General features: G+C 44.6%; 19 protein-coding genes, 2 long non-coding RNA genes and 1 other non-coding gene across 70 annotated transcripts; 10 read left to right on the forward strand and 12 right to left on the reverse strand.

The window, feature by feature from the left end:
* Positions 1 to 654: 654 nt before the first annotated feature.
* On the reverse strand, positions 655 to 3,746 carry LOC133477008 (uncharacterized). The gene is made up of 3 exons (XR_009788201.1): positions 3,606 to 3,746; positions 1,776 to 1,875; positions 655 to 1,056 (listed from the first exon to the last, which is right to left on the reverse strand). It is a non-coding gene; the product is annotated as an uncharacterized LOC133477008 (long non-coding RNA).
* Positions 3,582 to 11,279, forward strand: smim14 (small integral membrane protein 14). Of its 3 annotated transcripts, none has more exons than XM_061771206.1 (5): positions 3,582 to 3,721; positions 5,614 to 5,715; positions 9,797 to 9,845; positions 9,929 to 10,086; positions 10,713 to 11,279. In XM_061771206.1, exons 2-5 carry the CDS (start codon positions 5,641 to 5,643, stop codon positions 10,749 to 10,751), a joined length of 321 nt encoding a protein of 106 aa, XP_061627190.1. In that variant the 5' UTR covers positions 3,582 to 3,721; positions 5,614 to 5,640; the 3' UTR covers positions 10,752 to 11,279. The 3 variants fall into 3 exon arrangements, with proteins under 3 accessions (XP_061627190.1, XP_061627191.1, XP_061627189.1); XM_061771207.1 differs by lacking the exon at positions 3,582 to 3,721 and adding an exon at positions 5,492 to 5,543; XM_061771205.1 differs by lacking the exon at positions 3,582 to 3,721 and having other exon boundaries at positions 5,550 to 5,715.
* Positions 11,280 to 12,474: 1,195 nt separating this feature from the next.
* On the forward strand, positions 12,475 to 17,898 carry map9 (microtubule-associated protein 9). 3 transcript variants are annotated; one of them, XM_061771202.1, is made up of 13 exons: positions 12,478 to 12,761; positions 12,822 to 12,894; positions 13,519 to 13,971; positions 14,050 to 14,222; positions 14,501 to 14,537; positions 14,620 to 14,711; positions 14,781 to 14,842; positions 14,973 to 15,123; positions 15,245 to 15,322; positions 15,455 to 15,616; positions 16,640 to 16,785; positions 17,148 to 17,283; positions 17,370 to 17,898. In XM_061771202.1, exons 1-13 carry the CDS (start codon positions 12,690 to 12,692, stop codon positions 17,487 to 17,489), a joined length of 1,755 nt encoding a protein of 584 aa, XP_061627186.1. In that variant the 5' UTR covers positions 12,478 to 12,689; the 3' UTR covers positions 17,490 to 17,898. The 3 variants fall into 3 exon arrangements, with proteins under 3 accessions (XP_061627188.1, XP_061627186.1, XP_061627187.1); XM_061771203.1 differs by having other exon boundaries at positions 14,620 to 14,687; XM_061771204.1 differs by lacking the exon at positions 17,370 to 17,898 and having other exon boundaries at positions 12,475 to 12,761; positions 16,681 to 16,785; positions 17,148 to 17,287.
* A 1,346-nt stretch (positions 17,899 to 19,244) lies between these two features.
* ugdh (UDP-glucose 6-dehydrogenase) lies at positions 19,245 to 26,555 on the forward strand. Of its 3 annotated transcripts, none has more exons than XM_061771213.1 (12): positions 19,245 to 19,399; positions 20,852 to 21,013; positions 22,341 to 22,442; positions 22,516 to 22,716; positions 22,787 to 22,984; positions 23,497 to 23,644; positions 24,576 to 24,670; positions 24,754 to 24,884; positions 25,011 to 25,150; positions 25,292 to 25,383; positions 25,480 to 25,590; positions 26,069 to 26,555. In XM_061771213.1, exons 2-12 carry the CDS (start codon positions 20,852 to 20,854, stop codon positions 26,177 to 26,179), a joined length of 1,491 nt encoding a protein of 496 aa, XP_061627197.1. In that variant the 5' UTR covers positions 19,245 to 19,399; the 3' UTR covers positions 26,180 to 26,555. The 3 variants fall into 3 exon arrangements, with proteins under 3 accessions (XP_061627197.1, XP_061627198.1, XP_061627199.1); XM_061771214.1 differs by lacking the exon at positions 19,245 to 19,399 and adding an exon at positions 19,453 to 19,564; XM_061771215.1 differs by lacking the exon at positions 19,245 to 19,399 and having other exon boundaries at positions 20,879 to 21,013; positions 22,033 to 22,442.
* A 44-nt stretch (positions 26,556 to 26,599) lies between these two features.
* lias (lipoic acid synthetase) lies at positions 26,600 to 33,889 on the reverse strand. The gene is made up of 11 exons (XM_061771216.1): positions 33,729 to 33,889; positions 33,403 to 33,557; positions 32,812 to 32,905; positions 32,623 to 32,703; positions 30,952 to 31,108; positions 30,132 to 30,189; positions 29,455 to 29,583; positions 27,902 to 28,047; positions 27,759 to 27,829; positions 27,574 to 27,685; positions 26,600 to 27,464 (listed from the first exon to the last, which is right to left on the reverse strand). Exons 1-11 carry the CDS (start codon positions 33,873 to 33,875, stop codon positions 27,403 to 27,405), a joined length of 1,212 nt encoding a protein of 403 aa, XP_061627200.1. The 5' UTR covers positions 33,876 to 33,889; the 3' UTR covers positions 26,600 to 27,402.
* Positions 33,890 to 34,308: 419 nt separating this feature from the next.
* Positions 34,309 to 41,319, forward strand: rpl9 (ribosomal protein L9). Its single transcript, XM_061771218.1, has 7 exons — positions 34,309 to 34,399; positions 34,925 to 34,971; positions 35,035 to 35,150; positions 36,980 to 37,075; positions 37,249 to 37,381; positions 40,152 to 40,232; positions 41,033 to 41,319. The coding sequence occupies exons 2-7, from the start codon at positions 34,926 to 34,928 to the stop codon at positions 41,137 to 41,139; spliced, it is 579 nt and encodes a 192-aa protein (XP_061627202.1). The 5' UTR covers positions 34,309 to 34,399; position 34,925; the 3' UTR covers positions 41,140 to 41,319.
* A 1,355-nt stretch (positions 41,320 to 42,674) lies between these two features.
* LOC133477009 (type-2 ice-structuring protein-like) lies at positions 42,675 to 49,379 on the reverse strand. Of its 7 annotated transcripts, none has more exons than XM_061771210.1 (6): positions 49,237 to 49,379; positions 44,954 to 44,997; positions 44,775 to 44,842; positions 43,815 to 43,931; positions 43,638 to 43,746; positions 42,675 to 43,481 (listed from the first exon to the last, which is right to left on the reverse strand). In XM_061771210.1, exons 1-6 carry the CDS (start codon positions 49,341 to 49,343, stop codon positions 43,414 to 43,416), a joined length of 513 nt encoding a protein of 170 aa, XP_061627194.1. In that variant the 5' UTR covers positions 49,344 to 49,379; the 3' UTR covers positions 42,675 to 43,413. The 7 variants fall into 7 exon arrangements, 4 of the variants coding, with proteins under 4 accessions (XP_061627194.1, XP_061627195.1, XP_061627193.1 ...); XM_061771211.1 differs by having other exon boundaries at positions 49,227 to 49,332; XM_061771209.1 differs by lacking the exon at positions 49,237 to 49,379 and having other exon boundaries at positions 42,675 to 43,074; positions 44,954 to 45,199.
* Positions 49,380 to 51,664: 2,285 nt separating this feature from the next.
* On the reverse strand, positions 51,665 to 53,060 carry LOC133477013 (type-2 ice-structuring protein-like). Its single transcript, XM_061771219.1, has 7 exons — positions 52,944 to 53,060; positions 52,770 to 52,869; positions 52,577 to 52,689; positions 52,378 to 52,494; positions 52,185 to 52,293; positions 51,893 to 51,970; positions 51,665 to 51,811 (listed from the first exon to the last, which is right to left on the reverse strand). The coding sequence occupies exons 2-6, from the start codon at positions 52,822 to 52,824 to the stop codon at positions 51,894 to 51,896; spliced, it is 471 nt and encodes a 156-aa protein (XP_061627203.1). The 5' UTR covers positions 52,825 to 52,869; positions 52,944 to 53,060; the 3' UTR covers positions 51,665 to 51,811; position 51,893.
* A 3,087-nt stretch (positions 53,061 to 56,147) lies between these two features.
* Positions 56,148 to 57,584, forward strand: LOC133477014 (type-2 ice-structuring protein-like). Its single transcript, XM_061771220.1, has 7 exons — positions 56,148 to 56,289; positions 56,364 to 56,463; positions 56,544 to 56,656; positions 56,739 to 56,855; positions 56,940 to 57,048; positions 57,263 to 57,340; positions 57,424 to 57,584. The coding sequence occupies exons 2-7, from the start codon at positions 56,409 to 56,411 to the stop codon at positions 57,519 to 57,521; spliced, it is 570 nt and encodes a 189-aa protein (XP_061627204.1). The 5' UTR covers positions 56,148 to 56,289; positions 56,364 to 56,408; the 3' UTR covers positions 57,522 to 57,584.
* A 103-nt stretch (positions 57,585 to 57,687) lies between these two features.
* Positions 57,688 to 60,925, forward strand: LOC133477015 (uncharacterized). Its single transcript, XR_009788205.1, has 2 exons — positions 57,688 to 59,838; positions 60,639 to 60,925. It is a non-coding gene; the product is annotated as an uncharacterized LOC133477015 (long non-coding RNA).
* Positions 60,926 to 62,289: 1,364 nt separating this feature from the next.
* On the reverse strand, positions 62,290 to 64,508 carry LOC133477016 (type-2 ice-structuring protein-like). 12 transcript variants are annotated; one of them, XM_061771224.1, is made up of 5 exons: positions 63,781 to 64,508; positions 63,620 to 63,702; positions 63,430 to 63,546; positions 63,253 to 63,361; positions 62,290 to 62,689 (listed from the first exon to the last, which is right to left on the reverse strand). In XM_061771224.1, the coding sequence occupies exons 1-5, from the start codon at positions 63,833 to 63,835 to the stop codon at positions 62,670 to 62,672; spliced, it is 384 nt and encodes a 127-aa protein (XP_061627208.1). In that variant the 5' UTR covers positions 63,836 to 64,508; the 3' UTR covers positions 62,290 to 62,669. The 12 variants fall into 12 exon arrangements, 3 of the variants coding, with proteins under 3 accessions (XP_061627208.1, XP_061627207.1, XP_061627206.1); XM_061771223.1 differs by having other exon boundaries at positions 62,290 to 63,096; positions 63,620 to 63,699; positions 63,781 to 64,497; XM_061771222.1 differs by having other exon boundaries at positions 62,290 to 63,096; positions 63,781 to 64,497.
* A 5,390-nt stretch (positions 64,509 to 69,898) lies between these two features.
* Positions 69,899 to 71,322, reverse strand: LOC133477018 (type-2 ice-structuring protein-like). Its single transcript, XM_061771225.1, has 7 exons — positions 71,178 to 71,322; positions 71,004 to 71,103; positions 70,811 to 70,923; positions 70,612 to 70,728; positions 70,419 to 70,527; positions 70,127 to 70,204; positions 69,899 to 70,045 (listed from the first exon to the last, which is right to left on the reverse strand). The coding sequence occupies exons 2-6, from the start codon at positions 71,056 to 71,058 to the stop codon at positions 70,128 to 70,130; spliced, it is 471 nt and encodes a 156-aa protein (XP_061627209.1). The 5' UTR covers positions 71,059 to 71,103; positions 71,178 to 71,322; the 3' UTR covers positions 69,899 to 70,045; position 70,127.
* Positions 71,323 to 77,545: 6,223 nt separating this feature from the next.
* LOC133477346 (type-2 ice-structuring protein-like) lies at positions 77,546 to 78,979 on the forward strand. The gene is made up of 7 exons (XM_061771966.1): positions 77,546 to 77,684; positions 77,759 to 77,858; positions 77,939 to 78,051; positions 78,134 to 78,250; positions 78,335 to 78,443; positions 78,658 to 78,735; positions 78,819 to 78,979. The coding sequence occupies exons 2-7, from the start codon at positions 77,804 to 77,806 to the stop codon at positions 78,914 to 78,916; spliced, it is 570 nt and encodes a 189-aa protein (XP_061627950.1). The 5' UTR covers positions 77,546 to 77,684; positions 77,759 to 77,803; the 3' UTR covers positions 78,917 to 78,979.
* Positions 78,980 to 81,177: 2,198 nt separating this feature from the next.
* Positions 81,178 to 99,110, forward strand: rfc1 (replication factor C (activator 1) 1). Its single transcript, XM_061771227.1, has 23 exons — positions 81,178 to 81,310; positions 81,686 to 81,805; positions 81,890 to 81,965; positions 84,171 to 84,287; positions 86,607 to 86,899; positions 87,005 to 87,076; positions 88,568 to 88,645; positions 88,727 to 89,056; positions 91,392 to 91,499; positions 91,579 to 91,758; positions 92,024 to 92,128; positions 93,150 to 93,567; positions 93,679 to 93,794; positions 93,895 to 94,009; positions 94,345 to 94,433; positions 94,513 to 94,650; positions 95,351 to 95,446; positions 95,529 to 95,782; positions 95,884 to 96,001; positions 96,840 to 96,985; positions 97,063 to 97,276; positions 98,536 to 98,712; positions 98,798 to 99,110. Exons 1-23 carry the CDS (start codon positions 81,308 to 81,310, stop codon positions 98,870 to 98,872), a joined length of 3,438 nt encoding a protein of 1,145 aa, XP_061627211.1. The 5' UTR covers positions 81,178 to 81,307; the 3' UTR covers positions 98,873 to 99,110.
* Positions 99,111 to 99,572: 462 nt separating this feature from the next.
* Positions 99,573 to 128,210, reverse strand: klhl5 (kelch-like family member 5). 6 transcript variants are annotated; one of them, XM_061771231.1, is made up of 13 exons: positions 128,118 to 128,210; positions 112,682 to 112,870; positions 110,548 to 110,684; positions 109,343 to 109,539; positions 108,198 to 108,410; positions 105,908 to 106,094; positions 104,974 to 105,198; positions 103,729 to 103,804; positions 102,934 to 103,020; positions 102,682 to 102,756; positions 102,450 to 102,587; positions 101,321 to 101,492; positions 99,573 to 100,890 (listed from the first exon to the last, which is right to left on the reverse strand). In XM_061771231.1, coding segments are annotated over exons 1-13 (1,755 nt in total). In that variant the 5' UTR covers positions 128,120 to 128,210; the 3' UTR covers positions 99,573 to 100,833. The 6 variants fall into 6 exon arrangements, with proteins under 6 accessions (XP_061627215.1, XP_061627212.1, XP_061627216.1 ...); XM_061771228.1 differs by lacking the exon at positions 128,118 to 128,210 and adding an exon at positions 116,369 to 117,087; XM_061771232.1 differs by lacking the exon at positions 128,118 to 128,210 and adding an exon at positions 116,241 to 116,367.
* On the forward strand, positions 128,174 to 132,435 carry LOC133477024 (uncharacterized). 5 transcript variants are annotated; one of them, XM_061771242.1, is made up of 9 exons: positions 128,174 to 128,422; positions 129,092 to 129,355; positions 130,185 to 130,439; positions 130,720 to 130,830; positions 130,936 to 130,983; positions 131,317 to 131,352; positions 131,432 to 131,473; positions 131,564 to 131,596; positions 132,290 to 132,435. In XM_061771242.1, the coding sequence occupies exons 1-9, from the start codon at positions 128,335 to 128,337 to the stop codon at positions 132,364 to 132,366; spliced, it is 954 nt and encodes a 317-aa protein (XP_061627226.1). In that variant the 5' UTR covers positions 128,174 to 128,334; the 3' UTR covers positions 132,367 to 132,435. The 5 variants fall into 5 exon arrangements, with proteins under 5 accessions (XP_061627226.1, XP_061627227.1, XP_061627228.1 ...); XM_061771246.1 differs by having other exon boundaries at positions 128,177 to 128,422; positions 129,136 to 129,355; XM_061771245.1 differs by having other exon boundaries at positions 128,178 to 128,422; positions 129,106 to 129,355.
* Positions 132,436 to 132,699: 264 nt separating this feature from the next.
* On the reverse strand, positions 132,700 to 140,535 carry fam114a1 (family with sequence similarity 114 member A1). 4 transcript variants are annotated; one of them, XM_061771235.1, is made up of 13 exons: positions 140,254 to 140,534; positions 138,817 to 139,086; positions 138,560 to 138,644; positions 138,255 to 138,478; positions 137,711 to 137,845; positions 137,457 to 137,609; positions 137,246 to 137,381; positions 135,814 to 135,896; positions 135,427 to 135,615; positions 135,220 to 135,359; positions 134,679 to 134,751; positions 134,522 to 134,575; positions 133,306 to 133,594 (listed from the first exon to the last, which is right to left on the reverse strand). In XM_061771235.1, exons 2-13 carry the CDS (start codon positions 139,078 to 139,080, stop codon positions 133,475 to 133,477), a joined length of 1,656 nt encoding a protein of 551 aa, XP_061627219.1. In that variant the 5' UTR covers positions 139,081 to 139,086; positions 140,254 to 140,534; the 3' UTR covers positions 133,306 to 133,474. The 4 variants fall into 4 exon arrangements, with proteins under 4 accessions (XP_061627218.1, XP_061627220.1, XP_061627219.1 ...); XM_061771237.1 differs by lacking the exon at positions 134,679 to 134,751 and having other exon boundaries at positions 133,456 to 133,594; positions 140,254 to 140,535; XM_061771234.1 differs by lacking the exons at positions 134,522 to 134,575; positions 134,679 to 134,751 and having other exon boundaries at positions 132,700 to 133,594; positions 140,254 to 140,535.
* A 455-nt stretch (positions 140,536 to 140,990) lies between these two features.
* Positions 140,991 to 141,062, forward strand: trnap-agg (transfer RNA proline (anticodon AGG)). The gene has a single exon. It is a non-coding gene; the product is annotated as a tRNA-Pro (tRNA).
* A 216-nt stretch (positions 141,063 to 141,278) lies between these two features.
* On the reverse strand, positions 141,279 to 158,724 carry klf3 (Kruppel like factor 3 (basic)). 3 transcript variants are annotated; one of them, XM_061771241.1, is made up of 6 exons: positions 158,704 to 158,724; positions 149,340 to 149,400; positions 148,408 to 148,972; positions 147,071 to 147,218; positions 145,371 to 145,537; positions 141,279 to 143,866 (listed from the first exon to the last, which is right to left on the reverse strand). In XM_061771241.1, exons 2-6 carry the CDS (start codon positions 149,379 to 149,381, stop codon positions 143,685 to 143,687), a joined length of 1,104 nt encoding a protein of 367 aa, XP_061627225.1. In that variant the 5' UTR covers positions 149,382 to 149,400; positions 158,704 to 158,724; the 3' UTR covers positions 141,279 to 143,684. The 3 variants fall into 3 exon arrangements, with proteins under 3 accessions (XP_061627225.1, XP_061627223.1, XP_061627222.1); XM_061771239.1 differs by lacking the exon at positions 158,704 to 158,724 and adding an exon at positions 157,274 to 157,460; XM_061771238.1 differs by lacking the exon at positions 158,704 to 158,724 and adding an exon at positions 155,226 to 155,442.
* Positions 158,725 to 166,781: 8,057 nt separating this feature from the next.
* Positions 166,782 to 209,287, reverse strand: tbc1d1 (TBC1 (tre-2/USP6, BUB2, cdc16) domain family, member 1). Of its 6 annotated transcripts, XM_061771247.1 has the most exons (23): positions 209,172 to 209,287; positions 207,923 to 208,401; positions 196,716 to 197,318; positions 195,497 to 195,586; positions 195,312 to 195,416; positions 194,319 to 194,451; positions 194,099 to 194,190; positions 193,243 to 193,359; positions 192,963 to 193,085; positions 192,712 to 192,857; positions 191,264 to 191,530; positions 190,454 to 190,564; positions 187,512 to 187,625; positions 187,243 to 187,376; positions 182,967 to 183,164; positions 177,465 to 177,626; positions 176,698 to 176,856; positions 174,865 to 174,965; positions 174,615 to 174,758; positions 172,972 to 173,131; positions 171,801 to 171,970; positions 168,924 to 169,100; positions 166,782 to 167,778 (listed from the first exon to the last, which is right to left on the reverse strand). In XM_061771247.1, exons 2-23 carry the CDS (start codon positions 208,391 to 208,393, stop codon positions 167,443 to 167,445), a joined length of 4,113 nt encoding a protein of 1,370 aa, XP_061627231.1. In that variant the 5' UTR covers positions 208,394 to 208,401; positions 209,172 to 209,287; the 3' UTR covers positions 166,782 to 167,442. The 6 variants fall into 6 exon arrangements, with proteins under 6 accessions (XP_061627231.1, XP_061627236.1, XP_061627234.1 ...); XM_061771252.1 differs by lacking the exons at positions 207,923 to 208,401; positions 209,172 to 209,287 and adding an exon at positions 204,216 to 204,254; XM_061771250.1 differs by lacking the exons at positions 207,923 to 208,401; positions 209,172 to 209,287 and adding an exon at positions 203,926 to 204,162.
* Positions 209,288 to 210,616: 1,329 nt separating this feature from the next.
* Positions 210,617 to 219,367, reverse strand: pgm2 (phosphoglucomutase 2). 7 transcript variants are annotated; one of them, XM_061771259.1, is made up of 13 exons: positions 219,153 to 219,366; positions 217,117 to 217,284; positions 215,961 to 216,152; positions 215,513 to 215,596; positions 215,241 to 215,434; positions 214,711 to 214,900; positions 214,529 to 214,626; positions 213,518 to 213,698; positions 213,333 to 213,426; positions 212,370 to 212,499; positions 211,277 to 211,472; positions 211,024 to 211,150; positions 210,617 to 210,935 (listed from the first exon to the last, which is right to left on the reverse strand). In XM_061771259.1, exons 1-13 carry the CDS (start codon positions 219,225 to 219,227, stop codon positions 210,919 to 210,921), a joined length of 1,746 nt encoding a protein of 581 aa, XP_061627243.1. In that variant the 5' UTR covers positions 219,228 to 219,366; the 3' UTR covers positions 210,617 to 210,918. The 7 variants fall into 7 exon arrangements, with proteins under 7 accessions (XP_061627243.1, XP_061627242.1, XP_061627241.1 ...); XM_061771258.1 differs by having other exon boundaries at positions 211,017 to 211,150; XM_061771257.1 differs by having other exon boundaries at positions 211,024 to 211,472; positions 219,153 to 219,367.
* Positions 219,368 to 220,155: 788 nt separating this feature from the next.
* zcchc7 (zinc finger, CCHC domain containing 7) lies at positions 220,156 to 265,689 on the reverse strand. The gene is made up of 10 exons (XM_061771261.1): positions 265,539 to 265,689; positions 263,870 to 264,451; positions 262,535 to 262,730; positions 235,766 to 235,818; positions 235,546 to 235,683; positions 235,272 to 235,442; positions 232,620 to 232,655; positions 222,488 to 222,583; positions 221,535 to 221,652; positions 220,156 to 221,315 (listed from the first exon to the last, which is right to left on the reverse strand). The coding sequence occupies exons 2-10, from the start codon at positions 264,374 to 264,376 to the stop codon at positions 220,741 to 220,743; spliced, it is 1,890 nt and encodes a 629-aa protein (XP_061627245.1). The 5' UTR covers positions 264,377 to 264,451; positions 265,539 to 265,689; the 3' UTR covers positions 220,156 to 220,740.
* Between the last annotated feature and the right edge of the window lie 2,122 nt (positions 265,690 to 267,811).

Below are 267,811 nucleotides of genomic sequence, written 5' to 3' on the forward strand. Positions count from 1 at the left end.
ATGTGAGTGCGAATGGTTGTTTGTTTGTATGTGCCCTGCGATTGGCTGGCGACCAGTTCAGGGTGTGTCAGTTTAGATGCGTCAGCGCCAGTCTGTGGCATCAAAAATAATTGTCTGACAGCAACTATCTGGTTTATGCGTTAACTTCCGTATTGGGTAAAAGCACCTCCTCGCTCCAGAGAATGGTGAAGGGGAGACATCAGCACCTATAGGAACTTAAAACAGCCATCAAATATGACAATATACAATTTTTTTTGGCTTGGTTAGTGTGTAAATATAACATTTGTATAAATAAATGATATACATTTAACTTTTGTCCAAAGACACCAGCCATAAAGAAAAATTGTTAGCAAGTTCAGCTTCATTCAATCATGTCATCTAACCAAGCTATGCTCGTTAGCATAGCAGCCACGTGAAGTCAGCTATTCCGCGTTGGTCACGTGACTTTCCGCATGCACGGGTTTTGCTTTCAACACCTTTGTAGCAGCAGTTGCCCTCTTGACCTGGCCTCTTTAGTAAAGTAATTTTCAAAAGTCCACTTTAAATTGTGCTTAAATGAGTAAATAATGTAAAATAGGAAATCCGTACATTTGTCTGTCTGCATTTTGCCTTTGAATTGACCTTTTAAGACAAAAAAATGGCACAGTCCACAAATAATGCTCGTCATGTGCATCCTTATTTCCCAAGAAACAAAAGAGAAAACAAGCCTGAGAGCAAATGGAAAATGTCTTTTTTTTTGCATAACCGTGCAGACTGGTGGAGCCTCGTCATTTTAGCAACATTTTTAATGGCCATCTTTGCTGCACTGTGCAGGAGACTCTTCGTCAAGTATGTGATGTGCGATCGACACGCCATCTGCTTGAGACTTTTTGGCTGCAGTTATCCATCAGTCACAAATGCTTTGATAAATCTTTTGTTAGGCAAGAAAAAAAATTGCACTTCAACAGCAGAGTACCTCCAATGGCATATCTACAAGCCTGCCTGTTTATTCGAAATTCCATTTCCATTGTGTGTGTGTGCACATGATGGGATGCCCGTGCGATTCAAGTAGCTCCTCTGCAACAAACAAAATGAAAGCATCTTTGAGGTATTCATGCAACTCTTTTCCAACAAATGCGCAATCAACGTCTGCTTACAGTAGTTGTAGGACATGTGAACGGTAGCACAAGGCTTCCTCTACTGTAGCAAATGCTGTTTAAACAAAAAAAAAAAAAGAAAAGCAGCAGAGAAGCGGTACAGTGATGACGAGAGTCTGAGGTCGTGGCGCGTGCTCGGCTTACAGTAGCAAAGGAGCATTTCTATTGCTGTTTCCCTAACCCAGGATTTGGAAGATAAGGCCGCTATTGCTGCATTCGGTGTGGAAATTAAAACAATGGGGGGGGGAAACGTTATTGAACATGTCCGAGTTGTGCTTGTATTGCGTAGGGACAAAGAAAAGGTCGTGAGCGCTCATGGACAACCCACGTAACTGCTTTTAACCACGCCAACACACAATGGCTTAGGGACTTCGGGTGCGGTCGGAAATTCAATCTGCCGCCCCAACTCTCCTCCGAGAGTTCAGAGAGGCAGGATGAACGAGGTCGTTGACGTCCCCCGTCAGCAGACCATCCTCGCATCTTGCCCGCCGGTCCTGACAGCCAGAGCAAAGCGCTCGGAATAACCCGACAGCACATCGCGACGACCTTGAGCCGCCCGACGGCCGGGAGTGAAGCCGTGCGCCCGTTTCCCAACACACCCAAAGTACGCTGGAGACAATCGCACGTGTTCATCTTCACCTGGTTCGCTACGACGACATCCTCTGGGTCGTCGGGTTCTGAGGAAGCGAGGAGAGCTTGTTCGGACGACAACACGGTCCGCAGGGTCATCGCGGCCTCCCTGAGTGATATGCGGCAAAGGTCAAGGCGTTTCATTGTATTATTATTCTTAAAGAGTACTGACCGCCGGTCTTTTAAAATATCCAGACATATCGCTCCTGTCACAGAGCTGATATTTGGATGCCAGATCTTGGTGACGAATCGCCCCTAAAGCAGAGGCGCGACATACGTCTTTTTTATGTGCAGTCGTTACCCGCCCGTACACACTCTGTTGAACCTAACTAACAAATAGTCACGGTCTGACGAAGCTTTGCACGCGATTGGCTCACAAAAAGGTTCATTTGTCGAGGCTCGATGCCCACACCGGTTGGGGCAAAGTGGGCGAGCGGGTCCCCGTCCCATCATCGCCGTTCACGCTCCTGAGATTGGCTGCGTTCCTTCGGTGTTCAAATGTGCTTAAGATTTTCAGTAGAAACATTTCCCAAGAGGCAAAGAATTGGGGCTTTCCTATCTTGTGGCATCTCACAGCTTTTAAGGCACTACAAAAATGTGAAATTGGTGAGTTTTGCTGGGGATAGGTTCCACACAAATGCAAACATTTGAATTTGTGAACAGTGACGTGGGCAATTGCGCTACCGTATATGCATGTGAATACCTTACGCGGCTTAAACTGATAAGACTATAGCGGCCTCCTGAAAGAGAGAAAAAAGCAAAATGGAAGTGCAAAAGTGAAATCGTCAGGAAGATACTGTCCTTGTTTGTTATTCCAATACCTTCATATGGCGTATCTGGAGGACGTGCGATCTCGCCCCTGAGCTCGACTACGTTGTGATCGGCAATAGCATTCATAATCACAGCTTCTTATCCTCGCCATTGCGCTACTCGAGCTAATGGAGTCAAGGGTTTGCTACCTCTTCACTTTGGCCAACTTGTGGGAACTTCCGCTTGATTCTTTGATCCGCGATGGCGGGTCAAAGTGCAAAGCCGACCCCTGCGTCTTTCCGCCTCTTTAGTGGCTCTTTGGTGGCTTTCAATGACGACGACGCAGACGGAAGCATGCAGGCTTCGTTGGCGAGGGGGCAGGGTGGCCAAAAGCACTCCCACTCCTACTTAAGTACCGGTACAGAGCAGTACCACAGGTGGGACCCAAATGCAAGACTCGAGGCGGTAAAGACTTCCAAAAACATGTCATCCCCGTCGCAGCTCGTAGACTTGAGTGGTCCTCATTTTCCTGGCACCATTTTCCTTCTCCTGCCCTTTGGACATCCACAAAACCTGATCCAGGCCTTGGGAAATCATCATGCATCACAAGTATTGCCTTAGAATACGGCGGTCACAATTTATGAAGGTTGATCGATGCCATCGTGTACAAAAACCGCAAGAGCGAAAATATATACAAATTGGAGTACAGCCATTTGTTTTCCCTCTCCCAGTGAGGTGGTGGTGTTGTAGCCTACCTACTTCATCGGAACACAAGAAACGGCTCGCTTTGAATAAAGTTTGGGGGGGGGGGGAAATTTGTGTGTGTGTGTATATATATATATATATATATATATTTCACTTCATATTTCTTTTGATTCATTATATATTACAGATCATTTGAATATGAAAAAGCACTTTTCATGGATGTTGTTTACTCTTCACTGTCCACTCGTGCTCTCTTATGATTGGACGAGCGTGCCTACGTCAAGGTCAATTGACCAATCGGATGCTTTTTGCTCTCAACCTTCTCCCCCTTTGCTGTGCCCGTGTTCCCGGATGTAGGTGGCAAAGAATGACAAGTTTTCTCACGTGCGGTAAAGGCAAACCCTTCTTCTTCTTTTCTTCTTCTTCTTCTGCTGCCGCCGTGTGACGCATCAACGTCGTCGGTTTGGTTGCTCGACGTTCCAGTGCGCATCCTTCTCCAAGTAAGTTGCCGATGGCGTTTTTCTTTCACGCTAAAGCTCATTTCGCGTCGTCCGGCTAGGCTAGCAAGAAGCAAAACGAACGTGCAGTGAATGATTTTGGCGGAGCGAGCGCGACTCCCTCGTCCTGTGTCGCGTCGCACACGGACGCCTGCTTTTGATCGTCGCCGGCCTCACTTGGATGTGTTAACGTGTCACTTTCAAAACAAAACGAAACGTTCGCCCTCATCGGAGCTGATGGGCGGTGGCTGTGTGATGTGATAGAGTACAACGGCTACGCCCCCGTTTGAAACGTTCAAATTCGAGGTTTGTGTGATATTACACAAATAACACAGGTAAAAAATAAAATAAAAAATCGAAACTGTCTCCACTATTAATGTGACTTATATCCTGGATGTTTTTCTCTCTCCCTCAAATCTTGTGGAGATGGGATGTAAAACTAAACAAAACCCCCTCTTTTTAAAGTGTGGCTGTGTGTTCAGAATGAATCATTCACAGTCAAACTGGTCTTAAAATGCAGTCAGCACACACCCGCCATTATCGAAAGTGCCTCTGATTCACCCCGAATGGACTTCACATGTTCTAGTGGGCTTTCCGGGACCTGATGGTTTTGTGCTCACGACTGACTTCAACTATCAACTGCTTGGAACTGTTGACAATTCCTTCCAGCAAGGCAGCGTTTCCCAACCTTTATTGAGCCAAGGCGCAAGCACATCATAAACATGTTCTTGATGAATGATTACCAACCTACTGCATGTGACAGTCAGACGAAGGCTGCACTAATTATTACACTACACAATTTTACACTCTTTGAACAAAAAAAACAGACCAAAAAAAAAAAGGCTGGCGACCAGTTCAGGGTGTACGCCGCCTCCCCCCCGAAGATAACTAGGATAGGCTCCGGTACGCCCGGGACCACAGTGAGCATAAGCGGCACACAAAATGGATGGGTGGATGTGGGGAAAAAGGAATCTCGTGCACTTTCTTTGAGCCTGTGTTGCGCATGTACAGTCATCCCCCCTCCATCGCGGAGGTTACATTTATGCAGTCCAGCCCCACGATCAGTGAAATCCATGTTGTAGAAATACCGTACCCTATTTAAACACAACGTAAAGTCGTACAGTTTTGTGTCGAGGAAGCATGTTGGAGTTCTACACCTCAACTCCGAGACAACCTTTGTTTGCCAGGGAGGAGCTACGTTTAGCTGGGATCGTTCGCGCCTCCTTGCGTCGACGCTATCGACAAACGTTTCTGACGTCACAGTGGACGCCGACGTCGTCTTGCATGTAATTATTATCGGCTTGCTTTTCACACAGAGTTCAGGCTCTGTGTGAAAGGCAAAGGCAGAGAAATCCTGCTGCTTTGTTACACCCGTTTTGCTGTGCTCTGTGTAAAATGGGCTATTATCTTGGGAAAAAGTTCAGAACAAATTTAGTGTCATGCATTGTGCAGTCATCTGGCCAAAGATAAAGCTTCCATCTTCTTACACGTCAAAGCGTTAGCGTGTAATAGTGCCATTTAACGAGCGACAGTACATCTGCTGTCTTCTTCTTCGTTTTCTGTTTTTGCTTGGGGCCTTAATACAAAGACCTTGAAAAAGATAAGTAACGGAATTAGTTTCCTGCTGGTTACTCCAAGATCACACTGAATAAAAAGTGAAGAATGGCATGGTTCAACTATGTGATTAAGAATCTGAAAATTGTTACACAAGATTGATTATACAGCGTGCTGACGCTTCCTCGCTGAGCAGCCTCCTCCCCCGATCTTTGTGTGTGTGTGTGTGTGTGTGTGTGTGTCTGTGAGACAGTTGGAGTGCACCGCACCGGTGAGCAGGAGTTTTGTTTTTCCCCTCGCTTATGTTTGTCCTGTTTGGAATCCTTCTGCTTTGTTCTCAGGTCACAAGTCGCATCGCCTTAAAAGACATGGCCGAAGGGGGTTTTGACCCTTGTGAATGCATCTGCAGCCACGAGTACGCGATGAGGCGCCTCATCAACCTGGTGAGTGTTGGAACTTGATGTGGCAGATTGGATTAGCCCAGAGCAAAAGTAAAGAAGAAAGGTTAGTTTCTGCTATGAGCTAAATGGGATCAGGAGAAACTAATGGGACGGTGCCAGGTCACACTGAGCCAACATCCTGCTTCCTGCCCAGTGATTATGTCGAGCGCTGTGGAGTTTACATTGCGTTTGCAAACATTAGTTTTCAAGGAAAGTATATGGGATAGGATGTTGTTGGAGCACGTCAACTAATTGCATTGACAAATATTTAGTAATTAACAGTGTGACCTCATCGGGCTGTACAGGTGTAACTTGTATGGCAAGATGCAGCTGGCTGGGAGAAGCCACACCCCGAAGGCTGTTTGTGTTGCCCAAATAGTATCGGCAGTGGAAACTTTTGAGAGGAAACAGTTCATTCAAGAATGAAAACTGTCCCCCACATGAAACATTTTAACATTCTTCACCGGCATACAAGTGTAAAAAAGTCTTGAGCACTCTAATATTTATGCGATAGAATCTGTAAAGTCGAAAAATGTTTCGGGAAAATACTGCACGATATGTCTCAAAAGTCAAAGCAGACTTCCACGTTGAGTTCAAACCGTCATCACGTGAGAAATCAATAAGCTTTACACGATCAGGATTTGTGTCTATTTAAATGACCTGTTCATTTACTGTATATACTTGTGTACTTAATTGCTCCAAAAATTATATTTACAATAAATAATCTATCTTTGATCATCTGTTTATACCAGTGAGGCATAGTGACAGACTATCGTATTCGATGGCAGGAAGTACATACAGTAATTGATGCATCCACTTTGTGACATTTTTGTTTGTTGGTGTGCTGTGAGATTTTGCAATTGTAAAATATTTGTCTTGGCTCCATAAAGGTTGGAAATCACTGCTCTAGTCACATCATGTATTCTATTCAGTCAGGTCAAACCAACATTACAACGTGACAAAAATAATGGGTGCTAACTTACTGTAATTAAATTACTTTATTTTGAATTAAATGACTTCACCCACACCGAAACTTTAGAGCATGATTCGACAGAACGGCGGTACAACCGTCAGTGCTAGCACTAGCTTGCTAGGCTACATAACGTTTTGTTGCCTGCTTGCGAGCCGTATCGTATTCAAAGTACGTGAACGTACCTCAAGCGAGCCTTAAACGAACATCCTCTCCTGTCCTGAGCGCCGGTGACCACCAAACACACGTTTCCCCCCATTTTGTTCTTATAATAATAATACAGTCAGCGTAATCCACTCTGGTTCTCGTCGCCATGGTAACGAGTGTATCTGGTTGCATTTGAGTTGACAAGATCAAGCCCAATGATCGTAAAAAAACGGGATGCGGTGGTATCGGAATACAAGATTTTATTGGAGTAGTCTGACATAGTGCAATCGTGAAAGAGCAAATTTGTCTTGTCTGATTCGGCCATTACGTGTTGTCTTTCCCACACTGCCAACATTTATTCATTTTTTTTAATAACTTTATTGATTGTCAGATCTTTACATTACTACGTCAAAAGACACGCGACAAGGCTAAAAATAAACTAGCTTTTGGATTCAAATATACTGTGCATGATGGCGACACGGAGTAAATGTCTTTTGCGGAGTCATTGATCGGATCGGCGAATTACGACAAAGCCGATCAGCATAAAATGATAATGATCAGGCCGATCAGATCGGTGTAAATCAACATTTGAGACATCGGCTCGGTTAGCATCTCAACATTTGTGTGTTGCCAAGGCGTAGAAAAATAATAAACTGCTCAGTATAACATGAGCAATATAGCTTATTAAATTATTTACTTACACAAAGTAAATGTACCACGCAGATGTTAATGTAATGGTGTGACATAAAGACCACGGCTAATGGCAAGCACAGAAATCCAAAGTTTTCTGTTGTCATCCTTGCGTCTGGCACGCAACTTCAATGGTGAGACGTTTTTCTTTGTTTTAGCGTTATACAAAAGAGTGGCTGACTTTTCTGTATACATGTATGGCAGTTAATAATGTTCAAATTAAGTTAAAAAAATAAATAATGGGCTGGCGACGAGTCAAGCGTGTACCCCATTTCTCACCTGAAGTCCGCTTTCCGGCCCATTCGTGACCCTAACGACGACAAGTGATGGAGAAAATTGATGACTCTGCGTTGGCTGTGCAGTTGATAAGGCTTTTGTGATGTTAACCGTTAATTTACTTTATGGGAAGAACACATAGAACCAGTGTGTCAACCAGCATCATAGAATGGTTCGCGGTTTGTCTGTAGGTGACCACACTAAAGGCACTCTTAACTTTGACATTTTTTTTTCCATTTTCCTTCCATTATCCGAAGTCAGTCGCGGGGGCAGCAGCCTCAGCTGACTTCCATCTCCGCAAGCCAGCTCTTCTTGGGGGATCCTGAGGCGTTCCCGGGCCACTCAAGAGGCGTAGTCCTGGGTCGTCCGCGGGGTCTCCTCCCGATGGGACGTGCTCGGAACACCTCACCGGGGAAGCAGCCGAATCAGGTGCCCCAGCCACCCCATCTGGCTCCTCCCGGATGACCGAGCTTCTCAGCCTATATTGAAGGGAGAGCCCGGACACCCTGCGGAGGAAACTCATTTCGGCCGCTCGTATCCGGGATCTTGTTCTTTCGGTCACGACCCACAGCTCGTGAGGGTAGGAACGTAGATCGTCCGGTAAATCGAGAGCTTCGCCTTTCGGCTTAGCTCCTTCGTTACCACAACGGACCGATACAAAGTCCGCATCACTGCAGACGCTGCACCGATCCGCCTCTCGATCTCCCGTTCCATTCTTCCCTCACTCTTGAAAACAAGACCCCAACATACTTGAATTCCTCCACTTGGGGCAGGATCTCATCCCCGACCCGGAGAGGGCACACCACCCTTTTCTGACTGAGGACCACGGTCTCAGATTTGGAGGTGCCGATTCTCATCCCAGCCACTTCACACTCAGCTGCGAACCGCTCCAGTGAGAGTTGGAGGTCACGGCTTGATGAAGCCAACAGAACCACATCATCTGCAAAAAGCAGAGATGCAATACTGAGGCCACCAAACTGGAACCCCTCTATGCCTCGGCTGCACCTTGAAATTCTGTCGGTGGAGTTGAGGAGGTCTTCAAAATATTCTCCCCACTGACTCAAAACGTCCCGAGTCGAAGTCAGCAGCGCCCCATCCCCACTATACCCCTCCTGAGACGCCGGATGGTGGACCAGAATTTCCTCGAAGCCGCCCGGAAGTCTTTCTCCATGGCCTCACCGAACTCCTCCCATGCCCGAGTTTTTGCTTCGGCGACCACCAAAGCTGCATTCCGCTTGGCCAGCCGGTACCCATCAGCTGCCTCGGGAGTCCCACAGGCCAAAAAGCCCGATAGGGCTCCTTCAGCTTGACGGCATCCCTCACCGCTGGTGTCCACCAACGGGTTCGGGATTGCCTCCGCGACAGGCACCGACCACCTTACGGCCACAGCCTCGGCCTCAGCAATGGAGGTGCGGAACATGGTCCCCGACCCCTATGGCCCCTCCCACAGGTGGTGAGCCCACGGGAAGGGGGAACCACGTTACCGTTTCGGGCTGTGCCCGGCCGGGCCCCGTGGGTGCAGGCCCGGCCACCGGGCGCTCACCTTAGATCCCCACCTCCGGGTCTGGCTCCAGAGGGGCGCCCCGGTGACCCACGTCCCGGCAAGGGAAAACGGAACTTTTTCTCGTCATGGGCGTCTTTGGAGCCGTGCTTTGTCTAGTCACTCACCTAGGACCTGTTTGCCATGGGTGACCCTGCCAGGGGCATAAAGGCCCAGACAACTTAGCTCTTAGGATCATCGGGACACGCAAACCTCTCCACCACGATAAGGTGACGGCTCAAGGAGGGGAACTTTGAAATGTATATACAATAACATGCTACCTTTTGATTTGATAAGTGGTAACATGTATAGCTGCTCGCTAGATAGCGGCCGGCGGGCATTTTGAAACCAGCCGCGGGCCATTTATTTGCAGAGTTACAAAACGTCTCTGCAGGGGTCATCCAAGTGAATAGTCTTGCTGTTCCACTGAATAAAACAGAAAACTTTCTTTTGTCTTCCAGCTCAGACAGTCTCAGTCCTACTGCACGGACACAGAGTGCCCTTTGGAACGTGCGTATGACATGTTAATGCGGGCGTGTTTCTATGTTGGTGTGCAGAATAGCAGCAGAGCAGCGTTGTTTGTCTGTGTGCAGCGCCCGGACCGAGCGGAGGGTCCCTCGGTGGTGGCGGAGAGCTGACCCTCCCCATTCTGATGATGGGATGGATGCTACTCGCTGTGATCCTGTTCCTGCTGCGCCCTTCCACTCTCCGAGGTTCCTCCTCCACTGGAAAACCCACCGAAGCCCACAATGTAAGTTTCACTCGTTGTCTTCTCATTGAGTTGATCTCGTAATTTCAGTGTGCAAATCTGGTTCGTGTCATTGAAAGTCTGTTTTACCAAGTAACATTGGATGAAAGTTGATTTAAGGGGGAAGCAACATTTCCCAACCTTTATTGAGCCAAGTTAAAAAAGAAAGAAAGAAATACAAACAAAAATATCACAAAAAGTATAAACAATATACTGAAATAATGTCGATATGGTCTCAAATTGCTCACAGATTTACTTGGTCAGTGTAGAACCGTGGCCTGTTTAGTTGAACACAAAGCACGTTTTCACGTACAAAAATGCTTGGGTATCACTGGATTACACCATGCTGTCCGTGTGTACCATGCCAAAAAGGATGAAGAATGTTTCCAATCAAAAAATAACTCAGTGAGAGAGAGAAATGTAAAGGCTTGGAACAGCTCAGCCAGAGCCCAGACCTAAATCCAATGAATTGAGCAATTACTCGTGTTCACACGTGTTGATACTGTGAAACTGACACAAGCTCTGAATCCAGAGTGCATACGTGAGCACGATGCCGTGCTACTTGAAAAAAAGCACCACATTCCCAGCCACCCTGACTGATATTGGCCATTTGTGTTGTCCTGCTGCAGAGAGGTGGAAGAGAGCCACCAGCGCCACCTGTTGACTAGGAGAGGAAGTTGTTGCACGCTGTCTGAAAGTGTGTTGCTACTACAGCACAGATAATACCTGCCCCGTGTCAGCCTTCATTCAAAGATATTTTCCTACTTTGAACTCTGTTCTAATGCCAATCTATCTTGGAGTAATATCTTTTTTGAGCTCCCCAACTGAAGCATATATTTTGAGGTCAGTGATGTACTGTATATACTGTATGAACTATATACACATAATTACTTTTGTGATGATCAGTTTTTAAAGGTGTACATTTTTTTTTTGAAGATAAATTTACTTCCTCAAATGAAGTACATACTGTATTTATGCTGCTCACTGAAAGCAAGGCATAAAGAAGGAACGTATCAGGCAAGATATTTGTCTTGGACAAAGAGGATTCTTGCATATTTACACCTAATACAGCTTTAAGAGGTGCTGTTTGCACAATGTATTTTAGTTGTATAATTAAATCAAGATACAGCAGATAATCTTCATGCATGATTTTCATTGTAAATGTTTCATTGACAATTAAATGCATCAGCCTCATATGTAAGTAGTAGCTTGACTTATTGCTTTGCAAGCCTGACTGACTAGAAAATGAGTTTTTACTCAAGAAAAAAGACAAAATTAACTCAAACTTCGAGTTAATTTTGTCTTTTCCTTGTAATTGTATTTAGTTGTTCCAACTACAGGGGGATCACACTCCTCAGCCTCCCTGGTAAGGTCTATTGAGGGGTGCGGGAGAGGAAGTGGAATCTCGGATTCAGGAGGAGCAGTGTGGTTTTCGTCCCGGCCGTGGAACAGTGGACCAGCTCTTCACCCTCGGCAGGGTCCTCGAGGGTGCAACCAGTCTACATGTGTTTTGTGGACTTGGAGAAGGACAGAATTTCAAGGCGTAGAGGGGGTCCGGTTTGGTGGCCTCAGTATTGCATCTCTGCTTTTTGCAGATGACGTGGTTCTGCTGGCTTCATCAAGCCGTGACCTCCAACTCTCACTGGAGCGGCTCGCGGCCGGAATGAAAATCGGCACCACCAAATCAGTATTGAACATTTTACATGAACTAATGTCTTTCCGTGTTGTCTTTTTAAACCAAATCGACACATGTACTAAATGAAAGAAATATAAGAGAGTCGCCTTTGACGGCAGGTTCAATGTCTCTTGGACTTTTCAAATGGGAATCGGAATCTTTTGTTGCAGCCAGTGGATGGGGGACAGCGGTCGATGCCCCCCAGGCGGATGCCCGGGGCCACGGCACAGAAGAAACAGAAGCTTCTCATTTTGTGCTGAAGAGCAGGGGCATCAAATGATTGCTAGTGGCTCCTATCGGCCTCGCAGTTGAAAGGCTCTGGGTTGAAATCTCGGCTCGGGCACTCCAGCGTGGAGTTTGCATGCTCTTCCTTTGCTTTCCCGAGTCTTCTCAATGATCTGAATTGGCCGGGGACCAGGCGACGGTCCAGAGCGTCGGCCGACTGTCGCCCAAAGTCAGCCGGGAGTGGCTCCAGCGCCGTGGAAAACGGATGGATGTGTGCACGGAGCTGGTTTTATTTCAAACACCGCACCCAAGTATCGGGCTCGAGACGGCACAAAAGCTACATCGCCAGCTCGCCATTCAATAGGGGTTGTCACACTTGGCTGGGCGTTAAAAGGGAGCTTTTAGGTCATTCCGCCGTCATTAAGGCGATTCCCCGAATTTGGGTAATACGCGTGACGTCACTCCCGCGTTTCCAAACAAGCGGCCATGGAAAATGCAACGCGCGTGCGCATTAGGAAACCGGAAGCTGCGTGTCCCTAGGTTACCGTCAACAAAATGGCATTTCCACCGTCGTTTTGGGGCAACACTGCGTTTCATGAAGTCACACAACTATCTGATATTCGCAGATATTCGCGCTCATGTAAATGAGCACTTCTAGCGCTCCGTGGTTGTCTGTTGCTGCTAGCATGCTAAATCGTAGCCAGGAATGACGAAACAAGCATTCGCCATGCTTGCTTACTCGCAAAGTCCCAAAACAACAAAAAGAACAACGTTCCAGGTAAATTGTTGATTTCCGATGACCTCGCAGGGCGACTTCACCTAGTTGGTATCTTTGCAGGAGGAACTTGAAGCTGCTCTCGCTGTCAGAGCTGGAAAAACCACTTCCGAACATTTGGATGACGATGGCTTCGGTAAGACGGATTGACGACAATGACAGCTCAGAACTTTGCTTTTTATGAACTACGCAGGACCGTGTCTCCGAGTTATGTCGTGAAATGAGCGGAAAGTGTTGCGATTTGAGCTGCCCGCTAGCAACGTGACACGGTTTCCCCAAAATATCATCCTGTGGTTGGAAGGGCCACTTCAACCACAACTCGGATGATGGCTTCCGGGGAAATTGAGGGTTTCTTTTTTTTTTTTGGTATTGGGGGGAAAAAAAACAAATCCTTTTGGGGGAAATGTTTCTGTGTGATATTGCCTGTAGAAAACCTGGTTCAAAATGTTTTCAAAGGAGAGTCCAACAGAATATCTTGATTATTTTATTTTATTACAGTTCTCCTCGACCCTTTGCTTTGGTCTGCTACTCGGGGAACGCCTTCTCCGATTGGCTGATGAGTTCATTTCGAATGACGTCACGCTCCCTAAAAACTCGATTTAAATAGCTCCTTCCGTGTTTGTAGAAAATCCACACAGATGGTGGCCACTTGTCACGTTGCTATTCTCGGTATGCCGTCTTTATGCCTAAAGTATGTGCGTTACTTATATAGATGAAATAATTGGAAAGAAAAACATTTGTAATTTTCTATATGCCACAGATTTTTTGGACAACCTCCTTAAATCAAGGAAAAACAGGTCTGATGCTTTCAAAGCCAGCAGGACTAAAACCAAAATCAATGACTTTGACTTCTCTGACGATGATGATGACAAACAAGGAACAAAAAAGAGGACTTCCTTCTTGAAATCGCCTAAAAGAATTTCCGTGGAAGGAGATGCGATTGCGCCGCAGCGTGAACACGAGGCTGCGAACAGTTTTCAGTTATCCAGTGAAGACGATAAAAACGATGGCGTCAAATTGACAAGCCGTCGGCCCGCCGACGACAACTCCGCGACATCGCCGCTGTACCGGTCAGATGAGGCTCCTCCGGACTTGCCGTTACCTCCAGCGCCGGTCGAGCCCGAAAGGAGAGTAGACGCGAGTGGACAGACGGTTTGTGAGGAAAGCTTCCAGACTTCATCGGATGCTGATCTTAAATGCGTGACGACCTCTGGTCAGCTTACACCTTTGTAGAAGAACTATGTTACCTTTAAGTACACACACGCTCACCTCTCCCATGATGCATATGTAGGTATCGAGAAGGAGACGCCCAAACCCAAACCCAGACAAAGGACTGCGGGACTGAAGCTCCGTGTGACAGAGAAAAGCCAAGCTTCTCCATCAGCTCCCCTCGCCACCGATACTCGCAACATCACTGATGGGTCACCTCTCGAAAGGATCGCGACAAGGCGCTGCAGTCCCCACGTGTGTCATTTTACATTTTTAATTGACATATTATACAATTGTATCTATCATCAAGGAGTACGCTCGGAAATTATGTGATAATTGATGAATAATAATCAATGAATGGTCCTTTGTTTCTATCAAAATGCTGATCACTAACATATTGTTAAATAAACCCCTTACAGAGAAACCCAGACATAGACTAATGTTATGCCAGGCAAAAGTATGATCACAGTATTTCATATCATTAAATGTGCATGTCAAGAATCTGTAACCGTCACGTGTGCTGTATTTTTTAGTTGACAGATGGACGCTGTGGTGATTCTTGCGCTTCAAGTGAGTAGTTGCACATCTTCACCATGTTTACAGTTGACTGTGCATCAAGCGGCATTTTGTTATTTGTATCTGTTGTTTGTAGATGGCTTGACTTTAGGTGACACCAAAGAACAACAGAGAGCATACTCCACATCATTGGAAGATTCGAATGTAATATGTGATTTTGTGCCTTTGGTGAGGATCACTCTCGATGTACTTTTATTTGTTTCTGTTGAATTTAATGTATTTTCTCTTCTTTTTCAGCGAGAGTCAGAACAACACTCTGTTGCTCAAGTCTCACATGTCCAAAACAAATGTGATGTCAGGTCAGTAGTCAGTAATGTTATCCAATCGACTGCATGCCTACAGTATTGATTTGTGATAAGGCTTTTGGACTTCAGTGACTTTCTTTAGTTTTTTATTTTATTTATTTGTTTTTTTTTAAATCTCATTCAGGGCATCCAGTTCTCAGTCTAAGAGACCCAACACTGTGTGCACCAAGAAGGTGGAATCAAAGTATCTGGGAACTCTCAAAATTCTGGATTGTAAAGTTTCCCAAGATTGTCAACCGGCATCTGCCGATTCCCTCAGGGCCACTGTTTACCAGGTCAGTGGGACAGTGACCATTCAAGAAAAGCGCACGAGTGTACGGTGTGTGTTAGTTTCAGAAGAAGGCACCAGAGTATTTGATGACAATCAGTTCAAATCTTACTTGTTACTCCTCCAAGGAATGGCTCAAAAAGAAAATGGAAAAGTCCTCAGAGAACGTGAACAAACAGAAGATTGCGGAAGACCAAAAGAAAAAGGTGAGCAGCTGAGAAGATAAGAACCTCTCAGCACAGTGGACCATCTCCACCAGACTACGGTAAAACAAAATGGTGGGAAATGTTTTCATTTTGTCCGAGCAGCTCACTTTGTTCTCCCCCAAACCAAAACAGATAGAAGAAGAGAAAAAGAAAGTTGCTGCTGCTTCATATGAAGCTTGGAAAGAAAAGAAAGATGAGATGGTCAAAGCAAAAACAAAGGAAGAGAAACATAGGATGAGGGAAGAGCAAACGGCGGTGGAAAAGGGCGAGGAAAAAAGGAAAGCAGCTGAACAGGTACTGTTACCATTTATTCATCCGAAAAATGCCTGTCTACCATATGAGCGAATACAGTTTGGCCACAATTGATAGGAAAATGAAACAACAAAACATGAAATCTTCAATCTGCCCAAAATGTAAAATTTCAGGTTTGATTGCATCCATCATTTAGGAATGACCATTTTAGTATCTCCATTTTCAGGGGATCCCAAGTCTTTTCCATTTGCAAACAAATGTTATTATTTGCAAGACAATCATTTGCAGTCACTGCAAAGCATTTGTGATTATTGACTTGAGCCATCAGAGTATTTCAAATACCTTTGAGCCCACTTCAATCATGCGTTGAGTGTTTAAAAAAAAAAAAAAAACACTGAAGAAAATGTTTTGTTAAAATAGCCTCTGAAAACACATTTACAGTATATTATTGTCAAACACCATTTGAAATCAGCTTGACGTACCGCCCAAAGTATATTGCTAGCCGTGACGTCCACCAGCGAGGGGCTGAGCTGCACTGTTTACGTTTACAGAGTAAACTAGTAGCTAGAGTGCGAGGCAGTTACAGTTCCTGTCGCTAACTCTGTGTGGGAACTCAGTACACATCTGTACTGCACGGGGAAAATCAAAATATGAATACATGTCATTTTTTTACGAGCTGTCCGCAACCCTCTCAAAATGTGTCCGCGACCCACCAGTTGAGAATCACCGGTCTCGGTCTATTATATGTCGTTTGTATTTGTCTGGAAAAAAATCCTCTTATTATTCCGGCATTCGTCAGATGGAAATAATTTGGGTGATCCTAATTGACCTAAAACAGGAAAAGTTTAGTCTGAGTTCATGTCAGACAACCAGGAAAAAGGACAACACTTCCGATACTGTCATGGCGACAAATATTGTATTTTTATTGTACTGTGTTACATCTATTGTATTGTTTTTTTTTTTTTTTTTAGCATGGCTGTATTTTATATCAATTTGTGGTGCTGTGAAAAGGCCCAAAAAATATCCAAATGATTCTGAATCTAACTGTAAGAGTTGTCATGGCAGATGTTTTATCAATGGAAGCGTGAACATGATCACTTACTCAGAGAAAAGTCTCGACAGCAGAGAGAGACGGAGAGGAAACTTGCGCTGAAGAAACGAGAGGAGGAGGAAGAAAGAAGGCGAGACAGCAAATCAGCGTTTTCGAATTGGTGAGTTTCAAAGCATTGCCCTTGTCAAGTATCTCTGTGGAAGGAAGCGAAGGAAACTTCCCGGAGAGCCGTCGTTGCTTGAGGGCAGAGCAGGGTCGACAAATAATGTTTGGAAAGAAAAAAAGGCGGTTCAAGCTGGCGATTTGAAATTGTTGACATTGTTATACGGAGGGTTGGGGTTGGATGGACTTTTTCTGCCGCCGAACCTATTGTTTGAAGGCGAGCGGATAACTTTGCCGCCGTCTAATATAAGCGACGGTGACTTCGGAAGGGTGGCCACGCCCCCTGCGCGTCGGGCCTTCCCCTGACAGAACGTGCCAACTCGACATCATTAACTGTCAACTGTGCGATTCTTTTCCCAGGTGTGAAAAGAAATCAGATGCCCTGTACAAAAAAGTCTCGACAGAACGGCAGGAGAGCGAGAATAAAGCAGAGGAGTATCGATATATTCAAGAGGAGAAAGATAAACTGGCGTTCGAGATGTTTGAACAGTGGCTGGTAAGAACAGTTACTTACCTGCACAAAATCAACGTTTGGCAAGACGTGTCACATTATTCAAGGATTGATTTTCTATTTCAAAACAGGAAAAGAAGGATCTACAACAAAAGCGACAGAGAGAAGATAGGCGGATACAAGTGATACTGCGAGACAGTCCGCCCCCACCGTGGAGCCCTCCGAATAAAACCGTTCCATTTCGAAAATAACATTTGAAATGTGGGATGTCTGCGAAAGCTGACTTTTGTGCAACGGGCTTAGGATCAATGCGTTGCGACCGGTTGGTGAGCAGTCAAGCGTGTTGCATTTGTATTCATGTGTCGGGCTGTTTTGAACGTTTACATTTATCAGGAAGGAAATTGTTGCTTGATTTTAGAGTTAGCAGTTTTGTAATTGCATTGTTGTTTATTGTCCTTACCAAAGTCCAAGAAGTATATCCCAAAATGAAAATGTCTCAGCTTAGGACAGTCGGGTATTGAGATGACAAACATTGTTTTTGTTTTTCTACTCCCTCAGAATGAACTTTGCGCCGTGAATGCTAAATGCTGAGCTGCCCACTCTCGTCCGTGTGATGCCGCATGTTTACGCTGAGATGCTATTAAACTGTTTTACACGTCAGACCCAAAGTTTCTCTGCGAACATCTACATCCCAAACATATCGACGGTCGCGGGAGGGGGGGTGGGGGGGGGGCTGGAGCGTATCCGGGCAGAGTACGCCCTGGACTGGTCGCCGGCTACGGACGGACGATTTAAGGCTTCAATGAAACCTAACGCGCGGAAGAAGCCGGACTACCTGAAGCAAATCTCCGCGAGGACGGATTCGAACCCCCAACCGCAGAACTGTGAGGCGGATTTGCTAACAGTCAAGTTTGACAGTGAATTCCTTTGCAAAGGAGCAAAGGGAAGCCATCACAGCAACCTGGTAAGTGTCAGGATTTTCCAGACACGCCAATAGGAAGGCTGTGTCACATATGAGTCGACCTCAGGCCGATAATGTTGGTTGAGTCAAAACGTCTGGTGATCGATGCACTGAAGAACAAACCGAGAGAACATTTGGACATTGGGAAGGGCGAGGCAAAATCAGAGGGGGAAACGTCATACTGGTAAGGTGACGGGGGAAAGGAAGTGGGAAGTTTCACACAATTCAAAGCAGATGTGAGACATTGTGGACATATTCCGCAGTAAAATGGCATGTATCGCTCATATGACAAAAGTAGTCAGCCCCACCAAGTTGACTCATCTACATTTCAAATCCCATAACTGTCGTTAGCCATGTTGTCATTTCTTCTATCAGAAGAATCATTTTGTAACCTAAAACGGTCTGTGTTTGCATCTTGTATAGGTTAAATGGTACATCATTGATTGATTTTAATATATATATATATATATAGGCGGCACGGTGGCCGACTGGTTAGAGCGTCAGCCTCACAGTTCTGAGGACCGGGTTCAATCCCCGGCCCCGCCTGTGTGGAGTTTGCATGTTCTCCCCGTGCCTGCGTGGGTTTTCTCCGGGCACTCTGGTTTCCTCCCACATCCCAAAAACATGCATTAATTGGAGACTCTAAATTGCCCGTAGGCATGACTGTGAGTGCGAATGGTTGTTTGTTTCTATGTGCCCTGCGATTGGCTGGCAACCAGTTCTGGGTGTACCCCGCCTCCTGCCCGATGACAGCTGGGATAGGCTCCAGCACGCCCGCGACCCTAGTGAGGAGAAGCGGCTCAGAAAATGGATGGATGGATATATATATATATTATTATTTTTTTTTATTTCCAAAATGTTAGCATGAAAGGCTTGTTCGTGCCAATGGCTGCGCGAGCTCAAATGTTAGCAAGTGTCGGCGGCGCCGTTTGTTCCTTGCGGGAACACACTCAAGCAAGTCCACCAAATATGCTTTCTTTCAGTGTCGGTAGTTATCTGACACGTCAATGATTTAATCAGACACATTTGTTTGTACACTTTGTTTTCGCGAGGCTCAAGGAAACGATCGCGCTCTTAAATTGAAAATCCACAAACCGGAAGCTGGCGCGCGTCACACGTGCGTCAAGTCGAACGCCTTGTCGGTGCATTGACTTAAGTGGAACCATTCAAGCCGTCAGCTTGTGAAAGAACTCATTTAAGGTAAGCTTATTCGTCGAATTGTCAAGACTTAGTTATTTGTATTTTATTATTTATTTTTTTTAAAACGAGTGAGTGTTGAGGTGAGCAGCTCTCGTGGCTCCTCCTCCTGGCCTTGAAGAAACATTCCAGGAGATTTTCTTGAAGTTGGCTGTCGCGTTGGCACAGGTAAAATAAGGTGGCCTCGGGCAAGCGAGACTGCGAGCCACCATTCAGTGTCAATGTGACGAATACTCCCAAATTGTCAGGTGTCGCTACGGTGTGCTGCTGCTTGGAGGCAAAGGTTGCGACGCGCCCGTGCGGGACGTGGCTCGAGTGGAATGAAAGGCTCTTTCATCACCGTCGGCCCCCGGCTATCGCGGCTCGACTGGCACGGTTGCGCGCAAGTGGGACTCGATCACGTCTATCTCGAGCGTTAATAGCGAAGTCTCAAAATTGGAGTCCCAAGTTAGTGCGGCTGAAATCAAGCCAAGTCCTCACTTGGCTCGAGCGGGTTGAAAGTCGAGACTTGCAAGTTTGTTTGCTCACTCGCAACATATCGGAGCGATATTAAAATGTCTTTTCGCTGATTATAAAAGCGCGTGTACACTTACAAAAAAAGTCATCAAGTGGAGAAACATAATGACGCAAGAGTGCCATGAGCAAGAACGTGACGTCCCTCCAAAAGTGAAGAAAGACGGGAAAAGTGGTCAGGGAGGCTGCCGAGAGGCCCACCGACCGCCACGCTGAAGTAGCTGCAGGAATTTCTGGCAAGTACTAGCGGTTAGCACGTGTGCCTTCAATCGCCTGCCTTCGTCATATATTTGGGCGTATTACCGTCTCATCTGCGCTCAAATAACAAATACACGGTATGGACAAAAGTCTTGGGACAACCCTCCTCTCCGAAGTCACCCACCCTTCCATCCAGCCATTTTCTGTAGCGCTTCTCCTCACACGGGTCGCGGGCGTGCTGGCGCCTATTCCGGCTATCTTCGGGCGAGGGGCGGGGTACGCCCTGAACTGGTCGCCAGCCAATCGCGGGGCACAGTCTAACCAACCGTTCGCACTCACGTTCACAGCTGCGGGCAATTTAGAGTCTTCAATCAACCAAACACGCATGTTTTTGGGATGCGGGAGGAAAGCGGAGTACCCGGCGAAAAGCCACGCAGGCGCGAGGAGAACAGGCAAACTCTACACAGGCCGGGCCGGGATTTGAACTCGCAACCTCACAGCTGTGTGGCAGATGTGCTCACCGGTCGGCCACCGTGCCACCCACTTTCTCATATTGTTCTCACAAAGTTGTACAAAAGATGTTTAAAATTAGAATGACCGTTTTGGAGAAAAGAACCCAATTCCGTCTTGGTTATGACGGAGGGCGCGTCCTGATATTTTCCCCATATTTTAACCTCATCGGATGGCTAGAAAACGAAATGCTGAGCCTTTCGGCCTTTTGTGTTGTGTTGTGCGTGTTCACAGATGTTCCAAATAAAGAGGATCTGTTGCATTGGCGCCGGCTATGTGGGAGGCCCAACGTGCAGCGTGATTGCCCAAATGTGTCCAGAGATCACGGTGACCGTTGTCGACGTGAACGAGTCCCGAATCAAAGCCTGGAACTCCGACACGCTTCCCATATATGAGGTATTGTGTCAACTTGATTTCATAGTACTGTGCAACCTCCAAAGTTGTTTATCAGTCTATTTGTCATTTTATCTGTCTCAATGGTACAATGCACATTTATGAAAGCCAGCGTAATACTTGGTTGCTCATTTACATTCGTAGTCCTTCGGCGGGCGATCATTCAAGAAATCACACATTTCACATTAAAACCGGGTCAAAAATGCCCAACCTAGTAAAGTGTAAGTGTAAAGAATTTCCATTTCCAGTTCTAAGATCATGACATTGTTGGTATCTTTCTTTGGCTGGATAAGAAAAAAAGACACACAAAGCCATTAGAAAGTAATCCTTTCGACCGGTCATTCTCAAACTTTTTACGCAAAGTACTAGCTCAAAAATACTTGGCTCTCCAAGTACCAGCAGAATGACAAACATTAAAATACAGCGGCGCAGTACGCCCAAGGTTTTATTCCTAAAAATTATATTTTTTAACATTACGTCATTTCAACGCTAACACTGCGCGAGAGTATAAGAAAATCAAAACGCTGCAGTATTCAATTCAAATCATATCAATTGTGCCAAAGTAGATGTTTGAAAACAAATCATTCTAATTGACTAAATGCTGATGTATTTGAAAGTTAAATATGATTGAACTGTATTTAACAAATGTACTGTTCTGGGAAAAGAAGTTAAAGCCACTGTAACGTTACGCAGTTTGAACATTTAATTAAGCGATTCTTTGGCATACCACAAGAGGGAGCCTGCATAACCACTAGTGGTACTCGTAACAAACTTTGAGAATCACTGCTTTTGATGCTCACTGAGCTGAAGTTGTCCACGATGAGGTTTGGACTGCACCTTTAACTTTTTTTTAATAAAAGCTTTTGTTGACGGTTTTGGTCAAACTCCAAATTGCACCACTTGTGGAGTGTGATAGGTGAAGGGTGTGGTTTTACTGTAAGAGCAAAAAAAAAAAATAATAATCGTACGTTTGCATTACAATAACCTGCTTGGCGAGATTAGTTTTATTATTAACCATCCAGATACGTGGAACGGACGTCACCTGGAGATAAGGAGCAGCAGCACGCCAAGCTTCCTCATTGCCTTGCCCAATTTGAAAGGTTTCAGCTCATTGTGGTTGCCGGGTGTGGTCAGAAATGTTGAGCTGTACAGAATTTGAGAGGGGCTTCAGTTGAGTAATTGTACACACGCAACCATTTGTATTTCAACACCGGGGGCGGGGTTTAGGGGAAGACTTCCAGATGGCTCATTGTTGCAATTACATCATCACGATGAGCGTGGGGTTGCGAAGCCCCATTCGCCGAAATGATGGCCGTTCCTCTGCCCGCAGCCCGGCCTGAAAGATGTGGTTGAATCATGCAGAGGGAGGAACTTATTTTTCTCCACAGACATTGACTCAGCCATCAGGGACGCCGACCTTGTTTTTATCTCCGTGAGTTTTCCAGTCACACCCACAATTCTCAGCCTCTTTACTTCACTTCAAACTAAAAAGGAGGCCAATGTAGGTAAACACGCCCACCAAGACCTACGGCATGGGGAAGGGCCGTGCCGCAGACCTCAAGTTCATCGAAGCGTGTGCGCGGAGGATCGTGGAGGTGTCCGATGGCTACAAGATTGTCACGGAGAAGAGCACCGTCCCGGTGCGAGCCGCCGAGAGTATTCGGCGCATCTTCGACGCCAACAACAAACCCAGCCTCAACCTACATGTGTGTGTTAATTAGTATTCAGCGTGGCTCTTCCCCTCCTCTACGTTCTCACAATGCTCCTCTGCTTCAGGTGCTGTCCAACCCGGAGTTCCTTGCAGAAGGAACGGCGGTGAAGGATCTGAAGGAGCCTGACCGCGTCCTGATTGGTGGCGATGAGACGGCAGAGGGTCAAAGGGCAATCAGAGCGTTATGTGCCGTGTATGAACACTGGGTGCCCAAGGCCAGAATCATCACCACCAACACGTGGTCGTCTGAGCTGTCCAAACTGGTGCGTGTCGGGCAAATAATCATCCATCCAGCTTCCATACCGCTTATCCTCACGTGGGTCGCGGGTGGGCTGGCGCCTATCCCAGCTGACTCCGGGCGACCCTGAACTTTTCGCCAGCCAATCGCAGGGCACATAGAAACAAACAACCATTCGCATTCACATTCACACCTACGGGCAATTTAGAGTCTTCAGGTCAACCTGCCACGCATGTTTTTGGGATGTGGGAGGAAACCGGAGTGCCTGGAGAAAAGCCACACAGGCTTTTTTTTTAATATATATATATATATATATATATATATATCAAATCTGACCACTGTAAAAGGAAGACCAAGGGCAAAATTTGAATGTTAATTCAAAATGGTGGCTTCTTGTTATGGCTCCAAGAGACCTTTTTGGAGATCTTGGGCTGTTACAAATGCCGGTTGTGATTTGTGCTGGTTAACGTTCTCCTCCTCACTTAAAATCTCGATAAGAAGCGCTACTTCCACCTTCAAATAACTTTGTGTATGCAGGCGGCCAATGCATTCCTGGCGCAGCGAATCAGCAGCATCAACAGCATCAGCGCGCTATGCGAGGCCACCGGGGCCGACGTGGAGGAGGTCGCCAAGGCCATTGGCATGGACCAGCGAATTGGAAGCAAGTTTCTCAAAGCCAGCGTGGGTAAGAGACGTGAATTATAAAAACGCTGGGGCCCTATGTGGAACTTCAAAATTCCAACACGAGTTTCGTTAAATGTTGGAGGTCGAACCATCGGCATGCGTAACTTTACGTGTTAGACTTTTTCGTTGGCATTTTTGCAACTCTGAACAGGGCCAAACGAGCGCAACATACACGTGAAGTGAAGTCAGCACGTCCAGCATTTATTTCGGTGTCACGCTAGCCGAACACATTGAACAAACAGATTTTCTGTGGCTTCTGGTTTCAAAACTACTGTAGTTATCCATCAATTTGTTGTTTATTTGTAACCGTGTAATAAAGCAAATCTACATTTGTATGGTTTCACAGTCATAATGACCCTCTAAGGCAGGGGTGTCAGACTCATTTTTGTCACGGGCCACACCGCAGTTATGACTTCCCTCCGAGGGCCGCTACAACTGTGAAGCCATGTAGGTAAATGAAAGATTACCTCCTATACTGTAATTACACACAGTATACACAACACATTGATGAATAGCCAGTTTTGAAATCAAAAGCATATAAAAAGATGTTTTTCAACTATTACCTATCTTTTCAAAGGGGGAGTGGAAACAAAAAAAATGCTTGCAAATATCTCAATGGTATTAACACCAGAACACAATGAGCAATTTTGATTTGCTTTTGCGGGCCACATAAAATGATGTGGCGGGCCGGATCTGGCCCCCGGGCCACCAGTTTGACACCAGTGCTCGAAGGGAAAGCATATTTACAATGTAGCCCGTGACAACAATGAGTTTGACGAGGCCTGCTCTAAGGTCTACCGCAATCTGTTCCGGGTTGTGTGATGCTGGCTGAAGTTCTTCTCATTTGGAAAGAAGAAGAAATACTGTGCCCAATGACATTGTCCCGGGCTCTAACTGTTGCAATCATAATAGCACTGTTGACTGTCTTCCAGGTTTTGGTGGAAGCTGTTTCCAGAAGGATGTGCTCAATCTCGTCTATCTGTGCGAGGCCCTCAACCTGCCTGAAGTGGCCTCCTACTGGCAACAGGCGAGGACAGCGTCGCTTTGAATTGTGTACCCTATACTCATCTTGGAGGTACTTTGATTCTTGTATTTTCCCCCCCCCGTCAGGTGATCGATATGAACGAGTACCAAAGGCGGCGGTTTGCCTGCAGGATCATCGACTGCCTCTTCAACACGGTGACGGGCAAAAAAATTGCTCTGCTGGGCTTCTCTTTCAAAAAAGACACAGGTGACACAAGGTCGGTTCCCTTGTAAACATTCGTATGTTAATCATAAACCTGGCATTGTGTGTGGAGAAGTCAGCGGTTCTTTCAACGTCATTACGAGGCCTTCCCTGATCACTTCCTGCTGTGTTTGTAACCCAGAGAGTCGTCCAGTATTTACATCTCCAAATATCTGATGGATGAAGGGGCCAAACTGTTCATCTATGACCCTAAAGTTCTTAAAGAGCAAATCATTCAGGACCTTTCTCAGCCCAGCATCTCCGAGGACAAGCCAGAAAGAGGTAGCGTCTGTGCCCGTTGTGTCGCGTACTGGATTAATCAAGTCCTTCAATCGGAATTGTGGGATCAAATGATATCAAATCATGGCTCCTCCTCCTGCTTGCACTAAAGCGTTGGTATACACTAATAAAATGCTGACTCAGTTTCAGAGCTGGTGACAGTGACCAGTGACCCTTACGAGGCTTGCAAGAGCGCACACGCGTTAGTCATCTGTACCGAGTGGGACATGTTTAAGGTCACTATTCACATTTTATTTTTTTTTACTTCCTCCCTCTAATTTGAGGGGGGGAAAAAAAACAAAAGTTTAATCACCCCTCCCATGTCACCGCAGGAGCTGGACTATGAGAAGATTTACAAAAAGATGCTGAAGCCGGCCTTCATATTTGATGGTCGCAGAGTGCTGGACCACCTCCACGCTCACCTCCAGGACATCGGCTTCCAGGTGACAAACCAGGTTGACCTCTGAGGTTCAACACAATTCATTATGGGACGCTTGTCAGGAACTAATGGGAACCATTCGATTCAAAATGTTGGCGATATTCGGCTTTCTGCTGTGAAGTTTTGCGACGCACAGGCTAAGCATACGCCCTGCAACCGGAGGGTTGCCGGTTCGTATCCCCACCCGAGCGCATGTCGGCGTCGCGTCCCTGGATAAGACGATCGAAAATTGCCGATGAGGGGCTGTAGGTGCAGAACGGCAGCTATGGCGAGGCGACACAAGTCGCTTACCACCACCAAGTGTGACTGTGGAGTGAATGAACAATGTGTGCTATCAGAAACCATCTTTGAGTATCACGAAAAGTGCTAAATAAGTGTCATTATTATTTCCAAATGTCCGGGTGTCAAGAATGGGAAGCACCACTGTCACTACAACTGAATCTCAATGTCATTATTTTTTTTTTTTCCTCTCCTCTGGGCAGATTGAGACCATCGGGAAGAAAGTGGCAGCAACACGAATCCCTTACACCCCCGCTGCTGTGTGTCCTCGCATCAGTGCCAGCGAGCCTCCTGGCAAAAAAGCTAAAATCTGAAACTGTTGGCACGCAACACATTCCTCCCTCAACCTTTTAATTGGACGTTGCTGTCAAATCCTGCTTTATAATCCAAAGAGAGCCGGACCAGCCATGTGATTTATGATTCCGTCGTACTGGGTGGACGAGTCCAAGCTTCGGTTCCAAATTTTGGCTGATCTCGCACGTTTGTTGTGGTTGAAACTTTCCACTCACAAAAATGGTTTATTGAATTCACGAGTATTTATCAAGCATATTTTACATGTAGTCAAGTGAGTCTTGAGATAATCTAGTTTTTTTACAGTCACATTCCAACAGTTTTATATATTTTTTATAAATCATAATGCTGTATCTGTGACTCCATGGGCCAATGCAATAAAATGGAACAAGTCCTGAATGTGTGATTGTTAAATTCCCCAAATAAATCCATCCAAATAAGTGTTTACAATACAACACCGCTTCAGACTTTAATTGATCACAAGAAATTGGATTTAAAGGTACAATTACAAGCGTATGCATCTGAAATAGGAGACACTTGTTTACAGTAATCCCCCGCTATATCACCTTTGTCTTTTATTACAGCTGTTTTTCTATATAAACTGTTTTTACAATATTTTTGTGTTATCCATTGCGCTTGCTCTCTCAGTACATTTAAATGTATTATTTAAGGTGTGTTTAAAAAAAAAAAAAAAAAAATTACAAGCGGTAAATGCTAAAGAAATGTATAGGGGGTATTTCTGTACGATGGAGTTCACTTATTGAGGGGGTGGTCTGGAACATCTTCAGCGATAGAGAGGGGGATTACTGTACAATCCATACCAAAAAGTGTGCGCAGGCATTGGTGTGTGCGTGTGTGGGTACAATCAATAATTTGTGTTGTGTGTCCCAAAGCAACTTCATGAAATAACCGCACCAAACCTCTTAAAAAGCAAAGGTCAGGGGTCCCTGAAGGGTGGGGACGGGATGTGATTAGATAAGGCTTTGAGGTGCAAAGAATGCAGCGGCGTGGACAGGCGGCATCCAGAGCCAGGTGGTTATCCGGATACCTGCTGGCCTCTTTCCGCTCGCCTTCTCTTTAATCATCGCTCGAAAACGTCAATGGTGGATGGTCCCTCTTTTTATGCCTTCCCCCTTCTCCTTTTTTTTACTTCACGCCAGTGTGCTGTTGCTTTGCTGTGCTGCGGCTTGAAGCGATGCATTATTGTATTAGTGTAGAGTGAGAGAGCCGCTGGGTTTGTCGCTATTCATTCTGCCGTGACAGCTGCTGCTTTTTTCTTCTTCAGCAAATTCTTCAGGAAGAACTCTCCTGTCGAGAGCGGAGATAAATTCATCTAAACCTGGGGGTGGGCAAACCTTTGTGCTCAAGAGTCAAATTGGACTTTTAAAAAATGTTTGTATGCGTTGTCGGTTCTCACCTGCTTTGTAGGACGATCGAACCAGCGGACCGCTGGCGGTGTAGACAAAACCCATCTCATTCCCAACTTTCTCCCAGTGTGCAAACTTCTCCGGAGTGACATATTCATCCACCTAATCCCCCACACAAATGGCCACCGTTGCTATGAAGTCGAACGCGGTTCGAATTGTTGTGGGCTACGCTTACCTTGAGGTGGCGCTTAGTGGGTTGCATGTACTGTCCCAGTGTCAGACAGTCCACTGCAGCCTCCCGCAGCTCTGCAACGTCACCAAAACGGTGTCGTGACCTCACGTCATGGCAAATATACTGCATACTCTCAGTGCACATACCAGTCAGTGTATTGTGTATTTGTTGGTCAGTCTCTCCCAATCCCAGCATGATGGACGTCTTGGTAAGTAGAGTAGGATTGGCCTTTTTGGCGTGCTTCAGAACGCTCAGAGATTGGTCAAAGTTGGCTCTGGTGTCTCGGACATGGCTAGAATTAGAAGAAAAAAAAACAAAACAAAAAAAACTCTAAAAGGCATCTGAGTAGGCATTTCTGAAAACTAATTATTTTAACCCTTATTCTCTTTTGCTCTACCTTGTGTTTAAATGAGAAATTACATGTCAAAAATGGAAAAAAAAATAAATAAAATGAATGAAGAATGATCCATGGCCGACCGGTTCACACATCTGCCTCACAGTTCTGATGACCGGGGTTCAAATCCCGGTCCCGCCTATGTGGAGTTTGCATGTTCTCCCCGTGCCTGCGTGGCTTTGCTCCAGGCACTCCGCTTTCCTCTCACATCCCAAAAACATGCATGCTAGGTTGATTGGCAACTCTAAATTGCCCGCAGGTGTGAATGGTTGTTTGTTTCTATGTGCCCTGCGATTGGCTGGCGACCGGTTCAGGGTGTACCCCGCCTCCCGCCCGAAGATAGCTGGGATAGGCTCCAGCAGCCCGCGACCCTTGTGAGGAGAAGCGGCGAAGAAAATGGATGGAGACGTCCTGTGCCAAGCTTCTGGCGTTACAAAATTCCACCCATCCATTTTCCATTCCACTTTATCCTCACGCGGGTCGCGGTCGTGCTGGAGCCTATCCCGGCTAACTTTGGGAGAGAGGTGGGGAACACCCTGAACTGGTCGCCAGCCAATCGCAGGGCACATAGAAACAAACAACCATTCACACCTACGGGCAATTTGGAGTTGTCAATGAACCTACCATGCATGCTTTTGGGATGTGGGAGGAAACCGGAGTGCCCGGAGAAAAGCCACACAGGCGAGGCCGGATTTGAACCCCCGTCCTCAGAACTGTGAGGCAGAGGTGCTAACCAGTCGGCCACTGTGCCACCCAGTAAAAAAAAATTCTCCGTCTAATTTGAAGAAACACGTGAAGGTAAGGTCTACTTTTCAGTTATTAGCTCGTTTAGCGGTCATGCAGGACACGTCAGTATATTCCTGATTATCCTGTCAGAACGTATCATGCACAAATCCAGATTAATTTTTGTCTTCTCAGTACGAGCACTCTACAAGTTCATAAAATAAACGAATGTTGACTTTTGTACATTTCAGTGTGTACTGTCTTACTCGAGAATAGCTATTTTTTCCACAAGTGCCTGTACTTCTACTTAAGTACAAAGTGTGAGTAATTATGTCACCTCTGTAAATGTCAACATAAACCGCAACAGGGGTCAGCGTCACCACGAATCTTTTCAGGCACGAAAAGAGCGCTCATCCTGCATGACTAAGCGGCTGCAGAAGTCAGCTTTCAAAAATGAATTGACTTCGATTGTCAGATGTAAAAATGCTTCTGTCTGGCACCAACCCGTACGAGGCGAGCGTGTGAAATATTTAGCAAACATTTGCTTGACAGTGCAGCGTCAGGTCCATCCTATTGTGCTACCTTTGCAGCTCACGGACCGTCTCCACGTTGTGCGCGTACACATCCAGACCCGACAGGGCGATCTTCTCCACCGCTGCAAGGTCGCCCCGAAAATCAGGCGTCAGACATTCGACCAGGATCTGAGGGTTCCTACATGAAGGTAACAGCATAGACTCTTTGATTGACAACACCAGCAGGTTGACATCCATCAAATTGGTTTTTGGTTTTTCATGGAGCGGGAGAATCTCTCTCTGCATATCCTACAAGAAAGCCATCTTTCAGCTTCCCAAAGCTGATGGCGTGATGATGTTCTTTCAACTGTACACTAGTTGAGACTGAAAAAACCTGCGCCTCACCTGGTTGCAGCTTGGTATCACCATTTTTACTATGCCCATTCCTAGTACTTGGTAAAATTAGTGGCATAACAACAAGAATTGGTGCTGTCTAATTTCTGGAAATTGAAAAATGTGGTTTTAGGCTTCAATAAAGGAATAAATTAGTGAGAAGACAAAGAGTACAAAGTTGAATGCTTCCGCAATCTAAATGCCAAATGTTTTTGCTAGAGAGAGAGAGTCATTTTCATCCCACGACAAAAATGTTACATGGATAAATACAGCGCTGTTGAAAAAATGAGTTTCTTCTACACAGTTTGAAAAGTGAGGAAAGCGAGATGAAGAAGGTCAAACGAGTTTATTTACCTTTCCTTCAGGTGAGAAACAGTCCTGGCAAAATGCTCCGCCCCCCCATCGGCAATATCTAAAAAAAAATAAGGAGCGGCTTTGAATACCGAGGGGACCATCATTTGTCAAGCTGAATCTAGCTTCTGTTCTAACTGCGGAGTACGTCACGTTTGGACGAGGATGTTTCCCACAGCTTATTTGCCGACGTTCTCGTCTATTCTTAGCATCTCTTTAACTCAACCTGTTGATGAATTTTTTGATGAGTTAACTGTTCAGTTTTCAATCAAATCCACTCACGCTGTTGCGGCACTTGCAGTATTTTTGCTCCTGGTCGGCAGTTACCGTTTCCTCTCGTACTTGCACGCATAATATGTTCAGCTTATGTGTGCGCTTCTATAGCAGTACAATCAATAGACCGAATTTGACAGTATACACGCTGGCTTGATAGCTGCCTTACCTCTGTTGATTCTTTTTAGTGACACAGTATTATAACGTGCTAGTTAATTGGACAACGTTGGGGAACATCACGTTGAAAAGCAGCAACATTTTATTTCTCACTAACCTCTCTCAGTAATAGAAGGCGCCCGTGCTTCGAGAGGTGAAGCCAAAAATGGAATCCCCCCCCACCCCCCGCCCAGCGGCGGCAGACGGCAGCCCCGCAATGAGTCTCGCCTGTTTTCCTCGCCTCTCTCACTGAATCACATCGTAGAATGTTTGTACGGTGCCAAACAGATAAGAGAAGACTTGTCGGTTCCGCAAACTTCCATGCAGTCGACAAGCTTTGGCATCGGCGTCTCGGATCCCTCGCAGTCTTCGGGAATTGAGGAGCCCCTCTTACCATCTCTGTCCACAGAGGTGAGCACCACGTAGTCCAGCCCCCAGGCTGCGATAGCCTTTGCCGTGTTGTAGGGCTCTTCGGGGTCCAGAGGCGGCGGCGCACGGGCAGTCTTGACAGAACAGAAGCGGCATCCGCGGGTGCACGTGTCTCCCATCAGCTAGCCACGAGGAGAGAGAAGAGAATTTGCAGCATTCTGTACTGTTGCATAACAGATCAAAAAGCTCCTGAAAATGTCAACATTTGATCCCGGGCGTCGAAAGTAAAATGACAACGTGCGACGACAGCGCCGCTCCAGATCGTGAATGAGTTTGCTCACGTTTACTACAACAACAACTGCGCGTGCGGAGACCCTTTACTTGCGTACATCAAATCGGAAGCCCATGTACACGCTGACAAAAGTCTATTCAAAAGATGGTTTAGTTCGAGAGGACGAGTAGAGTTTATGTATCCGTGTGCAGTAATCATCAAGTTGTAAAATATACAGTGCTACATCGTGGCTCATCCAGTTTTTTGTGGAACTCAACTGTCTGTCTGTCGCGGAGATCTGCAGTTGATAGCAACGGGACTAAATTTTCTAAAACTCATGGGATGTGCACTTCAAACGCCTCGAAAATCTTCCATAGCAAATACATTCACGAAAAAACACGATCGTGGAAGTACGTGAGCTTTTCTACTAGCCACACCGCTCTCCTCGCTATTAACATTACATTTGCGCTAGTTAAGTCGAGTTTTTCGGGCAAATGACAGCGTTAGAAATGTCAGCCCATACGAATGACTGGTGGATATTTTGAAATGAAACTTGTCAGCCAATTGGAGGAGGGGTTTCTTTCCACAGTCGCAGACGAAATGAGATGTTGACAAATAATTCAGTTTTACGCGAATAGGAAGGCATTTGTGACCATATTTTCTAAAGGTGACATCAAAACGTTTCCCAAAAAGGCAAATTTTTTCCGACACAAACCCCCCCCCCCCCCCAATCATCCGATTTTCCATATTTTTGCTGCACTGTACTCAGGTCGAAGTGGCTGTTCCAACCAGTCCTTTTGTTTGAATAAGTTTTCACAGTATACAGTTTTTACTTACGCTAAGGCCCTCGCCCAAGGAGAGTCGCGGTCACGATGCACTTTTCAGTCGTTTATTGAACGCCGGGAGAACAGTTAAACACACAAACACAACATACTCAGACTTGTGCGGCTGTTGACCGCAGCTCACGCCAGACTCTTACACGCAGACTGGCCAATGTTCTCATTCTGATCAAATTGAGTTGATGCTAGAAATGTTTTGTGCGTTGTCAATGTGTTCAAAAAGTTCGTTTTCCTAAGTTTAAATGTGCGGGAGTGGTCAAATGACAAGAAATCCGTTTTTGTTATTGCAGATTTTCGCCTTTCGCGGGGGGGTTGCAAGGGGTCCCCCACAATTCACTGCACTTCAAAAGCACAACATCCCTGAAGTGAGCCCATTTCATCTTGCGGCGTAATAGAAAAGTCATTTTGACGATGTCGAACATTTACGCACACGTAAATAAAGATATTTTGTCTCAAGAAGCATCAGTGTGGCGTTTCTGTTGCTTCAAATTGGCAGCGGGTGACCTGTTTTCATTGTGGGGAAGCTGTCTTCATTTCAAAAATAAAAACATGAACGTGGGGCCGATGCTGCGTGTCCCAGACTGACCATGATGGTGGCTGTGGCTGTCGAGTACTCCCCTCCTCCCCAGCATTCGCCGATGTTAGGACACCGGGCTTCCTCACACACCTGATGGAACACACCGTCGACTCACGCTTTGAACTTACTCCTCGGCTACGTGACGCTCCTCCAGCACATTGATGGCGTTTTTCTTTTGTTGCAATTTGTATAGCTTACAGTGTGAAGGTTGAGCTCTCTCAGTGAGTTCTTCAGCCTGTTGTAGTTCTTCCCAATAGGAATTTCTGTCTTCAGCCAAGGAGGCAGCCGAAGCCTGCAAAATAATAATAATAATAAAATAAAAAGCACTTTTATAACACTAAGACAAGATTCCACACTCTTGTGCACCTAATAACAGCACAATCTTTCAGTGGAGTCTAACTTGAGAAAACTAAATAAATAAGAATCCCCCCCAAAAAAAAAATGTCTTAAAGAAGGGCGAGCACTATCACTTTCTTCAGCACACACACACAGAAAAAAAAATAATAATAATAATTTGTAGTGTATCGTGCAAAACAGTATGGTGCCGTATTTGTTCCAAAATATTGCACTTTTTCATGGACGGAAAAGTAACATTGTACAAGATGTCTTCGGGAAATCGCTCCATTACGCGGCGCATTTGCACTTCCTCTCGGTAACGGCCGATGACCGTGAAAGCGAACATCCCCACTCGAGGACTTGACGGCATGTTGGGGCCCTTGTCGACATAGCGTTGCTTCCAGTGGGATCTTTGAAAGCTTGTGAAATGAGAGCAGCGCCGCCCGAACACACCTGTCGCCCTTCTGCCTCTTCAAGTTGCCTCTGTACTCGGCCCAGTTGCTTTTCTCGGCCAGTTGTCCAGAAATGAAGTCGTGCAGCGTGAGGCCGCCATCGTCGCTCTGCGGCTCTCGTTCTTTGCTCGGAGAGGAGACGCAGCTCGTGTAGCTCTGCAGGGAAAAGAAGAATGGATAGCTCACCTTTTCATTTCAACCAGGTCCTCTCTCGACCACGTCGGGAGCCAATAGTTCCATCGTGAACTTTGCCCTTGCTCAGGCCAGTGACCACGCTTGAATCCAATGGAACAACACACATAAATGATTTGCCAATGAAAGACTGACGTGTGAGATACTTGTCGCTCCCAGCCATGGGCGCCTTGAGGACAAACGGCCGACGACGCCGCAGCTTTGCTTGAGTAACGCCATGACACTGGCTTGTTTGGCTAGCAACTTCCAGGCCCAGCTAGACATCGATCGAACAACACGCATCGAAGAGTGATTGCTCCGGTCTGGTGTTGCGTTCAAGTGACGGCGCCACAATTGGAAGAGCGGGAACACTTTAGGTTTTGGTGTTGCATTTTTCTCCATCGATGTTCATATACAGTACATACATTTTGTTGTTGTTATTATTATTTACTGTTGTTCAAGTATTTAGTGTCACTGTAAATACTGTGGTGCTTTTTCACTTCGATTTTTCACTTCCACCAGAGTAAATAATATCAACGTAATTAATATCGTCTGAAAAAAATCAACGAGGACAAAATGAGAAGTCAGCCCGAGTCGTTTCCTGTCAGTTGTTTTTTTAGTTTTATGTAACAATTTAGACGATACAACATGGCGACAAGTCTTCATAACATCATGACATAACCGTTTCGTGTCAGTTTCGGCTGTCTTGGACAGTGGGAAAGTGTCATTTCGCTGAGCTCCATTGCTTCCATCTGATGACGTACCTTACGTACGCTACAACAGCGTGGTGACGTATTTCCTCCTTCCTTTCCTCTACGAGCAGCGAGGTGAGGACGACAGAAAATGCTTTTCGTCGGACTTATATCAAAGTGCATCGGCCTGAATTTCACATTAGGCTCACTTCCAACTTGGGGGTTTCTACGCGACTACGAATTCTGTTTAGCTAGAAGGCATTATTTTGTGTGGCCGCCATGTCTGCAGGGGACTATATGGACTCGTTTGCTATGTGATCGGGGTTGGCCGGTTTAGGCCGACAGTTGAGCGCCGTCGGTGCCGAGTAGCGTAGCGAGCAAACCCGCTTCCGCTCTCGATACGTAAAAAAATGTTCTGCTATATTTAAGAGTACAAATGCGTGGCTTGAATGGGCGCTATTGCGTATGGCAAATTGAAGCTTGTCATTCGCATTAGCCTCCCGGCTACTTGTGCGGTTTCCACCTCGAAATGAGTCCGAACTCAGCGGCAGCGTTATTAAAATGAAGTCGTGCTGGGGTACCTCCTGGGTCTCAGTTTAAAGGCATGAACTTTAAAGTCAACTTCTAACTTTGGCTGATCACTTGCCATTCCAATTACAGAATGAAGACCATTCTCAGCAGCCAGACAGTCGACATCCCCAAAAATGGTAAGAAAAAGCTGCTTGCTGTTGCTGTGTGCCCGCGCTCACTTTGTGCGCGTTGCGTTGCAGTCGAGGTGAAGCTGAAGGGGCGGACAGTGACTGTCAAGGGTCCCCGCGGCAAACTCATCAGGGAGTTCAACCACATCAACCTGGAGCTCAGACTGCTCGGCAAGAAAAATAAGAAGGTATGCGAGATCGAGGCTCAAAAGGTTCAGTGTGAAATTTCAGCCTAAAATGCACGATAGCCTTTGCAGGGGAACTTAAATTGGCTAACTGTGTACAGCTTGCAGTTTGCTGAATGGCAAAATTCGCACCAAGCGTTTGATCCATGAATCGACTGCAACATTTCCAAGAAAGTCTGCTCCGATGCCTTTCTGTGACTCTTCCAGTCTCTCTCTTGCAACCTGCTGATCACACGCGAAGCGCAGTTGCCAGTTCTCTTTCAGAATGTCCTGTTTGCAGTTTCACAATGGCGCAGTACTGTCGATCCATTGTTCGCTGTTGTCTTGGTCACATGATGTTGAAATGGGAACGGCGCGATGAAGATGACTTTTTGGAACTAGAATTGAACTGTTGGAACGGTCGGCAGGCTAACCCCGGGCTGCGGCTTTTCTTTTTTCTCTTCTTCAACCTCTAACAATCCCTGCACGGGTCAAACGCCTGTTGGCAATTTTGCTGTTCGGCTCCTCGTTCGAGAAGAGCAAGGAAAACACTGAAGACTTGGATATGTGCATTCAAAGGTTTAGAGAAGGTAAAGTTAAGCTCACCTTTTAAAGGTTATAATGCATTTGCAGTTCATCCTGAAATTCTACCGGAAAGCTGAACATCCTGAACTTTTTGAGTAGTGCAATTACTGATGATTATTTTTTTTAATGGTGGTCTAAAGCTGCTCGCTTTAACAGCATTTCAATGAAGTGTATTTGGGTGGAACCTCTGCATTTGAAATCCCCCAAGGTGATGGTTTGTAAATGGCATGTTTCAGGGTCAAGTGCTGTATGTCTCAAAAGTCACACAAACGTACATCATGGATAACATCACAGCGACTCAACTGAGCATCAAAGTACTACTGGACGCCAGGCCTGCACCATTAATCGAGTGTATTAGACCTTAATTGTCAGGAAGATTTTGTTTAATTATCCAATCCAGTTACTGCTGCATGAGCTCACAGTGCTATCAAATTGAATACAATGAAAATGATACTTTAAGAAAATGAAGATTCATTTCTTCAGCAAGCCTGCGACCATGTCATGTGACTACATTTTTCAGTGACGGGCATCTGACTGGAGTGAGCAAAACTAGCTACCGCTAATGCTTGTTCAACTAGCGTTATTTTGAGAGCAGAGCGGAGGGAACACGGCTAGTCAGACCCGACAAGCTCGTTTAGATCAGCGTTTGGGGGGCCGGGGGCGCCTTTTGGCTAGCCTGTTGGCGACAGATGGAAATCGCGTAGTTGACAAGACCCCGACTATTTGTGCTAGAAGTGCTTCAAAAAAACTTCTCCAAGTCACATCCGACATGTTAATAATGCGCCTTTGAAGACTCATCCCCAAATTTATTTTGAGTGAAAACAAAAGGCACGGCCTGATTGGACACGTTTATGCCAATAATATATATATATATATATATATATATATTGTTATAAACAAATGACTATTATAATGTAAAAATATGATATTTTCAGCTGGCATTTTTCAAGTTGTGGTGGTAGTGAAGATTTGCTTTAGCACCCCACAAGAAGAAAATTATTTGTTGAAGCCCTGTTTTCTCCATCCTTCTGCTGTGTTCAAATGACAAGGGAAGGGTTTGTTTATTGCGAGTGCTCTGTTTTCGTATTGTGCACTCACTCAGTAAACTTTTAGAAAAAGAAAAAAAAAAATGCAAATGTATTCCAACTGAGTTTGAGACCTGCGATAGTGGCCTCTATTGAAATGTTCCTTTGTATACAATCAGCAAATTACTTTGTTCCTTCAATTGGATCGTTTGGACTTGCTTGACTGTACTGTTTTTTTTTCAGCTGCGTGTAGACAAATGGTGGGGGAACCGAAAGGAGCTGGCAACAGTTCGCACTATCTGCAGTCATGTCCAGAACATGATCAAGGGAGTCACTTTGGTAAGATTGGCACTCCATTTCTCCAATTCTTCGGACTGGCTGCAGATATATTCCTTCACACTTTACGACACTGGCGTTTCGCCACCTCTTTACAAGTCGCCTTCTTTTGTGCTGGTGTACCTATCCAATCACTGACAACGTTTCAATTTCTCTACCCTCCTGTCTCACTGCAGGGTTTCCGTTACAAAATGCGTTCGGTGTATGCCCACTTCCCCATCAACGTTGTCATGCAAGAGAACGGGACTCTGGTGGAGATCCGAAATTTCCTGGGTGAGAAATACATCCGTCGTGTCAGAATGAGGACAGGTGAGTTCGTTGACACATTACGTTGACTGACCACAAGGCGTGGGCCACAATTTTTCATCAGATGTATGACAAAAATGCCATTTTAAATATGGACAAAATATGTGCCTCGCTGTTTTTATTTTATATACATCACAGTATTGTAAAAAAATTGAAGCAATAAAAAAAAAAAAAGGGCTCGCTTACGCTTAAAATACTTTTAAAAGATGGTACAAAACTGATGAACAGCAAAACAATATTAAGTGCAACAACTCATTTTGTATATTTTTTCACAACAATCAACTCACTCAAAGATTTTATTACAATGGACCCCCGCATAAGCATACTTCGGCATATTCCCTAATGTGTTTATTTATTTATTTCTCTCCATTTGTTAGTTTTTGGGGGCGTTGGAATCAATTATTGGTGGTTTATCCCCACTTTTTTTAAAACAACCTTTTTTCCCAATGCAATTATAAGTGGGGTTTTCCTCACGGACCGGCCGGGTCCCCATCCCCCGCGAATATCGTGGGTCCACTTTATACTTTTTTTTTTTTTTTTTTTTTTTTTCTCCCCTCTCTCTCCTCTTCTCCCCCCTGCATGTCATTCACAATCTCCAAATTATTAGGCTGACCCACTCACTTGTATGATAAATGCAGAATGTGGCAGGAAAGTTCACTCTGCAAAGCTGGTGCGTCTCCCCGGCATCGTCCGTCACAAGATCCGCTCGTCAGAGCCACCGGGTGCGTTTGCAACACTATCGACGACGTAAAATATGCCCATGTTTTTGGAAGACGCATAGGACAACTCATGCACTTTAAACAAACTGTCAATGGTTCTTGTAAAGCAAAATAAAAAAATCACTGTACTTTTGAAATTGGCCGCTCTTTGGTTCCCAGCATGCATTACGGCATGCAGTGCCGAACTTTTTTTCCGTAATAAGGATGTTGATCATTATCGTTGAAGTGTGTTACCAAGTATGGCGAATGTGTGTCTAAATTAACTGTTGGGTTAAATTTATGTTGCTTGTTGTTAACATGAAACGGTGACTTTGACGTGGTGTGTGATAAAGTAACATCCCGGTCAGTTCTGTTGGATGGTAAGCATTACTTGACATCTCACTAGGATATGCTAGCGTGCTTTTCCTGGTAATTGCGCAATAAATCGTCCTTCGTCTCCATGTTGAAAGAGTGTCCGTTTACTTGTGCGACTCATCATCGCCACCAAAATAATCATGGCTGCCAGCGTTTCTCTATTATTCTCGAACGGAGACAAACCGGTGGAAGTGCTACTAAACGATGTCTGCCATCTAGTGGTGTACATTGTAGAACTTGAAACTGATCAGGTGAAGCATTTTTATAATGTTGAGAAATTAATCATGGGGCCCCTTGGAGTGATGTGGACCGCTAGTTGCCCATCCCTGTTCAGGATGTTTCTTTCCAGCTTCGTGGACTTTTCTTTGCAGTTATAAATGTGGATTGGTGAAAGTGGACCAGTGACTGAGACTTGCTAGCTTTTTGTGAACTCTGCCTCACTTGAGTGTGAACACACTGCGTGGATGTTCTGAAGGGTCGGCATGCTGAGTTTTTGGAGCAGTTCTTGCCGAAGTGCTCAGTCACACGGCTGTTGTGGCTTGGGGCATTCAGATGATCGGAAACATGGATTGCGTTTAACACAAAGGGGCTGGAGCAGTTCGCAGCCGAGTGTGAAACGGCTGGAATGAGAATCAGCACCTCCAAATCTGAGACCGCGGTCCTCATTCGGAAAAAGGTGGCGTGCCCTCTCCGGGTCGGGGATGAGATCCTGCCCCAGGTGGAGGAGTTAAAGTATCTTGGGGTCTTTTTCACTAGTGAGGGAAGAATGGAATGGGAGATCGGCAGGCGGATCGGTGCAGTGATGCGGACTTTGTATCTGTCCGTTGTGGTAAAGAAGGAGCGAAGCCGAAAGGCGAAGCTCTCGATTTACCGGTCGATCTACGTTGCTACCCTCACCTTTGGTCACGAGCTGGGGGTTGTGACCCAAAGAACGAGATCCCGGATACAAGTGGCCGAAATGAGATTCCTTCACAGCATGAGAAGCTCGGTCATCCAGGAGGATCTCAGAGTAGACCCGCTGCTCTTCCACATCGAGAGGAGCCAGATGAGGTGGCCGGGGCATCTGATTCAGATGCCTCCCGGACGTCTCCCTGGTAAGGTGTTCCGGGCACGTCCCACCGGAATGTGACCCCGGGGACGAACCAGGACACGCCGGAGAGACTGTCTTTCGGCTGGCCCGGCCGGGAACTCCTTGGGATCCCCCCAGAAGAGCTGGACGAAGTGGCTGGGGAGAGGGAAGTCTGGGCGTCCCTGCAAAAGGTACTGCCCCCGTGACCCGACTTCAGATAAGCAGTAGAAAATAGATGGATGGATGGACAGTGGCCAGTGAGACATTTGCAAGCATTCTTCAACGCCCACCCCACATCGGGTAGATCGAGCTGGAAAAGTGGGCTTTGGTGGTCTGCGTAAAAGGGGCTCTATTTAGTGAAGTTGTGTTCCTGCTGTGCTTCAGTGGTTATCGTTGATGTTCTGCTGTAGCTGGTCAACTTAAGCGGTGTTAGATGCAATTGAAAAAGTACAAAGTATGCCCAGCAAGAGGACAACTTGTCTTTTCAACGTCTACGCTCAACCGGGTTTCTAGTTTTCATATTTGTTTGATGAAAACTAACTGATTAAAGTACCATGAAGCTGTTCAAGGCTGTGTTTTGATTCATCTTTCTCGCTCAAATAAAACGATCGCCCTGTTATGCTTCTCCCAGGTGTGATGTGCACAGTCTCAGCAGCCCAGAAGGACGAGCTGGTGCTGGAGGGCAACGATATTGAGCTGGTGTCAAATTCCGGTACGTTGGGGTCCTGGTCCCGCAGCGGTCCTTGTGTGCACACACCGTGCACACATTATAGTATTTAGAATTGATCAGTCAAATAAACTAAACTGACTACGAATAACAGCAAGAGATAATTTCGAATCACCAGGGTGCTTCTAGTAAAGACGCTGAGCAGTTTCTATTTTTGTGATCTGGAAAATAGATTTTTGAACATTTCTCACCATACAGGGGTGTCAAACTCATTTTTGTCTCGGGCCGCATTGTAGTTATGATTTCCCTCAGAGGGCCGTTAGAATAGTGAAACCAGATAAATGTTTCATCGCTCAATCACATTATTACCATTACACAACAAATTGAGGGATAACTAGTTTTGAAATCAGAAGACAAGGATAATGTATTGTTTAAGTTGCTGTAGAAGGAGGGTTTGGTAACAGAAAAATGCAATATCGCAACATTGTTTATTATTATGACAATTTGGGTAGATTTGTTAGATTGGTAGGGCAGATTTGAGCAAAAATCACGGAAGTTGCCGAGCATGATTTGTTTTCGCGGGCCACATAAAATGATGTGTCGGGCCGCATCTGGCCCCCGGGCCTTGAGTTTGACACCTATGCCATAGAATATTTCTAATGCATTCTGCAATGTGACCATAAAAAAAAGCTTTCACTCATAACAAAACAATCTTCTGTAAATCAATTGAAACGGAATATTTCACTCTGAGTGCAAATGTAAAAAAAATTCTGTTGTTGTAATATTCTGCTCATATTCTATGATGTTTGCCATTCCAATTTTTCACCCAAACTTTGTTCTTCCAGCTGCTCTCATCCAGCAGGCCACCACAGTCAAAAACAAGGACATCAGAAAGTTCTTGGATGGCATTTATGTGTCTGAGAAAGGAACAGTCGTGGAATCGGATAAGTAAAGTTGGAATCTGAACTCCGGGTCAGAAAAGCAAGATTTTCTGTGCTTGAAATTAAACCTCAAGCTGTTGTGGTGGCCCTAACGAACCAACACGTCTTCCCTGATAGACACCAGAAACGTCCTTTTGAAATCCATCAGTATATTCTCTGAAGACCAATAAAGTTGGAAGATTGTTTCATCACCTTTGTTTTGTTTTCTTTAATCATTCCTTTAAAACTCTTTTCAACTTAAACAAGCGCAGGCTTGTCGTCTTTAGTCCAAAACTGAAGAAACACCAAAAGGGGGTCGTGTATGTCAAAACTGTCAGTATGACCCGATAGTGGTACGTGAGTAAAATGGTCTGTGGGGGGGGGGGGTCTGCTCAATCTTGTGCTTCTAATAATTTGATTGGCAAGAAACCAGCACGCTCAAGGAAAAGCAAGCAGAGAAGAAGGCATGACTGAGGTGTCAATCATATCGCATACAGTGGGACAAAAAGGTATTTAGTCAGCCACCAATTGTGCAAATTCTCCCAGTTAAAAAGATGAGGCCTAAAATTTTCATCATAGGTATACCTCACCTATGAGAGACAAAATGAGAAAAAAATCCAGAAAATCATATTGTCTAATTTTTAAAGAATTTATGAGCAATTTATGGTGGAAAGTAAGAATTTTGGTCACCTCCAAACAAGCAAGATTTCTGGCTCTCACAGACCTGTAACAACTTTAAGAGGCTCCTCTGTCCTCCGCTCATTACCTGTACTAATGGCACCTGTTTGAACCCGTTATCAGTATAAAAGACATCAAACGGTAACACTCCAAACTCCACTATTGCTGAGACCAAAGGGCTGTCCAAGGACACCAGAAACAAAATTGTAGATCTGCAACAGGCTGGGAAGACTGAATCTGCAATAGGTAAGCGGCTTGGTGTAAAGAAATTACCTGTTGGAGCAATTATTAGAAAATGGAAGACGTACAAGACCACTGATGATCTCTCTCGATCAAAAATTCCAGGACCTCGTGAATGACCTGCAGAGAGCTGGGACCAACGTAACAAAGGCTGCCATCAGTAACACACTACGCCGCCGGGGACTCAAATCCTGCAGTGCCATACGTGTCCCCCTGCTACGGCCAGTACATGTCCAGGCCCGTCTGAAGTTTTGCTAAAGAGCATTTGGATGATCCAGAAGAGGATTGGGTGAATGTCAGATGAAACCAAAATAGAACTTTTTGGTAAAAACTCGACTTGTTGTGTTGCATCCAAAGAACACCATAGCTACTGTGAAGCATGGGGGTGGAAACATCATGCTTTTTAAAAAAAACAAAAAACATTTCTTAGATCATTTTGCTTGTGTGCTACCATCAGCTCATATTGACAGCTTAAACAAGTGTTAGTGATTATTATATTATATTATATTATTTTTAATAAAAAAAAACAAAAAACATTTTAACTCCGCATTTTTAACTGAGCAGACGTGCCCTGGTGTTCACGATTTGATGCTGGCCAAAATGTGAGCAAGCCATGTCAACTCGAAAGGACAAACGTGGAGCATTATAGTTAGAGCTTCAGATTTTTCATTTTATTTTTTTACTCATATCATACTGTTAAGTGCATAACATGAAATGATGAATCAGTTCCATCTCGTTTCTGTGTAAGCTAAAAACGGAGATGACAATCTAAATCTGAAGGGGCGATGCGTGTCCATGTAGTCCAACATGACTCCAGATCTTGCTCAGATTTTGGATTCACGGTCCTCGATTTATGAACTAACAATTACAAAATGTATAATTAAGGTATAGCAAAAGTAAGAGTCTGGAGTCTGCAACGGGTTCGGATCCTGGTCTTGCTTTCCTCTCCGATCTGGTCTCCTTTGCCTCCACGGGCGTGTCTTCCGGTGACGTCACCGCATCCTGTGCGAGCACAGGTCGCAACTGCTCTCATCCGTTGCGTTTTCCTCCTGCAAACAAACACAGATGCGCCTGCGACCTGATACAATCTTTCCCCCACGATACGATTATCGAGCAATAAAACCCTTGACTACGCCTGAACTCGTATAATTCATTCCATCAATCGTTGTACTCTTCTTGCGAATGTAACTGGAGTGTGCGTGGAATTATATTTAACATGAGCAACATCAAGTGGAAACAAAAAATCCCTGCTACACGTCTCATCGCAGCATGTTGAGCTTCAGCCTCGATCCTTCCTTTCTTTCAACGCCATCAAAGGCCTGTTTGTGTGTTACTGAGACGTTATTTCCTCGAACAAGAGTCGGGCTGGATGTACATACCTGGAATCCCTAAAGAGGCCTTGCACACACAAACGGAAGGGCAGCGCTACAGGGCACATCATCCCAGCATTTGTTTACTAGAAACCAAATTAAACAGTCATCTCTTATGCACAGTCGAGTAAATCAAGTTGAACATTTTGGATTTAAAGCACAAATACTTCACACCCGCAAGAAGAAGAATGAAGCAAGATTTCACCAGGAAAGCTTTGTGCTGTGCGCCAACACTGACTTACCGCCAGTGTTCGTCTGTAGACAGCACTGTGTCAGGTCATTGTCTGGTTTTAGTGGACACCAAAATCTGAACAGCATCTGTGTACCGTCCATCCAGAGCCAAGCTCCCGTCTGTAAAAGTCATGTTGAAGTAAGCCATCTTAAAAAAAAGCAAAATGAACTCTAGAATGATGAATTACCGTTTGGCAATTTGAGCCTCCAAGCCACGTAGTTCCCTGGGTTAGCGTCCGAATGAATGCATTTTCATCGTCACTGTGTACAGATGCAAGGTTCCCTCCGAACAACTGGCAATGTGCCTGCACACAAACGCGCCTCTTTCACAGACGTGCAAGCCGACAACTACGCGAGCGTCTAAAAAGCGACAATGACCTGAGCCTCAACCCAGGTCTTGACTGTCGCATCGTAGTAGAAACACCGCTTGTTGTATTCGGTCCAGGCAGGTGGACAATCTGCTGCAAACGCGTCAGTGTGGTTCGCAATGCTTCATTGCTACGGATGGATTCACCAACCACATGCACACTAATACTCACCTTGAGCTGTAGCCAGTGCCGCAATGGCACACAAAACTACACCCCCAGTCAGCATTTTAGAGAGGAATTCAGATGTCGAAGACAACGGACCTGACGACAAACTATTAAAATGAAATGATTCAAAAGGCTCACTGAATCATAGCAATCTGGGTGAGAGAGACGATGAAAAGAATGTGAGCGCAAACCTGCAGATGAGAGCTCCTCCTCACTCTGGTGTTCTGTGAACAAGACCTGCTCTTATATCCTGGCAGGTAGCCTGCAAAAGCTTGCCAGCCATACATTCACGGGTCTCATTGCACTGCAATTGCTTCATATTTATCAAAGTGTCACTGCTACTTATTTACCAGTATCACAATTTCACTGAACTACACAAATGCTACTCTTACACTTACATTTACATCGCGGCAAACAGTTTCCAATAAATAAAAAAGATAGGCTTTCTGTTGTAAAAAAAAAACAAAAAAACAAATGTAATCTTTATTTAAATACAAACCAAGAGTCCAATGGCATCATTCAGATATCGGATAAAAAGGGAAAAGTAAACCGTGCAAACAAAGGAAAGTAAGGGGTGTCATATCGGCAACAAAAAAAGGTCATTTGTGATCATACCTGTGAATAGGGTCCTTTCTGGCCCCGTCCCGCGTCGACGGTGCCTCCCGAGGGCTTCGGTGAGAGAGCTGCAAAGAATGAGGTCGTCACGTGACTTGTGCAGGTGACATGGGGTGTCTGAGATGTTAGGGGTCATGCCCGGAGGTCACACAGCATTGGCAAAGAATGGGGGTACTCACGTGGCTTCAGCATGTGACATCGGGTGTCCGAGATGGTAGAAGATCTGAAAAAAAAAAGAGTATTTAGCCAAGAAAATGTGTTTTCTCTGACCACAGGGTTATGCAAAGCGGTCCATCGGTCTGGAAAAAAAAAATCCCTTTCAGTCAACATGCCGAAACATGTTGTTGTCGTTTTCAAGGCTCTCATCAAACAACATGTCCAGGTGTAATGCGTGTTTCCAGCCTTCGAAACCATAAACATGTCAGTCTTACATTTCATTAGGGACTTTCCGAGGTTCTTATCAAAAACATGCCGAGACAAGTTCTTGTTTTTCGAAAACATGCCCAAACATGTATCTTTTTTTTTTTTTTTTTTTTTTTTACTACACGTGTGTGTGTGTGTGTCTCGTTTTCTTTTTTTAAATGTTGAAAAAGATGTATTAGAAATAAGATGTTTTATGTATCTAGTGAAGATGCACTCCAGAGTATAGTTTCATTTTTTTGCACTTCATCACCACCCTGTAAAAAACCCATGCGTGTGTCTCGTTTTCTTTTATAAAATGTTGAAACGTGTAGGAACAAGTTGTTTTCTGTATCGAGTTAAGATACATCCCAGAGTTTAAAGTATAGTTTTATTTTTTTCATGAAGCAGGTGGCTTTTTTTTTTTTAAATTGCACAAGCAGGAGTACTCAAAGTCTCCAAACATGACAAACATGAAAGTAGAGTTTGACCTTGATCATATCTTCCTTCCTTGGCGGAAATGTACATTAGAGAAGTGTAACCTTGAGAGATATTTCCAGACAGGTTATAGATAGGTTAGATGATGCTGAAGAAATGCAGCCCTATGGGGGGCACAAGTCAGTGCAAACTGTAGGCCGGTCCCAAGCCCGGATAAATGCAGAGGGTTGCGTCAGGAAGGGCATCCGGCTTAAAACCTTGCCAAACAAATATGAGCGTTCATCCAAAGAATTCCATACCGGATCGGTCGTGGCCCGGGTTAACAACGTCCGCCACCGGCGCCGTCAACCTGCAGGGCGCTGTTGGAAATTCAGCTACTGTGGGTCGAAGTCGAAGTCAAAGAAGAAGAAGAAGAAGAGGTGGAAAGCGGGTTCTTCGGCAGAAAGAGAAGAGGAAAACACAGAGCCTAGAACTGAATGTGGGGACTTTGAATGTTGGGACTATGACAGGAAAATCTCGGGAGTTGGTTGACATGATGATTAGGAGAAAGGTTGATATATTGTGTGTCCAGGAGACCAGGTGGAAAGGCAGTAAGGCTAGAAGTTTAGGGGCAGGGTTTAAATTATTTTACCATGGTGTAGATGGGAAGAGAAATGGAGTCGGGGTTATTTTAAAAGAAGAGTTGGCTAAGAATGTCTTGGAGGTGAAAAGAGTATCAGATCGAGTGATGAGGCTGAAATTTGAAATTGAGGGTGTTATGTGTAACGTGATTAGTGGCTATGCCCCACAGGTAGGATGTGACCTAGAGGTGAAAGAGAAATTCTGGAAGGAGCTAGATGATGTAGTTCTGAGCATCCCAGACAGAGAGAGAGTCGTAATTGGTGCAGATTGTAATGGACATGTTGGTGAAGGTAATAAGGATGATGAAGAAGTGATGGGTAAGTACGGTATCCAGGAAAGGAACTTGGAGGGACAGATGGTGGTAGACTTTGCAACAAGGATGCAAATGGCTCTACTGAACACTTTTTTCCAGAAGAGGCACGAACATAGGGTGACCTACAAGAGCGGAGGTAGAAGCACACAGGTGGATTACATCTTGTGCAGACGATGTAATCTGAAGGAGGTTACCAACTGTAAGGTAGTGGTAGGGGAGAGTGTGGCTAGACAGCATAGGATGGTGGTGTGTAAGATGACTCTGGTGGTGGGGAGGAAAATTAGGAAGACAAAGGCAGAGAAGAGAACCATGTGGTGGAAGCTGAGACAGGACGAGTGTTGTGCAGCTTTTCGGGAAGAGGTGATACAGGCTCTCGGTGGACGGGAAGAGCTTCCAGAAGACTGGACCACTGCAGCCAAGGTGATCAGAGAAGCAGGCAGGAGAGTACTTGGTGTATCTTCTGGCAGGAAAGGAGAGAAGGAGACTTGGTGGTGGAACCTCACAGTACAGGAAATCATACAAGGAAAACGGTTAGCTAAGAAGAAGTGGGACACTGAGAGGACCGAGGAGAGGCGAAAGGAATACATTGAGATGTGACACAGGGCAAAGGTAGAGGTGGCAAAGGCAAAACAAGAGGCATATGATGACATGTATGGCAGGTTGGACACTAAAGAAGGAGAAAAGGATCTATACAGGCTGGCCAGACAGAGGGATAGAGATGGGAAGGATGTGCAGCAGGTTAGGGTGATTAAGGATAGAGATGGAAATATGTTGACTGGTGCCAGCAGTGTGCTAGGTAGATGGAAAGAATACTTCGAGGAGTTGATGAATGAGGAAAATGATAGAGAAGGGAGAGTAGAAGAGGCAAGTGTGGTGGACCAGGAAGTGGCAATGATTAGTAAGGGGGAAGTTAGAAAGGCATTAAAGAGAATGAAAAATGGAAAGGCAGTTGGTCCTGATGACATTCCTGTGGAGGTATGGAAGCATCTAGGAGAGGTGGCTGTGGAGTTTTTGACCAGCTTGTTCAATAGAATTCTAGTGTGTGAGAAGATGCCTGAGGAATGGAGGAAAAGTGTACTGGTGCCCATTTTTAAGAACAAAGGTGATGTGCAGAGCTGTGGCAACTATAGAGGAATAAAGTTGATGAGCCACACAATGAAGTTATGGGAAAGAGTAGTGGAGGCTAGACTCAGGACAGAAGTGAGTATTTGCGAGCAACAGTATGGTTTCATGCCTAGAAAGAGTACCACAGATGCAATTTTTGCCTTGAGGATGTTGATGGAAAAGTACAGAGAAGGTCAGAAGGAGCTACATTGTGTCTTTGTAGATCTCGAGAAAGCCTATGACAGAGTACCCAGAGAGGAACTGTGGTACTGCATGCGGAAGTCTGGAGTGGCAGAGAAGTATGTTAGAATAATACAGGACATGTACGAGGGCAGCAGAACAGCGGTGAGGTGTGCTGTCGGTGTGACAGAAGAATTTAAGGTGGACGTGGGACTGCATCAGGGATCAGCCCTGAGCCCCTTCCTTTTTGCAGTGGTGATGGATAGGCTGACAGATGAGGTTAGATTGGAATCCCCGTGGACCATGATGTTTGCAGATGACATTGTGATCTGCAGTGAAAGCAGGGAGCAGCTGGAGGGACAGTTAGAAAGATGGAGGCATGCACTGGAAAGAAGAGGAATGAAGATTAGCCGAAGTAAAACAGAATATATGTGCATGAATGAGAGGGGTGGTGGGGGAAGAATGAGGCTACAGGGAGAAGAGATGGCAAGGGTAGAGGACTTTAAATACTTGGGGTCAACCGTACAGAGCAATGGTGAGTGTGGTCAGGAAGTGAAGAAACGGGTCCAAGCAGGTTGGAACGGGTGGAGGAAGGTGTCAGGTGTGTTATGTGACAGAAGAGTCTCTGCTAGGATGAAGGGCAAAGTTTATAAAACAGTGGTGAGGCCAGCCATGATGTATGGATTAGAGACAGTGGCACTGAAGAGAAAACAGGAAGCAGAGCTGGAGGTGGCGGAAATGAAGATGTTGAGGTTCGCTCTCGGAGTGACCAGGTTGGATAAAATTAGAAATGAGCTCATCAGAGGGACAGCCAAGGTTCGATGTTTTGGAGACAAAGTTAGAGAGAGCAGACTTCAATGGTTTGGACACGTCCAGAGGAGAGAGAGTGAGTATATTGGTAGAAGGATGATGAGGATGGAGCTGCCAGGCAAGAGAGCTAGAGGAAGACCAAAGAGAAGGTTGATGGATGTCGTGAGGGAAGACATGATGGCAGTTGGTGTTCGAGAGGAGGATGCAGGAGATAGGCTCTCATGGAAAAGGATGACGCGCTGTGGCGACCCCTAACGGGACAAGCCGAAAGGAAAAGAAGAAGAAGAAGAAGATGATGCTGAAGATGTTTGAGTTTTATGAATATGACATTATAAGATTCAAAAGACTATTCCGTAGTCTAAACGTGCATCCGCAATTTAGAATACGGGCAGAGATGTCGCAACTTGTTTTCACGAAGGCCATATTTCATATTTTCCTGCCATGTGCAAGCAAGCCATATATGCGTACTTGATACTGATTTTCGACACACCTTACATTCCCGTAAGGCCATTCCCAAGTTCAAGCTTTTCAAAAAGGAGGAAACAGATGGAAATATAAAGAAATAGTTCATGAGAAAATGTACTCACATGACCTCACCTGTCTCCTGCATCCTCCTCTCCTCTCGAACACCAACTGGCCTCATGTCTTCCCTCACTCCATCTATGGACCTTCTCTCTGGTCTTCTTGGAGTTCTCCCTCCTCATCACCCTTCCGACAATATACTCACTCTCCCTCCTCCGGATGCGTCCAAACCATCCAAGTCTGCTCTCTCTAACTTTGTCAGAATCAGAATCAGAATCATCTTTATTTGCCAAGTATTTCTAAAAAAACACACAAGGAATTTGTCTCCGGTAGTTGGAGCCGCTCTCGTACGACAACAGACGGTCAATTGACAGAGAACAATTTTGAGACATAAAGACATTGACAACAACAAAAAAACAGTCACTGAGCAATAAAGGGTTAATAGCTATCTTATAATGCCGGTACATTTTTCAAATGTTTTAATGTTTATTTTTTGGGACAATTGTGCCAAAGATGCAGAGTCCTCTAGCACTTAGAGCAGTTGGAATGACTAATATAGCAATAGTCCGGTGCAATGAGCATTGTGCAAAGGGCGCCCACACTTCAAGCGAGTGTATCCGGTTTAAAGTCATGTGAGAGCTTGTCCATGCAAAATATTTGTTCGTCTGGTGATTTGCTCAAGTGCCCCATGTGATAAGAAAATGGAGTTTGTTCGTCGCCAAGTCATATTTTGACATCAGTCACATTCGATGATGAGGTTCTTCACTTGGACTCAATAGCTGAACTATATTTACTTACCATCACTTTATTTTTTTCACAACAGATGTTTTTTCATTAACTACATAAGAGTAGATCAGTTTGAATAAATATGTGTTGAAAGCATCAGCATGTTTCAATCTGAATGAGAAAAGGTCTGCACGGAAACCTGATTACCCATTAAGATTCAAAATAGTGCTTCTGAAAATAACCAACAAAAGAGGGTATTTACCTCGATCTTGATAGTAAGGTGTGTGCATGTGTGTGCGCACGTATGTGTCAGTTTACACCGCTTTTAGGGGTAAAGACTTGGTTTTATCGGTCTCAGTGTTTTTTTTTTCCTCTTCCGTTTATACACATCCTTAACTTATATCGCTAAAAGCTTCAAAAACCGATGACAAGATTGCCAACTGCAAAGAAAGCAGTTTTCACAGCAGCGTTTCAATATTCCAAACTGTATTGCTGATGAACAAATGTCAAATTGTTCGAATTTTAAATTTATGATTACGTGTTACTAGTAGTGGCACGGTGGGCGACTGGTTAGAGCGTCTGCCTCACAGTTTGAGGACCGGGGTTCAAATCCCGGCCCCGCCTGTGTGGCGTTTCTCCGGGCACTCCGCTTTCCTCCCACATCCCAAAAACATGCGCGGGTGGTAGATTGAAGACTCTAAATTGCCCGTAGGTGTGAATGTGAGTGCATGAATGGTTGTTTGTTTGTATGTGCCCTGCGATTGGCTGGCGACCAGTTCGCCCGAAGAAAGCTGGGATAGGCTCCGGCAGGCCCGCGCCCCGCGTGAGGATAAAGCGGTACAGAAAATGGATGGATGGATGAATGGATGGATGTTACTAGTAATAGAATTGGATAGATCACAATAAAATGGGGTGAGGAGCTCGGTCATCTGGGACGGAACCCGAGTCGAGTCGCCGCTCCTCCGCATCGAGAGGAGTCAGACGAGGTGCCTCGGGCATTTGGTTACGATGCCCCGAGAGCTGATATACCTTTTGGAGGATAGAACTCATAAAACAAAGACCTGATTTGTCACAACTCCTTTCAGCATCTCAACTTGGCTGAAGAACTTAAGCATAGCAGAAACTATTTGCCTCGCTGCATTGTCAATAAAGACATCATTGGGCCATTCTTTGAAAAGAAATAAATAAATACATGAATTAAAAACATTGCACATATTCCTGACACGAGCATCACACAAACACACAATTAGTACAGCTACAGATAGACAGCCCTCACAGAGGTCGGCAAGGGAGAAGCGGCTGCAGCGTATCTCGACCCACGAAGTTCCGAACACACGAAGATTCAATCGTTAAGTAACGAGATCATAGAGTCATCATGCAAGTGCAATCGACAGTGCAACAAAGAACAATATCTGAGCTCTGAGAAAGGAAATGCTTCTTCAATACAGGCAGAATCACAGTAATGACTCACTTTGTTCATTTGTTCGAACGGAATATCGAATGATCAAATGATAACCGATTGCACAACTTGGTGTGCGCTCACAGCCTCCGAGAGCTCCGGAGCCAAGAAACCAATGCGCATTCATCACAGGCAGCGTTCAGCGCAGACCTTGTGCGTCTATCTCCATCTGTAAACTCCTCCCGCTTTGTCTTTTGTGTGTCAGTCGGACCAAATGCATGTTTTTCATCTGGCGGCGGCACCCCCGTGTACAATGTGCAGGTGCAGTGCAATGTCGTTTGTCGCAACACTTTGATTGAAAACAGACCCGAGATGCAGTTGGTTTCAATGCTTCAGATTTTATTTCTGCTCAACACACGAAAGGATGAACGGGTTCCATCTCAATCGCTGCAGCCCAACTCCAGTCGGTCACCATCCACGGTCAATATTGGCAATATTGATCGTACAGGTGCAGTTACTCCATTGCTGAAAGAGAGTCCTTCGTGCGTTATCAAGCTGCCATTTTCAACGTGGGGCAGCAACCACAGTCGAGCTGGGCATACGTACTTTAATTCCCCTGAAGAGACCTCGCGCACACAAACGGAAGGGTGGAGCTACAGGGCACATCGTCCCAGCATTTATCCCCTGCAGACAAAAGTAAACTGTCATCTCTTCGTCACAGTTAGGCGAATCGTATTGAGCATTTTTCATTGAAAGCAGAAAGACTTCCCACCCACATAAAGAACAATGTAAAGATACTGTATAACAATGAAGTGGAGTAAGAATTCACCAGTACTGCTTTGTGTACCGTTCATCGTCATCACCATCAAACGTTCAGTCGTCAAAGAGTGTGACTTACCGCCAACATTCATCTGCATGCAGCACTGTGGCAGCAAGTTGTCTGGTTTTAGTGGACACCAGAATCTCCACTTCATTTGTTGACCATCCATCCAAAACCAGGCCCCGGCCTGGAAAAGCCATGATCAAGTTGTACATTTACCGGAGTCCCGGCATAAATACTTGTTTGTTTCATCGACAGCGGGATTTATTACCGTTTGACAATCTGAGCCTCCGAGCCACGTGGGATTCTGAGTCAGCGTCTGAATGAATGCATATTCGTCATCGCTCGCTACAGATGCGAGGTTCCCTCCGATTTGCTGGCAACGCGCCTGCAGTGGGCACAGCCAGAAAAACGTCTCGCACACACTTTCAAACATCTCGACGAGCGATCTCGAAACAGCGTAGAATGACCTCGGCCTGAACCCAGGTCTTGAGTGTCGCATCAAAGAAGAAACAGCGGTTCTTGTGTTGGCTCCAGCCAGCTGGACAACCGGCTGCTGCCAGCGATCTAGTGTGGTTGCGGTCTGGCCAAACAGAAAAGAACGGGTGAGAAGACACGCAGTCGATACCGATGGATTCACCGACCGCGTCTGCCGATCCTCACCCTGAGCTGTTGCCAGCGCCACAATGGCACACAAAAGTAAAGACAGGGGCAGCATCTTGGTGAAGAAGTCAGATGTTGAAGACAACGGACTGAGAAAAACCTTTTGAATAGAGGCAGACAAAAGGCTGAGTGAATCCCATCAATTTGGAAGAGCAAAAGAATGCGAGAGCAAACCTGCAGATGAGAGCTCCTCTGCTGTCCAGTGAACAACTTGTGAACACAAGTTGCCCTTATATATCGTCAGTCGACCTTCAGAAGTTGGCCAGCCGTTATTTGTGGCTGGCATTTCACAAGAGTTGGAGCGAACAAATCAAAGGACAACACTCACTCTTGCTTCATATTTGTCAAAGTATTGCCGTGTCCAGATTTCACAATTTTACATTACATCAAATGACAACATGTATAGTGTTAGCAAAATGAAAAAGATTTTAAACATAGGAACAAATCTTAGTTTCAAATGTTTGTTCAGCTGTTTGACAAAAAGCGAAATGTGCAAACATGACATTGGTCATGGATGTCGAGTACAATTACTGATATAATCGCATTTGAGTGGAACGGAAATAACACAACAAGACCAGGTCTTCCATATTATCGTCAGTGAACTTTTCTTTGTGTGCTTGATTTCACTGAAGTTTGAGGCGCTTTCATGCTTCATAATTTGATGACAGTGTACTTTTCACATTTCACAATTTCACTGATCACATTACATTACACATACATTAACATCAAGGTACATAGGAATTGTTTTCTGCTGGCTTGAGCTATGTTGACCTGGCAACTATTTCATCAAACAGGGACGCTTTTTACGTTTCGGTTTTGAAAGGTTTATCAAACAAACAACAAAATTCCCAGGAATAAAACTGATGTACTACGTCAGCAAAGGCCAATAGTTGATGTTTCGGTTTAGGGAGTTGATGTACACTGGCCAAGCGCAACACCGATGTCGGCCGCATCGCAAGAGATGTACTTTACGTGCGCAAAATAGACACGAAAAACATTTTTGTTCATCCCTTTTGGTGATGCTCACCTGTTCAGCCCTTCTGGTCACGAGTTCTACAAAAACTCTCCTCAATCTTGAACTGCAGGATTCCACTATCTCCACCTCCCAAATGAGCATTCCCAACTTGTACTCCTAACGTTAGCCTTCACTAAGAAAACAATTGCGCTTGACTCCGAAGAGAAACAAGCTTCCGATATCAACCGATGGATGAGGCTTATCATAGAACACGTATCACTCGAGAACATTTGGGAGACACGTAATAACCAACTGGATCATTTTGTCATTTCTTGAAGGATGAGGATTCTTGTGATACCTACCTTTGCTGCTGGACTTTGAGCTCTTCGATGCGGTGTACTTCGAAAAGCCCGAACTGAGCGTCAAGAACGCCAAGATTAACCGCCGCTGCCATAAACGTAATATCGCTGAGCGCGATCTTCAACTTTTTCATGTCCAGCATCCTCTCGGTCTTCTCTAAAAGTCGACTTTTGATTGTCTACTCAGCATATATTTGGGACGACAGTTGGAGTTCCGGGAGTCATCCGTCTTCGCTTGTCGCAGTCAATGTCAACTTTGTCATCGAGCTCATTATGTCGAGTGGCGCGCACACAACGACGGCCTCACGCGCCACCACTTGAATGAACGTGACTCGCTCGCACATACACGCACAGAGCCGACTTTGTGTTTGAAAAGAAAAGGGCTTTTCCATGAGCGATGTGCATCATAGGGTTTCGAGGCGCATTCTTATTTTTACATGTCCGCTATCTTGACTATAGAGAGGGAGCCCACCTCCGCCAGCATTTCTGACCCTTCTACATCATCCTGTATCCTGCTATGCGTCCTGCTGAGTCATCAAATGTAGCGCCTAGATGATATTTCCCTATCATCAAAATGTAACTTTCATATCAATTCATTTCTTTCTGTATTTGTAGGCGCCACCTTGAATCCCTAACGAGCGCCCCAAATAATTCTCTTTTGAGTTTGAAAATGGTCACATGTAAACGGCCCCTTAGTTTTGGAAAGCAATAGCGTTAGCGCTCCTGACGCTCAATGTCGAACACGAACACTTGTGAGGATGTCACAGCTCACGTGGCGCTGTCATCGTCTCGGTGCTCACTGCGCTTGTCCACCAATGTAGGACATTTTCAAGTGTCAGCTGAGTGGCGGCTGAATTTGAGAGTTCTGATGCTTTTGGTTTGTTTGTTTGTCCTTGTGGAAGTTCAAGAATGATTTTGTTAACCTTGCGGTCAACCGACCAGTCTGCTCGCAGGCCGCCGACCGCTTCCAGTCATGGGATGGCATGGATGGTGCATTGCCCTTTTGTTTGTGTCCAATGTACAAAGTGCTGACATTGAACTGCTACCTGAAGAGAAATTACAGTAAATCTCTTTGAATGTTGACTCTCGGGGGGGGTGTTTATTTTGGGCTGTCCTATCGCGTCTATCCTAAAAGCTGATATCCAGTACTTGTAGCAAAACCCAAAACTTATTCTGCTTTTTGAATGGAAACAGGTGGAGCCCTCCACAGGCTGCACTTCCTGTATTCTGCCTGTCACTCGGAAAAAGAAACATCCCTGGTATAGATAGAGGAACAAATACTGTATATATTTGTACCAAAGGCACATTTTAATGACATCATTGCGTTGGTATTGAAATAGCATTTGACACAATCAAGTGCGGAAAACATTCATCACGTGGTGTCCGTTTTGATTGCAGCATTTCTGAAGGCGTCGACGGACGTTGACTTGCGCTCCCTCCGACATTTATCTGCCGATTCGGGTGACTTCTCGTCCAGTGCGCGGGGTCTGTGCGCATACACGCAACCGCTACCATTTATTATTTGGGGAGTTTGGAAAAACATATCTGTACAAAATCCTCCTCCTGCGATAAATCAATTTGACATTCATCTTTTGTACTGGATTCTGGCGTCATCCGTGTTGTGGCCTGTCGCTGTACATCCTCAACTACCGGCCTCGTAAACATATTACAGCACATTCATTGATTGTCGTCTTCAGTTTGAGAATCTTTGCAAAAAAGTGAATTGTTGGTGTGTAAATATAGCTCAAGTCAGCTGGGATAGATTCCATCTCTAAACAAGTTAGGCAGCTATAAAAATGGATGATTGTAGTGTTATGTCGTTTGCATATCACTCACGTGTGTTTATATCTGTATCTGCACTTGATATCCAATTACTTTGTCACGTTTGCACATTTTACTTACACGCACTTCCTATTACCGGTATGTTTTCTTTGTTAACCCGAACATTTACAACATCCTTTTCTGTCTTTTGACTAACACTGTTTACCTCGATATAAATGTACATGGAAAGTCAAGAATAACATACATAATGGCACGTAATATGAAGCAAGAGTGAGTGTTGTCCTTTGATTTGTTCGCTCCAACTCTTGTGAAATGCCAGCCACAAATAACGGCTGGCCAACTTCTGAAGGTCGACTGACGATATATAAGGGCAACTTGTGTTCACAAGTTGTTCACTGGACAGCAGAGGAGCTCTCATCTGCAGGTTTGCTCTCGCATTCTTTTGCTCTTCCAAATTGATGGGATTCACTCAGCCTTTTGTCTGCCTCTATTCAAAAGGTTTTTCTCAGTCTGTTGTCTTCAACATCTGACTTCTTCACCAAGATGCTGCCCCTGTCTTTACTTTTGTGTGCCATTGTGGCGCTGGCAACAGCTCAGAGTGAGGATCGGCAGACGCGGTCGGTGAATCCATCGGTATCGACTGCGTGTCTTCTCACCCGTTCTTTTCTGTTTGGCCAGACCGCAACCACACTAGATTGCTGGCAGCAGCCGGTTGTCCAGCTGGCTGGACCCAACACAAGAACAGCTGTTTCTACTTTGATGCGACAGTCTTGACCTGGGTTCAGGCCGAGGTCATTCTACGCTGTTTCGAGATGGCTTGTCGAGATGTTTGAAAGTGTGTGCGAGACGTTTTTCTGGCTGTGCCCACTGCAGGCGCGTTGCCAGCACATCGGAGGGAACCTCGCATCTGTAGTGAGCGATGACGAATATGCATTCATTCAGACGCTGACTCAGAATCCCACGTGGCTCGGAGGCTCAGATTGTCAAACGGTAATAAATCCCGCTGTCGATGAAACAAACCAATATATATGCCGGGACTCCGGTAAATGTACAACTTGATCATCGCTTTTCCAGCCCGGGGCCTGGTTTTGGATCGATGGTCAACAAATGAAGTGGAGATTCTGGTGTCCACTAAAACCAGACAACTTGCTGTCACAGTGCTGCATGCAGATGAATGCTGGCGGTAAGTCACACTCTTTGACGACTGAACGTTTGATGGTGATGACGATGAACGGTACACAAAGCAGTACTGGTGAATTCTTACTCCACTTCATTGTTATACAGTATCTTTACATTGTTCTTTATGTGGGTGGGAAGTCTTTCTGCTTTCAATGAAAAATGCTCAATACGATTCGCCTAACTGTGACGAAGAGATGACAGTTTATTTTTGTCTGCAGGGGATACATGCTGGGACGATGTGCCCTGTAGCTCCACCCTTCCGTTTGTGTGCGAGAGGACTCTTCCCAGGAATCCAAGTACGTATGCCCAGCTCCACTGTGGTTGCTGCCCCACGTAGAAAACTTAACAATACACAAATAACTCTTTTTCACTATTTAAGTACGTCATCTAGCAAGGGAGCACGTGCCTGGACTGATACCTCAGGATGACGGACTGATACGTCAGGATGACGAACTGATGCTGGGCGCCATTGTTTGAGATGGAACCTATTCATACTTTCATATGTTGAGCAGAAATAAAATCTGAAGCTTTTCAAACAAACTGCATCTTGAGTCTTCTGTCAAGTCAAAGTGAAACAACCTAAGAAACAACCAGCGGCAGGCCTTGCATTTGGTACCCGACGTCAGTGGGGACTGGACCGATTTAATCCGTGTCGTCATACCACCGCTATCACGTATTCGATGGTATTACACACGGTGGTATTCGACTTGTTTTACTGTTGAGCGGGGCCTGCTTTCAGTGTATTCAGCATTTGAGAGCGGAGACGACGACTTGATTTTGCATGATTTTCATTCCTTTTCATTTTCATGTTTTAGATACTTTTATGAATTTGGCAGGTTTGTTAACAACACTCTTGCCCGTGGTGTGTGAAATTTAGAAGACCTATTTCCACATGACGGGGACTATAACGGAATTGTTTATATATAAATGGGATTGTTTATATATAAATGGGATTGCCTTAACATGAAACGGTGACTTTGACGTGGTGTGTGATAAAGTAACATCCCGGTCAGTTCTGTTGGATGGTAAGCATTACTTGACATCTCACTAGGATATGCTAGCGTGCTTTTCCTGGTAATTGCGCAATAAATCGTCCTTCGTCTCCATGTTGAAAGAGTGTCCGTTTACTTGTGCGACTCATCATCGCCACCAAAATAATCATGGCTGCCAGCGTTTCTCTATTATTCTCGAACAGAGACAAACCGGTGGAAGTGCTACTAAACGATGTCTGCCATCTAGTGGTGTACATTGTAGAACTTGAAACTGATCAGGTGAAGCATTTTTATAATGTTGAGAAATTAATCATGGGGCCCCTTGGAGTGATGTGGACCGCTAGTTGCCCATCCCTGTTCAGGATGTTTCTTTCCAGCTTCGTGGACTTTTCTTTGCAGTTATAAATGTGGATTGGTGAAAGTGGACCATTGACTGAGACTTGCTAGCTTTTTGTGAACTCTGCCTCACTTGAGTGTGAACACACTGCGTGGATGTTCTGAAGGGTCGGCATGCTGAGTTTTTGGAGCAGTTCTTGCCGAAGTGCTCAGTCACACGGCTGTTGTGGCTTGGGGCATTCAGATGATCGGAAACATGGATTGCGTTTAACTGCTGGAGCAGTTCGCAGCCGAGTGTGAAACGGCTGGAATGAGAATCAGCACCTCCAAATCTGAGACCGCGGTCCTCATTCGGAAAAAGGTGGCGTGCCCTCTCCGGGTCGGGGATGAGATCCTGCCCCAGGTGGAGGAGTTAAAGTATCTTGGGGTCTTTTTCACTAGTGAGGGAAGAATGGAATGGGAGATCGGCAGGCGGATCGGTGCAGTGATGCGGACTTTGTATCTGTCCGTTGTGGTAAAGAAGGAGCGAAGCCGAAAGGCGAAGCTCTCGATTTACCGGTCGATCTACGTTGCTACCCTCACCTTTGGTCACGAGCTGGGGGTTGTGACCCAAAGAACGAGATCCCGGATACAAGTGGCCGAAATGAGATTCCTTCACAGCATGAGAAGCTCGGTCATCCAGGAGGATCTCAGAGTAGACCCGCTGCTCTTCCACATCGAGAGGAGCCAGATGAGGTGGCCGGGGCATCTGATTCAGATGCCTCCCGGACGTCTCCCTGGTAAGGTGTTCCGGGCACGTCCCACCGGAATGTGACCCCGGGGACGAACCAGGACACGCCGGAGAGACTGTCTTTCGGCTGGCCCGGCCGGGAACTCCTTGGGATCCCCCCAGAAGAGCTGGACGAAGTGGCTGGGGAGAGGGAAGTCTGGGCGTCCCTGCAAAAGGTACTGCCCCCGTGACCCGACTTCAGATAAGCAGTAGAAAATAGATGGATGGATGGACAGTGGCCAGTGAGACATTTGCAAGCATTCTTCAACGCCCACCCCACATCGGGTAGATCGAGCTGGAAAAGTGGGCTTTGGTGGTCTGCGTAAAAGGGGCTCTATTTAGTGAAGTTGTGTTCCTGCTGTGCTTCAGTGGTTATCGTTGATGTTCTGCTGTAGCTGGTCAACTTAAGCGGTGTTAGATGCAATTGAAAAAGTACAAAGTATGCCCAGCAAGAGGACAACTTGTCTTTTCAACGTCTACGCTCAACCGGGTTTCTAGTTTTCATATTTGTTTGATGAAAACTAACTGATTAAAGTACCATGAAGCTGTTCAAGGCTGTGTTTTGATTCATCTTTCTCGCTCAAATAAAACGATCGCCCTGTTATGCTTCTCCCAGGTGTGATGTGCACAGTCTCAGCAGCCCAGAAGGACGAGCTGGTGCTGGAGGGCAACGATATTGAGCTGGTGTCAAATTCCGGTACGTTGGGGTCCTGGTCCCGCAGCGGTCCTTGTGTGCACACACCGTGCACACATTATAGTATTTAGAATTGATCAGTCAAATAAACTAAACTGACTACGAATAACAGCAAGAGATAATTTCGAATCACCAGGGTGCTTCTAGTAAAGACGCTGAGCAGTTTCTATTTTTGTGATCTGGAAAATAGATTTTTGAACATTTCTCACCATACAGGGGTGTCAAACTCATTTTTGTCTCGGGCCGCATTGTAGTTATGATTTCCCTCAGAGGGCCGTTAGAATAGTGAAACCAGATAAATGTTTCATCGCTCAATCACATTATTACCATTACACAACAAATTGAGGGATAACTAGTTTTGAAATCAGAAGACAAGGATAATGTATTGTTTAAGTTGCTGTAGAAGGAGGGTTTGGTAACAGAAAAATGCAATATCGCAACATTGTTTATTATTATGACAATTTGGGTAGATTTGTTAGATTGGTAGGGCAGATTTGAGCAAAAATCACGGAAGTTGCCGAGCATGATTTGTTTTCGCGGGCCACATAAAATGATGTGTCGGGCCGCATCTGGCCCCCGGGCCTTGAGTTTGACATCTATGCCATAGAATATTTCTAATGCATTCTGCAATGTGACCATAAAAAAAAGCTTTCACTCATAACAAAACAATCTTCTGTAAATCAATTGAAACGGAATATTTCACTCTGAGTGCAAATGTAAAAAAAATTCTGTTGTTGTAATATTCTGCTCATATTCTATGATGTTTGCCATTCCAATTTTTCACCCAAACTTTGTTCTTCCAGCTGCTCTCATCCAGCAGGCCACCACAGTCAAAAACAAGGACATCAGAAAGTTCTTGGATGGCATTTATGTGTCTGAGAAAGGAACAGTCGTGGAATCGGATAAGTAAAGTTGGAATCTGAACTCCGGGTCAGAAAAGCAAGATTTTCTGTGCTTGAAATTAAACCTCAAGCTGTTGTGGTGGCCCTAACGAACCAACACGTCTTCCCTGATAGACACCAGAAACGTCCTTTTGAAATCCATCAGTATATTCTCTGAAGACCAATAAAGTTGGAAGATTGTTTCATCACCTTTGTTTTGTTTTCTTTAATCATTCCTTTAAAACTCTTTTCAACTTAAACAAGCGCAGGCTTGTCGTCTTTAGTCCAAAACTGAAGAAACACCAAAAGGGGGTCGTGTATGTCAAAACTGTCAGTATGACCCGATAGTGGTACGTGAGTAAAATGGTCTGTGGGGGGGGGGGGGGGGGGGGGTCTGCTCAATCTTGTGCTTCTAATAATTTGATTGGCAAGAAACCAGCACGCTCAAGGAAAAGCAAGCAGAGAAGAAGGCATGACTGAGGTGTCAATCATATCGCATACAGTGGGACAAAAAGGTATTTAGTCAGCCACCAATTGTGCAAATTCTCCCAGTTAAAAAGATGAGGCCTAAAATTTTCATCATAGGTATACCTCACCTATGAGAGACAAAATGAGAAAAAAATCCAGAAAATCATATTGTCTAATTTTTAAAGAATTTATGAGCAATTTATGGTGGAAAGTAAGAATTTTGGTCACCTCCAAACAAGCAAGATTTCTGGCTCTCACAGACCTGTAACAACTTTAAGAGGCTCCTCTGTCCTCCGCTCATTACCTGTACTAATGGCACCTGTTTGAACCCGTTATCAGTATAAAAGACATCAAACGGTAACACTCCAAACTCCACTATTGCTGAGACCAAAGGGCTGTCCAAGGACACCAGAAACAAAATTGTAGATCTGCAACAGGCTGGGAAGACTGAATCTGCAATAGGTAAGCGGCTTGGTGTAAAGAAATTACCTGTTGGAGCAATTATTAGAAAATGGAAGACGTACAAGACCACTGATGATCTCTCTCGATCAAAAATTCCAGGACCTCGTGAATGACCTGCAGAGAGCTGGGACCAACGTAACAAAGGCTGCCATCAGTAACACACTACGCCGCCGGGGACTCAAATCCTGCAGTGCCATACGTGTCCCCCTGCTACGGCCAGTACATGTCCAGGCCCGTCTGAAGTTTTGCTAAAGAGCATTTGGATGATCCAGAAGAGGATTGGGTGAATGTCAGATGAAACCAAAATAGAACTTTTTGGTAAAAACTCGACTTGTTGTGTTGCATCCAAAGAACACCATAGCTACTGTGAAGCATGGGGGTGGAAACATCATGCTTTTTAAAAAAAACAAAAAACATTTCTTAGATCATTTTGCTTGTGTGCTACCATCAGCTCATATTGACAGCTTAAACAAGTGTTAGTGATTATTATATTATATTATATTATTTTTAATAAAAAAAAACAAAAAACATTTTAACTCCGCATTTTTAACTGAGCAGACGTGCCCTGGTGTTCACGATTTGATGCTGGCCAAAATGTGAGCAAGCCATGTCAACTCGAAAGGACAAACGTGGAGCATTATAGTTAGAGCTTCAGATTTTTCATTTTATTTTTTTACTCATATCATACTGTTAAGTGCATAACATGAAATGATGAATCAGTTCCATCTCGTTTCTGTGTAAGCTAAAAACGGAGATGACAATCTAAATCTGAAGGGGCGATGCGTGTCCATGTAGTCCAACATGACTCCAGATCTTGCTCAGATTTTGGATTCACGGTCCTCGATTTATGAACTAACAATTACAAAATGTATAATTAAGGTATAGCAAAAGTAAGAGTCTGGAGTCTGCAACGGGTTCGGATCCTGGTCTTGCTTTCCTCTCCGATCTGGTCTCCTTTGCCTCCACGGGCGTGTCTTCCGGTGACGTCACCGCATCCTGTGCGAGCACAGGTCGCAACTGCTCTCATCCGTTGCGTTTTCCTCCTGCAAACAAACACAGATGCGCCTGCGACCTGATACAATCTTTCCCCCACGATACGATTATCGAGCAATAAAACCCTTGACTACGCCTGAACTCGTATAATTCATTCCATCAATCGTTGTACTCTTCTTGCGAATGTAACTGGAGTGTGCGTGGAATTATATTTAACATGAGCAACATCAAGTGGAAACAAAAAATCCCTGCTACACGTCTCATCGCAGCATGTTGAGCTTCAGCCTCGATCCTTCCTTTCTTTCAACGCCATCAAAGGCCTGTTTGTGTGTTACTGAGACGTTATTTCCTCGAACAAGAGTCGGGCTGGATGTACATACCTGGAATCCCTAAAGAGGCCTTGCACACACAAACGGAAGGGCAGCGCTACAGGGCACATCATCCCAGCATTTGTTTACTAGAAACCAAATTAAACAGTCATCTCTTATGCACAGTCGAGTAAATCAAGTTGAACATTTTGGATTTAAAGCACAAATACTTCACACCCGCAAGAAGAAGAATGAAGCAAGATTTCACCAGGAAAGCTTTGTGCTGTGCGCCAACACTGACTTACCGCCAGTGTTCGTCTGTAGACAGCACTGTGTCAGGTCATTGTCTGGTTTTAGTGGACACCAAAATCTGAACAGCATCTGTGTACCGTCCATCCAGAGCCAAGCTCCCGTCTGTAAAAGTCATGTTGAAGTAAGCCATCTTAAAAAAAAGCAAAATGAACTCTAGAATGATGAATTACCGTTTGGCAATTTGAGCCTCCAAGCCACGTAGTTCCCTGGGTTAGCGTCCGAATGAATGCATTTTCATCGTCACTGTGTACAGATGCAAGGTTCCCTCCGAACAACTGGCAATGTGCCTGCACACAAACGCGCCTCTTTCACAGACGTGCAAGCCGACAACTACGCGAGCGTCTAAAAAGCGACAATGACCTGAGCCTCAACCCAGGTCTTGACTGTCGCATCGTAGTAGAAACACCGCTTGTTGTATTCGGTCCAGGCAGGTGGACAATCTGCTGCAAACGCGTCAGTGTGGTTCGCAATGCTTCATTGCTACGGATGGATTCACCAACCACATGCACACTAATACTCACCTTGAGCTGTAGCCAGTGCCGCAATGGCACACAAAACTACACCCCCAGTCAGCATTTTAGAGAGGAATTCAGATGTCGAAGACAACGGACCTGACGACAAACTATTAAAATGAAATGATTCAAAAGGCTCACTGAATCATAGCAATCTGGGTGAGAGAGACGATGAAAAGAATGTGAGCGCAAACCTGCAGATGAGAGCTCCTCCTCACTCTGGTGTTCTGTGAACAAGACCTGCTCTTATATCCTGGCAGGTAGCCTGCAAAAGCTTGCCAGCCATACATTCACGGGTCTCATTGCACTGCAATTGCTTCATATTTATCAAAGTGTCACTGCTACTTATTTACCAGTATCACAATTTCACTGAACTACACAAATGCTACTCTTACACTTACATTTACATCGCGGCAAACAGTTTCCAATAAATAAAAAAGATAGGCTTTCTGTTGTAAAAAAAAAACAAAAAAACAAATGTAATCTTTATTTAAATACAAACCAAGAGTCCAATGGCATCATTCAGATATCGGATAAAAAGGGAAAAGTAAACCGTGCAAACAAAGGAAAGTAAGGGGTGTCATATCGGCATGATATGGTTGACATGATGATTAGGAGAAAAAGGTTGATATATTGTGTGTCCAGGAGACCAGGTGGAAAGGCAGTAAGGCTAGAAGTTTAGGGGCAGGGTTTAAATTATTTTACCATGGTGTAGATGGGAAGAGAAATGGAGTCGGGGTTATTTTAAAAGAAGAGTTGGCTAAGAATGTCTTGGAGGTGAAAAGAGTATCAGATCGAGTGATGAGGCTGAAATTTGAAATTGAGGGTGTTATGTGTAATGTGATTAGTGGCTATGCCCCACAGGTAGGATGTGACCTAGAGGTGAAAGAGAAATTCTGGAAGGAGCTAGATGATGTAGTTCTGAGCATCCCAGACAGAGAGAGAGTCGTAATTGGTGCAGATTGTAATGGACATGTTGGTGAAGGTAATAAGGATGATGAAGAAGTGATGGGTAAGTACGGTATCCAGGAAAGGAACTTGGAGGGACAGATGGTGGTAGACTTTGCAACAAGGATGCAAATGGCTCTACTGAACACTTTTTTCCAGAAGAGGCACGAACATAGGGTGACCTACAAGAGCGGAGGTAGAAGCACGCAGGTGGATTACATCTTGTGCAGACGATGTAATCTGAAGGAGGTTACCAACTGTAAGGTAGTGGTAGGGGAGAGTGTGGCTAGACAGCATAGGATGGTGGTGTGTAAGATGACTCTGGTGGTGGGGAGGAAAATTAGGAAGACAAAGGCAGAGAAGAGAACCATGTGGTGGAAGCTGAGACAGGACGAGTGTTGTGCAGCTTTTCGGGAAGAGGTGATACAGGCTCTCGGTGGACGGGAAGAGCTTCCAGAAGACTGGACCACTGCAGCCAAGGTGATCAGAGAAGCAGGCAGGAGAGTACTTGGTGTATCTTCTGGCAGGAAAGGAGAGAAGGAGACTTGGTGGTGGAACCTCACAGTACAGGAAATCATACAAGGAAAACGGTTAGCTAAGAAGAAGTGGGACACTGAGAGGACCGAGGAGAGGCGAAAGGAATACATTGAGATGTGACACAGGGCAAAGGTAGAGGTGGCAAAGGCAAAACAAGAGGCATATGATGACATGTATGGCAGGTTGGACACTAAAGAAGGAGAAAAGGATCTATACAGGCTGGCCAGACAGAGGGATAGAGATGGGAAGGATGTGCAGCAGGTTAGGGTGATTAAGGATAGAGATGGAAATATGTTGACTGGTGCCAGCAGTGTGCTAGGTAGATGGAAAGAATACTTCGAGGAGTTGATGAATGAGGAAAATGATAGAGAAGGGAGAGTAGAAGAGGCAAGTGTGGTGGACCAGGAAGTGGCAATGATTAGTAAGGGGGAAGTTAGAAAGGCATTAAAGAGAATGAAAAATGGAAAGGCAGTTGGTCCTGATGACATTCCTGTGGAGGTATGGAAGCATCTAGGAGAGGTGGCTGTGGAGTTTTTGACCAGCTTGTTCAATAGAATTCTAGTGTGTGAGAAGATGCCTGAGGAATGGAGGAAAAGTGTACTGGTGCCCATTTTTAAGAACAAAGGTGATGTGCAGAGCTGTGGCAACTATAGAGGAATAAAGTTGATGAGCCACACAATGAAGTTATGGGAAAGAGTAGTGGAGGCTAGACTCAGGACAGAAGTGAGTATTTGCGAGCAACAGTATGGTTTCATGCCTAGAAAGAGTACCACAGATGCAATTTTTGCCTTGAGGATGTTGATGGAAAAGTACAGAGAAGGTCAGAAGGAGCTACATTGTGTCTTTGTAGATCTCGAGAAAGCCTATGACAGAGTACCCAGAGAGGAACTGTGGTACTGCATGCGGAAGTCTGGAGTGGCAGAGAAGTATGTTAGAATAATACAGGACATGTACGAGGGCAGCAGAACAGCGGTGAGGTGTGCTGTCGGTGTGACAGAAGAATTTAAGGTGGACGTGGGACTGCATCAGGGATCAGCCCTGAGCCCCTTCCTTTTTGCAGTGGTGATGGATAGGCTGACAGATGAGGTTAGATTGGAATCCCCGTGGACCATGATGTTTGCAGATGACATTGTGATCTGCAGTGAAAGCAGGGAGCAGCTGGAGGGACAGTTAGAAAGATGGAGGCATGCACTGGAAAGAAGAGGAATGAAGATTAGCCGAAGTAAAACAGAATATATGTGCATGAATGAGAGGGGTGGTGGGGGAAGAATGAGGCTACAGGGAGAAGAGATGGCAAGGGTAGAGGACTTTAAATACTTGGGGTCAACCGTACAGAGCAATGGTGAGTGTGGTCAGGAAGTGAAGAAACGGGTCCAAGCAGGTTGGAACGGGTGGAGGAAGGTGTCAGGTGTGTTATGTGACAGAAGAGTCTCTGCTAGGATGAAGGGCAAAGTTTATAAAACAGTGGTGAGGCCAGCCATGATGTATGGATTAGAGACAGTGGCACTGAAGAGAAAACAGGAAGCAGAGCTGGAGGTGGCGGAAATGAAGATGTTGAGGTTCGCTCTCGGAGTGACCAGGTTGGATAAAATTAGAAATGAGCTCATCAGAGGGACAGCCAAGGTTCGATGTTTTGGAGACAAAGTTAGAGAGAGCAGACTTCAATGGTTTGGACACGTCCAGAGGAGAGAGAGTGAGTATATTGGTAGAAGGATGATGAGGATGGAGCTGCCAGGCAAGAGAGCTAGAGGAAGACCAAAGAGAAGGTTGATGGATGTCGTGAGGGAAGACATGATGGCAGTTGGTGTTCGAGAGGAGGATGCAGGAGATAGGCTCTCATGGAAAAGGATGACGCGCTGTGGCGACCCCTAACGGGACAAGCCGAAAGGAAAAGAAGAAGAAGAAGAAGATGATGCTGAAGATGTTTGAGTTTTATGAATATGACATTATAAGATTCAAAAGACTATTCCGTAGTCTAAACGTGCATCCGCAATTTAGAATACGGGCAGAGATGTCGCAACTTGTTTTCACGAAGGCCATATTTCATATTTTCCTGCCATGTGCAAGCAAGCCATATATGCGTACTTGATACTGATTTTCGACACACCTTACATTCCCGTAAGGCCATTCCCAAGTTCAAGCTTTTCAAAAAGGAGGAAACAGATGGAAATATAAAGAAATAGTTCATGAGAAAATGTACTCACATGACCTCACCTGTCTCCTGCATCCTCCTCTCCTCTCGAACACCAACTGGCCTCATGTCTTCCCTCACTCCATCTATGGACCTTCTCTCTGGTCTTCTTGGAGTTCTCCCTCCTCATCACCCTTCCGACAATATACTCACTCTCCCTCCTCCGGATGCGTCCAAACCATCCAAGTCTGCTCTCTCTAACTTTGTCAGAATCAGAATCAGAATCATCTTTATTTGCCAAGTATTTCTAAAAAAACACACAAGGAATTTGTCTCCGGTAGTTGGAGCCGCTCTCGTACGACAACAGACGGTCAATTGACAGAGAACAATTTTGAGACATAAAGACATTGACAACAACAAAAAAACAGTCACTGAGCAATAAAGGGTTAATAGCTATCTTATAATGCCGGTACATTTTTCAAATGTTTTAATGTTTATTTTTTGGGACAATTGTGCCAAAGATGCAGAGTCCTCTAGCACTTAGAGCAGTTGGAATGACTAATATAGCAATAGTCCGGTGCAATGAGCATTGTGCAAAGGGCGCCCACACTTCAAGCGAGTGTATCCGGTTTAAAGTCATGTGAGAGCTTGTCCATGCAAAATATTTGTTCGTCTGGTGATTTGCTCAAGTGCCCCATGTGATAAGAAAATGGAGTTTGTTCGTCGCCAAGTCATATTTTGACATCAGTCACATTCGATGATGAGGTTCTTCACTTGGACTCAATAGCTGAACTATATTTACTTACCATCACTTTATTTTTTTCACAACAGATGTTTTTTCATTAACTACATAAGAGTAGATCAGTTTGAATAAATATGTGTTGAAAGCATCAGCATGTTTCAATCTGAATGAGAAAAGGTCTGCACGGAAACCTGATTACCCATTAAGATTCAAAATAGTGCTTCTGAAAATAACCAACAAAAGAGGGTATTTACCTCGATCTTGATAGTAAGGTGTGTGCATGTGTGTGCGCACGTATGTGTCAGTTTACACCGCTTTTAGGGGTAAAGACTTGGTTTTATCGGTCTCAGTGTTTTTTTTTTCCTCTTCCGTTTATACACATCCTTAACTTATATCGCTAAAAGCTTCAAAAACCGATGACAAGATTGCCAACTGCAAAGAAAGCAGTTTTCACAGCAGCGTTTCAATATTCCAAACTGTATTGCTGATGAACAAATGTCAAATTGTTCGAATTTTAAATTTATGATTACGTGTTACTAGTAGTGGCACGGTGGGCGACTGGTTAGAGCGTCTGCCTCACAGTTTGAGGACCGGGGTTCAAATCCCGGCCCCGCCTGTGTGGCGTTTCTCCGGGCACTCCGCTTTCCTCCCACATCCCAAAAACATGCGCGGGTGGTAGATTGAAGACTCTAAATTGCCCGTAGGTGTGAATGTGAGTGCATGAATGGTTGTTTGTTTGTATGTGCCCTGCGATTGGCTGGCGACCAGTTCGCCCGAAGAAAGCTGGGATAGGCTCCGGCAGGCCCGCGCCCCGCGTGAGGATAAAGCGGTACAGAAAATGGATGGATGGATGAATGGATGGATGTTACTAGTAATAGAATTGGATAGATCACAATAAAATGGGGTGAGGAGCTCGGTCATCTGGGACGGAACCCGAGTCGAGTCGCCGCTCCTCCGCATCGAGAGGAGTCAGACGAGGTGCCTCGGGCATTTGGTTACGATGCCCCGAGAGCTGATATACCTTTTGGAGGATAGAACTCATAAAACAAAGACCTGATTTGTCACAACTCCTTTCAGCATCTCAACTTGGCTGAAGAACTTAAGCATAGCAGAAACTATTTGCCTCGCTGCATTGTCAATAAAGACATCATTGGGCCATTCTTTGAAAAGAAATAAATAAATACATGAATTAAAAACATTGCACATATTCCTGACACGAGCATCACACAAACACACAATTAGTACAGCTACAGATAGACAGCCCTCACAGAGGTCGGCAAGGGAGAAGCGGCTGCAGCGTATCTCGACCCACGAAGTTCCGAACACACGAAGATTCAATCGTTAAGTAACGAGATCATAGAGTCATCATGCAAGTGCAATCGACAGTGCAACAAAGAACAATATCTGAGCTCTGAGAAAGGAAATGCTTCTTCAATACAGGCAGAATCACAGTAATGACTCACTTTGTTCATTTGTTCGAACGGAATATCGAATGATCAAATGATAACCGATTGCACAACTTGGTGTGCGCTCACAGCCTCCGAGAGCTCCGGAGCCAAGAAACCAATGCGCATTCATCACAGGCAGCGTTCAGCGCAGACCTTGTGCGTCTATCTCCATCTGTAAACTCCTCCCGCTTTGTCTTTTGTGTGTCAGTCGGACCAAATGCATGTTTTTCATCTGGCGGCGGCACCCCCGTGTACAATGTGCAGGTGCAGTGCAATGTCGTTTGTCGCAACACTTTGATTGAAAACAGACCCGAGATGCAGTTGGTTTCAATGCTTCAGATTTTATTTCTGCTCAACACACGAAAGGATGAACGGGTTCCATCTCAATCGCTGCAGCCCAACTCCAGTCGGTCACCATCCACGGTCAATATTGGCAATATTGATCGTACAGGTGCAGTTACTCCATTGCTGAAAGAGAGTCCTTCGTGCGTTATCAAGCTGCCATTTTCAACGTGGGGCAGCAACCACAGTCGAGCTGGGCATACGTACTTTAATTCCCCTGAAGAGACCTCGCGCACACAAACGGAAGGGTGGAGCTACAGGGCACATCGTCCCAGCATTTATCCCCTGCAGACAAAAGTAAACTGTCATCTCTTCGTCACAGTTAGGCGAATCGTATTGAGCATTTTTCATTGAAAGCAGAAAGACTTCCCACCCACATAAAGAACAATGTAAAGATACTGTATAACAATGAAGTGGAGTAAGAATTCACCAGTACTGCTTTGTGTACCGTTCATCGTCATCACCATCAAACGTTCAGTCGTCAAAGAGTGTGACTTACCGCCAACATTCATCTGCATGCAGCACTGTGGCAGCAAGTTGTCTGGTTTTAGTGGACACCAGAATCTCCACTTCATTTGTTGACCATCCATCCAAAACCAGGCCCCGGCCTGGAAAAGCCATGATCAAGTTGTACATTTACCGGAGTCCCGGCATAAATACTTGTTTGTTTCATCGACAGCGGGATTTATTACCGTTTGACAATCTGAGCCTCCGAGCCACGTGGGATTCTGAGTCAGCGTCTGAATGAATGCATATTCGTCATCGCTCGCTACAGATGCGAGGTTCCCTCCGATTTGCTGGCAACGCGCCTGCAGTGGGCACAGCCAGAAAAACGTCTCGCACACACTTTCAAACATCTCGACAAGCGATCTCGAAACAGCGTAGAATGACCTCGGCCTGAACCCAGGTCTTGAGTGTCGCATCAAAGAAGAAACAGCGGTTCTTGTGTTGGCTCCAGCCAGCTGGACAACCGGCTGCTGCCAGCGATCTAGTGTGGTTGCGGTCTGGCCAAACAGAAAAGAACGGGTGAGAAGACACGCAGTCGATACCGATGGATTCACCGACCGCGTCTGCCGATCCTCACCCTGAGCTGTTGCCAGCGCCACAATGGCACACAAAAGTAAAGACAGGGGCAGCATCTTGGTGAAGAAGTCAGATGTTGAAGACAACGGACTGAGAAAAACCTTTTGAATAGAGGCAGACAAAAGGCTGAGTGAATCCCATCAATTTGGAAGAGCAAAAGAATGCGAGAGCAAACCTGCAGATGAGAGCTCCTCTGCTGTCCAGTGAACAACTTGTGAACACAAGTTGCCCTTATATATCGTCAGTCGACCTTCAGAAGTTGGCCAGCCGTTATTTGTGGCTGGCATTTCACAAGAGTTGGAGCGAACAAATCAAAGGACAACACTCACTCTTGCTTCATATTACGTGCCATTATGTATGTTATTCTTGACTTTCCATGTACATTTATATCGAGGTAAACAGTGTTAGTCAAAAGACAGAAAAGGATGTTGTAAATGTTCGGGTTAACAAAGAAAACATACCGGTAATAGGAAGTGCGTGTAAGTAAAATGTGCAAACGTGACAAAGTAATTGGATATCAAGTGCAGATACAGATATAAACACACGTGAGTGATATGCAAACGACATAACACTACAATCATCCATTTTTGTAGCTGCCTAACTTGTTTAGAGATGGAATCTATCCCAGCTGACTTGAGCTATATTTACACACCAACAATTCACTTTTTTGCAAAGATTCTCAAACTGAAGACGACAATCAATGAATGTGCTGTAATATGTTTACGAGGCCGGTAGTTGAGGATGTACAGCGACAGGCCACAACACGGATGACGCCAGAATCCAGTACAAAAGATGAATGTCAAATTGATTTATCGCAGGAGGAGGATTTTGTACAGATATGTTTTTCCAAACTCCCCAAATAATAAATGGTAGCGGTTGCGTGTATGCGCACAGACCCCGCGCACTGGACGAGAAGTCACCCGAATCGGCAGATAAATGTCGGAGGGAGCGCAAGTCAACGTCCGTCGACGCCTTCAGAAATGCTGCAATCAAAACGGACACCACGTGATGAATGTTTTCCGCACTTGATTGTGTCAAATGCTATTTCAATACCAACGCAATGATGTCATTAAAATGTGCCTTTGGTACAAATATATACAGTATTTGTTCCTCTATCTATACCAGGGATGTTTCTTTTTCCGAGTGACAGGCAGAATACAGGAAGTGCAGCCTGTGGAGGGCTCCACCTGTTTCCATTCAAAAAGCAGAATAAGTTTTGGGTTTTGCTACAAGTACTGGATATCAGCTTTTAGGATAGACGCGATAGGACAGCCCAAAATAAACACCCCCCCCGAGAGTCAACATTCAAAGAGATTTACTGTAATTTCTCTTCAGGTAGCAGTTCAATGTCAGCACTTTGTACATTGGACACAAACAAAAGGGCAATGCACCATCCATGCCATCCCATGACTGGAAGCGGTCGGCGGCCTGCGAGCAGACTGGTCGGTTGACCGCAAGGTTAACAAAATCATTCTTGAACTTCCACAAGGACAAACAAACAAACCAAAAGCATCAGAACTCTCAAATTCAGCCGCCACTCAGCTGACACTTGAAAATGTCCTACATTGGTGGACAAGCGCAGTGAGCACCGAGACGATGACAGCGCCACGTGAGCTGTGACATCCTCACAAGTGTTCGTGTTCGACATTGAGCGTCAGGAGCGCTAACGCTATTGCTTTCCAAAACTAAGGGGCCGTTTACATGTGACCATTTTCAAACTCAAAAGAGAATTATTTGGGGCGCTCGTTAGGGATTCAAGGTGGCGCCTACAAATACAGAAAGAAATGAATTGATATGAAAGTTACATTTTGATGATAGGGAAATATCATCTAGGCGCTACATTTGATGACTCAGCAGGACGCATAGCAGGATACAGGATGATGTAGAAGGGTCAGAAATGCTGGCGGAGGTGGGCTCCCTCTCTATAGTCAAGATAGCGGACATGTAAAAATAAGAATGCGCCTCGAAACCCTATGATGCACATCGCTCATGGAAAAGCCCTTTTCTTTTCAAACACAAAGTCGGCTCTGTGCGTGTATGTGCGAGCGAGTCACGTTCATTCAAGTGGTGGCGCGTGAGGCCGTCGTTGTGTGCGCGCCACTCGACATAATGAGCTCGATGACAAAGTTGACATTGACTGCGACAAGCGAAGACGGATGACTCCCGGAACTCCAACTGTCGTCCCAAATATATGCTGAGTAGACAATCAAAAGTCGACTTTTAGAGAAGACCGAGAGGATGCTGGACATGAAAAAGTTGAAGATCGCGCTCAGCGATATTACGTTTATGGCAGCGGCGGTTAATCTTGGCGTTCTTGACGCTCAGTTCGGGCTTTTCGAAGTACACCGCATCGAAGAGCTCAAAGTCCAGCAGCAAAGGTAGGTATCGCAAGAATCCTCATCCTTCAAGAAATGACAAAATGATCCAGTTGGTTATTACGTGTCTCCCAAATGTTCTCGAGTGATACGTGTTCTATGATAAGCCTCATCCATCGGTTGATATCGGAAGCTTGTTTCTCTTCGGAGTCAAGCGCAATTGTTTTCTTAGTGAAGGCTAACGTTAGGAGTACAAGTTGGGAATGCTCATTTGGGAGGTGGAGATAGTGGAATCCTGCAGTTCAAGATTCTTCTTCTTCTTCTTTTCCTTTCGGCTTGTCCCGTTAGGGGTCGCCACAGCGCGTCATCCTTTTCCATGAGAGCCTATCTCCTGCATCCTCCTCTCGAACACCAACTGCCATCATGTCTTCCCTCACGACATCCATCAACCTTCTCTTTGGTCTTCCTCTAGCTCTCTTGCCTGGCAGCTCCATCCTCATCATCCTTCTACCAATATACTCACTCTCTCTCCTCTGGACGTGTCCAAACCATTGAAGTCTGCTCTCTCTAACTTTGTCTCCAAAACATCGAACCTTGGCTGTCCCTCTGATGAGCTCATTTCTAATTTTATCCAACCTGGTCACTCCGAGAGCGAACCTCAACATCTTCATTTCCGCCACCTCCAGCTCTGCTTCCTGTTTTCTCTTCAGTGCCACTGTCTCTAATCCATACATCATGGCTGGCCTCACCACTGTTTTATAAACTTTGCCCTTCATCCTAGCAGAGACTCTTCTGTCACATAACACACCTGACACCTTCCTCCACCCGTTCCAACCTGCTTGGACCCGTTTCTTCACTTCCTGACCACACTCACCATTGCTCTGGACGGTTGACCCCAAGTATTTAAAGTCCTCTACCCTTGCCATCTCTTCTCCCTGTAGCCTCATTCTTCCCCCACCACCCCTCTCATTCATGCACATATATTCTGTTTTACTTCGGCTAATCTTCATTCCTCTTCTTCCAGTGCATGCCTCCATCTTTCTAACTGTTCCTCCAGCTGCTCCCTGCTTTCACTGCAGATCACAATGTCATCTGCAAACATCATGGTCCACGGGGATTCCAGTCTAACCTCATCTGTCAGCCTATCCATCACCACTGCAAAAAGGAAGGGGCTCAGGGCTGATCCCTGATGCAGTCCCACGTCCACCTTAAATTCTTCTGTCACACCGACAGCACACCTCACCGCTGTTCTGCTGCCCTCGTACATGTCCTGTATTATTCTAACATACTTCTCTGCCACTCCAGACTTCCGCATGCAGTACCACAGTTCCTCTCTGGGTACTCTGTCATAGGCTTTCTCTAGATCTACAAAGACACAATGTAGCTCCTTCTGACCTTCTCTGTACTTTTCCATCAACATCCTCAAGGCAAATAATGCATCTGTGGTACTCTTTCTAGGCATGAAACCATACTGTTGCTCGCAAATACTTACTTCTGTCCTGAGTCTAGCCTCCACTACTCTTTCCCATAACTTCATTGTGTGGCTCATCAACTTTATGCCTCTATATTTGCCACAGCTCTGCACATCACCTTTGTTCTTAAAAATGGGCACCAGTACACTTTTCCTCCATTCCTCAGGCATCTTCTCACGCACTAGAATTCTATTGAACAAGCTGGTCAAAAACTCCACAGCCACCTCTCCTAGATGCTTCCATACCTCCACAGGAATGTCATCAGGACCAACTGCCTTTCCATTTTTCATTCTCTTTAATGCCTTTCTAACTTCCCCCTTACTAATCATTGCCACTTCCTGGTCCACCACACTTGCCTCTTCTACTCTCCCTTCTCTATCATTTTCCTCATTCATCAACTCCTCGAAGTATTCTTTCCATCTACCTAGCACACTGCTGGCACCAGTCAACATATTTCCATCTCTATCCTTAATCACCCTAACCTGCTGCACATCCTTCCCATCTCTATCCCTCTGTCTGGCCAGCCTGTATAGATCCTTTTCTCCTTCTTTAGTGTCCAACCTGCCATACATGTCATCATATGCCTCTTGTTTTGCCTTTGCCACCTCTACCTTTGCCCTGTGTCGCATCTCAATGTATTCCTTTCGCCTCTCCTCGGTCCTCTCAGTGTCCCACTTCTTCTTAGCTAACCGTTTTCCTTGTATGATTTCCTGTACTGTGAGGTTCCACCACCAAGTCTCCTTCTCTCCTTTCCTGCCAGAAGATACACCAAGTACTCTCCTGCCTGCTTCTCTGATCACCTTGGCTGCAGTGGTCCAGTCTTCTGGAAGCTCTTCCCGTCCACCGAGAGCCTGTATCACCTCTTCCCGAAAAGCTGCACAACACTCGTCCTGTCTCAGCTTCCACCACATGGTTCTCTTCTCTGCCTTTGTCTTCCTAATTTTCCTCCCCACCACCAGAGTCATCTTACACACCACCATCCTATGCTGTCTAGCCACACTCTCCCCTACCACTACCTTACAGTTGGTAACCTCCTTCAGATTACATCGTCTGCACAAGATGTAATCCACCTGTGTGCTTCTACCTCCGCTCTTGTAGGTCACCCTATGTTCGTGCCTCTTCTGGAAAAAAGTGTTCACTACAGCCATTTGCATCCTTGTTGCAAAGTCTACCACCATCTGTCCCTCCAAGTTCCTTTCCTGGATACCGTACTTACCCATCACTTCTTCATCACCCTTATTACCTTCACCAACATGTCCATTACAATCTGCACCAATTACGACTCTCTCTCTGTCTGGGATGCTCAGAACTACATCATCTAGCTCCTTCCAGAATTTCTCTTTCACCTCTAGGTCACATCCTACCTGTGGGGCATAGCCACTAATCACATTACACATAACACCCTCAATTTCAAATTTCAGCCTCATCACTCGATCTGATACTCTTTTCACCTCCAAGACATTCTTAGCCAACTCTTCTTTTAAAATAACCCCGACTCCATTTCTCTTCCCATCTACACCATGGTAAAATAATTTAAACCCTGCCCCTAAACTTCTAGCCTTACTGCCTTTCCACCTGGTCTCCTGGACACACAATATATCAACCTTTCTCCTAATCATCATGTCAACCAACTCCCGAGATTTTCCTGTCATAGTCCCAACATTCAAAGTCCCCACATTCAGTTCTAGGCTCTGTGTTTTCCTCTTCTCTTTCTGCCGAAGAACCCGCTTTCCACCTCTTCTTCTTCTTCTTCTTTGACTTCGACTTCGACCCACAGTAGCTGAATTTCCAACAGCGCCCTGCAGGTTGACGGCGCCGGTGGCGGACGTTGTTAACCCGGGCCACGACCGATCCGGTATGGAATTCTTTGGATGAACGCTCATATTTGTTTGGCAAGGTTTTAAGCCGGATGCCCTTCCTGACGCAACCCTCTGCATTTATCCGGGCTTGGGACCGGCCTACAGTTTGCACTGACTTGTGCCCCCCATAGTTCAAGATTGAGGAGAGTTTTTGTAGAACTCGTGACCAGAAGGGCTGAACAGGTGAGCATCACCAAAAGGGATGAACAAAAATGTTTTTCGTGTCTATTTTGCGCACGTAAAGTACATCTCTTGCGATGCGGCCGACATCGGTGTTGCGCTTGGCCAGTGTACATCAACTCCCTAAACCGAAACATCAACTATTGGCCTTTGCTGACGTAGTACATCAGTTTTATTCCTGGGAATTTTGTTGTATGTTTGATAAACCTTTCAAAACCGAAACGTAAAAAGCGTCCCTGTTTGATGAAATAGTTGCCAGGTCAACATAGCTCAAGCCAGCAGAAAACAATTCCTATGTACCTTGATGTTAATGTATGTGTAATGTAATGTGATCAGTGAAATTGTGAAATGTGAAAAGTACACTGTCATCAAATTATGAAGCATGAAAGCGCCTCAAACTTCAGTGAAATCAAGCACACAAAGAAAAGTTCACTGACGATAATATGGAAGACCTGGTCTTGTTGTGTTATTTCCGTTCCACTCAAATGCGATTATATCAGTAATTGTACTCGACATCCATGACCAATGTCATGTTTGCACATTTCGCTTTTTGTCAAACAGCTGAACAAACATTTGAAACTAAGATTTGTTCCTATGTTTAAAATCTTTTTCATTTTGCTAACACTATACATGTTGTCATTTGATGTAATGTAAAATTGTGAAATCTGGACACGGCAATACTTTGACAAATATGAAGCAAGAGTGAGTGTTGTCCTTTGATTTGTTCGCTCCAACTCTTGTGAAATGCCAGCCACAAATAACGGCTGGCCAACTTCTGAAGGTCGACTGACGATATATAAGGGCAACTTGTGTTCACAAGTTGTTCACTGGACAGCAGAGGAGCTCTCATCTGCAGGTTTGCTCTCGCATTCTTTTGCTCTTCCAAATTGATGGGATTCACTCAGCCTTTTGTCTGCCTCTATTCAAAAGGTTTTTCTCAGTCCGTTGTCTTCAACATCTGACTTCTTCACCAAGATGCTGCCCCTGTCTTTACTTTTGTGTGCCATTGTGGCGCTGGCAACAGCTCAGAGTGAGGATCGGCAGACGCGGTCGGTGAATCCATCGGTATCGACTGCGTGTCTTCTCACCCGTTCTTTTCTGTTTGGCCAGACCGCAACCACACTAGATCGCTGGCAGCAGCCGGTTGTCCAGCTGGCTGGACCCAACACAAGAACAGCTGTTTCTACTTTGATGCGACAGTCTTGACCTGGGTTCAGGCCGAGGTCATTCTACGCTGTTTCGAGATGGCTTGTCGACATGTTTGAAAGTGTGTGCGAGACGTTTTTCTGGCTGTGCCCACTGCAGGCGCGTTGCCAGCAAATCGGAGGGAACCTCGCATCTGTAGTGAGCGATGACGAATATGCATTCATTCAGACGCTGACTCAGAATCCCACGTGGCTCGGAGGCTCAGATTGTCAAACGGTAATAAATCCCGCTGTCGATGAAACAAACCAATATTTATGCCGGGACTCCGGTAAATGTACAACTTGAACATCGCTTTTCCAGCCCGGGGCCTGGTTTTGGATCGATGGTCAACAAATGAAGTGGAGATTCTGGTGTCCACTAAAACCAGACAACTTGCTGTCACAGTGCTGCATGCAGATGAATGCTGGCGGTAAGTCACACTCTTTGACGACTGAACGTTTGATGGTGATGACGATGAACGGTACACAAAGCAGTACTGGTGAATTCTTACTCCACTTCATTGTTATACAGTATCTTTACATTGTTCTTTATGTGGGTGGGAAGTCTTTCTGCTTTCAATGAAAAATGCTCAATACGATTCGCCTAACTGTGACGAAGAGATGACAGTTTACTTTTGTCTGCAGGGGATACATGCTGGGACGATGTGCCCTGTAGCTCCACCCTTCCGTTTGTGTGCGAGAGGACTCTTCCCGGGAATCCAAGTACGTATGCCCAGCTCCACTGTGGTTGCTGCCCCACGTAGAAAACTTAACAATACACAAATAACTCTTTTTCACCATTTAAGTACGTCATCGAGCAAGGGAGCACGTGCCTAGACTGATACCTCAGGATGACGGACCGATACGTCAGGATGACGAACTGATGCTGGGCGCCATTGTTTGAGATGGAACCTATTCATACTTTCATATGTTGAGCAGAAATAAAATCTGAAGCTTTTCAAACAAACTGCATCTTGAGTCTTCTGTCAAGTCAAAGTGAAACAACCTAAGAAACAACCAGCGGCAGGCCTTGCATTTGGTACCCGACGTCAGTGGGGACTGGACCGATTTAATCCGTGTCGTCATACCACCGCTATCACGTATTCGATGGTATTACACACGGTGGTATTCGACTTGTTTTACTGTTGAGCGGGGCCTGCTTTCAGTGTATTCAGCATTTGAGAGCGGAGACGACGACTTGATTTTGCATGATTTTCATTCCTTTTCATTTTCATGTTTTAGATACTTTTATGAATTTGGCAGGTTTGTTAACAACACTCTTGCCCGTGGTGTGTGAAATTTAGAAGACCTATTTCCACATGACGGGGACTATAACGGAATTGTTTATATATAAATGGGATTGTTTATATATAAATGGGATTGCCTTCATAAATTAAGATTTAGTCAAATGTATATTTGGGTTTTTTTCAACCCCTTTTTGACAGCTTGTTTCTGGTACTGATTTTCAGTTACATCATTATTTATTTGCTTGACATTTTCTCATTTATTTGATTTGATACTGTTTTTGCACATTTGAGTTATTTTTGTATATTTAAGTGATTTCATTTGTTCTTGCACTTTATCGTTGTTCTTTAGAACCAAAATAATGAGACGGATGACACTTTTACAGTACAGTAAATGCTTTGTATGCTGGTTTATTTTTGTTACTTTTAATCGGCTCCCACTTAATTCTTTATCACTTGAAATGTTTTGTAACTCAACACCGGTCTCCACTTGTCATGATATTTTTGAAACGTGTAATTCATCATTCTCATTATAATCCAAGGCTCGGGCACACCCGTGACCCTAATGAGGACTGGCGGTATACAAAATGGATGGATGGATATTCCCTCAAAGGGAAATTAGGCAACGACCGATCAATGTTCAACATTATGGCGGAAGTCGAGGGCTTTTTCTTCGGGCCGGCGTCGAAGTTGTCGCTCCGTCTCCGAGCAGCAAACGAATGACGTGGCGACGTCTGCGTCGCCTCTCTCAGGGCGGCCGCCGTATTGTGGCCGTCGGGTCAAGTGCGTGTTCAAAAGTCGGAGTGACAGCAATGTGTTTTCTGAGGAAATAGTACGTTGCCATTTACGTGGCGATCGGAGATGGGCGCATTCAGTGATTTCCAGTGATGGACGCAGCGTACTAATAATAGCAATCGTGCTCCAAAAGGTCAGCACATTGAATGGTGACACTGCAGTAGGGCGCAGTCTTCTTAAAAAAAAAAACTATTTCTTTACGTACGATGTTACATTTACGCAATGGCGTATAGTCTGGGCCTTCAAGGCCTTCTCTGCTGGCTTATATGCACTGACCTCCATTTACAAATGACAAGAAACTGTATGAATTGACTTCTTTGCCGAACACAACGAAGACTTGCATGCCCATCTGTCCACTAACAAAGTGCTTGGTGGGACTTCAGGGAGAATACAGAATCATCTGATGAATGCTATTATTGGTGACATGATGATAAAAGAGGGAAAACAAGTGGAATTGGCAGAAGACATCGCTGCTCTTATCGTCCGTTTCGCGGAGGAACACAAATGTTCATCAAGTTGTGCCGCTGTTTTGATGGTGCAGTCAACTCGCAGCCTCAGCCTCTGTGTCTACAGAAAAGGACTTTCCGATGGAAATGAAACGCACAGATCACCTCGATGATCGATGTCATCGAGGTCCTCCTGCGCAAAGAAAGGAGGATGGATTTTTTTTTTTAAATTAAATTTGAAACACATTTTTTGAATGTGATTTGTTTTGGTCAGCAGCATCCTGAATCATAAATCACACAATCAAGAACATACACACAAAAGAATGAATCGCTGGGCGAAAAGGGTTACGGCTGAAGCACATTTTATAATTCCTGCACCTTTGGATTATTTTTCTTCAAATCAGAGAAATCAGGTTTTTATGTTTTTTTTGGTCATGTTATTCGAGAAATATTGATTGTGAACTGCTCCAAATGGTATTGCAGTACAGCGGTTTGTAGTTGTGAGGAGATGATGTGTTGGAATCTCAAGACTTAATGATGTTTCTTGCTTTGCTAATACAGGTAATTATATTCATCCCCAAATCCCAAACACGCAAATGCGCGCCACTCCCTCCGCACATCCAATATGGCGGTGATGTCGACGTACGCGTAAGACTTCAAGGCGTTATAGATGTGTAGTGGTCTATGGGCAAGTGTGGCCTGACGTCATTTTGGTGCGACAACAGAGTCCTACTTGGCGCCAAGTAGCTGCGCGTTTTTGTTCTTTCTGTGACACCAAACGTGAAACTACGTTGCGGGGACGTGTTTACAATGGTAACCTTCTACTTGGGACATTTTCCGAAACCACGAGCTGTCCGCCACAAAGTGCTCACTTTCAGGAGAACAAAACGCTAAATCCGAGCAAAGCCGTCGCAACGTCAACTGTGGAGCCGTTAGCTTCAGTGATTCATGAATGACGTTGAAGGCTTTTATGTCAGTAAAAAACAAAAAAGCCGTTTTATGTCCAGGGCGTTTGGAAAGCTTGTGTAACAGCGCCACGCATTCAGTGACCAGTTAGCGTGGAGAAAATTGTGTGCGTTTCATTGCATGTCGGTCAATCAGCAGCGTCTCGTTGTCAAGTGAGTTGACGTTCGGTCGACGTGGTGCTGCTCATTTTGTTTGTTTGTTTGTTTGTTTGTTTGCTCGCAGGACATCCGGCGGTTCTTTGCGCCATCGGCACACAAAGCGACAACTAATGGAAACATTGGAAGCACGAAGAGGAATCCTCTTTCCTCAGACGAAGAGGTGAAAAAGAAGAGAGAGTCCAAGGCAAGAAAAGAACAATTTCAGTTGAAGAACCCTTGGAATGGCATCTCTTCATTGTCTCATGTATTATTTTGCTTTGTGCCTCAGATGAAAAAACAAGAAACAGAAGTGAAACAAACGCGTGACCGAAAAAAATGGAAAAAACGTGCCGTCATAGACTCAGGTAATTATGCGGCTGAGATCTGCACATACTTTTTTCTGTGTCATGTATGCAACGTTGACATTGGTAACTTTGTTTTGCAACACTAAAGTTGCAATGGCAGTTTGAAGCTGATAAGTCTTGATCAACTATCTACTGCTACGGCTTCTCTTAAGCAAAACAAAACGGCAACAAAAAAAGCTTGTGTGTTTGAATGACTTGTAACACGTAATGAATTGTAAATCACCACATTACATAGGTGCGCGTTAAACTACCGACAAGTTTGAAATGTCGATGAGATACAAGCGCATCATCCCTGTGGTGTGTACATGCATGCGATGAGCAATCGGTAATAGCCTTTGTTGAGAGGAAAAAATCCAACTTTATCCCGTAGGCGTGTGTTTTCAAATCATTGTAACAAATACAAACTCCCTGTGATATATATGTATGGGGGCAAAATCATTGCACACAATATGAATATAACTTCAAAGTGAGGGAAATAAAAGCAATGAATACATGCTCAGAAGCTAATTCGAATTGAAAGTCAAGTGATAAATGTACAGGATAGTACTCGTCGTCTTTGGTGGGACATCATATTTTGATTTGATTCAAGCCACAGTAGCATCAAAATGAACTCCCTTAACTCTCATATTCGCTACTCATATAGGTATATATGATATGATATATATGACTAATATCTCACAGAAGCATATCAGTCATATACAGTGGGTACAAAAAGTATTCAGACCCCCTGAAATTTTTCACACTGTCATATTGCAGTCATATTCGGACCCTTCCCTGTGACACTCATATATTGAACTCGGGTGCTGTCCATTTCTTCTGATCATCCTTGAGATGGTTCTACACCTTCATTGGAGTCCAGCTGTGTTTGATTATACTAAATGGACTTGATTAGGAAGTCCTTGCAGCTCACAGTGCATGTCAGTGCAATTGAGAATCGTGAGGTCAAAGGAACTGCCTGAAGAGCTCAGAGACAGAATTGTGGCAAGGCACAGATCTGGCCAAGGTTACAAAAAAGATTTAAGGTTCCTAAGAGCACAGTGGCCTCCATAATCCTGAAATGGAAGACGTTTGGGACGACCAGAACCCTTCCTAGAGCTGGCCGTCCAGTCAAACTGAGCAATCGGGGGAGAAGAGCCTCGGTGAGAGAGGTCAAGAAAGAACCCAAAGATCAAAGTGGCTGAGCTCCAAAAATGCAGTCGGGAGATGGGAAAAAGTTCAAGAAAGTCGGGGCTTTATGGCAGAGTGGCCCGACGGAAGCCTCTCCTCAATGCGAGACGCGTGAAAGCCCGCTTGGAGCTTGCTAAAAAAACACCTGAAGGACTCCAAGATGGTGCAAAAAATAAGATTCTCTGGTCTGATGAGACCAAGATAGAACTTGTTGGCCTTAATTCTAAGCGGTATGTGTGGAGAGAACCAGGCACTGCTCATCACCTGTCCAATACAGTCCCAACAGTGAAGCACGGTGGTGGCAGCATCATGCTGTGGGAGTGTTTTTCAGCTGCAGGGACAGGACGACCGGTTGCAATCGAAGGAAAGATAAATGCGGCCAAGTACGGGGATATCCTGGACCAAAACCTTCTCCAGAGTGCTCTGGACCTCAGACTGGTCCGAAGGTTCACCTTCCAATAAGACAATGACCCGAAGCACACAGCTAAAATAATGAAGGAGTGGCTTCAGAACAACTCCGTGACTGTTCTTGGATGGGCCAGCCAGAGCCCTGACTTAAACCCAATTGAGCATCTCTGGAAAGACCCAAATCCAGGTGTGAAAAACTTGTTGCATCATTCCCAAAAAGACTCATGGCTGTATTAGCTCAAAAGGTGCTTCTGCTAAATACTGAGCAAAGGGTCTGAATAATTATGGCTGTGTGATTTTTCAATGTTTCTTTTTTAATAAATTTGTAAAAATGTCATCAAATCAATTTTTTCTGTCAATATGGGGTGCTGTGTGTACATTAATGAGGAAAAAAAAGAACTTAAATGATCTTAGCAAATGGCTGCAATATAACAGAGTGGAAAATTTAAGGGGGTCTGAATACTTCCTGTCCCCACTGGAGGATCGACAGTTAACTCTGATAAATAAATGTACTTAAAAGTATGAAGTAAAACAAAGACCTATCAGCACCATGGCATATTTTCTTATTTCTTCTTCTTTCACCAATGAGCATTTGGTTTGGCTGTCATGCTGGTTTTTGGGTCTCCTCAGACTCTGACTCAGAGGAGCGAGACCGGAAGTCCAAGAAATCGCCAAGGAAGAAACAGAAGCTGAGCAAGGCCGCACGGTCGCTCAAGAACGAGCCTGTTCACTGCGTCTTGGAAACAGGTCAGACGGCTGTCGGGATGATGAAAGGAACAATGAATTCATTTTTAATCAGACTTCTGCACTCATTGATCTGCAAGTATAGTGGATATGAAAAGTCTACACACCCTCTTTTTAAATGCCAGTTATTTTTTGCTTTTGAAAACTGAGACCAAGATAAATAATTTCAAAACTCTTTCCATCGTTAATGGGAACTATAACCTGCACAAGTCAATTAAATGTTTGTTTGTTTATTATTATTAAAAAATAAAAGCAGTGAGATAATGTGGACATAAGTGTGGCTGTATTCAGAATAAACCAATCGCATTCAATCTCCTGCTCAATGGGAGTCGGCACACGCCTGCCGCCGTTTGAAGTGCATGTGATCAATCCCAAATAAAGTTCAGCTCTTCTAATAGGCTTTTCCTGACATTTCTTTTTTTTTTTTTGCTTGCTAGCAGAAGCCTGAAGGCTTTGTGCTAACACTGACCTCTGTGTCAAACTCTTCCTGATTCCTTCCGTCTTTCTAGCGGCCCACTTGTCGCCGAAGAGGGAATGTTTCTCTGGTCGTGATGCTGCCGCCACTGGGCTTCACTTTACCTACAGTCTTTGGCTGATAAGCTGTGTTGTGTTTGCAACTTGGCGCCAAACATACCTTGTGGAATTTTGGCCAGAGAATTCAATCTAGGTGTCATTGGACTTTATTTGGGGTTAATGAGACTCACTGTAAATGGTGGCAGGTGTGTTGGTGGGCGTGTAGACTTTTCCACTGTAGATGGTGTCCTGGGCTGTTCCAATCTTTGTTCCTCCTAATGTAGGCTTATTTTTGTTCATTCAAGATTAGAAATGCGTTCTCAGTGCTCACAGAACATAACTGGCTGTATGTTGACAGCAGTCTTTGATTTATCGTATTTCCCTCTTGGGTTTTTATGGAGTGGAGGCTATTATTTGTAAAAATGCTTTTCTTCAACTTTAAATGTATTTTCGTCACTCCCTCACAAAAAAATAATGGCAGCGTATGAAAACAACATTTATCACTATAATAAGCATTATGATAAGTATAAGATCGTCCCCTCCACAAGTATTGGAATGGCAAGGTCGATTCCTTTGTTTTTGTTGTATACTGAAGACATTTGGGGTTCAGATCAAAAGATGAATATGAGACAAAAGTTCAGATTGCCAGCTTTTATTTCGTGGTATTTACATCGAGATGTGTTCAACAAGTCAGAACAGAGCACCTTTTGTTTGAAGCCACCCATTTTACAAGTGAGCACAAGTATTGGAACAGACACTGTGAAATAAACTGAAAGTGAATAACATTTAATATTTGACGGTTGTCATAACCCTTACTTGCAATAACTGCATCAAGCCTGTGACCCTTTTTGACCACTTTTCTGTCTGCGTGGATTCTCCCGTCATTTACGCACCATCTTGCCAGATTCGCCCTTTGGGTGGAGCAACTCATATGTGAGCGTTCCTTGTCAAATCCGTTTTTTTTTGCACATTCTACTCTTAGCTTAAGCACGTTCCCTCTTACACACTGTAGAAGGGTTCATGTAGTAAGTCCACTGCCCTCTGAAGGTACAATATCATATTGCACGTTAAGTTTTATAATGTATGCCGCTACCCTTTGTCAGACAGAGACTGAACTAACAATATTTAATTGAGCGGATCAAAGAGACTCTGTGAGTTGGCTACATGCAGCATTTTAGCCATGAGATTTATTGGCGGAGATGATCCACGCAAGCCCATTTTTATTGGCGGACTTCCAAACATGCATTGTGTCATGAGCACAGTATTACGATGAATTACTTTCATTGGCTTTATTTCAACAAGAATTTTGGAGAAAAACATGCTGTCCTTCAAAGTGTAATTGGTACCGTGAGCCCGAGCGGTCCGCCCGTCCCGCCTGGCCAACTACACATCTGCCGGTGAAGCGTATTTTCAAATTTACTGTATAGTCTGCTCAATATTTGTCACGGTTTTGAATGACATTCCCAAGTGTCAGGAAATAGTTTTCCATTTTCCATGATTTGAAGCCAGCGTCAGCTTTCACTGAAACACGCCTCTTGGTGTTTCGGCATTTAATCCCATTTCACGTGTGCTCGGTGTGCCCGAAGTCTTGACGGGAGAATACGTGCAGATGAAAAGTGCACAATCCAAGGCATGTTTAAAAAAAAAAAAAAGACAGAATGTAACCCCATAGAGCAGAGGCCACAATTTGAGGAAATGGTGCTTGAACGTTTTGAAAGCATTGCAAAGGATTGTTCTACGTTGAAGATGCGGAATGGTGTTCAGTTAAAGAAGAAATGGTTATTTTGCAACATGCTTTTGTGATTGTAGACTCAGACAGTGACAACTTTGAATCCCTGAAGAAGGCCTCCATAAACAAGCAAAATGGCACCTCCCAAAAGAGCAGGTCGAGTCCAAGTGTGAAAGAGGCTGCAAAGTCCCTCATCAAGTCGTCCTCTGTTCACTTGCAAATTGGAGCCAAATGTCCCAGCACGCCCGTCACGCCAAAGACGGCGCCGCCACCTCAGGCCAAACAAACCCCCACCTCTGTATTTGACTACTTCGGCAACGGAAGCATCCAGCGCTCGGACAAGAAGCTGGTCGCCAGCACGAAACGAAAGACCGTGAGTACTGACCGACATTTCCTCCTGTCTCACTTCGACGGTCTGCTGTTTGATGTTTAGCTGTCGAAGATAACCGAGGCTACTGACAATTCTTCTCGTCCTCAGCCCGTCCAGGACACAGATGATGTGAGCGATGAGCAGATTGCTAGACATCTGCAAATGGTTGAGGATGCTGAGGTAAACTGTTAAACTAAACCATCCATTGAGTAAAAGGCTTCTCGGTTAAGGCGGAGTTCCGCTCTTCCCGCGGAAACTTGACTCAAATTTGTACGCAAATGATTTTGATTTACGGAACGCGTAGTAAAATCCTAGTTATGGTAAATATTTGTATGGAAGGCGGCACGTTGCCTAGTGGGTAGCACATCTGCCTCCCAGTTACGAGGTTGGGGTTCGAATGCAGGCTTTCCTGTGTGGCGTTTGCATGTTCGTTCTGTGCTTGCATGCGTTTTCTTCAGGTTTTCCGGTTGACTCCCGCATCCCCAAAACGTGCACGCTAGATTCTTTGAAGACTCCAAATTGTCCTCGCGTGTTGATGCATGTGAGTGACCAGTCCAGGGTGTAGCCTTCCCCTCGCCCAAAGTCAGCCGGGATGGGTTCCAGCACACCCGGGACCCCCAGTGAGAATAAGCGCTATAGAAGATTTGTATGGAAAACACTTAAAGGCCATGAATATAAAACAATCGGGTGAAAAACACGGGGGGGCGGGGGGGGTGGTTGTAACTAGCTTTCATCAGTTTCCGACCATCTGCAACTAGTTTGGCTGTGATTCCAAGTGTCGGATCGCAAGTGAATGCCGTTCACGGCCGGGTTATATCGCATGATCTTTCACAACCAAACTTATGTTGGTGGGTACCAACCAATGGACATCTACATAAATACGCATCGTGTTTTTTAAAAGACAGTAAAGCTGTTTACAATGTAATTCTGCCACTGACATTGATGCATAATTTGTGTTGAGTGCGGTAAACGATGGGGCCGTCATGTCCAGCAGTCTCTCCAATATCCACAGTCGCTTCTTCTCGGCCGCTTCATCTTTGTGCCGCCGCAGATGGAGAAACACACCAGCGCCACAGGGGCCAGGGCAGTCTGCATTTCCCTCGACATTCACACGCTGTGTTATTTGTATTTCACTAACATAAAATAGGTGGCGCTTGATAACGTTTCCAGATAAGAAAACAAGGGGTTGCTTTTTTTTTTTTTTTTTTTTTTTTTTTTGTCGTCGTCGTCGTTGCAGCGAGCGATAGTGTCAGCCGTCAACTGTCATTTGTTGGCAATTGATCTGTTCAGTTCCGCCCCGTCGCTGGTCACAAACTAGTTCATTGGGCTCTGTTTATAAACTTCAAGCGCATGTAGGTACCGTCATAAACCAAGGACCCGTCCGTGTAAGTGGCTAAACTGTCATGGTCTAGCTTTATCCTTTTTTCCTGAGAAAATTCTCTCTCGTAGTCTACTTTGCCTGCCAATATAGATCCTTCAAGACTCAACACATTTCAAAAGCTCAACAAATGTTGTTTTGAAAAGCTGCAAATCTGTATGAATCTACATTTGACATGCATTTCTGTTTGTTTGAATATAACCCACTGGAAATGTGAAAAGAACTGTTCTATTTAATCTTCAGCTTCTGATACTTTACGATGAATATAAAATGTTTTCTCAATTGGGCCTTAGCTGGAGAAGCAGATCCATGAAGATGAAGACTTTGCACAAACACTTGCCATGCTGGACGCGGAACCACAGGCGAAGAAGGTGATAACAATTTCAAGCACTAGTTACTGTTTCACGTCGGCATTTGTTGATATCCAACTTTTGTTTCGTGTTCTCTTCCAGGTGCGTAAAGGCTCGGACAAAAAAGAGGATCTTGAGGCCTTCCCCAGGAAGAGGACTGCACTCAGCCATTCAAAGGCCAACAGAAATGACAGCACGTCAGAGGACGTCAGAGGTCCTTCGCCCAAGAAAAACCCTGCTCTAGTCAAACCCAGTTCCAAACTGGGGATGATGAAGAAAAGGGATGAGGAACAAGAAGACGTGACCCCTCGCCAAGCACAGACAAATTTGAAAGTCTCGCCCAAAAAGGAGCCAATCACAGTTTCATGCCGAGAAAAGCTGCAGGCATCCAAAATAGGAACTACACTTAAAACATCTCCCACTGAGGCAGCGGTGAGTTGCAATTCATTCTGTACAATTGGTAGGTAGAGCCCATAAATGAGTACACACTCATGAAAAATAACCTTTGTATCCAGTTGTTACAGAAAAACAGCAAATAACAATTTTCTGAATTATGGCTTGACTTATCTGTGGTGGGATTCTTGTGACTTACATTAAAAAAATATATATATATTTTAACTGAGCTCTGCTGGACGTTCATTAGTGTGTGTACTAGGGGTTGAACTGACTGACTCGTAGACATGTCAACCTTGTTTTGGTATTGAATGCCCCGGTGAAATCGACAGGTCGGGGGTTCTTAGCAGCGGTGCCGCAAGGGTGTGGAAATATTTGACAAAGAATGAGATCAGTAGCACGGTCACTTTCAAATTATGCAAGTCTGTCCTCAAATATAATAAATGCACGGCCATTGGAAAAGGCACCCGCTAATGCTAGCTGTCGAACAGCGTTAGATCCTCATGTTAGCCGTCAGCAAATTTATCAGATGCCCTCCGCTAATGGTGAAAAGACACAAAACAAAGCCATGCCGTGTTTGATCAATAAGCCTTTTTTTTTTCGTGTGGAATTGAATGAATGTTTTTGTCATCCAAAAAACAGTGTTTCTGTCAACCATTAGCCTTGATCCGGCAGACCCGCTCACATTCCTCTTCCACTGGCGCCACCCCCGACTCACTCTTCCAATCACGGACAGTCGGATCTTAGAAAACTCTTGCAGCAATCCATGGAACACAATTGCAAGTTTGCTACAAACTACCCCTTCTGGTTTTTTTTTAATTCTATTATTATTAGGGTTGGGCATCATTTGAATTTGAGCGATTCCAGTTCCTTATTTCGATTCCGGTTCCAAACAAGTCTCTGTTCAGATTCTTTTAGGGGGCTGGGTCAAAAAGTTTGCATGGTTTAAATAAAGGGTCTCCAAATTATGAACATCCATTTTCTTAGCAGCCTGCGCGCAGCATAGACTAAAATGAACATTTGAATCCGGCTTCTTTATAACCAGTATCACTATCAAACCTATGCACTAAAAGGCAATGTGTGTGGCACTCACCCAATTTACTTAATATTCATGAATTAATGTTTCAGCTAAAGGTTAATTATAGCATTGTTAAAATAGTTATTTGGGACAGTTTCATCACGTCAAATGGTTTATATGTGCAAGTTTTAACTTGACTTCCTGTTTTAAGCTTGTAGCCTTACGGTACACCGCACCGGAACTCGGCATTTTGGCACAAAAAGTAACTTCACACGGCACCGGTTATTTATTTATGTATTTATTTTTTTAATGGATGGAACAAAATGCTATAAAAGGCTGCTTCCTTACCCTACGCACCGATGAGGCGCAAGGTTAGTGTTTGTGATGCTGTGAGACGTTTATGTGAATTTTGTCCCAATTCATTGTAGTGTAAAGTTGCTACGGTGAAGTTTTAGCTCAATGTTAAGCTTTTTTTTTTTTTTTTTTTTTTTTCTGTCATCAGCTCTTACGTTGGTTTGAAGACTAAAATATACGCTAAAAACCATCAGTGCAAAAGTGCAAGCAACCGTTGACCTTATTAGCTGTCTCAATGTTGGCATCGACGTATTTTATTGTTTCACTCACCCAATTGACTGAGAGTTGACTTGACTGAAGCCCCGCGCCGTGTAGGCTGAGGCTCGGAGCGCGTCAGACGCTACACGTCGGAAAAAACTCCTTTGCACAATATCATCTTATGCCAAGTGTTGCACTGAGGCATTCATTTGAACAAACTTAAGACACACTTATGTTTGCCGCCACCGGTGGGCACAAGCACGTCTTCGTGCGCGTTCTCCGTTGGTTTTCGCCACTTCGTCTTCAGGGTGGGCGGACTGTAGGCGCCTATCACAGCTGACTTCGGGCGAGAGGCGGCACACGCCCTGAACCGGTCGCCAGCCAATCGCAGGGCACATTGAAACAAACGACCATTTGCGCTGACATTCACACCTACAGGCAATTTAGAGTCTTCAATCAACCCACCACGCATGTTTTTGGGATGTGGGAGGAAACCGGAGTGCCCGAAGAAAACCCACGCAGGCACGGGGAGAACATGCAAACTCCACACAGGCGGGGCCGGGGATTGAACCCCGGTCCTCAGAACAGTGAGGCAGTTGTGTTAACCAGTCGTTCACCGTGCCGGCAAGCGATTCATCAATCATAAAAAAATTACAAGGATTTGGACAAAAATTAACAAGATCACTAAGCGATGAATCATTTATCAAAAATCGTTATTGATTTATTAGATGATCAATTAGTCCTTGCCCCTCTATTCCCAGATTAAAAAAAATTTTTTTTTTTTAAATTTCTCCATCCTGTTAGAGCACAAGGACTGATGAGGCAGAGAAGAAGAAGAGCAACACTTCGGCTTACCGGAATTACCTCAACAGAGATGGACCACGAGCACTGGGCTCCAAAGAAATCCCCACGGTACAGCATCCAAGTCATCAGCCCTCAGACGCGTGTTTTGCGTTGCGTTGCTCATCGCCAGCTGTTGCGGGTCTTCCAGGGCGCAGATAACTGTCTGGAGGGTTGCGCGTTTGTGCTGACGGGTGTTCTGGAGTCACTGGAGAGAGACGACACCAAATCCCTCATCGAGCGCCACGGCGGCAAAGTGACGGGCAACGTCAGCAAGAAGACCACCTACCTGGTGCGGGGCCGAGACAGCGGCGTCTCCAAGCTGGAGAAGGTGGCTCGCAGCTCGCCTTTTACACGTTGTGCTCATTGCAAGTGCACTTATATCAGTTCCAGTGGCTAAAGAAGTGGTTATGAACTATTTTGAATATGCAATAGATGATGTGTAATTCATTGTAACCCGACTGATTTATAGAATATAGCCCAGCTTTACTGTTTATGATGGCATCTCAAGTAGAAAGCGCAAATGTGTATAATGTAATGCGATTGAAGCAGGAGTAATAACTGTCTTCATTTTTTGTGATTCTGATGCTGCTCAGGCGGAGAGTTTTGGTACCAAAATCCTTAGTGAAGATGATCTGTTGGAGCTGATTAGGACCAAGCCAGGAAAGAAGTCCAAGTATGAGATCGCTGCAGAGGCTGAGGTCAGCACTCACTTGATTCGTAATTGTATTTTTTGTTGCTAACTGTTTTTAACTAACTTACCGTATTTTCCGCACCATAAGGCACACCGGATTGTAAGGCGCAGTCTCAATTACGGGGTCTATTTCTGTACATAAGGCGCAGCGTATTATTCGGCGCATGCTAAAACACGGTAACTGAAGCAAAACTGAGTTTGGTTCAACTTTATTTTACTACGTATTGAAAAATACACTCGCATTATTTTTTGATCACTCTTTTGTCACAAATCCATCGAAGTCCTCATTTTCTGTATCTGAATTGAACAGCAAGGCAATTTCGCCATCAAACATGGCGGGTTCCCTCTCGTCGTTGTCGGAGTCAGTCTCGTTGCCGGGCGGCTGTTCGGGAACGACGGCGGCTTTCGCGAATGCTCGGACAAAGCGGATACCTTAGCCCAGGCATCCGCAATCCATTCCCGTATGGCGGCGTAACTCGCCCGGCGCTGCCGCCCAGTCTTAGTGAAGGTGTGTACGCCGTCTCTCGTCCATCGCTCCCACGCCGCCCGTTTACACCGATGTCCAGCGGTTGGAGTTGGCTGGCAGTTGCTGCGCCACGGTAGTCCTTGCGCGGATGGCGAGATGGCGCCTTTTCATAAAAGGAAAGCACCAAGGCGGACCTCCTCGAAAGTGTTCGATCTTCATGTCTGGTGCTAGCGTTATTGCCTTAGGTCGAATTGTGACTGTAGAGACGCTTCTCCCGGCTGTTCTTGTGCTTGATTTTTGTATTTATTTTTTTTAATTCTCTCGCGGTTGCTCTAGTGTACGCATTACGTCCCTATGTCGCCGGGAAATGGTCCGACAGTCAATGAAGTGGAGAGCTTACCAAAATCGCACAACAAAATGTTTCCAGATTTTGGAACTCAGTGCACACATAAGGCGCACCATAGATTTTTGAGAAAATGAAAGGCTTTTAAGTGCGCCTTATAGAGTGGAAAATACAGTATATATTTTGCTGATTTCCTGTTTTATGAATCTCTTCATTCAGAGCAAAGCCTCAAAGACCAGGACTCCTCCGGGCCTGGTTTCAAAGATCCCCCCTAAAGCTTCAAAGATGTCTCCCTCCAAAGGCAACTCCAAATCCCCTCACACGCCGAGTCCCTCCAAGACTGGACAGAAAACCAGCCGCCGTGCCAAAACCACAGATGGCGGAACCCCACCCGGAAGAGGCTCCGTTCGTAGGGACTTGGGCTTTTCTTCGTCCGCCTCCTCATCTGCTGGCCCACACCCAAGAACGAAATCAGTAAATGAGGAAGGTGCCACTCTGCTGTGGGTGGACAAATATCGCCCGTGCTCGCTGAAGGCTGTGATAGGGCAGCAAGGGGACCAGAGCTGCGCCAGTAAGCTGCTGCGCTGGCTGCAAAACTGGTACAAGCATCACAGCAGCGGCGCCTCCAAACCACCAGGTAATGTGCCGCCTTGTTGGTCTTGTTGGGAGATATTTGTGCATCAGAGTTTAAGCCACTTGTTTTTCCTGGAAGAGAGTGCACATTTCCCTTTTATTTTCTGCTGTGTAGTTGCCAGATTTGGAAAGTTTGGGGCAGGAAAAGATGATGGATCCGGATACAAAGCTGCTCTGCTCTCCGGACCACCGGGTGTGGGGAAGACCACTACGGCAGCGCTGGTCTGCGAGGTGCGTCAGACACTATAGCATCGCGTTCGGCATTGTCGCGGCTGAGAATTAACGCGCATTTTCTTCCCTGTATTTTGTTCCACTGCGGGTGGACCAATAGGAGTTGGGCTTCAGCTACGTGGAGATGAATGCGAGTTGCACACGCAGCAAAACCAACCTGAAGGAAGTGGTTGCAGAGTCCCTTAACAACACCAGCATTGAGAGCTTCTACAAAGGTGGCCACTTGAAACACAAATATAGTTATTGGGACTGAGCCCTCAATGAAAAATCAAATAAATCCATAAAAAAACATTTAGCATATTTATTTCTACTGTTCCACAACAAGCTATGGTCCCAAAAGTAATGTTTAGATTGTTTTCCCCCCCAAAAAATCATGCACACACACAAAGTGAAACACACGTGGAATTGATACTGAACATGTTCACCGTGCAGAAGTCCCATCAGATTAGTAATCCATACATACAGCATTGACTCAATGATAACGTGAAGCGAGTTGTGTCGAGTGTACAGTGGACATTTCATGTTTCACGGCTGTATGATTGATTGGTAGGCACTTCCCAGAAAGTGAGCACTAAACACGTCTTGATCATGGACGAGGTGGACGGCATGGCGGGCAACGAGGATCGTGGCGGCGTGCAGGTGGACGCGCCGCTTCGCGCTTTATTGCCTTTTCAACCCCCTCTCTCGGGTGCTGACGAGCATTAGTGTCGTCCCGCAGGAATTGATCGGCCTCATCAAAACTTCCAAGATTCCCATCATCTGCATGTGCAACGATCGGAACCACCAGAAGATCAGATCGTTGGCCAATTACTGCTTTGATCTGCGCTTTCAGAGGCCACGGATGGAGCAGATCAAGGTGAGGAGAGCACATCCTGTTTCGGCTTCATAGTGCAAGCATGAAGACTGAGAAACACAAACATTGGGAAACATGTCTCGCTGTGGAGGTTTTTGTTTTAGAAATAGACTACGTCAATGTTTCCAAGCTGAACATGGTCATCGCTGAAAACTGAGAAGAATTCAGCAGAATCTACTTGTAGTCATTGGAGTTCAGGGGCCACATAAAGCCTCAAATTTAGGACCACTAAAATCTTACCATAACTGATATAAAAAATATTTTCTCTTCCCTTCGTTTGAATGCAAAACAAATCAAATACATTAGGAAAATCTTTACATTTAATGAACACCTATTTGAAACGGATAAATGTAGTATTACAGTAGTATATATCAACTTTTTTTTTTGTTTTTTTACAGGAGCATAAGTCTCAAAATGATCCTTAGTTCCCACCACCACAATGTCTTTTGTATTATTTCAGTCTCAATTTCATCCTGCGGGCCTGATTGTACCCCGTAGCGGGCTGGTTTTGGCCCCTGGGCCGTACGTTTAACACCCCCGAAGTAGATCCTTCACAGCTGAAGGCCACGCGGAAGCGACGGGTTCTGATGTTGTAATACCGAACTCCAGCCTCCGAGTTTTTTGTGTTTTCTAACTTTGTAACCCTTTGAATTTTCACCTGTTGAGCCTGCATAACTGCCCCGCCACCCTTTTCTTTTTTCAGTCCGCTATGATGTCCATCGCGTTCAAGGAAGGAATCAAGATGCCGCCTCCCGCACTTAACGAGATTATCTTGGCGGCCAATCAAGACATCAGACAGGTTTCAAAGCGAAACAATCGCGACAGATGGTAAGGGTTGGGATCATTCGCGGCTAAAAGTGCGCTGGGGGCGTTTTCCTCAGGTGATCCATAACCTCAGCATGTGGTCGGCCAAAGACAAGGTGATGACCTACGACCAGTGCAAGTCTGACGCCGCCGCCGCCCGCAAGGACCTGAAGATGGGGCCCTTTGACGTCTGCCGGAAGGTGTTCGCCGCCGGCGAGGAGACGGCGCACATGAGCCTCATCGACAAGTCCGATCTCTTCTTCCACGACTACTCGCTAGCGCCCCTCTTTGTCCAGGAGAATTACCTTCACGTTCGGCCCGCCGCCGCCGGGTGAGGGACACCGCCCGCTCCGTCCTCTCGCTTACGTCGAAACGTTGATCGCTCGCACGTCGTACAGTTCGCGGCGATTGACACGGCTGCGCTCTATCTAGCGGCGACGCCAAGTCCCACCTCGTGCTGCTCAGCAAGACGGCCGACGCCATCAGCGACGGAGACCTGGTGGACCGACGCATCCGCTCTGGCCAGAACTGGTCTTTGCTGCCCACGCAGGTACCACACACAGTTCTTTGGAATTTGGGCTTACAGTCTCTGAGAAGAGAACATACATCTCTTCTTAATTTGACATGCCACATCAAGGACAACACTGCAAAAAAAAAAGTATATAAAATGAGGCTTCTAAATTCTGAGAAATTGAGCCGAGCGTTTTCACTGAATGCGTGAAGCCGCACAGCGCTGAAAAGCGGGCTGTCAAAATCAAATTCACGGAGGGCCAAAAGTCCAAAGTCGTGGGCTAAACGCTATATTTATAGGAAATTGTGCCTGTTTTCCCTTCTCTCCGGCTGTGTAATGCTAAACCGTATCATCTGAGAATTAAAAAAACTTTTAAGATTATAAACACGAGGAATTCAAATGTGCAATAAAAGACAGATCAGTGTATTTATTGAACTCTTTATCAAATCTGTCATGAACAGATGATCTGCCTCCCGCTTGTCTCGAAAGCCCCCGTTTTCCATCTTTTGTTTGGCAATTTTTGGGAAGAGGAAGTATAAATTTGGCCGAGGGGACTGGTCGCAACAGAAAAGGACTGCCGTGCCTACACACGAGCAAAGCATTCTGGGATTTGTAGTATTAGCGGTGCATGCACTGTAGACTTGCGGGCCAGCTCTCGTACACATTTCATATGGACTCGTGGGCCAAAGGCAATTAGGGGCCTGAGTTTGACATTTATGGTCGAACCACTTCCTTTATGACAACAAATAAAATCATTTTACACAATTTATTATGGAAACCATTTCTAAGTCTGAACAAATGTGAGGTTGACCCGCGTCGTGTATGTTTACCATGTGCTCAGATGATGATGATGATGATGTATCGCATTTGTTTGTAGGCCATCTACGCCAGTGTAATCCCAGGCGAACTCATGAAAGGTTACATGAGTCAGTTCCCATCTTTCCCGAGCTGGCTGGGCAAACATTCGTCGGCGGGCAAACATTCGCGCATCATCCAGGAGCTGGCATCGCACATGGCTTTGAAGTGAGCGCCGCACGCCGCGCCATTGACCTCAGCGGGGCTTTTTTCCCGGGGCGCTAAAGGTGTCCTGTCGGGTGCAGGACGATGAGCGGCGGGCGGGCGGTCAACTTGGACTACCTGCACTTCCTGCGGCAGGCCCTGCTCAGCCCGCTCCAGAAACTGGCGGCGGAGGGCGCCGGTCGCGCCGTGCGGCTGCTGGACGATTACCAGCTGGTCAGGGAGGACGTGGACGGCATGATGGAGATGGCCTCGTGGGGCGGACGGCCTGACCCCTACTCCAAACTGGACTCCAAGGTCAGCGCCGGATTCTCAAAAAGTGTGGCGCTCGGTCCGCTTGGGTGGCACCCGAAAGAGTCACCGCCTAGGTACAGTTCAGTTGTATTGAACGTTTTGCTACGACAGACGCTTTTCTGAGCCTAGCGATGCACCGGAATTTCGCCCACCGAAATGTTTCGGCGGCAAATGGCCCAGGAGTCCGGGCCCAAAGACTTTTGTCACCGAAATGACATGTTGGAAACGGGACGCTGTTATGACGCAAGCAAAAACTGCTGCCAGGGCGCGGGACCAGACTGTTTCAAAACAGTTAGGGTTTCAAAACCGGGTTAGGGTTTCAAAGTAGGCTTTCAAAACAGGGTTAGGTTTTCAAAACGGGGTTTGGGTTTCAAAGTAGGCTTTCAAAACATGGTTAGGTTTTCAAAACAGAGTTAGGGTTTCAAAACGGGGTTAGGATTTCAAAGTAGGGTTAGGGTTTCAAAGTAGTGTTTCAAACGGGGTTTGGTTTTAAATTAGGGTTTCCAAACTGAGTTTCGATTTCACAGTCGGGTTTGAAAGTGGGATTCGGGTTTCAAAACAGTGTTATGGTTTCAAATGAGGCTTTCGAGACTGAATTAACTAAAGTCGATGTCGACTTTGTGTGAGAAGTTTGACATGTCCAACTTGGCGGCAGCTGTGAATCGTTTGCAGGACAAATGGCAAAAGTCGTCTTGTCATCTGGGTTAGCAACATACCTCGCTTGAAGTCATTTGGCCACATAATGAAATATCGCAATGAAAGACATCTGTTTATTCAATTTTGTCTTTGAAGTTTGGAGATAAGTCTGGAAAAAGTATGAAATTTTGAAATCTCAAATATTTTATAATATATTACACTATATTGTTTAGAAAAAAAAAAAGAAAAAAGAGACCCAACCTCACTGCTTTCCGTTGTTGGGTTACCAAAGGGAATGCTTTTTGCCACCCAAGCTACGTACGAGCTACATTTGTCATGGGCGCAATACCACGCCGAGCCGCACGGGCCAGCGTTCGCTTCGCTCCATAGAGCTTGAAACTTGTTACTACATTTCAATTAATATTTGTTTTCAATACTGTACGGCATTAATATTAACGTCAAATGCTGTAAAAACGGGATTGCAATATAGCGCAGATTTCCACGACAGGCAAGTGGCTATGTTCCAGGCCCAAAAAAAATCTGCGCTATTTCTGGGGCCGTCGTAGGTGAACGCCGATATAATCGCGAGGGAAGACGATTTGTCAACGTTGTTTTCTCCCTTCCAGGTGAAAGCAGCGTTCACGCGAGCGTACAACAAAGAGGTTCATCTGACGCCGTACTCCCTGCAAGCCGTCAAGAAGGGGCGGCGCGCCGGCGGCCAAGAGTCCGAACTGGGAGCGCAGGACGCCGAAAAGGACGGCGTGGCGTCCGACGACGAGGAAGGGATGGATGCTATGATCAAAGTGAGTTACATTAAAAAAAACTGAATGTTCGCATGCCCAATTGATCCCATCCAATATTCTGTCTGCGTGCGTTTCCCTCCTACAGCAGAAGAAGACCAAAGCCACCAAGAAGGAGAAGGCTGAGGATTCTGGCAAGGGCAAGGGCAAGGCTAAAAAGTGACTGCTGTTCCAAAACCCAGCGCTGCGTTGTGCATCCTGAACATGACCACTTCCTGTCTGTTTTTCCATTTTTAAAAACATCATGTCTGGAAAGTATGGAACTGCTGCCTAAAGACTTGTACAACATTGCAGTAACACTTGCAACGCATCTTGTAAATTGCTTTTTTTGTAAAATAGAAAGATGTGCCACTTGTTTTTTTTTTGTTTTTGTTTCTTTTTTATAAAACACAGTTTGGTCATTTTCCTTATTTTTTTAGCTTTACTATAGAGTATAAATATGGGCTAACTATATTGCTGGAATAATAACTTCTGATGAAACAAGGTTGGGTAAATCTTTCTTTCCAAGTTTGCACAGAAAAGATTTTCAGGCTCAACCTTGTGTTGGGACCAAGATCTGGGATTCATCCTGCTTTCAACACATCAGCAGTCATTCACACTCAACATTTCCACAGCAGAGTCGCTATGACACTTCATCTTCACTTCATGCTCACAGCAATCCAGAATTTTAATGCGGAATAACCTTCAATCAAGTCCACGACAGTCTGCAACCTGTTCATGTTGCTGGCCGGAGCCTCTCGAGCATCGACCCTCTTGCTCGTCTTGCGTTTAATGGCTAAACGTGTCCGACAAATGGAAACTTCCTGGACCGTAAACATGAATGAGCCCGTGCTGCGGGTGCAGTTTTACAGAGTTGACCAAAGTGCTTGTGACTCCTTTTATTTTAATGAAAGCAATAAGAGCATGTTAAAGCATACATGTACATACATGATTGATGTCAAATATGAGGTGCCTTACTATATGGTACAAAACAAAAAGGGCAGCGTAGTTGTATTCACTTACAAAAATAATCACACTTTAGTGAAATAATGCACATTTATAAACATAAATGTGAGGTTTAACCAAATTCATTCATTCTCAGCTAATTTGAGTCACTGAAAATAAGGTTGCAATGTTACCCAGTTGTAATTCAATAAATGTAATTTTGCACAAAAAAAAGTTGTGGGAAAATAATTTAGTTTGCCATTGATGTCAATTGTGTCCGACTTGCAAAATGGACGGAATATTATGGGGGCCAGAATATATACAATACTGTATATACATTATGACAGTACATTTTTCTTTTCAGTGTGTCATTCGTAAGTTCAATATTTGCTGCTGTGTACTTTGACATTTACATACATGACTCAGATTTGATGAAGCAGAGCCATCCCAATGTTACTTCGAGTTGTTACTGACCCTCTGCTACATGAGAAAAATAATACATTATTATAGAGCAGCACTCCCCAAAATTAGACTTGTTGGATCAACGGTTAAAATGCTGAATGTGTTGTAAAAAAAAAAAAAAAATCAGTTTCTTGGCAAAATTTGATTCGTTAGGTGTCAAAAAAAAAATAATCATGCCGTTTGACTGCTTCATTAGAGTCACTAGTGCACTAGCAATATATGATGCGTTGTACACAGTTACAAAACGGTCCTTGTGCTGAAATTGTTAGTCCTGAATTTATTTTTCGCTAACAATACAGATACTTTCTTTCATATGCAATTTAAAAGAAAGACTGCAGCAGGAGGAGGTGGTGGTGGTTTATGGTTCCTTCAGGTTGTGCTGATTATGTCACAAGTTGTTTTATGTTGTGGGTGAGAAAGAAAGGAACGCTCTTTGCCAATGAATACATTAAAACGACTGCTACAAAACAAGAGTGTAACTTTCTTCGTCGGCAGAAATGTACAAGTGTGTGTGTGTATATGTTTTCTGCCTGAACTGGAGGAGCAAAATAATAATAAAAAGGGACTGTCATGCTGGAACAAGGCCAGCCGCAGAATGTCTTTCATCACGACTGTCGCTGCCGGAGGAGATTGCGATGTCGGAGGCTGACAATTATTGTTCACGTCGTAGAAGCCCGCTCGCGCTTCCAGTTGGCTTTGCTCCTTTGCAGCTCGCCCCATGGGCCTTCACGTGCGTTGTCACATTTTGACCACCACCACACTCGCTCCGGCCCGGCCCAGACACAGCGGCGCTACCTGGTGAACACAAGAACCACATCATCGGCACTAAATCACACAACTCTAAATTTAGCCACACAGTCTGTAGTTGTGCCAAGTGCGCTCTCCTCATGGCTGTTGTGATTTCAGCTTGACATATTTACACCTCGCTGTGAGCAATCAACAAGATGCTCGACTGGTTTTGTGCAATGTTAGGCGGAGTTCAAAAGCGTCAGTCTGCTGGCGTCGTTTACATCTTAAACCCGCCCTCACGTTATGAGTCTAGCGCGTGAGAGGAGAGGAGGGGAACACGTCATTCGCACAGCTTGTCCTCATCCTCCCCTCCGCGTGCGGATTCACGCCGCCGTACTAGCGACAACACTAGCAGGAGGAAAACATCACATCTGCGTAACAAAGTAAGCACGGCAAGCCGCTCGACAAGTGCCGGCAGACGCGCGCGCGCGTGCACCTGAGTCCACTCGTTGGTCTGCGGGTCGTAGGCCTCCACCGTACTGAGGTAGACTTGGCCGTCGTAGCCGCCGACGGCGTACAGACGGTCGCCAAGGAGACAAACCCCCACCGCGTCTCTCCTGAGGCTCATGGGGGCCACGGCCGTCCACAAGTCAGTCTGAGGGTCATACCTGTACACACGCACACCAATTTGCACGCGGGGCAAAACACAGGTGAAGAATAGCATTTGTATTGTGAAGATCAACAGCATTACTACTCTCCTGCTTGTGCTTTTCTTTTGAGGTGTTTCTTTCATGTGGGATGAATCCCCTCCTCCAACTCTCAACAAGGAATATTTGCAGTCAAAAACAAGAGGCGACAGTAGCGGAGGTTTTCTTAGCGGTTTCAATCAAACAACCTTGGTTTCAAATTGCCCTTTTTATTGGTCAAACTGCTATTCATGTAGAAATGCTTTCATCGACATCTCTTGCTGCTTCCCTGCGGTGATGTAGCGCCCGCTGGCGATTCCCGATGTTGTTCTTGCAACAAACTAGCCTTTAGTTTCACAAGAACAGATCTTTTGGAGATCAGATGGTTTTAGTTTTTTTTGTCATGAAGGGATGACACCAATTGAGCATCGTGCATCACATAATGACCGCAGTGAAAGGTGGTGGCGGTAGCTGGAATTCAGTCAGGGCGGAGGGGCAATCCATTTTGCCACAAAAGCTTTTGAAGACGAATTTCACCTTTTGGCTTTACAACAACTCCGAGCACACATCCACATCGAAATGTGGGCGTGTGTAGGGCAACGCAATACAGTCGTGGTCAGCACGGCAGCCTCACAACTTTGGAGATTTGGGGTCGAATCTCAGCCTTCCCGTCTGTTTGCGCATTGCAAAATTTAGCATGTTGGGTTAAACGAAGACTCGAAATTGTTCATTCAAATGACGTAGTGATGATTAGCGCTACAGGAGGTGGTGATGGATGGATATGCATAGAAATCTTTCTTTCTTTCTTTCTTTCTTTCCAGGTGCATTTCCCATGTTAGAAATGTCTTGATTTTTTATTTTTATTTTTACGCAGATGTGTTTCTTTTGTATATCCAGTGCGGCAATCGGAGCAAATGTGTGTTTGACGCTTAGCCTTACCGCTCCACACAGTTACTCAGCCGCGACGCCAGAGACGAGGCGGGCGCATCGTGACCGCCGATGGCGTACAGGAAGCCGTGCCACGTGGCCACGCCCACGCCGCCGCGCCGTTTCGCCATGGGAGCACAAGCGGTCCACCTGGAGACGGAGGTCGGCGGCACGAAAGCGTCAGAAGAGCAGAAACGAGCCGAGCGGCGGCAAATGGGGAACGAAGCCGAGTTTGCGGACTGACCTGTTGGTGTGCGGGTCAAAACACTCCACGGAGCGCAGGCAGGAGGAACCGTCGCGACCTCCGACTGCGTACAACCTGAGAAGCAAAAATACTTCGATCATAGGGGACCGAACTGGAGTTGGCTGGAGTAATAGGGTTGCCATCTTGCATTACTTTCCACAAATGAAATGAAAACAATACAAGCGGGACATTGATTTGCCTGTGCTTGTGTGCTTAAGACAGGATCGTCTCCTATTTGACACAACAACTTACTTGCTATGGAGTACTGCCACTCCCGCGGTGCTTCTGGGAGTGGCCATGCTGGCAACGAAGCTCCACTGGCGAGCTTGAGGATCCCACCTAATAAGTCAATAAATCAAAGAGGAACAACTTCTCAGTCATTTCATGCCCTCGTCGAACAAAGTTCTCATTCCCTTGAGACGCATTGGAACCAGGAATGAGCTTGTATTGAGGTCTTCTGTCTTTCTCCATGAAGCATAAAGTAGGCTGCTGACTGACATACACAATGGTAGAAAACTAAAAAAAACTAAGATAGTACACTTCCCCCATTTGTTCGAAAAATGTACGATATTTTCTTTTTTAGTATTCTCCCATCCCAGGACAAAAATGGTGTTAGGGTTAGGACACGTTACGACGCGTGCCGTTGAGTTAGGCTCAGGTCGCTAACTGGCTGCTAGCAGGACAGCGACGACTTTTCGTCTTTGTCTTCTGTGCGGCTTACCAATCGAGGCCTTCCGTTGTCTCCTACCGTTTAGCCGCCGCTCACCGAATGTGCAAGTGTACCTAATAAAGTGTGAGCAGGTAGTCGCATAGGCGGGTAGATACTTGCGTCATACTATGAGGAATACTTATGACTTAGTATTATGACTTTTCAATGACTGTCATCGAGCGGCAAAACGACACCGGTGGTCCGGTCCCGCTTAACACACCGAGTCTCAGACCGAGAACTTAACGGCACCAGTAGATGCGCCAGAAGTGCATCCTCCTGATCGTGAGATGTTCCGAGTGCTATTCCTTATCCCCGAGGAGCGTAAAACGCCGGCTGACCTTTCTACTGTGCTGAGGTAGCTCCAGCCGTCGTGTCCTCCTACGGCGTACATCGGCCCTTCCAGGACGGCGACGCCTGTAACAGACATCGCGTACGGTTTGTGCTCGACAGACTTGCGGCAGGTCACCAAAGCGCTCGTACAAGCTCGAAAACCTACGGCGGTATGGTTTGATTGGTTTTGGCGTGCGCCGTTAACAGCGCGTTGACACCTCCGCACTTACGAGATTTACATATCGGAACATCTGTTGTGCCAGATGGGCCCTCGACCTCTTCTCCTCGCGCTCCCCCAAGCACTCGTCAAAAGAAAACTGCAGCAGCATGCCTTATTCTATGTTTCATTGTTATGTGGGCTTGCAGGCTCGGTTTAACCCACCCTGCAGGAGTCTCCTTGAACACACCACTGACTGCTGAGGCGCGACTGCTGAGGCAAAGTCGCCATCCCCTTCAACTTCAATGCTGAGCATCCTTATATAATTTGACACGTTGTTAACATTATATATGTTTAAGTGTATAGGAAATGTTTGTAAGAGGTAATTAGAGCGTGGGAAAGATTAAAAAGTGGGGGATTGACATTCATACAGCTTTAAAATATGTAAAAAAAATGCACGCCACTTCGCTGATTTCACCTATTGCGGAGTGGTCCAGTGTGCATAACTGTGCTTGCAGTAATAAAGCAAAAAAAAAAAAAGAGTCAAACAACAAACGTCTTCGTAAATGACAGCCGACAGAGGAAGAGAAAGAAGAGGCAACAACTGCTAAGAAAAAGAAAATCTTCATTGAGGAGAGATCAGCAGTCCCGGCGGACACGCAGGACACAGTTTAGCGCCACACGGGGTTTCCACGCGGCGAGGCTCGAAAGGCTCGCAAATGAAGCCTTCGGCGCCGACAACAACAACAGCAAGGAAGCACCGAATACTTTGGCTTTCATTTCCAACATCCGACGGCCACTGGAACAGAATTCGAGAGCAGACTTGCCGTGAGTGACGCTTAGGATGATGACGTCATTGTCTCTCATTGGCCCGACTCGGGAGCGATCGTAGAAGAGAAACAAGCGTGGGGCTCCCACTAATTGGAACATCTACTTGTGCATTCAGCATAATACTCAGTTATATTCGGAATTTCTTTTCTATCCGTTTCTAGAGCAGTCCGTACGAATATTGTTTTCTGTAAAACCGCTCCGAGGCGCTACAAAAAGCAGAGGAGGCTTAATGAGTTTACTTTGAGAAGTCCTTTGGCTTCCTCACCGAGGCCGTGTCTGTGCGTGGAAATGGGCGGCATGACACTCCAGCTCTTGCAGCGAGGGTTGTAACACTCCACCGTGTTGAGGGTCTTGAGTCCGTCTCGGCCCCCCACCACGTAGAGGCGACCCTTCAGGACGGCCACGCCGAACTGGAGCCTCCGACCGCTCATGGCCGCCACCTGCTTCCACGTGTCCCGCCGTAGACAGTACTGCTCGATGCTAGTAGCACCTGCAGGAACCCAGATTTAAAATGACACTACAGTAGAAGGTTCAAAAGCTATAATATACAGTTAGACAAGAATGAGTGCGAGTGAGTGAAACTGTACACAGGGCGAAAGGTTTGCTGGTCAGTAACATCAAACTCGAGCATTTATTCCAACCCTACTGTAGTTGTCATAAGGTCTTAGATGAGCTCTGAATCATTCCTTCAATTAAGAACATTAACTGGCAGGGAGGTGATCAAACACCACGCATCTCATCGACCTTCTGTTTTTAATTTCAGATTTGAAAAGTCGAACAACAGTCAGATCCTGTTCAAATGGTCAGAAAAACGAAAAACGGTGTTCTTGCTTTCGCCAAAACAACAGGATTCTAAGTGAACGCGGGTCCTGGGAGACGCGTCGACATCTACCAAAATATTGTCCGATGTAATGAAAAAGAGCCATCTGCGACACAACACATTCATCTGGCTGTGGGCAGATTTGATCTACTGCATGAGGGGAAATTGAGAGCGCAAAAGCGTTGTGACGTGTGATGTTATTTTGTATACAAGTACATGATTCACTTTGTGTGCGCATAACACACTCTTTTGGGAAGATCGAGGGTTAGCATGTACGATTGTAGAGCTTTCCAAATGTACCAGAAATAAAACTTCAGAAAGAACAGACTCATCAATCATCAAACAAAAGGAAGGATCCGTATTGTGTTGCGTTTGCTACCTTTTGTGGCGTCCATTCCGCCAACAGCGAACATGGCGCCGACGGTGGCCTTGCGGGGCCGCGTGCGCGGGCTCTGAAGCAGGGGCCGACGCTGGGGCAGGAGGTGGTACTTCATTCCCTCCAGCAACAGCCGCTGGCAGTCGGCGCTGTCTCGAAGCGCGGGGCTGGCCTCCAGGTCTGCTAGAAACTACAAAAACACACACGCGCGGTACAGCACAGCATACCACACCAAATAATTGCGCGCGGTCAAACGGAAGCAGCTGTCATTGGCTTGAAAGATGAGATCACGAACGCACACGAGAATCAAACACGTCTCATATCTGAGCATCTTCCTCCTCTTCGTCTCTCTCTCTTAAAAACACACACACACACACAAGCGTCAATGCCTCAATCTTGAAACAAAACAACCACTTGCGTGTACCCTGCAGCCAACGATCACATTTAAATCTAAGTAGATGGGGCTGTGATTGAACATTATTGCGTACATACGGTCAACACACAGAGCAGCAGGTGTGTGTGTGTGTGTGTGTGTGTTTGTTGGCAATGAGCAACATTAAAATCCATTAAAAAAATTTGCACTTGTTTTTTTCCCCCCTTACCCTGCAATCCCATTGGCGCAGAAAAGAAAGACGCCAACCAAATTAATTGAACATGCTCACTGAATAAAATCAATTTCCACAGCGTACAGCGGGCAAGCAAACTGGATAAGCAGCTTACAGCCCGGGCACAAACCTTCAAGCGCTCACACACACGTGTTGCGGTGAGCCACGAGGAGGACACACACACACACAACCACACAATCCTGACAGATTATGACATGTTTGAGTCGATGCAAAATTTGATGCATAATTCCATCCTGTAGCCTGCTTGACACTTCCTGACATTGACAAAAAAAAAAGAAAAAGCCCAAGATTGTGTGCGTGTGCTTGAGGTGATGTAAATGAGTGTATTAATCAGTAAATTGGCGTCGTCTTGATGACTAAATCCAGGGCGGGCTAGATAGACTACCTGCTAATGGCGTGATGAATATTTATGGTGCGTCTATCCGCAAGTGGTTCATTTCACATTTTATCGCCGATGTCAGTCCGTTTGTCAGTTTAACGCCGTTTCCGCTCTGCCAACCATCTCGCCGCCGATTACACGTTACGGCGACTCGTGACCGGGGCGTTTATCTGAGGTGAGGTGAGATGGAGGCACGCAAACTGCAAAGAGAGCGCAGGGCCACATAGGAGTGGTTTGTGTCTGCTGCAGAGATTTGATCATTTATTTGCGCTTGACAGCGATATCACTCGTCATTAAGGTTTACAAAGTGCTTGTGCATCCAACGCCCTGGGCTGCAACCGCATCTAAATGTGTACACGTAACATTGCGCTGCCACATTAGCCAAGGAGGAACGAGAGAACATCAGGAAAAAGATGACTAGACAATTGAAATAGAAATGGATTGTTACAGCAACCAATACACACACAATACAGCGGAAAGAAAAAACCAAAAACAAACATAGGAGCAGCATTTGAGCGGGACCGAAGGCAAATTGACATCTATTCTAAGCAGGAAGAAAAGGAGACCGAGATTGAAGGTGTTGCCTGTTGGGCTGTGGCAAATAATAAATAACAAAAGTAGACATTACGCCATACGAACAGTGCAAAGGCAAAGTATCATAACGACAGTGTCCTAAGGACATAATTGATGAATCATAATACACCCAGTATGTATTTTGCATGCAAGAAAAAACTGTCAATATGCATTGTATGTATGCATGATATTGTACATTGAAGTCAGTTTCAACACAGAGTACAGTTCAGGACTCATGAATACAAACATAGATGGTGTCAACAGTGTGTAGTATAGCGTCTATGTCAATATGCATAATATTGAGATGGACGGGGACCATGAGCGCTGTGTACAAAGTGAGCCTAACCTCACGAAGGCTGACAAAAGTTACAAACGTCAAACAACACTGGCACAGATATTTAAATACTCCAAATAATAATTGGACTTAATCACATTAAAGCAATGATATTGTGCTCTGAACAAAGTAAACACTGTTTCGTAATCGCAAGAGAGATGCTTACATCCCGACAGACCGAGTTGCAATTTGACGAGATTTCATTTCATTTCATTTGGATGACTTTGCACGAAGGGCACATGGAACGGCGCCCCACGAGGATGCAACGGTTTTTCTTCCTTTCCAGGAAACCGTAATTTCCCTCATGAGATGAAAAAACTGTTTCTAAAGATTTCCTATTTAATTGTAATCACATGACAGTACGTAGGGCGCAGCGCTCACCTGCGGCTGCAGCAGCGGCAATCTGACATGAGCGAGAAGCTGCGGCAGGTCACGTTGTCGCGCCGCCGCGTCGTGATGCACCCACGTCAGCAAAGCGGTTACGACCGTCTCCTCGTCCGGAACGTTGATGTCGTCGGACGTGAGCAGCCTCTCCATCTCGTCCACCGGAAGCAGCGTGAACTCTTGGGCCCCGACCACCTCCGCAAAGTGTTCCTGGTGGGCCCAGAGAGAAAACAGGGGCCTGGATGAAGGCATCGGGCGGGGCCCCCGGGAGTCTCAAAAGAAGGAAAAACGACGATGAACTGACTGAAACACTGTAGTGAATAACAAAAATGGCGGAAATGAGATTTCTTGAAAGAATACAGATGGCAGAAGGCTGCGTGATATGTCAATAGAAGAGAAGAGAGTTGATGTCATAAAGCACATCAAGCTTTAAAATGGGACATTTGGGAAAACGTGGTTTTGAATCGCTGATATACAAATGCGTAGTAATGGTTAGTGGGCAGTGGCTCTCGTGCATGAGACAGCCCGATTTCAGAAGGGCTAGAAAAAGAGGGTCAAAAGTGTACTATAATCCTTGATCCTGCCCCTCGGGGCATTTTAATGCAAGCATGCCACAAACGTGTTATCACGTGTTATTGTTTCGTGTAACGTGTTCACCTGCCGCAGACTGTGCGATGCGCTCGAACCCGATTGGACGGGACCATCGCATAAGAAAAGGGGTTAGCAACGTGATGGCGCACGTTGGGCGATTGGATACGTGATCGCCCTGAACAGCGAGCATGTGTTTGCCGTTTGATGCTAGAGTGACAGTACATCCACAGGCGCATTACACATTACGAATATAGTTAAGTATTAATGTAAAACACAATATTTGATGCTTTATATACACTAATTATTTGGCTTGGGGCGGTAAAAACACAAATGTATTTTCAGCGTGCGTGAAAGCTTGCGTGCATTTTGATCGGCTGTAAGCTGCGATGCTGCGACGATGTTCAAATTTTGAATCGTGGCAAAATCAGTCGGCCGCTGTTTTTGCCAGTTGCCAAAGTACGCACACTGCGCGACAGTTCAGTCGGGTTCGGACCCATGGCAGCCTTAAGACACGTACAATTATTTGGGATCTAAAAGTAGCGGGCACCCACCATAGTGTAGGTGTGAGCGACCCTGCGCAGGTCGTGGCAGCCCTGAGCGTTGGCGTAGGAGCTGATGCCGATGCAATTGGAGGGGTGGAGCTGCTTCATGAGGAAGGAACAGCAAGCTTGCACCGCAGAAGACAACTGCAGCAGACAAGAGGCGGACAGCAGAGACTCGATGGTGTCCTCCCTCAACTCCAGACGCCCTGGAGGAAAACGTGACAAAAGGAGAGGGGACTAACAAACAAAATATGCATAGTGGATGATGTGTTATTATTTAAGCTTAAACCCGAAAGTTCCCATCAAAACAAAGCCTCCCTCACAGTGGCGTGCAGACAGGCAGTGGCCCTCACGATTGCCGTCTGAATTGTTTTAGACAAGTGAAAGTAGTTAGCTGAGACACATTTAAGTCGTTGCGGATCGCGACAACGCTTCGGTCGCGTGCGCATCCTTTTTCGGCCATTCGCCTGCTCGTCAGACGTGCGGCGGCGAGCTGGCGTTCGTATTATACAATTTGAATCAATGACTGCGAAATTAGCGATCGTTTGGCATATTAGGTTTGTGATGGCGGCGTTGCGGTGATGTCGGCGCGCAACGGTACATGACGGCGACTTGAACAATGCGACAACAGCTAGCTGCCGTTGCCAGCCAGCCGGGGGTCGCTACTGAATATTTACGTCTGGTTTTCTCACTATATAAAGCTGCAGAATAAGCTGGAACTGGTGAATACAAAACATCACATTCTCACAAATTCACACTCTTGTGAGAAAATGGCAGCCTCCAGCATCAACTACATGCAACTAAATACTTGGATTTAAGTAAACAACAGCTGATAAAGAAGACATGCACATTTAACTATGTAACGAAACGTTTTGACATCTTGGGTTTAGTTCTCTTTGAATCCAAATTTTAGACTGTCCTTCGCTACTTTGTTTTGTATTTCTATATCTAACTGCAAACTAACACCAAATAATCATTTGTTGAGAAAGAAAGTACAAGCACTTGGTTTAAAATGCAACAACCTATGAAAGCATAACATTACATTTCAAGAACCTGAAAAAAGTCTACAGAGAGGTGAATGCAAAATTTGGCTCACGACGAAGGTCCAGCAATAGTGTTATCAAAGTTAAATGTAATCAAAAACTATGACAAAGCGTGACACTGCAATGGGTGAAAACCATGGGCGGCATGGCTGCAATATAAAACAATCATACCCGTGTAAGCATACTGCACCAGGACCCACAATGCATCTGGGTCAACACCCTCCATCTTCACCTCGTCCTGCTTGGCCTCCCGCACGTCGCTGGTGAACATGGCCGCAAAGTAGTCAGACACGGACGAGAGAACCAGCCTGTGACAGCGGAGACTTGATATCGTTAGTCCAGAACCAGCGAGGGGCTTCCTCATTAGCGTCAATCTGTTGCCATCATTAACTGTGCTCGTTTTTCTCATTGTGATACAACTCTCAAGCAAGTTCCAAATTCTGAAAGCAATTTCATAAATTCAGGTCAAAGCATTTCAATGTGGCCCTCGCATGCTTCCATTTTGCTTCAACTTTCCTCGGAGGAAAATGTCCGGATGTTACTGAACGATGAAACCGGGGACAATCGACGGCCTTTTAATTGCCAAAGTGTCGGCTGTAACTGTGCCAAAAACAAAACATCCAGCTAATGTTGCGCTCAAGCCGTCATCCCGCAGACACGCCCCTTTTCCTCCTTCCGGTCCCCTTACACTCTCTCGTCCAATCACAAATCCCACTCAGACACATTCGTCTGAATTTATAGAACTCTGGCGCAACCATATATTATTGCAAGTATTCCCTCGTCTTGTGACTTTTCCTTTTTTAATTCTAGCACCGTAGCGAGTAGCGATCCTGCAGTTGTTGTTACACGAATTGGACTTTGACATTTCAGACGGCCTGTGAGGAAGCGGAGGTGTCCGAATGTGATTGGATGAGTGAGTCAGAGGCTTGGGGCGAATGCATCCGCAGATGGCGGGGAACATATCGTCACTGTCGGATGGAAACCTCCTTGGTCCAGCTGTGGGAAATTTCATATTTTGTCACAAATGGACATGATTTCACAAATCGTCTGTTATTTTGACTAATTATTGACCAATCTAAAGTGTTGAAAATGGCTGGCGGTCTTTTGACGATGCAATGTTAATGGCTTAACGATGCCTGTTTTTTTTTTGGGGGGGGGGGGGGTGTTTCCTGAAAAGCGATGGTTTGGGAGATGCGAGGATTCGGGCCGACGTCCGAGGACGTCTACGCCGGGGAGCGTGAGGCAGCTCGTATTTGGAGGCTGAAGGCAACTTTTGACAACTTCGAAAATATCAACGATGTCGTCGATGAGTCGACTTTGACTCGACTATCATCAACGAATGTGAAGTTGTTCAACCCCTGCCGTTGAGACAATAAAATCATAACCATTGATTGCATTTTCACTCGCGGAGGCAGCATTTGATTACCAAGCCGCAGAATTACAATTGGTGTGCGGCAGCGTGGATGCGGCGCAGGGGACGCCCACGTCGCCACACCGCATCGCTGCTCAGCTTTTAGCTTTGACATGACAGTTCTACCTCGCATCGCGGCCGTCTCTTGAAAAGGACAGATTTTCACCCAGCCTAGCTTTCAAGTCATGTGGGGGGAAACACATTTTTTGAAACAAGTAGCTGACAAAAAAAGACTTGGTTGTTAAACTTCCAACTTCATGGGTGCATACACTACTAAAAAGTCAGTTTTCCATAATATTAATTCTTGTATACTACCTATTTTTTGGCCCTGACACACACACACACACACACACACTAGAAGTCATGCGTAAAGACAACATCAGAGGCACTCGCTCTCGGAGCTTTAGGATCCTAACACAACAGTCTTTTGTTCGTCCCCATATGCGCCTGGAGGTGGACGACGGCAGCGAATGATGCGGAACAGGAAGACAGTGAGGGAAGAAGGATTCTTTCTGCTGGCGGACGGCAACAGTCAAGCAGTCTTTCTGCTCCTTTTTACACAAGGTGGATGCCCAAAGCGGGGGAATTACACGCAGCGTGTTCATGCATGACTCACAGATTTAGATGCGGTAGGGAAAAAAACAATAAAAAGGAATTTCACAAATTTGATTACACCTATATTTGGAATAATGTTCGGTTATCAGTTAAACAGTGCTGCACTAATGTATTAGACCAGCTGCCCTAAAATAATAGCTGTGTTTTGATAACGGTTAATAATGTATAAGCTCTTCAAATGAAAATGAAGTCCTTGTTTTTGTAAATGATTGTTATATTATTTCTTTTTTGTTAAACAGGGGTGCGTTGTCTTTCTGTGCCATTCCTTTTTTGGCGTACCTGTGCGCGGGGATCCGCCTGTCACCAGCCACCAGCGTGACATCGCACAGCTGTCGACTCCTCAAGTAGCCCTCCATCTTGCGGAAGGTGACGTCAGCGTGGGACGGTGCGGTGAACGCGCCGTCCTCCGGACACACGCACGGCTCCATCGACGCGCACGAGGACAGCGTGGCGCTGCTGTTGGACGTCCTGCGGCCGCATCAATTCACACACACGCAAACATATTTGAGGTCATGAGTCGAGGCCAGCTTGTGTGGAAAGCTGTGCCAGCTGCCGCATTTGATCTTTTTGCCACACTGGTGCTTCACACTTCACACAAGGCGAAGACTATAGAAGCAGAAGCTGACAAAAGCTGTTCGGTGGTCAAACTATGGAGGGTAAAAGTCAGGATAAATGTATAAAAGTTAAACTGAGGGGGAAAACAAAAGGAAACCCCGCTGCGCTCCTTAAATTCACCCCACTTTTGTTTGGAACAGGAAGCAACCGAGTCGACTGATCATCAGCCATCATGGCTCCCGAGACAGCATTTAATTGAGGAAAGTCTTTGGAATTCAGTGGCCCCAGTACACAGCGGTGCAAAAACAACTCAGGTCACCTCTAGGGATAATTGCCATCCAAAATCTGAGACATAACCGCCTGACATTACAACTGGATTCGATCCAAATCATTTTGGGAAGACGGATCCTATGTTTTCCAGGTCTTTGCGTCCCGCTTGTCCGCAGTCGTCATCGTACCCGAGCGTCGGTAGCCACGCTTTCCCAAAATCTGCTATTCCAAATGCCTTTATCCTCGCTCGGGTGGCGAGAGTGCTACCCCAACATACGAAACCTCCAGTGCGTATCACTTAGCCTCTTAAATCAATATTTGCACATTTAGCACAGAGCGCATGAATGCGTCTACAAGAGAGCCGCCAGCATTCAAAGGCATTTCCCCACCGGGATTTATCACCCGAGGCTGCAGCCCCCCCCTCAATTCAGTCCGCTTTTACAGCAGCTTTCAGGGAATCGCTTGAACTTGACTGCTTTGTTTCAAAGGCAGACGATCGCAGCTTCTGGCGTGTACGTTAGCGCCTTTTCTTCTTCTTTTCTTCGCTCGTCTTGATTTTTCTACCTTGAGCGTCGCTCCTCCATTATTCACTCCTTTCCAGCTCAGCACGTTTTCCCATCATCTTTCAGTGCACTTTCCTCTCGCTCGCATTTCCGGGCTAAATCTCTTAGGGAGACTCAATCTCGCCTTCACGTGCATGCGTGCGTGAGCGCCCGCAGACGGATCGAGCGGCGAAAGACTGCCCCGGGAGATGCTTCGAAGTGGGCAAAGGCCGCCGTAATGGAGCCTGGCAGGCACTCGGGATGAAGAGGGAGAGAGTCTGTGGCAAATCAAAAGCATTCCAGAACCCAGACTGACGGCAACTACTGCGATGAAACTTTTAGCGGGCTAACAGCTGTTACACATTCTGCTCGTGCCACATGGGTAAACTACTGCTGGTTAATTGGTTACTGATCAAGATGATTCACCGCAAGAGCAGCATCATTTTAACATTTGAGGATCCACAAACAAAACTAACAAGAACTAAGTTCTCTCTCTTCTTCAGAGGGCCGGGCATTAGAATCAATTCCTTGGCAGCTATCCGTCGATGCTACAAAAGCGATTGTGTCGTGGCACAACGGAGGCAAAATGCACCGGAACCAGCAGAGGCACTTTTGATTCGCGTCAGTCTCACCTAGTTTGCTGGCGAATCTATGTTCACTTGATTTCCATCCACGCAGAGCTCTGTACTTGCTTTACTTTTTGGGCGTACTTTAGCATTATTCACGATTCAATACAACGATAGTGTGGTAACAGGAGTGCAGAACACTTCAAGAGAACCTTTCATCCCATTCATAATCATCCTCGCCATGGTCAACAGCCACATGCCTTTGTTCTTGTTCAGCCTATTTTTTTTATAGACCGATGTGTTTAATCTCAAAGGGCAATGCGTCCCAAAACGCTGTTATAATAGGATTGTCCAAAATATCTTGGTAAGATACAGAATGAAGCCTCCTAAGGATCATGAAGATCGCCGAGGTGCGTCTCAATACAGTACCTCTTTATAGTACTTGTCGGTAATTCCACAAGATGACGAAATATAAATTGAACGGTTGACTTCAACAAGACCGTAGTGTTCCAAAGCAACTGAATTTGAGGAAACTTTAACGGTCATATTATAACGCAAGTCAAATCGAATTGATCCATAGGATCCCTTGTGCCAAACAGCAGGTTGGTCTCTCCCAGATGAAGGAACGAAGGTGATGGAATGAGAACGTACGAGTATTTTAAAAAAGCACTTTTACGGTTAGACGTTCAAACTAAAGCGCTCAACAGCACTGGTGCAATCGTATCGCCCAAACCGTCGTAGCTTCGGGTATACCGACGCCGAGCCGCCTCCACGGCATCTCGCCGTCGGTATGGCAACCGCGACCTGCGCCGCAAGGAACAAGGCCACAGCATAAACCTCGATTCACGGTCCCGTCGTGATTTCCTTCTCCTCTGCTGCGGCCTCATATCAATATCACATTTCTCCATCCTTTCGTCGATCCAAAAACATGAGCAGCGAGTACTGATGAAAGCAGAACGCCAGAGTGTGCCAGAGTCAGTCATATGACTTGTTCAGTTTTGTCGCTATGTATCTTAAAAAGAGGCTCACACACGCTCCTCCGTTATCTTGCATATGTAGTATATTTCAATAGTACTGAAACCAGACTTCCTTTGGGAGGGTCAAAGGGTGGAAGACCTGTATTCACTCAAACTGTCTTTTCTTTGTACGTCTAAATCCCAGGACTTCCTTAAATCAGTTATATGGATAGTGGGGTTTCCGGCTAGCCCTTGACCGAAACCTGACCGGTATCTACAACAGGGGTCAGGTCATCAGAGAGGACTGGTTTTCATTATTGCAACCAAGGGCCCCAGGGAGGGCGGAAATTGACAGAGTAAAAGAGACACCCGCAGGGGAGTGCAAGTCCAAATATGGTCATGAGGAACGGCCCTCTCACGGGTGCCCCAAGGAGGGGCTAATTCCACGCCCAGAGAATTAAACCTTGATAAACTGAGATCCAGGGGGTTTTCGGGGGCTTTTTCGTCGTTCTGGCAATGTAGCAGCTGCTATGACACTAAAGCTTGTTCAATAAATCGAATTAGCCCAAACGCCAAGTGTCTCGAAGTCTTCATTCACCCCATGCCAGACGGAAGTCGGAGTCCTCCCGGGAGACCAACGACTCGGAAGCACAGGTGCAAGAAAATTAACCACACATACAATCTCAGCAAATCCGTCTGGACTTGCAGAACATTTCAAATTGCTTCGGTGCGCCGTCGGAAAGTGCGAGACTCGTGGCGTCATACAAAGGAACAGTCGGGGACCTCTTGCAGTCTTTGGAGACTGACGTCACTGCGTCGACGTCTCGTGTTTATGAGCAAGTCATTGCGAATTGGGCGTGTGCCTCGTCAGGAGGGACGTTGTGGTCGTGGCCCACGAGCTTCCTTCATCGTGTCATGCATTACCGAATTCCGGTTCCAGCAGACTCACCTGTTCTCACGGGTGCTGAATTCTACAACGACCACAAGTACAGCACACAACTCTCGTCCGTGACCCAACAAAACAAAGTCACTTGTCCCGCACGTCGCTCCCAATAAGAAGCACGCGCCGCCTCCTACCTGCATGAGCTCGAGTCGGTATCCGGGGGGTCGCTGTCCTCCCCGCCTGCGCCCCCCCGGGCGGAGGGCTCCGTGTTCGATACCGGGCGAGAACGGCGACGCGGCGGCGGCGGCGGCGAAGGCCACGCCGCGAGGGAGCCGCTCCGCTCGGGCTGGCTCTCCGAGCGAGAGCGGGAGCTCCCGCCCGACGAAGCCGCAAACTTTGTGCCGTTGCACAGGTTAGACCCGGCGCTGCCGCTCGTCACCAGCCCGCCGTGGCCGCGAGCGATGCCGTCCGGAGTCGAGCTGCGCCCGCTGAAATTAGAAGGAGGAGGTCGAGGAGGAGGAGGAGGAGGAGGAGGAGGAGAAGGAGGAGGCGGAGGTCCCGCTGAGGAGGAGCGGCCGCCCGTGCCCGTTCGCCTCCCGGCTAAGTCGTCTCGCGGCGGCGGAGGCACCGCCGGGTGACCGAACCACCTCCATCGGATCCTGAGGATCTGCTTGACATCGAACTCCTTCCGCGAGGAAGGGTCGGAGCTGCCGGTCGACATGGCGGCCGCCAGCCGGGGCGCGAGGCCGCCGTTCCGCTCGAGCTCTCCGCCGCTCGGACGCTCGCGGCCGTCAGACGCGGCGGAGGGACGGACAGAGGGAGGGAGGGAGGCGGAGGGAGGCGGGAGGCGTTCTCCCGGGCCGGTGGAGAGCACGTAATGCAGGGAAGCCGCAAACATTGGCCAAGTGTCTTCGAGCTGCTGCTGCGTTCCCCACACGTCTTACAATCGAAAAATGGCAAACCGTCTTAACGTGAGCGGTACGGCGGTGCAATTCTGCCCGTCTCTCAACTGGACGTCAATGGCATACCGGAGATGGAGGGTTGCATTGTCTGTTGTAAAGAAATCGTCGTTTTAGGGCAAATTGGATCCCACTTCGTCATCACAGAGGTGACCTAAACAATCGACAATCGCTCAGATGATGGAGACATTTGAAACAGTTACTAGTCTATAGGCGCACTTGTTCGAAAGGCGAACCCTTCAATTCTTTAGACGTTAAAACACAGAATCCTGTGCGTGAATCTATTTTGATTGTATTTTTGTGTACGTATGGCTGTTTATCATGTCACTCACTCCTCAGCCACAACATGAGAACTGGCCACAATGTCCGTCCTTACAAACAGAAAGCTCGCTTTCAACGCCTCTACGCTGCAACCGCAATATTCAAATGTGGCTTAAATGCATCGCTATCGCCCTGAGGAAGGAGAATGCATTTCACATCTCAGTCGGGTGCTGTTGCAGTTTAAAAACGACTGAAAGTGTTCGAGGGTTATCTGGATAACGTTAGAAGCATGCCTTTTACATTTGCTGTCCCGCACAAGCGCACACACACACACAAACGATTTACCGTCAGCAAACTGCAGTTGGTCAATAGTCCAGGGTCTCTGTTGGGGTATTTTGTGCTTCATAATGAGCCTGTACACATTTTCAATGGGAAACAGGTTTGGACTGCGAGCAGGCCAGTCTATTACTCACACTCTTTTACTAGCAAGCCACGCTGTTGTAACATGTGCAGAATGTGGCTTGGCATTGTCTTGCTGAAATAAGCACGGACGTCCCTAAAAACGACATTGCTTGGATGGCAGCAGATGCTGGCCTTTTAACTTTGCGCTGAACACACATTTTTTCACTTCCATTCGAGCACGGGCCCAGAGAAGCCGTCCGGCGGCGTTTCTGGCAGTTGTTGATATGTGCCTGCATCGCTTTGCGTTGTAGAGTTTTAAATGGCATTTGTAGATGTAACGAAGAACTGTGTTAACTGTCAAGGATTCTGAAGTGTGCCTGTATCATCGACACAACGATGCCGTTTTTCTTAAAGCAGGTCACGGGCATTCAGTGTTGCTTTTCGGCCTTGCTGCTTACGTGCAGCGATGTCTCCAGATTCACTGAATCTTTTTGATGATATGATGGACCATAGATGATGAAATCCCTCAATTCTTTGCAACTGTACGTGAAGAAACTTTGTTGTTAAACGGTCGGACTATTTGCTCATGCAGTTGTTCACAAAGTGGTGAACCTCATCCTAAACCGATCCTTTTCGGGGATGCTCCTCTTATATGCAATCGTAACACTGAGCAGTGTCCAATGAACCTGTTCACCCGTGGAATGTTCCAAACGGATGTTTTTTGAGCATTCCTCAACTTTCCCAGTCTTTTGTCACCCCTGTCCCAGCTTTTTGGGGAAATTGTTACAGGCATCAAATTCGAAATGAGAGAATATTTGCAAAAAACTAACAACATTCCTCAATTTGAACATTAACTCGCTCATCTTTGCAGTGTATTCAATGGAATATAGGTTGAAAAGGATTTGCACATCATTGTGTTCTGTGTTTACAGTTGACACAATGTCCCAACTTCATTGGAAATGGCTTTTGAATTATTGGTCTCTTGGCTGTATTGTGCGGTCATCCAGGCTAAAAAGTCAAAATGGACGTATTTATGACACGTGCAGTACACGCGCACGTCTAGAAAAATGACACGGTGAAATCCCATTCACGCATTTCACACTTGATAATCATCCCATTTGTGTGCAGTCAGCCACGCGCATATAGTACACAAGCAACACACTTAATTAGCACAGAACAACACCAAGAGCATGCACACAGTAAGGTGTGCTTTCATGCATCAGTGTTCTCTTTCCCTCTTTCTGTTTTCTTCGCAATCCTGTTTTGCTCCCAGCCAACTCTCCGCCTCCCAATTTCAAATGTGCCGTTCTCGCTATGATGCTGTGAGCGTCGATTCCTTCAGGTGTGGACCCACAGGGACAACCGAGTCATTTTTCGACACCAATCACCCTATGCTGCTTACGTACACAAACGACCGGCTACGTATACAATGTATATGAATGCATGCCGCAACATAAAATGCATGACTAGATTCTTTTATTCTTACAAAATGCACAGTCGATGTACCACATCATCATTATTGATCACGTTGGGGTACAGACACAAATAGTTATATTGTCGCTGTCTGCTATCAAATTACGCACACTTGGTGATCCCCCACATATTCGAAGCCATCATTAACTTTGCCCCTCAATATATCGCCAACCAGAGTTGGCAGGTTAAAAATGAAAAAACAGTTATCCAGTGCAGTGAAAAAGCATTTCCCACTTCTCAAATTCTGTTTCCCCACTTGAATGTTGAACATCATCAAACGATAAATATCACACGCTCAGTGCCTACTAGCATTGTGTGATCGTACAATATGTCCATTGGTATGCAGACAGGTCCGTCCTGGGGACTCGAGCTAAGCGAATGATCATTCCTCAACATTGACACCCACAGATGGAGGAGTGTGCGTGTGTCTGAATTATAATGACGCTGATATCTGGTGGCGCGCGAATAAACAGTAAATGACATTTAGACACACCAGAAGACTTGGCAACGTCGGAGTCTGTATGCGCCATTTCATTTGATCATTTCCCTATTATCCTCCTTGACATCGGTCGATGCGGAAATAACCCAGATCGAGGACGGCATCCTCGGTGCTCTGCGTGCGTGCGTGTGTGCGCGCTGCACTTCACCTGCATGCACGGCGTGTGCGTCTTAGCTCCAGGTCGTTGTCCTCCGAAAAGAGAACGAACCACGCTTCACGTCGGTCGAGTAGTCAGCACATTGGCAAACGGTATTTAAGACGACGAGCGTCTCGGCCTGATGATCAGTGGAGCAGCGAGTCCGTCTCCACGTTTTGATGAGCCCCTCTCATGACCACCTCAATCTTGCCACGAATTTCCTCACTCACTTCTCTCCATTCCATTTCCGAAGCTTCTGCGAAAGGTTGGCCTGACAGAGAATATTGTGAGAAGGTCACTGAAAATAAATGTGATCCGAGAGACGGCTAGACAGCTGGCAGAGGTCAGGGGTTGAATCGCCGTAGCCGTGCGTTCACTGCCGTGTTTTATTCAACGCGAGTGTTGCGAACGCGTAGCTGGGAAACAGGCAGCATGGCAAGCGTGGCACAGACTGCGGCCATTTTACCATAATCGTTAGTTGCAGTGAACGCTCGAATTAAAGGTCAAACACATCCGTCCGAAGAAACAGGTCATCCTGCCATTTCTTTATTTTCCATTTCTGTAGGAAACAATACAATTCATCTTATCCAGCGTCAGACTGTCAGCAACATATATCGCAAAATTTAAATGATGAATTGTTTTCTCCTGTGAAATCCATTGAAGGACCCGCGACTCAGGGAGATGGTATATGTTCTTGACCAAAATAACAAGCAAGAGTCATGGCTCGAAAAAGTCTCTCTCTCGTTCATAAAGACACAAGGCTTCACAGGTTGGAATGTTATATAGGGGGAAATCATGGAAAGCACACACACACACTGACACGCATGAATGCACATAACAGCTCTACTCAGGCTCTCGAGCTGGTGTCCCTTAATGGTCTGTGAGGGAAACAGGAGAAGAAAAGCTGGGAGTGCAAGCAGAGAATGCAAACTGCCACATTGAACCACTTTTGGTGTCTCTGTGCATCTGTTTGCCTCTTCCACGGGAAAAGAAGAAAAGAGCAGCACTATCAAAGTTCGGGCTCCAGCCGGACACTGTGTGCCATTAGCTGCTAAACACACACACACATATATCACTGATCACAAAAAAAAACGATCACCAATCCAATCACAAGATGGAGCAATGTGTCTATTTAAATGACTTTATTCATGAGTGGATATACATGTGTACTGTATATGAGTATCTTCAAAAGTATTCATTCGCCCGTCCAGTGATTCCTAACCAGTGTGCAAATTAGCACATTTGATGTAACTGCTCAAAAAATTATTAATTTACAAGAAATAATGGATATTTGTGACAGACAGAACAAATAAACACTTCTATTAGATGGCAGGAAGTACATACAGTAATTACTGACTATCTCCTTTTTGTGACATTTTTGTTTGTTGGTGTGCCGTGAGATTTTCCAATTGTAAAATATTTGTCTTTGCTCCATAAAGGTTGGAAATCACTGCTCTAGTCACATCGTGTATTCTATTCAGTCAGGTCAAATCAACATTACAACGTGACAGACACACACATCCAAACTTTAGAGCATGATTCGACAGAACGGCGGTACAACCGTCAGTGCTAGCACTAGCTTGCTAGGCTACATAACGTTTTGTTGCCTGCTTGCGAGCCGTATCGTATTCAAAGTACGTGAACATACCTCAAGCGAGCCTTAAATGAACGCAATCGCCCGAGCACCGGTGACCACCACGACACATTTTCCCCCCATTTTGTTCTTATAATACACACGTCGTAATGTCGTCGCGATGGTAACGAGTGTATCTGGTCGCGTTTGAGTTGACAAGATAAAGCCCAGTGATTGTAAAAGATGGGATGCGGTGATATAGGAATACAAGATTTTATTGCAGTAGTCTGACATAGTGCAATTGTGAAAGAAAGTGTTTTACAACAATACTTAACTATATACATAATATAAGATGGCGCTGTCACCAAAATGCACTAGTGCACTCAATGAATGAGGCGATCGTTCGTTGCAAAATATCAACACTCTCTCCCGTGTTGTCACCCGTTTCCTGTCTTTGCTTCTTCCTTGACAATCGTGGCATGTTTTTGCGGCTCTATAAAAAAAATAATAAAAAAAGAATACAGTACAGTATATTGTATGTGGAACCTCAAAACCCGATACAAGGTCAGTTTCTCCGTTGCAGCGCTCTAGTAGATGTGCGGTGCTCAATTGCCTGCTGTGTTGCCAACTTGTTTTTCTCACAATCGTCCAGTTCAGTCACTTTTGGCTGCATCGCTCTTTGTGCGACAAGGTTAACTGTCATTTTTTTGGGAGGCCGGGCACAGTGTTAGGGGGGCACTGTCCCTCCCGCCCCCTAGAACCGCTAATGGTGTTTTGTCACTGACATAGGCCAACGTCAGCCGTCTCTTCGTGACCCCCTGCAGGGGCCCGAGACAAATGGCTGGTTTTCCTGCCCTGTTGCGGCGTCTCCGACCACATTGTTAGTGAAAAGAACAGAATCCATAAATCAACAGCATGTGTGCAGGCAGCTCTTTGAATGACTCCGATGAGGTCATACGAGGCTGATAGTTTACAAATATTCAAGCCAAGGCTCGGTTGTAATGCGCTATTTGCTCTGCGACAATTTCTCATGTGTATGAATTGGACAAACAATGTGTAATCTCCTTTTAGCGTGTGTGTGTGTGTGTGTGTGTGTTTCCAGGCACTTTTGAGCAGGTCTTTTAAGAATAGCTGAGGCATCAGGTTTGCAGCTGCCTACAAAAGGACAGAACACACATCCTGAATTATTAATGGGAATGAAAACAAGAGGATTTTTTTCTTTTTATGTCAGTAACTGTCCCGCATGCTTTTCTTCGCTAGCAGCCATCGGGCACCTGTGTAGCTCTGCCATGACTGCAACGCTCAACTGGTGCTCAGTTCAGAATACAGCAAACGTGCTTGTGAACGCATGTTTGACAGACAGACGGACGGATGAATAAACACACACACACACACACACACTTTACCAAGCGCTTACAGTAAGTATATTTCATCAGCCCTTATCTTTTTCTACTGGTTCTCATCTCTTCTTCCAATTTCCCCAGCTGAAAAAAAAACAGCTATGGTATCTGTGTCATTTCCCTGCTTTTTTTTTTTTTTTTTTCCATACTGGTGCAGTGTCCTCTTTTCCTGTTCCCTCTCTCTGTAAATGGGCGGAGAGAGGAGAGAAAGCGGAAGGCATGAGACTGAGCAAGAGATGGAAAATGAGAGAGAGAGAGCATTCACAGCCAAATAAAGAGCAGGCCTTAACAATTGAATCTGCCCCCAAGCGGCAAACCAATCGCAGAAATTGAGAATGAAACCGCGGAAATGAGAATGAGATACGGGCCGCCGCCGACGGCTCCACCATACTGTGATAAATTATTCGAGGTCAAAAGCTGGTCTGAAGACTCCTAAATGTTCAACGTCAAACGTTAAAACCAAAGAGAGTGAATCATACATGTGAGCGGAAATGAACAAAACTCTACAGTCAGTGTTGCCACGACGACCGGTACTTTTGGAAATGTAGTTGGTTACAATTACAAGTTACCCTGTTGATGTAACTGGTAATAATAGTGTAACTATTTCAATCACTTGCTCAAATTAATATAACTAATTACAATTGATTACATTTTGCTGACTTCTTAATTTTGAATGAATGCATCAACAGGACCCTTGGATGTTTCTTTCAAAAAATGAATTAAAACCATAGATAATTATTTTGGAATGAACCACGTTTGTTCTTTACACAAATACTAAACTGAAAACAAAGCATGATGAAATTTAAATAAATAAGAAGTGTGTTTGTTGCATTACACGTGGACTGCATGTGGAAAACCACCATACTATAGCATGTTGACCTAATGGCAAATGTGCACAATTTAGACAATATCACTTCATATGACAAACCAGATAAGTGAATGTTCCATAGAAAAGTCCAAAGTTATAAAGATGAAACTGTTCATTTTTTCATTTTGTCATTTAATTAGATAATCTAGTTACATGCGATTAGTTACTCCCCAACACTGTGTACAGTACTGAAAAGTTAAACGTTGAAATATTCAACTACAGCGGATGACTACAAAGTCAAACACAATCTGCTGGTTCACTTTGATGTTCTTGCAGCACATTTTTTCCCAAGGACAAAAAATGTAAATTAATTAGTTTGTTCCAGACTCAAAATAGATAGCATGTAGCTACATGCTATTTAGTACGTTAGCATCTGCCTGGTAAAAGATATTTTGTACATGCAATATCAACTGTGAATTGCTATTTATCATGATTCATTATATTTCTCTTATTGTACGCAGCCGATGTCCGATCAATTTCTTGTTCCGAGGTTATCGTCGCGCATTTCGTCTTTGCCGTCAATGGTAGCTTTTGGTGACATAGAACTGCTGCTGCATCCGCCACAGCGAAATGAGCACGTCGTGCCTGAGAATCATTTGAAATGTGTGGATGCGGCATTCTAAGTTAAACAAACTACATCCGCAAGCTCGTCTATTGTTTGGCCTGAGGAAAGTCACCCCCAAACATAAACCTAAGAGAGAAAGAGAGAGATAGGCATGCTGGAATATGGATGCAATGGAATTGTTGACATTATTTCTTGGTGTCTTGTGGCTCTTTAGGAACAAATATAGAGAATATTTTCGACGAGAACACAAACGAGGGGGGCTGCCATCGGGGTGGCCACCCCTGGCCAAAACGTACCTCCGCCCCTGTATACAAGCAATTCAAAAGTCTGTTTTCCATAGAATGTTCCCTTTAAAATACGTTCGCAATGTTATTTCTGACATTAGGACGTCGGAATAACAAGTTCAAACATTAATAAATTGCTGACATTCAATGTAAAAGCACAGTAAATTCAAGTCAATTTGTCGTTTGGCAAGCAAAAACGTGAGTGAGAAAGTCACAGGTGGTTTCTTTTATTGCACTGATGATAAAAAAAAAAATCATCATCGGGCTCAGGCACGGGCGTAAAATGGCCAATCTGGCCTCCAAGCACCAAAAGGCATTTTGTGGCTAAGTGCAGGATAAAAGAAACAGGCAGATGAAACATGCTGAGAATACAAATGAGCACATGGTTAGCTTTTAGCCAGAGATAGTGACTCAGCATTAATCAGCACTCAGTGGGATAATTACAGGAGGGGTCATTTCAAGGACATCGGCTGACTACGCAGGGAGCTTTTAGCTTTCACCTTGTTTACCGGCAGAGCGCAAGAATGAATTCCATCAACAGATGAGAGAGTTGATGGAATACAGTTAACAGAACAACGCAATCGCTTGCTCTGTATTATATTTCGCATGAAACTACCAGCTAGACACGCTTGTTTTTCAGCTAGAACAGGAATAAAACGACCCAGAAATAAAAATGCGTTTGATGTGTTTTTTCTCCCCAAACATCAGCGCAAAGGCCCATTTTTAGTCTCGCGGGTGAAAGTAGTCGAGACGCTTCGCAGCGGTTTTATGGCACGGAAATGCTGTGCTCATCTTTCATCATCCTTTTCCAAGCGCTCTATAAATAGCACACACACACACACACACACACACCTTTATCTAGCCATCTTTAGTGGACATAAAAGTCTACACACCCCTCTTTTTTGTGTGATATAAAAACACTTGCCACCATTTAAATTGCCTCTCATTAATCCCAACTCAATGTCAACTGTTCTAGTAGGCTTTTCTTGACATTTGTTGCTTTCTAGCAGAAGCCTGAAGATTTTGGGCTAACACTTTGACGAGGGCCCCCTCGATGCTGCGTCGGCGTTCTTTCAAACAACAACTTTGGTTTTAGCGGACCTGAACACATTTTCCCATGTGTGTTTACGGTATTTCATCAATGAAAACGTTTTGAAATGATTTTTTTAAATCACAAGACCAAGCATTATAATATTAGTTTGTATTCTTTTTTTTATATCCACGCTAGCGACGAATCTGTAGCTCTCTATCGCTTGTTCGTCAGCTAGCTATTTGTCATGCTGCGTTGAATGTGTTGGTTTGTGGTTTGATTGTGTTAATGATCCATTTTTATTGAAAGTGCTGCATGCAAAAATTTATTTTCCCAAGAGGCCTGTAAAATTTGATGGTGCAAATGGAGACCAATAAAGCCCTTTTAAGTGTAAATGTTTATGTTGAGTCATAAAAACACAACGAGATATTCTCAGGTACCTTGACAAGCATGCGGATTTTCACCCAGTCAATTGAAAGAGTGAAGACACATTTTTATCGTTTGCGCTCTGAGTTGTTTTTTATTTTTTTTGGGGGGGGGGGCACTTAGAGCTCATTGATTTAAAAAGATTTTATTGACGTGGCATTTTCACACCCCAAAAGGTTACAGACAGCAGAGGGGAGAGCCAGAAAGTCAGACAAAGGGGATGGATGCAACTCGCACTCGTCGGCAAAGAAGTGACCTTGAAGGCCCGTGAAGGACAATAAAACAGGATTATTCCAACATGGTGGAGAAGGGAAGAGAAAGAAAGGAAAAGATTCCAAGCAACAATAAATGGACATCTTTCTGCGCAAAGACAGAAAGAGAGCAAGATTCATTTCAACTGAAGGAGGACAACGTTCATCTCCGTGTCATTTCTGCACAATGATTCATAAAGCCTGAGAGGCGACGCCTTACTGCTTACACAGCACTAAATCATCGGGCATTCCTTCCTCTTCCGTCGCATCCGCAACTTGCTTTCATTTCCCAATATTTGTCGCTGATTCTTCTCTTCAATCGCAGCTATTCAATCAAAAGTCCAGGAAAATATCTTGCCTATAGGCCCAGATCAGAAAAATGTATAACATTTAATCCCACATATTTTCACAGGCAGCTCGGCGGGCGACCGGTTAGCACGTCTGCCTCACAGTTCTGAGGTTGCGGGTTCAAATCCGGCCTCGCCTGTGTGGAGTTTGCACGTTCTCCCCGTGCCTGCGCGGGTTTTCTCCGGGCACTCCGCTTTCCTCCCGCACCCCGAAAACATGCGCGCTAGGTTGATTGAAGACTCAAAATTGCCCGTAGGTGTGAATGTGATTGCCAATGTTTTTTTTTGCCTATATGCACCCTGCGATTGGCTGGCGACCGGTGCAGGGCGTGCCCCGCCTCTCGCCCCAAGTCAGCTGTGATAGGCGCCAGCACGCCCGCAAGCCGCGTGACGTGAAGCGCTACGGAAAATGGATGAATGGATGGATGTCTTCACATACGTAGCTAGCTGTTTTTGTGCCTAGCAAAAAAAGGATGCAATTCTATAATAGTATTGTAGTTTTCCGACATATTGAGAAGGTCAAGATTCTCATACAAACCTAGACACAACAGCACGAGGTCTCTCTTCGAGAAATTCCATATTTGGATCTTTAAATACTCGTCAAGAGTATGTGACGGGTCTGGGTATTTTCTGTGTGTAAACATTTACGACTGTAATGACCTGAAAAGTTGCGCAGGTTTTAAAAAAAGAACCTCAATGTGTTTCTGCTATTTTGGGATAGCATATTTTGCTCCCAGTGTGATATAGTGCACTTGTACGACACCAGCGCGAACACAGTTGTAAGCTAGCATCACATTTTGGATGCTATCAGCTGAAACGAGACGACGCGAGTGTCGGCGGGCGCCGTGAACCGAGTCAACTGCGCGACCGATGAGTCTGACGCAGTTATCGTTCGGGATCGCAGCTCGCGACGTGTTCAACGGTGTAGCGGAGATGAGGCCTAACCTGCTCGCTCCGCCTCTCGCCGTATTTCGGTGTCTTCGCGTGTTTAGCCTCAAGCACCCGACCGTAAATATCGACAAGTCACGCCAGTGCAAAAAAAAAAAAAAACGTATCACTTTTTTGTGTGCGTGTGTGTTTTAGGTAATTTTTAGAATGGCGTGTTGATCATTGATCACCGTTTCCAACAGCAACAGAAACACGGTGACCAACTACAGAATTGAACCATGGCAATGTTATTATTAGATGAGCTGATCATTCATTGTAAACTGCAACCTTTCCACCTTTCACTTCAACATCTTGGATTCTTCAAACCAGAGAAGTTTTTCCGTCACTATCGTTATGGCTTCGGTAATACTGCTTGCTGTCATTTGATTTGGCATTCGCAACAGGACTCTCGAAACAAATACTATGTTTTTGTTCACAAATGAGTCCAAACTTTAATTCTTCGAGCGCATGCCATCGCTCCCCGCATACGCGTCACAAAATCTCCCGACACACTCGTTCAGACACAAAACGTCTCGACTCACATTGCAGCGAAACATCCGTTTGTGCGTGAAGGTGGCAGGAAGTTCGAGTGGAAGTGAAGCGTTGCGCTGCGGCGAGGGCGAGGGCCTCGTTGCTTCGCCGCCTGCCTCGTCTTCAACTGAGAGCCGAAACGGAGACGCGACCGAAGAGGAACACGCGAGGGAGGCGGATTAGCACAAGTTGAAAGTCACACGAGAGAGTGTGTGCGCGCCTGCGAGCATGACGAGGACAATCGCGGTGAAGATTCTCGTCCTTGTGATTTTCATCGTCGTCGTCTGCCTTCCAGAATTTTGGACTTTATACAGAGGTGAGCCATTGAACGTGTGTGCGTATAGCGTGTGAAAACCTTCGACAGGAAGTGCTTCTTAGTTTGCTACAGCTGACATTTGAGCATTTCGCTCCGTATCCCGTTGAGCCGTCTTTCCCAATTGTTCTTTTTTGGGGTTTTTTTCCCTCTCACGAATGTAAATTTGTTTCATGCAATGTGGAAGTGTTCGACGCTTGGTCATATTGTTTTGGCTTTCCCAGCCGCCGTAACGCAGGGTCGCGCAGGTCAGCCGAGTCAAATCCTTGATGCTCTTTTCTTTATAATCAAATAGCGGGCACATATTTGTTCTTGCCAAAAAGCTTTTTGATTCATTTGTTTGACACGAATTTTTTTTACATACGGGTCAGCTCACAAATGATTATAAAATCTAAACATATCAAATCAAATATAATAGATATAAAGTGTCCAAAAGACTGTTAAGAAATGGTGTTCAACCGCATCTCAGGCTTAGGGTTAGGCCGCCTTTGTCATCGGCGCCACTCGTAGTCGACCATTTCCGCCTCGCCGAACTTTGAAAAGACAATTTGCTCTCTCTGGGCTCTCGGAGACGTGCTCACACATGGTGGTTTCCTCGCTTCCCGTTTGTCTTGTGAGAAACGTTCCATTTTTCAACGTTACCCCGCTTCCTTCCGGTTGCTTACTTGAAAGAGTCCCAAATCAAGCTGCTGTGTTTGCCGTGCGAACGGGACAAGCGAGGGAGGAGGACGGATGACAGCTCCGCAGATGCTGAGATGAGAAGAAAGAGGTCACGTGACCTTCCTCGCATCCCAGGAGGTGAGAGCCGGCGGGAGGCCTGCAACGAGACGGATGCCGACGGCGGCCCGGCGGCGGACGACGCGCGCGCAAGTTGCTACACGTGCGAAACGCTCGGGAGTGGGCCGCAATTACAAAGCGACAACCGCTCCACTTCAGGTAACACGCAACACAATATGTTGATGGTCGCACTACATCTCTTGAAAATACACTCTCGGGACATAACATTAGGGATGCCCGCACAAACTAGAAATCAAAATTGCTTAAAAGGTTAACCGAAATACTAGTAGTCTCCCCATGCTACACTTCTGGTTAAAACAAGACCTTTGTTGCAAATATTGAATTTTTACACAGCTCTTGTATTACAGCTCATTACTGTGTACGTGTACTTAATGAAGAGTCCAATGAGTGTAAATCTATTAATGATGCGCAATTAAAAGATTTGCAACAATTTGGAGAGGAAACAAAAAAGGATTTATTTGTTTAATTATTCCATTTACATTTTGTTTATACAAATTATAAATATACAATTTGAAAGGTAATTTTCCCTCTCCACACACACATTTTTAATTGAATGCAAAAAAATGAATACAATACAAATGAAATGCAAAACCCTTTCTTTCTATATATTTGCCAGTTATTATGCTTTCCCCCCACTCTATCAGCTGTTATTATCCGATTGGCCGGTAGAAATCACACGGTTACCCTGCCTTTTGACTACCGTTTAAAACCGTTCTGTGGTCAGCGCTACACAAAAGGCAAATGCTTGACACAGGACGCCACGCAATGTGTTGGCCACGTTGTAACATTTCCTGTCAAGTGTGTCAAATGTGGCAATTTGTGGGGGGGGGGGGAATTGTCGTGTGTTGCTCTTCACTTGAAACAAACGTATTAAGCACCGTAAAGTTCGAAATGTTATAAAAGGGTTACCGTGCCATCTAAAGAGTGGCTAGTTTTTCCCTTTGAAACATTTTCCCATTTCCCGCAGCAAAGGTTCACATTGAGATGTCGGTGAAGCTTCCAGTCGGAGATGCGAACTTCCTGAAGCTCGCCTTCTACGGCCACCAAACTAGCAGCTGGCTGCACCTTTGGCCACCCGACGACGAGACGGACGATGGCGGCCAGGCGGCGGCGTCTTCGTGCTGCCGGCCGGCGCCGTCCGATCGTGTCGTCTGTCTGCTGAGACTTTCAAATCGCACCATTTGGAGTGCCGCCCGAAACGAGAAGTTTCTGCAGACACAAGGTTTGTGTGAGAATTTACCACTAACACGTTCTGTCGGTATTTTACAGCTTTGCCGAAATAGTGTTCAGTTTGTATCGACACCAGCAAAGCGGTTTAGTTTTTGTGCTTGTAGTTTTAAAGGTCCCGTATTTTGCCTATTTTGACCTCTATAGTATCTTCTGATCAAAAGGCAGAAACTTTTCACGCGGCTCTCGTATTTGTGCTCGCCGGCTTGTGCGAATGTTGTTGAGTCTGCTTGCAAATTGTCGTGCGCGTTGTGTCTTTGCTGCCTCTGGCCCAGACGAGTGGGGCGGTGCGTTCAGGATCCTCTGGCTGGTTCTCTCGTGCGCGGTATTGCTGACTTTGACTTCGGCTTTCCTCAGACAAATGAAGCGGAACGGACACTGCTGTAGTAAGACGCACGCACATTAGGACACTTTGTTGACGTCAGTGCACACAAAGCATCCAAAGCAGAAAATTGAATCGAACTTGCCTGCACGTATTTTCTGTCCGTCAGAGAAAGTGCATCCTCTCGGTTATGGCTTCACTGAGCAGCAGTTCAAAGGTGAATATAGTATCCAGTCTCTCTCTCTCTCTCACTTACTTTGCAGCTCGCGTTCGTGTTTCTAATTCACATTGACTCAAGTTTGTTCCAATGAGCAATTTCCATATTGGCAAAAACATCGGCGCGTCAGAGCAAATTCCAGAAGGGTCAACATCAGCAATTCTGATCTTTTGCTCAAAACGTTTTGTTTTTTTTTCTTCCCAAGACTGCAAAAGTCTTTTGAAATTCAGAACATGTTAATTGCGTTTCACTACCAAAACAGACAAATTACCAATAATCTGTAAAAATGCCGAACCACGTCACAAATAATATAAGATCCTATCTCTTGATTAGGTGGACGCAAAGACACCGAGATCAGCATTCTAAAAGGTAACTTGTATCACATTTGAAATTCATGTGCGGGCATTTCAAATGACATGACTTTAATTATTAATTGAAATGCTTTAAGGGAGAAACAGTCATCATCATGAGCCTCGTCCGACATGCTCCGGTGAGTAAGAAAATACAACAACGTTATTAGCATTTCCCAGAAAAAAGGTGAATCGATTCACTAACGATGAGTTGAATTTTTTTACGACAGGACTACCGTCCATCGAAGAGATCGAAGTCGCTGGTAGGAAATCATAAGACGCACATCTGGATGGATGAAACTTCATGTTCGCCATCTTCATTTTGCACACGATGTACAAACTGTACTGGATGGAAATGTGGACCACGCTCACGTTACTGGGAAAGCAACATCGTCATGTGACAATTACAACGGAAAGATTATCATCAAGTGTTGCAATCACTCTTGAACATCTGAGGCTTAATTTTAAGATAAGTAACCATAATGTACAGCTGAACACAAAAGTACATAACATTTTACAATTGTGGTGTTTGGTGGGGGAGCAAAACAAAATTATATATATATATATATTTTTTTACTAAACAAATCATTTGGGGGGTGGGGGTTAGCAACATTTTTAGGGGGGGGGCTAAAGACCCCGGAAAATTGGCTTAACCATAAACAACCAAATCAATTTGGGGGAGGTGAAGAACATTTTAGGGGGACTGAGATTGGAATTGGAAATTGAAGTGATACTTCTTAAAAAGTTTGTTTGCTTTCAGTACATACCGTACAGAATATAAAAGCTTCCAGAGTGAGCAAGTCACTTATTCATTTCAACTCTGCGGATTTATCTTTTAAAAATAGGAAGTTCCCCATGTAAAATGCATGCTATATTTCGTTTGTACTAGCAACCATCGCCAATGTGCGTCTGGCGCCACTGTGGCACAACAGTGAGGATATTTCTTTTTCTTCCAGCTAATCTTCATCACCGTCCAACAGTGAGTTTCGCTCACAGAGGAGCTGAGCTGCTGATTGACAGAACGCAGCTTTAATCTCACTAAGAAAAATCATCATCATCCGTCCACAACTCAAATGGGAATAAATATCTGCAACACAAAGAAGCTCTTAGGTGTCTTCATTTTTTTTTTCCCCAAACTTGACATCCACAAATGTTCATACATGAATTAGTTTGCAAAGTTGCACATCATTTTGCAGAACGGATGAAGGGAAAACATTCTTTTTTTTTTGGCTCTCTAAGTGTTGATGGTTAAAAGGCAACATTAGGAAGGACACTAAAAATGTTCATTTGAAAAAATAATCATAAAATAAAATAAAAACTTGGTTCCCAGCAACTAAAATAACAAAAACCGAGCCCATGGCCGACATCTCATCAGAGCATTTATTTCATAGTTACACATTACGGTCTACATTTGCATTGCAGCAGAGTAGCGCGAATGTTGGGCAAATGCATTTGCGTCAGGGTCGTATCAGTTGGAGCGTTTAGATGTCAAAAATCGTGAATCGTAATCGTGAATGCTGGCATTTTTAAGAAAAAAATATTTCTAGTGTCAGTCAGTGCAAAGAGTGCTTAGCATATTTTTTTAAATACATGAATGTAAACGCTGACACATTTTGGTTATGCTGAGTTTTTGGAGACGGTTACACTGGTCAACAACAAATTCAATGTCGAGGATTTTTCTTTCCCGCCAATTTCAAACAATTTGGACGTGCTGAATCCAAATCTCGCATCGGTCTTGCTCAATCAGGTGAACTTTTTGAATTATGGCCACGTTTTACAGGTACTTACTACGTTCATCAAGGTCTAGTATTCAAAGTTTGTAACATTTGATTAATACACTTACCAACCAACTTGGCATAAAAACCTGACCTGAACAAGAGACACGGATGTCATTTCCCGATTCAGCCATGCAAAACGGTCCTAAATCGTTTTTTTGTAAGCCGGTGTTATCTTTGTATTCAGCACTTGGCGAGACGCGTCCGAGTCAAAACAAAAACAGGGTCAGCGACACATACAAGCTGCCTGCCGACCAGGTTAACTTTGCATTATACACATAAACAAACCGCTTCTGACAACGTACTTCGAAGCTCTTAGTTTGGAAATTCTTAGCGTTTCTGTACAATAAATTGCTTGCGTGTGTGTTAGTGCTGCACGTGCGGTTCTGCGCAGGTTCCGTCGCGTTGGCTCTGGATGTGGGAAATCTGCAAGACGGGCAGCAGAAGCTGGAAGGCGTTCTGGATGTAGTTGGTGCTGTTGGAGGCCTGAGGACACAACAGACCCAAGACCTTAACGTCACCGCCGTCACATCACGTAACAATTCAAAACAGAGAAACAGTTGGAGAAATTTTGAGTTGGTTTCAGAAAATCATCGCAAAAGTTTTTTTGGGGGGGGGGGGGAAAGACCGATTACGGTCACGCGCGACGGCAGTCGGCAAGATGCCCGCATCGTCACCTTTTTTGCAAAAGTCCAGGCGGTGTTGTTTTTATTCTTCACGATTAACAGCGGTTAACTTCTTTTTACAGAAAACGGATTTGTGATGTAGCTTCAGTGTTTGACAAAAACATTAACACGGTTGCTTATGTTTGAACTGATACTGTATGACCATAGTGAGCGTCAAAGGTTTTATGATGGTTGATATGATATTGATAACTGTATTTATAGAATTTTGCTATGGGAAGAACCAAGAAAGATAAAATGGAAATTTACAAAAATACGACAAATTGTGATGTCATCCCAATACAGTCAAACCTCAATCCATTGCAGGATGGTGCTCAGCCTCTGATTGGTCCAGATTTCAAAACTATATTTATATATCAGCATAATATGGTTATATGCTATGTCGGGGAGTAACTGTCCATCCATCCATCCCTTTTCTGTAGCGCTTATCCTCACGCGGGTTGCGGGCGTGCTGGCGCCCATCCCGGCTGACTTTGGGCGAGAGGCGGGTTACACCCTGAACCGGTCGCCAGCCGATCGCGGGGCAGATAGAAACATAGCGACCATTCGTTTGTTTTGCTATCATTTCATTCTTTTTGTAAAGAACAAATATGTGGTTAATACCAAAATAGTGATCTATGGTTTTGATCCACTTTTTTTTTTTTATATAAGAAAAGAAATCAAAATGTAGAGTGCGCACGCAACAATGCTTATAACGTCTGTACCGCCGCCTGCGAGGCGCAGCTCTCACCTCCAGCAGAACACCGTCGACCAGCGGGCTCAGCTCCTCGGCTTTCCTCCGACACTGAAAGTGACGGGCGACAATGTGGAGGAATTCACAATGGATTTGAAATCTCCTTTGGGCAGACGCGGTTACAATCTTCCGCACCGGCTCGGCTCACGCTTACCCCGACGAGGAGCAGCGCGTCCGAGAACATTCTGGCCAAACGCTCCACCTCCTCGCACATGGCGCACGTCAACCTGCCGGCAAGGCGGACAACACCTCGCTGATGTCACTCACACTATATGCCAATCTTCTTCTTTACATGTTTACACTTTAGATTGGGCCATTTTTTGATATGCTGTAATGTACATATTCAATTATTTATGAAGCACTTACTTTTCAAAAAGAAGCACTTTAATAGAAGGACTTAATAAATGGAGTTGCACAAATAAAGGCGATTCTGATTCAGTAAGTGTGCGCGCAGAAACACACAAAACAGACAAAAATGCATACACGCACATACATGCATGTGCACACAGAAACCACACACACACACACACACAAAAACACATGCACACACACACACACACGCTCTCTCTCACACACAAACACACTCATTCACTTTCTCTCACACACTCACGCACACACTCACAAAAACTCGCATGTATACACTTGCTTTGGCCGCCCACCCCCACACGCACACGCACACATTCTCGCACACGCACCTGGCGAGGACGCGCGCCCGCTCCCCGGCCGCTTTCTCCCGCTCGCGCCCGTGGAGGACGAGTTCGGCCACCTTGTGGAGCTGCTCGATGCTTCGGGCCGTCACTTCCGCCAGACTGCCGACGGACGACGCGTAGACGGCCTGCGGAACAAACGGCGATTGAAAGATGGTTCCGGTTCGGCGTCCCGCCGCGCCCATGAGCCCTGACCTCCGCAGATTTCAGCCCGTCCTCCTCCTCCTTCATCTTTGCCTCCTGTTCCTCCCTCTTCTCCTCCTGCGCCGCGCCATCGTCGCCCTCCTCCTCGTCTCCCTTCTCCTCCCGCGTCTCCCTGACAACCGTCTCCGTGGCGACAGGCCGCGCCACCTCGCCGACCCAACGGCGGGCGCTCATCCGAGCCTGGAGATGCACAATTAGGAGCCTAACCTTTTTTTTTTTTTTTCCCAACTTTATTTCCAAAAGACGCGGCCAATGTGACCGTTTTAAAAATCACATGTGGGCAAACAAAAGATTGCCCGTGCCTGCTGCAGATCCTGCAAAGGTGCCGTTTCTTCTGTGGCCCAAAATACAAATGCTCGTGTTGTGCGCGTCTTTTACCTTATTGAGTTTGTCCGGTGTGGCGGCGATGTGAAGCTCAAACAGCAACTCCGTGACGACACTCACAAACTCTTCATCAGCTTCTACAAGAATACACAAACAAACACAAACGCACAGCGCAAACCAGGTCAGCCACTTTTCGGAAAGTGAGAGTTACTTCCTGGGTACCGATTGATGGCGACCAGTTTGAAATCACAAACGTGCTCAAATTTCATTTCATCATTTTCTTCTTTGTGAAGACACAGATCATGTTAATGACTTGTCACAATAATTGTCAACAATGATTTAACAGAGTAGGAAACAGATAAAATACCAATATGCAAAACTTTATTTCTATCAATTGCTTACATCTACAACTTTTTTTGTTTTTTAGGAAATCACAATTTTCAGCTATTTTTAGAACAGGCCCCGGGGTTATTCGTGCGGTCCTTGGGGGCACCAGGTCGGTGACCCCTGTGTGTCTATTCGGGCACCTTTGAAAATGTATATTATATAATGATTCATGTGTATAATTGAATTACTTGAAAAATGATTCATGCGTATAACGGAATCATGTATAACGGTACATAATAAACCTTTTCAAAGATGCCTTAATAGTCACATGAAAACAAGAAATGTTGTCGTGTGATGTCACGCGTGAAATCAGCCCATCAATCTTCAGCAAAACTGACGCGACGCATCTTTCGTCGGAGATAATGGACATTTTGAAAACCAAAGCTGCGAATGTCGCCATTGAGGGGGAAACGTGCATATCGCGTGCCCGGGCAGAACGACGAAGAGTTCTTTACCGACTGCGCGTGCAGAGGTTCGCGACATTTTATTTGCAGAGGTTGGGAGAGCGGCCAAATATTCGACTCAACTTGAACTACTGTTAATTTACAAATTCACTTAAGTCAACAGAAAAATGCTCGTACAAGTAAAAGTGAGTGAGTACTCCGTGACAAAAAACACTTAAGTACGGAGTAAGTTACCAGTTAGTATTTATTGATGAAATGATGTATTTCTTTAGTTGTTTCATGACTGAAAAACAACGCGTGTGTCTTTAGTGCCGTGCAAACATTGAGGACTGCTTTTTCTCCGTGCTCCTTTTAGATGCGCACAAGCCGTTCTACAGTGCACAACAGAACCCGCTCAACTGTCTGAGTGGGTTGGGAATGGAATAAACTAAAGTATGTTGCATTACAAGTACGCTGACAATAGAGTCAATGTCGTTCGCTACGGCCTACCTCCGGTTAGCCGTCATTAAAGTTACCGGATTTTGTTTTATAGTTTGCAAATAATCAAGATTAAGAGCGGTAAACTTCTTTTTACACTTGTATAGTAGCTCGAAATGTTCTCGTTGTTTCAAAGTTGCCGGCAGAGTTGAGCAAGATATTGTTTCTCCCGTTTCCAACGGGGAACACGATTTGAAATCCCGATTGCCCCCACTTACCCTTCGCCGGCTCTCCGTCGCCACTCTCCTCGTCCTTTTCTTCCTTGCGGCTGATGAAGACTTCCTTGATGCAAATCAGCTCCTTCTTCACCTCCTCCTGCTCGTCCTCCTCCAGGGAGGAGAGGAACGCTTGGACCTGCAGGGGGCGCCGGGCTTTATTTATCAACGCGCCCGATATTTCGTCGGTCTTTCTCAAAAGGTATTGGCCGACCTCGCCCTCGCTCTCGTTGGACAGGATCTCGAGGGCCTCCAGGTGGGACAAGCCCTGGTAGTCGTCGAAAAGAATCCCATAATGGGCCGTCGGTGCGCTCACGGGCTGCTCGCTCAGGCGTGCTCGCTCCTTCTCCTTGGCTTCCTTCAACATCTACAAAAAACAACAAGAGTGAAGACGAGAGGTGGGAGCCTCCCGCCAGACGGCGTGCCGTCTCTTCCCGTGAACGAGTGCGACGGTGCGCTGCCACATGCCTGACTCAGCGTGGCCGTCTTCTGCATCAGCGTCTTGGTCCTTTTGAAACCGGGGTCGCTCTCAGCCAGAACGGTCATGGTCTTCTTCCCGATGAATTCCAAGGCGTCGAGACCGCCGCTGATCACAGATTTACCCTGAGAGTCCCGGTGTGACAGAACATTATATAAATATTTTTCTTTGTCAGGGAAATATCCAAATAGTGGGCATTTAAAGGGAGGGGTTTTGGGTTTTATTTTGGGAGGGAACCACCTCAAAAACAAGTACTGGCAGTTTATTCCCGCCTACTCAAGAATTTTCTTTGGGGGGGGGGGGGGGTTAAAAAAAAAAAAAAAGTGTTCAATAACGGGTTTGACTGTTAAGAAACCACTGCGCTGGAGGGAAAACAACCAATCTGAGAAAGACGGAATGACTGTGGAGGTGTCAAGATTCCCAGAAAAGAAATTTGAATCAAATGTGGACGGGGGGACATCCAAATAATGACGCCCACAACTTCTTTGGCAGAGGCAACGACAGGAAAGACTTTTCTTGATGATGTTTCCTCACCGTGTTCTGCACAACATTGGAGATGGCAGAGAAGACGCCCCTGTTGGAGGCGGACTCTCGGAGGCCCGTCAGCCGGACGCTTTCCACTGCGCCCTCCGGCTCGCCCTCCGGCTCGTCCTCCGTCGCGTCCTCCGTCGCGTCCTCTCTGGCCTCCTCCCCCAGCGATGTCCCGCGGAGACGCAGAGCTTCTCCCGCCTTCGCCTTCGCCGACGTCAAACCGTGACCTGCCGCGCGCAAAGAGCGGAAGGTGACGACGCCCAGAAGAAGGCGGAGCGCGCACGGACGAGCTCGGGTGTGAGACGTACCCACTGTGGAGGTGGCGCTGCTCAGAAGGGATTTGCCCCACGAACCCCAACCTCCCCACGCTCGATCGCTGCCCGGACGCGAGCTCTGCGCACAACAACGCATGTCGTCACACGGCACATCCACGATCCACTCTTCACGTTCACAAATTCAAAAAAATTATGTATAAATGCCGTGGTATAGCCTCATTGCACACTATATCATTAGTTTGTTTTTCGTTGAACTTCACATTTCTCAAAAGGAATCGAGTGTCTCGCACATCTTTGTCGTCCTCCGCAGCGTCTGGCTCCAGGCTCACTGATTGGTCACATTCAGTCAGCTGATCCTCAGGTTGCGCCGGACTCTCGGAGGAAGTCGGGGTCTCTCCGGTGAGGTCGCTCGGCCCCTCGGGGGTCTCCGGGACGCCGCGGGAGCTCCGCGGAGGCCGGCGATCTTCGGCGGGGGCTTCGGGGACACGGTGGGCGCAGCTGAGGTCGGAGTGCGGCGGGGGGGTCTCCGCTTCAGAGGGGGCGGACTGGGACATGGTGGTCTGGAAGTGGAGATCATGACAGTTTGGAATCAACGGAAACCGGCGGCCGTTCCCATTCGCGCGTCAGGCCGCCGGAAATAAACGAATCCCGAATCTGAATCATCGTTTAGACAAAAATGGCCCACAGGTGGCTGATGGGAAAATGGAAAATGCAAAATGGCTCCCCTGGATTTCAAGGGCCCGTTTTTTCAATTTTGCTCCAATGATTGACATTTGACCGGATACGGCACTGAGCCTTGTTATTTCTTTTGTATGGTTTGTGTTCCATGGCTACTTGTTGTCCTGGACCGAGACACTCTTGCTCAAGAGATTTTTAATCTCAGCGAGGTTATCCTGGTCAAACAAATTCAAATACAAAGAAACAACCAAACAAATCAAAACGTTAACCGTGTTGGTGATTTTCAGTGTGTCAGCAGGCCTGACTGATCCAAAACGCTTGAATGAATTTGTCACTAAAAGCACGCGACGAGAACAATTTTCAGCTTGATATTAGTTTCAAGTCATCCCTAATTGGGAGCAAAAGGAAATAATAAAATTCCATTTGACAAAGCCTACATATGAAACAAAGTTCTCTCTCCAGTTACAGCAAAACAAACGAACAGAAAACATGAGTTCATGTTTGAATTGCGAGTTGCTGTATCGGCGTGATTGATTGGAATCCAACGGACAAAAAAGATGCCACGCAACAGCGCCGCCTGCTGGTTAACAGCCGCACATATGCGCAACGCTCTGTCATCCTGTCTTGTTGAAACTTGCAGTTTGTTTGCAGAAACTTTGATACGACTTTTTTTTTTTTTAAAACGGTTTTGACGTCAAGCAGTGTACCCAAGATAAACCTCGTACAGTAGAGAAAAAAATATATATGACTCGCATGCATTATTTCTTAAGCTACCCAAAGCATCCATTTCAATGTATGACAACCTTTTCCGCGTGTCAAAAAGTTCTCTTAATTATTTATCCGACGAATGTCGAGGAGAACTTCCAAACAATGGCAAATACACAAGAGCGCGCACGCTTGCCAACGTGACGATCGCGCTCCAGTTGACTGTATGATTGCCCCAAAACGCTTTGAGTTGTGCGGATATTTTCTTGAAAGATGTTCGTCGCGGGCTGCAACAACAACTTAGTGTTGTTCGGGTGTGTGAAAGTAGTGACAGCGTAACTCACCGGTTGGGTGCCAGTAACCGGCCGGCGGCGCCTCCGAGTTCCGCTCCGCCACGTCGGCAGGCCGCTGAGCGTCGGCGCCCGAGACCAACAACAACGGCCGAGAGGCTTCCCCGCGCCTCCCTCAAAGCGTCGTCTCCGCCGGCAGGAAGCGAAGATTATCACACGTGGCGAGATGTTTGCCTCCTTCGCATCTTCAACGACAACTGTACGGATTGACGAAGAGCAAAAAGTGTCAAGATGACGACTTGCGCCTCCGTGGAACGATCACAAGCTGGTCCAGTTTCCTGCGCTGTCATTGGTTAAATCGGTGTCACATGGCTTCCGGCCACCATCTTGTTAGCCGCACTTCCAATTCGGAATGTTTGCCCAAATGTTTCATTTTTTCTGTGGCCGAAGTCTGCACGGATGCTTCGATTCCCGAGAAACCCACAAAGACCACCTCTTCATTTAAAACCAAAATAAAGCCACTATTTCACTTCCTAACACGAGGCTAATTGTGTCGTTATGGTCAGTTGTAGCTAGTCGCTGTCATCCAATTGTTTTACATCGTTTTAGTGTGGCAATAAACTGGTCCAACCAAGTACAGCATACGAAAGCCGTGTGAAAAGGGCATGTATTAAAGATATGCTTGTATATTCAGTTAACATTAAGCAATATTCAACACAATGAATTTCCTTGGTTTAGAATTCGTTTCTGAGCGTTTAAGATCATGTGCTACACTGGTTAATCCCTGGTGTGGCTCGTTGGTCTAGGGGTATGATTCTCGCTTAGGGTGCGAGAGGTCCCGGGTTCAAATCCCGGACGAGCCCGGTTTTTTTTTTTTTTTTTTTTTTTAAACTTCAAATTTCACCGCCTTCAAAGCGAATTCCACTGATGAACAATGAAGACGCAAATGTACGAAACCTTGTAAACCACAGTAGAACTTTTCAGATTCTTCTTTCGGAACATTGAAAACATGTGAATAACTGTATGATTGTTTTGATGTGCTGCAGAGCAAAGAAACAGAAAGCGCACAATTCTGAAAATAGTATCAATAAGTTTATTAAGTGGTATGAATATTGTTTTAAAATAAATGCAAAATTGCAGACAAGACCTGTACAGTTATGTTCACAGTTTAACACATTCCCTTTGAATTACCAACATAGATTAAAAGGCGATAAGGTTCATGAATGGCAGACACATTGCAGAAATGTGTATATATTTGTCATTATTGAGTATCAAAATCGTGCTTAATAAAAACCTGTAATTGCCCTTTCAGTCTAACAATTAATTATAAAATATATATGAATATAATATATATTACAACTTATATTTGCAAAACCTTGACAAGCAAAAACAGGAAAAAGCTGATCTGTCGAGCCACTAGATTTGCCTGTTTAGTTTATATGTGGTTAAATGTATAACTTTGGAAAGGCTGTTTTGAATCTTACCTATAAAGTGCACACTGCATGGAGACATGGACACAAACAAGTTTTGTTTTGTTTGGTTCTCCGGAGGCTGTAAAGAAGGGGTCGCTGAATAATGGAAATTTGATTGGCATTCTGTCTGCATACATTGAAATATTGAAAGCAAATGATTCGCGTCCAGTCGCTCGCCAAGAATGATAGCATATCAGAGAGATTCTGTGTCAGCTTGATAGAAGAAATGCGACGTTTTGCTGCAATTTGCAATCCTTATGCAAGCCCTCACTGAAACAATAATGCCCCGCGTGCAGCAACGTTCACATTTCTGAATAAAAACATCCAAAATACTCGGAAGTCCCACTTTCTGACCCCGATTTCCTTAAGTGCATTTTTTGCCTGCGTGGCGTCCCGTTCAAAGTGGACACATAAGCGAACGCGTCGTTCCAGCTTTTCGACGCAGATGAGGTGTGCGCTGTTTCAATTTGAGGATTAGCATTAGCCCGGCTAGCCGCACTGCCGACAAGTGCGCCGCTAACGCTGTGTGACGTGATACAATGTGGAAAAGTTCACATTTCATTGGCCCTCGCCAGCAATTAAGAAACAAACGTGGTTCCTTTCAATCAACAGTTGGTTCGTGGCGCATTTGTGGATGCAAGCGATGTCAACATTTATTCCAAATCTTTGGTATGCGGCTAACGCGGGTCCGTGCACTCGTTCGTACGCTCATTGTCCTCACTAGTAAGACAACTACGTGCACCAGTAGGATATCAAATAAATTCTCAAACTGTTTGGATTAGATAGCATTTATGACCAGTTGGCTACTAGTACTAGTTGACAACTGCTTGCTAGTACTAGTACTACTAGTGGCATTATAACATTCTACAAGTTAATATCAAGCACTTCACTAGTAGTACTGGTTGCATGCAGATGTCAGCTCGTGCACAGTTTTGCTTGACTAGTAACATGAAGTTGTCCTGCTAGTATGCCAAACTTGTCCCGCTCATGAGTGAGGACAAAGAGTCTACTAGTACATGGACCTTAATCCAATATCGATGAAATACTCAAACGGCTTTACATAAACACGCGCCATTAAAAAAAAAAAAAGTGTGGCAAAGAAAAGACTTTTTTTATTGCCTCAATTGACTTTCCATGAAACCATTTGAACATTGAATAGAATCCTTGATAAGGAGGCTACTAATTGGGCCCATTAATGTTACTAGTGCAGCTAAGTAGTTTACTACTGAGGTGTAATTTCATACTAGTAGGCCAAAAATGGGATATAGTCGTGAAAAAACTTACTTGTAAGACACAGTCGTGCTACTTCTGCACCCTAGTCTTTCTACTAGTGCGCCAGAGCTAGTAAATGGACCTAAAGCTGGATATCAAGGATTCTGGAATCCTGTAAAGCATAGGTGTCAAACTCAAGGCCCGGGGGCCAGATGCGGCCCACCACATCATTTTATGTGGCCCGCGAAAGCAAATCATGCTCGTCAACTTCCGTGATTTTTGCTCAAATCTGGACCTAATTTCCAAATTGTCATAATAATAAAGAATAATGTTGAGAAATTGCATTTTTCTGTTACCAAACCCTTCTTCTACAGTAACTTAAACAATACTTGAACAAACTATTGTCCTTGTCTTCTGATTTCAATAGTATTTATCCCTCAATTTGTTGTGTAATGGTAAGAATGTGATTTGGTGATGAAACATTTCACTGTTCTAACGGCCCTCTGAGGGAAATCATAACTACAATGCGGCCCGAGACAAAAAAATGAGTTTGACACCCCTGCTGTAACAGCTCAAACAGTTTTCCATCCACATGCGGTTCTTTGTTAGGCCACAAGGGGGCAGCACTCTCAAACCAGCTGAGACGTCGCAAGCCCTTTGAAAAGAGAAATTCCCCAATTGCGCTGAAGACGAAATACGCTCAACTATTAGGAGGTTCGCACGAGTAGCAGTAAGAGGTGAAGGCGTCAACGGTCCAATGTCGAACCCTGCGTGCGGCAGGACTCGTCCTGTGCTGAAGATTCACACCAGCAGGTGGCGCTTCTTGTGCAAGGCCAGGTGGTCGGAGCGAGAAAAGCTGCGCTCGCAGTCGGGGCACTGGAAAGGTTTGACGCCCGTGTGCTTGCGGAAGTGTCGCGTGAGCTCGTCCGAGCGGGCGAACTTCCACGTGCAGCCTTCCCACATGCACTTGTACGGCTTCTCACCTGCGCGGGCGCACAAACACAAAATGCCGCAACGTGAGCTACGCAAAAACAGTGCAGTGTTGCTTTCGCAAGCGCACCAACACACCAAATGCCCCAAAAAGTGTTCCCTTGCCGTATTGTCGTTCGGAAACGGATCGATTTTTATGGGTTTACTTTACTGGGAAATTGTCTATTTAATGACCTACTGTAATGCCGCCGCATGTGGGAAAGGAGAGCCACAACCGCCGATGAACTTTTCAGCTGTTGATGAAATGTCGCAAAGCTCTTGGGCCATCATATCTATATCTGATATTCCTTTGCCATATTAATTTGGATTTATTCCAAACACCGTGTAATGCATTATATGTGGACACGAGAGGGGTGGCTTTTGTAATATTTCCTGCTACGGATTTTAATTGTCTTGTTTTTATCTGTGTGAAGCACTTTGGGTTGCAATTTTTAATTAATTAAAAAGCGTTATATGGGTGTTTATTTGATTTCGGGCACTTTTGATTTTCGTTTTTCTCCAAAAACTATATACACCGAGCTTAGCTTAATTGTCATCTTTCTGTGACTCAGAATCTGCTCATGTGCATGTAAATTGATTAAAAAAAAAAAAAAAAAAAAATTGCTCTTTTTGTCAGATACCCTAGAGAAATGTCATGACCGCCACAATGGCATATTGATTAAAAATCTTGTGATGGTAATGACATTGCAAAGTTTTGAGCTAACTGTGCTATGCTGGTAGAGTTAGCATTTTTTACTAGAACGATAGAGCTTCATATATCCAAACCCTGTGCTAAGGACAGGCTGAAAACTGTAAAATACCACCATAAAACCGCTCAAAAAATGTCGAAATATACTAATATCAACATGACATTTTAGACAACACTTATAATTAGGCACGCCCACTGCTAGTTATTTAAATTTTACATCAAGGACACAAAAAGGCCCGTAATCAAACACCCATATCAAGAAAATGTGATTGATTGATTGGCATGTTTTTTTTCGGGGGCCCCTCCAAAATGATATGATGCATCTCAAGGACCAATTCCATAACATTAAAGGTTTACATATTTAGAGTTCCTCAAACACATTGTAAACGTATTCAAACACAAAGAAAATTGCAATCCTAAAATGCAGTGGTGTCATTAGGCCCATTTTAGGGGGGCTTGGGGCTTCTCAAGCGCCCCCTCCCGAAAGTATTTGGTAATATGTGTTAATTGTGAAGGTTCATAGTGCTAGCACCCCTCAAAAAATATTGCTCTCCACAAAACCACAATACTGTACATATTGAAATGTCTTTGTTTAATACAGTCCATGTGCCTTTAAGAGGCGGGGCCTAATGGGGTGGCATTCAGTGGTTCAGAGCTTCTAAAATGTCTTGTTTACTGTCTACTTGAATTTACGTGGCTGTGTTCAGTGTGACGTCGTGCGGGTCGGTAGCGCACGCTCGCTCTCGTATTGTATTGTGCGCATGCACCGAACGTTGTGTCGGGGAAGTAGCGAAGCGCCCCCATCTTACCGGTGTGCGTCCTGCGGTGCGCTTTGAGGTGCGAACTCTTCGTGTAGACTTTGTTGCAGCCGGAGAAATCGCAGCGGTGGATTCTTCTCTTCTTCAGCGAGTCTGGAGAGTCGGCGGCGAGAGGATGTTGAGCGGCCGAGTGGACGATCACGGACGGGTTGTTGCCCCTAAACGCGCGGCGACAAGACAGCGGAAGATGTGAGCGACGGTGTCACGTGTTAACAGCAGCCCGAAAATCCCACCAGCGTTTTTGTCATTTGGCGGCGCCATCGTAACGTCTGCCTGGCAGGAGGTTGAAAAACCCCTCCCGCTTTTTCCAGTCCACCACACCGTTTGCTTTTCTTTCGTCGCCTTTTGTCTCGGAACGGACCAAAATCGTTGAAGTGCTGCACAAAGCCCACTACATACGTTGATCAATAACTCGGGAGGAATCCATCGGGACAAAAACTAGAACTTACTCAGATCCTGCTCACTGATCTAAAGTCTCAGGAGATTTGTTGACATCGCCCCGATGTTACACACGGAATTGCATGCCACAAATCGTGCCGCCTTTAGGGCGTTTGACTTGGGAGGTTCCGGTGTGGCGGAATGGTTTGCAAGGAAACGGGACGACCTTCACAAAAGCTTCACCTTGAGCACAATGTAGAAGAAAGCGACTGTTTTTGAATTGTTTAAAAAGAAGAGGACTAGTGGTCTCTCCACATTAACACTCGCAGAAAAACACGGGAAGCGAAAAGGAGGGCGCGGTTGCGAAAGACAGAACAGGAAGCGCAAGAGCGGCCACGGCAGGATTCGGATGGCCGACGCAAACTCGTAAGGCCGGCTCGTCGCGTGCAGACTCGCAGCCGTGGAGAAGAAAAGAAGAAAGCGAAGGAATTTGGAATGGAGATGGTATCAAATGTACCTCCTGTTCTCATCAAGCGTAGCTTTTTTTTTTTTTCGTTCACCATAAAAGTCTTTATTATCAAGTACAATATTACTGTAGCATAATTAACCAATGTTTATTCATGAACACATACTAACATGCAACATCTTCATCTTGTTTCTTTTGTCTTTTTTATTGTTTTTAGATTTAAAAAATCCACAATGCTGCGCTTTGTATTTGTTTTGATCTATTTGTCTGTGTATTTAACATTATTATGACACTTGCAGTTCACCTCCAAGTCGGGGGTGTCGCTACGGCTGCTATTGGCTCGGACGCCGCAGGGTGCAGTTTCCTCTGCGTTTTCTGGCCTTTTCCGGTAGCCGTTTTTAACTTTCCTTTCCGGAACAAGGAACGAAGCAACAACAATGGCGACCGTGGAACACCGTCTGCTAGAACAAATGGACCTAGATGACCAGATGGTACGTTTCATTATGTAGTTCAACTACACTCATATTTAAGTTATTGGTTCATGTTGATGTAACTGTAACTTGTGCGGCGTGCATTACCAAGTAATGGGTACGGTTAAGCGAATGCTTTTTTTGTACTGTGGATAAGTGATATTCCTGCCACTTGCCAGCTGCTGAAAGAAGCTAAGAAAGTTACTCGTTTCTAACTTGGTTACTTTTGAAATCAAGTAATCAGTAAAGTAAGTAAGTTACTTTTTCAAGGTAACTGCGGCAACACTGCCCGCCAACGTCAGCTATGTGAAACACTAGATGAGCAAAGAACAGCTAACGACGCACCAGGGGGAGCCGCTCGTCGTGCGTCGACTTACTCGTATTCGTGCGGTATCCTGATGACCGGCGACTTCATGTCGTGGCCGCCGTGGCGCTCGTGAACGAGTTCGGGACGAGGCTCGCTTTTGATTCGCTCGTGCACGTCGAAGGCGTCGCCTCGCCCGTCTGATGATTTTGGAGATTGAACTAAGAGGCAACAAAGAAAAACATGTGAGCCGCTGGTCGTGCTTTGCGTTTGGTCACATTCAAACATGAGTTTCAAATGGGTACCCGCCATCTTGTACAGTAATAAGAGATCTCGATTTACTCAAGTAACTTTGTGAAGTCTTTGTGATTACTTTGCACTGCAACCTCATTTTGTACAAACGTTTGTATTTTGCTCGCTGGCTGGTCATGCTCAGGAAGTTCGCGTTCCCTACCTTCGCGTGACTTTTGAGTATACAGTGGGTACGGAAAGGAAGTAATGAATGCGGCCAAGTACGGGGATATCCTGGACCAAAACCTTCTCCAGAGTGCTCAGGACCTCAGATTGAGCCGAAGGTTCACCTTCCAACAAGACAATGGCCTGAAGCACACAGCTAAAATACCGGAGGAGTGGCTTCAGAACAACTCAGTGACTGTTCTTGACTGGCCCAGCCAGAGCCCTGACTTAAACCCAATTGAGCATCTCTGGAGAGACCTAAAAATGGCTGCCCACCAACGTTCAGCATCCAACCTGACAGAACTGGAGAGGATCTGCAAGGAGGAACGGCGGAGGATCCCCAAATCCAGGTATGAAGAATTTGTTGCATCATTCTCAAAAAGACTCGTGGCTGGATTAGCTCAAAAGGGGCTTCTGCTAAATACTCAGCAAAGGCTCTGAATACTTATGGCTGTGGGATATTTCAGTTTTTCTTTTTTAATCCATCAGCAATAATGTCAACAATTCCGTTTTTTTTTCTGTCAATATGGGGTGCTGTGTGGACATGAATGGGGGGGGGGGGGGGGGGGGGGTGGAAAGAACTTCAATGATATTAGCAAATATAACAAAGAGTGAAAAATCTGAATACTTTTCCGTAGCCACCGTATGCTGCATGCTGGTTGTTTTTGGAGTGTGTTCAGCACAATTTGGCTTTTGGCATGCTGACAACAACATTAGCATTAGCTACCACTGCTTTTGCGGCAGTGGATTTCTGCTGAAAATGACTACAAAAAAAGGAGATCGATTTGAAAATGTTTTTATCTTTTTCAATGGAATGTTAAAAACATTCCATTGAAATAGATTTTTCGATAGAATGATTTCAATATGATTTTCACGGAACAATGACAAATACGAATGTGTGTGTTTTGTTTTGGGGTTTGCTGAAGCAAATAAAAGCAAGAAATGAGGACGCACCTGTCCTGTGCTCTCTGCTTCGATGATGATGATGATGATGGTGACGATGATGGTCATCGTCCGCAGTAACAGGCGGGCTCACCATGATGGGCTGACGCAGGTGGAGAGGGGAGGGGTACAGGACCGACAGAGGCACCATGACCGGAGACACCATGACCCCCGAGCTCTGGATGACCCCCGACCCCGCGCCCATCAGAGGAGCCACCACGGCGGGGTACGACAGCGAGGCGGCGGGCGGCGGGAGAGCGCCGGACGGCGAGGGGTGCCGCCGGGCCAGCTGGGGGGAGCGGCGCGGGGAGGCGTGGCCGCCGGCGCCGTAAGGCGACGGCGGGGTGCCGCGCGACGACGCCGGGGAAGAGGCGGACGAGCAGTGAGGGGACGAGGAGGAGGACGAGGAGCGCTTGCTTAGGGACAGGTCGACAGGCTCCAGCTGGCTCGACAGGTCGCCGGAGCCCGCGTGCGACTGGGTGAGGGCCTGCGCGTGGCCGCGGCAGTAGAGGTGGGCCGGATGGGAGAAGATGACTCCGTACGACTCCGGGCTTTTCACCAGCGATGAATAGAAGGACTGCGAAAGCGAGGAGAGGAGAGGATGCGAGAGGAGGGAAAGGGAACAAAAGAGCAGAGTTGAACAGCGAAAACAAGCTTCTAGCTCGCCAACAAATGGCAGCGCAGCTCGGCTCGGGAATGTCGCTCCCACGCGCGGGTCGATTAGCTTGCTGTACGGCGACCATTGTATGCAAATGTCCACACCGGAATGTCCAGGAAGAGTGGGAATGTGGGAACTGGGAACCGGGCCGTCTCGACACGTAGCATGAGTGCGGGTCGCTCTGCGCGCGCTACGGTGTGGCGTGGAAAACATGCTCGGGCATGACGCTAGCGCACGCGCGTGAGCACTCGGTATGCTACACCACACACACGCACACACGTCTTACCGTTTCCATGTCTGTCTTCAGAGGGTAATCATACATCAGCATGGCTGCAAAGGCCGAACTCCTGCAACGTACACACAAACACACACAAACAGCCATTGAGACACTCTGGACGCATGATTTGGTTTCACCGAAGGAAGCCAAAAGGGTACAATGTCCTACGCTGTCATGTGGGCAGCACGAGCGGTTAGCGATTGTCGCGTTGGGGGTTGAAATGTGGGCTGTTGGCCTCCCTGTGTGGACCATTATTTTGTAAAAGATTCAACTATAAATTGATCCAGATTGAAAAATCATGAAATGATGATTCATTGACTGTTTTTGTCTGTTACATCCGTCAGAAATGAAAACGGTGATTGTTTTCCAAAGTAAAAGTAGACGTTTGCAAATGTCTTAATTTGGTTAAACGCCAAAAAAATAATCCATTGAAATCAGGATTTGGACAATTTAAAGTTAAACGATGGCTCCAAACAAGGAATTTTAGCAGCTGTTGATACACTTGATGATTGATGAGTTGTGGCACCTCAAGTTTTCTCCACCTGCGCTCATTGTAAAGGTGATCAATTGCACCCCCAAAAACATCGCAAATAGTGAAAATCTGCAGATAATTCACGTTATTATAATTCCATTGAAATAAAATTTCTTTTTAATGTTGTTGTTTTTTTAAACCAAGAAATTCTTGAAAAAGCAGGGAGGAATTCCCACTTAGCGTTTTTCGGGTCGGGTTCGCCACAAAAAAAGAAAAATCAAAACTCAAACAAGAACTGAAAAAAAAAGAAAAGGGGCGAAGCGCGAGTATGGGGGGCACTGTCCATGACGTCGCACGACAATGATGCGTATAGCAGGAGAATTAGCATGCGCATGTCCGCTGTAAGCACAATGACTGGTCCTAAAAAAGTGTGCGCACGTGTTCGCGACAGCATTTAGCCAACACGAATAAAAGTGCTAATAACACGAATGTTATTAGCACCCTAACATGCAAGAACGGGTGTGTGTGTGCGTGACCTGATTCAAGTCAACAGTCAGGAGACAAGTTAGCCTTTAATTATTAACAAACGGGCAAGAACGCAGGGCATCACACCCTTCCAAAACAGACACACGCGCGCGCACACACACACTTGCTGTGAGTCCAGATGGAGAACGGACCAATGGGAGAGCGGCAAGCTTTGCTCGCTGGGTCAGGAAAGCTGCCAACACGACGACAGAGGCGTCGCCCGTCGCGCGGCTCCGGAGAAACAAAGCGGCGGCAGTCGGGTGTGGCCCGTGCGTGCGTGGGTGGGTCTGCGTTGTAAAGCGGCTTTGTGTTGTGGTGCGGTTCACGCGGAGGTCAAGCGGCCTGCCGATCGGGTGACGGCAAGAGCGCAAACAGGCATTTCTTCACCACGTCTGTGACAACACGTTCAACAGCTTCTCCGCTCCCAACTGTTCGGACGGCGCTCGGCCCCGAGTCCGACTTCAACAATGAGAAAATTGTTTCTGCGTTCAAAACAACTTTTTTACCACCGTCGTTCCCCTTCACTTTTTTTCCCTGAATTTGCTGATTGCAATCCGGATCGTTCAGCTACTTCTAGTTGTCGAGTTAGTTCTTATATGACCGTTTGACTTCTTTCCACATTTCATATTCCACTTTGCCTAAGCACCTTTCTACAGTTGCAGGCTTAAATATTGGGACACCTTGAAACTTCCCCAACAAGACAGCAAAAAGCCACCAAATATTGAAGACTTCTGGGAAGACTTTAGAGAAGATTTTGGAAACTGGACCTGATGAAGGGTCGCTGTTGTAGTTCATCCCAAAGTTGTTCGATGGCCTCCGGATATCTTCCGACCTAACGATCACGTTACATAAATCCCAACGGGACTTTTTTGTGGCAAGCTGTTGTGAAATTGAAACAGATTGCAAAAAATAACAGTCACAAGATCCCTCCCAAGTTCTGTGCATTCGTGTAACTCCTCGAAAGATAATTGTCGAACATTTCATGTCCTTCCTCAAAGGTTGATTTCTGCTCGGAGGGTTCAAGCTTCTTGTCTGAACAGGCGCCACGCAGCGCAAGTTGACAGATGCGAGGCCACACACACACACACACACATGCAGTCGCTCACTTTTCTGCATATTATCGTCTTTACATTATTCATTTGGTGAGTCTTCTTTAGGTCCAAAGACAATAAAGCTACATAAATCTAAATTGTTATTATTATCAATTATGATTATTTTTTCTTCTGCAAGGAAGTCGAGACCAAGTAGATTACCGCATGACAAGAGACAAACCTGATGTATCACAATCGGAGCAGTCTGAAAGGGGAAGTGACCAAAAAAAGTAAAAAAGATTTGAAAGATGCAAAATGAAGCGGAAGTGACAGCGAGCCAGGAAAGGCGACAAAATAATAAGGAACAGATTTAGCGAGTCCGACTTCAATCAAGTGGGATTGAGATATTCCATGTTGTTTGCTAATCAGAATCAGAATCACCTTTATTTTGCCAAGTATGTCCAAAAACACACAAGGAATTTGTCTCCGGTAGTTGGAGCCGCTCTCGTACGACAACGGACGGTCAATTGACAAGAGAAAGACATTGCGAAAAACAGTCACTGAGCAATAAAAGGTTGCTAGTATTTTTTTTGTCCTCTAGCACTTTGAATGACTAATATTGCAATAGTCCGGGTCCAATGAGCATTGTGCAAAGGGTGCCGAGACTTCAAGGAGTGTATGCAAGTTTAAAGTGACAAGTTGTGCGATAATCTGGGACAATGTCGATTGTGCAAATGTTGCAGATACTCCTCAGTCGATTGTGCAAATGGTACAGATGCTACTCTGGCATGAGTTGCCAGTATTGGTCAACAACAGCAATATGCAAATAGTGCAGCGTGGCGAGACTACTACAGTGAGTGCACGAGTAATGTATCATTGGCCCCACAGAAATGTGACAACAAACTTGAGACAAAAAAAATGGCGGCATGTTGCAATGGAATTGTAGGTTAGCTGTTTAAGAAGTTGATGGCAAGAGGGAAGAAGCTGTTGGAATGTCTGCTAGTTCTAGTTTGCATTGATCGGTAGCGCCGACCTGAGGGAAGGAGACGGAAGACCGGGATGCGGAGGGTCCGAGAGGATTTTGCACGCTTTGTCTTAGTTCTGGCAGCGTGCAAGTCCTCAAGGGTGGGTAGGGGGGTACCGAGAATACTTTCAGCAGTTTTGATTGTTGCAGTCGGAGTTTGTCCTTCTTTGTAGCAGCAGCAAACCAGGCTGTGATGGAAGAACACAAGACTGATTCGATGACCGCTGTGTAGAACTGCCTCAGCAGCTCCCGTGGCAGGCCGCGCTTCCTCAGAAGCCGCAGGAAGTACATCCTCTGCTGGGCCTTTTTGAGGACGGAGTTGATGTTGAGCGCCCTCTTCAGGTCCTGAGAGACTGTAATTCCAAGGAACTTGAAGGTCTCGAGGTGGACACAAGGCAGCTAATGTTTGTGTTTCACATATAAACGACAGCTAATAAGGTAATAACGTGGACACTTGCCACCACAGCGTTAGGAACACAGGCACATTCGAATGGGACTTTGATATCGCGAGGCTGGTTGAGCGACAATTTGCTCGTTTTTACAGTGAATTGTCCCGTAGGAAATAACGGAAATAGAATCCATCTGTTCCAAAACATTTACAGGCAGCAACATTTGAACATCCTTTCCCGTCATTCAAGTCTACAAGAGACAATATTCACCGGAAGCCATCTTAACTCTGACAAGTCAAGACAGCCGAAGTATTGCATGAAATACTAAAAAAAAGTTGTAGCACACACAAAAAACTACAACCACAATAAGCAAAATATTGCTGGACGGGTGCCTCTGTGTGCGTGCCAATAAAAGCTGAGCATTATTTGGGATGCGGCTCTTGTGTTGCAGATCGCTGCCTTCGTGCCTGATGTGCTCGCTTGAGCTCCTTTTGTTGTCACGCTTTGAAGAAAACAACTTTTTTGCTATTGGCTCAAATTGACCTGCTGGAAATGACACAACACCGCGCACGCGCGTGTGTGCTGCACCCACTTTGTAAATAAGTAGCCTACCTGTGCACTCTTCGTGTGTGTGCGTGTGGTCTGCAAATATTGTCCTTTTCGGTCAGCGGCGCTACTGTGTGCTCAACCCCGTGTGACACCTCCCACTTGAACCTCCTCTCTCCCTGAACACATCGTCGTCATCTTCGTCTTCCTCACCCGTCCTCGGCCGCTCGCTCTCATCTCTCTCCGTGGATGATAAAGAACAACATGACTGAGGGAGGAAAATATTGCGGCTTGGAGTCCCTGGCCACTGACTTAACCGCACGCGCACGCACACACGCAGTTGTTCAGTGCACACAGCCACACACTATGTTTCTGCTTGCTCAACAGAATACACACATTAAATCACTAAAGGCCTAAATTATAACAGACATGGACACATGCTCATACGTGCACACGCACGCACGCACGCACACACACACGCGCACAGAGGCTTTTGTGTGTGTGTGCACACTCTAATGGCAAAACTACTGGAGATGATGAGATCACCAGAGAGCGCACAAACCTCCAGACGACAGCTTTGTCCAAGAAACACGCCACAACTCACATTTCTCCACATTCTTTTTGGTCTTCTCGGTCTTTACGGACTCATTTCCACTGTGAGCTCATTCCTACTTTACCCCCATCCGCCCCTCTTACCCTTCAGGGACGGAACTGATTAGCGCTGACTGATTAGCATGCTAACTGCATGACTCATCAAGGTGGTGAGCTAATATCGGCGTCAGTGGGGCCGCTTTTATTTACACCCTCAAATAGGTGAGAAGGTTTATGTTTACTGTATGTGACAACAACCGAGTGAACTTGTTTACTTCACACACACACACACACAACAGTGTTGCCAAAATGATCCCCGTTGACAAGAACTGAACAACAGCCGAAGACACTGTGATTTGCATGCCAGGCCAGTAGGTGGCGTGTTGTACAAATCTGTATCAACGCACAAAAAACATGAAAGTATCTTTGAAAAACCCTATGTCTGCGCCTATATGTGCGACGTATAAGACGTTTGTTCCTTTCTCCGCTGCGCGTCCGACTCACTCGATTCAACAGGGCTCTACTCGCAATTTCCGCAAGCAAAAACTGGTCCTATCGCACCAGGTACTTTTTACCTGGTCAGTCGGCCTTCCACGCATACGGAGGCAATACCAAACAGATAAAACAACTTCTGGTCGCTCATTGCCAAGACCAAAATAAACAAACACACACATGCTAACGGTAGCTTCCCCTGTTGCTGTGGCTGCTGCAGGATTGTCCTCCACAGTCTCCAGCTCGCTGCAGCGGCCCGTTTTTCAGTTGCCCACACTCGCCTCAAACAAAATTGGTCTCCTTACCGACTTCTGCGAGTGAATATGGCCGACCGTTCTCCCCCATCGTTGTTGCGTGTTAGCGTCTCACTCCAAGTGTTGTCAGTTTGCCGCGGTACAATTCGGAAATACCAAACGGAGTCCAGCCGTTACTGCGCTGTGTCGTATTTGGAACCAAAGTCTGCTGGATGCGGGAGCTGTGAAGTAAACGCGCGCTTTTCCGGCGGCTACGACAGCGGCGTGTTCCGCCATTATTGTGCTGATTGTGACGTGCTTCCGCGTGGCCAAGCGCAACACTTATCGGCTGGATGTTTTTTAGCACAAAACGCAAGGTTTGCAAAAAGATTCACTTTAAAAAAGCTTTTTTTAAAATCACGGATGCGTTTTCACGTTCCGACATGCCACTGTCACGTAAACCAACAACATTTGATCCGTTTTCAGCTAAAAACGGCCACTTCACGCTTCATCTCCGACAGACGAGCTCAACGTCCGCCGATGAGCTTCGTCTCCATCGTGATGATGAACATCTCGCTGAGCGAACCCTCACCGGCGGAGACCGTCACTTGCAAGGCCACTCGGAAGTTTCTGCAGAGCCAGACGCAAGACGGGCATCGGTCGGGAAGGATCGAGCCCAATCCGGCATCACGCGCGCACGCACTTGAAGACGCGCCGCAGCTGACACGTGCGTGCTCTTCAAGTCGTGCACTCGGCAGAGAGGTGAAGCTTTCCAGAGAGCGGCGGAAGCTCTCGCACTGTTATTATTTCCACACGGCGTGATGGGTTGAAGAGAGGGAAGCCAGAGAAAGAAAGGGAAGAAGGGGGGCGGACGGGGGGTAGGGAGGGGGGGGGGGGGGGCTGCTGGGGGGCTGTGGTTTCCTGTCTCGCTCCCCCCCCCCCCCAACAAAAACACTTCACCTCCCTACCTAAATAATAGGAGAGGGGGAATGGAAGAAAAACAGAAAACAGCCACTCTGACCTAAACTATGTCAAACTGGGACAAACCAGGAAGCAAATATGACAAAACTGACAATCAACCTCAAACAAGGGCAGGCGCTGTGTGTGTGCGTGTGTGCGTGTGCGTGTGTGTGTGTGTGGGAGGCGGGAAGAGACAGATCCGGTGGTTGAGACGCAGGGGTTGTGTAACAGCTTGTGTGCGTTTGGTTTTACGGGCCGCGTGCGTACGTGCGTGTGCGCGCGTGCGTGCTCGCTTCGTCCGATTCTTCACCAAATGTTCGGCAGCCGCCAGTTTAATGTTTAGCTCTTATGTTCCGCAAGACGTGCCCTTTGAGCAGCGTGTGCGCGTGTGCGCGCGCGCGTGTGCGTGCACTCTTACGCATTTTGTTCCAGCAGATAACATCAGCATGTTGATTCAGGGAAAGAGGCGCAGAGACGGGAGGGGTAATGGGGGCGTGTGCGTGCGTGTGTGTGCGGGGGGGCTGGGGGGTGTTGGCCCCTGAGACAAACTTGTGTCCAAATAATCATAAATAACTTTCCTTAAAGGTCCAGCAGCGCACACAAAGGACTATGAAGTCAGACAAAGAGGCTGCGGTTTAACCCCCCCCCCCTTAACCCCCTCCCTCGCCGGTCCCTGCTCGGCCTCTAAACAGGATGAGGGCTTCATATGCCGAGAGGAATGCGTGACGCAAGCCTCGGCCTTGAAACAAAGCACAGGAAACGCGCAGACACACACGACGAGGAGACGGAGGGACGCGCCCGGCCGGGAGGACGCGGCAGGCGCATCGCGTCACTCGCGCACCTGCGCCCCTCCACACGCGCCGCCGGATTTGGCGTCGTATTCGCTCCGAAGGACGACATTTCAAGCTTTGCGCTTCCCAGCCACAACTTGCCGCCCCGCGAGGGATCGAACGTGCAAACCTTTAGTCGCGGGACGCAGTTGCAACCACTTTGCCTCCCAGACAGACCGCCCGGATGTGCGGGGAATCGAACCTGAACTCTTCGGTCGCCTCGTGCAGTTGTACCCACTTGCTCATAAACATCAGAATCGTGAAACACGCACGCGCGGAAATCACATGGCGCAAGTGCACACGTGGAATTGGACCTGGACCCTTCAGTTGCGGGCCGCCGTCGCAAACGCTGGTCTGCACCTCAATTGAAACGCAACTACTTGTCCTTGTTCAAATTTAAGCACACCCCCCCCCCCCCCAATCTGAATAAATTTAATCACACACACACACGAGCACAAGAAGATTGCCCGGTATAGCCTTGGGAATCGAACCACCGACTCTCAACCTGCGGTGCGCATTGACAACCACTTTCGCACAGGCGGCACATTCGAGTTGCGTTTCCATTTTTGACTGCCGACTACATGGAAGGAATTGAACCGACGATCCTTTGTCCGAAAAGAATCGAAATGTTAGTTAGGTGCATTTCTTTTTCGTTGCAATATTAAAGAGGACTTTTCAACGGTAACGAAATGAAAAGATCCTTCTAATGTCGCCCACAGGTCAATAAATGTTACAATATATGAAACGAAACTTTCTCCAATCTCTCAACGAGCCAAAAGAACACACCGAAGTGTTTTGTTGTTGTTGTTGTTGTTGTTTCCGAACGACTTCAGACAAAGGTCAGACTGACCTTTGAGATGGAGCAGGGGCCGTCTACTTGCTGGACAAACGACTCGGAAGCACTTCCCGGACGCGCTTTAGTCCGCCGCAACGCGACTCCGCTTCGGCGTCTCTGGCATCAGAACGGCCGTCGAAGCTGCGAACTTGCCGGGGTCGCGCGTCCTCCGCAAAACTGCTGCTGTCACATGATCCGCTCGCGCTTTTCTCCCTGGGGGCGGGGCCGGGGCGGGGCCACTCCCAATGTTCGCTCATTAACCAAACACGACTTATGGGAAATGATCTCTATTTCAGTTTATTATTTCATATATTCTTGAAATAATTTCTTTTTTATATTATACACACACACACACACACATATACGCAGAGGAAATTAGGTAAGGGAGCGGAAGTGTCATTGCCCTCTGCTCCCGCCGCTCAACTCGTCCGTAAACAAACACTGTGCAGCTCAGCTTCTGGCTAGCGATGTTTCAAAAACAAAAAGAAAATCGAGAGGTACAAAGGCAAGTGTCGGAAAACCTCTTCAAATGGAGTCAAAGTAATTCATCAAATCCTGATTGGTGTTTTTATGGAATCCTGTTTCCCACCAGTCAAAGTGTTACCGTTGCACTCGTCTGCGTCGTTCATTTCCTCTAAAGAAGACAAAGTGTTGCTGTCGCACGTTTGCGAAAATGAAACAATTGCCGCTCTTGCGCTTTTGTTCTTTAAACGCCATTAAATCTGTCCCCCGCGTAAACACGAGATTAGACCTGGGAAATCATGTTTGATGTTCATGTTTACACGCTTTCACTTTCATCATGAACTCCCGATGAGTCAGACAAAGCAGTTACAAAAGATCTTTTTTGACGCGGACTAAGAGGCATTGAATGCAATTTATCCTGAATCCTTTTAAAGTGCGGTCGCTGAAATACTAAATACTTGAAATAGCAGCGTGTGCGCGAGGCGCGAATGAATAATGCGTGAAATTGGAAAGCGTCTTGGAGTGCCCAGAAAAGCGCTATAGAAGTGTCGTACGTTATTATCACGATTATTGTTGTACAATGTCCCACCTACTTGATCTTGTTTCGACGCGATACATGACAAGAGCAATTCAAGTTTGAGACTGCCATCATTATTATATAAGACTTATTTTACTAATTTATTTTTTGTGTGCTCATGATTGTTTTGAGGTTAGTCGCGTCAACATAAAAGCCATTTGAATTGTTTATTTTCCCCGAATGAGGGAATGAAAAATAATCTTGTACTGACGGCGCAGGCGGGGCTCAGTAAGATTTTGTTTCATAAAACAATAAATGGCGAACTCGCCCTCTGATGACGGTCGCGGTTCGACGATGGCTCAAAGCGCCAAACGACGGCAACCGCTGCGAAACGAGACAACAACAATGCAAAATGGTGTCCTCACAACTTCGACGGCGTGAGACAAACGTGCAGAGGAAGCGTTACCGTTGTGCGATGAGTGATTCAGAGCTGAGACGTTTCACACGAAGAAGAAATAAACCCAGCTTAGTTTCCGATGCGCATTGTGTTCTGTGATGTTGGTGTCAATGAAGTCATATTGCACTGAACGGAACACGACAGAGACGCGTACTCACATTTCCTGTTCTGTGGTCGTCGGGCTCGGGGAGGAACGGAATAATTGTAGCGCTCTGACGTATTCTAAACACGTCATGTGATTACATCGTTAGGATTCATTTGCATGATTCCATTCTTCATGCGGGCGAGAGAGAGAGAGAGAGAGAGAGAGGCCGCTTGTTGATTTGATTCATCGCGCGCTTTCAAACTCGTGGGCAGAGCGAACTTTTCAGGAGTTGAAACAAGAGGCCGAAAGGTCACGTGGAAGGCGTGTCCGCTTTTTTGTTGGCCAACAGCAAGCAGACGCCGGAAACCGGAATTGCGCGCGTTGTCTTCCCAAACGCGACCACTTTGGGAAGGGAAACCAAGAGAATGCGCGCGACCGTTTTCATCGTACACGAGGATTGATTCATCTGGGATAACATTGACAAAGAAAACTGTGCGCCGTCAAAGTCATCCCGACCACTGGCTAGGCTTTTTTTTTTTTATCGTATTTGGTATTAAAGTCATCCAAAAGTAATTCCAACTAATCAATTACATTAGTTTTATGAAACTTGGATTACATGACTAATTACATATTTGTATATAGTTAACTGTATAACTGTATGGGAATACATTTTCAGAGTTACCCTAACCCAACGCTGGTGGTCACCATCAAATGTTTCCTCTTTGCCATAAATGTACGCTTCGGTAGCGGGATTACTCACGGGCGCAAACAAAATACACAAGGATTGTTTGAGCGAGAATGTCAGTGGGTTACAAAAGTTCTAACTGCAAAGTTTTGATACACATTTTTATCGTGAAATGTTTTCCAAAATGTTTTTGGGTTGTTGTTCTTTTGGAACGTATTTATTTATTTATTTTGGGTCCTCTAAAATGGATTCACTTTTTGGACCCGTCGTGACCAACCTCCGCTGGCACATTCTTCTTTTTCTCATTTCACATTGTCGCTCATCTGATCAAGAATAACAGCACTCGACCCGCGCCTTGAAATTCTGTCCATAAAAGTTATGAACGGAATCGGTGACAAGATCCCATTGCTGAAAAAAAAAAAGCATGTCAAAGCTCGTTTAAAGTTTGCTGAACAACATTTGGACAAGCCAGTTAAATACTCGGAGAATATAGTCTGGTCGGATGAACTGTTTGGATGGCACGATGCACACCAGGTTTGGAGAAGAAATGGCACTGCACATCACTCTAAAAACACCATACGAACAGTGAAGTTCAGAGGTGGGAACATGATGGTGTGGGGCTGCTTGTCAGCACATGGTACTGGTAAACGTCACGTCATTAAAGGAAGGATGAATGGGCAAATGTACCGAGGCATTCTTGACAAAAATCTGCTGCCATCTACGAGGATGATGAAAATGAAACGAGGGTGGACATTCCAGCAGGATAATAATCCAAAACATACTGCCAAGGAAACTCTGAAATGGTTTCAAAGAAAAAAAGAAAGCTGCTAGAATGGCCCAGCCAATCACCTGACTTGAATCCAATCCACAATCTATGGAAAGAACTGAAGCATTTACATAGTGAAGCTTTGCGTGACATCATTGACGACGATTGGAGATCCAACTTTTTGTGTGTTTTTTGAGGCATCTTTCTGGGAAACTTTGGTTTCGGTCATACGGTCATACGGTCATCGGATAACAATCATTTGAAAGCACGGTACAATATTACAATGGGCTGCCCTCCACCCACCCCAAATAAAATTCATAATACAGGAACTAAATATGCGTTGCGGATTCCTGATGGCAGTTTGAGGGTCAAAGTGAGGATTTTATGATTTAAGTTTAAGATTCAGGCTAACTTTGTGGTTGCGGGATTTTTCTAGCTGGGTGAGCCCTGACAAAGATGGACGCTCGTGTGTGTGTGTGTGTGTGTGTGTGTGTACTGGGCGGTGTCTCAATGAAACGCCTCCCCGCCCTGTGGGGAGGCGCACTTCCTCCTCAGGCTTCAGAAATAACCAACAGACAGCTTTATTGTTCGAGAAAACCGCCCGCTGTCACTCACACGCAAACACCTCTCTATTATTACTAAAAAAAGGGCATATTTTGCCCAAATTATCGGCAATCTCTGGCACAAGGCCGATTCGATACATATCTAGATACACGATAAACGATATCTTTAAGGGCGGAACGATACAATACGGTTCAGTTTGGGTACGAATATTCAACACGATTCGATTTGGCGTTAATCATAAAGAACCTTGAGTTGACTTAACCCAATTCCACAAAATGACATTTGTCTAACCCTTTTTTCTAACATGTAAATGACCATGCCACTGTAAAAAAAATATATATCGATATTTTCAGATAAACTAATTATTTAAATAGACCACAAGAATGAATATATTTTTAAAAAACAATGATACTGCTCGCTGAACGCTGACCGACTTTTTGAACTCGAAGTCATGATGACGAGCTTCGCTCGACTGGCGATTGGCTTCGGGACATAGCTGGCCGTGTGTCCTCTCACTAGTTTCTTCTTGGGGTCGCAAAGTACCAAAACCGGAACGCAGAAGTGGACTGCATGGGCTCGGGAAGAAGCAGTAGTTTGTCGGGAATTGTCGAGATGTAACTAACTACCTTCGCCATATTGTCTGCACGCTTCCAATCTGTGGCGCACTTTTCGCCGCCGGCCCCGGTGTCGAAGGCGGACTTGAGATAAGGCACGTAACGTGACGTGGCGTCTGTGACCGCTACTTTGCTATCGCTGTGACCACAAAAGTAGCTTAACTACTGAAAAGCTACTTGAGGTTGAAATAGTGACGCGACTGCGAAACGCAGTTCAACGAGTCGTGCCGCGAGTGCCCACCGCTGCTGTTCTTGGTTTTAAGCATCACGTTACGTGGACGGCGCACAGCGTGAGAGCACACGTGCTTCTTTTAAGAAATGAAAAGTGTAAAGCCTCAGGCAACCGATTGCTAGCCTCGCGATATGCGCTCCGCAGCCCGAGAACCGATGTACAGTATCTCAGGATTCCTGGCGGATTTTGTATCGATTATGGAGTCTGCTACCGATACGGTCGTATCTCTCGCCTTACGAACGAATATCCGGTCGCATCGGTTTATCGTTCCCAACACTAATAAAAGGTCTACACACCCCTGATCAAAGCGGCAGCGGCACAATTTTCACAAAAACTCCAATAAATACCCATTGGATATCAAATCAGTTTTGGCGGAAGTGATGACTAAGGATGTATGAAAAAATAAATTACATATTGATTAAAAAAACGGTCTGCGGCAAAGGGCACTTTTCACTTTTCTCATCCAGGGCGAAAAGGGGCTGGTGCTCGAACACCACTTGGGGTCTATCTTGCACGTGCCTGCTCGAATTCTCTAAAATAAGCACACGGATGGGGAATATTTTGCTTGAATCTGTTGCACAATTGCCCGGAGGTGGCGCTCGAAGGCGAGCGCCCGGTGGCCGGGCACAGCTCCAAAGGGTAACAACACCAAATAAAAAGGAGTCAGAAAAAGAAATACTCAACTAAATTACTAATCTAGTTAACTACAGTAATGAAGTACCTTTGTACTATTTGTAAATATAGGTTCAGGTTCAGTGCCTCCGGGAAACTCTGGTCTACACGAAGCGTCAAATATTTTTAAGTTTGTGGACCCGCTGGATAGGAAAACACACACACACACACAAAGAGACCCCCCCCCAACCCACCCCTCCCACAGCCCCTTGGTGGCTAGTTAACAGATGTGAATAAGTGACAAGTGGAGTCCCGGTTACGCCCTGGCTCTGAGGAAGGGAGGAGAAGAAAGAGAGAGACATTTTGTGGACGCTGGATGTGCTGACAGGACACAGGCGGTCGCGCCCAAACTGTGGCGCCTGACCTTCCCCGACAAACAGTAACACCCTGACACACAAACATGTATTAACGCACACGCATGCGTGTACAAGCTCATTCCTGCCCGCGGCCATTCGTCTGCGTGACTCAGCAAGACGGCTACAACGCGCCCGCGTGTCCACCTCTTGGCCGCATGCTTAACGTTTGTCGCCATGACAACGGCAGTCACGTGTCCGTGTGGAAGTTGTAAGTGGAGTCTAGTTCACGGGAAAGCCGGAAGAGTCGGGAATGGCAAAGCGTTGCGAAGGCCTCATCAACACAATTGAGCGAGCCGAGGTGCGAGCCGTAGGCCGACAAAGATTACAATCCATTTTGCTGGATTTCTTTTCCTTTCAGAACATTTTCCAAACAATAACGCGCTCTAAATTTTAGGAGGAACTCTCTCATATCCTTTGTAATCGTGTCAATTACAATTGAAAAAAAAAAAAAAACATTCCCTCCTTTTCTCCATAATTGTTCGTGTAGTACGGCACTGCACAGGTGTACCTAATGTTGTGAGAGGAAATTCACTTCATTTTCAAGCTCAAGAAAACTGATGCTCTTGAACTCTTTAGCGCCTAAAAGTCTTTCACAAATACCATCTTGACCCACAAAACTGACATGACACTGAGATGGGACAGTCTGGAGAATTGCCCAAAAGTGAGAATCATCCTTGGCGCTTTTTACCGCCAATTTATTGGGCTAGGTAAAAATCTAACCGTGTCAAATTCAAAATGTGCAGCATGCTCATTCCTGTGGAATGATGAAAAAGTGCACGTGTGTTAATGTTTCCAGTTGCCGATCATTTTGTGGCGGCGTATCTCATTTGTTGAGGGACTTGGCCTTGTTATTGTTTATAACGGTTTCTCTCAGACGGGAGCAAGAATCATTTCCTCGCTGCATATTCGTGTGGGAAATAACCCAATTTCGCTTGATTGGTCAGGAAATGATGATTTATTTCATACAACATTTTCTTCTACTGGATGACAGATTTAGCAGAATTAACCTGTGTATGCGCCTGTTGCTATTCATACAACAAAATCCTAGCTTTCAGCTAAACAGGCCCAAATGTCACACTGAGTAAATAAATAGTAAATAGTAAAGTGAATGCTCAAGTCCAACTGTTGAATGTTGCGGTACTTTTTTGCACAAGTGTTTTCGAACAAAGTTCACAAGCGTTTGATCCATGAAAATGTCTAAAGCCGTCCACGCGTTTGCCTTTCTGTGACTCTTCCAGTCTCTTCGTTGCAACCCGCTGATGACACTCGACATTGCCGCTGTGGAATGCGTGGCAACCAGGAAATGGTCAAGGGCGAGTTCATGTTGTCAAACGGTCACGTCAGTCAAAAATCAAACGCACTCTGTTCGTACACGCATCTGCATTTGAGCGGCACGTATGCATCAATCAGCGTTGCGCAAGGGCAACATGTTAACTAGCAGTTTGGGCATGTGAGCTATTGCAACTTGCAAGTATGAGGAAACATGCGCTTACGCAGCTGTGGTGAAACGCCCTGGCGTGCGCTCACGCACACGCACGAAGCACTTCCCCGCCAAGATATTTCTTATCATCACCTCAAGCCCAACATCAGTCATGCATCCAAGCTAAAATAAGTTCACGCATTTGTTGTCTGAAACCCACGAAAGGCCATTTTCATGCACCGCGCAAACACCGACCAACATTCATTCGCTTTATAGCCGCACACGTGTGCAAAATTGAATTGGAAAATTAGGATAAGACCACAATAGTCGCGAATAACTAATAACCTAATACACATTTACTGAAATTGAATAAATTGATATCAGGCATTGCTTTTGAATTGTGGGCCAGCAGAATCATTGAATATAAAACAACAAATACAAATATGAAACTCGCCTCTACAAAAATGTTGTGCAGAGAGTCACAACCTGCAGAAAATGTGCACTCAACATTGGAAGAGAATTGCAGAAAAGTCCAAAACATTTCAGACAATTTCACACTTGAGTTTGGGAACCCCTTTCTTATTTTAGCTCATAAAGACAGATCCACAAAGGAAAGCTTAGATGAGGTTGGTGTGGAAGAACTTGACCCACCAAAATCCTTTTGGAGGAATTGCAACAGAGCGCCCCAGCGGTGAGCCTTCAGCTCCAGGATGGCCTCGCCACTATCGGAAGCACTGACCGACATTTACAACCTACATGATAATATTTGTTCCATGAAACTGTATTCATTTATTCTTAGCAGCCCCCCCCGACCCCGAGCCATCACATATCATGGTGGAGGGTCCGGGGAGTGCCTATGATGCGAGGAGCGACGGTACGTTGTCAAGGGCTTTATGCCCCTGATAAGGTCACTCAGGGCGGACAGGTCCAAGGTGAGCGACCAGACAAACCAAAACATTGGACTAAAAACGGAAACGAGTTGGATGAAAATCAGCGCCTCCAAACCACGGTCTTCACTCGGAGAAGTGTGGAGTGGCCTCTTCAAGTCGGAGCAGAGACCCTGCCCCAGTTCAAGCGTGTCGGGGTCTTGTTGACGAGTGAGAGATCGGTGCAGCGTTTGCAGTGATGCGGACTCTGTGTCGGTCTGTCGTGGTCAAGAAGGATTCTAGATTTAGCGGTCAATCTCCGTTCCAAGCCTCACCTACGGTCACGAGCGGGGGGCCGTGACCCAACGAACAAGATGGTGGATACAAGCGGCCGAAACGAGTTTCCTCCTTGAGAACGGCTGAGAAGCTCGGTCATCCGGGAGGGGCTCAGAGTCGAGTGGCCAACGGTCTGAGTTTGAAGCCCGTTTCCTAGACAGCGGTACCTCGAGATAAGAGTTTTTTTTCGAGATGCGAGCCGTCGATTGGCCGAGTTTTTGTTTTGACTGGCGAGCCCAAACGAGCCACACGGGCTAAACATTAACATAATGCAAAAATAAAATACAACGGCAGCCGGGTGTAAAAAACTATTTAAAGCTGTGGACAAGAGATCGCCAGAGAAGTTACGGAGATACGTCTGCAGATGACGCGAATCGATCGGCACGCCAAACATTATTAAAGATCTTAATGTCACGTGGGGTGCAAATGTTGTTACTCTGTGTTTGTACACAAAGCCGTACTGATTTTTTGGGATGAAAAGAGGCAAAACAAGTTTTGTGCAGCCTTCCTGCACAACGGAAGCAGAGAGGGCGTGGGGTGAGCGAGCGAGCGGAGACGCACGCACGCACACACACACAGACGGCACATTTAAAAGTACAGGCACGCAAATGAAACCAGTTTGTGTTTGCATGTGTGACTTTTGGCTTGAGCGCACTTCATAAAACCAGTTTATATATTTAGTCTCTTCTATTGTGGTTTTTTAATGAGTATATTTTACAATATACTGACACCTGTCCCTCTTAAAAACATGTTTAAAAAAAAAAAAAAAAGGGTGGTGTATTCTGGGGGACTGGAACAGATTAATTGCATTTCCATTCATTTGAATTGAAAAGTATGTTTTGAGATAAGTTTTTGGGAGAGCATGGTCACGCAACGAATTAAACTCGTATCTCAAGGCACCATTGTACTTGTTTTTGTTTGTTTTTTTTAATGAAAATTTGCCAGGGTTGTTCACAACGCTCTCGTTGATGGCGTGTCAAACTCAGAAGACAAAGATTTGAATTTTGCAGGGACTTTGAGGACTGTGACAGAGAAGGCGCTGCACGTGTTGTTTCTAAACTATATTTTAGAAAATATTTTATGATTTTTGCATTTTATGTTCAATCTATATTATTTACAGCACTTTTGTTACAGCTGTGGTAGTTTTTAAAACGTGCTCTAGAAATAAAGTTGAGCGCTCCCTTGCAATTCTAACAATCTCAGTTGTATTCTTTGCTGGTGGAGTTTTGCGACGCGCACGCACGTCCGCCCGCTAAGCTAACAAAGACACAAACTTGCCCTGACGCGCTTTTTGTGCCCCTCCCTTCAACCACGAGGAATTCCTGGAAACAAGTGTGCGTTTCTTCTTTAAATGTTGCGCCCTATATATATATTACTATATGTTCAATTATTATATGAAAGAAATAGTGTTTAAAGAGTTGTCGTGTTTAGACAAGAGGCGCACGTGCACACAAACCACACAACAACAAAAAAAAAACGGTTTCAGATGTGTTGAAATGATATGGAATATATTTTAAGTATAGATTGGCAATAACAGAAAAATCATTTCAAATAAAACAAACAGATGCATGGGATAAAATGTTTACAGTGTAACTCAAATTGATTGTTGCAACGAGTGCGCGTGCACGCACGCACATGCAGTTGTATTCATGACTTGAGGGCTGAAGCTGTGGTGGAAGGAATACAGTGTAACCGTTACAGTACGGGTTCATACTCAAGAGGTAATTTAAATTTAAAACAAAACAAAAAAGTGACTGACTGGTGGCACAACTCCAGACCTTTGTTGTTCCTCTTGTAACACAAATGAAATAGGAAATGCAGGAGCCACCACGGTTTATTAAGCTTGCGTCTTTCTGGGCTTTTCAATCGGTTTTACTTGTGAAATGTCCTCAGTCGTACGCATGCTCTCGTTTTGGTTCTTTGGGAACAAAGTGCTGCACGGTGTGCTGGCTCCTTGTAGCTGCTCACAGAAACAAGTACAAGTGCTCCTGTGAGGCCCGTGGGTGGCAGTGCCATCTTTGGGACAGGCTGGTCAAATCACATGCTTGTTTATCACACAAGAGCTTTCATACTGATTCTCCCTCTCTCCGTCCCGCTCCTCGTTTGATTAAAGAAGCCTGCAGGTGAAACGAAGGACAAAAGATGTCGAGAATCAAGTCTCCCCTTGTCCGTTGACCACCTTCTCCGTTACACGCGCGGGTTTGCGCGGGGAGTCCAAAGTCCGATCCCCCTGCGCCGCTTGTGTGCCGACCGTAGCGCCCGCCGTGACTTCGGGCGCATTTATCTCCACATCAGACGGGGACAGTCTGCAGCCATCGGGAGTCGTTCGGATGCCAAGGGCGGCGAGTAGGTTGCTGAGGCGCGTGGCCGTGCTCGCCAGCTGCTGCTTCTCCAGCTCCAGAGAAGAAACCCGCTCCTTCAGCCGGCTCTCTGACTGCGCCAGCGCCGCCACTCGACTCTCGAGGCTGCACACCCGAGCGTACGACACCTGCACGGGAAAAGGGCGGGGGGGATGGAGGTCACCGGTATCGAGGAAAAACACAGAATCGTGTTCTAATAGTGGGCAGCACACTGGCGCATGTGGATAGCATGTCTGCCTCAGTCCCAGGTTCTGGGTTGAAATGGCCAAACCATTTTGGGTGGTTTTTTTTCAGTACAGTACAGAGGCGTACCAACCAAGCTCCCACACTGAACATAATAAGTAAGCGACAGGAAATGTTACACCCTTGCGCTCTAGCTACTCGTAGATGACGTCAACAAACACAGTGTAGCTCAGCTCCTGGCTAGCAATATGCTAATGCAGCAAGTCAGACAACCGTTTTTCAAAATATAATATATTCTGTATCATGTCTTCGTAGGCTATTTTTAAAATCGTCTTAATGTTCTTAACTTCTATAAGAGTGGGTCGCGACTTTGCAACCATTGCAAAATGCGGCTTGGAGGGTGACAAGTTGAAAGCGCTTGAACGGTCGTTTGTCTACATGGGCCCTGTCATTTACTGGCGACCGGTCCGTGGTGTAACGCGACTCGACGTGATATTGAAAACAAAGCACAGTAAGATCAGATTTGTTTAACATTAACTCCACGTTCATGACAACTGCATGTACAAAAATGAAACCAGTCAAATTCAATATCACTTTAAAATTCAGGTAGGCAAGCAGATTTCAGGCAGCACACTGTAAATCGACTCGCAAAGTAAATATTGAAATTTCCTCGTCTTCGCAGACATTCATCACGAAAAGAGAATTTCTTGCCTTTTTCGGCCACGTCCGTTTCCTCACATAACGAGTCGAACTCGTTATCGGGATCCTCTGGCACACGAGCTTTATTGGGGAGAAAGGAAGCGCTGACAGTCCTCTTGGCCATTGTTTGTCGTTTACAGGAGTTATGTGAAATCTTTAGATTCTCACGATAACCCCACACACAAAAGCCACAGTCAGGCTGGGTGCTACGGCCTTCAATTAATTTCACTTCCCTTGCATCTCTTCTTTTTAGGAAAGTGCTGAATCAAGACATTGTTTACCTTTGAGGAGATGAAGGATGCAGACATGCGGAATTATAACAGCTGAGTGAGAATCCCTGCGGTAGAGAATGGACGAATGAATGTTAAAGTGCCGAGTGTACTGTATGGACCTGCAGCTCCTCGAGGAGATCGAGGTTCTGCTGTCTCAGGCTCTGATTGGTCCTCTCCAGCTGTGCGGCGCGCTGGTGTTGATTGAGGGTCGGGGGCGTGTCCAGGAGTTCATCCTGCAGGACGTGGTACTCCACCTCATACGCCTGGAGCTGCTTGGAGACATCCATCTCACAAACCTGCAATCAGGCACAACATTTGTGCTACTACCTCAACAAGTGGAATGCTAATGTTTGCTGCGAGCGATAACCGATGAGCTGCTGACTGGCTTGCTGCCATGCGTGTCGTCACTTGGGAGGGTTTTGTTGTTTCAGAATCAGAATCGTCTTTATTTGCCAAGTATGTCCAAAACACACAAGGAATTTGTCTCCGGTAGTTGGAGCCGCTCTAGTACAACAGACAGTCAATTTACAGAACACTTTGGTGACAGAGACATTGACAAAAAACAATTGTGCAAAAAGTCCTCTAGCACTTAGAGCAGTTCGAATGACTAATATTGCAATAGTCCGGTGCAATGACCATTGTGCAAAGGGCGCTGAGACTTCAAGGAGTGTATGCGGTTTAAAGTGACGAGTAGTGCGATAATCTGGGACACAATCTGTTGATTGTGCAAATGTTACAGATACTCTTCAAACAGTGTGCAAATGGAGCAGATGCTACTCTGGCATGAGTGGGCAGTATATGCAAATAGTGCAGCATGGCGAGACAACGACAGTGAGTGCACGAGTAATACATAATTAATATCATAATCAAAGCTCCCCTTCAATCAAAGTCCATTTTTTTCCAATGTTTTACGCACAACGCAAGTCAAAATGAGTCTGTGACCTGGTTTTAGTTTGTCATTGATTGACATTTTGAACACATTTGTATTTTAGTATGTACTGTAGATGTAGGCTACTTGACCTTCCAGATCTCTTAGAAAAGGTCCAATACTATATCTTATGGGATAAATATGTATACATTAGATTATACTGTCAGGGACAAATATGGGCCGCAACTGTTTGACCCCGAAACGGACTTATTCAATTTGTATTTTCAATTGTTTTGAAATCCAAACAAATCAGAGGTCAAGACGGCATATTGTGTTCCACTGTTGTTGTTTTTTTTGTACGTGTATTTCTTTTAAAAGCATCGCTTGAGCCACTTTGTCACTCTTGCACCATCTTTGAAACCCACTGGCGTACAGTTGAGGAGGAAATGTGAGTCACACATCAGGCTCCCTTTAGGCAACATGATGTGTGACCAGATGGTACCGAAGGGAAATTACCTGCAAGCTACTGCATGTCACTTGCCACTACTTTGTATTTTATTTTAAATTATAAAGTCAACGCATACTTCCGGAGCTACCCGATAACATGTCTGACTCATACAAGGGTACAAATTACCATCACACTACGTATTAGTCAAAATGATGACAAGGAGGACAAATAAGGGCTGAAGGGGTAAATAATGAGTCATTCAACTCTTTTAGAGCGCAATACTGATGATTTTCAGTGTTTTTCTAGTTCCTTTCACCACTAATGCTAATGCAGGAGGCTAAATGAGCTCCACCCATTAGCGGCTCACATCGTCACAGGACGTGAAGAATTTCGTTCCCTGTGTCGTTATGATGTAATGTTGTTACTGGCAAGAAATGCAAAATCACACCTGTGGACTGAACCGCAGGGGACTGCGAGCATTTCGTCTGTACATTTAACACTGTGCACACATCTACGGTTATTCGCCATCAGACCCCTAAGTAGAAATGTATAATAGACGCCCACTAATTCATCAATTAAAACAAAAAAAACCCAAAAAATTAAGACCATTTTATACTGTATTTTTTGTCATCTTATAAGGTAAAAGCCAGGTACACTGCACAGCGAGAAATGGAAACTATTTATGGAATGTTCACACTGTCCGACGGAACATACATCGGCTCTTGGTTTGGACCGTGTGAATATTGGGCTCCAAAGGCAGCGTCATTCATGTTGTTATGATACAAATTTTGCATTTGGGGTTTTTCTGTGCACAGGGAAAAAAGTACCGAAAAGGAGGTTAAACCAGCTAACATGAGCACAACACACCTGTGAGTCTCTTGATTCGCCATCTATTTTGCGTTTGGCGCTAATGGTAGCGCTTGTGAAACAAGCGTTAGGGTATGTTTTCATTAACAGCAAAGATTAAAACAACCTCAGTTTTTACACAGTCCTTAAAACAGTCGGTGTTGTACCAATTACAGTATGTTTTGTTTCATACGATACATTTCCTATGAGAACTTGCTCATCAGTGTCAACACATCTGGCTGAGAGATTACGTTTTGGCCATGGAGTGACTTCCGGCAATACTGCCATAGCCAGACAGGCTAGATGTAAGGTGTGCTTATTGACCTGAAGCGAGAAATTAAACAAAAAGATATTTATAACCTTCCTCGGATCCTTTAAATTTGACCTATAAAGCAGATAACTGCAGCCTCGACAAAAAAGCGGGCTGTCCACGGATGGGTGGAAGTGGCTTTGAGACCGCAGCGAGTTCAAACAAGCTTGCGAGAGCAGGAAAGAGATGAAGCGCAGCTCTCACAGCTGAGCGACCACACCGAGCGCTCACACTTGAAAGCCGAGGCACCGCTGTCAACACCGCAGTTCCATTTCACAAAAACACTCGCACTTTATGGAAAGGAGGCACCCGTCACTACGGTAACCAAGAAATTGGAGGAGCTTGTGGCAGCGTCGTTGACACAAGGAGATGAGTGTTCCTTCAGCCCAAATGTTTTAAACTTCTTGTTGGCTGCTGCAGACACTCCTTTGTTAACATATTCATCAACAGCAAAAAACTTTCTGAATGATGCAAGTCAAGAAACGAAGAGGAAAGAGTTTGGTGCTTGCTTTCGTCGCTCTCACCTGATTGATTGTTTTCTCCATCTGCACCAGGCCCAGGTTAGGCAGCGTGGTCTTGATGAAGTCCACAATGGACTCCAGGCTGTCATGTTGCAAGATCAAAGGCTTGTGGCTCCCTAAGAGACTCAAGGCCACCTTGAAGATGACCTCTGGCCCCTGGAGGAACAACATATCTGACAAGGGGAAGAAAACAGAAAAGGCCAAAACGTGACCAGTCGAATGTAATAAATGCACAACATGGGCCGATTGGAGACGTAAGATTTTCCTCTTTAAACAATTCATCAATTCATTGGCGTCAATAACTTGTGGCAAGATATGGTTGGCCAGAGTCGGTGTGTGAATGCATGCTTTGAATGTATAAGGGTGTGGTGAGAGTTACATGAGAACGTACAAACATTTAAAAGAAATGGGAGTGGAGGCATCAAGCCCAACATACAAAACCAACGCACACACACACACACACACACTCAGATGAGCCTGAGGAGATACTGAGTCTCATTCAGTAATTGAGCACCATCTAAGAAAGCGGGCGTGAAAAAAAGGAGATGAAGTAACAAGGGAAAGTACAGACAAGACACAGGAGTGTGGGTGTGACGGCGCCATTTACCTACATAAAAAAAAAAAGATCACGAGGAAAACACCGGCTTGTAAACAACTTACAGTTGGATAAGATTTGATCGTCTGATGACTTGGCATGGAGGACAACAATAAAAAACACAACAAAAAAGAAATGCATATAAATTAGAAAGGGTGTTGCGACCCGACCTTGGATAAGTGGACAAAAATGACGGCTGGATGGCATCTGCACAGTATCCAACATGCAGATGATTTAGCGGAATTGAAGTTTTCCATCCATCCATTTTTTGTAGCATCGCAGGTGAGCTGGAGCCGATCCTTTGATCGAGAGGCGGGGTACACCCTGGACTGGTCACTCGCCAATCGCGGGGCACATAAAGACGAGCGACCACTCACATTCGCGTCCTCGGACACTACAGACTTCATAGAACCTGTTTTTGGGAGTGTGAAGAAGCCGGAGTACCCAAAGAAAAATGCAAACTCCACACAGGAGGACCCGCGCCCGTATTCAAACTTCGGACCTCTCGAATGCGAGGCAGACATGCCGACGACTACTCCACCACGTTGTTCTCCATCAGAACAGAAGAATAAATCTTACCAAAGACTCTGGCCACGAAGCCGAGGGGGAAGTGTGAGGCGAAGGCGGTGAGGAACCACGGCGTGGCGTACAGGCTGGGCCCGATCTCCTGTTGCTCCAGGTGGCTGTAGAGATCCCGGTGATAGTCATGAAGCAGACGAGACAACTGGTACATCTGAATCTTGGAGGAAGCACACATGAAACACAGGTTGAACACATTTCCCTCACTTCACCGAGATATTTACTTGTAGCTAGACTTTACACCGATTTGATCGGGCTGATCGGTATCGGCCGATATTTAGCATTTTATGCAGATCGGCTTTAATGTCATAATTCACCGATTCGATCAATGGCGTCCGCAAAAGACATTAACTCCGCGTCGCCGCGTGCACATTTGAATCCAAAAGCGAGTTTATTTTTAGCCTTGTCGCGTGTCTTTTGACGTAGTACTGTAAGTATCGGACAGCCAAAGAAGTTATTTAAAAAAAAATAATAATAATTAAAAAAATAAACCTCGGCAGTGTGGAACAGACAACACGTCTGAGACAGACAACACGTAATGCCCGGATCAGACTACAAGACAAATTTGCTCTTTCACGATTGCACTGTCAGACTACTGCAATAAAATCTTGGATTCCGATACCAACGCATCCCGTTTCTTACGATGATTGGGCTTTATCTTGTCCACTCAAATGCGACCAGATACACTCGTTACCGTGGCGACGAGGACAAGAGTGGAGCGCGCCGACTTTGTATTATAAGGACAAAATGGAGGAAAACGTGTGTTGGTGGTCACCGGGGCTCAGGACAGGAGAGGACGTTCGTTTAAGGCTCGCTTGAGGTACGTTCACGTACTTTGAATACGATACGGCTCGCAAGCAGGCAATAAAATGTTATGTAGCCTAGCAAGCTAGCGGTACCACGAACGGTTGGACGTAAACATGCCGCCGTTCCGTCGAATCATGCTCTACAGTTTCAGCGTGGGTGCAGTCATTTAATTAAAAATAAAGTAATTACAGTAAATTAGGACCCATTATTTCTGTTACGTTGTAATGTTGGTTTGACCTGACTGATTAGAATACACGCTCTGACTAGAGCAGTGATTGCCAACCTTTATGGAGCCGAGGAACATATTTTACAATTGAAAAATCTGACAGCACACCAACAAACAAGAATGTCACAAAAGGTGGATACATTAATTACTGTATTTACTTCCTGCCATCTGATAGAACACCATTCATCTGTCACTATGCCTCACTGGCATAAATAGAAAAACAATGACACATTATTTATTGTAAATATAATTTTTTGAGCAATTAAGTACACAAGTATATACAGTAAATGAACAGGTCATTTAAATAGACTGAAAATAAAGCCAATCAAACTTGCATGTCTGATTTTAAACCAACATAGGTTACTTATGGTGTGGCTTCGCTTTATTAAAATTGTTTAGCTTTGTTCGGAGCAGACTAACATAATCCCTCGAATATTGGCATCGGAATGGGATCAATACACTTTCTTCACAGTGATTTTATCACCAAGACGGCGAGATGAGTGTGAATAAATAGTGGCCTGCAGTCACATCTATTGTGCAATCATAAATAAATGATCCAATAATCCCTTAATTATAGAAAAATTAAGTATTGATTGCTTGTTCATTTTACCTGCAGGATAATCATATCGGGCCTGTACTGTTTGCGGAGGCCGACATCATACATGAGAAATTTCAGCATGTTGAATGCGTCTTCTTCCCCCATGTGTAAAAGCAAAACTCCAGCGATGAAGGACAAGCCCTGGCAGTACCCAACCTAAAGCGCAGGATCGACAAGACAAACGTGACATTTATGCAGAGAAGGGGAAAATATTAAAGAGACAGTTGATGATTCTGTTATGTGTACAGAAGCCATTTTCTACCTCAGGGTCCAACAGCGAGTATGCCTTCAGGATATTATACAGAGACAGTTGTCCTGCCCCCAGCTGGGTTTGGAAATAGGGATGAGTGGGAAAAGTGCGACCTGAGAGAGGGGACAAAAGTCACATAACACTTACCCTGCGAGACGTGGTTACCACTTGTTACCAGAGATTAATGGACGAAATAGAAACAGCGTTTACGTCATTTACTGGATATCAAACGCAGACTCAGATCCCAAAGCCTTTCGGTGTGCGCGTGAATCACCTCACCTTCACTTTTCACTTTACGTGTTAACCCATTCCACAGTGTCATGCTTACAAACATGTTCAAAAAAAACGTGCATGAATGCGGCTTTGTGCAGTGCGGATACCGTCCTTCAAAAGGCTTAATGTGAACCAGTTGGCATGACATGTCTCCTTTGAAAAAATGACAACATAATGAGGACTGCTAAAAGTCATCCCGAGGTGGATGCGTTTATAATTGGCAGGTGTGTGCGGATTGCGGCGGACGACTTCTTCACTTACAGTGAGAGACGGCAAAGACAATGGCAACTGTATGAGCACGAATGTGTGGAATGTGCTGTGGGGGCTTTTTTCTTTTTTTGTTTGCTTGTGACTACGCCACGACTCCCTCCCCTGCCTGAAGGAAAAGTGTGCGCGTGTATCGTGCATAGTAGGCTGGTGTAGGGCGGCTGCACCTTACAGTGGTAAATTGTACGTCTTCCTCATCTCACCTCGCTTTATTTAGGTCTTTGGGCTACATGTGTTCACGGTAAACTGCTGTAGGTGATTAAGCGTAGGTGTTGGGAGGATATTAGGTGGGGTGCATGCCACTACGCGTGTGTGGGTTTGGGGTGGAAAGTTAAAAGGAGGAGGTTAAAAACAATAGTCCTATCAAAGACGTTGACATGAATATGTGTAAGATATAGGGCGAAAGCTCAACAAAGGACATTTATTCACACGTACTGGAAACGTCAGGTACACATGCACAACCTAATCAAAATTCTGAATTAAGACTTATCTAATGTATGTAAACATGCCCGACTTATGTAGAAATACTACAGACACATTTTGCATCTGCAAACTGGTACCACAACAATTAACAATTGATATTAGCAATATCTTTGCTGTCAGTCGAAGACAGACTTATTATCCCGTGTTGGATGTCATTACTTGTGCAGGATTACCTGATGTTGAGGTCTCGTTCTAACTTGACTGCATATCGTACAGGAGAACCTCAGTTTTCGAATCATGTCTCGTCTTCGTATGATCTGGGTTTTGACTAACTTGTTTGTTGCAATTTTGTCCCAGTTTGCATACCGTTTCGTCTCCGCTCAGATTGGTAAAAAAATAAAAAATAAATACACATTTTAAAATCAAAAGTGCGACTCGGCCATTCATTTCCCAGAATTGATGCGCCATGCCATGTGCTTGGGACTCAGTCTGCCTTTGTTTCTTGTTGAGTGAGCATCATCCTTCGCATTCATCCGAAGCATTTCGTAAATTGTGTTCAACTGACGGCACGGCGTATTCCACAGTGCTAGCTTTCACTCGGGCAACATCGACGTAACATATCCTGTTCAAAATAAACGGGCCAAAGAAAGTCTGGTATAACTGTTAACATAGTGGCGTGCTTTAATTTTGAAGGCAAAAACAAGCTATTCTCTATAAAATAGATTTTTTGTTAATTCTTTGGGTGTCTGGAACACAATTGGATTGACATTATTTTCTCTGGGAAATATTGCTTTGGTTTTAATGGGATCTGGTTTTAGTCAGACTTTCTGGAATGGATTAATGACAAAAACCGAGGTTCCACTAGTTAGTGTACTGTGTTACCCAAATCTATGAGGATGGCGTGCTGTTGCGAGGTGAGCTGTTTGAGCAGCTCTTTGTATGGCGCGTCATTGGCCGGTGGCCGAGAGGCGACCGTCTGCTTGAGCAGGTACTGTTCAGAGAGGAACTTCCAGATCTCGCCTCGATGCTGCCTCGGCACCCCTGTAGGCAGTAGAACAAAAGTTGGACAGGATGTAGAGGAAGTTTGATTGACAGCAGACCATGTCTACAGCTTCTGCTTTCCTCAAAAAAATACCTGTTGTCAGTTGAGAAAAACTATCTAGTGAAAGGATGTTACATTTCCCCATGAGAATATCTAGAAATGTCTTCTTCACACATTTATTCTGAAAATCCAGACTTCCATTTATTCTCACAGAATTGTTTGACAAATTGGTCAAATAATAGCAGCAGGAATTACATCCATCCTATACATTACAACTAGAATAACTAGAATTTGTCGCATGGTGCAGAACAACCAGGATGCAGTTAGGTATTAACTCAGGTAGTAGCAGACGAGAGTCCCCCTGTTCTCGGTGCAAAACATGTATGCTAGACAAAAGAATTGGAATGGGGAAAAAAAACCAAAAGTAGTTCAAAGGGGAACGAACGGGATCAACTCAGATTCCTTTGCAGTGCTGGGAGAAAGGGCCAGAGCTGATAAGAAGAGACGCTGAATTACACAGTTCCAGTCAGGAGCATTATACATTAAGCTTTGGTCAATATTTGCAGATAGCGGCAAAGCCACTACTGATATACAAAGGTAAACACACCTTGAGCAACTGACGCATGTATGGTTTCGCCGTCAAATTTGACCTTTGCCCTTCCAGGACTTCCCAGCATCTTCTCCCAAACCAGTGTGATCTCCTTCAGACACGGAGTGATTTCCTCGTAGTCCAGCTTGAGACGCTTGTTCTGCAAATCGCTCTCAGAAGCTGAAAACATCAACACACACAACGCACATCAGTCACGTGACTTGGCAGGTGCCACTTGCATCTGGGTGACTGGGAACACCTGGCATCGTCGCCAAATAGCAGCACAAGGGGCTCATCGGTTAACGACAGAGTTCCGTTCCTACGGTGGCAACGTAACACGTTTTTCTTGCCTTTCTGTGCCGCGTGAGGTATCGTTACAACTAAACTGAACAAAAATAAACATCTTTTGCTCCCATTTTTATGAGCCGAACTCAAAGTACACTATAAGTTTTTCTATGTACATAAAAGATCCATTTCTCTCTCTGATTACTTGATGGTTTGAACCAAACTTGCTAAAATGTTGTTCAAGCCATTATGTAATCAACTAGTAGTTCTGCTAGTTATCGCAGCATACACCTAATTTCTGTGTTTGGTCACACGACATTCGCAATGCAAGTACTTGTGAGGTTAATTTTAATCGACAGCAGAAGGCAATATTACGGCCTAAAATTAATTTATTTATTTCTCTGTTTAATTCTTACTCTACAAACACAATGTTAATCGGAATACTAGTTTAGACTAGTGGGAGCACATAGAATGTATTCTTGCCCCCAAACCTTGGGTGTTTCCTTCCCCTTTAAAGCTCGTGGCATTGTGCTGTGTGATAGGACATCACATTTTCGAGTGGCCTTTTATTGTGGGCAGCCTAAAGCATACCTGTGCAATAACCATGCTGTCTAATCAGCATCTTGATATGCCACACCTGTGAACTGCTCACTAACAGAGACAGACAGATTTGTGGACAATATTGAAGAGACATTTTTTGTGTACATAGAAAAATTCTCAGATCTTCTCAGATCTCAGTCTGTTTGGCTCATGAAAAATGGAAGCAAAAAAACAAAGTGCTACGTTTATATTTTTATGCAGTGTAGTTCATGAAGCGCAAACCGTAACCTTGGTATTTCATTATTAGAGTAAAACATTTGTATGAAAAAACATTCTAGGCCATAAATATAAAACAATCAAATAACATTACAGTAGCAAGTGAGCGTGCATTCTTGTGTTGCGTGACCACATAATTCATATGTTGCCGCTGTTCGACTAAAAAAGTACCATTTCATTCGTCATTTGTCTTTAGGTTGTTCTACTTTCTACTTGATCAAATGTATTTTAATGACTTCAATGCAATAAAGTCCATACACAATCGCAACTCAGAAGAAAAAACATCATCAGGAAATATTAGAGGAAAGGTTTGCCAATAACCCTGACACAGAAATAACATCTGAAGCAAGATAAGGAGCATGTTTTTGCTACCATCAATAAACCTTTATTTACAGTAGGGATCACAGCTCTTACAACATCCTGTGGTGGGAATTCACCATAGACCACAGGCATAAAAGTGGATAATCAATCATATTCCAATATGGATTTTTGCACCAGGTCACAGCTTATTTATTAAGAAGGTTGCATTTTTTGAGCAAGTTGTCTTTGCAGCCATTGACTCTGACTGAACTATCACAGTTAAAAAAATAAATAAATACAAAATAACTGAAATGGACAACTTGTAAATTTCCGTAAACAGCCATCATCAAAGAAGGTGAGGGCACACCCACAGACCCTAATCTGTTCCTGTTTTTGACAACACCCTTCCTCTCGCTGCCTCCCCAATCTCTTAACTCACGGCCCCATTCTTCTCTTGTCGTTGTCGTGTTGAAACTCAACTCGTTTCTCTATTTGTCTTGTCTGTCAAATGCTTTCTCACTCTCCTTTTCTCCCTCCATGGTCTTCACAAAGTGACCAGCTGCAACTTGGCAGATGTGCTGAGAATGACATCATCACTACAGGAGAGAGGAAGAGCGAAAAAGGCCACAGCCTTATCCAAAAATGTTTTCATAAACCCCCAGGAAAAGATGGGATTATTAGGTGTTAAGCAACCAAAGTGATTACAAGAAATCCCCCACACGAAAAGAATTGGCAAGGAGTGTTGTGATGTCATTGTAATAATAGCCCAGCTGTAACAAGCTGAAGTGTGAGTGACAATGTTTGACTGATTGTTGAATGACAGTAAAACAGTCCTAAAGCTCATAAAATATTTTTGGCGCTTCACTTGTCATAATGAATAACGTCATGCGAGCCTTCATTCACTGCACCGCACTTGTGCCATCCATCCATCCATTTTCCGTACAACTTATCCTCACGTGGGTCGCAGGCGTGCTGGAGTGGAGCCTGTTCCAGCTGACTTCGGGCGAGAGGCGGGGTACACCCTGAACTGGTCGCCAGCCAATCGCAGGGCACATTTAAAACAAACAACCATTCGCACTCACATTCACACATATGGGCAATTTAGAGTCCTCAATCAAACTATCATGCATGTTTTCGGGATGTGGGAGGAAAGCGGAGTGCCTGGAGAAAATCCATGCAGTCACGGGGAGAACATGCAAACTCCACACAGGCGAGGCTGGATTTGAACCCGGGTCCTCAGAACTGTGAGGTAAATTTGCTAACCAGTCATCCAACGTGCTGCTAACGAACTTGGGCATTTTTTTCATGCAACAAGGTTTACTGTAATTTCTCGTGTATAATGCACACCCATGTTTAATACGTATTTAATTAATACATGTTTAATTGTATTTTAATGGGATTTAAATTAAACTGTCAAGCATTTCAGACAAGCATAATCATTAAACAAAACATAACCATAAAGAAATTAATGATTGTTGTTCAGTCAGTCAGTCATATTTAAAAAATAAATAAATAAATTTCACAAATTCTGCCAGGGTATGTAAACTTATGAGCACAACTGTACATATATGCAGTCATATGCATCCCTGTCATATTGGACTGAAAGTGAAAGCTACACCTTTTTCATAACCTCTAGGTGGCGGTGGCATATTAGAATAAAATGTGTACACGTCTCATAACCTCTAGGTGGCAGTGGCATATTGGAATGAAAGTGTACAGATTTCTCATAACTTCTAGATGGCGGCATACATTTATAAAATGTGGGTTTTTTTCCCTCCATTTCCCCCTATACCGTGTATAATGCACACTACTGACTTCTGCCAATTTTTTGGGGAACAAAATGTGTATTATACACGAGAAATTACGGTAATTAAGACAGGCAAGCCTCAGTTGGTGTGGAAAACTCAACTATTTATGAGTGGTACAGCATGTTTGTGTCATACAAGTTGGAGATGACCAACAGTAGTATGTGGATGATCGAGCAGAACTGCTGCTTTGTTTAGCCATTTTTGGCACTGTTATTTTGGTAGGCTCTCGTTTCCTGTTTTTATTTTCATTCCTGTTGACTTGATGGGACTCCGTCGGTATAGACCAAGTTTATAAGGACTTTAATATGATCTTCTGTGCATCGTGCATTTGAGTTCATCTGTGCGTGATGTTTGTTAATGTAGAGTGCCGTTGTTAGCTTGCTGCGCTAGCCACCGACTTGCTCGCTAGCTGCCAAATGCTTGTCACGCATGTTGTTTTAGCATGATTGATTTGACAGCGGAACGCTGGGGGCTGCCAGGAAGGTGTATTATAAGTCAATGTTGTGTGCAGTCAGAGATCAGTTGAAAAGGATATTATCCAATCTCACTTTACACCCAATTGGTCCGAAAGTTATTATTTAGGTTTGTTAAAGCTTTTCAAGCATGACTGCCATAAAAACTCAAACAAGAGAGAAACTCAGGGCTGTTGCAGTGTGTGTGTGTGTCTTCTATTCCTCAAATAGTGTTGCGTTCAACTAAACAGGACCTGATTCCACACAGAGTATGTAAATTGAGATGAGATCATCATTTTGTCAGTTTTTATACTAGGTGATATACTTGTTTGGTGGTGTGTCATGAGATTTTTCAAATGGACAGTAAATGTGCCTTGACTCAATAAAGGTTGTAAACCCTTATAAGTAAAAGAGGAAAGAGTTTTTGGACAGAGAAGATAGCTGTCACACAGTAAGAATAGACACTTTTGTTCTTACCAGCAGGCTGGGGTCAAGTTCATTAGAACACGCTCCCTGGTTGTAAGCCCAACTCGTGGTCAAGCCGGCACATCCCTATCTTCTCTTATACCAGAGCTGCCTTTCTCTGGAAAACTCCTCCCTTGATAACACGCGAAAAGCACTGTGGACAATCCACCCAGGATCTGACTGACGCATGCACAGATGGATGCACGCACACACACAAACACAAAGAGTTGACCCATAAAGTAGACGAGACAGACATAAGTTGCTGCTTTTCCACCAAGTTTACTGTAAATGACTCAACTTGTTCCACATCAGGCAAAGTTTGTGCTTCAATCCATGTGTCATGAGCTCATTTTATATGGACCGTGATAGGTGAGAATGACCCACACTTTTTTTCTATTTCGTACATATCTCAATTGAACAGGTAGTCTTTAAATAAGTACTGATTTTGGAAAATAATCTAACCTCAGTGTGTTTTGTTTTTTTACAGTGGTTAATTTACACCTTTATGCCAATTAGTGATTTAAAAATGCTCCTTCAAATAATTGCCTCACAGTTAATAATGGTTTTATGATGGTGGCAGTTGGATAGTTGAATGTATAATTTCTATTGCCATTATTTCCTATGTGGGGAAATACAAACAAAGATCGAACAGCTTCCCGAAACCTTTTCTTTTCGACTTTAGATGCCTGACTGTACTTTGGTGGTTCCGAGGAGGTACTGTGTCAGTCGTTGGAATTAAATGTTATTCCACAGAGTACTACGTGGTGGAAAAATGGTTAGAAAACAGCGACAGGGAACCAAGTTCCACGCAGACACACAACTGCCATAAAGGCATTTCTCACCCTCACAGAGGGAAAAAAAACAACTGAAGAATTTGTGTTCAGCATGTGCGTGTGATAGAGATAGGAAAAGTTAAATAAGAGAGTTGTCAAAGATCAGACTTGATTTTCTTACATCACACTTGACCCGCATCTAATATCATCACCTTCCTGAGCAGGCAATAAAGCCGTCAGGGGTGTGGCAAAAACTTAGCTGTGTGTTGATACAAGCCAACTAGGTCAGGAAATGGGTGGGGCATTTAACACACCCTTGGATGTGCCAAGTGCCAACAAAAAACACAAACAAAACGTAAAAAATGCCTCTATATGCCTATAATGTGTTAGTTTGAGGTGAGTTTAAAAAACCAAAAAAACAAAACGTGCACTTAATCACTAATTATGCATGTGTAAGCATATCTCGGAAGGCCTGACTGCCAGAGATGAGGATAAGACTTGTGTAACATTTATTATTAGCACAACATCATAAATACTGTTGTATACACTGTACTTGTGTGCACAAATACTTGTTGGGAAAGTGTTTTGTCAGTTCTACCACCCTTCATTCGTTCAACTCACCCTGTAGTTTCTGGTTCTCTCGTTCCATCCTCTGCAGGAGGATCTGTTGCAGGATGGCTGTCCTCCATAGTTCCCTCAGCTCCTCTTTGCTCCTTCTGGTTCTCACTTCGGGCAGCGCCCTCATGGACAAGTCCACACTTCCTGCACCGACAGCTTGGCCCCCACATGCCCGACCCCCATCTAGGCCGTCTCCACGCTCTGAAAGACAAGATTTTACGGCATGATATCAGGTCAGAAAACATTGAGACCAACTTAGGTGTTTGCTACGCCAATTACCAGGGAAATGTTTGAATGAAGACTATTATAAAAGTGCTCAGTGCAAATACACGTCTCACATCGTTAATCGATACAAATTTAATAACAGACGGTCTGTCAATACTGCGGAATCTCAAAGTTGAATACCCATCGTACAATCTGGAGTTCAACCAACTTTTCCAGGAGCTTATAGTTCAAAATTCAGAACTTGGGAGTTGATCATCATGATGTAAAATGTCAAATGTGACGTGTTTTTTAGGATGGCAAAAAGGAAAAGTGTGTTGAACTACAGAACGAGAAATGGAACATAAACAATCAAGTAAATGCCCTATAACTTATAACAATAATGGCTAATGACTTGCTGAAACGACAAGAGAAACTTGTCAATAAATTGCTCTCCATTTTGTGTATGCCAGACATCTTCAAAGGGTGAGTAGTTTTACTTTAGTGTACTTTTATCATATAGTAATTACGGTAACCTCTCTTAACCCATGTATAACAGTGAGTACTATGCTAATAAGTATAGTAAATAAAGCTGTTATGATGGTGATAGCTTGTGCACAAAACTTCATCCATCCATTTTCTGAGCCGCTTCTCCTCACTAGGGTCGCGGGCGTGCTGGAGCCTATCCCAGCTGTCATCGGGCAGGAGGCGGGGTACACCCTGAACTGGTTGCCAGCCAATTGCAGGGCACATACAAACAAACAACCATTCGCACTGACATTCACACCTACGGGCAATTTAGAGTCTTCAATTAACCTACCATGTATGTTTTTGGGATGTGGGAGGAAAGCGGAGTGCCCGGAGAAAACCCACGCAGGCACGGGGAGAACATGCAAACTCCACACAGGCGGGGATGGGATTTGAACCCCGGTCCTCAGAACTGTGAGGCAGACGCTCTAACCAGTCGTCCACCGTGCCTCCCAGCCCAAAACTGATTATAGATTATTTCATAAGGGTCAATTTATTTTGAAATTAGAATAGAAAATGAATTAGAAAATGAGCATCTCCAAAAAGGTCAACAAATTTACAATTTCCACTACTCCAAGCAATACAAATTGAAAATGATCACCAAATTGACAAATGATAAATCATCAAATAAAAATACATTAATAAATGCTCAATCATCGTCAGACATACAGTCATGGCTAAAAACGGTGCCAATTTATTTTAGCCATGATTGTCTTAAAAGAAATATGCTTTTTTTTCCCCCCTGACTGCCTGACATGAAATCAGACTAAACGTTTCTTGTTTTAGGTCAATTAGAAGAAGAAAAAAAAATCTATGTGCTAAATGCCAGAATAATGAGAAAATTATGTTTTTTTTAATTATTATTTTTTTAAATACAAATATATACAATTAAATACAATCCAGTCATGGCTGGTGTGCCAATGTTTTTAGCTGTGACTGTACGAATCTCAGCATTGTTTACAAATCTCACAAGCTTAACAAAAAACGAAAACAAAAAACAATGTGTATATATACATATATATATATATATATATATATACATACATACATATTTATATACTGTGTATACACACACGTGTGGTGAAAAACAATGTGCAGTATCAATAAATAAATAAATACAATCATCATAACCTAGCTCTAATGTAAGTGCTCCTTTGATACTTGAACACAACTGGCATCTCTCTTCTTCTCTCAAACCTTTGAGACACTCATGGAAAATAAAAAATAAAGCTAAACATAGATAAGTATATTTTGACACAGATGGGTGCAACACACACCAAGAATACAAAACAAAAAAAAAATAATGTGAGACTCCACCCTAAAGTACAGGGTGGATCCCAAACCTCAAAATACCCTGTGTTGTCTGGAAGAAGGACATCCGGTGACAACTAGCCAGATGGTACTTCACCTACAAATAGGGTACTTCAATACAATACACACACACACACACACACACAGACACACGATGACAATACTGTTCTTTGTGTGACATGAGGGCAACGTCGATGTGGACCTTCTGTCTGTGTCAGGGAGGCTTGCAAAGATGTGCTGAAACATTCACCACAGTCACTCAACAAACATGAGGCACTCAACACACGAGCACATACGTCTCAGAGAGACATGTATTTGTTAGACAAACACAGACTGCTATACCACTTCTACAAAAGTCTTCAGCAGTGCGTGTGTGTCACAATAAATGTGCGCACACACTCACAGTCTTCATAAGACAATACCTCCCAAGGCCCTTACTCCAATCATACACTTGCATTTGTATATACGCACTAGGTACAATTAAACTGATGCTTCTTCCTTTTTGCAACCAGCCTCCCCTACGTCGATGTACTGTAAAGCTGCTGTGTTAAATACAAATGGACAGAACAAGCGTGCGGACGGTAAAGAAATGGTCAGAAGGCAAATAAGCAGCTATGAATGTATATGCTATAGACTAATAAAAGATGGTACGACACGGCACACAACAGTGAATATAAAGGTTGGTGCTATCATTGAGCGATACAACTGAATTATATGGGGTTGTCATGGCAATACTAAGAACGCTACTGTCCTTAGAAACCAGGGTACCATCAACATGATTTCAAATCTGGCATTATGAAATGCTGCTTTGAGAAAAAAAGTCACTGCAGTAAGGGCACAACCTTGAATAAACACTCCAACTTATAACTTCATCTCTCCCTTACATACAAACACACCATGCAAAGTGTGTCAACAAGGCTGGCGCTTTCCTTTGACGCTGTCGATGTGGACAGTCACCACAACCTTGAGACACCGCTGCCCTCCCTAACACATAAATACAGTGACACACCCACGATCTCAGGCGTGTATGCACACGCATAAATTAATACACACAATTCAAGCAGCTGATACAAAGTCCATCACATTGAAGGTTTATCCACCTTCCATGACACTTGAACAAATGTAAGTCAGTACCACCATATTCGAGTCTTGAATCAACATAGCATGCATGTTTTTGGGATGTGGGAGGAAACCGGAGTAGCCGGAGAAAAGCCAGGCAGGCACGGGGAAAACATGCAAACTTCACACAGGCGAGGCCGGATTTGAACCCGCATCCTCAGAACTGTGATGCTAACCAGTCGTCCACTGTGCCGCCCCAGAAATGAACTGGCAAAATGTGGAAATTTAAATAAGTCTACACTTTTTATTTTTGGGACTTTTTGCTTGTCTGATGTGGCGACCCCTGGCAGGAAAAAGCTGAAAGTCACTTCTTTTTCTTACAGTATACAAAAAAAAAAACACCAATATGATACATTTACTTTTTTTGTGAGCCAGATAAGCATTAGGAGCTTTTGTTGTCTGTGGAACATTTTTCTCTAGGTTAATTTTTAACAGTAGATTTTTCATACCGATGGGACAGTGTGACATACTAAACAAGCTCATCTGTCAACAACTCAATGTCACACACACTCACAAAGCTACACGGACGGTACATGCAGCATAATTATCACAACACAGGATCTGAAGACGGGCAGGCACAAGCATGATTCCCACTAGTGAGTAAGAAGGACATTTGTGTGTGTACAGAAGATCTGCTGAGATTAGAATGACTGAAGTTATCAGTCAAGTTTAAAACCTACAGAAATGTTTCTTGATGCATTCATGATGCATGTTTATTGATGAACCAATTTAAACAGTAGGAAAAAATATTGCATTTTAATATGCAGGCAATCCATACTGGCTGTGACAATTATGAAATAATGATCTCACAACAAGGAGGACAATCCTCTTTGTACCTGTACACTACTCCTCCCACTCCTCTTACTGCATGTCAACATCATTTCAAACGAAAGAGTGACACAAAGTGGAAAGACTCTATTACTGCATGCAGGTGTATGTTTTATGAGAAAACCTTTTTTAATCTTGCATTGTCTTTATTGTGTAGGTTTGACCTGGCTCATAAATAAAACAGTTGTCACAATTTATTTTGTCCCATTTCCGTTCTTTTCCGGTGATGGAAGAAAAAACTGTAAATATCTCCGTTCAAGGCCGAACTTCACCAGTTGCTCAGGATTCTTACCATTGACATCTGTGTTTTTCTGAGGGGTTGCGACTCGCAGGAAGATCTGCTGCCTCCAGGAGTGTCGGTGACTGCGCAAAGGGCTTTCTCCAACATCATATTCTGCACTTGATACATAGAGGGCTGCTACATCTCTAAAAAGAATGTGACACAATGGTCTGCCGTGAAAATACACAAACTACACTACATGTACCGAAGAAGTTTGAGGAGCCTATGAAGCACATATCTTCACACAGACATTGGTATGATTATTTGATATACATGTGTACCTGCTCTTTGTTTCTGGGCAGTCGTTTTCTTTGACAGGTGCCAGGAATTGAAATTTCAAAAAGTTAGGAACAGAGGATGAGGAGTGGAGTCGAGCTCGCAGTCCACTCAGCGGACTGATGTAGACGGTGTGAGAGGAAGCGGGTGAAAAGACAGACAAAGGACCCGTTCACGCACGGACACATTGCAAGAAGTACAACCCCAATTCCAATGAAGTTGGGACGTATTGTTAAACATAAATAAAAACAATACAATGATTTGCAAATCATGTTCAACCTATATTTAATTGAATACACTACAAAGACAAGATATGTAATGTTCAAACTGATAAACTTGATTGTTTTTAGCAAATAATCATGAACTTAGAATTTGATGGCTGCAACACGTTCCCAAAAAGCTGGGACGGGGTCATGTTTACCACTGTTACATCACCTTTTCTTTTAACAACATTCAATAAACGTTTGGGAACTGAGGAGACTAATTGTTGAAGCTTTCCAGGTGGAATTATTTCCCATTCTTGCTTGATGTACAGCTTCAGCTGTTCAACAGTCCGGGGTCTCCGTTGTCGTATTTTACGCTTCATAATTCGCCGCACATTTTCAATGGGAGACAGGTCTGGACTCCAGGCAGGCCAGTCTAGTACCCACACTCTTTTACTACCAAGCCACGCTGTTGTAACACGTGCAGAATGTGGTTTGGCATTGTCTTGCTGAAATAAGCAGGGGCGTCCATGAAAAAGACGTTGCTTGGATGGCAGCATATGTTTCTCCAAAACCTGTATGGACTGTATGAATGGGCCTTCACAGATGTGTAAGTTACCCATGCCATTGGCACTAACACAGCCCCGTACCATCACAGATGCATCAATAACAGTCCGCATGGTTCTTTTCCTCTTTGGCCCGGAGGACATGACGTCCACAATTTCCAAAAACAATTTGAAATGTGGACTCGTCGGGCCACAGAACACTTTTCCACTTTGCGTCAGTCCATCTTAAATGAGCTCGAGCCCAGAGAAGCAGACGGCGTTTCTGGGTGTTGTTGATAAATGGCTTTTGCTCTGCATAGTAGAGTTTCAAGTTGCACTTACGGATGTAGCGTCGAACTATATTTACTGACATTGGTTTTCTGAAGTGTTCCTGAGCCCATGCGGTGATATCCTTTACACATTCATGTCGGTTTTTGATGCAGTGTCGCCTGAGGGATTGAAGGTCACGGGCATTCAATGTTGGTTTTCGGCCTCGCCGCTTACATTCAGTGATTTCTCTAGATTCTCTGAACCTTTTGATGATGTTATGGACCGTAGATGATAAAATCCCTAAATTCCTTGCAATTGTACGTTGAGGAACATTGTCCTTAAACTGTTCGACTATTTTCTCACGCACTTGTTCACAAAGAGGTGAACCTCGCCCCATCTTTGCTTGTGAATGACTGAGCCCTTTCTACCCAATCATGGCACCCACTTGTTCCCAATTAGCCTGTTCACCTGTGGGATGTTCCAAACAGGTGTTTGATGAGCATTCCTCAACTTTCTCACTCTTTTTTGTCACCTGTCCCAGCTTTTCTTAGAACCTGTTGCAGCCATAAAATTCTAAGTTAATGATTATTTGCTAAAAACAATCGTGCATCAGTTTGAACATTAAATACCTTGTCTTTGTAGTGTATACAATTAAATATAAGTCGAACAGGATTTGCAAATCATTGTATTCTGTTTTTATTTGTTTAACACAACGTCCCAACTTCATTGGAATTGGGGTTGTATATTATTGTCGCTGTCAGGCAGAAACCTCGTATGTCCAAACATGATCAATTCAATTCTTATATATATATATATTTTTGTACAAATCGATAGCGATTGTCAGTCCACATGTGGTCTGTTATTTTCACAAGTTATTCACCAATTTAAGTGTTGAAAATAGCTCGAGGAAAACTATTAACTCTCTTGAACACTTCAACAGTCCGAGAAATGTCGTATAACTCCACCTACCTCTTATTGACTCTGCGGGAGCCTCACGGCGTTATGTCGCCTCAAGATTCAAAGTCTATGTTTTTTGGGTTTTTTTAGACAAAAATGAGTGAAATTAGTTAGGTTAGATATATTTGAGTAGGGCCATGTCATAAAAAATTGATAGCTGTAATGCTTCATTGCACATTATCAGCTCATTGTTTTTTAATTGCTTTACTCATGGCTCTTAGACCTTTGAAATAGTGTTTGAGAAGATGACTTATCTACAGTTTGCTTTTGTTAAGTATTTAAGCCTTTTCTCTTGTCAGGGGCTCAGCATGAGCGCAAACTTTGACGGGCAAGGCTGGCGGCGGCAACGTGCCTGCAACATTGCAATCATCCATCCATCCATTTTCTGAGCCGCTTCTCCTCACTAGGGTCGCGGGCGTGCTGGAGCCTATCCCAGCTGTCATCGGGCAGGAGGCGGGGTACACCCTGAACTGGTTGCCAGCCAATCGCAGGGCACATCGAAACAAACAACCATTCGCACTCACAGTCATGCCTACGGGCAATTTAGAGTCTCCAATTAATGCATGTTTTTGGGATGTGGGAGGAAACCGGAGTGCCCGGAGAAAACCCACGCAGGCACGGGGAGAACATGCAAACTCCACACAGGCGGGGACGGGGATTGAACCCCGCACCTCAGAACTGTGAGGCAATGACAGCTTAATCAAAGTAATGGTTTTAGAGATGCAAGGATTCTGCACGACCGCGAGTTTATGCTTGGTGGAATGCTGCCTTTTGGTTTGCTAATAGTGAGGAAAACATTTTTAATGTTTTAAGATGCCAGCTGATGCAAATAATTCCATCTCTTCCTACATTTGTCTGTGTGAACAGGGCCTCACATGAATATACAGAAAACAAGTAAAGAAGAAGCCATGAAAAATGTTACAAATCGGAAGACAGAAATTCACACTGTATGCAACAGCGCAACATTCTCACCGTCTTTTACTGAGCCTTGCTCCGGTTGAAGGAGAGGAAGGAGGGAGCAGAGGAGAGGAGGATGAGGAGCAGTTAGGAACGGGAGGAAGAGCGGTGTCGGATGGAAGACGTCTGAGAAGTGGTGCAAATGTGGAGAGTCAAAAAGGAGAAGTAGTCAAGGACATGTGTGAACACCGACAAAAGGGAGAGGCAGAAGTCAAGGAAAACAATGCAAGCGCTTAACTCTTCATGTGATTTCCACATTTTTAGAAAGTGATATTTTGTATTTTGAGTCTTTTATCGAGCTTGCCAAATGTATTTCAAGTCACATAAATTAGACTTGGAAATTCCACTACTGCCTGATTAGTTCTTGTGCATCCTTTGAAAGTGATTATAGTATTAGAAGTTGACACCTTACTGTATTGCCTTATAATGTACTTGACAGCCTATAAATGCGTCAAAAAAAAAATAATATATATATATATATATATATATAAATAAATAATAACAGAAGAGTATGTCTTTCAAATACTGAAAGATAACCCACATGATCAGGTTTCAACATCCTTGTGTCATTGTGAAAGCGGATATGAAAAGTTGTGTGTCCTTGTTGCCACCTGAGGGATGCTAAAGGCAGCTATGCTAAAACACAACCCTCGTCCATGCCACTGACAAGTTTCTTTAATGATTTTTCAGCTCAATGCAAAGACTCATGGGAGTGAGTGGGATGTGAGTAACTTTTCCCGTTTATTTTTTTACCCAGCAGATGCACTATAAACCCCAAGTCCTCATGCCACCCAGAGGTGACAACGATGATTGTGTGTTTCTTACTTGCTCTGGTGTGGCGTGTCCGTGCTGACAGAGTAGTGTCGTAAGAGCTTGGGCTTTGAAGCAGCCGCAGGGTCCTGCCGTGGTGTGTAGGTTAAAGTGCGCGCCGGTGAATCATCCGCTGAGGAGGGAGTACGGGGGTGGCTGAAGGTGCTGGCCCGTCTACGGAAGCCCTGCGGCTGACTGTCACCTGGTAGAGAGGAGGAGGGGGAGGGAGATGGGGAAGCAAAGGGGTCAAGCCGCTTCAGGTCTCCTGTAGAGTTGTGGCACCTGAGGAGGAAAAACGGCTTCCAGTTAAGTAGTTTAACTTTACAATATAAAATGTGCTCTGTTGGTGGAATTCAGGAAGACTCTGGCATGAGATGACCCTTTGGGGCTCATACGCGAGCCAAACATTCACAACTCGAGATTTTTTTCCCTCATCAGTTTGCACTAGTCCCCACCAGGTATAAGCAAAACACTATGCAAATGACTTGTTTCTGTGTCTATTACTTAAAAATATATATGCAAGTCACTTCAAAATATCAGTAAAAGCAGGGAAACACACATTCATGTAATTTAGAAGCACCCACAAAGAGAATTGGACCAGATCAAGCCATCTGTCCATCTTGAAACAAGTTTTAATTGACATCACATCAAGTGGCCCCTCACTCCCTGAGTGAAGGCAAGGCTGGTCATACTTGCAATTGATATAGCGGAACCCCAATTTACAAACTCCTCAATGTTTGAACTATTCCATTTACGAACCACAGACCGAACAAAAATAGTGCCCGATGGGCAAACCCTATCGCAGTGTGCAAACGTTTCATTCATCCATTTTATGCCGGGCGCCGCGGGGAAGCGGATTGCTTTCGGCCGTTCCAACGTCGCGGTCGGTCACTACTTTACTGCGTCATTGTGTGCATTTTCTGTCTTTTTCTCCTTCAGTTTAACATTTTGCCAGCTCAAAATGGGTCCAAGAAAAGCAACGGAAAGCCAAGAAGTCAAGTTCAGGTAGATTTCATAATTTCCTAATAATTGCAGCAACCTGCTCCTCAAAGTCAAAGGGGTTTTGTGATTTTCGACTGGTGACGCGACACAGTTTGCCTGTTGGCAGGACAGCCGCATTAGAATGAGGACGACGGTTCCACTTGTTGTCGTTAACTTGGTTAATAGAGATTTTTGATCCAACACCTTTTGTCATGTTTGATGTACAGAACTGTATAGCTTTATATTGTGTTCAAAGTGTACACTCTTACTAAAATAGGGACTCCTGCTGATGCTGGAACTAATCATGTTTAAATGATTTCTTATGAGAAACCCTGTTCAAGAACCCATTCAGTTTGTAAATCAAGGTTCCACGGTATTTGAGAAGCCACTACAGCTGACACCACCTTCTCAAGAATGAACGGGTCGCAGGGGTATCGGAAACTGTATATGGGCAAAGGGTCGCTTTATTCAAATGCGTTTACCTGAGCGGGCTGGTGGGTTTCAATTGGGAAGCGTTAGCTAGGGGGTCATCTGAGCGGGACTGGTCCTGGCTATTGACAGTAGAAATGGAGGAGGCACTATGGCTTCTTTCACTGTTGCCCCTTTGAGCAATGGCCTTGCTGCTTCCCTGCCAAGAACAAATTAAGTGCATCCAAAGTTGGAATGTTGCTCCCTGCTGTATGCACAATATGACTTTAAAATGAGGAGTCAAGTTTAAAGAGAATACTCGTACCTTCCATATGCCCTCTAAGGACTCCGTGAGAGAGCGCTTGGCTCGACTCTTGAACTGCTCAAGACGCTGTCGACTGCTACTTTGTTGCTGCACCTCAACTGGAGCGGCCGCCGCCTCCTCATTCTGCATATACACACAGAGAAACAACGGCGAATGCCAGAGGAGCAGATCTTATCAGATATGATAGCCAGGTTTTTTTTGGGGGGGGCGGGGGGGCGCATTTCTCATCATTTAACACAATCAAATGACCATTTAAAAAAATACATAATACACAAATTACCTGTTTGGTGTCCTTTGGCAAAGGATGATGATGGAGCTTCTGTCTCTCCTCATACAAGTTTCTCAAAGACGCCATTATAAGCTCATTTTCTTCCTGTTCACTCTTAGGACGAGACTTCTACAAGACACACGACATTGTTAGAAATATTGACATATGACGCAGCCTTATTGTCCAAATTTCTTTCTGTGGGAGTTCGCAGTAGTTTAAAATTGTATTTGATGTCAAGACATTTCCTGTAATGGCCAAAGCCAACTTTGAATAGTTTAAGAAATCCGTTATATTATATCTGATTTCTGTTTTGTTTTTTGGGGTTAAGAGAAATGTGCACAGCAGTATTGCAGTACAGAAACATCACCAGCAGATGTCAGGCAAAGCATATTTCTACACAGAATTTCTGTCAGGCGACTGCATCAAAAGTGATGATCCCAACAAAATATGTCGGGCCAGATCTGGGAAATCACCGATAAATAGCTAATCGGGCCAATGCCCGGGCTAAAATCCTGTAGTCTGATCGAGGCATTACAAGCTTCATTTGTTTCATGACCACGCTAGTAACTCAAATCAACTTTCTGCTTTGAAATGAATGTGAATGCCATTAATCCATCACAGCCTCACCCACCCCCCACACCCACCCCTGAAAAAAAAAAAAAGTTTAATAAAGAAAAATAGCACCGTATTTGAAAATATAAATATAAAAACATAAAAGGAAATGTCAAGAAATAAAGTGGTTTTACGAAAAGCTCACACCCACACGTGCCCACAAGCACGCGCCAACATGCGCACGCACCCACACGTGCCCGCACACACACACACACAGTGGTTGAAGGAATTGACTCCCTTGGCAGGTCTACTTTACCATAGTACTCTCAAAGACTGCAGCTTGATCCTGGTTGTCCAAAGTAGCCAGGTGTCTCTGAAGCTCTAGTTTGGTTTTCGAAGCATTTAGACCTAAGGAGACGTCAAGAATGAAGAAACTGTCAGTTATTTGTGCTTAGGTTAGGCAGAAACAGGATGAAAACTCCCATCAAATGTGACATTTCCTGGCTAAAATGGACAGCAAATCGTTTTTTTCTTACCTTCTATTCTCTCACACAGCTTGTGGAGCTGCAGCATGGGGCAGCTGTCGCACTGTTGGCTCTGGTTCTTTGCATTCTGCTGCACAGCTGCTACGGAGAACGCCTGCTTCAAGGTCAGCATGATCTCGTCCACCTACAAGATCAAAACACAAGCTTCTTTTCAAGACATACAATAGGTTTGCCTGCGGAGTTCTGCTGTTCTCTATGTAAATTTATCATCAATCAACATACAAGATGTACCCATTGAAAAGCATACATACTGTACATGCAATACATGCATGCATGGTAAATGACTCTACTCTCGCTCACTACAGTAAAGAGCTGAATTAAAAGCTCTCCTTTTGCAAACATAATAATGCTTAGTCTTAATTGTTACTGTCAAAGAGGTATTCAACAGTTTTCTTAGTGGTTTCTCTGACAGTGTTAATAAAATCTGAGTATTATCTTTGTAAGGTCAGAACCTCCTCCTAAAATATGGATGGAGTGAGCAAATGTACTCATTGAAGAGGCCTTTGGGTGTATGCATATTCCAACACAGGAGTAAGTGACACAAAACTGAGGATACAAACATAATGTTTTGTTCAATCGTGTACAGTATATTTATCATTTGTTTGGTGCCTTGCTCAGAGGCTAGAACCGCTCTCAAAACTAGTAGAAACTTGCAGTCCTTACAGACGAGCGACCCTCACCCCAAATTTAAATCACACCTACACAATGTAGCAGAACCCATCATCTACAAAGATTGTTTACTTTTCAAAGTGAAAAATAGTCTTCTCAGAATACTCTGACTGGCAAAGAGATTTTCCACAACTCTATTTTCAGTGTTGCTTTTTCTGTCGATTGTTTTGTTAACTCGGTGTCCAAGCCTTACATGTGACCGTGATCTCAAATCTAATGGCTGAGGGATTTTAATCTCCACAACATTCCATTCACCCGACTCAGGGTAAAACACACATTTAGCACATTTGAGTGCCTCGAAAAACACCATCTCACCAGCGATTCATCCGTACACTGAAAGATATAGCAAACAAAGTGGCAGCTTCCTCTTTCCACAGTCTCCCTGCAAATGAAGCCAAAGTGGTCCACATGGCGAATACCCTACAAAGAGATCAGCAAGACTGTAAGTGACACTGGACAGATCCTAACGTTACAATGGGTAGAAAATCAAAGGCACATACTTGTGAGCAGAAAGAGATTTCACGGAAACTCTTTTCGATGGCAACCTTCTTAGTGTCCGGACTAACCAAAAAGATCTGCGACCTGCCCACCTACAAGAGGAAGATGACGCTTTTCACTGCAATGCATGCATATTATTAAAAAAAAAAATGATACTTTGTATACACACATTATTAATGAGACACCTCACCCATATCTCATTTTCAGTGGGTGTAATGAAACCTAGGGGCCTTTGGTCACATGTCCTATTCTCAAACATTTATAGTGAATCACAGAGTAAGAAGAGTGCACTGATAACACAGACGGGGAATCTTGCAGTAAAGGGTGAACCAGGCCATTGCATTAAGGTCTGATGAATGGCTACATGACAAATATAATCTTTTACATTTCTTTAAAAACCTGTTAAATGAGAGTTTCATTTCGTGTCTGCTCAGATAGTTCCGCTCCAGGGAATGTCCCCCATTCAAAACATAATGAGGAGAACGGTCACTATCACTGCTGAGCCTCACGAGGGGATTGGATGGTTTGCAATGAGCTAGTGATCTCATGTCTGCGAGTCCTCGGAATCAGAGGTCAATCTTGTCTGGAGTTCCCCTTCACTGCTCTGCTTGAGCTTGAATCAAGCACAAGACATGGGTTTAACGTGTCTTCGCGGGAAAGGGAACAAACGCGAGGTGATGATATCACCACAATGAGCTCACCGTCTCCATCCTGGAGCAGGAGAGCAAAAAAAATAAAAATACATTTGCAATCAGTTCTGCTGGTTTCCTGTGTCAGTGGTGACCATTTCCTGTATAATACGTAAACAGGAAAACTTGTGCTGCCAGGGGGGTGACAGAGGTCAAATAAAGGTCAATGAGGGATGTGACCTGGCTCATGTTCAGCAGCAGTCAGCGTTAGTCGAGCGGCGTCATCCCAGTATCTGACTTTTTTCCTTTCCCACTTTTGTCCACCACATAACTTATTTATGCATGCACAGCTTCACACTATTGCCGTGCATTAGCTTTTCTTACACCCACCAAAAGGCGCTACGTCCGATACAAATCATCACACATGCGCAAATATTGTGGTGCAATTTGTGTATCATATGTAAAATAAGACTTTTTATCCCCTTATAGCACCTAATGAAAATATACATTGGAGCCACCCACTTGTCATGTTGTGTCATTGGGGTCAATTCAATTCTAGGAGGCTCGTAATGGCTATCTTTCAGGTCATTACCGTAAACAGCATGGTCCTGTTCTCCTGCAGACTGGTGGGCCGCACGCCGGGTGAGTGAGTGCGCACGTCTGTAGTGTTGGCGTGAGAGATCTCTGGTGAGAGTCCATTCTCATCCAGGGCCTGCAGAGAAGGGAAGCTGGGGTCCCGATGAAACAGCAGCGGACGTTTCCCGTCGGTGGGGCTCCCACTAGCACCGTTACCTAAAGTCGGACTCCCCGGCCCATTCGACTGGAAGGCTAATGCCCTCCTCAGTCCACCCACTAACCCGCCGCCGTTTGCCCCCCTTCTAGTGCTCCCTGAGGCTCGAGTTAACTGGCTGAACTTCTCAATGCACTCGTCTATAAGCGCAGGGGGGGCCTTCTTGTGAGCTACGGTCACACGGCCGCAGAAGAGCACCTCAAACTTTTTGGAAAAGGTTGCGGGTGACAGGACAGGGTTGTTCACCACAGAACCTGCTGCGGGAAGAAAAGAAAAGCTGATGTGCGTTTCCAGGGGCTTGGTGTCTCCGGGATCTGACAAAGTCTTGTTGGGAACGGTGAGGACGTCATCGCTGCGTGCAGAGCTTTTGCCAGCTTGCCGGAGCGTACTGATGATCTCAGGGACCTGAAACACACACACGTGCACTATGAATGGTGAGCGGTGTGTCCCAATTTGAGATGCATGCGGAAAGGGAACTTTTTTCTTTAAATACTACCACATATATCTTCTAAGCATGTGCACCCATGCGTCCCATTGGTCAATTGAACTTAATGTCATTCTTCCGTTGACGATAAACAGAACCTCCGAGTCGAGCATAGGGAGTAACGGACTTCCTCGAACTTTCCGAATGGTTGTCGGGGTGTAGACGGCCTAACGTTAGGGCACTTGATTGATGCCACAATATTGTGCAAGCGCCCCACATTGATCCTCGTTACATCTCGAGTAATTCCGCAAGTTACCATATTAATTGTGTAATTTTAATTCAACTACAATCACTACTTGAATTTGTCTGGTCACCTAAATAAGAGTCTGCAATCATGTGTAGCGGAAGTGTGATGTCAGGTCTTCTTTTTTTTCCCGGCATGCTACGCAGTACACATTACAACTACATTAAGTTTGACTTGACTACTTATATTTTGAGGGACAAGTCGCACCAGCATACGTAGAGGTAAACGTGCATAACTGCTACTCAAAATAAAGAGAGCTTGGTAGCTCTGTTGAAATGTTTTTGTGGAATTATTTTGAACCGCACACACGTCTGTGACTTTTCTTTCTTCACGTTATGAATTATAAAAGCAATCAACATCAGATGTGTGTATTGAAAATGCACCCTTGTCTTCGCCAAGGTCATATATTGACCTCGTCTAGAAATACAGCCGATGAACACACACGTTCAAATGTGATACGTATGTCACAAGAGCCTTCTGGACAACAAGATGACGAGTCACGAGGAAACCTTTGGTCGTCACATGCCTGCGCAGGTCGACTTCGCAATATTGCACCAACGGCGCAAGGAAGGTTATTTGCTTGAGTCACATGCGAGATGTCATCAATGCGAGCTACCTGAGCAGCAACTACAACTGCTGACGTCTTTCTTGCCAGATCCTGCTGCGTCTTGTCTGGGCAAGGAAGTTTATGAAGCTGTATTCAGAACAATAGCCTTCCAGATTTAGCTCCACAAACACACTTTATTTTCATGTTTAGCTGGTATTATTAGCTGAATGCCTAAAGTAAAATGGCTAGTTTGGACCTAAAAGGAAATGTGCCTGTTTTTCAGTTTTAGGTTTTAAAATTCTCCATTCACTGCCCACACTTCGTAGATATAAAAGAAAGAACAGCCTGAATTCTGCTTATTTTTAACTCATCCTGGCATGCTTGTGGCGTCACCTCTCTGTCCAACAACAAACCTCTTAAAATCTCTATTTCTAATCTAGAACGTCAGAAACACTGCCTCAAAAAACAAAACAGCATGTGCATTTGTTTGCAATGAAAAGAAGTCTAGATGCTTCCAGTAGTGCCACCCACCCCAAAAACAAATTGTATCACACAGGGTGCTGAAGCTCGACTACTCGGACTGATAAAAAAAAAAAGGATGCCTTCAGCTACTTCTTATCATTGAACAGCTTTGGTGCTATTGTGCATTAGACCAATCACATATTCACTTCTGAGACGAAAAACACAACAGCAACCTGTTTTGTCAGCAGTCTTTAAGGTTGAAAATTTTGATCTCGAACGGGACGGGTGAGAAATCACTGCACCGGTACAAACAAACTGCAAAACGGCAAATCCTGTTGCAACATAATAGACTTTCATATTTTGTCGTAATGTCACAACAGTCTTTTGTATATACACAGTAAACACCAAGCTTTTCTCAAGTAACCAAAATTATGTCACCGTTAAAAGTGGAGCTGATTATCTGTAGTGTGCTGCATTCTTGTGAGTCCAGGCTTAACACGGATGACAGTAAATGAATTGAATCTTTTGGTTTGTTTTTTAACATTGTTGTTCTGCACTGATAATAAAATGGCTTTACGGTGCATTAGTCTGGCCTAAGTGTTTGCTTTGGTCACTACTAGAACAATCAGTATGTTTACATGGTGTTAAAGAGAAAATTAAATGATTAGGTCAGCGACAGTGCGGGAAACCACACTTTAAAAACATACCGAAGAGTGGCTGCTAAAGGTGACAATACTTCCAAAAACAAAATCGCATTCACGAGCGCCACCGATCACAAACAAATTCAAGGTAACTTTATTATTAACACGGTCTAGAAACAAACGTTTGCAAGCAGCTACGAGAGTTAGCATGTATATAGTTGGTGAAATAAATACTATGCATTTGCTACCGAGGCAGCTAACGTGGCTAACTAGCATGGCTGTTGGCTAACATCAGCTTGTTTCCACTCTGAGATTATTTAGAGCAAAGAAGCTACACATTTTCTGCGAAATAAGTACTTTTACTGTTGGATTAAATTTTGATTTTAGTTAGAAAAAAATCCGTTGCTTATTTTCAATACTAATGTACCCAATATTTTATATGCTGTTAAGAATAAAATAGCATTCAATGGAGGATAAAGGTTATTTACTGAAACACTTCAAAATAATACATTGTAGAGCTGTAATCGTATTGCCGTCACACAGAAACATTTTTGCTCAGTCAGATTTTGATATCGGCCTATGCCTACTAATACTCCGAGATGTAGCTCCACCTGAGGCCACGGAGGCGGACATACTACCTAATGTGCACATTTTTAGACCCCTGCAAAATTCTAAAAGATCCAGTGAGAGTGAAGAGAAGGCTTCCCTCTCAAAGGGTTACCTTGGCTCCAGGAGCCACAAGTTCAACAAACATGTCCATGAAGGGGGATCAGTAACAGGAAGACAGCTGCACACAGCCCGAGTGTGTCCATACACAGTCGTGGGCGCTCACAGAGCAGCAGAACTGAAAAAAGCACAGAGTCTCTCACGAAGCCAGCATTAAATAGAGCTACTGTAGTTGCGAGCTCAAAAGAGGGAAGTTACACAAGTACCACCCCGGCGAAAGCGAAGCTGCAAGACTGGCCGACAAACAACAAATGTTTCAGTGTTTGTCGAAGGTCGAGAAAACCGTGTAACAGACATTCCTCAACTTTTTCAGCTCAAGTAGGAAATGTTGTTCCTGAAAGCCCAACATGTATTGCCATAACATCGATTTATGGATGTCAAAATCATTTACGTCACGGGCCACATTGTAGTTACGCGTTTCCTCAGAGGGCCGTTATAACTGAAACCATATTAATGTTTAACTGCCTAATAATATAATTACATAGACAGAAAAACTTGATGGCTAAATAAAGTTTTGAAAATCAGAAATCAAGAGTAATAGTTTGTTCAACTATTGTTCAAGTTACCGTAAAAAGGGGTTTGGTTAAAAAACACGCTTGCAATAGCTCAACCTTATTATTTATAACAAGAATTGTAGAGGTTCACGCACATGATTTGCTTTCACGGGCCACATAAAATGATGTGGCGGCCCACATCTGGCCCCTCGGCCTTGAGTTTGACACCCGTAGTATACAAGGGGTCCCAAAAGTCACTAGGCACTTCTTTTTTTCAATTTCAGGTATTATTTGGACAGACATGAGGCCATCGGCATTAGACAGCTGAGGCTTTGTTCTTAGACGGCCATCCATCCATTTTCTATACGAGGTCGGGCTGCGGGGTCAGCGGCTTAAGCTGGGAAGCCCAACCGGGGGAAATAGTCTCTCCAGCATGTCTCGCCTAGTCCCTGGGGTCTCCACCCGGCGGGACGTGCCCCGAACGCCTCGCCGGCGAGGCGTCCGGGGGGCATCCTAACCATATCCCCGAGCCACCGCACCTGGCTCCTCTCGATGCAGAGGAGCAGCGGCTCGACTCTGAGCCTCTCTCGGGCGACCGAGCTTCTCACCCTATCTTTAAGGGGGAGCCCGGACACCCTCGTGACCAGGTGAGGAAAGGAACGTAGATCGCCCGCTAAATCGAGAGCTTGGCCTGCTGGCTCAGCTCCTTCTTCACCAATAAAGACCGATGCATCGTCCGCATGACTCACAAGCCGCCGTATTGTCCCACTTGTGAACCTCCCAACAGTCATGTGCCTCGTGGAGCACAGCCAAAGCCCACACCGGCTCAAAGTTCAGGACGCGCATAGCACGCAGGACAGCAAGAGGGCGACGTGAGAGCAGGAAACGTCACTGAAATGCTTTGCCACTGGAGAGCAACACACTGACGTCACTCTTTCGACACAGGAGCCAGTTTAGGGCACAAAAAAAGACGAGCAGATAAAGAAGGCATTGTAATGCGTCAATAGTGGCACAATGTGTTGGCAATTCGACTCTCTGCTGATTCCCAATTAACTCTTGAAGAAGAAACAAGACCACAAAGGCTCAATGCTAACCACAATGCCCTCATCTAGCAGCGGCTTAAAATGCTCACGATGACCACTAACAACAGGAAGTTTACAATTAGATGCGGATGTAAAAAAACAGGAAGGCGCTGCTAGTTAGCTGCCTTGTTTTTATTACAGTTCTTGGCATGTGTCGTATGAAGGAAAGACGAGATGGCGGGATTACTAGAAGACTATGGGAAAAGATGGAATATTTAGACATTCCAGTTATAAATATCTCTACAGTTATTCACAACAGGAAGTTTCCTGCAACTACCTGCACAAGTCCACCCAACCAAACACTTCATAAAATTCAACTGCAGTACGTGGAACCGCTCAAGTCCGACACTTTTGGGTCAAACGCATGTCCGAAGTCACATAAAAACTGAAATCGGAGACTCAGCGTAAGCTGACTAGAGCTCACTTCGGCCAACATATAAGCATTCGCTTCTTTAACACCTTTACATTTACGAAGCATTCGTTTGTGTCTTCTCATTTTCTTTTGGCATTTTGTGGCGTGTGCTTTGTACACAAATCCAAAGTCATCGGAGACGTCGGCCGTTTTGGCGAGACGTCAGCGCTCAGTGAGCAACAAAATGATTAACTCCACAAGTGTTTTTGTTGGGGAGCTTGTGATGACGACCATAGAACTGTCCTGTCCTCTCTGCTCAGTGCAATCTGCTCAACATCAAAATAAAAAATAAAATAGAATAAAAGAACACTCAGAACATATGCTGAAAACTAAAGTCTTCTGCTTTTAGCGTTAATGTGAAGAGACACACCTTACCCAGTAGGCTTTCTCTGCACATTCATCATGTCTTAACTTCTTTTTACACTTGTGTGACTCTTTGGAATGTTCAAATGTTATTTTAGACATTGCCTGTACAGTTAATAAGTGATGGCAGCATTTTCCACCTGGATTAATTACATTACTCTATTATCTAATCTGTTTGGTCAAATTGTTGGTAAATTGGAGGTTGACTGCATCCCAGAAACGATGAAGTTGGAACTTCCAATATGTATTATTATTATTATTATTATATTTGTTTTTTAAATGGTGGTTCTCCGGCGACAGCAACTAATGAAGCGCACAAAAACGGCAAACGAGGAGTGAAATGCTGGCATTTGCGCAATGTCTGGAGGTGATAGCACCATGAACCACGCGTGGGTTCATCCTCCGACACTTTTTGCACAGTGGATTTTCACTGGCTCAGACTGATAACAGTTCTATTTATTTCCGGGTTAGACTTTATACGTATCAATAGTATGTTTTCGTACCTCCGAACCGCTTTCCCACCGCAGCAGAGTTTGTTCGGAAATTTACGGGTTGCCTATGTGCAGTGCATGCGGCACATACAGTACAGCGGACCTTTGCTAATCACTATCGTTACGGACCAAGCCCTGATGCGACAAGTGAAAATTTGCAAGTAATGGATTAACCCCACCCAAAACATTTTTTTTTTTTTTTTTTACATTTGACTAAAGTAATATTTTAAACCCTAAATAATCCCCCTTTTTCCATCTCCGCAGATGGTGACAGGATGCAAAAAAAGTAATTGGAGAGCAGTAAAGTAAAGTGAGATCTTAATTGATTGAGATCTGGAGCATTTTTAGAAGGGAGAAAAAAAAACAGAAACAGCAACTACATGAAGGAACATGAACCAGGGAGCATAACGATGACGGCGACAGAGAAGCAAGATATTCCCCATCCGTGGCCTTATTTAAGAGAATTGTTGAATGTTGTTGGCTGATTTGCAACATGTTACATTGTTTTATTTCTTCGCAGCATTAGCACTGTTAATAAAACAGGCATACTATTTTGTTTTGTTTTGTTTTTGTCAGTGGTGCCAAGTTATCAAAACGGCTATTGTGTATAATTGACTTTAAAAATTCTTGTTTACTTCTGTACTGACTGTACTTTTTTTTGTTTGACTTGAGTTGAATCAGCACTTCTACATTTGCCAGTCTTTTGTTTATATGCGCGGATTTGTGAGTACTTTTGTCGCCAGTGGAAACCGCAAAGCACAGACGTAAAGTTCCGTCCCCAAACTTTTGCTCATTGGCGGTTTGCTGCATGCCAGCTAACAATGTCAAGTTAGCCATAATGCTAATGGAGTATTCAAGATGGAAGCAAGATGCAGCGGCCAATATTACAGTCACGCCACAAAGTTGCGTGTGGTTGACTTTTCGACCCGAACGAGCACAAATGGACGCAAATGTCAAACTGCGCCAATTAGCTACTCGATGCCACACAAGCGACGTCGTCCACTGTTAGCTTGGGCGTCTACTTATTAGCCATGTCCCATCAAGTTGAGCCAAAATCTCCACTTACATCTTTGTCGGGTCCCTGCTTGGGGTTGAACAGGTTCAATCGCTGGAGTCGCGCTTTCATCCCATTCGCCATAAAACTGTCGCACGCGGTGACTCTTGTTAAAGTGTTCGCAGGTAAAGAGTCGCGCTCCGATATGATTTCATTGCAAAGTTGGTCTCGCTCCCGAACTACTTGGAGCCTGAGATTGAGCGTCAAGCGAGCCCACGCGTGACGACGCAACATCCGTCCTTTGCTTTCCAAATTAAAACACTTCCGGTCGGTTGTTGCGCCCTCTCCTTCGCACGACTCACCTTGTATATTTTTGTTTTGTACATAAAGCGGAGTAACTTCCGTCGCTAGTCCGGGTACCGCAAAAACGATAAATCCGCCAACAAGTTGGAAAGACACCCACGTGTCGCTCCTCTGAACTTCACCGATGCACAGTTAGTTAACAGTCGGCTCGTCATTTTTCGCACTTTCAGACGTCACTCTGGCACTCGAAGTACAGGCCGAGCTTAAGTTAGTTTTTTAGGACACTCACAGTCCTGTCGTGGGAAAGAAGCCGACACAATAGCACCAGTTTTGGGGTGTTCGGGCAGCGGACTTCATTGCACCACAACACTGAATGAATTGGCCAATGAATGGGTGTAAAACATTTTCAGTGTAGAACACGCCCAATCAGGAGGGAGCAAACCTCGCCTGCATGGGATGTACAGTTGTAATTACTTACAAATGAACAACTTGCACTTACTTGATGTCCAACAGTTTTTTTTCATGCATTCTTTTAGAAAAAAAAATGGAGGCGGTTGGTCAGCTTTGATTTCAAACATTTCATATGGTCATACCTCCATGTGGAGTTCCACAGATGTCTGTTCTTAGAGCCCCCTTTTTTTCAATTCAATCTAGAAATAACAGTTCTGTAATCTTGATCACGTTATAATTATTGGGTAGGACAAATCTGGGCTCCGGCTTTCCTGTGTGGAGTTTGCATGTTCTGCGTGCTTGCGTGGTTTTTCTCCAGCCTTCCGCTACATGACAAAAACATGCAAATTGGTATCATTTAAGATTCTAAGTTGTCCATAGGTCTGCTTGTGTGTGAATGCTTGTTTGTCTGTATGTGCCCTGCAATGGACTGGCGACCAATCCAGGGTGTACCCCACCTCCTCCAGTTCATCCATCAAGCCGCACCGAAATTGGACGGAGGAAAAATACAATCATGCAATAATGAATGTTTGCATGATTTAATATAAGTGACGTCCAATAATAAGTGAGGGTAATCCGTTTAATAAACAGTTATTATCAGCCTAGTGTCAGAGCAGTATGAAAACATAAACAATGGAAATACATATATAAAAAACAGCAATGTATATTTAAGAACACAGAATCGATTTGTTTGTCGTTAATATTACCTGTCTGCAACGGTATATGAAACAAAAACAAATCCCTGCAACAAACAGGTAATAGCGATAGCTAGTGGTAACTTTAATACTCATTTCAAAATGAACACAAACACAAATTCAACTTAAAAATCGGGCCCAAATTGAGTATTTTTCCTCTCTTCCAATCAAAGTCAGCAAAGGCCTGATTATCGCGTGACTCGCGAAGATTATCCTGAGCGATTATCCTGTGGTGTGGGGTGTGGTAAACAGATTTTTTCCTCTCCGATCTGCTCGGAAAAGGATCTGAGCAACAGAAAAGTCAATTAATTAGTCAGTCTCTCAAGGATCACGTGAAGGACGGTATATCTGAATCTCCACCGTGTTATTTTAAATGTATTTCGCTGTTGAAATGTAACTTGCAGCCGACGTTCTAACTCCTTTTAAAGACGTTTACCTCACATAACTTCTTCTTCTTGACTTCACACATTCAAACTACGGCGGGAGAAAAGAAGGCTAAAATATTCGTTCGAGCGATTTGTCTGTTTTCCGAATGACGTAAAAGAGTTTGTTTACAAGCAGTGCAAATGGAGAACGCTCGAGTTTATGCCACCCGGAAATATGTGACGTCACGGTCAAAAGGTCTCTTGGAGGTCAACAACATAAGAGCTTTCTTTTGGTCCATTGTTTCCTGCAGAACATTTTCACACATCTGAGTGTGTGCAGTTTTTTTTTTTTTTTAAATCTGACACGACTTTGTTGCTGCTGCTTAAATTCTAGGTAAGAGTTCAAAGCCTCACAGCTGCAGCCAACGACCGCATGCATAAGCTCCGCATGTGTACGTGCGTTTCTGTCTTTGTGTGCGCATGTGACCAAAAACCAATGTCAGTGTTGAGTGACAGATGGTCAGCCCCCCCCCCCCCCCCCCCCCCCCACACACACACGCTACCAAACTCCACTAAACAGAGATCACACAAGCTGCAAGGGCCACACGAAATCCTGCTTGGTACAAACTGTTCTGCGCTCGCACTAAACACAAATAATCACTCCGCAGTGAAATACAAGCCAACACAAGACATGCCACCAATAATATCATGACAATATGTAGTCGGTATTAATATCGTATGGCAGCCCAAGGCCAATAGTATACTATAGATACCTGGTATTGCTTAACTCCCAAGTAGCCATTATTGTGACACAACACATTAGAGGTAAGTTGCTGATGTCCGTGCATCCATTTTGTGTAATGCTTATATGGAGCGCGGTACACCCCGAACTGGTCGCCAGTCAATCGCAGGGCACATTTAGACAAACGACCATTCACACCTACGGACGATTTACCTCAATTAACCTCTGGAGCATGTTTTGAGAATGTGGGCTTAAGCCGGAGTACCCGCAGAAAACCGTGCAAGGACAGGCAGAACAGAACTATTTCTTATATATTGAAGGAGGTCTGCGTACAGACACCTGTGGAACACCAAATGGAAGTACTCTGCATACAATGGGCCTAATTCCCAAATGGTAACTAGCATATTTTTATGAAATCTCTTAAATCCAAGTTGAATATCTACACTTTCATCACATCTTGGTTGTTGTATTTTAAATATATTGTGTTGTTTTAGTGACTTATGGCAAAGCTGCGGTGGAGTATACCAAATAAAGGAAAAGCTGGTGACACTGTTTATGTATACACACCGGCAGGCATTTACAGTGCACCACACAGGTCACGTTCGTGCTGGCCGCTAGTTCTTTGTCACACGAGTGTGTTACGCGTCAACCAACATAATACAGAATTGCTCACAACCTAATAGCATGGAATCTTCACCCCTAGTATTTAGCAAAATGTCTTTGATAGATGAAAAGAAACATTCGCTATTGTTTTAAATATTATTTGAATGAATTTTAATGGGATAGAAGAATGCTGCACAGTGGACAAGTGGTTAACGTCTACTTTAAAGTTCTGAGATTTTGGGTTGAACCCCGGCTCTTCGTTTGTTGTTCTTTCCGTGCTTCAGACTAGATGGAAGGATCCCTCGCTAAATGTTCTGATTTCCTGTTTCCAAGCTCCCTTTTTCTTAACAAGCTGTTAAATCAAGGGCGTCAAACTCATTTTTCGTTGCGGTCTACGTTGTAGTTACGGCTTCCATCAGACAGGCCATTAGGACTGTGAAACCATATAAAAAGTTAATTGCCTCATATTATTGCATATACACAACAAATTCATGGATAACCCATTTTGAAATCAGAAGTCAAGCATAATCGGTTGCTCTGTTACTGTAAAGAAAAAGGGGCTCGGTAACAAAAAGTGCTTGCAATATTTTAACATTATTAATACGTATGACAATATGAAATTTTGGGACATATTTTAGGAAGAACAATTTACAAAATTCGCTTTCGCGGGCCACATAAAATGATGTGGCGGGCCAGATCCGGCCCCCGCTCCTTGAGTCTGACATCCGTGAGTTAAATGATGAATATGGCCTATCAAATTTCTGTCTGTGTGTGCTCCCTGTGATTGACTGGCACCTATATGAGTATATGAGTACTAAACCCACGACTCGCGGGGGATAGGGACTGAGTAATTGACATCGACCCAAAATATTTGTAATTGCCTATATTAATACCTACACAGGCACACTTACCTCGGCGCTATCCTGGCACTTGAAGACGTAGCAGGCACAGCGCGACGCATCTCTGAGCAGGCATCCGAAGCTGCCGGGCTCCTGGCTGTTGTGGATGAGCTTGGCCACCCGGTGGGCGCGGCACTCGAACAGCTCCGTGTGCGTCAGGGGGTCCCACGGCAGCCCTTCGGCCCGCACGCAAACACACCGCACCCGCGACGCCGACACGCACAGAGACACGGCGGACCCCGGCTCCCGCGACCCGCTAATCTCGGCCACCACCCAGGGCAGCATCGCCGCGGTGGTCATGCGGTGGACCGGGAGGGAACCGATTAATGTCAGCTTGTATCGCACCTCCTCCGCCTCTCCTGCCTCCTCCATCAAATCGCCGCAAGTCGTCTCAGAGGGACCCGAGGGAGTGATCTCCAAAGTTAAAGGAGCGCCACGGGACCTATCGCTCGTGGGCTTCACCTCAAAATAAAGTCCCTCCATGGCTCCTCCTGCAAAACACACAAAAATGGGGGAAAATGACACTTTCAAGGAGACAGCCATCCATCCATTTTCTGTAGTGCGGGTCCTCGTTAGGGAGCCTAGCAGAGGTGGTACGATTGGATTCAGAAAACAAACACATTGTAACTTTTTCAACCAGTACTGTATGGTTATGCACTCGACGAGCTTGTTTAAAGAGGACATACACTAGAAATACAAATAAGAAAATCTCCTATTTTAGAGGTGCTGGGTTTCACTTGAGAACAAATTAAATGGGCTAGAAACGCCTATGGGCGCCACTTGGGTAAAGTGAGAAAATGTAGGCGCTGTTGATTGTTGAACAGTCAACAAAATCCCAAATGAAAATGAGGACACTCGCAAGGAGCGACTTGGGCTATTTGGGAGCGGAGGAGTGCGAAGGGTGGTCCTCGTCACCGCCTGGCGTCCTTTGCAACTTTGCCAAGGACACGCGCACACATGATCCGGGATCATGTTCGGACAAAGATGGAAACAGGTGATGATCGATCATCTCCCCTGCAACAGTGACTAAATATCGATACGATTACGTCATAGATCACCTCAGAAAAACAAAATCCCATCAATTATGAAATGATCTTGGACAGCCCCGTGAAACTCACACAGCAAATACATTTGAAGCATGACAACAGCAAATCATATAAAAATGATGCTAATTAGCAGTAGAGTTGTAGTACCGAAACTTCTATTTGGCGCACGTTTTCAAAATCTGTGATAGCGTCCTTCTCTGCTCTGCTCTCCTTACTTGTTTGGTTTAGAAGCGGAACCAAGACCGGCTCACTGGTCCCGTTCAGAGTTCCCACAAGCAGACGGAGGAGGGAGAGCGCGGGCTCGCTGTTGCGGCCTGGTCATCAGTTGCAGTTAAATTTAGAAGAGAGCCACTTCCGCACCAGCATGATGCCTGCGTGGGGCCGGCGTGCACAATAGGCGGGGCACGCCCACCCGGGGCCACAACACAGCAAACACAACGCCAAGCATGGCAAAGCTTTTTCGACCAGGGCCCAAGTCACATTTGATTCATTTTGAAAAGGTCCCCTGGGGGCCACGGCAAACTTAGGATGAACAAAATCATGCAATGAATGACTAAATATTAGGGCCATTTGTGGGTTCAATGTTTGGACACTTTGTATAACAGCTTAGGGTCTACTTCTTGTTTTTAGAACTGCCTGGCAGCCGGTATATGAGCCAAAGTTGTACGTTCCCATACATTAATCGTCCATCCTAAATCAGTTTCCCAACCTTTGAGCCAAGGCACTCATTTGACCTTAGAAAAATGTCACAAAACATAAATACTGAAATGATGATCTCATCTCAATGTAGTCAGAAATGGAGGTTTGTGAGAACTGGGCCCGCTTAGTTCAACGCAAATCCAATAGCAACGGATAAACAAGTTAATTGTACCTTCTGCCATCTAGTGGACGACAATTTAATTGTTCTCCTTATCACTATAGATCGGCTACATGGATGCACAAAGATGCATTATTTGTATGAAATGATTTTGACGCCAGTTCAGTGAAATTGGACAATTCCTCTCAGCACACGTGACGACCTCTCGCGGCACACTGATCGGGAATCATTGCTCCAGATGATGTTACAAACGACCAGGATTCTTTAGAAATATTTAGAAAGATTGCACTTCCTAAAATTTCTCCAGGATCGAAATGACTCCTTAAAATGTCGTCTATTTTTCATTAATAATCAGCTGACAACATTCTTATAGCTCTTGCTACTTTATGGCCAGAGAATTCAAAAATCACTTAACTCAAAATTGGGAAGGGGTCACTTAGGTCGGAACTCTACGTAGGGTCACTGATAAAAGTACACGTCTAATGGTTTCCCCAAACTTATTTTACTTTTTTTTTTACAGTACTGTACTCTTCTCTAGGATCTAGTCTATGAAAAGAGACCACGATTACGCATACTGTACTTGGTTACAGTCGAGCTATTCCGGATGCATTTGGTTGCAAATTATCATCGTGCAGTCTAATGGATACGCTAGCTCTGTCGACACCATTAATAAGTGTATTACAGAAGGCAAAAATTATTTAGGATCAATGAAATACAATGCGTTTATGACTACGGCGCTCACAGAAATTAAAATCTTTTCGACATGAAAGTACTCCCAACCGTAACAAAACTCAAAATGTACCGAGTGCATCAAGACAACCATCCAAAAAGCTCCAAAAAACATTAACATTATGAAAATGAATACTTTTTATTTGAATGAAGACTTTTTATTTTCAAAAAGAACCTCCTTAAATACCTTTTAAGATAATATTGCTTTTGATGCGATTCCAGACATATGGAATGCTGTTGTTGTTGCCACTGGTCCTCTGGTCTGTGCGATGCCGATTTGGAATGAAAATCACGTGTATTTGACATATCGCGTGTTTTATCACATCAGTTCTATTCTGGCTTTGGCTGCAGTTTGTTCTTCTGTGGCTCAAAGAAGTTTTCAACGATTGCGTCGACCAGTTGGTCCAGTTCCTTCTTCAGGTGCTCCAAATCACTGTCGACAGAAAGGAGCACGATTTCAGAACGAGCACATTTCTCGGCCGTTAAATGGGCGTGATCGTCCTGCTTTTTGTACCCGTTACCAGGGGCTGCACACAGCTCGGTATAGTATTTGATTTTGGGTTCGGTGCCGCTGGTTCTCATGGTGGCCACGCCCCCGTTGGAGAAGGTGAACGTAATCATCTGACTCGAACGGGAGGTGGGAAGGACCTGAGGACCACGCAATGCGGCGCAGAATAGGCAGTGAAGAAAAAAAAAGAAAAGAAAGAAAGAGATTCTACCCGCAGGTTTGTTATGATCAATGTAATAAATGTTTGGGAAAAAAAATAAACGTACAGCCTTGTTATCGGACTGGTTACTGTCGAAGCCGGTGGTCAGGTCGCGGACAGCGGTGACGGAGAAGGCGCCGCATTTGCTCGGGTAGGAGTCCGTGCCGTCGCCGCTGTAGTTGCGCAGCCGCTCAAACAAGCCGCGGATCACATCCTGGTCATGGCAGATGAAGTAAGAGTTCTTGCTGAGGTGGTAGCCGTACCTGAGAAGTGACAGAAAGCTATATATATATATATATACACACTGTAGCGGCTTGCAAAATTCTGTCATTTGTGCATCTTTTGGTCATTTACGCACCCTCGATAATGGTGATTTTTTTGTTTTATTTTGTTTTTATTTGATCTTTGCAATTGTCAGTCGTGAAATCGGTGTTGCTAGCAATGTCGCTAGACAACCCTGATCAACAGCACTCACATTCCTATTGATGGACTTCCAAACATGCATTCACTCAGAAGCACAGTATTTTGATTAAATGACGTTTATTCTATTTATTTAATAGAGACTACAAGAACACGTTCCTTCAAAGTAGCGCGTTAGGTTAGCGGTGCTCACTGACGCATCACTTGGGATGCCTAACTTGCGGATCCGCTACGGGTGTTGATTTCATATTTAAAGTGTTGACGTATTTTCAAAGTGGATTTCTATGGCAATCACGTGTCTCAGGGAAATCCCAAAATCCGGGATTTACAGTCACCCGTGACATCAATGAGTCACGCCTCTTGTGTCGTTGCGCACAACGGGAGAATGCAATACGATATACTCCGCTAATATGAAGGTGCACAAAAACCAGACTTACGCACGAGCGGGAGAACCTGACGCAATGTGACTGACAGGCCACATAAGTGTCATGATGGTCAAAGTTTTTTTTCTTTTTTTTTTTTTTTTTAAACTGTGCTTAGATGTTGAACAATTGATTTAATCTACCTCAGGTGGTAATGTACATTGGAAAAATGTTGGCAGTTTGGCAGGCGGTCTTTCATGGTTTAGGTTTTTTACATACGTTTTTGCATTTGATGGAAATTGATTAGTTTGTTTTTCTAGGCAACAGTGAGTAAAGCTTGGCAGAGGTAATATTCAGTGTGTAAATGTGTAATCTTACTCTTCACAGATGGTTGTGAGTTGCTGAGAAAGACTTTTATGTTTCGATGCCAGGTAGGAAACCATCTCTCCTGTTATTGCAGCAGCGCTCACTCCATCTTTGTCCAACACTGAGGGACTGCACATGTAGCCTGCCCCACACACACACACACACACACACACACAATGTGCAATGGAAAGCAATTTGATGACTGTTGCTGCTTTGACATCCACCACAATACCCAGAATAGCGCATTGTGCCGGCATAGACGTATGCAGTTTGATTAAGTACTGAAAATCATTATGTGGGTACAGCGGCGTGAAAAAGTATCGCCCCCCCCCCGTCTCAAATTCTTATATTTTTGCATCGTTTCCCCACTTCAATGTTTATGATCATCAAACAAATGTAAATATCAGACAAATATAACCCAAGCGAACTTAAAATGCTCCATTCATCGTCTATACTTTTAATCCTGATCAGAAGCTGTTGTTGTAAAAGAATACAGCAGAACAAGTTTTTATTTTCTGTTGTGGACCTTACTCGATTGACTGGTTACCCTAACGCTAACCTAACTTCCCAATTCCGATGTCTGTCAGTGTTTCTTAATGGCTGGCAGTCCAGTTTAGGTCTTGTCCAGCAGCAAAATCTAAAGCACATGACCACAATTGAAAGCACTTTGTGACATCAGGAGGATGATTAGAATTATTCTAATTGAATGCCACGAAGACTTAATCAGAAGATTCCTTCTATTATTTCATTACGCTAATAGGATAGCTGCCCAAGTCATTTTCAACTGACTGTCACGTCAACAAAAAATATCGATATGTGCTCACTAAAAATGTCCTTTTCCCTTTATGTCTGTGTAGATTCTCAGTCATCCGCAAAGGTTGAATCAAGGAAAATGTTTTTCGCCTGGTTATCCAAAAGCGCTCAAAAAATGACGAGACAATTATGCTACTAGGCTAACGGTGTGTGTGTGTTTACCTATGGCCTCCTCAAAGGCAAACAGAACAGTCTTGCCTTGATCTAAAAGGTCTCTGGCTCGGTTTCCCATCCATTTGAACCCTGTCAGTGTTTCCTATTCAGAAAGTTCATCAAATTTAATCCGTATTTTGTAGTTACATTAAAGGTCGTGCCAAAAAGTCACTTGTGTGCTGCGTCAGCGTTACCTCAAAGTGGAAGCCTTCCTTGAGGGCGATGGCTCGCAGAATCTTGGATGAGACGGTGCTGGCCAACATGTAGACATTTTTCACAGCACCAACGTCAGGGCTTTGCTCTTTCCAGCAGTGGAACATCCACCAGCCTAGTAACGCTCCCAGCTCGTTCCCGCTGAAAACTCGCCACTGTCCGCTGGCCCGCAGAAATTTCACAATATACATCAGCGAGAGGTTTAAAAAAAAAAAAAAAAAAAAAAGAAAACGCCATTCTGACATTTATGACATTTCAAAGAATTTCTCCTCTGAAAAGGAAAATGCATGCACATGCCGTGCGCCCATACAAAATGGTCGTCTTCATTAAAGATTTAACAATGTGAGGGTGAACCATATCTGTAAACGTTTACTTCGCACTATAAATCCATCAATCAATTTTCGATACCACTTATCCTGTTCAGCGTCGTAGGAAGCCGGTGTCTGTCCCAGCTGATTACCGGTAAAAGGAATCCTACACCCTGCAGTGGTTGCCAGCCAATCACAAAGCTCGAAACGTAATGGAAAAATATTGGAAAAAGGCACGCAAAAGCTTCGCGTTCACATCGTGAGACTGACAGTAATGTTTTTTCTTCTGCTTTTTTGCGGCACTTTCAAAAAGACGGACCAGCCTCATCAATTTCAAGTTGGGTAAGCAGCCGCCCATTCCAAGCATTCTTGTTTTTCTAAGTTGTTCATTTTTCTACACTCACGTGGCCACTGAGATTGTTCAAAAGTGACAAGTACGAGTTGCTTCTTTGACTTTATTCACTTTTCAAATTCATTTTAAAAGTGTCCTAATATTATCAGTGGCTAACCGAAATTTACATTTGTGTAACAGGTATCAATGTTCCAATGTTCTCGAAACAGTAAATGGAAAATTAAGAAGGAACAGATTTTTTCATATTTCAATCATTTCCTATGAGAAAAATGTTTAAAAAAAAAAAAAAAAAAAGAAGCCAACAGTACAGTCTGTTAAAAATCTCGACACACCTCTCCTGCCTCTCGGCGACAGCCAGTCGATCCGCATCGGGATCGTTGGCCAGCACTACAGTGGCCCCCTCCGTCGCAGCCAAAGAGAAGGAGAGGTTCTGCAAAACACGTCCTGCACATAAACGCACCGCACCTACACGACACGATTGTCCGCATCCCTGCGGTGTGTGTTGCGTGCATACCAGAACTCCCTCTCCCTCCTCAGGATTGGGGTACTTGACAGTGGGGAACTCGGGGTCCGGGTCTTTCTGTTCGGCCACAGCGTACGGCGGGTGAAGGTCGAAGGCCTCGAAAGCAGACCGCACGAATGCGTGGCCGACGCCGTGCACCGACGTGTGTACGATTTTCACCTCGCAGCTCTTGTTTAATTCCCTGAAAGAAGAAAGAACCGCACTCACGACTTTGTATGCGAGCGCGTTTCAACAATGTAGCGTGGCATACCTTGCATATCGTGACAACCAATAAGCGTTAGCAAACTTTGCAACAGAGGTTTAATGTGCAACACAGGCAATGTTCACATGAAGACGGACGGATATTTTCAGAAGTGGGTTTCGGTAGTGATTGCTAGTGTGACGAAAGTTCATTCGGATCCCTTTCAAATCTTGTCCGATGGAAACAAATGTGCAAGCAGAGTCGGAAGCGGAAATGAAACATTTTAATGTGGACAACCTTTCGCTTAATATTGTCCACTTGTTTGTATGTATGTGGCTACCTGTGAAGGCAGTGTTTCTGGATGGCTTTGAAGTAGTGTGTGTGGATGTCCTCAAGCGGGTCCTTGAGCAGGGGGCTCATCAGGGCTGCCTCTGTATTCCAGGCCTCTGACCAAGGCTCCAGATTCTCCTCTATGGCCTTTGAGATGCCTTTGTCGTGAGGGGACACAATCTGGGCACCGTTGGCCCAGTATACCTAAATCACAGGCGGCAGGTGTAAACAAAAACAAATTCTTCAAATAAATAAAAAAAAAACGAGTGAATGGAGTGTTACCTTGTAGCCATTGTCTTCTTTGGGGTTGTGCGAGGCAGTCACCATGATACCAGCACACAAACCCAGGTGTGAAACTGTGAAAGGCTGCATAGCGAAAAGAAAACAAACACAAAAAAAAAAACACACACACCAACAAAGATCATGCCTGTGTTCTTCAACTGGATTCCACAGCCAAGAAGATGTGGATAAAACATTACGTGAAGGATGCAGGGAGGGAACTAACGGCATATGTGAAGGGGCACCCGCAGCAAAGTTGATCATAAACATCTTATGTAACGTGTAGTCAACTGCGAGAAGTGTGTTTTGGGAATGGAATTTGCTCTGTAGCTTTTGTCCCACTATACCAGAAGTGAACTTAACCGTGCTGCCGTGATATTAACTACATTGGCGGTGAACTCCTGCAGTCGTTAGAGCGGTTGTGAGACGTGAGGATGAAGCAGCACTTTACCACGAAGGGAGTGGGGGTGATGTCAGAGAAGAGGTGCACAGGAACCCCCCGGCCGATGAACGCGGCGGCAGCCAGTCGGGCGAACCGCTTGCTGCTGCCCCCGCTGGGCGGGTGGGCTCGGGCGTCGTAGCCGATCGCCACTCCTCGCTCCTTCAGGTTCACAAAACTGTCCTCTAAGTAGCGACACAAACCCTATCGAGTAAGAACAATGACAAATAAGCTGAATACAAGCGGGCAGTGTGACTTCAAATAAAGGTTAAACGTTCAGTTTATTCCTCCAGGTTAACACACACAAAAAAAATACTTAAAATTTGCACTAGGCTACCTATTTTATTTTAATAATCGATTCATCTGTTGATTGTTTATTCCATTAATCGGATTTAAAAAAATAGTTTCAATTTCCATCGCGGTATTAAAAAAAACCCATCACATTATTTCAAATTGACTGCAGCAAATGCACAAACATCAGTTTGCTCCGTAACAGCCGTCAGGAAATCGTCAAAAATGTTCAGAGTCTTATTTTCGATTCAACACAAAGATAATCAGTCTGCTTTCATGGAGGACTACAGAAATGGGAGAATATTTGCTGTTGAGAGGCTGAAATTCTGAGGATTTGGTCAATTTTAAGTTAAAAAATGTCTCTAAACCATTAATCAATCGGTTATCAAACTAGTTGTCAATGAATTGTTGCACATCTAATTTGTACCTTTGTTAAATCCAAGTGTGCCAAGTTGTGCTACTAGTGAGGACAAAGAGCGGATATGGACCTGATGCCGGATATCAAGGACCCGGAACAAACTCTCAAACAGCCATTTTTTAAATGTCGAATAAAATAAATCCAATTCTTTATCTCCAACAGACCGTTTTAGTCAGGGATCTTCAAATGGCAAATCAGCGCTTTGTTGTCTCAAACAACCTCATTAATCCGTTCCTCCGCATTCTGTTCTTGCTTGCAAAACACTGGACCTCATTCACACACATCTCACAAACTGGAATTTGTTCTTGAGACGGATAAAGAATAAAAAAATACAAAATAAATCACACTTTCACAATGTTTTGTCTGTGTGCCTTTGCGATTTCACTCGACATAAAACATGAACTAGCAACGTGAGCGTATGTGCTCATGTGCGTGTCGGCTGTTTATTTGTGCAGCGACCTGCGTCGTCTGGATGACGGTGAGGTCGTTCATGCAGGCGACGCCGGGGCCCATGGCTGCCCTCAGACCCGCCGTTCCGAACGCCATCCTGGATGAGAAACATTTCTTGAGCGTCTCCACCGCGCCGTCTTTCAGCAGCTTCTCCACCGCGCACACAGTCTTTGGATTCTTGGGTGTGAAAAGGCACACAAAACACAAAATGGTGGATGTAAAATGTCCACACACCCCAGTTCAATTGCTAGGTTTTTGTGATATTTAAAAACAGACCAAGATAAATCATTTCAAAATGCAACCTATAACCTGTAAAACCCAACTGACAAACAAGAAATCTTTCAGAGAGGGGAAATAAAAATGAACTGAGAAAATGTCGTTCATTGGGAGTCGGCATGCACCTGCCACCATTTTAAAGTGCCAAATCCATTTCCGTGTTCTTGTAGGCTTTTCTTGACATTTTCTTTCTACCTAGGCCTGTCACGATAATTACTATATCGACTTATCACTCGATAGAGAAAATGGACACGATGATTTTTCCGGACTCGATAAATTGTCATTGTTGCGGTGAGCTGACAAGAGTTGGCCGGCAGTGTCATTAGCCGCTAGTGGGCTACAGACGGGACCGGACTTCCGGCTAAATATTTCTGCCGCCGCAAGTACTTCCACAATCGCCATGGCGTCAGCGTTAGAGTCTTGTAAACGCCATCTACCAGTCAATGCAAAGGCATGCTCCCAGAGTAAAGTAAAACGGTTCAAGTTTCAGCAAACAAACAGCATTCTTCTTATTGTTATTGTATTTAAAAATTGGTCTTTGTGTGAGGCATCTGTAGTATTTGTGTGTGTGTGAACGGCAGCCGCGATGCACACGGCACCGCTGGGCAAAATGAAGAGCGATGAGGAAACTTTTTCGCTGGTGTAAACATTACGGCAACGAAAACTATTCCGACACGTTGCCGATTCTCTTTTGGAGCTTGTGGCCGATCGAAGGCCGACTTGGAGCCGGTCCGTCCCGAAGTGTCGAGCCATGCTACGAAGTCACGCAAGTAGGCCGGAACTCCTTTCAACTGTGCTTTTGCCGGTCGGTGTACGTACTGCCCCAAGTTTTCATCAACTGTTAAACAGGATGGGCAGATACGATCGCTATGTTCCCAGGGCGAGTCAAATAAAACAATGACTCTTGTGCTGTTGCAGACTTCCCCAAAGCAGGTTTTTTTTGTTTTACATTCCTCAGTATTATATTTGTTAGCCTTCCACAAACAAAGTGCAAACCCCCTTTTTTTTTTTTTTTTTTAATACGTGAGACGAGTTCAGCGCACGTCGTCATCGTCGTGCCCCCACATTGCCAACGCAAGAATGCGGTTGAATGTTTGGTGGTGGTCGGAGTGGCCGTAGGCGCAGAATGGCAGCCACGCTTTCGTCAGACTGCCCCCTCCAGGGCAGCTGTGGCTACGCAAGTAACTTACCACCACTAGGCTGTATGAATGAATCGTGTGCAACTGTCAAGCACTATATAAGTGTAAAGCATTATAAAGTACAACACATTATAATGTAGAAATACATGCCTCAGCAAACTACAACTGAAATAATGAAACAGAGCAGCAGTGTGTTTGCAAAGAAAGAATTCCTCAAACAACTCCGGTGAGTACACTTCTTTCCGTTTGTGCGGGTTCTAAGAGTCCATCTAAATGTAGTTATTAGAAAAGTAACATGTTCTGGATGGCTCATTAAGATGCCCCGCTGTGCTTGTACCGTTACAGACAAGGAGTTTGACACGGAATTCGTTTATAATTATTGTTTGTCAAGTGATGTAATTACAGCTTCGTAAAGTAAGACTTCTGTAGAGTTGCGTGTAAAATACACGGAGGTCAGTTGTGTTATGATTAGTAAGAAGCGCCCTCGCGTCATTCCAAGTCCGCTTCCTTCTTTCGTGACAATATATTTGCATAGCGATGCAATATATAATAATGTCGCCAGGAGAGACTTCACGTGACCTTTGGGAACCATTTGCAAGCTAGCAGGCTAACAGCTAGCTGTCAGCATACCTTGTCATATCGCAGCCATTGTGTGACAGCGCGGTCCACTTTGGCGTCCCCGCTTTTGGAAAAGCCGTCTTCCATGTTGCTTCTTCGGTCGATTACGGAGACTGTGTCTCTATTCAAGTGGAACTTCCATGTGAGGCGGGCGAAATGAGGCGAGTCGCTTCCCTCAAGCGATTTTATAGTCGCACACGGAAAGCTAATACGGGCTGCTGCGTTCAAGTTGTATGGGGAAATCCCAATTTCTTCTTTATTGGGCGGTGAAAAACGTCATATAACGGCGGACACTTGACAGCATTTGGAGTTGGTCACATTGGCCTATTGAATGAATATAACTAGTTTGCCTAAGCGGAGTAAGAATGGAAGACGAATAATGGGGTACACACAAAATTTCAGCAGCAGCAATTCGACACATTTCGTCCGTTACATTAGTTTTAAATCCATTATCGTACTTTGACTATTTACTTTGGAAAGTCGGGGTCATCGTTGAATTATCATTTATGTCCACTTAAGGCGCTGTAATATGAATGAACAAATGAATGTCACCTCGTGTTGCCTTCACATTTTAATGAAAATGTGGTAATATCGATGACGACAGCTTCGTGTCAAATAGGAGAAAAGTTCTCAGAAATTTGGTGAAGGGAAAAATGATCAGTGGCATGCATACTTTCACATTTGATGTCCTTGTCCTACAAGTAGATTCGAGGTTTGTTTGTCAGCCGAAAATCTCGGCATAATTGCTTCAGTCATTTTAAAACCTGGGGGAAAAAACTGAAAATTCAATAAACAAGAGTCCCTTTGCCTCACCTAAACCATTGCAGATGACCATGACCAAGATGACTGAGAAGCTACAGATAAAGTTTTTTTTTGTTTTTGCAATATTCAAGCATGTACTGTACTACTTCAGCAGGTCAGTGAAGATGAATGATGAAACATGAGTGCGATATATTCTGCTTACATCTTTTAAGAATAAAGAAGCAGGATTTAATCAAAGAGCTGTTAATCATAGTGATATTCTGTCATCTTTTATTGTGACATCTACATCATACACAATAAAGAATACAATATGAATTGTGTGGTCAATACTAAATGTAAAGGTTATCCAGGAAGGTAAAGCTGACTTTTCAGTGCTTCTAACAAGTTTTTGGTGAGGGAAACCACCCCGTCGTCTCTCCGGTCACGCTATTAAGGCTTTGTTATGTTGCAACCATTAACACCAACATTTCGTCAGGATAAACTTTAGATTGTAAGATTGAGCAACAGAGGTGTTTACGGCAATTCAAATTTGCAATTCTACAGTAATAAAAAGTGTTTGGATCCAATTCCAAGCAGCAGTTACTAATTTAAAATGTGTTCCAATCAGTGGCATAAAAAGACGTCACATTTTAACACTTCAAGAAGCATTGAGGGGGGGAAAAAATTGTAAATTGTACACTGATGCAAGAAAACAACCAATGCCAATTAGCAACAATTAATTTGATTGAGACAAAATTTGATCGAAAGACGATATGGATGAAAAGAAAGGTTGATCTTTAATCAATGCCAAATCCATAGCAGCGCGCACACGCACGCACGCACACGCACACACACAGTGCTATCGCTTGCGTTTCCTTTGCTTGATGTTAAACAGATTCTCATCTGTTTGATACATCTGTGCGGCCATTTTTGTATGCAGATGATTCCTTTTCTTTTCACGTTTGTCTTTCTTTGACTTCCCAGGTGCTGTCCTGAAAAGACCATCTTTGAGCCCCGCTGATGAAACTTCTTTATTCTTCTTTCTTTGACTCTTTTTGTTATTGTTGTTGTTCTGCTCTGCTTTTTCTCCTCTGCCCCGCCCCCTGGGAAAGTCCCCGCCCTCGTCCATGATGAGTTTGGCCGGAGCGGCGCGTTCTCTGGGCACCGCTCGTTTGGGCTTCCACCGTTTGCCGGCACTCTCTTGTTGTCTGTGCTTGTTCGACTTACTTTTTGGAAAAACTGCAGCCTCTGGGTCATCTCTGTCACGAAAAAATATATGGCTGGCGCTGGCTTTGTGGTTGCTACAAGTCCTATCGAATTTATGGTTAAAGAGGTGGCCGTTGTTCGTACAACTGACTTTGTGTTTCTTCTTCGGTGGTCCTGGAGTAAGCGGAGTCTGAGAATTGTCGGGCATAAGGCCATTTTCCTTCAGTTCTGGGGAAAAGAAGACAACAGTATTAATTTAACAGCAAGTTTATAATTGCGGTTGGGTTTGGCACTGCATCACACAGAGCATTTTTTAAGCTACATGACAGGGGCCAGATTATTTTAATGTAGTAATATGCCCCTCGAGTATTGGCTTTCATTTTGTGAATTGCATTAGCACATGATACGTTCAAATACCTGAATGTTTTCTTTTACTACATGACCAACCTTTAACCTTGAACTTCAGCCTGTGTTGTCTACGTTTGATGTCTTCCGTGGTGTCGTAATAGTTGATGAAGGGTGTGGTAGCATACGTCCCCCTGAACATCCGCTGCTGGGTGCAGCCCTGAGGCGCGCACAAAAAGGAGCATGAGTTGGCATGTCAATGTTTTAATAATCATTTTGAAAACACAAATGTACTCAATCCAGCATCCCGGATCTCATTTGTCATTGCGACAAATTGTACAGTCACCAGATATTTGAAGTACTGCAGGTGTCAGGGAAGCATTCATTTACCAACATTGTTTATTTATGTGATTGACAATCACATACATGCAAGTGCAGTTCTACATTGCTGCGGTTTACAACTGCAATCATTAAAAACCTATTGTGAAACAAGAAGAAATGCATGTTTGTAGACTACCACATTGTATCCCTTGGCATATTGGATTTGATTGTGTTCCAATACACAAGGAGATTAAAAATATTAACAAATGAGATTGTTTTTTAAATCCATGTTGAGATCACTTTGTTCCAGCTGTGGTTGTTGAAATTCCCTATCAAGAAAGCTGAGTTCAATGTTCTAAAATTCTGTTTATCCCAGTAGGAGACAATTTCTCTACAGTGTCAATCGAAAGTCAGTATTGTTAGCTTTCTCAAAGCAGATCTTTTTAATATGCATCTGGTGTTATTCCTGATTACGTGGGTGCACCTAACGTCTCGACCAATGATTAAATGAACTCAGGATGGAAACTGAACTTTTCATTGGTGATCTTCCTGAGGTATTTATAGAAGTATTCGATTTGGCAGAAGCAATGTACATTGAGTCAAGTGCCAGTTGAGTTTTGGAGACGTGTGTAAAGAGGCACATTCTTAATGTCAAGTCGGGCAAAGTCAAACACGACTACCACCACGCACTGAAAGCAACAAAGACACTTGATATACACTCCAATATTACTCACATGGCCGAAGTGTCCTTTTTTGGAACAGTTGTAGCAGTAGGCGGGGCTTCGACCATTGTCCTCCCCTTTCTGCTTCAAAGGAGGGCCCGTCTTGGTCTAAGCACAGAGGGACATAATTGGGGGGAAAAAAAAAAAAAACTGACAGGAAGGTTTAACATAAAATACTCTCTGGTTGGGATCATATATGTGCCTGCTCGATACAATGCGCTTTCATCTTTCACTTCTCTCCCATCATTCCCATGCGATTGATACGGTGAATACAGGCGCCGATATAAACTGCTGATTGCCGCGGCTATAGGTCGCCGCCTGTAATGACCCCCGTATGATAGGTGTGTATGTATGTGTGTGTGTGTGTGTGCGCGTGCGTCACGGGGTCCCGCCGTCCCTGATGGGCCGGGGCTCTGAAAGCCTCGCATGCTCCAGTAAGCACAGCAAATATACACTGATAAAGAGCAAGAGCAGAGACACAGCGCAGATGTCTCACACTGTCGCACGCACGCACGCACACACTCTTCAACACACGCCTCTAAAGATGCCCCGTCATTTTGTATGATTCCGAGATCACAAATCATTTGTGGCCCGTGTCATTTCTTGAACATAGCTTCGCTAATGTCAGTAGCCGCCTCCGAGCTTCCCTCTCTCCGCATCGCTCCTTCCCCTCCCCCTCCCTCCTTCTCTCTTTTAACGCATGAGTAGTTTTGCGGTAGAAAGGATGAATGCTATTAGAGCGTCGCGTCATTATCGGGTCAGACCGGCCGGGCCCATCTCCATCACAAAGGCCAGGAGATCACAGACCTCTTGCACGCACAAGCACACACAGTGAACACACACACACACACACACACACACAGGCTAAAGAGATGACGGTTGTCGTCATCGCAGCCCCCTGACCTCCACCCTGGTCCTATTCATGGTTCATGTAAATTGGCTGCAGGTCTCCCTGTGTCGCGGCAACCCCGACCTTGGGCTCGTCTTATCTCAACCTGCTCGGATCCGTGGAACCTCCCTATCGGGGGATCCAAACAGCTGACAGATTCTTTTTTTTTCCCTTTCTTCCTTCCTGTGTAGAGTCTGAGTCGTCCAGGTCATAATCATGGAAAAGAGGAAAGGAGGGAGGAAGACTTTCCAAACTGCACTGATTGAAAAGGTTAAAAATGTTTTATAAATAATAATAATAATAAAAAAAATGCATTCCTCAGAAGTGGCGATTTCCAGACCGAGATGATGTAGCACAGAAATGCAGATCGGTATGCATCATGTAGTATTGTTCAGGAATTTGGTAAAAGTCCTTGCAATTACAATAAAATGGTAAATCAAAAATCAAATCTAGCCATCCAGTGTCACTGTTTGCTGAATTTTATACAGCGGACTCTCTAACAATTTGATCATTTCTGGGACATTGGTTGAACTTTGATTTTTGCTGAATGAATCTGTTGCTGGGTAAAACTTATCTTTTATCAACAGTATAGGCACTCTTTAAAGCATCATTTTAACATATGTTATACAAATTAAAAAGAGGTTAATCACCACTACAAGTAAAATGTAAAAATTAAACACCGAAGGGGACAGAGTTTTGTCCACTTACTTCATTTGGCTTCTGGTGTAGATACATTTTTAAAATTATATCTATCGTTGCTGTTGGGCGGAAAACTCTTGTCCAAATTTGGTCAATTTCATATTTGTTTTTAAAAATCTATAATATTGGTCAGCCCCCATGCAGGTCTGCTATTTAACAAATTGACCGATTTCAAGAAGACTCTACACCAATCTGATCGGCTTGATCGGTATCTGCCCATAATTAGCATTTTATGCTGATCGGCTGCGCAGCTTTAATGTCATAATTCGCCGATCCGATCAATGACCGCAAAAGACATCGCCATCGTGGACAGTATATTTGAATCCAAAAGCTGGTTTATTTTGACGTGTCTTTTGACGTAGTACTGTAAATATCTGACAACCAATAAAGTTATATATTCAAAAAAAAAGCGGTGTGGGACAGATAACATGTAAAGCCCGGATCAGACTACAAGACAAATTTGGTCTTTCACGATTGCACTGTTCCGACTACTGCAATAAAATCTTGTATTCCGATACCACCGGATCACGTTTTTTTTACGATCATTGGGCTTTATCTTGTCAACTCAAATGCGACCGGATACACTCGTTACCATGGCGATGACAACAACAATGGATCGTGCTGGGTGTATTATAAGAACAAAATGGGGGAGAAAATGTGTGCTGGTGGTCACTGGTGCAAAAAAAACAAAAAATTGCTTTTGGATGTGTGAGGATTCCACTTGACGCCTGCGATATGTTGTCCCTTAACTGCCCTCGTTGAGGCTGCTTATTCAACAAATCCATAAAAAGCCAAAGAAACCGCAACTTCTCCTTGCTAGTACTTGCTGAGATCTCGTGCGACGTCCTCCTGGCCTTTCAAACTGAAGTTTTGCGGAACTGCGCGTAACCTCAGATCGGCCTACATTCAAACGAATCGGGCTTGAAACTGACTATATTTGGCTAAGGAGCTGTATAAAGCCCTACCTAAACTTGGAGTTTGTTGTTTGGAATGAAGATGGTATTTGGCCCATGCCCCACAACTAAAATGGTCCATTCCTAGAACCAGTTTAGCACCAACACATCAATTTCACAATACGTTTACATTTTTGTGTTGCTTTTGATTAAGCTGGGGACAAATATTTTTGCAGATTGCATCAGCCTACCGTCCACGCTGTTGAGAATTGAACAGATGACACCATCACCCGTTTGTAACATTTGACTTCATCCTCCATGAAGCCCATAAATGACAAGTGGCCCAAACTACCAGATCGGTACTAGTCCACATGTCTCCGCATGAAAGCACAGATTCAGTCCGAGTGCAATGGCAGCAAGAACATCGTGATCCGCTTCCTGCTGAGATGACACGAGGACTTTGTGGAGCGGCCATACTTGAGCCGCTCGGTGAAAAGAGGAGAACGAACACGCAATGGAGGCTGGGCGGGGATGGAGGGCAGAACCAGAGGGTCCGAAAGGCTTCGCTGTGTCGACATAGCCGACCAGCCGACCGTGACCGCTCATGCGTGCGCGTACACACGCACGCACGGACCCACCCACGCACACACTCAAAACTGTGCGTTCCCAGAGTTGTCTGGACACTACGACACTCCGTCTTTTTAAGCCCCACTCTCCTCAGGTCCTTGCTTGGCTGCTGGTGGCAAAGCCGTGATAATCCTTCAGCCAACACAAAGCTTAGACTGTTACACACGACAATCAGAAGGAAACACACACAATCTGAGAAGCAAGCAGGCTTGTGTGTGCGGAAGGGGGGCGGGAACAAGCGGGCGCCGCTTTGCATATGTTATTGCAAAGCGTTTGGGAGAGGTTTGCATACGTTACTGGGCCGACGAGGGAGCAACACTATCTGCTTTATCATAGACAACAGCTTCACGACAAGACTGCAGCTGGGTTCATACCAAAACATACAGGTCATTGGAGCGAGCGAGCGAGCGAGAAAGAGACGAACGTTACGGCGTACGTGATCGTTGGACGGTTCATTCGAGCTGTGAATTATCCAGACAAACTTAAAGCAATAAAGATGTTCTGCAAAAGAGAAATAGCAGGCAAAAATATCCAAAATTTGAACTGCAGCAAATTCTAACGTGAAAGAAAAATAAGAGCGGGTGTCCAAAAGAGGCTTCGATACACATTGCTACGACGCAGTCCGCTGACATCGGGGAGAAAGGTGCCCGTCGGCAACCGCCAGAGGACGTTCGGCAAGACCGGAGACGGCAGGAACAACGTCAGCGGCTCAAATACACATCGCGCTATTGAATAACTGCCATCCTTACGGGGACACACAACCGACGGACCTCGGCCCATATATCGTCTACAAAATATGTCATTTTAACATCGAGCGGAACGGCAATAAACAGACCAAAGACATTGAGCCTACAAACGCTCATACTCGTAAACATCTGTTTGATGATGATCATACACTGAGCACTTGGCTCCGCACACATGTAGACATATTGATCGGGAGGTTAAAGCCTCTTTCTACATCTCTGCCAATCACCACCACCTCCACGCACACACGCCCAACATCGAAAGCATCCAGCTAAGCGGAAAGGCACAAAGACCTGCAAAGCCTGCAAGACCTCTGATAACATTTGTGCTCGCGCGCACACATTGCCACGAACATCCAAGCAGGGCATGCAAAAACACCTGTACCCAAGAAAAACAACCGACGCAGCACGGAAGCAAGATTCTCCAGCCGGAATAATGTATTCCCACTGCGTGATATTCTAAAAGCGCTGCGCTCATTCGTGGATGGTGTATTTCTTGCTTGGTTTACTTCAACCGTTTCTTATTAACTTCAAAACGAATATTCCCTGACACTACGGCAGAATATCCCTTTTTAATGACTTGTACACGGTCCATTTAAAGACACAACAACGCCTTCAAATAAATGTATTAAATGTAAAGACTCTGAAGATGGTTAACATTCATTGAAAGCATCCAGCGTGTACAATTAACAACTTTCAATGAACATCAGTGAAGCGCTTCCAGTTCTGAGTTTGACCACTTGGTAGCGCTCTATCACCGTGCAGTTTGAAAGCACTGATGAAAAGGTTGGAGACAAGTAAACGCACTTTGTTAAAAGTGTCAAAGTCAATTGGCGTTTGGAAAAACAAACATTGTTAAACTGTCAACACCCTGCTTCATACAGCGGTAATTTCGTGTATTGCTGATATGCTCCAGCTATTTAAAGAAGCCCAAACCTCAGAACTGACTAAGACATGCTAACAGCTAGGCCAACAGTTCGCAATCTTTTTACACCAATTAAGTTCCACCTTAAAAAAAAAAAAAAAAAAAAAAGTTCATCATGACAACATGACGATATAATAGTGTAGTAGGCCTAAGTGTTCATAAAAAAACGAGGCAGAGGTATATTTAATATTATTGCAAAACATTAACATCGCACCTTAATTTGGGAAAATAAAACATATATAATGATTCAATTAGAATGTATTGCACATAACTAAAAAAAAAGGACCTAAATAGAAGTTTAAAAACAGTTAATGGATTTTGAAATACAACTGAATTGTAATTAGGCAGTGATTTTTTTTTTCTTTCCCACATACCAGTACAAACAATATTGACTGCTTGGAGTGTAGTCCGCACTAAAGGAACATAATAATAACTCTTTATCAATTTCTGAAATTGTATTCACGTGCTTGAACACCATCAGGACGAGAGACCGAATGAAGACGCACACGCACAGGTCGTCATTGCGAAGCCAATGTAAGCTGCCGGCTCACTCTCCTGCTTTTGCTTTTTCTTTGTCTTTTTTCACTCCTTCCTTATTGCGCCTCCCTCCGAGACTCCGCCTTTGCCTTTCTGTGCCAAACACAGAATAGACACTGAACAGGAAATTAGTGACCAGTGACCCATTTTCCAAAAGACGCTCTCACAGACGGCAGGACGAAGACAACGCGCTATATTGCCGTTATAATCCGCAACAGACACAAGGGGGCGCAGCAGTCTACGCACAACACAAAAAGGCTCCTAGCAGGAAGAGTTAAGAAAGTGCTCGTAGTTTGTGTGCGTGTGTGTGTGTGTGTGTGTGTGTGTTTCTGCATGATTTGGACATGTATTCAAGCTGCCCTCTGCCTGTGCAGAAGGCAACTAAGTCTTTCTGCTTTCCACCTGATCTTTCTCCATCCTCCCTTCACACTTCTTCACTGCTGGGCTCCAAAATTCCACCCCTTCTCCCTCAGCTATCTTATCTCCTGTGTTTTCCCGGCGAATATTATTAGATTATTATTGTATTCCAAGTCCACCGTTTCCCAAATGTCTCGTTTCTTTGCAGTTACATAAAGCTCTCACCTTTTGGCCTCCAGTGAAACGAAGTCCGGCCCTCGGAATGACGCTCCCCTCGTTCACCAACGTGTGCATAAGCACGGAACGCAGAAACATTACGACCTCAAGCGGTGATTCTCAAAGTGCGGTACGGCTACCGCGAGTGGCACATGGGATCTCTCTAATGCAACTGAAAGAATCACTAAATTAAATACAAATATAATTTAAAACACGAAAGAAAGACAATCAGAATGAAGCTATGCATACAGCCTGTTTCAACGTTTTTTTAGTTAGTACAGTACATTTTTGACTTTATTTTTCATCTACAGTACATTGACTTTCCAAGCGCCATTCAGTTGTATTTAACTTTTAAGCGCAGTACTGTTACACTTATTTTTTTAAGAACTGTTTGTTTTTCAATATTTGTCACAAAAAAAAATGTGACTTGTGAAATAATACTTTTTATCATGAGTTTTTTTTAGTTTTCTAAATTTAAGTGGAATGTTAATATACAATATTAATATACATTTCATACTCATACTCACTCTGCTCTGCTCGAAATTGCTTGAGGACTGAGCATCATTTTCACAATTGTCATTGTATCAGCATGACCACGTGACTGGTGTAACCCTTCGTTGCTCAGTGACTCTTTGGAGTGTGTTTTTCATTCCCTAAAAGTATATTTTGTCACAGTGGCTGTGTGTTGCCGTACTAGAGCGACTCCAACTACCTGAGACAAATTCCTTGTGTATTTTTGACATACTTGGCAAATAAATATGATTCTGATTTATTTATATATATATAGAGAGAGAAAGAGAGAGAGAGAGAGAGAGAGAGAGAGAGAGAGAGAGAGAGAGAGAGAGAGAGAGAGAGATAAAAACCTCTGCCTGATTTTTGAAGAACACTTACACCTACTCTATTAGTGTATTTTAATGTTGGTCAGTATTATAGTGGTACTTGGAGAGCTAAGTAATATTTTGTATAAGTTGGATTTGGTGTAAAAAGCATGAGAACTGCTGAGGTAAAGGACACCAGCAGCTCGCAACGACAGCCACAACCATAAATTAAATTAAAATGCCTCTGGCAATGTCAATCAAAACTTAACATTTGTATCTTTTTATATATATATATATATATATATATATATATATATATATATATATATACATACACACACACACAAACACACACAGCTCTTGTGTTTATGTAAAGGCGCCAAATGTTATAATGACCAATGAGTGTTTATCAGGGCAGGCTCAACTCACACGCAAACAAATTCATTCATAATCAACCAGAGAAGAAAAAGCCAATCTTCAATTCGAAACTCAAGCCTTCCCTTTAATTGTATGAGCATTCAGAATAAAATACCCGTCTCCCTGCATGTTTGCGTTTTTCTAATAGAAGATGGATCGTGTGATAGCAGCACGTGGCGTCTAAAAAATAAATAAATAATAATGTTCGTGGATTTCGCAGAGAGAATTTTCAAAGGCCTTCAAAACAAGAATGCTTTGAGAAAGATGGGGAGTGCAAATAGAAGAAAATGACTTTCTTGCGATGTTACGTAAGAAGGATTTCAAAGCAATTTGAGACAAAGGCTGAAAATGTTCCGTTCGGATTATTATCACTCGAATTGCCGCTCAAAATATTTGAGAGTGAGAAGATGTTCTCAGTAGGAAACCCCAGGGCATTGTGGGCAACACTGCGGTTTGAGGAGTTTGTTAGTTGAGGGCCAGGTGCCAGGCGCACACACATGCACACACACACACGCACGCACACACACACGCACACACACCCACACCCACACACACACACACAGGAAGGAGCAGTAGCAGCGAGGTCTGACAGAATGCCTTTTCACACCTGGCTGAGCCCAGCGGAAGGTGACAGAGTCACATCTCCCAAAGCGTGCGCACACACACACACACACACACACACCTTCTCACATTGGGGAGTTCAGGGTCATAAGCGGCATCATGAATAAAATGAGGCTGTCGCAAACAGGAGGAGGGCCCGTGTACGCATGCAGAGTGCGAGTGCGAGCGCTTTTATTTTGTTTATGCAGAGCCGGCTGAAGCCCGACGCCAGTGTAACGACCTTCTGTTCCCTACGCTTAAACGGCTTAAATGCTTCAATTAGACCCGGGTCATAATCCACCACCCGTTAAAACACGCCACCGCACAAACACGGTTGGCGGCAGCATCTTGTGAGGGGAAACTCATTCCTTCTCGCTTAGGCTTCCCAAGAAAGTGCACCAGAGCAAAGGACGGCCCACGCTAACACGCTAACGTCAACGTTCAACTCAAATCCTCCCCAGGAACGTCGCTGTCCCGCCGCCTAACGATGCTGCCTTTTCACCAGACAGCTCCTGTTAATTAATCTCCACAGAGGAGAGTGACACACCTCCCCGAGCACGCACGTAAGTAACACACACACACAGTGCACAGCGAGATGTATGCAAATACACGCTCGTCTTGCCTCTTTCGCACTCGTTTTTCCCGTGTGGCGCTGGCAGCACATTTCATGCTTTATCACGTCTTTTAATTGACAAACAAGCTGCTCTTTTCTCTTAGGCTGAGGTCTATATCACACCCCGTACACACACACGCACACACACACACGCGCGCACACACACACACAACTGAAAAAAAGTAGTTCTCTTTTTCCATTTTCGAACTGCACACCCACACATAAGCAAATATGGCTCCCTGTTGACATTGCCACTTTAACTGTCACACATTTATACTGCAAAAGCCCCAGCACGCACGCACGCATGCACGAACACACACACACACACAAATGTCACATCCATCCCTCCATTTTCTGAGCCGCTTCTCCTCACTAGGGTCGCGGGCGTGCTGGAGCCTATCCCAGCTGTCATCGGGCAGGAGGCGGGGTACACCCTGAACTGGTTGCCAGCCAATCGCAGGGCACATAGGAACAAACAACCATTCGCACTCACAGTCATGCCCATGGGCAATTTAGAGTCTACAAATGTCACATTAAAGGCAAAATCATTTATCTAGTTAGCGCTTGATCCTCTGTATTTCTTGAAATATTTTGGTTCTTATAAATTCCTCTTCAGGTCTTTCCTCCACTGGAATAAACACGTAGATGTCGTGTGGATGCCACACCTCAAATAACAGGGAAAAAAAAAAAGACACGCGCTACCACTAGGCGGCTGTCATCACCTTTACTATGAGTGACACTTCTCCCACTAACTGAAGACTAGACATGGTATCTGTAAAGCTTAAGTTTAGCAAATAGCAATTCAAAAGATTTTAAAATGTAATGATTTTATTATGGATGGAGAAAGAAAACTAAAGAAAAATAAATTCATATTATTACAGTGTGATCGTACAGAGTTTGAACTAAAGCATTCTGGCACGAATAATAATTTTCCTACTAATCCATTTTTACAATGGTGTACCACATTACAAAACAACCAAAGAACACATTCGCTCCCCATTTACATAGCGTCCCTGAACGCACCTTGCCCGCACAGGCTGCTGCAACGTAAACATGAGATAAACATGAATGGCGGTTGCCAAATACGGCGTTCATCCCCGACATACGAAGGCTCGTATATAGCGTGTCCGGACGGCTTTTGTCCTGCAAGTCCCTGGCACTCTTCAATGAAAACGTTGTTGTTCCTTGACGCCAGAATGAGCACGCTCGCAATACTGTTCATCAGGCAGAAATGAACTAAGTTCAATTCACGTTCGCACAAAATATGAACTCATTCATGAACTTCGGTTCATTGAACTCGTTCGGGTACAACACACACATTCAATCGCATTCGAACAATGTTATTAATTAAATGTGAGTCCGCACACTCCTGCCACCATTTAAGTGCCCCCGATGAAGCGCAAATACATTTCAGCTGTTTTAATAGGCTTTTCCCGACCTTTTTTATTTTGCTTTCGAACAGAAGTCTGAAAGTTTTGTGCCACCACTCACCGCTATCTGGAAGCGTTCACAATTCCCCCCACCTTGATTAAGTCGCGAGTTCCAACTGACAACAAAAAAACGCAGGATGCTGCCACCAATATGCTTCGCTGTAGGTTTGCTGTTCTTTTGGTGATGAGCAGTGCTGTGTTTGCAACAAACATACCTTTTGAAATGATTGGTTTAATTGGACCGTAACACATTTTCCCACATGTTTGGGAGAGTTCAAGTGTGTTTTGCAAAATTTTGAAAGCACCAAGTGACGGGTAGTGACAGCAGTGGCTTATGTAGCTCAGTATGGACAGTTGTGTGTTTGTTGCAAGACACTCACCGAGATGTGGTACTGTCTCCAGATCTCTGGACAGGCCTGCACAGGGCAAAAGGGAACAGTTAGTTTGTTGATTAAATTCACACAGAGAAAAACATTCAGAAAGTAGATGAATACATGTAGTAAGTGTTGTGACATAAGGAGAAAAAAAGCCAATCAGACTCATTTGAGGGAGAACAACAAGCGCAACAGCATTAGATGCGCTCAGTGGTGCTTTTGTGTAAAAGGGCTGTTAACGTTTAATTGTGACACACAGGCTGTGGTGTCGCCGCCCGCAAACCAAAAACTGTCCTGCGTTTCTCGGCCGCATCGCTGCCGTCAGCGAATGAAAATCTCGACAGTCGGCCTTGCCTCGTCGCTCTGTCCTGGTGTGGTGAAAGAATTATCTCCGGGGCTTCGGCACGCTGTTCCCATCGCGTTCCGACATCCTCTCTCAAATGCCGGCACTTCCCACTGGGAAATTGAAAATGCCGCAGTTGCCGCCGGCAAGGTTTATCTACTTACACGCCCTGTGAGTAGAAGATACTGTGAGGAGGAAAAGTAGATTTACTAGCCGTAACATTATGACCACTTGTAACGTATACATCATGAGATCCAATACAAAGATAATCAGGTTCAGTTTTGCCAGAAAGAGATTCATTTCACACATTACGTTGATTATTGTGCTTGTAGTGTGGGCTGGTGAGCGACTGTACCGCATCATACTAAGAGCTGTTTTTTGGCCACATAAAGATGAAAAACAACTAGATGATACAGTCCGGTTATACGCCACTGGAAACGACAACCGTAACGAATTCCTTCCTCAATGAGGGACTCAATCCAAAGTAAAAATGATCAAATTCAATTTGGTCACATTGTCTATTAGAGCAGCGGGGCTTTTCACTTAAAGATATAAACAGAAAGATAAATATGAATTTCAACAGATGTGTCGTTCTCCATCTCATCACGTGTTCTTTTAAGGCCCCCAAACCCCCCCACACATGTTTTTTCCTCCCTCCAGACCGTCAGGGTGGCGTGTTGTTGTCGAGGGCGACAGGCGAGGCGAGCGACACACTTGCGCTCCGTCAACCGTCCGTCTTTAATGAGAGACACAGAAAGGCCCATGGGACAGAGACCTGACTCTCGCTTCTCCAAAAACGCGCGCACACGCCTTCAACACAAACAATCACGCACACATGCTGAGAGCACAAAATAAAGTTTTGCCGCCCACGAAAACTAATTACAATTTGCACTTTTACACACAGAAAATGGAAAATGTGTTGCAGTAGGTGAGAAAAGGTTCTGAAAGAGAAAGAAGGGGATGGGCGGGGTGCCGCCCGTGTGCTGGTCTCCCTCTGGTGTTCACCTGCTTACTCATCCGTCGCGCGGGGCACAGTACATGACTGACTGACGGAGTGCGAAAAAGAAAGTGAGGCACAGCGAGACCCACGCGGGCTGCTGACATCCGCGCAGGGTTTTCCAGCTACAGTATACGCATCTACGGCCGCCATGCTGTAGCGTCGCTGGCCACGATAATGGATGTCGCGGCGGGATAATTGTCATTGATGGTCATTAGATTCAACCTTCGGTGCGAGCAAACACACACACGCATACATATTCGGCCCATACATGTAGCTTGGTGGAGACATAACTGAGCTGTAATTACTCAAGTGTATCAATTAATGTGAACAGCAGCGTGTGCTGACCCCCTTAGACTCGTTATTACTCGAAGAGGAGGTGTGGAGACACTTGCCAACACACGCCAAAAGTGAATATTTGACCAACGCTTTATGTCGTTGTTCACATGCTTTTCATGTCAAGCTGAGTGAATTTTTAGACAGTGGAATCTTGACAATATATTTCGGGACGCTGGTCGACATTTGACTTGAGGATAATTTTTTTTCATTCTTTTGTCATCTTTAATGAACTGAACATGCCACGTTTTAACTGACACCAGCATTCTTAACATTTACATTTTAAAGGAATTTCAAGTGTAAAAATAACCCACCAACTGTTCATTGTAAAACATGGCATTAAAGTGATGCGTTACACAACAAGTTAGACCCTTTAAAATGTAAAAACAACATAACAGTTGCGGCTGTTGATATGTTACACAGTGGCGACTGGAGATAACGAGCGCCGTATTGTGGCAGGTGACTCAACTAACTTCCAGGCGAGCGGCAGTTTGGCAGAAAGAATGACTCAATCGTCTTCAAAAAAAAAAAAAGAGGCTCCGAGCTGTTTATGGCCACTCTCAGCTGACGGTTACTGTCAAACGACAAACCAGCCCCGCAACCTTAAGGCTAACATACAATTGGAAACTATCGGCACTTCAAGTCAAATCCGCGCAAGCTATCGCACCCCCTCAACACTGGCCGTTAACTAGCATCTGAATGTGACGGACACTGTACCCGGGGAGAACGTGTGAGCGCAAGCTGCTGAGTATCTCCAGTTTTTGGATCTCTGACACTGTGTGTTTTTGTTTCTTTTTTTAAATCATTACAAGCTGGAACTGATTCACGTGGCCTCCACCAACTTGGAAGACCGCACCGAGCGAGCTCGAGGGCCGCATGGGCTGCCTCTCACCCGACCCTCGCGTACACAGTCTGGATGCTCGGTTAGTAATGTAACCGCAGCCTCCTGCTGCTTCCCGTCACAACAGGAAGCTGTACTCACGTCAAAGAAGTGGCCTGTCATGCCGCAGCGATGGCACCGTTTGTGATAGTAAGCCCTCTCGCTGCAGGAATCGTAAAGGTGACCTGGAAGGCCGCAGTTGTTGCAGTGCTTAAAGGGACACTTGCTGGACATGTGGCCGGGATCGCCACAAAGGAAGCAAACGGGCAACTTCTGCAGTCACACAAGGGGAGAAAAGAAAAAGACAAATTCAAGCAGTTTGTCCACACATGCTCATAAGCTGTACATGTTCAAGCAGACAAAAAATACCACTGACTTTGGGATCGGGGCAGTTTTTGGATAGATGTCCAGTTTTATCGCAGTTCCGGCAATGGACATTCTTATCGGTGTAATATCTGTTGGCAACACGCGATATGGCTGACCTGGCTCGCTTATCTTTGTTGAGGATTTGGGCCTGAAACACACACAGTAAATACATCATCAACATACACTTACATGGAACCACTTAGGGATTTGATTCAATTCTTCCCTCATACCTCCCTGTCCTTATCGGAAACCACCCAGCTGACATCTTTATCTTCTTCAAAATCTGGAAAAACAGAAAACATTCTCTACAACAGGCTGTACAATGTGCACCAACACAGCATACAGAATTTAGATTCTACACTGTAAAGGTATTAAAGCAGCAACCAGAAGAAAGGGGAATGAACAAAAACATACGTACATCTAAATTTTTATTTATTCAAATAAAGGTAGCCCAACATGATACCTTTTTATATGGCTGTAAGTCTAGTGGTTCAAATTGTATATAGCATATCTGTGGTGAGCAATAGAATAATGCGGCAAATAAATCTTAGAAAATAAGATACCAGAAAAAAGAATGTATTCTTAATTCAATTGCACAAAGTGCAACATTGTAGAAATAAAACTAGAGTGCTTCACTTCAAACGCTGAACAGCAACGTATTCTCTGGCTGATGTACTCCTCTTACTCTGTCTTGCTTAGAAAGGATACATTTGATATACCGGTAGCTCCATGTTTCTTTTGTTGATCAATTCACCACGTAATGCTAACAGCTAACATGTGGCCTCCTTTTTTGGGCCCACGTATGAACAAATAGGTGCTGTACAAACAATCTCCAAAAAGTTGCAACTTCAATAAACGACAAACGTTTTGGTGGAATGTGGTGGGAAAAGTTTTGAAATGATTATCCTCGTCTCCTTTTTTTTAACATCACAATAACCTTGCCTATGGGGGGCACAAGCCAGTGCAAACTGTAGGCAGGTCCCAAGCCCGGATAAATGCAGAGGGATGCATCCGGCTTCAAACTTTGCCAAACAAATATGAGCGTTCCATACAGGATCGGGTTAACAACGTCTGCCACCGGCGCTGGTAGAAATTCAGCTACTGTGGGTCGAAGACGAAGGAGAGGTGGAAAGCGGGTTCTTCGGAAGAAAGAGAAGAGGAAAGCACAGAGCCTAGAACTGAATGTGAGGACTTTGAATGTTGGGACTATGACAGGAAAAGCTCAGGAGTTGGTTGACATGATGATTAGGAGAAAGCTTGATATATTGTGTGTCCATAAAGTGACCTCCAAGAGCGGAGGTAGAAGCACGCAGCTGGACTACATCTTGTGCAGACGACGTCATGTGAAGGAGGTTACTGAGTGTGGCTAGACAGCATCGGATGGTGGTGTGTAAGATGAGTCTGGTGGTGGGGAGGAAGCTGAAGAAGACAAAGGCAGAGCAGGAAGAGTGTTGTGCGGGATTTCGGGAAGAGATGAGACAGGAGGAGCTTCCAGAAGACTGGACCACTAAAGCCGAGGTGATCAGAGAGAGACAGACAGGAGAGTTCTTGGATGGTTTGGACACGTCCAGAGGAGAGTTGGTGAGTATTTGGTAGAAGGACGATGAGCATGGAGCTGCCAGGCAAGAGAGCTCGAGGAAGACCAAAGAGAAGGTCGATGGATGTCGTGAGGGAAGACACGAGGGCAGTTGGTGTTCGAGAGGAGGATGCAGGAGATAGGCTGACATGGAAATGGAGGACGCGCTGTGGCCACTCCGTACGGGTCAAGCCCAAAGGAAAAGAAGAAGAACCTGGCATTTGAACAGGGGTGTGTTGAGTATTTCTATATCTATTATACATGGATGTCTGACCGCCACTGTATCGATTTCTAAAGTGCACCAATACTGTACCGTGAGAGATATGATGCAATCTACCGTATTGCGGTACAGCTATTTTGCCCTTCCACTCATAAACAGAAGAATCAAAACTGATAGGGAAACATGAAGACCTTAGTTTCCCATAAGAGTCGGCTACGCACACACGGGTGCACACAGAAAGCCACACCGGCAGCACGGCACATCTGTACGAGAGACACTAACAGCGCCTCCGGGGAGATCAGCGTATTCTCCGAAGAGGCACAAAACACGAACTGACATCCAGCAATTGTAACGGAAACACCCACAGACGCATGTTGTCGGCATTAATTACGTGCCGGTGGCAATGACCCGCCACGGGCTCGCATGCTTCCACAAGCACACGCAGACACGGCCGCGCATCTGGCTCGGCGATTAGCTGCTTGATGGTCTTTAGCCTTTGGACAAACATGCAGCCTTGAGCCAAAATCAAATATTACGCTTTTCTCTCCCTCTTTATTTTCTGACTCGCTGTATCCGAGCCCTTATCGCTATTCTGCTCAGACCCGCTTTTTTGTCTCATTTTCTGCCCGTTTCCCGATGTGCGGCGGCGGGAGGGGTTGCGGTGGTTTGGGTGCAGTGTTATCAGCCCTCATCCCTGCCAAACAAATTAAAATGGCTGCTGTTTGGATGGCACCTTCGCTCCCTCACGCAACATCCAACTTACTGACTCAAAAGTGATGCTTTAACTAAACGCGCACAACCATGGATGGCCGTGATATATCCTGCCGGACATCTTCCGCATATTCCCGAGCATTCCAAATTTTCCAATATGCCAGTGGATCAAAGCAAAATGAGTGTGTTGCTCTCAGCCAGTGATTTCCAACCAGTGTGCCATGAAATATGATCAGGTGTTCCATGGGAAATTATCCTCTCTAACTTCATTCCTCTAAAAATGATTTACTTCAAATAATGTATATTTTGCTGACCTACCTATGACAGTGACATATCGTGACAAGCAGACAATTAAATGCTCTTCCACTAGATGGCAGAAGGTACATCATTTGTGTCGACTTTTTTTTTTTTTTTTTTTTTAACTATAGTTTGTCAAAATGAACAGATAATCTACATCATAACAATAATTGTTCTGAGATTGGGCCTTCAAAAGAAAACAAAAAACAGGGAATCAGTATCCTATTCAACAAGGTCCGCGACTGATCTCCGTCTTCTTTCCAAGACACCAGTCTTCAGCTGTAGTTGTGCTGCCAATTGTTCCATTCAGTATATTTGTCCGATTTTTATTTATTTTTTTTATCCATTGTGCAACTGTTGGTGGTTCAGGTTTCAACAGCAAATTATCTTTTTTGTTTTGCTAATATGCCTCTAAGATCAGTCCAAAAACTTTGGATAATGGGGCAGTCCCGAAATACTGTCTGTGGGTTTGAGCATCCGCAACTCGTGCGTCCACCTTTTACTGAAATTTTTGTTTGGTGATGTGCCTTGAGATTTTTTACAAAGTAAAACATGTGTCCTGGCTCAATAAAGTTTGGGAAACATTGCTCTCTCCTATAAGGCATGAATCCCAGTTTCACAAACCGCTTAATTTCAAAGAATATCGTAAAATGTTTCATGCTGAAGAATTCTTGTTGAGATCTTGCATCAATAGTTGTTTGCTTCATTATTCAAGCAAAGAAGCTCAAAAGATAAGGAATTGTAGGACAAGTGCAAATCCTTGACTGAAACACTAATCACAAGGAGGGAAACCTCGAGCCGAGCCCTTATGGAAAATGCCTCTGTTATATCTTTAGTTTAAACAGCTTGAATGGGTCCAGAGAGTTTTTCTACAATCCCCTTTTAGGTGGCTTTTTACACATATTGATTCTGTTTGTACCATCCGCATGCATCTCACTGAACTTGGTTTTGGTCAGTTTAGCACAGAGAAATGAACTGGGAAGCTCCGCAGTGCTCGCTCGCCTACTGCGAACGGGTTGGGGGGCCTCCGTGTGATGTGTGCGTGCATAGTTGCCATTAAACAACTGCTATTGAGTCAATGAGCAGTTTGTAAGAAGATAAAGGTTAAAGGTGTGTGCGTGGATGAAGAGGTAGGTGTGTGTGTGTGTGTGTGTGTGTGTGCGTGCACGTGTGTCAGCGTTGGGGACTCAACGAAAGTCCTTCCAAAAGCGTCTCCCAGGGGGACTCCACAAATAAAGAGCAGGAAGCTTTCCCTTAATCTAAGGGGCTCCCATCTCAGCAACACACACGGATAAAGGGTGAAGCTCTTTGTCACGGCCGAGGAATCAAACGTGGCTGGGGGGAGAGAGGATTGGCGAAGAGAAAAGGTGTGTGGGGGTGGTGGTCTTTAAGCTAAGGGAAAAATATGCTAATCAACTCTGAGGCCCTGTTCAAACCCAGAATGATGCTCGCTGCTCGCTACATGCTAACCCAACACGTGAAGGAGCTGAAGAGGCAGATGGCGGCAGCTTCACTTGGCGGCTAAGCAGGCTCGAGAGACGCCGCCGCCATGTTGGCTGCATCTGACGAACCCTTCAGCCAGCCCGCAAGTCGGAACGGACGGCGCGGGCTAAAAGATAACTCCCCCTTCCGACAAAAGACAGCGATGATGTGTTAAGAGTGAGTTTTCCTTTCCTACGCGAGCTGAAGCTTGCGCCGCTGCCGGAGTTCACAAATGGAGGACCAAGTAATTTGGTGTCTTTTATCAGTGTAGAAATTCTTGGGAGAAAGGTTGCAAGAAATTGTCAGCCCCAATGGAGCGAAGATGGCTACGAGCCTAACTTCCACCTCCTCCTCTGCAATGCCTCATGATACATTTGTCACTTGAGACTTCTGGTTTGAGGGACGAGATTCTTGATTGTCGGCGGACACATCATTAGCAACGCGTGCGGCGTGCTGTGGCGCTCATCTCGAGTACCCCCCACTTGCATAAGAGCAGTAAGGACACAAGACGCTTTTATTTCCATGTGTGTACCTGGCTTTTGGATAAAAGCGGTCTCGAACTCGTCTGGAGAAAATCTCAAGTCGCTCCAAACGGATTTGACTTATAAGGGACCACGCTCCCGTGAGCCCGTCAGTGCGCTGTCAAGGGACGTTCAAAACAATGGCGTGGAGGGATTGTAGGGGGGCCACACAGGAACAGAGGGAGGGAAGATCAAGAAAGAGAAGGCGACAGATGCTACCTGTCTCTCTCTTAGGTACTCTGATTACTCTGAGATGGAGAGGCGAGGGGGGGTAGGCTGTGTGCGAGTGTGTGTGTATGTGTGTGTGCGCGCGCGCTGCCACTGACTGCAGAACGGAAGTGTATGTGTGGCTAATGAACCATGAACTCTCCTGGGGTGACGCGCATACACACACTCTAACGCACACGGCCGGGGCCATCCTCGCGGGAAGCGGCCCCCGCACAGCGGTTTCAAACAGATAACCGAAGGAGAAGATAAATAATGACAAGACACATAGCCACCCTTCAAAACGTTCTCATTTAATAAGCAATCCCAACTATTCTAAGTGGCGGACGAAAGCCTTGAGGTGGTGCGCCTTTTTTATTATTCCCCCTTCCCTGTCCAGACACTTAAACAGGAACCCCAAACCAGCCAGCCCATTGTACCAAACTGTTGACTGGGCCCATTAACACACCGAGCAGGGCGCGCGCGCGCACACACACACACACAAACACACACACACACAACACCGGAATGAAAGAGGGGCCCCTCAAATGGAGGTTATGTTTGATACTGAAGCGACAGGGTCGGATTAGCGACACTATACATGACAATGGCGAGGGGTGGGAGGAGTGTGGAGGTTGTGAAAAGTGTTTCCTTTGTGACATCACCCTTGCCCCGCCACGCTGCCCGCTGCAAGGTTAAACAAGACGAAAGGTTGGCCAACGTGCGTGCGCACAGCTTTCACGCATTCTTCTTGTGGGCCTGAAAAGTCTGGCTGGCCAAGGATGTAAAAATACAATCACAAAGGGATAGGAGAACAAGTGAACTGAGAAAGTACGTGAGGAGGCAATGCACGGACATGGAAACATGCCGACAGGAAGAAAGGTAAAGGGGTCACCAAATTAAGAAAAATAGTTCAACAACATCCAAAGAACACGAAGTGTGTGGGCAGCTAACAGATGAATAGCGGTAAAGCAGATGATAGATTTTAGCATCAGATTTACGTTGTGTTCATTTCTTGCTCTTTCCATCGGAAGTCAAGCTCTCGAGCTCTCTGCTGGGATGATTTCGGGGACATTGCACATTGGGCTGCGCTGCACGGCATTCTAGTTCTCAGTGAGAGCCTGGTTTTGCACAAAAAGCAATACACTTGCATCTTTTTAAAAAGCTACATTTTATTGTATTACAGTGGGGCCTCTAAGGTCTAATAAAACCCGTTCTGCAGGTTTCTAACTTTTGTGAACTAATCCGCAATAGTTTTTTTTTTTTTTTTGCTTCAAAAGGCAAATTCAATCTTTGAATTTTAGGTACAGCTGCACTTAATTTCAGGAAAAAAGTCCCCCGGTTTCAACTTTTCTTCATTCAAAATGAAATAAGAGGTCTATAGAAACATTTTGTCTGTCAATTAAAGATGCAACCAAAATGATTGAGAAATCCTTCATCCTGCAAAATGGTAACGACTTAAACGCCCTGCCGAAAGAGAAATCTTAGAATTGTCTTGACTCCGTCCCCCAGGCCCGCCTTATGGTGGCCCTGGTGAAACCGCTAAAGTATGTGCCCCAGAGGAAAACACATTTTCCCCCCCCAAAAAAGAAAAAAGAAAATCCCTCTACAGCTGCGCTTCGAACCGTCGCGTGAGATACCAGAAAACGGGCAAGTACTCGGCATACGGAGCTGACATGAGCTCAGTTCAGTTCGCTTTGTACTGAGCGTGTTAGCAACTTTTCACCCGAAAGGAGGAGCCTCAACAACGGCCGTCAAAAGATGACCATTAGAAGAGAAGAATATACGTCGTTTTTTTTAGTTTTTTTAAACACACAGAGGCTCCAAAGATAACATTCGATATTTAGGTTTCGTTCGTGTCCGAAAACACCAGCCATACAGAAAACAACAATCATTTAACCAAACCGCACTCATGCTCGTTAGCCTTAGCATACACAGGAAGTCCGCTATCCTGTTTTGTCACGTGAGGGCCCAAATTTTGCAGATTGTAATCTCGTGATCACAGCACGCATGATGACACTTGTGAGTTAGATTCTGCAACAGATTTACATTATTTCCCAAGCCTCAAAATGTGAGGTTTGCATACATTCCGTAACAGACAGTTTTCGACCTTCGAGGTTCTACCGTACAAGCAGGTGCCATAACCCTGGTTGAGTCTCTTTCACTTTTCATCTGATTATCCACCTCAGCCCACCCCGCTCTCCTATTCATGACACGCTGACTGTTCACCCCCTGCCAGTCCATGCCACCCCCCACCCGTCCCCATTTACACACCATGCTGGCAGCCAGGGCAGGGCAGGTGGCCAAAGCTGTCAGTCAAAGCCCCGTGGCCACGTGGCAACACCATAGACACCAATTACCACGCAGCAGGGGCGCGGTCTGGCAACCGCATGGCAACCGCATGGCCCAATCAGGGAGCTCATCAACAGGGACCAGAGAAGGCCAAGAAAACTGTGCTGGCACGTTAGTGTGCGTGGGCGTGTATACGGCAGGACCAAGTTATCCAAAAGCAGCCTGCGTGTCCGACGACAGGTAATCATTGTGTCGTTTTAATATCCGTTCCCTGACGGCAACGTGAATTTTTCTTTCAAAAGGCAACATTTATCTCCATCTATTGGACGATATCAACCACACAGATGTGACTCTTGACAGCTTTTCACAAATCAAGCATGAGTGCTTCAAAAAAAAATAAAAAAAAGGAACAGAACCCTGAATGACTCATGCCTAAAACATTGAATAAGAAATGGTGCCGGTTTAAAATGCCGCCCCCAAAAAACTCAAATTCATAGGATGGGAAGAGTTTCATTTGCATATATCCTGTATATGGATTTATAAGTCAGTTCCAGAAAGGAAGTATGACTTCACCAGAAGAATCTAAATGCTGATCCATTTGGCTTTTTGCAACACAATACTGACAATTGTTTATGACGACAGATGGACGAAAAGGGCTGGGAATGCAAGTGGGCATAACTTTTGTTAAGAAAAAAATAGAGGCTTTAACTATTTTAGTTCAAAATAAGCTATTTTACATGTACGCGCAGGATTAAAAAGCTATTACTGTCACTAAAGTGCCACAAACGTTTCTTTAAACTTCACTTTTCAAAGCAAAAGGCGGTCAAGTTAACAAGCGTGTGCATTTTACAACTGAAGATATATACAGTACATCTACCGGTACATGGCAGAAAATATCATTTTCAACTGCAGCAAAGAACACAAATACTGCGGCACACAATGTCTGTAAGGGGTAAATAGATTTTAATAAAACCAGTGAGTTGCAACCTCAATTTCATTTTGATGAATTTCCTCCTGCGGGAGCGAGCCAGGCGGAGGGCGAGAGGGTGGAAAGCAGCGCAAGCGGGTGTGGGAAGTGGGAGTAATGGGGGGGGGGCTGGAAGGCACAGAGAATTTTCATGATTGTTATTTTTGTTATTATACAGAGCAAGTAGGTGGGGGGGAGATAAACGCCGGTGGTTAATCAGAGGCATTTTGTGGAGCGCTCCATGATGGGCGCCGGTTGGGGACGTCGAGGGGTTATTTTCCAAGGATCTTTGGCCCCGGTAATTAAGCTCCATTCACTGGGCCCTGTTCCCCAAATTAAAAAAAAATGTCATTAAGTGGAATTTACCATAATGCCTTTTTATCTGCAAGCGGTACAATGTGTGTGTGGGTGGGTGTGTGTGTGTGTGTGGAGGGGGAACAGAGGAAGAACCAATAACGGTCACGCACAAATACGCATCGTACACGTACACACACACACATTCAAAAGAGATGGGGCAAATTGAAAAACTGAAATAATCCAGGACGGCAGCATACATTTGTGTGCGCAAACAGAACACAAACACACGTAGATAGACACGCACACGCACGCATGCACGCACTCACACCGAGCTCCCATTTAGTCCTCCAAATCCACCGCCTCTGGGATAATTAAATAATGGTGCTTAAAAGTTTTAATTTACCCAGCACACGCACATATACACACGCACCGGGAAGTCCGGTGAGATAGCCCTTGATGGAGGAAGGAGCAGAAAGCTGCATCTCCTTAGACTTTCTAAAACAATACAATTATTAGGCTTTAATTAGAGCGGCCCCTCTGCAGAGATGGGGGCAGCAGAACAAAAGAGGATTAGAAGAGGGGCTGCTAATACAGTCTTTTAATGCTTCATTCAAATACAGTACATGAATGCCTCCAGCTGTTCTTTTCCACAAGCAACGTAGTGCTTTTGTTAGTTGCGTCATCTAGAGATCTGTATCTTCAGACTGTGCCAGTGCAACCCTAACCGACTGGTCTTGGGTCTTCAGGCTTGGAATACAAGAATACCAAAAACGGCATTTGGAAAGCAGCTTGGTGTTTGGTGCCCTTCCTAAATTCACCTTTAGAAATGATGCCATCTCTCAGGCTACGTTGACAGTGCACGGGCATGATGCCCAATTCGGATTTTTTGTTAAATCCGATCTGTAGTCGTTAACATTACAAAAACAAATGCGGCTTCTACTGTGGATGGAACGCGTCCGTGACATCACACGCATGCGCACAAATCAGGACGTCGCATTGCGCACGCGCACAAACACGAGTCGCTGTGTTGACGGAAGTAAATATGGCCCCTTGCGGAGGTCTCGTCGTGACGCAATTTCAAGGACTTTGTGCAACCGAAGCCAATATTTTTTTGTATTTATCAGTTGTGAAGCATCTTCTTGTCATCACTGACTGTTTTCTGCTGCTTCGTCCGCCATTGCTGTTTTGCGGTGCGTCTCTTTTGTTGATCAATTGTGCATCAGATACATATTTTATTTATACTCCCGTATGAAAGAGGCCTTGGTCAGATATGAAAAAAAAAATAAAATAAATAAATAAATAAAAATCAGAATTTTACTGTTCAAATTGACAAAAAATAAATAAATAAAAATAATAATAATAATAATAATAAAAATCTGATACATGTCATACTGGGCAAAAAAAATAAAAAATAAAATAAAAATCTGAATTGACCTGGAGTGTGAACATAAACGTAGCTCTAACTTTGGGTGAACAGTTTCGGGAAGGAGGTCAGAAGAAGAATGTGGGCAAAACGCAGAGGTTATGCATGTTCGAAACTTGAAAGGGGCAAGATGGACGGAGAACGTTAAAGGTCCCATATTTTGGCTATTTTCGACCTCTATAAAGTGACTCTTGAACGTGGACTTAGTATCAAAGTGTCAATTTCATTTCAAACCACACCTTGGTTTTTTCATACGCGTGTTAAGAAAAGGCCCCTCTGGCAGCTACTTCTGTTTGACCCAGTTTTGCATCCACTTTGTCCAGATTTGGCTACGACGTACCCCTTTCCTCTGATTGGTTGCCTCCGTGTAGAAGATCCACTTCAGATTACACGCGTTTGTTATTTCGACAGCATTGGCTCGGGAGCTGAGAGGTAGGCAGAGATCTTCGCTAATGACGTAGATAAGCTCAAGAATTTCCACTGAGCTGATTTCAGGCTTCTCAGCTGAAAAATGTTTGGAATTTAAGAATTCGTGGACCATTTTAATTCATATTTAACATTTACTGGGGCAACATAGAGACTATTACATCCCAAATACTAGAAAAAGTTGGTTTGGTAAAATCCGGGACTTTTAAGGGCGTATGTGCAGATCTAATTCTTATCCTACGCAAATACTAGTAATTAGCTTTTATCTTTATCAATCACTTAATTAAACTATTTGTACAGCACTATTCATACATAAAATGAAACCCAAAGTACATGAATTAAAATCAACGCCTCACAGCACTTCATTTGGCAACAAGGACACAGACAGACACGCACACACACACACACACACACAGAGATTATCCATCCATCCCTTTTCTTTACCGCTTATCCACACTCGGGTCGCGGGCTGCAGGAACCTATCCCAGCTTTCTTCGGGCGGGAGGCGGGGTAGACCCTGAACCGGTCGCCAGCCAATCGCAGGGCACATAGAAACAAACAACCATTCGCACTCACATTCACACCTACGGGCAAATTTAGAGTCTTCAATCAACCTACCACATACAGATTAAAAACTCGTAAAGACCTAAGACATACACATTCACACACAAATACCGTAATTTCTCGTGTATTATGCGCAATTTCCCCCCCCCAAAAAAATTGTCAAAAGTCAATAGTGCGCATTATACATAGGTATAGGGGCAAATGAGAAAATGTTCACATTTTATAAATCTATGCCGCAATCTAGTAGTTATAAAAAAGCTGTACATGTTAATTCCAAAATGCCACCGCCACCTAGAATTTATGAAAAACATGTACACTTTCATTCTCATATGCCACCACCATCTAGTGGTTATAAAAAAGGTGTAGCCTACACTTTCATTCCAATATGACAAAGGTACGTATGACTGCATATATGTACAGTTGTGGTGATAAGTTTACATACCCTGGAAGAATTTGTGAAATATATATATATATATATATATATATATATATATTTTTTTTTTTTTTTTTTTTTTCTTTCTTTAATATGACTGATGACTGAACAACAACCATAATTAATTTCTGATGGTTATGTTTTTTTTTATGATAATGCTTTTCTGAAATGCTTGACCGTTTAATTTGAATCCCATTAAAATAAAATGAAATGTGGTTCGCCTGGCCCTTCATGTTTTCTTTAAAGAATTGTACCCATCTTACAAATTATGCCTGGGTAATCAAACATATGAGCACATCTGTGTGTTTTCTCATTTACTAAATAAAACTAGGGATGTGAATTTCAAAATAAGAGCAAGTAAATTAAAAAAAAGTATTACATGTACAAATAAAGTGCTTAACTTCAGAATTATTCTTTACAAAAAACTAACAAAATACAGATAATAGTTCATGTTTTAATCATATGGGTATAAGCAAAATCATGCATTGTAAAAATGCATTATACATGGGTAGAAGGGTTTTCCAGAATTTTGAGGCCAACTTTAGGGGTGCGTATTATACATGGGTGCGCATTATACACGAGAAATTACGGTACTACTTAAAAACACATTTGTGAAAATCCAGTATTAACGATTCCATCCATCCATTTTCTGAGCCGCTTCTCCTCACTAGGGTCGCGGGCGTGCTGGAGCCTATCCCAGCTGTCATCGGGCAGGAGGCGGGGTACACCCTGAACTGGTTGCCAGCCAATCGCAGGGCACATAGAAACTAACAACCATTCGCACTCACAGTCATGCCTACGGGCAATTTAGAGTCTCCAATTAATGCATGTTTTTGGGATGTGGGAGGAAACCGGAGTGCCCGGAGAAAACCCACGCAGGCACGGGGAGAACATGCAAACTCCACACAGGCGGGGACGGGGATTGACCCCGCACCTCAGAACTGTGAGGCTGACGCTCTAACCAGTCGGCCACCGTGCCAATAACGATTCCATCCATGATTTTATCATCTGCAGCTTTCAAATGTGTATGATTTCCTCTCACAGTCAGCTAGTTAAACTGAGAACCAAAAAATAAATAAATTGAGAACCAAAAAAATACCTAGCAATTGAGAGTTAAAAAGCTTGTGCAGGTGACTTACAATGAGAGTCAAACAACAAGCTCCTGTCAAATCAGGAAATGTGTGTTTATATCATCAAGAGCAGGCGAGCAAGGGAGGCTGTCAGGAAAGGGGGGGTCTTACTTTACTCTCGTTTAATTTGTTCCTCTCCGCTCAATCCATCCTCTTCCTCTTCTGACAGATCATAAAAAAGAAGAAGCCTTCTTGATGAGCCCATTTGAATTTGGATTGAATAATACAACGATAGGGTCTCCCGCATAATGCTCATTCCGAGTGTGAGAACTTCATGTGTGCGTGCAGTTATTTCAGTGGTGCTGATTGTGGCAAACACGCCGGGGCTGACATCATGCAAGAACATTGAGAGCAATTTAAAACCTTTAAAATGATTGGTGGGAATTCCGACACAATTGTTCCCAAAGGATAGGAAATAATGATAATACAAATAATCTGTTTCAGGGCCTAACTGATACCATTATAAACCCTTAGTTAACTGTCCCGGCCATGTTTGAAGTAACATTTTTTTTTTAACCATAAAAATGAGTTGACCACAAGATTAGGAAAAAAATATATAATAATTCTACATCTAGACTCAACTTTACAAAGTTGTAATGAGTCACGTGGTAGATGAGCCTCACGCATCTCATTTTTTAACATCAACTGAAACGAATGTAAAATCAGAAAACCACTGTTAGGACTAAAACATACAAACAAAACACAGGTTGGTGTTGGTGGGTACCAGTTGCAGACAAATAAACCCCAGTGGATAAAAACAACATTCTGTATTTGCTGGCAGTAATTCGCCATGCCACTCCCATATTTATCTATGCAATCTTCAAGATCAGTACCCAAGCTCCCCTTCCTTCCGTCCTTCCTTCCTTCTTGCTTCTGTGATCCCTTCATCCCTCTTCGACCAAGCATGTTCACTCCCGTCACGTTCACTCGGTAGCTGCTGAAATCTCCTCCCCTGTGGGACAGGCTCAATTGAAGCGGCGTTTATATGAACAACAGGGCCTTTGCTTGATTATAACTTGGAGTTTATGCCTAATATGCCTGCCTGCTAATGCCACCGGGCTCAACGTGCCGCATTTTCACATATGTCATTAAAGAGACCTAATATTGAGAGCGACACTGGTGAGAAAGATACTTGACAATACAACTACATCTACATTTTTTTTTTTTTATATCTTGTTGATTTTATCTAGAATTCTTCCAAGGATTTTGCCTTACAATAAAGAAATAAATATTTTTTAATGGGCTAAATGTTATCACCCATCATTTTATAATTGATTTCTTTCGTTTGCATGTCAAAAGCTGAAATGACACATACAGATTTGATGCCTTTGGTAGCAATTTACATTGAAAATCGAAATTACATTTAACATTACACTTAAGGTTCTTATCGAGGACCCAAACGCACTAAAATACAATACTATAAAATATATGATAGTAAATCAAAATGTATGGTTTACAATAACCACAAAAAAGCCTTTTGCCAAGATAATCTTGCTTGACGAATAAAATGTCAAGACAGTGTTTTACTCTGACAATTTGCAACCTGATAAAAACTGACCCACGACTGATTGTGGGTCCTGAACACAAGATTGGAAAATCCCACTTGATGATATTCAACAAATTACCCTCGCACACTATTTCAGATTAGCGAGTAATGATAAATAAATACCCGGTCGGTCATGCCCATCAACACATATGTTGGGCTTTATAATAGATGTATTATACACATGTACTGTATGTAGAATACAGGACCACTATTTGGATCAGCGCTGGGGGAAAAACAAACAAACAAACACACACACCAAAAAATAAAAATAAAAATAAAAAAATCACCTCATTCAACCCCAAAAATTGGTGGATGCAAAAATGTCTGCCTCAAAGTAATACAAATTATGAATGAAAGCATATTTGCGGCGCCCGGAAACATGTTTAGTTACTGTACGTGTTTTTGCACGGGCTTTTGTTGCAGACCCTCGCAACGTCATAACCTCAACAACATGGCCGCCACGTAGGCACGACAGTCGAACGGCTACCGGGCGCTGGCGTATCTAGTCTTCGCATCTATGGTTGGGAACTTGGGACCACTGCTAGAATACAGTGCTGTAGACAGAGGACACCCAAGTTTTTGGAATCCCTTTAAACCGAAAAAGGACAAAAATCGAATGGGTGCAATTTAATAAAACCAGTGAGTTGCAACCTCAATTTCATTTTGATGAATTTCCTCCTCCGGAGGTGGCTTAACTCGCCAGCTTGGGATAGCACATTCACACGCGGGCTGGGCAGGCTTCATGGTGCCCTAAGGTAACGTGTTGGGTTTTTTTTTTGTTTTTTTTTTTACTTTTTAGCAAATGTAATATACACTACAATCACTAGTTATAACTTAGAATGTTCTATAGCCCTACTATCGCTAGTTAGAACGTCCTGTTGTCTCGTCTTCGCCTGCAGACAATGACGCATATAACATGCAAGATATGTACAGATAATAAGTAATAAGACTTCAATTCATTTACTTCAACTCACATTCTGCACAATGCATTTATATTATACACAAAGGTTAGAAGTCCATCCTTCATAAGTGATTTTTTTTGGGGGGGGGGAATTACTTGGTTCGTCGACACAATATTTATAGGATAATTGATTCTAAAAAGAGGCGATAGTGACAGCCCTAACTTGGTTAGTTACAGTACATACAGTAACAGAATATATTGTATATGTTGTTAACATTGTATATATCGTTAACATGATATTAGAAGATAAAAACTATTTACAGACCAAGGGGGGGGGGGGGGGGGGGGGGGGGGGGGGGGGGGACTGGAGTTTTTACTTCCTCCTCCTCTTTTTGAACATTAAACTGTGCCGAATGATGTAATTCATCGGCGCTTTTCAACAACGTTTCAAATTATTTCTTATATTTTTGGTTTTATGTTCAAACGAATCAATCAATCAACCATCGTCCATTTCTATTCTGTCCAGCGCGCTGGCCTTCTTTTGTCTGACGCCCCTGCGCCTTTCGTCTCCTGGTCTTCTGACACAAAGGGCGCACAATCAAAAGGAGAGAAACAGGCCCGAGACACTCCAACCCAATTACTATTGATCAATCTGCACTAAGAGGACAGAAAATCCAGTCACATGACAAATGTTGTCCATCCAGACAGTCTTGGTGGATCCAAATGTGTTTCTTTGTTCACACTTGACTTAACAGTGACCACACAAGACAATTGCTGGACTCCATCATTTTGCCACTTGCCACTAGGCAAGAATGTACTAGAAAATTACTAAACTGGCGGTGTGTGGATGAAAACATTTTGTTTGGTGTTGCTGCCAGCCCAGAGAGGCTGACATAATTTGAACGTGGCCGCTATTAGGGTCACATTCTGCTATACAACCGCAGTTCGGCTTACAGACTCACCACAAACAGACCGGAGAGCCACAAAGATATTAAGGTGGAGAGACAGGATAAATACTGCAAACCAAAGCTATAATGTGCCAGTAAGAATTTGTAGTTGTAAATGTATATTACAAAAACCAAGTCAAGAAGTTGCGATGCACTACCGTCTTCCAACCCCTGAAAACACATTTGCAGAAAGCCACATGAATGATATTTTTCATCCTCCAAAAAGTATTGTTATTGTTATACCTCTTTTGTTGTTAATGTATAAGTTACAAATTATTTATTTGCCATTTATGTTAATTTTCCAAAATAGTCAATGCAATTCACAGTGAATGAAATGTTTTGATCATCAACAATTAACTTCTATAATAATATTTTTTTTTGTACAAAACTACCATGAACACAACTATTTTTATTTTTTTTTAAATCAAATGAAAAATTACTCAAAATACAGTGTTCCACAATATGGTGTTTCCATTCAAATACATCTTTAGCGATATCACCTCAACACCCCTGTCATCCATTTAGAGCCATCCAACTTAGAATTTTAATTATAAGTTCATGGATAGATTCTGCCTAGATCTGAGGATACAAGAATTTCATCACATTTTTGCAGTTTGGAGGCACAGTATACCAATGCGCAGCGATCTTCCTTTATGCTCCACAGGTTCTCAATAGGGTTGATGTCAGGGAATGGTGGTGGCCAAAACCATTACTTTTTCTCCCTTTATACTCACAGCAGCTCAAGCTTCAATTATATTTTTTGCATCGTGGAATGGTGCCTTGTCTTGCATGAGAGTTATTTTATTTTAAGGAAAGAAACTTAGAAATGCCACATATTTTGCAGTGGTCATTTTGACACCTTCAGACAACCGAAAGGGGCCTACCATCTCACTCTCTATGATTCCAGCCCAAAACAGCATTCCACCACTTCCATGTTCCATGTCATTGACAGCCAAAAATCAAGTGGGAAATCTTGGTGTGATTATCGACTCAGACCTGAATCCATCTTAAAGCTGTGACTATGTCTTCTTATTACCACCAGAAGAACCTTAGCGAACAATCATTTTCGAGGATTGTAGACATAAAAACAAAGAAAAGGAACAGAGTGTTGTGAAAATGATGCAAGAGTGGCACTTTCCACGTTGAAAGGCAACAGCAAAATTCCCATTCATTTACAGTAATTTTTTAGAGAATTTAATTAGGGTTTTTTTTGTGTCTGAAAATTCATATTTTGTTGGTTTTGTTCTTTGAACACTGATTTTGTGTGAAAATGATGTATGGTTCATTTTGTGGACAAATAAAAATATATATCTGCTTTGTATTTGAAATAAACCCCATTTTATTTTTCCAATTACGAAGGGTTCTGTGAATGCGCGTATGAAACTTACGGTAGGTTAGGAACTACTGGTGGAAAGCCTAACTGTGCTTTCAATTGAAGATGCCTCACCAAAATCTAAAGTGTGCAAAACCATGCATATACACATCACAGTGTCTCGTTCAAGCGCAATCTTCTGTGTGTGTGTGTTTGTCGAACAGTATGTTCAGAAATATCAATGACTAAACTCCCCAACAAGCAGGTAACTATCCCCTTGGCTTTGATTTTATCAACTATAATTAATTTTCTTTCCCTTGCGCCGACTTGGGCTTTATCAACCGCTGGCCGCCACAATCTCAGCATTTTATTTAACCATAATCCCTGGGATAAAGAGGCAGGCTCTGTGTTTTAATGCACTGGCGTGCGCACATGCAGTAGAGCGTGCACGAGTAAAGACTTGAATTCGAAAGACACAAAGCTTTTGAAGAATTGTGCCGCTGGGGCTACACAGACACTCCAACATGAAATGTGGCTTTCTAGTTTTGACATTCTTGACTTTCCTCAAACCATCCATCCCTTATTTGGAAGGATGAGACAAAACTATCTATTGGACATGTCACATCAGCTGTACATTTAACAACAACAAGAAAAACACTATGGCAATACATGAAGAAGACTCAATTATATTTATGGCTGCTCTACTACATCCATTTCAGGGTGTCTTGAATCTGTACAGGGTACAACGAAATCTCAAAACTATCAATGCATTCCGGAGCGAAATGTGCTGGCCAATGTCAGAAAGCTTGTCTTCAGGAGCGGGGCATGGGTCCTCCAACAATTTAAGACCCCAAAACAAAAAACAAAAACAAGAACTGCTAAAAACCCACAGTGGACTATTCTGCAGTGGCCTTCCATGAGTGTTGCTCTGAATCCAATGTAATTATGGAAGGAGCTGAAATGCAGTCTGGAGAAGGCAGACTTCAAACCTCAGACTGCTGAAGCAGTTCTGGGTTAAATTACGCCTCGCCAGGTGGGCAAGCCGCACTGAGAGTTACAGAAATTATAACTGTTTGCCTCAAAACATTCTGCAAACAATATAGTACCCACAGTTTTGTCTGAGACACTTTCATTTCTTTTTAACATTGCTTGCATGCCTGTTTTTCATTAGCCAATTTTCAGTATTTTTAAGTTATTACTGATTTGGTCAGTTTTAGGGTACCAAGCATGTTGTACATCAATTGTAAAAGCAGAGCGTCATCTTCATCGTGCGGCGCTCAATTAGCTTGACTAAAGGCATCTGGACTCAGCATCTGCAAGCATTCACAGTGGCCGATACCAAAGTCAACTACAGCTCAGAAACAAGTCCTCTCAACCGAGCGGCCAAGACGGACGTGGAAATACCGCATTGCAATTAAAGCGAGTGCCAGTTAAGCCAGACCGGGCCCAGCTGCTCTGTGCCTGACGAGGGCCTTAATTAAGAGGCACCAGGAGAAGTCTCGGATTGGCCGACGAGCACACGGCGAAGAGTCTCAGGAGAGGTTGCTGCTACACGGTGTGTGTGTGTGTGTGTTAAGATTATTGGCAGCAGTGTCACCCACCGACACACACACGGGACCATGGTAAAAATATATATATTTCAACATTTATAAAAAAAAAACAACAACAACAATCCAATGCAGAAGAAAGTCCAATAGTGTGCTTGTGTGTGTCTGAACTTCTGATTACAACAAAACACTCCCCCTTTGCTGGTGCTGGTGGTCACACAAAATGAAGAAAATCGCGTTAAGGGATCCGTGACTGCTTTGCTCAGCGGCCAGCCCACAACTCAAATTCCTGTTCCTCATTTGAAACATGCATTAATATTAATACATAACCCTGTAAAGCCCCTCGACTTTGGTGCCACAACCCCGCCCCTAAAATATAACAACACCTAGGGCTACTAGTTAATAAAGCCCTCTTGACGACCCCTGCTGGCCCCACAAGACACACAATAAGGGGAAAGTTCTCCGGCCAAAATGAAAGAAGAGAAATTAATACAGTCTCTTGGGACACCCTCCTCAGTCCTAACGTCCCACTGCACCCACAAACATACACACACAATAATTACATTTCCGATCACATGATTGCTTAATTATAATGATTGTTATTAGATAATTCGCAATTGACATTTCCACTTTTAATCAAAGTGAGCCAAAAAGGTCAGAAAATGTTATGTATAAGGCAGCAAACAGCGACAACAAATATACCGTACGCATCATGAATCACTGCATCACAGATTCATATGATATATTACCTATACAATTTCAAATATTTCTTTTAAATAGACTTTTTTTAAATATATTGTGTACATCTAAAGTACATTTACACTAAAATGTATAGTAAGTCATTCTTAATAGATTATTTTTTTTTGTTACTTAAAATGTGGGATTAAGGCGTTAAGGTTTTTAACTTCCATTTAATCTTTTGTGTTTCTGCGTGGGTGTTCAAGTGTGTGTATTATCCGTTAGCTTTGGGGCATAATATCCGCTGAGGATCTGCTTAAAAGAGATCTCAGTGGGATATAATTTAGTTCAGTAAAAGGTTACAAAACAGGCAGAAAAACTAAACTACAATTGGGATCCACAAGTCCCTAACGCATTACCGCTTCCTCCAGGCTACAGTAATAGCAACCAAATCTTTTTCGTAAAATAAAAAAAAATAAAAACGCACAGTGCCTTTGACTTGTTTAACTGTGCCTCACTAAAAATAATTGAGCATTTTAGACTGTATAAGGAACTCGTGACAGTGAAAGTTTGTTACAGTTGATGAGGGCACGCTTATTGGGCTCACGTCAGGCGTGCTAAGGGGGACGCCGACTCACATTGCTATTGCTACAATATTTGCTCATGAACAAATAAGTTGATGTTCCAAATAAACAATTTGCATTCGACACAACATGCATTAGAAGACGTTTCAAGACAGCTGGGCAGCGCTGAAATACTTTCATCTAGATTAAGATGCTGCTCTTTATAGTAAAGAACAAAAAGCCACATAAATACAAATGAGCACCTGCAACCACAGCTGCAGATGTTTCTGGTTATTTTTAAGTTCCCATGCAAGAAAAAAAAAAAAACGGACATTTTCATAGATTTGATAAATATTTATTTTAAACAGGACGGTTTACGCCATCTAAATGTCAATTAATAGCAGCAACAAATTTTGTAACAACTAATAGCGGGAATAATACATGCATTGAAAAAGAGTGCGAAGAGATGGGTAAAATGATGAATAAGAGGAAAAAATCTATTACTTTTGTGTGCATTTCTACAAGATTATAGTAAATATCGTTTCATTCACTAAGAGCTTTAACGACAGTACTGATAAATCTGAAAAATGTGAGGGAAAAAAACGATTCTAATGTGACTGGGATATGTACGACAACAAATTGCTACGTCACTTCAATTGCAGAAACGATTTGTACGCAAAGACGCAAAAGCATATTTGGCATTATGCTTGACTTGACAGCACGAGCTTCACACACGGAAGCAAATCTCAGACTGGAGACAAAACGGATCTTTGCAAAAAAATTGCCATTCCCACAAGAAGCAAACAATTACCCTTATTCCTATCAGACTCTACTTTTGGGTCCCGAACAATAAAGGATGACAATACACCCAAAAAACGCATTTCAAAACTGTAATTGTTGTATAGATGTTTTTAATCAATGGGCAAAAACAGCAACAATCTTTGATTGCATAAGAATAGAAAAATACCACAAGCAAGACAATATCTGCTCAATGACTGACACGTATAAAATATTCATAAATCCATTTAACAATAGTGTAAATAATTTGAAGCACGGTGTGCATTCAATACAATTGTTTGATAATAATATAAAGGATAACATCAAAATTCCAAAAGAGCTAAAAACTAGCATTTTTTGGTCTCAGCAGCCATGTTTTGTACTTAATCATCTTTTTAAACTGTAACTACATTTACACACGGGTGTTGGGCGTCCCAGGGGCTCCGAGACGGCGGGTGGCTGGGAGCAATGCGTTTGTCTCAACTTTTGTTCCGTGAAGCACGTGATGATGTTGTTTTTTTTTTTTAAGTACCAAAGGTTTGAGCCATTGGTTTCATAGATTCTTTGATTGAAAAATGTACATTCCTGTAGTGCAACAATTTTCGTAATGTGTGTTTGTATTTAAAAACAACTTACAAATGAGTTGTTACCATTCAAATGTATAAATATGCATTTGCTCACATAAGCTTGATAGATTACTCTCATTTGCATATGCTCTGTAAAAACTGGATAATAAAAATCGAACTGTGGCACAGCATTTTCATGTTGTGTATGTGTGTGTCTGTTCAAATACACTGTGTGGTAGTGTGGGTGTGGCGTTACACCTCGTGTGGCACTGGGCAGCCAAGATAAGCACTGATCCTAGCCATGCCTCCCTTCTGCTCTGCATGCCCACCCACACACACACACACACACACACCTCTTCACAATACCAGTTACGCGTTACTGTAATCTCATTTTAGAATACGAATGTCCAAAATATAATCCCTCACATTCAGAATGGCGGCAGCAAACAGAGCCAGGCCAGTTGTACCCGTTTGTGTCTGTATTTGCACTGCAACCTGGCACGCCCGTTACAACCCAGAAAGTTCCAAACACACAACAAGCCCACTACTGTAGATTGCGGCAAAAGAATAAATGCAAACGCATCTCTGAAGCATTGGCTCAAGTCAAAGATGACAAAACCAAAAATATGCTCCTTTCCCTTCATAGCAGGCGCGCACGCACAATCTAAGCCTGGTACAAAGTTTGGTGAGCACTTACCACGACCGGAGGGGCAAAAGGAGACAAGCGAGTGTGACCACTGAGCGAGAGAGTTTAAGCACTTCTTCAAAGTTTTGCTTCAGCACACTCCCCTCCTTGGCCCCAAATTCATTCAGGGGCATGCACACCTCTTCGGGTACGAGTCAGATTTTGGGGCGGTCCGGTTTTGTTCCCTCTGGGTGCCTTTGGGTGCAGCTGGACCGCGCTCTTCCCACTTTTTCGGGGAGGTGAGGTGAAGTTAAGCCAATGTGATTTGACAGGCATGCAGAGATGACATTTAGGCATACAAACACTATTAGGCACACTGTGCATACCTGTTACACGCGCACACACACACACACACACACACTCACAAACAAAAGACTAGCAAAGAAACAGGTCATAACCAATGTGAGCACAAAAATCGGTTTCTGAAACCTACAACTGCAAACGCTAAGTCAGTAGCAATCGATGAAACAGCTTCTCAGTGACACAATGAAATACACAGCCAGCGCCACGGGTATTTTTGCATCGTTCGCCTCGACGATACATCGCGTGGTCAGCGGCGGTCCTCACGAGACACCAACAGAAAACTATTTCACGTAGCATTTTGGGGGACACCACCAGAAATGCCGCCCCGTGTACCCACACATATTGAACATAGCAGAAAACGCCACTGGATGGGCTTGAAAAAAGAAAAAACATTTATTATTATATTTACTGCCAGCGTTTCTTTTTTTTTTTTACTGAAAATAAACATCCACACCAGAAAAATTCAAAAATCTTTTTTTTTTTTTTAAAAAAAAGAAGACTTACCTTGTTTTTAGACAATTTTCACTTGTTTCAAGCTAATTCTTACTTGAAATAAGTAGACAAAACTTTACCGGGGAGTAAGGTATTTTTTTTATACTCCACTGGCAATCTTTTATTTTTTTTACATGATTCGTCTAATTTTAATTAATTTTGACTAGAAATAAAATATTCTTGGTAAGATTTTGACTTTTTGCAGACGATACTCTTAAAAAACAAAGAAAAGAAAAAAAAAAAAAACATTGTATGAAAACGCCCTATTCATGGAGACATTTCATATTGTATCAGCTGCACTGGGTAAAAAGTATTTGCTATTCAATTAGCTAGTGATAGCTCCTAGTGCCTAATTAGCTTATTAGCTAATAGCTACGCCGTACACACCATTACAAGCGCCTGCCGAGTCAGCGCCGACACATAACATCGAGTACATAACATCAATTCAATTCATAACACCAATTCAAGAGGCATTGAAGCATCGCCGTGTGGTCAAGTGTCAGTTCAAAGATTGTGTCAGGGTTGTAAATCAAGCATTACCTGGTTATTAGCACGAACACAGCTGGAAACCTGTGTAGCGGTTCTGACCGTAGATATGACGACTATACATCAGCGTGCTGTAGCAGCCCGGCTAAGCGACGTGCCTACGTGGCAGCCATGGTGGGAAGGTCGATGTTCCCTTCAAAGGCAATGCATGGACATTGAAATTCAGTCATAACTTGCTCATTTCTCAACAGAATTTTACGAGCTTTACTTTTTTTTGTCAAAGCCAAAGCATGTGCTAACACCACAGAATTTTTTTTCCAAAAAATAAATAAATAAATACAACTTTTTTTTCCAAATTAATTTGAGGACAAATTCATGGGGTGGGCTAAGGCAAGTTTTGGGTGGGCTTGAGCTTGACCCAATAGGACTGGCCTCGCTACTGTTGTACCTTATGTGATAGTCTGTGTTGCTGGTTCAATAAAGTGACTGGAATTGAATTGGCGACTCCGTTCACCCTTGACCACTTGCGACGGCATTACAGTACGAACAATCGGCTTGACACTCGTGGGGTGTTGACGCCTGTGACTTGATGCTGCTGTACTTTAATGGATGAGAGCGGCCGAGATGGTAAAGTAAATGGTTCGTATTGCCAGACTTTGTAGGGATGATAATCATCATGCAAAGTTTAAAGACAGCATTGGTCGTCTAACTGTTGTCGGACTTAAAATAGCCATGTCTACTGCCTAACGAATGAAATCACCTTCCCTCTCGGCAACAATTTATTCTATAGTTTTTTTTTCCGTCTCAGTGCATAGCGTTCTTTTTTCTTTTGAAATAAGCTCAGAGACATGATGGCGAAACATTCGATCAAAAAGCCTACTGGCAAAAAAGACGAGATTAGCGTGAGCTGTGGCGGACAGCAGCTCGTATGTTTGTGACGTTCCTGTGTTGCCGCGAGTTCAATAAAGCGACTGAAAGTCCACTGGCGACTCGGTTCCTCCTTGGCCACTTGCGAGGGCATTACAAAACATTGAAATGTTCCTCTACTTCCAGCTGGGCCTTGGCCAATCGGTGGCCGAGCAGGAAGCATGAGTGGACAGAACAGCGCCTGGTTTCTCTCTTTTTCTTTCTCCGCCCCCTCCAACCCCCAGGTTGCCGGCGGCGACGGCCGCGTGCTCGCCGGCCTACTAGAGTATCGATCTTCTATTCATTTATGCAGTTATAATGTTATATCAAATATATACCTTTTGTGTGGCTAATGAAATCGTAATCATGTTAACATTTACAGCTTCAAGCAAGTAGCTCACAGCCCTTTGCCGTGCGTTGACGCTAATATTAGCAGCTAACTAGTCAAATAATGGAGATGACTCTTTGTCATAAATGGAATCAACCACAATGTACTTCCTTTTTAGATGTGCGTGTATCACTGTTGTGCTGCCATAAAAGCCACGTTCTGTCTTGCAGGTTTTGCATCGCATCTTTGGTCAATATGTCAAACTTTAGCGGTCGTTGCTAATCAGAATCAGAATCATCTTTATTTGCCAAGTATGTCCAAAAAACACACAAGGAATTTGTCTCGGGTAGTTGGAGCTGCTCTAGTACGACAACAGACAGTCAATTGACAGTAATGCTAAAGTTAACGGCTGATAGCTGTGTTTTTTCCAGGCACGTCACCGGATGACCACAAGAAACGCGAGCAAGCGGGAGGAATGGAGAGAAAAACAAAGCTTAACAAAATAAGCAACTACGGCGACTACTAAAATAATTGTCAACGATTCTGATCATTGTGATTAGTCGACTAATCGTGGCAGCCCTAGTTTGCATCTTAAAAGCAAATGCTCTGCATTTCAACTTGTGTTTTTCTACCTTGAAAAGAAGGTGGATTCGCAACAATGCCAACATGTAATCTGATGAATCCATCTTGCCAAGCTTCACATTAATTAGATTGTGGACAGCCACACCAATTTGCAGGCGGCAGACACACTCAGATGCACTACAAGAAACAATGGATATATGGTTTTATCAGAATTGAACATTTCATCATTGAAAGAAAAGCAAACCACATTTTTAAAAAACAGAACCTTCGCTCATGACTTTTCCAGCCGACCTTCGGGGACTTCAGCTCAGTGAGCAGCTCGAGGATTAACACAACAATAAGATGATTATAAAAAGGCCTAAATGTTGTTCAAATATTTTGTTACCCAAAGAAATTGTACTGAAGGAAAATTAGCCTCCTGGATCCGACATTTAATTTCATGATTAATATAGCATATAATGGCAAAAAGAGCAATTCTCCTGTGACAAATGCATCAGCTCAAGACAAATGAGGCTTGTCCATGGAATTTCTTCACTTTCATTTAATTTTTGGGGGGAAAAATACACCACCCCATCTCACTTACTTTAAGACCCCTTTTGAACCGCCACGCCCATGAACCCCCCCCCCCCCCCACCATGTGCAGACACGAGGTCAAACTCCAAAGATCACAGAGACCAGCCAGATGACACGGTGAGAAAAAACGGAGAAAAGGAGGGGGAGACCAGAGCTCTGAAACCCTCCTTTCCCCCAAAAAAGTCTCGGCTACAGGAGCGCGCCCGCCCGCCCGTGCGCCAGCCCACCCGCCTTTACAACGCCTGTGTGCGGAAGTCAGGGAGCACTCTTGCAGAAACATCAGCACGGGGAAATTGAAATGAGCTGCACAAGGGGCGGAGGGAGGGAGAATGGGGGAGACAGAGAGGGAGGACAATAGTGAGGAAATTGGATAAAAGAATGAGATGGAGGCGCCGTAGGTAGGAAGGGGGGGCGGGGTGAAGGGGGCGGGGGTCTTGGAGGGGTTGCTGAGGCTGCAGGTTAAGATAATGTGGAGATCTGAAAAGATTTGTGCCAAACATTTTTATTCATTTTTTGATTACTCCCATCTCTCCCGACTCCCCGTACCTCCTCCTTTGATGCCCTTGTCTCTCCGTTTGTTTGTTTTAGGCATTAGTGTTACGTGTGTGTGTGTGTGTGTGTGTGTGTGTGTGTGTGTGCCACATGCATGCCGATGAGAGGTTGAATATTTTAGAAACACAAATTCGCACAAGCCATACACGTCCATATCAATACATGATACACAAAACAAACATATTTAAAGATGCAACAGAGAGGAGCGCAGCTGACCCGGCAGTGTAGCAAATGCGGAGTGCTTACTAATTTGCAAAGATGCCACGAGCCTATAAGCCAGTATTTTCCAGTGTCACTGTCCTGTATGATGAGCACAGACACAGAACGGGGGCGACGGAGCTGAGCCGGCAATTTTCCACGTTTGAAGGCGGTATCAGAGTCGTACCAGAGGTGGGACGACCGCCACGCGTAAAGAAATTCTGCATTGAAACAGGAGCGTGACATTTAACGCCTGACACTCACCTTTCCCGTCCCGTTGTGTTGAAGTGTCGCTAGATGCATTTTATACGTCGCAGCGGACGGTGGCACTGATGTTGTCAAGCATGATACTAAAATGAATCAATTCATTCATTTCATGCCCACCATTTGTCATGAGTGCTGCAAAAGGTTGTCATATTGTCTCAATGACGCATGTGACCAGAAACGGATCCAAAGCACGGATCCAGAAGAAACCGCCTACATGTAATCACTAATAATACACACACACACACACCTGCATTGCTGTCGGTACCGCCTTCCAGGTTGAGTGAAATGGAATGGTCTCCATCTTGCTTGTCTTGACCCAGGATCATCCAGTTCTCCAGAACATCCGAGTCGGACGAAAGGGATGATTCCCAATCAGATTCTGACTCTGAGCTGCTTGAATCCAAAGTCACAGGAGTAATATCATTCACCTTGTTATGGGGTGCCTAGACAAAAATGAAGACAAAGTTTGTTTGTTTTTTTTGTTTTTTTTAAAAAGAAAAATCTACCTGTTCTATATTTAGCAGAATGAAATCTTAGACTGACAAGCAGTCTAGGTTGAACTCCGCCTCTCGCCAAAATTCAGCTGGGAAAGGCTCCAGCTCAACCACGGCCCCAAAAAAGGACAAGCGCTATAAAATGGATGGATGGATGACATATTACACATACACGAACAGGTCATTACATTAGGTACACCTGCCCAATATACCACTCATAATAGAGTGTAACATGGCTATATTATTAACTCTGCCTCTGTTTTACTGTTATAAAAATGCGCTGCATCATTATTTTATATTTGTTATTCAGCAACAGATATATGAAATCTGCCTCTCAATTCGACACCACTGCAAACTACAATAAGAAACATTGCCGAAATTAATAAATCTGTGACAGTGTCTATCATCAACACTGAGCATTATTAGCTCCACAAATGTATGTTTTTCTTCCACCTGCATTTGTATGTACTGTACTTTCCTCAAATAGTGGGACCTACTCAAACTGACGCCGTTTCAATCGATTAGTGGACTTCACTCTCTTGCTATATCTAATCCAAAAATACTTCACTATATCCAATTGGCCAATTTACAGAGAACTTTCGACTGGCCCGTCTACTGCCATCGGCGGACTATGACGCAGCTTAATGTCCTGCCAACAAAGTGACGCAGTCTTCATACAGCCGCACGTGTCCCAAAGTACGAAAATAAGCTGGTGGTAGGTGAGAGCAGCGGTTCACCATCTTACAACATGAACACAATACACGACCGGCCGGCTCGTTGAAGAGAAGAACATAAACACGGCTCCCACTCATTACAACAACAACATTTGGCATTATAGTGAGTTGTAGCTTTTAATCCTTCTATTCCGGTCCTTGAAACTGCTCCAAGGCGCAAAACAATGTTGGGGATCCCTATACTATGCTGAAAAAATAACAACTTCATAGATTAAGTTCAACTTGACTTTCCTCACAATATAGTCGACCACAAAAAAATCTTGAGTCATTCAAGCCCTCGTGCGTCACCCACTCGGATAACGAAGCGCCACACCCACACGTGTAATGAGCTTTAAAGCGGATGACTTTGTCTACCTTTTGGGGCGGGTTGGACGTCAACACTCGGCGTACAATGCCTCCCTTCGAGGCACAAACCCCTTCTCTGCCATCATCATCATCAGAAGAGGAGGAGGAAGAGCCGTCAGAGACGGTTATAACTTCAGGGCTGGAGTCAATGACGATGACCTCCCCAAATCCCAACGATGGTCTTTGGACTTGGGGGTGACTTTTTTTCTTCTCACTCTTGTTGTTCCATTGCTGCTGCAGCTTGACAGCATTCGACGATCGTGTTCGGTTTTTGGCAGACTCTTCAGATTCGACATTAACGGACGTCTCTGCGGGCTCTTCAGTCACGTGGATCTCCCGACGAGACGGAGCCTCTCCATTTTGCTCCTCCAAATCCCCCTTGTTGGAAGAGTAGTGGAGCTGACTGTAGAGGTGAAACTCCAGCTCACTGGTGGCATCCGAGCCCTCGGATTCCCCCTCGTCTCCCCGGTAGAGATCATCCTCCAACTCCTGCCGGTCCTGATAGCGGCAGTACATCACCACAAAGGACCCGCCGCACACAAGCACTCAGATGAACACATGCAGACATGCGTGCAGCCAAGGCCGCTCACGCTAGGAACACAAAGAGAAAAACAGTGTGATAAATACCATGATTTCAAATCATCTTTGTTTTACGGCATGCCGCACCTTCGTGTTTTGCCTTTGCCATTCAAGTAAACTGTTTTTATGTTTTACTAAAAGCAGCGGTTAACTTGTTTTTCCCACATTTGTCATATTTTCAATGGGGTGGGGGAACACTAATCCAAAATGAGTTTCCACACTTGTAATTTGTTTCAATTTACAAAATAAACTTTTTCAAGTAGCTGAAACAATTGAAGGCAAACTATAGGGCATTACTTTTTGGGCAAAACCTTACAACTTTAATGGGAGAACAAACTGACAAGAAACATTTGGAGAGGACAAGTAATGAAACGGTTCATGTGCTAATTTGACATAGAAGAATACACTTTGATTTCTCACAGTAATTGTTGGTATGGTAATTATTTTGAACGACTATTTCCAGCGCTTGGGAACAAGTGCTGAGAAGCTGACATCAATTACAGGACAAACTTTGGCGTTGGTTCTGAACTCCATGTGGGCTTGTTATTAACCAAGCTGAGAAAGAACACAGTCCAGTAGTGTAGTAGTGTACTTGCCCTCCATTTGAATGAAACGGGGTATTGCAACATCACGTATTGTTAAACAATGTGCGTATGTATAACTAATTGCACATTGTATACACGCACCCATCCTCGAAATTGTTTGATTATGAGTACAAACTAAAAGATTGGCACTCAATGCTGAGGGCGTATGGCAGTAGCTAGGGCTAGCAAAATGCTAACTAGCCGGTAGACGCATTGTGGCGCACGCTGGCTCTCCGCTTGACAACAACTTTAAGTCAAACCAACTTCACACAAACCACAGTGCTGCTTGACTAATAATATATATGATGGATTTGAATTGAAAATGTATATGTATCGACCGATCTGGCTAGCATGTGTCCCTTAAGTTGTGCCCACGTGCTCCATGTAGCATAGCAGGATGTAAACAATAAGCGCATCCGTCACGAAAACACGAAGAGAGGAAATATCAACGTCGGCACACGTCCTGCATCGCGGTGACGTGGCTGAATCTGTATCCGATATATCCGCGACCTTACCTTCAAGCCCCAAAGCGGTGCGTCTGTGCTCATATGTGACAAATGCAAAATTGTCCACTTGCGAAGATGGACTTCCGGGTTTGCTCGCCGGAAAAGAGGTTGGCCAAGCAGAAAGTTGCACTCGCTTCGGCCGGCACTCGACATTGCAGGGAGCGCTGCAAGGTAGCCACAGTTTACTGCATGTACATTTGGACATTTCAAATGTTGTTCTTGCTCGTTGTAGCTCTATATTTGAGGGGGGTGGGGCTGTCGTTCAGTTTCTGAAGTGTCTGGTAGCCGACGAAGTCAACAAACTAAACCATGTGCGATTATACGCCATTTGTTTATGTATTTGATCCTCCTACAGCAAGTATGTCAAACTAAGGCAGGGGGGCCAAATTTGGCCCAGGATGTCATTATATTTGGCCCGCAAGACCATATCAAATGTGTATTAGAGCTGGGCCGCCAGTATATAGCACACGCGCCGCTAATATTCCAAATTCCAGAATGCTTTGCTCGCGTGTCGGCCCATCAGTCCAGACCGGCGAGCGCCCGTTCCCTTTCTGTTGCGGTCGTTAGCGACTATGCTACGGGTCTCCGCGAGCAAATTTACACTTCCCCTATATATATATAGTAAAAGATGGAAAACGGTTCACTTCCAAGACAGATTGTCTGTTCACTAAAGTCAAGTTTGTCATGTGCGGAGCAACGTGGCTCCAACAAAGAATAAAACATCATTTTAATTATTATTATTTATTTATTTTTTTATGTCCTTTATCAAATCCTAGGCAGGGACTGTTAATAGTTTAAACTTTGGATTTGTATTGAAGGACATTCTTATTTTTCGGGGTTGTTTTGTTGTTGGCCTTTGAAAAAAGATTTGCATCTAAAAGAAAGGTCGTCGGAGAAAGATAAATAGAAGATGGAGAGACAGAAGAATTCATGTTATCTATTTAAATACAAAACAACAAACAAATACCACTGATGTCTTTTATTGCATTTTGATTTCTCGTGTAAGAATAATATTAAAACTTGTCTATTCCAGATTCAGTGTTTAAGCAAAATTGAAGTTTGTCGTCATGTGATAAAGTTTAACGCTACATTTCTCCAGAGAAGGGGATTTTTCATTGAACGTTGCGTTTGGCCCGCAACATTGTCCCAATTTTTAATTTTGGCCCAGGTGAATTTGATCTGCTCTCAATTTACTCCCAAATGGACTTACTAGGGCCTGTTCAATTGAACACAGCGCTCCTATACTGCAGGGAGCCACGACTTAAATTCTTTTGTATGAGTGGTAGCAGTTTTATTTTTGACCTTCTGCCATCAAATGGAAGACCATTACATTGTTCTGGCTGTCATTATCCATCGCTGGCATAGAACAACGATATATTTGCAATTAATCGATAATTTTCGGCAAATTAGGTGAAAATAGATCGTTTTCTGCTCCGGTGGTCGAGGTGCCGCTCTCTCTGTTGTTATTGATCAAGTGATTTCGGGGGAGGCCGGCAGTCTGTCATTCTCTCCTAATTTTACTATCCGTATGTTTGTAAATTGAATGGCAGTCCAACTGAGACATAATCCGACCTGACGCATGCTTCTAGAGCTAGCAGGGAATTCAAGTCCGCCCGGCGTATTTTGGGTCACCATTACAAATGTCAAGCTGCGCTGCCGATATAGCGCCGACATAGCGATATAGCGCAAAGTCACGTCGACTTCCAGCCGAACACATTTGTTCTGGCATCATTGTGAAGAATTTGATGATAGAAATGACTCAATTCCAACTGATGATGTCATGTTTTGCGCTTGCTGCAGTCACAGCCCGGCCCCATTTCATCTTCCTTCAGCCCAAATGGGAAATGTCAGAATGTGCGCACGGCAACAGCTCAGAATCCTCAACTATTATTGCATGTTGATTGGAATGGAAATCTATATGTAAATGCACTTCAACAGACTAGCTATCACCATCAGTCATATTTATAACAAGTTGAATGCACGCCACCCTGACTTTCATGACCGCGTTGCATTCATATCAAGAAAATAATTGCGAAGTCTGCGTATCCAACTAAGGAAATCACTTTCATAATAGCAGCGGCGAATGCCACTATAATAAGGATTCGGCGAGGGAAGGCCATCTGATTCTTCAGGAGTCTCCAAGCGTGTCAACACAGGAAAGGCCATCAGCGAGTTGGATTGTTTCCCTCCAAAGGTTAGACTGCACCTATATGCTCACTATCACTTCCCTCGGGCCGTACACATACACCCACTTTTAATCCTGCATCCGTTTTGTTTTTGGG

This window comes from Phyllopteryx taeniolatus, chromosome 4 (genome assembly GCF_024500385.1).
Source record: "Phyllopteryx taeniolatus isolate TA_2022b chromosome 4, UOR_Ptae_1.2, whole genome shotgun sequence".
Lineage (NCBI taxonomy): Eukaryota > Metazoa > Chordata > Actinopteri > Syngnathiformes > Syngnathidae > Phyllopteryx > Phyllopteryx taeniolatus.

Excerpts from the sequence above, each read along its gene's own strand:
- LOC133477346 (XM_061771966.1), top strand. The coding sequence starts at position 77,804 with ATGCTGCCCCTGTCTTTACTTTTGTGTGCCATTGTGGCGCTGGCAACA. Across the intron at positions 77,859-77,938 it reads GGCGCTGGCAACAGCTCAGA|ACCGCAACCACACTAGATCG; the intron begins GTGAGGATCGGC and ends CTGTTTGGCCAG. Across the intron at positions 78,251-78,334 it reads GAGGCTCAGATTGTCAAACG|CCCGGGGCCTGGTTTTGGAT; the intron begins GTAATAAATCCC and ends TCGCTTTTCCAG.
- LOC133477013 (XM_061771219.1), bottom strand. The coding sequence starts at position 52,824 with ATGCTGCCCCTGTCTTTACTTTTGTGTGCCATTGTGGCGCTGGCAACA. Across the intron at positions 52,690-52,769 it reads GGCGCTGGCAACAGCTCAGG|ACCGCAACCACACTAGATCG; the intron begins GTGAGGATCGGC and ends CTGTTTGGCCAG. Across the intron at positions 51,971-52,184 it reads CATGCAGATGAATGTTGGCG|GGGATAAATGCTGGGACGAT; the intron begins GTAAGTCACACT and ends TTTTGTCTGCAG.
- rpl9 (XM_061771218.1), top strand. The coding sequence starts at position 34,926 with ATGAAGACCATTCTCAGCAGCCAGACAGTCGACATCCCCAAAAATG. Across the intron at positions 35,151-36,979 it reads TCGGCAAGAAAAATAAGAAG|CTGCGTGTAGACAAATGGTG; the intron begins GTATGCGAGATC and ends TTTTTTTTTCAG. Across the intron at positions 40,233-41,032 it reads TGAGCTGGTGTCAAATTCCG|CTGCTCTCATCCAGCAGGCC; the intron begins GTACGTTGGGGT and ends TTGTTCTTCCAG.
- LOC133477024 (XM_061771242.1), top strand. The coding sequence starts at position 128,335 with ATGACGAGGACAATCGCGGTGAAGATTCTCGTCCTTGTGATTTTCATC. Across the intron at positions 129,356-130,184 it reads CGACAACCGCTCCACTTCAG|CAAAGGTTCACATTGAGATG; the intron begins GTAACACGCAAC and ends CATTTCCCGCAG. Across the intron at positions 131,353-131,431 it reads CGAGATCAGCATTCTAAAAG|GGAGAAACAGTCATCATCAT; the intron begins GTAACTTGTATC and ends AAATGCTTTAAG.
- klhl5 (XM_061771228.1), bottom strand. The coding sequence starts at position 117,072 with ATGTTTGCGGCTTCCCTGCATTACGTGCTCTCCACCGGCCCGGGAGAA. Across the intron at positions 105,199-105,907 it reads CGGAATGGACGCCACAAAAG|GTGCTACTAGCATCGAGCAG; the intron begins GTAGCAAACGCA and ends GGGTTCCTGCAG. Across the intron at positions 102,757-102,933 it reads GTGGCAGTACTCCATAGCAA|GTTGTACGCAGTCGGAGGTC; the intron begins GTAAGTTGTTGT and ends TTTGCTTCTCAG.
- tbc1d1 (XM_061771247.1), bottom strand. The coding sequence starts at position 208,393 with ATGGAGGGACTTTATTTTGAGGTGAAGCCCACGAGCGATAGGTCCCGT. Across the intron at positions 193,086-193,242 it reads TGCCAAAGGACACCAAACAG|AATGAGGAGGCGGCGGCCGC; the intron begins GTAATTTGTGTA and ends GTGTATATGCAG. Across the intron at positions 174,966-176,697 it reads CGCCATCCTCATAGATTTGG|GTCGCACTTTTCCCACTCAT; the intron begins GTAACACAGTAC and ends CCCCTCTCTCAG.
- klf3 (XM_061771238.1), bottom strand. The coding sequence starts at position 155,290 with ATGCCCGTCTTGCGTCTGGCTCTGCAGAAACTTCCGAGTGGCCTTGCA. Across the intron at positions 147,219-148,407 it reads AAGCAGAGAGCACAGGACAG|TTCAATCTCCAAAATCATCA; the intron begins GTGCGTCCTCAT and ends GTTGCCTCTTAG. Across the intron at positions 143,867-145,370 it reads GCACCGCAGGACGCACACCG|GTGAGAAGCCGTACAAGTGC; the intron begins GTAAGATGGGGG and ends GCGCCCGCGCAG.
- smim14 (XM_061771205.1), top strand. The coding sequence starts at position 5,575 with ATGTTTGTCCTGTTTGGAATCCTTCTGCTTTGTTCTCAGGTCACAAGT. Across the intron at positions 5,716-9,796 it reads TGAGGCGCCTCATCAACCTG|CTCAGACAGTCTCAGTCCTA; the intron begins GTGAGTGTTGGA and ends TTTGTCTTCCAG. Across the intron at positions 9,846-9,928 it reads CACAGAGTGCCCTTTGGAAC|CGCCCGGACCGAGCGGAGGG; the intron begins GTGCGTATGACA and ends GTCTGTGTGCAG.
- pgm2 (XM_061771253.1), bottom strand. The coding sequence starts at position 219,227 with ATGGAAGACGGCTTTTCCAAAAGCGGGGACGCCAAAGTGGACCGCGCT. Across the intron at positions 217,285-219,152 it reads AATGGCTGCGATATGACAAG|AATCCAAAGACTGTGTGCGC; the intron begins GTATGCTGACAG and ends TTCACACCCAAG. Across the intron at positions 214,627-214,710 it reads AGGAGGGAGAGGGAGTTCTG|AACCTCTCCTTCTCTTTGGC; the intron begins GTATGCACGCAA and ends CGTGTTTTGCAG.
- LOC133477014 (XM_061771220.1), top strand. The coding sequence starts at position 56,409 with ATGCTGCCCCTGTCTTTACTTTTGTGTGCCATTGTGGCGCTGGCAACA. Across the intron at positions 56,856-56,939 it reads GAGGCTCAGATTGTCAAACG|CCCGGGGCCTGGTTTTGGAT; the intron begins GTAATAAATCCC and ends TCGCTTTTCCAG. Across the intron at positions 57,341-57,423 it reads GACTCTTCCCAGGAATCCAA|TACGTCATCTAGCAAGGGAG; the intron begins GTACGTATGCCC and ends TCACTATTTAAG.
- LOC133477016 (XM_061771222.1), bottom strand. The coding sequence starts at position 63,835 with ATGCTGACTGGGGGTGTAGTTTTGTGTGCCATTGCGGCACTGGCTACA. Across the intron at positions 63,703-63,780 it reads GGCACTGGCTACAGCTCAAG|CAGATTGTCCACCTGCCTGG; the intron begins GTGAGTATTAGT and ends ACGCGTTTGCAG. Across the intron at positions 63,547-63,619 it reads AGACCTGGGTTGAGGCTCAG|GCACATTGCCAGTTGTTCGG; the intron begins GTCATTGTCGCT and ends GTTTGTGTGCAG.
- LOC133477009 (XM_061771209.1), bottom strand. The coding sequence starts at position 45,194 with ATGTTTATGGTTTCGAAGGCTGGAAACACGCATTACACCTGGACATGT. Across the intron at positions 43,747-43,814 it reads GAGGCTCAAATTGCCAAACG|ACGGGAGCTTGGCTCTGGAT; the intron begins GTAATTCATCAT and ends TGACTTTTACAG. Across the intron at positions 43,075-43,637 it reads TCTACAGACGAACACTGGCG|GAGGAAAACGCAACGGATGA; the intron begins GTAAGTCAGTGT and ends GTTTGTTTGCAG.
- LOC133477018 (XM_061771225.1), bottom strand. The coding sequence starts at position 71,058 with ATGCTGCCCCTGTCTTTACTTTTGTGTGCCATTGTGGCGCTGGCAACA. Across the intron at positions 70,924-71,003 it reads GGCGCTGGCAACAGCTCAGG|ACCGCAACCACACTAGATCG; the intron begins GTGAGGATCGGC and ends CTGTTTGGCCAG. Across the intron at positions 70,729-70,810 it reads AGACCTGGGTTCAGGCCGAG|GCGCGTTGCCAGCAAATCGG; the intron begins GTCATTCTACGC and ends TGCCCACTGCAG.
- lias (XM_061771216.1), bottom strand. The coding sequence starts at position 33,875 with ATGCGTGTTGTTCGATCGATGTCTAGCTGGGCCTGGAAGTTGCTAGCC. Across the intron at positions 28,048-29,454 it reads ACGGTCCGTGAGCTGCAAAG|CCATGTCCGAGACACCAGAG; the intron begins GTAGCACAATAG and ends TTCTAATTCTAG. Across the intron at positions 27,830-27,901 it reads AATACACAATACACTGACTG|AGCTGCGGGAGGCTGCAGTG; the intron begins GTATGTGCACTG and ends GTGACGTTGCAG.
- ugdh (XM_061771213.1), top strand. The coding sequence starts at position 20,852 with ATGTTCCAAATAAAGAGGATCTGTTGCATTGGCGCCGGCTATGTGGGA. Across the intron at positions 21,014-22,340 it reads ACACGCTTCCCATATATGAG|CCCGGCCTGAAAGATGTGGT; the intron begins GTATTGTGTCAA and ends CTCTGCCCGCAG. Across the intron at positions 25,591-26,068 it reads TCCAGGACATCGGCTTCCAG|ATTGAGACCATCGGGAAGAA; the intron begins GTGACAAACCAG and ends TCCTCTGGGCAG.
- rfc1 (XM_061771227.1), top strand. Across the intron at positions 81,806-81,889 it reads AAAAGAAGAGAGAGTCCAAG|ATGAAAAAACAAGAAACAGA; the intron begins GCAAGAAAAGAA and ends TTTGTGCCTCAG. Across the intron at positions 97,277-98,535 it reads ACTCCAAACTGGACTCCAAG|GTGAAAGCAGCGTTCACGCG; the intron begins GTCAGCGCCGGA and ends TCTCCCTTCCAG.
- fam114a1 (XM_061771234.1), bottom strand. The coding sequence starts at position 139,080 with ATGTCCCAGTCCGCCCCCTCTGAAGCGGAGACCCCCCCGCCGCACTCC. Across the intron at positions 135,897-137,245 it reads CGACGGAGAGCCGGCGAAGG|AAGCTGATGAAGAGTTTGTG; the intron begins GTAAGTGGGGGC and ends GTATTCTTGTAG. Across the intron at positions 133,595-135,219 it reads CGGGCGCGCGTCCTCGCCAG|GCCTCCAACAGCACCAACTA; the intron begins GTGCGTGTGCGA and ends TTGTGTCCTCAG.
- map9 (XM_061771202.1), top strand. The coding sequence starts at position 12,690 with ATGACGAAACAAGCATTCGCCATGCTTGCTTACTCGCAAAGTCCCAAA. Across the intron at positions 12,762-12,821 it reads CAAAAAGAACAACGTTCCAG|GAGGAACTTGAAGCTGCTCT; the intron begins GTAAATTGTTGA and ends GTATCTTTGCAG. Across the intron at positions 17,284-17,369 it reads AGATGTTTGAACAGTGGCTG|GAAAAGAAGGATCTACAACA; the intron begins GTAAGAACAGTT and ends ATTTCAAAACAG.
- zcchc7 (XM_061771261.1), bottom strand. The coding sequence starts at position 264,376 with ATGTACTGCCGCTATCAGGACCGGCAGGAGTTGGAGGATGATCTCTAC. Across the intron at positions 262,731-263,869 it reads CGTCCAACCCGCCCCAAAAG|GCACCCCATAACAAGGTGAA; the intron begins GTAGACAAAGTC and ends ATTTTTGTCTAG. Across the intron at positions 221,653-222,487 it reads AAAAAGGACACTTCGGCCAT|GGCTGCACCCAGCAGCGGAT; the intron begins GTGAGTAATATT and ends TGCGCGCCTCAG.